This window comes from Ahaetulla prasina, chromosome 2 (genome assembly GCF_028640845.1).
Source record: "Ahaetulla prasina isolate Xishuangbanna chromosome 2, ASM2864084v1, whole genome shotgun sequence".
Lineage (NCBI taxonomy): Eukaryota > Metazoa > Chordata > Lepidosauria > Squamata > Colubridae > Ahaetulla > Ahaetulla prasina.
This window is the reverse complement of record NC_080540.1, coordinates 263,487,362-263,775,719: the sequence shown is the minus strand read 5'-3', so window position 1 is coordinate 263,775,719 and position 288,358 is coordinate 263,487,362. Positions and strand designations below refer to the sequence as shown.

Sequence of the window (288,358 nt, the reverse complement as noted above, 5' to 3'; positions counted from 1 at the left end):
GGTGTAGCTCGGTGGATGCTGGCGTTGCGAAAAAGATGCGCAGGGTCATCCACCGTCCAACTCTTGCACTCTGTCCGAGCTTAGCCGTCTCCTTAATTGAGAGCCCGCTTCCCCCACAACACATTTCCACACATACAACACATACCTACACCGCTTTCCGTCCAGCTGAAATTACCATATAGAGGCCTTGTCCCTGTGAATCACATCACCTGCGCGCAGTGATTGAAGGAACTCAACAATCTGCACAAATCCCAACTCCTTCGCACGCTGCTCTCGCTGTGAAGGCCACTTCCTTGGCCCTCCTGCATCCAGCAGCCCCTCCCTCATATCCACGTCTCCTCTGCGCCCCCACCCACCCCACCCCTCGCTCAGCACCTCAAGTGCTTGTGCCAGAGGGAGATCAAGGGACAGCTGCCTCGTCTAAGCCATATGCCACTTAAATTGGACGGCCACGAACAATAAATATCAAGTCACCCATTATATCGCATGGCAAATTGCTCACATCTAACTCTGTACCTCAGACTTAAAATACACAACAAGGCAATATGCATGTGTAAAAGTCACCCAATGTTCACCCCGTTGGCAGTAGCTTTCTCCCTTCGTTTCTTAAGTCCAGGAACCACTTCACTTACTAGGAATTAGACGTTGGTCTAAAGAAATATAAACTAACCTATTGAGCTTTCATAACAGATTATTCATAGGGCGTCCAAAAGAAAACGAAACAAAGATTTTCGTCTTTCAGGAGATTTCCCACCCTTTAAAACAATAATTTTCTTAAAACCTATTCAGCATCACACAGGGCATGGGATTACACGTTTTGTATTAATATGCATTCCTTATAAGATTTGTAGGATATACTGCCTTAGATTACAACAAAAAAGGGAGTGGAAATATATCCTTCTGGAAGCAACATTAGGGTGGGAATGAGGGACCAGCAGCATTCTTGGTCTATACTGATGCTTTTTCTTAAGAACAAGTTCCACTAAAACGAATTATATTCTGAATACACGCATATTGTGCCAATCAGCTTAACCCTACTTTGTTAGTCTCACGCTTCCTACTACTATTCATAAATAGGAATTTCTTTTGCAAAAGGCATGATTATAACACTTCATGAGATGCAAAGTACTTTCTAGGAATCATCTTTAAAAATAAATAAATCATCCCAACCTCTTGTTTAATAATAATTGCCACACGACATCTCAAGGCAAAATGTAAAAGGAAATGGGAGACAGTTTTCAAGGCTATAAAAGTGAATCTAGATTTCCAATCCTTGACAATTTATCCGTGTTTTAGGGGAATTTGGGAGGGGAAAGCATAGATGTGAACAAAAGTATTAGTTAGAATAACATTTTAGTGAATCAACAACATTGGACTTAATCAAAACCTGTAAGGATAAAAGTAATGTGTGTAAAGCAACCAATGGGTAATGATTTTAGCCTCAACACTAACACAAGAGGCGTCATCAGAGGCATCTCTCTCTGTCTCTTTGTGTATGTCTGTACAGCCTTCTATTGTTTACTGGATTTCTGCTTTTTCCTTACCAACCACCTTGCATGTTAAAAGAAAAAACAACAAGCACAGCTGTATTTAGAGAGAGACGGGGCTCTGATGAGGGTTCTCCCCCCACTCCAATACACTAGCCTTGTGTTTCTCCACATATCTATTGTTGGGCTCACTCACAGGAGAGTATCACCTCCAGATAATCTTTTAAGCAATGGCATGACTTGTCCTGCCCTACCAAGATGGTCTAGTGCCAGAGGTGAGCTCACTAAAGGCAATTTGCTACCTTAGAGGTAAGGGACCATACAGCATTCCTGCTGCCCCCTTGAATGGCTCTTGATTACACTATTCTGGCCAGCAGGGGGACAGCGACACCTACTGGCTGTCCATATAAATTGTCTAAGCACTAATGGGAAAGATAAGTGCATTTGATTAATCAAGGGAAACAAGTGATTAAATGGTTAACATTGTCCTAGACTCTTAAATATATTCAACCAGGGTGTGTGGGGGAGGGGGGGGGAAAGGAGCAAAATCAGTTTAGTATTTAACAACTTACCCACATGATTTCAGCTGATCTCAGTGATTAAAACCAGGGAACATAACCCTAGCATGCAATAAAAAGACCCAAACTGATTGGGTTTCAGTTGTAATCTTAAAACACCAGATCCTTTGTAAAAACAATAAACAAGTACCCTAATATTCAGGCAAGCAAGCAAAGTCAGATCACTGAATGGTAAAAGTTACCTTCCTCTCTAACAAGCCTGAAAGAAATGAGAAAGCCATTCAAAATCCTTCACTGTGGGGAACCCTTCTTCTATGAGGCGCAAAGGAGGAGTCGGGCCCAAGGCTAGGAACAGATTCCCCAATTTTGCCTTATCCTACTCCTGTTCTTAAATTCATGATTTGTCCTGATAGAGGCAGAAGCTTTTGTGCAGAAGCTTTCACCTGAAACCATGGAGAGTAAAGGGAAACTTTTTTTTTCTTTAAAACCCCTAGGGCTTTCAAATAATATTTCAGGAGCCTGGGGAAAGTAGCATTAATATGGAAACTGTCTCTAACAGAGAAACTGTTCTTTGCTGGGCAAGTTGAAAATTCTTTAATGGTTCTTTATTTCCCCATCTCTGGAATAATTAGTCCACTCATTTGAAAGGGGCCTCTATGATGTTAGTGACAAAAAGACCATCTAGATAATTGAGTAGACAAAAGGTCCATAATACCTGGGACTTGCAGGAATATTTAGGATTGAAAAGTCTGTTATATATTTATTCTAATCACTAATTAAATGTTTGTGAAGAAGTTGAGAGGAGACAGATAGTAAAATAAATTTGTAACACAAATTTATGTCCAATTCAGTTTTCTGTAGGAGAAAATTTAAATCTTCTTGTACTCATAGTTAAGCATGTAGGTTGCAATCTTAAAACATGCATAACAGGAATTAAATCTCATTGATATCAATTGGATTTAGTGTGAGTAAACATACTATGGATTTTTCTACTTGTGTTTAAACATTGATTTCCACACAGATTTATATATATCTTTAGAGTTATGTAAGTAAAATATACAACAAAGAAAAAATTACTGTGAGCATTGGGGTGTCATTTAATGACTTATCATACCTGTGCATGTAATCTCCTGGCATGCAATCTTTTAAGGCAGATGCTTTTTGTCTGTCTGCTTATGGGAAATATATCAAGGAGGCTGATGATGGATCACCGTATCCAAGCAAACATGCTTAGGATCACATGGAGCTCTACTGTTGAGGCCGGTAATTGACATTTGGCAAAGATCCCTTTCACTACACGGGGATTGTTCTAATGCTGTTCTTCAAGGGTCATTTGTGTACAAATCATAAACTAATTATTCTTACTTAGAAAGATGGAGAAATCTGATTTGATGCTGTCCTATTGGTTAATCTGATCCTAAACATTTTTGGGTGGAAGAACAACTCACTGATTTAAATAGTACTTACTTGTAAGTAGAGGTATCTAGTAAAATATGTTTCTGGTGCTTTATTTAAATCAGTAATCTAATTACATTCATGTCAGAAAGAAAGGAATAGCCAGAGCATTGTTCCCTTGTAATTGAAAAGTCCCTTGTAATTGAAAAAACTACAGATGACTAGTGGGAGAAAGGTGATTGATTTCACTGGGAGTGTCCTTTAAATTGATGCAAACACACTTGTTTCCTCACTGACCACCATACATAAAGAATATTCTTTGTGCATTTACTAATAGTTTTTGCATTAAATGAGTAAGCTTGGCCTGCTGCAGCAGGCTAAAGTAGTTGAAATCCAAATGCTTTGCTTAAATTTTGGGTGTGACTATATATGCTTTAATTTCATTTCTAGTTGCTAAATAAATAAATAATCCATAATCCTTCAGAAGAAATATTGATTAGTGTTATGACCAATTGTAAAAACTATTTCAAAAAGATGTATTCCTTTGAATTCAGAATTGATTAAACATTCAAAAGTATCAATCTATTTCCATGCTGTAGGTTTGTGTAATCCTTACTAACTGGAAGCTTTTTTTAATATTTAAATGCTGAGATGTTGTTTTAATAAAAATTCCATTGCTTCCTGATTTGCATTTCCTTAATGGAAAAAGGAAATCACAAAGTGTCAAGAGCCCTTAGCCTAACAATGTGTCACCTTCAAAATCCACACTCTTTGTATGTCATAGTTCCCCCCCCCAAGCTTTCAGATGGCTGATCAGTGAAAAAACAACAAGCCAGAAGAAAATTATTTAAGAAGTGGCAGTGTATCAGCTCTCCCTGCTCAGATTTGCTATATGCATATGCAGCCCTATTACATAACTCTATGGGAGTGGCCGGCTCTTGCAGCCATTTTCAAAAGGCATCCCCTCCCTCTTTCGACGGTTCTGCTCCCCCATCAATTCCCTGATTGTATTCTATCGGTGCAACCGATTCACGAATCAAATAATCCAGAATATTTAGCATTGACTAAATTTCAGCAGGTTCAGTTGGAGTTAAAATTCACCGACAACCATCGAGGTTCAAAATTGATGTTGAGGAGCTTTCCGCTTTGTTTATAGCCTACCACCTTATGCGTGTTTTCTGAAAAGTTTAATTGTAAGCACATTTGCCAGATGAATAGGCATTTAAATTAAACAAACGGCAAGACGAATAGAGCAACTGTGGCCCAACTGACCCGTAGATCGTAGCGCTCCATTGAACACTCGAGACGAAATCCTGGATTCCCCTTCTCTCTTCCAGCTCACGGGTTCACAGAAGAAGGAAAAGGCAATAACTGGACTTCAGCATCAGCAGGAACACAGAACTTTCTCAGGAGCAAATGGGCTTAAAGCCAGTATCCGAAGGGAAGACCGGTTGTAAGCCTTCACTCGACGACACAGAGTTATCCTTCCACTAACCTCAACGGTCCCAGCGAGTTCGGGCTCCGGGTAGCCAACCTTTTATTTCTGCCGGCCAAAATCACTCGCCCAATGAAGCAAGCGCTTCAACCTTGCGAAACGATGAACGCGGTGCCTTTCCCGGGATCGAAATGAGGGATCGTCTTGTAAATCAGGCAGAGAAGCAGCAGATCCGAAGGCTGCTTTCTAAACCGAAATTCCTGGCCTCTTTCCCAGGCCGGGCTGTGTGAATGCGCCAGTTCACGCGGTCCTGGGATGTGCCGAAAGTAGCTCACGTGTTTGTCCTTAGAAAGGGAACCGACATGCCCAGCCCTCAAATGGGGTTTGGTGGCTTCTCCCTCCCCTTTTTCAACCCTACGAGGAAGTTGCCGTCGCTGATCGCGCTTTGGAACCTCTACTATTAGTAGCCATTCCATAAAAGAGCTATCCATTTAATAGCAAATAGATTGGGGGGGAAAGCCCACATTCCCAGCTTTTGAGGGAAGGAAGGAAGGAAGGAAGGAAGGAAGGAAGGAAGGACCGATCACTTTACAAGGCTCGAAACTTTTTTCCCTAGAATTGTGGCTCCACTGGCTGGAGAATCAGCATCTTGGCCCACGAGAGACAGTAGGACGGACGGAGCCAGGCTAGGCTAGGAAAGGGGCAAGCGAAGGACTCTCCACCTCCCCTGCCGTCGATCACCCCTTTGCCAAAGCCCGGGGTGAGCCAAGTGCTATTCTCGCCCGAAAGACTCAGCATCCCCTAGCCTTTCCCCTTTCCATGCCGGGATGCCTGAAAAGGCGGCCGCCCGTCCCGGCAAAACCAGAGCGAGAGGGCGCAGCAGAGCCCGCGCGTACTTACCTAGGCTGCGGCAATCGGCGGAGCCGGCATCGGCCGAGGCATTTTCCTGAGCTAGCGGGCCGGCTTGGCGGGCGTCTCCTAGCGCTTCTCCCCCTGACACCCCGCCCCTTGCGCTTACTTGGGGGACTGACTTTCGCGAATCGAGCGCCGTTCATTCAGCACTAGCCAAGAGCCCCGTGTGCCCGCGTGCGTACGCTTGTGCGTGTGTCTGTGTGTGTGTAACGGGAGAGGGGAGGTGGCTTGGGGGCTGCCCCTCAGCGGGTGGCTGGAATATGACGCCCCCTCCATAGCCCCCTCCCCACCGGCATAAAATAGTGCTTGCGGGAGGGGGAGGGAAGGAGCTTTGCGCCTAGTTTGAAGGCCCTCCCGCCCGCGCGCGAGTGAAACGGGGTTTTTTGGAAAGTCTCTTTAAACATCGACGCCCCGCCCCCCCTCCCGCCTTGAGGCGCTCAACCCCCAGAGCTGAACTCCAGCACGGTCCAAATCCCACGGAGGACTCGCCCACGTGCGTTGCGTGGAAGTGACCTTCGGCTCTTGCTTGAAAGCCTTAGGCTAAACAGAACTTCTTTGGGTCTTTTCCTTTGGCCAGGCCAAACCGTGAAGGCGCGGGGCCAACGAGCTAAAGGCGAGCTTCCCCGCAGCAGCAGCCGTTTCCCGCCCAGAGGTCGGCTTCCTTTTCTCGCGTCGGTGGTGCCGCACCCGGCCTTCTGAAGCCCCGGCCTCAGTGGGTAACCAAAAAAGGCGCGCTCTAGCAGGCCAGGCCTCTCGCACTCCTCGGAGTCGGTTCTTTTCTTCTTTTTCTTACAGAGACGGCTGCGAAGCTGACCCTATCCTCGGGGCGAAATGCAAACCAAACCACACTACGTTCCTCTCTACCACCACGAGTAGTGGGGCAGGGAGAGGGGGAGAGGATTTTCATCAGCCTCAAGTGCCACCTCGGTTTATGTCATTCCTCGGATTGCACATATTTCTGCGCGAACCAGTTGAGAGAACGGCTTGCTACCCACCGGTGACCGTTCCCACCCGGGGTTGCTTCAGGATCGTGGCAGCCGGACAACCGACCGTAGATCTCAGCTTGTGTACTCACAATCTGCATAGTGAACAGAAAACCCCCAATCCAACCTAGGATGCTCTTAACCCTACAACCGGGCTTCACTTATTGTTCCGTCAAGCAAATTTATAAGACCCTGCCAGGTTCCCGAGGCGCCTTTTTTAGAGATTTCGGGGAGCAAGCGATGTCTAAAAGTCATCTGTGTTTCCCCTTCCCGGAGCCTGTAATCTCTGTGCAGTTTGAGGAGCTCGCGGAAAACGCCCAATCCTCTTTCTCGCATCCCTCCAGAAAGGAGCCCCATGAGAAAGCTGCGGAAGGCGTGGTAGATGCCGTGGGAGGGGAACTGTTTTGCACTGGGAAATAGGCCTTCAGCGCTTCAAGGGCCTCCTCCAGGACCCAACCCAAAGATGAGGGCCACAACGCTCTGCCGATCTGAAAAAGCCACCTCATTCAATTCAATTGAGTGTTAGGTCTTGATTGAGGCCTGCCTGGAGAGCAAGAGTGCTTAGGGCTTAGGATCCTGAAATGAAGCCTGGTCCCGTGGACTTGCTTTTCAGGAGACAAAAAGGCTGGAAGCAAATATTATACTTCGATTCTAGATCAGCATCTCAATTGATTTTTAAAGCCTGACCAAAGGATAAGTAGGATGGCAACACCACCCTATTATCTTGATCAATGCAGCTGGGGAAAAAGTAATAAACGCAGGTTAATGTGGGGTTTTGGCAGAGAGAGAGAGAGAGAGAGAGAGAGAGAGAGAGCGCAGGCTGATAAAGGGTAGATATTGATTTTTCAGAGATCTGAACTAAATCCTAAGGCGTTTATGGTATTCATAAAATGAAGTTCTTAAGAGGAGCTTTCTTGCTTCTCCACCAACACCAACGGGCAGGCACTCACACAGCCCTTTAGAAAATAAGCACAAAAGCCTGGCCTGTGGAGACACGTTAATTGTCTTTGTGATTTTCTGCATGAACTGCAAATGAGCGGTTAGGTTTCTCAGGAAGATTAATAGGCATCAAAATATCTGCGCGCGCACACACACACATAGGGCAAGGTTTGCACTAGGCAACTCAACCCTCAAAGATACCTTAATGCCCTTTCCTTAGGTCATTGTTATATCTCCTACAATCTGCCCTCAGTTTAGCCAAGGTGTCTCTCCTTCCAAATGTAAACTTTGCCCCAGAACTATTGAGCACAAGGTTGTGTTTTGCAAGAACGAGATGGTGGCTGGCATGGAATTATGTAAGCAGGAACATTAGGTGTGAAAGATGTGTATAAACAGAAATGTGAATGCCTGCATGTATTTCACGCTCAGATACTAAGCGTATTTATGCATGATGCCCAAGGATGAATGGTGGGATAGAGCTCAGGGGATTTTGCTTTTACTTTAGAGCGGGTGCTTCAGCTTTGAAATCCCGGTCATCTGATGCTGAATTAGCGAATCTTTCTGACCCATCCCTTAAAGAAGGGAAGAGGAAACCTTCGCTGATTTAGCATCACTCAGGTACCATTGTAGCAGTACTTCAGGGATGCGACAACAGTAAAGTGATGGTTGGATGACGCCATGAAGAAAAAGCCCTATTGCCCGCCCCCCCCCCCCGGTTCTCATTTAGTGGTAAAATACATTTCCTTCACTGCACGGAAGCAAGCCTGACTTGGAATATGCCATTTGAGGAGCTTCCAAGAGCAAGGAAAGAGATCCTCCGTATGCAATCTTGCAGCGGTGACTAAACTCATTTGCATTGTATATATAACTGGCATTTCTACTGAAATGCAACTGAAAGTAATTCCCATGATCTGGATCTGGAGTGTTGCTTGTTACATCTGGGATAGCCATTGATGCAGCAAACATGGTTCATATCCATCATCAACCCAAATTGGTTCTACTTGATGGCAATAGAAAGCAAAAGAAATACTTTGGTTTTGTATAAATGGTTGGAGTACCTATTCTCAGAAATGGAAACATTTGACTAGTGTGCATCTTTACTTGGGCATAAGTCCTATTTAATGCAAAAGGTCTTATTTCAATATAGAAAATAAAAAGGTTATGGTGAATCCATGGGAGTAAAAATCAAGACCAAATGAAAGTATAAATGGCAATAACATTTCCATTTGATCTTGATTTCTACAGGAAAGAGACTATTACCATATGTTGCAGTTTTTGATCAAGATGTTACAATGTATTATGGAGAATAAGGTTTTTGGAGACCTTTTTTCTTATGCTAAATACTGACCTGTGATTTGAGACCAAAAAGTCTTTTCCAGAACTGTATTATTTGGAAACAGAGCCCATTTAATACAGTGGAGTAAACAGAGAAGATTGTGCTGTATGTGCAATGATTTAGAAAACCTTCCAAAGAAGTCAGCTGAGGTCATTCTCCACAGTTCCATTGAGCCTGAAGCAAAGTCTCTGTATGCTTTCTTTGGAATAAGATCCAGTTGGGACTCACTCTCAAGAAAGAATTTAAGAGAGAGAGAATAACTACTGTCCATATTGATTTTCCAAAGGCTATCAGAAAATTAAATATTGAGATCTAATACCATCTTTGTTTTAGGACTTCAAAAGCTTAAATCAATCTCATAAACACCATTTAGATGCTAAATAATAGAAGGAACCTTAAGTGGATTGTAATTTTAGCAAGGAAAATGCTTTTAGGAGTATGGTCTGCAAACACAAATTTGCAGTTTATTCAAGAACATAATGGGTACAACAGTCTCCTTAAATTTAACCCTTTGTGTCAATCCAATTACCATGATACACTTACAGACAGAAACATTCCACTGCTTTCAGTGACATTTACTAACTGGTGTAGCAAATTGGACTGTATGGAGCAGAAAGCAAGAAGCAATCCAAGATTTGGGAAGACAAAGTTTGCAGCCCCCTGTAATTTACCTCTAGATACATAGAAATTTATTCAGTTTTAAGGAGATCTTAAGGGTTAAGGTTAGGGTTTACTCAAGTTGTTTGTTCTACCTTAGATGGGAATTAGCCTTGCTTAGGGGCTCAAGAACTTGCAATCCACAGGACTTGATATCCAATAAAGGGTTACAACAGGATTAATAAAATATAATTGCACTCTGGCAATCTTGGAATAAGAAAGTGACTGATCTTCGGTTAATGTTATATTTGATGCATCTAGGGTAAGACTTTATTACTTTTCATGAGACTACAGTAGTATCTTTCTTATTGCTCATACTGCTGTTATCAGATTTTCCTATAGTAAATGGTTGCTCTTTCTGGTGTCATAGCTTTTCTTAAATTGGTGTTCTTACAAATACATTGGACTCCTATTCTTTCCACCCCAACCAAGGGCTTGAAGATTGGAGATGATTAGAGTACTAGACCACCATGTTACAGGAAGCTGTCCATTCCAGAAGCACCAGATTAGCACTAAAGAAACAGGTTTATACATGAAATAGACCCTTGGTCCGATCTGACAGGGATATTCAAGTACTTGTATACTTGTGTAGAAAAAGTGTGTAGCAGTGGTGAAATCAATTTTTTCCCCACTGGTTCTGTGGGTGTGGCTTGGTGGGCATGGCAGGGGAAGGATACTGCAAAATCTCCATTCCCTACCCACTCCTGGGGGAAGGATATTGCAAAATCTCCATTCCCACCCCACTCCGAACTACTCAAAATTTCCGCTACTGGTTCTCCAGAACCTGTCAAAACCTGCTGGATTTCACCCCTGGTATGTAGTGCTAGGTCTTGAGGTGTGAGAACATATAGGCCAGCTGAAAGTTTCTTCCCAGAATGTTTACATCCCAGCATTTTCTTCAATTTACTTCTTGTCTCCAAATCCTCTGATACACTATTCCAAATTCCTTATATTAGCCTTCACCAACCCAGTGCAATATCATTGAGACCATTCGTGAGAATGGTTGATGGTCTGATTCCGAAAGATCTCCTGTATGGAGAATTAGTGCAGGAAAAGCGCCTCAGAGGGAGGCCACAGCTGCGATATAAGGATATCTGCAAGTGGGATCTAAAGGCCTTGTGAATGGACATTAACAACTGGAAACCTTGACCTCTGATTGTTCACCTTGGAGGCTAGAGATGCAGCATGGCCTTCTTCAATTCGAAGAGACACTTGTTCGGCAGGCTGAGGCAAAGAGGCAGTCCCGGAATCAGCAAAATCTGGGGGCTGGGCAGGGGACAGAATGTATCTGCCCTCAGTGTGGAAGGGATTGCCACTCTCAAATTGGCCTTTTTAGTCACAACAGATGCTGTTTTAGGACCTCTTTCTCTTTTGAGACTGAAGGTTGCCAATGATGTACAACTAGCAGAGGATCAGATATTGGACCTACCATTTCTGGCATAAATTTGCTAAGCCTGTATATAAAAAGTGTAGTATTTCTGTTTTATGCATAATTATTTATATACTTTGCATTAAACTATACACATACACCATTAAAAATATTCTTTGTAATTTAATGTGTTATATAAAATATGTTATTAAGTTCAGATTTTCTTAAATTAATTCATAGTAAACGCAAATGTTATCCTGAGCCTATCAGAAACTTCTAAAAAATAATTTGTGGTTATTGTTTTATAACATGTCATGTGGTTATTGTTTTATAACATGTCATGTCATAAAATAAAACATTAAATGCTCAGCACATTTATTAAAAACCTAAGAATCAGCAAAACCATTTGTCCATACATTGCCAAATTAACCTGACTTCATACCATCACCATCAATTACATAATATTTCTCTCGGCTGAAGTTGCCTTTGTTCCTGCTCTTTTTCAAAAAGCTGGCCTACATACAATTGCATTGTTGGGAGATCAAGCTACAGTTTCTAATAAAGCCTCAGAAATATTCAGACAAGAATATTTCTAAAACAGGTTGATCAAATCTTGCTTTAGATTTAGAATGGAATTGGCAAAACTGTTAAAGTGGAATGTCTCACTGAAAATATGCCACTGAGCCAGTGGAATTTATTCCCTTTAAAACTGCTTACATAACACCACTTTTGTTACAAAGTAAGTAATCCATCGAGATTTTTGACTTTTTCAGCATACAGATACTTGATCTACATTTCAACAATAATGATAAAGAGATATAAAAAATATCACGAACCAATTATATGTTGTATAATTGTATCAGTGCATAATTTAAATCAATATAAAAATGCAAATTTTGCATGTGGAAAACACTCTTATATTTAACACCACCTCAAATAACTAAAATTAGAATCAGATGCAAATAATTGGAATACCTTAAGAGAAGATGCACAAGGATCCTTCCTGTCTTAGTTCAGACATTTAGTTTGACTCAGTGGTGAAATCCAAATTTTTTTACTACCGGTTCTGAGAGTGTGGCTTGGTGGGCATGGCGTGGCTTGGTGGGTGTGGCAAGGGAAGGATACTGCAAAATCTCCATTCCCTCCCATTTCTGGCGCCAGCCAGAGGTGGTATTTGCCAGTTCTCCGAACTACTCAAAATTTTCACTGCCAGTTCTCCAGAACCTGTCAGAACCTGTTGGATTTCACCCCTGCTTTGACTTACTTTTTGAAGTTTGTGGTACAACCACGTACAGATCCACAGTGCTCTCTAAGGCCTTCAAAAAGAAGGTTGTAGCCCATGAATCTGGGGAGAGATTTATTGCCAAACAATTAGACATCAATCATTTCACTATCATGAGGATCATCTACAAGTGGAAAGGGTTGGAAAGAGCTGCCAGCTTGCTCTGGCTAGGCCATCAGACAACAGAATGCAAGATGCTAAAAGAAATTTCCAAGGACAGCAAAATTTCATCCTGTGACCTACAAATAGCTCTCATCACTATTGGTGTCAAAGTGCATAAGTCTGACCATTAGAAAGCTGTATATGGATGATGTGCCAGGAGGAAACCTTTGCTGTCCAGAAAGAACACTGAAGTAAGACTAAATTTGTTCATGAACAACTAGGCAAAGACAAGGACTTCTGGAACAATGTGCAAATAAGACAAAGATTGAGTTATTTGGGCAGGAGGTGTTTGGAGAAAACTACAAATAGCATTTCACCAAAACAGCCTAATATCAATTATAAATCCTGGTGGTTGGAATGCTATGGTTTGGGGCTGTTTTGTTGCATCAGGGCCTAGGCAGTTCAACATGCAGAATCCACTGAATTCTTTATTGTGTCAGAGGATACTTCAGCATAATATGAGACCATTGGTCAGAAGAATTAAGATCAATTGCAAGTGGTCCTAGCAACATGACAATGACCCAAACATTACAGTAAATGCACCATGGAATTGCTGAATGATAGAGAAAGAAATAGAGAATTCTCGAATGGCCAAGTCAAATCCCAGATCTCATTGAACAGGCCATGCATGGAAGAAACCCTTCAAACATCACACAGCTGAAAAAATTATGTATGGAGAAGTGGGAAAAAATTCATCTCAATCCATGTTGGAGACTATATAGATGGTTATAAGAAACATTTAGATGAAGTTGTTTCTGTCAGAGCAGGCAATACTACGTATTAGAACAAAAAGTGTATTTATTTTTTCTATAAAATGAAATGGCATGTTATTTTTTGTTGAGTAAATGATTGCAAAGTCATTTTTCATAATTATCTTCACTTTAACCTTTATATACTGTTTAAATAATGATAAAATATTGACATGTCAGCATATGTCAAAAAAGCAAACTTTACATGGGGCATATTTTCCACATGCAAAATTTGCATTTAGGTTTATTTAAATTACAATGGACTACAACATGGTGCATATTTGTTGTATATCCTTTATCAATATTGTCAAAATAAAGATCAAATAATTGCATGCTGAAATATGTGGAAAAAGTCAATAATGAAATTGGGTCTATTCGCTTTCCTATGACTGTAATAAAATCAACCCATTGCACTAGTTAAATAGTGTAATTATTGTTAATATATGTATCACAGGACATCACCTGAAATACATATGCTTTGTTTGGGTGAGATTATTTGACATTGGCTTCACACAGAATATGTCTAGATTAGTTGAGAAACGATTGATTTTGCTAAACAGGCCACTTTTGATAGTTTAGGTCCGGTGCAAAAGATAAACCATTAAGCCGAAAATGACCCAACTTCCCTTTCTACATCTGTCCCATATATAAGTCTTTAATAAATTCAATCGATCAAATTAAAAGAAAAATACACAATGTTTTAAAATATCAAATTAAAAAAAATAGCGGACTAAAAAACAATCCGATTTCGAGGTTACCTTGCTTGGGTGCCAGCAAAATTAATAGGACGTGCGCAAGAACCCCAACTGGCAACTGGGAGGGGGCTGTTTGGCGCTTCATTTCAGGAGGACTTATGTAATAATTGTGCCCATTGCTTACGTGACCTCGCGTTTCCGAATTTAGGAGGGACCTGTTCAGTCCTGGACCGGGCCAGACCTATCTGCCTTATCTTAAAGACCGTTTCCACCAGGAGAAATGCTAATCAGGGACTCCTGAAACTAGAGGATAAAATACTTAGCTCTGGAGAATCAACGAGAATGACAGGGTTGGTGAAAGAGCTTTTACTACTGCAGACTCCACTTTGCAAGGTGTAATCATTAATCTGTATTTCCTTATTTATTTCTAGCGAAAAGCGTATTTCCGCCACGTTCCTAACAGTTTTCTTGAGGATACGCCCTTTCCCATCGTCTTCTATTTGGGATCATGAATAAACGAGCCCGGTCTTACGGAAGGAAGAGAGCATCTGCCACTGTGCGATTCTGTTTGGGTTTTTTTTTCTCACTTCGGAAACTGGGACATTACGTTCGCTTAGGGTTGGGAATCAAGGTAGATCGCATTAATTCGATAGAACCTAGATCCTAAGGAAAAGGAATAGGATTGAGCTGGTGGTTATCCTTCCCCAAAAATAACGAGGCCGTTCTCGCTCTGGGCAGTTTCAGTGTGGGCACCGATTCTCCTCCTCGTCCCCCTCCCGCCCCGACTCCATTAGCATTGCTTTTAAAGTCCCTAAGTCAAATATTGCCGAGTCTCAAAGGGTTATTATTAAGACTCAAATAAAGGGACAGCGATTTACCAGTCTGTATTTCATTGTCAAGTTTCCTAAATCAGTTTCATGTTAGGTCCCTCAACTATTTTTAAAGGGTGGGGGAATAATGATGTCGCGTGGTACATAAACCGGTTTGAGGTCTAATATATCAGCGATCCTCACCACCTACAAGGCAATATCCCGTTGACAAACAGAAACCTATCCAAAGAGCAATCTTTGAATCGAGTTCATTCAAGCTCCCTTGAAATCACCATTACACTGGTATGTAAATACGTTTAGAACCAAGGGTGACATCATTAAGCTTAGCTTGATCCGTTTTCGAGGACGGCATCCTTTGAGGCGTCTGTGTTCCAGATTAAACACTCCAGTTCTCCTTGGGGTGGATCGGATCCCCTGACACCGAAGTTTCTAAGAAAGCGCGTTAAAAGCCCTCAGGAGGTCGCCCGCTCGCTTTCAAGGGAATGAAAATGGCGAAACGACCCATCAAAAGCAGCAAATCTGCGCCCCATTTGTTCTCCCTAGCTAGATAAAGGAAACTACTTCGGATTCCAATTCGGTCAATATTGATAAACTGGCGAGTTCGCATACACCCCCACCCCACTCCATCCCAGCCCCCAAATATGCTCTTAGGAAAAGAGGACCCAGGGTCCCTTATTTCACCTCTGAATTACAAATATTCTCCCTTATTGGTACTCTTATTTCTTTCGGTAGTTTGGGGAATCGCCTCCTGCTATAGCAGAATCCGCAGAGGGCCGAGCGGCCTCAACGAGAGGGGCGGAGGTCTAAAGAGGCTGTAGGCTCAGAGCCCTTGCGGGATTCAGCCGAAGGCAAAGGCGCGGCGGGAGCCAGGGTGGGTGGGGCTCTCTTGCCTCCCTTTCTGCCCAGCTGGGCTCGCCAAAAGATATGGGGGGGCCCAATTCCCCCCTTTTCACCAGAGGGGCGCGCCATAACAACCGTATCGTGCCTTGGTTGAGAGGCAGGCGAGGTGGCCCTAGGCCTAGGGAGAGACCTCCGGAGCCCTATTGGTGGCAGTCGGGGAGCCAAACCCTTCCGCCCTAATTTGGGAGGTGCCTTCCCTTGCCCTTCCTCGAAAAACAACATCAAATGCCCCCCAAGGCTTTCTAAAAAGAAAAGGGGTGGGGCATGACAACAGTCGGGAACAGGCCTCGCACCTCAGCCGGGCTGCTCGCCTGACGCCTTCCAGCCGACCCGGCTTCGGAAAAGCCGCCTCTTGTGGGCTAATCGCGAGCGGAGCTGAGCTCTGCGGGTGGGCGCGTCACCTTGCAAGGGGAGGCCGGGTCAGGGCGCAGGGGAACTCCGGGCAGGCTTGACATCTGACCCCGGCGGGCTTGACCCAGCCAAGGCACTCTCGGTCAGAGACAAACCGCCCCGGACAGCTGACAGCCGGATGCCTTTGCTCTCGGGAGGGAAATGCCGATGAATCGAGAGCGAGCGATAATTGACCCCAGGCCTTCGCCGAGCCGCCCTAGGGGACCGCCGCCCGCTTCTGCAGCGTGCAGGGCCCGGCGCGCTGATGGCCTTCCGTTCAATAGCCCGCGGCGCCGAGCCTCTTTCCCCCTCTCCCCCCCGCATCCTCGGTTTCCTGGCCTAGCTGATGGAGCGCTCCGTCGAAGTTGTGCCTGCGAAACGCTCCCTCACAGCAGGCAGGGAAACCTCTCCTAATATCGGCTTGGCTGTTCTTCGGGGCGGCGAAAGCTTCGCCAGAGGACAGATTCGGCCGGCGGCTCTTGACCATCGACACGGTTTCGAAAGAGCCTGAGCGGAAGCAGAACCGGTGGCCCCGTCGACCCACCCGGGACTTCGGATCGCTAGACCGACCGTGATTGACCTACATAAACGCACAGCTATTCTCTCCCCCCGCCCCCCCCCCCCGCGATCCTTTTGCGGCCTTCCTACGAGCTTCCTGGCCTATACGGCGCACACGGCCCGGCCTCAGAGCAGGTGGAAGCTGGGGAGAGAAGGCGGAGAGGCCTAGAAGGCACAAGAGAAGCGGTCCCTTTCTGGGAAGGAACCCCTCTTCTGGTTTGCCTTCCTCGCAAACAGGCAGAGAGGGCAATTGGCGGGGAGCTCTACGGAGAGGCCTTAAAAATTTGGGCCTCCCCTTCAATTCGAAGCTGGCTGGCTGTTTCGCCCAGTCCTGTAGGGAGAAGCAGCCTTCGAGGGGCCCCGACGGGCCAGGGGGAGAGGCAAAGCTGTCAGCCGCGGGAAACAAATCCTGCCGCCTGGATGTTTTATGGAAGCCTTTTTCGTAATTAAAGAGTATGGAGATTAGTCCTCGGCCAATTTTAATGTGCGTCAAGACGCTCAGCCATTTGTGGCATTTCTTGCACGGGAGAGAGAGAGAGAGAGAGAGCATTTCCCCCGCCCCCCCCCGCTTCCCCGCCCTTCTACCCGGTCCTTCTTCGGTACCAGCACCGGAGAAGAGAGCTGGACGGCGCCGGTTCATAAGCCCCAAAGTTAAAGTCTTAGGAAACTGTACCTTAGTCACTCAGACGCTCGGCTCCCGTTTTGTGAAGGATGAAGGATTTTTGTTTTGGATGGCATTTGAAAATTAGACGGGAAAGTGTTTTTCTTTGTTCTACCTAAACCTTGCCTTTGCCCTGGGCTGAGAAACGTCGATTGATAGACTACGGCGTTAATTAATACGGTGCTAATTTGAGTTTTTTTAAAAAAAACAAAAAACGGAAGGAGGTGGAACTCGGCACAGGGAGACGGCGGTGGGACAGTGACCTCTAGTGGCGCAATCTGGGCATGCAGGCCGGACTGGTCTCCGAGATCGGGGAAGCTTTCGAGGCTTTTCCCCAAGCAGCAAAGAAACTTGCAAACTCGGAAGGCTCGAGGAAACTACACGGCTCTAAAGAGTCTCAAGCTTCGCCTCTTTACTTTTGTCTCTTTTAAAGGACGTGGGCGAGAATCGAGGACGCGCCACAAAGCTCTGCCATAGAGCAAACTGGCCCGGAACTTTTGACAACCTCAGAGTCCGGCGACCTCAGAGGGAGCTGCGGTCCGAAGCTCCCCTTTGCCGACAGGGTCCGTCGGCCCTGTTCCTTGGCCAGAGGCGGGCAGGCGGGGCCGGTGGATCACTTTTCTGGTTCAGAAGGGCCAAGTTCCGCTCCTGCCACCAGGACCTTGACTTGGACCTGGAAGGGCGCTCCTTCGCTTTTCTGCTCAGAGACTCCCTGGCTGGGAGTTCCTTTTCCCATCCTAAGTGAGGATGAGTTTGTCTGAACTCCCGAGGAGAGGGTTGATCTGCGCAAGATCGCAGTAAATCGCCTTTGAAATCGGGTGGATTCCTAAACGTTTAAAGTTTCGGGTGGCCACTCTAATGTTATATAATTAAAAAAATATGCAAGGATATAGTTTTAATGATGCGAAAAACTTGAGGCCCGCAAAATGGTATTTATGGCCAATTGTTAATTCGAAGAATACAACACGAAATTGATTGAGCATGGTTTATTTTTAAATATTTCCCATCGAAGTTCACGGAGTTTCCTTCGGACGCCGGCCGGGTGTTCCTTTCTCCCGAGACGAAATCTCCGGGGAAGAGTGTTTAGCCTCAAGTAAGAAGTCATACAGCTTCGTCTTGAAAAGAGCTGGATCCTGCCCTAAAAACAACAACCAGGGCTCTTTCCGTTCTTAGTGCAACATCTTGCGACGTAACCATGTCGGCTGTTTCCTTTTGGGTCAAACCCAGAGAAGTTGCAGAAATCTGAGGTCCCCTTTTAGTCCGTCATCCCTTCCCACTGACAGCACCGGTGTTTTTTTTATCAGGGATGGTTTGGATTGTCATAACCCGTTTTGGCAGGTAGGAGGTTCTTGACTTGGAGGAGATCGAAATAAGTTTTGGAAAAACCATTGGCAGTACAGGTTACTGTACCATTTCTATTTCTCCCCGCCCCGCCTATTCCTCATACATTACATGTTTATTCTTTACTTATATCTATTGCCATCCACATGCACACGTTTCCTTGTAGGAGTGCTTGTGCGTGCTTATAGAAAAATAATGCCCAGCCATTTGTAATGAAACAATTCTTTTACGAAAGACTTTTTCAACCTAAATTCTCTAATTTCCTCCAAGCCCTGTGCCGTCCTGCATTTCTCTCCTCTACTCAGGGGAAATCCTTCGCAGGTCCTTTTTGGGTCAAGAGGCGCCTGGTATAACCACGTCGAAATAAAGATAAAGGGTATGGAAATGTGACGCACAGAAAGAAGGGACCTGATTAAAAGTAAGCAAGAAGAAAAGTTTCAATACTTCAACACATTTTTATGTTTAGCGAAGAAATCCCCAGTGCCTAACTTTCAAGATCTAATTTGCTGGACTTCAGATCAATGGCATCTTTAATGGACGTCGTCCACCAAGACATCTACATCTAAAAATTAAGCATCTGATATCTGTGGCAGTTTTCCAAATAATTTAAGTGAACGCCCAAAGATTCGAATTGCTTTCCCAAGTATTTCCATTTTTAACGATTAGATCAATTGTATAACTATTTGCTCTTAAACCATATCCACGCCCAATATTTCTTTACAAATAGCCACAACTGAAGCCAAAACTACTGATATATTAAAGTCGTTCTTAATACAATAGCTCAGTTCAAAAGTATTCGGCAGAACCTCAGAAATTAGATACAATTGTCACAATATAACATAGCTTTGATATCAAAGTATCTACATTAGACTAACACTGGATTAAAAAAAAAAGTTGTGAGTGATATTAATCTGCTTGTTCCTTAGTGATTTAAAATAGCTGGGCGCGGAATAAGCCCCGCTAAATTCAGCCGGGCTTAGTTTTGAGCGGGTGCGCCTGACTTGCCATTAAACGGGTATCGTATAATGGAGAAATAGGACGATGCCTTTTCAGGCGCAATGCATCGCACCTGAACATTAATACAAGGTGTCTTTGCTATAAAATATCTAGAGACCCCTGGAAAGAAAAAGAGGGAGGTGGATAGGCTTACAGGGGGTAAAAACGGCGTGTGTGGACTGCAAGAAAGTTTCTAGAGGAAAGAGCCTTTCCCAAATTAACGAGCGGCACTAAAGGAAAGGCAGCTGTGGACCTAAACCCGTGGAAGATGGGGGTAAAATGCCAACGGAAGCCACTCATGTCAAAAACTTTCGGGTCGGCCATCATTCCTTCGCTGACCGAGCTTTATGCCAGAGAGCTAGGGCTTCTGCGTACTTTGCATTCCCACGACACGGGAACGCCCAAGACTCCTTTCATTGATCAGGTGAAGCGAAAGGGAGCCTGGCTGCTTTGCCTGGCCGCAAGTCCCTTTTGCTAACCCATCAATGGTAGCGAGCGGTGGGGGTTGCGTCAGGCGGCAGAGACACCCCCCCACCCCGCTTGTGGGGGCAGCTCTCATCAGCAAAGCCAGGGAAAAAGTGAGGCCCCAACTACTTTTCCTGGGGAAAAGTCAAATCCCTCCAGAGGTTTCCCCCTCCCGTTCCCCACCCCGCCGTAGGCCTGAAGACGGTTGAATTCATCCCTCCTCCCATCCAGAGGAGCCAAGAAGATGAAGTTGGGGGATGTTCTGCCCCAGCCTAACGCCTTCCAGAGCAGGGATCTCCAACCGTGCCAACTTTAAGTCTGGCAGACTTCAACTCCCAGAATTCCCCAGCCAGCAAAGCTGCTGGGGAATTCTGGGAGTTGAAGTCCACCAGGTTTAAAGTTGCCAAGGTTGGAGACCCCTGTTCCAGAGGACTTCCCATCACCCCAAGCTAATAAGCTGGGAGGGAACAACCTATAGAACAATCAATGTCCTTGACAAGCATCAGGTTGAAGATGGGAAAGATGTTTACGACCATATTAGTGTAGTGATTGAGTAGGGAGGATTTTGGAATGTTCTGGGGTTGTTAAAGCTTTTCAAGACCCACAAAAGATTTCAAGAAAGTGTTTTTTCTCTCTCTCTCTCTCCCCTCCCTTTTATCTTAGAGGAGTAGAGGTATCTAGCCATCCTACTGGTGTACAGCCAGCTGAATTTGTTGACCAGAGATGCAAAGTCAAAAGAGAAGTATGTCTGGACTTACACAGGTTCCCCAGAAATCACTGTGGTGTATGTGGACTTGTTTTTCTCATTCACCTGAAACTAAGAGCCAACAAACATAGTGGAATTTACTACTTCTCAGAGATGGAGATTTAACTTCTGAGTAAAAATTCCATGGGAGAGGAGACTGAGTTTTGCTCTACTTGATCTTGGGAACAATGAAGGAAAGAGATGCTGGCAGTCCCAGCCTATGCATATTTACTCAGAGGTAAGCTCACAGGGATGTGGTGGCTCAGTGACCAAGATGCTGAGCTTGTCAATCAAAAGGTCAGCAGTTCAGCAGTTCGAATCCCTAGTGCTGCATAACGGGGTGAGCTCCCATTACTTGTCCCAGCTTCTGCCAAATTAGCAGTTGCAACATATTCTACTTGCATAAAAAATGCAAGTAGAAAAAGATAACAGCATTCAGTGTGGCATTTAGTCATGCTGGCCACATGACCACGGAGACATCTTCGGACAGCACTGGCTCTTCGGCTTTGAAACAGAAATGTGCACCGCCCCCTAGAGGCGGGAACGACTAGCACATATGTGCGAGGGGAACCTTTACCTTTAAGCTCACAGGGTTCACAAAGTTTCAGTGAGTTTTAAAATCCAGGATCAGTTAGACTCTAAGTAGGTCTATTCAAAGTGAATAGTTGCACTATGAAAATTTGCAAGATCCACAGAAACAAAGGCAGAGGGTGGAGGACTCAGAATTGCAGAATTAACCAGTGGTGTCCAAAAAAAGTCAACATGGCAGCCGTGATGATACAGTCATGTCTCCACTTTTATATGTGCTTTGATCGCACCATTATGTTTTGACTTTTTAAAAAAATCATCCCTTGTAGGCACTCCTGTTACTAACCGGAAATTGTCTTTTCATGATATTCTTCAGGTGGAATGGGAAAATGGGTGACAGTCAGGCATTTCAGTTTGTTGAGATCAGGGACTGTTAGGTTGCACTATCTATTCCCCCAAGGGCTGCTAAACTAAGATCAAAAGGATGGATGTTTCCCTTTTTGACATAATTGAATGGTTCCTTAGAACTATCTCCAAACTTAGATTAAAATACTCAGGTAGGTGGAGCATATAAAAGTGCATATAATCAAAGCTATGGTTTTCCCAGTTGCAATGTATGGCTGTGAAGGTTGGACCAGAAGAAAAGCTGAGTGCCAAAGAATTGAGGCCTTTGAACTCTGGTGCTGGAGAAGACTCCTGCGAGTCCCTTGGACTGCAAGGCGAACAAACAAGTCAGTCCTAGAGGAGATCAACCCTGACTGCTCTTTAGAAGGCCAGATCCTGAAGATGAAACTGAAATACTTTGGCCACCTAATGAGAAAGAAGGACTCACTGGAGAAGAGCCTAATGCTGGGAAAGATTGAGGGCAAAAGAAGAAGGGGATGAGAGAGAACGAGGTGGCTGGATGGAGTCACTGAAGCAGTAGGCATGAGTTTAAATGGACTCCAGAGGATGGTAGAGGACAGGAAGGCCTGGAGGAATGTTGTCGCGATGAGTTGGGCACGACTTCGCAACTAACAACAACAACAGGTGGAACATAGAGGTAAAGGTCCCTCTGTGAAGGAGCAGATTTTCGGTCTTGTTAAAATAATTGTTAAAAACACACAACACACATTTTTCCTTGCAGACATAAGTTGGAGTCGATTCAATCAAATTCCCATTTTATATTAATGCCATTTCTATCTTTCTCTTCAATGAAACAAGATATGGAGTTGCATTTGACTTCCAAAAAACAGAGTTGCAAAGTAATTCCAAAAATACAACCACCACCAAATGAAACGAAAATTCCCACACTCTGAGAATAAAGTGGAAAACTGGAATTTTATTTCAAGAGGAATAATGTTTTTGAAAAAAATGGCAAAGTAGATGTTGGTATAAGTCTTCATAATTATCTTTATAACCATTGAAACTGATAGTTGCTGCCCAGAGAATGCAAATACATTGCAATTGATGAGAGCTTTGTGATTATTATTATTTTTTTTACAATGTTTTACTTTATTGTTTTTTTTCCCACCTTGCTCTCTCAGGTTGCTTTTTATTATTTTCCAATGCTGGTGCCTATGACATATATGGGACTTCACTTCCTAGAATAATATAAAATTCTATACTCTGTACTGCAATTTAAATTAAACAAAATATAAAACAAACACAAAAAACATGCCCCCTACCCCCATATCAGGCATCTTGAATTTTCCACTAAGGCAGGTTAGATGTGGCCAGTATAAATTAAGCAAATTTAGTATTTTGAAGAAAGTCTGATCCCTACATTCCTCTTCCACATCCAGATTCTTGTAAGTCACTGTCTAATTATCTCAGTATGGTTTCTGGCATTATCTTTATGTGATCATATATCAAGTTCATATATTAACCTAGCATTCATAAAATGCATACTTTTTAAAAACTAAAGCTGTGATTTCAGGTAATATACCTATTCTTTTATTCCAACAGCACTTCCTTCAATATAATATAACTATATCTAGTTCTTAGTGAAAGAGCCACTTGGTGTTTAGGCATCAGGCTAGAAACCAGGAAGTGATGAGTTCTAGTCCTACCTTAGACCCAAAGTCAGCTAAGTGACCTTGGGCTAGTCACTTTCTTTCAACCCTGTCTTCTTCACTCATCAAAACTTCCAGGTAGATATATTTCCATTCCCAGAATTCTCCATTTTAAAAAAATCCTAAGATTTTCTTAATAGAACATAAAGATAAAAAGTAACAAACATAAAAAGATGGATAGATAGAGACAAAGCATAAAGAGAAAGATAGAGGATAGGATTGTGGGGGGAAAAACAAAAGTATAAAAAAGTGGCTTCCAATTTCTTATACAAAATATGTAAAATTTAAATGCAAACTTTAATTTGGGATATCAATAGTATCCATTTTTAAAACAGTTGACAGTTTTTATCCATCATTAACTCGATATGTCATAATTTGTTTTTTTTTCTATTTCTTGCAAAAAGTCCATAAAAGGCTTCCATTTAAAGTTAAATTTTGCCAATGCCTTTTCTTTAGTAAGAGCTGTTAATATTTCCATCTCTGTCGGTTCCATCATACTCTTCCGTCATGGGTTTAGAAAAATGCACAGAATCCCCAGCAAGGGTCATGATGACTGGAGAATTCTGCATTTAAAATCACAGAACTTCCCATTTGGAAGTTCCCAAGACTTCAATGAGAAACTCCAATCATAATATCTTTTTCTTAAATCTACTTTAAGCAATTCATGGTATTTTGGCTCAGTTAGAGAAAAGTACTTCAATTTTACTGCAAATGTAGGCAACTTTTTCCAGCTGTGGTTGCATTATATTTTATGACTATTATTGTGCACAACAATGAAATAACAGTTGCTAGGTCTTTAGCTGGTTTTGGCCTTATATGCATTGAGCTCATGTGAAGGATTATTACCGCTGTACATTGCCTTGGTTAGCATCATACTTAAAGTACTGCATGAAGTTCTGGTCTCCATGATACAAAAAAAGATGTTGAGACTCTAGAAAGTGCAGAAAAGAGCAACAAAAATGATTAGGGAACTGAAGGCTAAAACATATGATGGTTTCAGGAACTGGTTATGTCTAGTCTAACAAAGAGGGGGACCAGGGGTGACATGAAAGTGGTCTTCCAGTATTTGAGAGCTTTCATAAAGAAGTTGGGGACAACCTATTCTCCAAAGCACTTCATGGCAAGACAAGAAGTACTGGATGGAAACTCATCAAAGAGCAATCCAACTTAGAACTAGTGAGAAATTTCCTGACAATGAGAACAATTAATCAGTGGAATGGCTTGCCTTCAGATATTGTGGGTGTTCCATCACTAGTGGTTTTTGAGATTGGACAGCCATTGTTCTGGAATGGTATAGGATTCCTGCTTGGACAGGGGGTAGGATTAGAAGATCTTCAAGATCCCTTTCAATTTTGTTATTCTGTATTCTGTATTTTTCCTAAGAACCAAGGATGTTTAATGTATCAGTATATGTGTGGATTGAAGCAATCTGGCTATCTATAATTTGATAGTTGGAATTTTGGTAAATGCTCAGATTTTCTAAGTATTGTCCAAAGTATTCTGATATAACACCCAGTATGCTAATAACCACTGGGATGGATGATTTATGTCATAATTTTTCAAGTTTGATTTTTAGATCTTGACACCAATGGTGAAATCTGAACCGGTTTACTACTGGCTTGCTGGCTGTGCATGCTCACTGCGTGCCAAACTCACAATGCACAATGCACAATGTGCACCACACATCAAATGTGAGGTGCATGTATGTGCAGTGCAAGCCAAAAGGAAGCATGGGGTAAGTAAAACAGCACGCGGGGGAGGTGTGATCAGCTATGGTGCACAATCTTTTTTTTCACTTTTAAAAACATTTTTTACAATCTTTTCAGCTGCAAAAAATGCTTTTAAAAGTAAAAAAAAGCTCTGACGATCACACAGCTCAGCTATGATCGTCACAGCCTTTTTTTACTTTTAAAAGCATTTTTTTAACAACCTAATAGGTTGTTAAAATGCTTTTAAAAGGTTAAAAAAAGTCTCTGACGATCACAGCTGAGCCGTGCAATCGTCAGAGCCTTTTTTTATTTATTTATTTATTATTCAAATTTGTATACCTAAAAGAGCCTTTTTTTACTTTTAAAAGCATTTTTTTTACAACCTATTCCCACCATTCGGGCAGGAAAAACGAGCTAGCTGAAAAGAAGCAGCAAGTGGTCAAGAGGGCGACTGGGCAATTGGGTGGGCATGGGTGGGTGGATGGGAGGCAGGGTTTTTGCTACTGGTTCTCCAAACCACCCGCCGCCATCGCTACCGGATCAGCTGATCCGGTCCGAACCAGGAGCATTTCATCCCTGCTTGACACAATTTCTTTTCTTCTAGTCTAGTACTATCCCCTGGCATTGATTGCCACACCAATTAGACACACCTCCTTTTTTAAATCAGAGTTATATCTGGTATATGATGCACCAAAACTTTACCAATTTGTACTTGAAATTCTCACAATATTTATTATTATGGTTAGTCTAACAGTCCGATATTTAGACTGGATATGCTTGGAGGTGCTTGCCGGGGTGGCAGTGGAGACCCCCAGACTTTTAGTCATGGGGGACTTTAACTTGCCATCTGCTGGCTCGTCATCGACAGTAGCTCGGGAGTTCATGGCCTCCATGACGGCCCTGGACCTGACTCAAGTAGTGGATGGCCCTACTCACATCGGGGGAGGCACACTGGACCTGATTTTCATCTCTGGTCAGTGGTTGAAGGATCTGGACTTGAGAGATATAGTCACAGAACCTTTGTCATGGTCAGATCACTCTCTCCTTCGCCTGGACTTTCTGACCGCTACCCAACACCGCAGGGAGACGGAACCACTACGTTGGTACCGTCCCAGGCGCCTGATGGACCCAGAGAGGTTTCGGACGGAGCTTGGGCCATTCCCTGAGGATCTGGCTCACGGTACGGCAGAGGAACTAGCCGCAGCCTGGGAACAGGCTGCGGCTGGGGCTTTAGACCGTGTCGTGCCTCTGCGGCCTCTGACCCGGCGCAGATCCCAACCGGCTCCTTGGTTCTCCGAGGAGCTGAGGGGGATGAAACGCCGGAGAAGACGCCTAGAGAGTTCTTGGAGGTCCAGCCGTTCAGAGGCTGATCGGACACTAGTTAGATCCTATACTAGGACCTACCTAGTGGCACTGAGGGAAGCGAGGCGTTGCTACGCCTCCTCCCTCATTGCGTCGGCAGATAACCGCCCAGCTGCCCTGTTTCGGGTGACTCGCTCCCTCCTTCACCAGGGGGAGCGGGATGACCCGTTGCAGGGACGTGCTGAGGAGTTTAACGGTTATCTATACGATAAAATCGTTCAGCTTCGGACGGTCTGGACCAAAATTGTGGCGATTCGGACGGGGCGTCTGAGGGCGGTCTTGGTGATATTGTCTGGGATGAGTTTGACCCTGTGGCTCCCGAGGACATGGACAGGTTGCTGGGTAGATTGAATGCCACCACGTGTTTACTGGACCCGTGCCCCTCCTGGCTGGTGCTGGCCACTCAGGAGGTGACACGAGGCTGGCTCCAGGGGATTACGAGTGCTTCCTTGTTGGAGGGAGTCTTTCCGGCCGCCTTGAAAGAGGCGGTGGTGAGGCCCCTCCTCAAGAAGCCTTCCCTGGACCCGGCTGTTTTGGGTAATTATCGTCCGGTCTCCAACCTTCGCTTCGCGGCGAAGGTTGTAGAGAGTATGGTGGCATATCAGTTTCCCCAGCACCTGGAGGAAACTGTCTATCTAGACCCGTTCCAGTCCGGCTTCCGGCCCGGTTACAGCACTGAGACGGCTTTGGTCGCGTTGGTGGATGATCTCTGGAGGGCCAGGGATAGGGGTTGTTCCTCTGCCCTGGTCCTATTAGACCTCTCAGCGGCTTTCGATACCATCGACCATGGTATCCTGCTGCGCCGGTTGGAGGGATTGGGAGTGGGAGGCACCGTGTATCGGTGGTTCTCCTCCTATCTCTCTGACCGGTCGCAGACGGTGTTGACGGGGGGGCAGAGGTCGACCCCCGGCCGCCTCCCTTGTGGGGTGCCGCAGGGGTCGATTCTCTCGCCCCTTCTGTTCAACATCTATATGAAGCCGCTGGGTGAGATCATCAGTGGCTTCGGTGTGAGGTACCAGCTGTACGCGGATGACACCCAGCTGTACTTTTCCACACCGGGCCACCCCAATGAAGCTATCGAAGTGCTGTCCCGGTGCTTGGAAGCCGTACGGGTCTGGATGGGGAGAAACAGGCTCAAGCTCAATCCCTCCAAGACGGAGTGGCTGTGGATGCCGGCATCCTGGTACAGCCAGCTGAGTCCACGGCTGACTGTTGGGAGCGAGTCATTGGCCCCGATGGAGAGGGTGCGCAACTTGGGCGTTCTCCTGGATGAACGGCTGTCTTTTGAGGACCACCTGACGGCCGTCTCCAGGAGAGCTTTCCACCAGGTTCGCCTGGTGCGCCAGTTGCGCCCCTTTCTAGACCGGGATGCCTTGTGCACAGTCACTCACGCCCTTGTGACGTCTCGTCTGGATTACTGCAATGCTCTCTACATGGGGCTCCTTGAGGGGCATCCGAGGCTGCAGTTAGTCCAGAATGCAGCTGCGGGGGTGGTAGAGGGAGCCCCGTGTGGCTCCCGGGTGGCACCTATCCTGCGCAGGCTGCACCGGCTCCCTGTGGCCTTCCGGGTGCGCTTCAAGGTGTTGGTGAACGTCTTCAAAGCGCTCCATGGCATAGGGCCGGGCTATTTACGGGACCGCCTGCTGCTACCGAATACCTCTCACCGACCGTGCGCTCTCACAGAGAGGGACTCCTCAGGGTGCCGTCGGTAGCGACAGTGTCGTCTGGCGGCGCCCAGGAAGGGCCTTCTCTGTGGGGCTCCGCCTCTGGAGCGAACTCCCCAGGACTCCGTCAACTTCCGGACCTCCGAACCTTTCGTCGCGAGCTCAAAACTCACTTATTTATCTGCGCTGGACTGGGTTAGTTTTAAATTTATGGGTTTTTAATGGGTTTTTATTCTAAATTTTTAATTTTGGCCAATTTAATAAGTTTTTTAAATTGTATTTTAATTGTATTCATATTGTATCATGGTGTATTTTTACTTGGCTGTAAACCGCCCTGAGTCCTTCGGGAGAAGGGCGGTATAAAAATTTAAATAATAAATAAATAAATAAATAAATATGGCATTTACTTGGGAAATTCTTCCTAAGGTTACCTTAATTGTTGCAGAATGTAAGCTGTTTCAAGCAAGGCTTGCTTTTTGCAATTAACTTGGTAATTTTGTCACATGTGCTCCAGATGTTTGGATTGTAACCAAGGTGCAATATGGTACCTATTGGTACTACCTTTGCTTTATTTTGCCACAATTGTGTTACTTCTATTTATAGGTCTTTGTATTTTGTGATTTTCTCTAGTTCTTCCTGTTGTCTCCATGTACTGCAACATCCACTAGTCAGACTTTTTCTGGCTTTCTTATCAACAATTGTTAAGGCCGGAGTGTTATGTCGAGGTGCTTGTCTGTTTGAATTCTAAAGTCCCAGAGCACTTTAGCCTTTTCTATTTTATTTGTGGTTTCACAGGTTCTTACTTGCAAGCAAACAATATTTTTTCTAATGAACCATTTTTGCTACTTTATCTTGCTTATAATCAGTCTGTACAATCTTCTTGCAGCAGCTAACTAGGTGGTCCACTGTTTTCTTCAGCTTCTTTGTAGAGATGGCATTTGTCGTCTGTTGCTGTCTTCGCAATTCTGATTCGTATGATTTTTTTTTTTTACATCTTGGTCTTGGTAGCCAGAATTAGTCTGTCTGTCTATTTCAGGAGTATCAAATTGGTGGCCCAGATGCATCACTGGCAGGCCACGCCCACCCCAACTCCGTGAAGAGAAAAAAAACATTGTGATACGTCACATGATGGCAACGTGATGTGGAGAATTTGACAACCATGATCTATTTCTTCAATTTTCCTGCTCTTAATTGTTGTCAGAAAGGTAGTTCCTTTCTGCTCAGATGGAAAGAGATTATTTTCACCCGGGTGCTATTGAACTGCATTAGTTTTCACATTTGTTAGCAATTTGAAAGTTGTTGGTAAACAGATGATTGACTTTAGCTGCCTACTTCTGTCCCTTTTGTTGGATGTTTCCTTATCAGCTAGCTTTCGCCAGCCAGATGTTATCTAATCTTCAATTTCAATTCCCTGTAGTATGTTTTTAAATTGCTTGGCAATGAGTGAGTGTAGACTAGTCAGATATTTCAACCAAAAATCAAGCAGTTCACCTTCACCTGGTACTGACCAATTATTTGACTTTCTTGTCTTTCCTTTTCCCTTTTCTGCTATTACTACAAGTTCTTTCATTTCAATTTTCTTTTTTATTCTTATTTGTTAGAGTTTGCAGTGATCCAACCAGCACACAAGTAAATAATTCAACAGGATTCATTTATAGAAGAAACTTGTTTGTATACAATACCCATGCAGCTCTTGCAACGTGGTAGCCAGTACAAAGACAAGAATCAGAAGCCAGAACCAGAAATCATAGAAGCACAGAAGCACAGAATCTATAGAAGAACAGAAGCTATTCTTATATATTCACAGACCAATTAAGCTAAGCCACGCCCAGGCTCCGAGCCATCTCACATGGCTCACAGCAGATCCTGTTTCTTAGTCACCAAACAGTTCCCACTGGCTGACTTGGTGTTATGGCTATCCCAGCTCATAATTTCTTACACACTGACATTTTTCATATCCTTTATCCCAGAGGTCTCCAACCTTGGCAACTTTAAAACTTGTGGACTTCAACTCTCAGAGTTCTTCAGCCAGCTTTGCTGGCTGAGGAACTCTGGGAGTTGAAGTCCACAAGTCTTAAAGTTGCCAAGGTTGGAGACCTCTGCTTTATCCAAGCTGTATTCTTGTTGAATTTCTTTGGTTTGTCTCTTAGCTCACCCAGAACTGTACTGTTTCTTCTTTGTCAGGTGTTGGCTGGTTCACTGAAGTCTCTTCATTGATGGATTCATAGAAATGTTTCTGATTGGATTGAAATTGGAGATTCTGCGTATAGAGTGCAATTTGATCAACACATTTGTTGACCTTAGGCTATAGCTGCTGTTTTACAGCTTTATTATTTTCAGTTCTTCTTAATATTCCTTGTTTCTAGGTGCTATTTCTTGATTAAGTATTCTTTGGTCTTCTTCAGTCTCTCTTTTTTTATCTGTTCTGGTTGCTTACATCTGATCTTAGCTTGCTAATCTTATTTTCCATCCTGATTTTCCATTTTGATGATGTAAATAATGGTACTGTTTAGATTTTTTTCTTTGTTAATTTGCACACCAGGTATTCTATTATAATTGCAGGTATGTGCTATATTAATTGGTTTGTTTCTTGCAGTGGCTGATGCTTTTGTTAGACATTACAGCATTGGTATCTTTTAATATTTGTGCTAGATGTTCTTTGGAAGAAGCTTCAATACGAGCAACCTTATAATGTTGTTTTTGTGCTATTATAGACGCTCAGTTATTTCCCCCACCCCCCAATTTCTTTTTTAATTTAGAGGGCTTGGTTCTTTCTGAGGAAAAGGCAGAGGAGAGGTTCAGAAATTAAAAACATTCAATAGCTATGGTGGCTTTCTCTACTGCTGACCCCCCTTGGTTTGCTTCTACTGTCTAATTCTGACAAAGCTTCATTTTCTTGGCCCTGCATAGACCTTTGCAGTTCTTCCAGGTCTGCTTCTTTGAATACTTCATTTTGTATTAAAATTATTAAGCTAGTCCCTGAAGGCCATAGGGCGTGGCAAAGAGACAGTGTTGTTGGCAAGAAGTTGGTCTTCTAAGCTGCCAACAGTCACTGCAACAGTGAAATGTGAGGCATATACATTTCATAAATAAATAACATACACTTCCTTTGACTGTTTTGGAATTTGTGAAATATATATTAATTTTAGCTATATAACAATATATAAAACTTGCTATTTCTTTGAAAGCCCTTCCTAAACCCCACAATTTGAGCAACCACATTTAACAATAACAATAACAACAACAGAGTTGGAAGGGACCTTGGAGGCCTTCTAGTCCAATCCCCTGCCTAGGCAGGAAACCCTACACCATCTCAGACAGATGGTTATCCAACATTTTCTTAAAAATTTCCAGTGTTGGAGCATTTGCAACTTCTGCAGGCAAGTTGCTCCACTTATTAATTGTTCTGTCAGGAAATTTCTCCTTAGTTCTAAGTTGCTTCTTTCCTTGATTAGTTTCCACCCATTGCTTCTTGTTCTACCCTCAGGTGCTTTGGAGAACAGCCCGACTACGTCTTCTTTGTGGCAGCCCCTGAGATATTGGACCACTGCTATCATGTCTCCCCTAGTCCTTCTTTTTATTAAACTAGACATACCCAGTTCCTGCAACCGTTCTTCATATGTTTTAGCCTCCAGTCCCCTAATCATCTTTGTTGCTCTTCTCTGCACTCTTTCTAGAGTCTCAGCATCTTTTTTACATCGTGGCGACCAAAACTGAATACAATATTCCAAGTGTGGCCTTACCAAATCATTATAAAGTGGTATTAACACTTCACATGATCTTGATTCTATCCGTCTGTTTATGTTTATTTCTTCATGTATCCTCTGAAATTCAACAATACCATTGTTGCTTTGAGTAATGTCTCTCTCTTTTTTTTTACTGAAAATTTATTCATAGCGCATTTATTTTAGTTGGCCAACCTTCATCATACGGATTCCTTTCTGTGACACAAATACACTAATCCATTAGCAAGAGTTCTACTTGCTCACAGCAGCCTATATGGATATCCTGGACTTCATATGATTCAGAGCTTCCGGCTTAGTGAGAATTAATTTTGTAGGATTGCAGGCCAGAATCTTTCCACCCAGCTGTTCTTCTCAGAATCATAAGCTTCTGTGAAAAACCTTTACCGCTGAAATGCAGAGCTCCCAACTTACCAAGATATGCCTATGCCATAGATCTAAGCATAGATCCTGTAATGCTCAGACCAAAAGCCCAATTTATTTTGAAAGTGTGAACCAAAATGCATGCCACATTGTGGGCGTTCCTTTTGAATCAACTGGGGAGGTGGGTTGTGACCCTCTAGAACAGGGGTCTCCAACCTTGGCAGCTTTAAGACTTGTGGGCTTTGCTGGCTGAGGAATTCTGGGAGTTGAAGTCCACAAGTCTTAAAGCTGCCAAGGTTGGAGACCCCTGCTCTAGAAGTCAAAGAATATCAGGATCTGTCATTATAGGCTTTGCTAGCTGGCATGCTGGGAGCTATAATTCATCAAGATACAAAAGGCCGGGTGAAATCTTTGCTCATATCATAGACAGGTTGTGAACTGCAGGATTCAAATATTTTAAAACATACTGAATTGCAAATATTTAGTCTTTATTCTTGAAGAATGATTTCATTTTATTGTGCTCTGGTATGCTCGTATTTCAGCTTTTGTCAGGTTTGATCTTCATACTTTCACAAGGCAGATAGAAAAATGTTTTGACAATACTATCTTTTTTCATATACTATCCAATGGGGGGGGGGGAAATCACATGCTATATATTTTCCACCTTAAGGCTATGACAACAAAAAAAAAATACAAAATCGGAAGAACTTCCAATGGTATCACTTTCAGAGTGGAGCCAGTTGTGTAACTAACTGGTGAATCCCCTCACTGGCTGTGCTCACAACCATCCACTCTTTAATTTGGATTCCGAACTGAACAGAGAGTTGAATATAATGCCTAAATGGGTGCTTTCAATTTAATATTTCTATGAAAACTGATTTGCACATAGTGTAGTACATTCAGAATACATTGAACTGTTCATGGCTCCTAAAAAGATGTTGAGACTCTAGAAAGAATGCAGAGTAGAGCAACAAAAATGATTAGGGGGCTGGAGGCTAAAACAGATAAAGAACAATTGCTGGAACTGGGTATGTCTAGTCTGATGAAAAGAAGAACTAGGGGTGACATGATAGCAGTCTTCCAATATCTCAGGGGCTGCTACAAAGACGAAGGAGTCAAGCTATTCTCCAAAGCACCTGAGGACAAGAAGCAATAGGTGGAAACTAATCAAGGAGAGAAGCAACTTAGAACTAATGAGAAATTTCCTGACAGAACAATTAATCATTGGACCAACTTGTATCCAGAAGTTGTGAATGCTCCAACACTGGAAATTTTTAGAAGATATTGGATAACCATTTGTCTGAAGTGGTGTAGGGTTTTCTTCCTAAGCAGGGGGTTGGACTAGAAGACCTCCAAGGTCCCTTGCAACTCTGTTATTCTATACATTCTAAAAGACTACATGACTTCTGAATCTTCAGGCTCGAGAAGGTTTGAAAATACATGGTACTTCAGATGTCACTAAACTGTAATTTGAAACAGCCTAAGCCAGCATGGCCAATGTGCAACGCTGACAGTTGAAATACATCAACATCTTTGATAGGCCACTGGTTTCTCACCCAAGGATATAGATGGCAGGAGACAAGAGATTAGAGAAAATATAATCTGAGTCTTTCAGAGAATCTGTTACAGAAACATGCTGATAATGATGCCCTAGTTCAGAGGTCACCAACCTTTTGGACCTCAGGGACCACTAAATTCATAATATTAAATCCCGCGGACCACTAATATGATCTGCCTAATGACTGGCTGGGTGGGCGTGGCTAGGCAGTCATGTGACTGGGTGGGTGTGGGCAAGTCGATGGCACTGACATCGAGGGGTGCCTCGCCAGCCTCTACTTGCCCATCCCCTCCCAGCCACTTCTTGCCTCCCCTCCTGGGCTCCTTAGGGCCCCAACAGGAAGCAGTTGTTGGAGCTGAGCAGCCACCATGAGAGAGAATTGGCAAAACAGCTCAGTTCAAATAGGATCTGACTGAGGGGGCTCAGCAGAAGCACCTCACTGAGGACTAGGAACATAGGCTTTCCAAGCAGAGAGAAGACCTGCGGGAGTGCAAGGCCTGGTACCTGGAGGTTCAGCGGGCTGAGATGGTCAGCCAGTTCCAGGCCATGATGCAGCCCCACTGGAACGAAGCCCTCCAGCTTTTTGGCACCAGCGGTGCTTCCCTCCAGCCTTGGTCCAAAGCCCTGCACCAGGAGGGTGAAGCAGACCCCAAGTCAGAATTTCTGCCCCCCTCCAACCACACAAAAAGACCCCGAAGAGGGTCTGCAACAACACAAATGTTCACTGCACGTATCTGTCCCTGTTTGAGGACCCTTGATTTAGTGCAATATAAAAAATGCAAAAAAAATTTCTGTGGACCACCAAAATTTTCTTGTGGACCACCAGTGGTCCATGGACCACCAGTTGGTGACGACTGCCCTAGTTAATAAAACAAACCATCAGTCTAAAGATCAAGCTAACAGAGATTTCTAGTAAGTGGATGGATTCTTTTTCATCTATCTTCTTAAACCTGCAATTCCTAAATGACAGATCCAAAAATTCCCAACTAACATGGCAAAAGAAATCCAGGAAATTGCCAGCCCCAATGTATTTGCAAGGTAGGAAGTAGGGAAATGTTACTGTTCAAGGAAGTATAAATGAAAGTATGTTCCAATCCGTGTCACTGAACCACAGTGGGGTTCCTTTAAAAATGGAAATATGCCGCTGCAGTCTACATAAGTTCTTCCAGAAGACATTAAGACTAATTGTGAGTTCCTGCTTGCATTATTTATTTGTTACTAAAGATGTCAATATGCGGGTTCTGTTTTAATACAGTTAATTACGACAATAAAATATCTCACTTATTTACCTTGAGAGCTGGGTCAGGAACAATTGTGTTACTTCCACAAGAAGCCCCTTCTTTACACACACACACACACACACACACACACACACACACACACACACACACACACACACACACACACTTTATGTTCCCAGTAGTATAAAATATGAATTCAGTGGTCAGGCATCAAAATACATGCCCAGTTAACTATCACATCCATTTAACAACTCTTGATCGTTGGAGGAATGCAAGTCTCAATTCCAGGGCTGTTATTACATAGAACCATTTAGAGCAGCAGTCACCAACTGGTGGTCCATGGACCACTGATGGTCTGCGAGAAAATTTTGGTGGTCCCCAGAAAAATTATTTGCATTTTTTATATTGCACTAAATCAGGGGTCCTCAAACTATGGCCCCTGGACCGGATACGTGTAATGAACATTTGTGTTGCTGCAGAGAGTCTCCCCTTCAAGGTCTTTTTGTGTGGGTTGAGGTCTGCTTCAGCCTCCTGGTGAGGGGCTTTGGGCAAAGGCTGGAAGGAAGTGCTGCTGGTGGTGAAGAGCCGGAGGACCTTGTTCCAATGGGACTGCATCATGGCCTGGAACTGGCTGACCATCTCAGCCCGCTGAACATCCAGGTGCCGGTACCTGGCCTTGCACTCCTGCAGGTCTTCCCTCTGCTTGGAAAGCCTATGCTTGTAATACTCAGTGAGGTGCTTCTGCTGAGCCTCCTTCTCGGTCAGATCCAACTTGAACTGAGCCAGCTGTTTTGCCAACTCTTTCTCATGGTGGCTGCTTATTTTTAACAACTGCTTCCTGTTGGGGCCCTAAGGAGCCTGGACAGGCAGGGGAGGAATGGGTAGGAGGGGAGGGGCGAGTAGAGGCCGGCGAGGTGCCCCTCAATGTGAATGACATCAAATTAGTCATGCCCACCCAGTCACATGACCACCTAGCCACACCCACCCAGCTGGTCATTAAGCAGATCATATTAGTGGTCCACAAGATTTAAAATTATGAATTTAGTGGTCCCTGAGGTCTAAAAGGTTGGGGACCCCTGATTTGGAGGCAGATGGGACAAGCTATGGTGGGCTTTCGATGTCCTAGGCATGGATAACAGTGGGATTTCAAGGAGTTGAATTGGGCAGAAATGGCCTTTTGAACTGTTGGGAGCAAAGCCATTGGGAAGAAGAATTTCTCAGCTATTTGTCAAAGAAAAAAATCCTGCTGAGTGATAGTAGCACAATGACATCAGTGCTGTTGCTGATAAATCTCAGTGGGAAGAGCTCCCTGATATGTCTTCTTTGAGATTTAATTGAAGCATAGGATGCTAGAGAATTTGCAGACTGTGCAGACTTGATTGTACAGTGATATTATATTCATCTGTTGGTCTCTTTACAAAGAAGGCTGCAATATAGTAATCTACTCCGAGGATTCCTCCCAAATTATCTTCTTAGGAAAAAAAACAACAACCCTAAAGCAAACTTCTTCCATTATATTCAGTGCAAACTGATGGGTAAAAATGCTGGAAAATGTATCTTCCTGGCACTAGAAGAGTGATCTCAGGGATGGGATTAGCCAGAGATGAGGCAGTCAGTCCATGGGGAAAAGTCATGTGTTGAAGGGGAGCAGATGTCAATAGAGACAGCTTGTCTGGCTGTTTGGATGCCAAATGTGCGGCATGAATCACTGGGGCGAGCTTGTCAACCAGTCTGTGAAGTTCAGTTGCATCTGGTTTGATTGTTTGTTAGGGAGAGGTGACATTTTGCTGTCGGCTGTGTTTACTGAAGAAAAAAGAAATACTGCCAAGAATAGCGTCTGAAGCCCAGCTTTGCCCCCACTTCCTGTAAAAACTGGTTGCTAAGAAAAGATTCCTGTAAAATTGAAAAATCCATTTTTCTTTAGAGACAAGCGGGGAATGCAAGCATGACAAAAGAAACTAACATGATTCTGTTATGTAAGAGAATCATGTTTCTCTTTAGAGGAAGTGCCCGTTGCTAGCTGACAGATCAAGGCACAATACAATGTAATCAGGATAGAATGGCCTGAAAAGGTTTAATTTCGCTGATGCCCACTGAAAAGTAACTTGAATGCAAATGGTTAAAACTCATTGGGTTATTTTATATGCTGCTGTAAATTTAATGCCCTTCGGAGGTGTTGGACCATACCTTCTATTAAATTTCAAGTGAATCAGAATGAATCAGCCTAGGTGAATAAGTTATGAGTGAATTCAAGATGGAGACTGGAGTTTTTAAGAGAGTGTGCTTTCCTTCAAGATTGGAATTCAAGATTCAGTATTAATTCAAGCCAGTTCAAGACTGGAACTGAAATAAGATTCATCTAGGCCAGGGGTCCCCAAACTTGGCAGCTTTAAGACTTGTGGACTTCAACTCCCAGAATTTAGCTGGCTGGAGAATTTTGGGAGTTGAACTCCACAAGTCTTAAAGCTGCCAAGTTTGAAGACCTCTGATCTAGGCTTACAACGGGAAAACATCAAAACACAAACAGCATAAGCTACTTAATTTTGGGGCAAAATGGGATGAAAAGATTTGACATGGTACACTCTTTATGGCAGGGGTCTCCAACCTTGGTCCCTTTAAGACTTGTGGACTTCAACTCCCAGAGTTCCTCAGCCAGCTTTGCTTGGTCTTAAAGGGACCAAGGTTGGAGACCCCTGCTTTACAGGATACATAGCTTCAAAGCTCTAACAAAAATAATATTTTTAAAATATTCCTCCAGCCTTTCTTTTAAAGTTGAGAGAGTGAGACTGAGGAAAGGAAAAATGCAACAAGCAAGGGCATCCTGGGAGTAATTCAAAAAGTCAAGATGCCAGTTATAGCCATGTAACTGAAGCCCAGTCTATTTGTAAAGTGCATCACATGCACACCAGACATTAAAAGTAGGCAGGCTTTTGGTCACCTGATCATGGCTGCCATTTTTTTTAATTTATGTATTTATTTATTTCATTTATATACCAAAATATTGACTTTATTCCTCCTCTGAAGATGTCTCTCCAGCAAGTCCAGTAAACCTTGATTCAAGCTGTTTGTCTAGCAAACTACTTCTGGAGATGTTGGCTGAACCTGTGTGCTAAAATCCACACTTACATATCTAGTTGAACAACTCTTACATGTTTACGTTTGTTCTGGAGTACCATAGATCTGTCCTTTGGTCCTTCGGAGCCTTGAGTTTTCTGGAGTGCCATAAGGGCTGGCATAGCAGCTTGGCAAGCTTGGCCTTTCATGGAAAAGTCTTCTTCAAGATTGGCTTTATGTTGCTCAATGCTACCCTGAATGACTCATGTTGGCAAAGCCTGGTTTCATAGGCCTGGAGTCTGGAAGACTAAAAATTAATTTGATATTATGGGTTTTGCTGCTTCTTATCCAGATTTTTTTCTGGGAGGGCCACCTTAGTTACTTCACAGGTTTGGCCCCTTTTTTGAAGGGCAGTATCAGGATTCAGTGTATAAAGTTGTGGCTTGTTGGTTGCCCTTTATATCAATTTATTAGAAAGGATGCAGAAACATCTTTATAACAATAAAGTCTGTTATTAACACAGCTGCTTGCAATTACTGCAAGTTCAAGTCCCACCAGGCCCAAGGTTGACTCAGCCTTCCATCCTTTATAAGGTAGGTAAAATGAGGACCCAGATTGTTGGGGACAATAAAAGTTGACTTTGTATATAATATACAAATGGATGAAGACTATTGCTTAACACAATGTAAGCCGCCCTGAGTCTTCAGAGAAGGGCGGGATATAAATTCAAATAAAAAAAAAACAATCAGAAAAATGGGCATCTTGTGGAGAAAAATATGGCATCAAATAAGTCCCATTCATAGACTTGTACTCACTCCATTCTTAAAAGTAGCAGCTGTTCATACCAGTGCCTATCAGTGTAACCTTGCCATTCATTCACTGTAATGTAAAAAGGATTAAATTTGCTCCAGTCATATAGAATGCAAAAGTAAGCTTCAACTCAAGAGTGATGACTTTGTACAAGTGTAGTTGTTATGACTGAACCTCTTTGCTTCTGCCAAACCTTATCACTATTCAACTGGCCAATGAACTGGGGGGGGGGGAAGGAAGGGTAGAACAGAGTGCTGAAAATTTGTGCATGAACTTGGAAGAGCTTGGAAACCATCAAAGTCATCACTGCAGATGCTTGAGACGGAGGTGGACTGTTCCCATAACAAAAGGAGTCTCAAAATTGGGAAATGTGATCACCCAGGGGTGGGGAGAAAGGGACGCTATTGTTTAACTAGGCAAGCATTTGTGCAGGAAAACCGGAGCTGGTTTTGATTCTTCAGTACCAAAGTGGTGTATCAATAAAGTCTTGCTTTTGGGAATTCAAAGCTGCAGAGAGTGTTTACTTATTTTGGGTTCGCTAGTTGGATAGTTGACAGTAGTAGTCCAACAGCACAAGGCTGAACAGAGCTGAAAGCTGAGAATGTGAATGAACCCAGATAATATTAGGCCTGCCACCTTGAAAGAAATCTGATAGGCTGACAATTCAACAAAATGAGACATCTCATTATCTGTGTTCTCATATCAGTGTCAGACTGTCACACCATTCCATCTTGCCCACAACCGGCCAGACACATGGTCTGCAACATTGTGTGGTGTATTAGAATCTCACGCCCTCGTGACGTCTCGCCTGGATTATTGCAATGCTCTCTACATGGGGCTCCCCTTGAAGGGCATCCGGAGACTGCAGTTAGTTCAGAATGCGGCTGCGCGGGTTATAGAGGGAGCCCCTCGTGGCTCCCGTATGACACCTATCCTGCGCAGACTGCACTGGCTACCTGTGGCCTTCCGGGTGCGCTTCAAGGTTCTGGTAACCACCTTTAAAGCGCTCCATGGCATAGGGCCGGGCTACTTACGGGACCGTCTACTGCGACCGGATACCTCTCACCGGTCCGTGCGCTCTCACAGAGAGGGACTCCTCAGGGTGCCGTCAGCTAGACAGTGCCGTCTGGCGACGCCCAGGGGAAGGGCCTTCTCTGTGGGGGCTCCCACCCTCTGGAACGAACTCCCCCCAGGACTCCGCCAGCTTCCAGACCTCCGAACCTTCCGTCGCGAGCTTAAAACACACCTATTTATCTGCGCGGGACTGGACTAGTTTTTTAAATTTTCTAATTTTAAATTTTTAAATTTTATGGGGTTTTAATTGGTTTTAATATCTATATTATTTTAATAATCAGGCTTTTTGAATATGTTTTCTTAATGGTTTTCTTAATTTGTATATACATGCTGTTTTATTTGCCTGTGAACCGCCCTGAGTCCTTCGGGAGATAGGGCGGTATATAAATTTGAATAAATAAATAAATAAATAAATAATAAATAAAGATACGGTAGTAGGAAATCCACAAAATCTCCCAAATGCTTTGGAGTCGTCCTGATGTAATTTTTTGCTTTGAGGCAGATCCCCATTTTGATGTGTGAATTTGCTTTGAAAAGATAATTGATTAAAGTTTCTTAAAATAAGAGTTACCAGTGCTGTATAAAGCAGTACACAGCTGTAATTCTTAACCAGTCTGGTCACAGATAATGAGAACTTCAGTTCTTCTGAGACCACAATACTGGGAAGAGGAGGTTGTATTTCTGTTAAAAAGTTGACCGTAATGTAAACTTTGAATAGTACTCATTGTGGGTACATTTTTTTTATTGTAAATACAAGACCCAGGTATAGATTTACCTGATTGGGGAGAAGTCCTATTTGTCAAGCATGAAAGCATAGCCAAAACACATTTGCATAATTCTGGATAATAATTTTGGATAATAGATGGAGTCGATAACCAGATTGAATGGGTGAATACTGCATGTCTCTCATGGTTTCTTCACTGTTGCTTCTATCAACCTGCTATTCTGTAGATCATCATGACATTTATCTTAGCCATTTTATAGCCAACTGACAATAGTGATATTGCTGCTGCTGGAGATGTTGAAGCCAGTATTATTTCTTGTTACATAGCTTTTTATTGTTACTGCTTGCCTGCCCAGCTCATTGTCCCCTTTTCTAGCAGAAAGCTCATATGGAACTAACTCTTGCTTCTTTCTCATTTCTTCTGTGCTATTCACCATTTAAGATTACATTGCAATATTTTGCTGGGTTAGCAGCAGCAAAGGTGGGTTTCAGCAGGTTCTGACCAGTTCTGGAGAACTAGTAGTGGAAATTTTGAGTAGTTTGGAAAATTGGTAGTAAAAATTCTGACTGGCATCTATTCTATGCCTCCCAATTCCCATCTGATTGGGAGGAAATGGAGATTTTGTCGTAACCTTTCCCTGGAGCGTGGTGGGAATGGAGATTTTACAGTATCCTTCCCCTACCACACCTACAAAGCCACACCCACAGAACCAGTAGTAAAAAAATTTGAAACCCACCACTGGTTAGCAGTTCTGTTTTATGTCAGTAGTGCCTGGCTATTTGCTTCAATCCCTAAGAACTTAGAATAGTGATATCACACACACACACACACACACACACACTCTGTTCATGGTTTTATCTATCAAAGATCTTTCTTTAGACATCTTGTTCAGACTTTTGCAGCCCAAATCTGGAAGCATTGCTAATCTCATGTACTGTAGCAATTACATGGAAAAGTAAGCACTGGCTTTGGGATCTGGAATAATGGTGAAAATTACATCTGTATTTCACTTATATCTCAGCCTGTGACCCTTTCTGTTGTTAACTGACACATATCAAATATCCTGTGGCATCTGGAACAAATCAAATTAATGCCCAAATACGACAGACATAGAGTCACAGCAACATATACAAGCCACTGATACAACTATGTGAGTCATGACATTTGTGTGAGGACATCCCACACATCATCATTTTCTCCCCATATGTCAATGTGCACTTTAAACAGTGGAAAGCACACTTTGTGCCTATATTAATGACTGTCAAATTCCATGGTTTTTAAAAAGTAGGGTGACCAGGAACTAGGTTACAAAAGTCCCGATCATCACTAGGAGGCAGAAAAGAGAGTTTTGTGACTCTTGCATCTAGTGGCTATATAAATTTTTGCAGCCTAGCTGCCCCTAAAAAAGATTGGACATGTTAATGGTATTCAGGATATATAGACTATTAATATTGATGACTATGCGCTCTTGAATTATAGACAACAAGCCATATAATATACTTACTGGAAATCTAAGTTTGTGAACTTCCCAGATGCATTCAGTGGCACCATCATATCAGTGCTTATACTGTCTGGTCCTGTGGCCTAAATCAACCAGACTCTTCTTATAGTTTTATCTGGATAATCCTGAGACTTCAGGGGAATTATCGGATGAGAAAAGATTGATTTTTAATCAGGATGTGAAGTTTGTTTTTTTAAAACTGGTAATTGTTTACTTTGATTATCATTATTTAATTCTAACACTGTTAATTTTCTGTTTCATCAGCCACAATATTTTGGGCAATTTTTGTTTAAGGATTCTGTATACATTTAACAGCTTGGAAACTCAATAATGAATGACAAATGAAAACAATCTTTTTCTTTACCTATGTGATATGATAATGTTGTATCAGCCAGGGATGGGTTTCAAAACCCATTGCTACCAGTTCACTCATGGGCTCATGTGCAGAAGCATCCGGGCAGGTGGGCGGAGCCTCTTGCCACCGCCGCTACCGGTTTGCCCAATCCGGGGCAAACCAGTAGCAACCCACCACTGGTATCAGCCCATTGAAAGGGCTATAGCTTAAGATTTCACTGCTATAAAAATCTTTTAACTATTGGTTGGTTCCTTTGCATAGGTCTATACTCCCTTAAGAACTTCTTTTAACTGATTTTCTGAAAATGTCAGGGCATTTCTTTACATCTTACAGCAGAATCCATTTTTTGATTCTTATTGTTTCTGTCAATTGCCTTTGGATTTTTATTTCCTGATCAGATAACATGGCCTCAAAAATGGTAGTCAGGGGAAACTGGGAACCCACGAAATGAACAGCTACTGTGAAGTGACAACCACCACCACCGCAACAACAACAACAACAGCAGCAGCAGCAGCAGCAAAAGCACAAGGAACGGCCATTGAAGCCCAGATGAGCAGCAGTTCAGTATGGAAAACAATGTCAAGTCAGATGCAACCTAATGTGATGGTAGGATGCAAATCAAAGACGCATGGCAGGGCCATGTGTTCCAACTATAAAAACTAGCAGCAGCATTCAAGTATTAAAGAATTGGACAACTTCATAGATGAACAGCAAGGTGGAAAAACTGAACATACAAAAGCAATTCATATGCTCAGAGCTATAGAGGCTGCTATATATTTTCAAGAACATAATGTACTAAGAATAAAAGCATCTTTTTTATGTCACACTGTGCATTCTGTAGCAGGCTCCTTCTCTAATAGAATGCTTGTATGGGGATGTAGGTGCCTTGTTTATTTTAAAATGAAATGTGGGCTTCTAATGTTACACTGTCCTGTGATTATCACCTTTGGCAGGCTGGCGATTGTTTCCACATTTTAAACTGTACTAAATCAATGTAGGCTTCACAAAAGATATAATGCCATCCTTAGCCTAAGCTGAACTTTGACACGAAGGAATGCTCAAGCATAGATGCTGATAGTGGGTGCATGGGAAACTTGAGGTGGGTTCCCCCCCCTTAAAGTAGGGTCTCCCCATCAGATAGAGAGAGCAGGGCCCTTATAACTGGGATGGTGGAAGGAAAATGAAGCACAATTGTATATGTAATTATCCTGAAATATGGGAGACAATTTAGCTGTGTACCAAACATGGCCTGGAAAATTATTGCTACTGTTTACAGAAGAGGGTATCAATTCTGGCTCCATTTAGGTATCATTTCTACCCCACCCTCTCCATCACTTCACAGTTTTTAGGTAGTTGGACAGAGAGAATAGAAACCATGATGTCTGTGAGGAAGGTCAAGATGGTAGCCAGAGTCCACAATTGCAGCTCTACCCCATTTATATATGCATCATCATCTTTATTTTCTTGACTAATCCGTGGATGCTTTTAGAATAGAATAGAATCATAGGCCTGGAAGGAACCTTGGAGATCTTTTAGTCGAATCTCCTATCCAAGGCAGGAGACCTTATACCATCTTGGACAAATAGTTGTCCAATCTTTCCTTGAAGATCTCTAGCAATGGATCACCCACAATTCCAGGAGGTAAGTTGTTCCATCGATTAATTGTTCTCACTATAAAGAAATTTCTCCTTAGTTCCAAATTGGACTTCTCTTTGACATGCTTATTTCCACCCATTGCTTCTTGTCGTACCTCAGGTGCTTTGGAGAATAGACCTCCTCTTCTCTTTGACAGCCTCTCAAGTAGCAGAAGACAGCTATTATGTTACCCCTAAACATTCTCTTCATTATGCTAGACACACCTAGTCCTCTTAGCTGTTAATCACATGATTTGTTCATTATACTAATTTTCAGTTAGTACATTCATCATAAGATTCTGGTAGGATCCCATCTGCCTGCTTCATTCTGGTTATTACATTTATATTGGTAGCACTTCCAGTTGTCTGTGCATTTGAAGAAAAAAAAATGTGTTCATAAACTCCTTTGTTTTTCTAGATTTCTAAGTCATGGGCAGAGCATGGCAAAGTTAATTCCAGCAGTGATAGCTTACTCGTTGCTACAATGCAATTTTGAACCTACCCTTTTATGCCGTTGGGTAGCACACATTAAGTCAAGACAGATAAACCCTTTTCAATTTGGCTTTATTCTTTTCCTTCCAAGTTTATTCTAAGGAAGTCAGTATAACTGAAAATACCTCTTTAAGCAGAATCAAATGTTTTGAAAAACCGATCATTTATCCTCCTTAATAATGCTACAGAATGTGAAAATTCTCAGACCTCAGACTGTTTCTGGCTTTATAGAAGTTTCTCAGCTTTAGGATGCATTTCTTTCCTTGACTGAATTTTTTTTTAGTGATTCATTCCTATAGCACACTTAATGCAGAAACTGGGAGGCTTTGAAGTCAATGAGAAACAGGAGGGGTGACATTGTACTTGAAACGACTAATGTAATTCAGATAGAAATTAGGAGTTGTTTCTACCAGTTGCTGATGAGCAAATTTAGGGAGTCTTTCTTTTTTCTTTTCTTTTCTTTTCTTTTCTTTTCTTTTCTTTTCTTTTCTTTCTTTCTTTCTTTCTTTCTTTCTTTCTTTCTTTCCTTCCTTCCTTCCTTCCTTCCTTCCTTCCTTCCTTCCTTTCCTCTCTCTCTCTCTCTCTTTCTTTCTCTTTCAATTCAATTCAATTATTTAGGACAGATTTAGTCTTTCAAGCAAAACACTGTCCACTGTCCAAGCAAAGAGAAAGAACCTTTTGCGGGTGTCAGTTGTGGCCTCCTGTGACACAATATGTAGCACCTTATTCTGTAAGGAAGTCATGAAACTCAAAATTCATATAGAAAGTTGCTTTGGCACTTAAAAAGACAACCATTTTTATATCTGTCTCAATGAAGGCTGGTAGTGGTAGGGAAAGCCATCTGCTGGGGTTGCAGTTCTGACCATAGGATTTTGTCTAGCATTCTTCACCATGGTTTAGCATAAACACAGATTTCTGAGTTTGCATGATGCCCCATATCATAAATAAACTTGAAGGCCTAGAATTGTAAAAAATTATAGATTAAAATACAACAGCCTGGTTTGGGGTTCTGTGTGTCATAGAAATAGAGTCTGCATGACTAACTTCTGATCAAGAAAGAGAACAATGTGTTGGTTGCCTTGTTAAGAGCCAAAGCATTTGGCTGCTTAAAGCAGATCAACAAATATAAAGCTGTCTTTTGTGAGCTGCAAAAATCTGGCAGCAAAGGATTTAAAAGAGTTTGCTGTAGCTCTTTGCTGTCATGCAGTGGTTATATGGATTTCTGCATCTGAACTATGGGAAGAGTTGTAACAAAGAGGCACTTTTCAAATTTACTGCTTTGCAACAACAACAAAAAAGAGAATTTCTTGTGGTTTGATTGGTTCATTATGATGAAAAATTAATACATTAAAAAAAGGAGGAGGTTACTCTTCTCTGCCTAAAGTCAAAGCTGCAATTTTATACTCGTTTAGCCCAATTGAATTCCAGAAGTTTCTATGGAAGTTTCGGCATATCTGAACAGAACTAACTCTCTCCTATTATTTTCTAGTAAAAGTGCTTAATATCATAGCATTTGGATTATTAAATAAAAACCTGATGTTTGCCTGACACACAAGAAAAAGGGGCGAAGTGTTGATTATGTAACTAGTTGCATCTGTCATCTTACTTTCTGAGCCTTCTCCTTCTCTCTGCAGATAATCAACGTTCCTTCCCCTGAGCTTAAAATGTTCAGAATAGAGATAACATCATAGGATTCTATAAACCTATTCAAGAATACACACTAATTTTGTTACAGTAATGTGACATAGAACTGTACTATTTATCTATGATTGTATCTACAGTTGTTGCAGCTGTTTGCTCGATTACCATGTTGCAATATATTGGGGATCCAGATATTCTGTTTGCCATTTGGTTATGATGCTTCATCAGTGATAGCAGATTACTTTCTACCAGCTCCACCCTCTATTTTTTGTTTGATAAAGAGTCTATTACCTATATAGGTGTGACAATAGCATTAGCACTAGCACTTAGACTTATATACTGCTTCATAGTGCTTTATAGCTGTCTCTAAGCGGTTTACAGAGTTAACATATTGCCCCCAACAATATGGCCCTCATTTTACTGACCTTGGAAGGATGGAAGGCTGAGTCAACCTTGAACCTGGTGAGATTTGATCTGCCAATCTGCTGGCAGCCGGTGATCAGTAGTAGCCTGCAGTACTGCACTCTAATCACTGCGCCACCACAGCTCATTTAATGCTGAGATCAATTGGTATTCCTAGAGACTTACATTTTCTAAATTATAATCTCACAATAAGATATTTGGGAACATTGTGATGGCTCTGCCCACTAAGAATGTCTCAGGAACATGAAACAACCAGGTGGTCAACTTGCCATGGCCAGATCACCACAGCCACCACTTGTGGCAGGGTTACTCATGCAGCAGCACAACTTGCCACGCACAATTCAACAAATACAAGTTAAATTAATGGCCAATAATAATAAAATAAAGTCAATCCAGAAATACAAGAATTACAATAATTTTGATGAAACACAGTCACCTATAATAAATGTAACCGACTGAAATGATTAATACAGTGTTGAATTGTTCTGTGGTAAGTGAGTTGGCTGTGGTGAGTTGTCCTACACCCACAACTAGGACATTTGGCTGAAAAATGTCACCCAGCAGAAAGCAGTAGCTTTTACCATCTTGAATGAAACAATTGAGAAAATGTGTATTTAATGTAATTGACCAACTCATGTTTTTAGTAACTAAAGAAATAAAACTGAACAAAAAGAGCAACAAATACTTGAACATCAGATTTTGGCTATGTGGGGAAAAATTCACAACAGACATGGGAGGGAGGAGAGATAAGGAGAAAGAGGAAGTTGAAGAAGCCAAGAAACGGTTACAAGGATCTGGTGGAAGTTTCAAGGTGCAGAAATATTTGTCTATTGTCTTACTAGCTTCTGGGCTTGGCTTAGCCCACTTAGCAAAGAATAGATCTCCAGAAAAAATGGTTCCTTGCTACATGTATTTGCTGCCAGCCAGTTTGTTGGCAATGTGTTTCGAAAATGCATGTTCTAGCACGTTAATTACATAGTAGCCCCAGAATTATCTGCATATTGCCAATAACTTCCTATGACTTTATAAAAGGAAAGCAAAAGAAGAGGCTTGCTGGCCACCTTGCTCAATCCCCTGCTTGGTCCAGCCAAAATCAAGGATTTGAACTTCCTCGATAGTAAGAGACTCTGTAGCATTTACTTGCATAATGAAATCTCTCAATAACAGCTTCCAATCCATTTCTTTACTCTGCTGAAAGTTCTAATTTTGATCTTTAAAATATTAAATGGCTAAGACAGACCTGAGAATTCCAAGGATTGCTTTTCCTCAGGTATACTGGATGACATCACCTTTCCTATGTCAGATGCTGTTCAAACATCAATTTTGACAGACTGTTTCAAAGAGATTTACGGTACACCTACTTTGCTGCCAAAGATCTTAGGAAAAAAAATTTCCAAGACACTTCCAGCTTTTTTATATTTTAAACATCTGTTTACACTTTTTGATGTCATTTCAGAAACAGTTTTAATAGATCTTGATTGCAGGAGCAGTTTACCTGTTGACGTATTTTAATATTTAGATATTGTAATGTTCTGAAAATGTAATACATGAAAGGCTGTTAATATTGGCATTAATACTGCATATTCCAAATGAAAAATGTTGTTGCTACTTTTTTTTTTCCCCGAAAGTACAGATTCTCTCTAATAAAGTATTCTATCCACCTTCAGATCAATTTTCCTGTAGCTTCACCACTGTATATAGTAACTTAGCCCACCTTATTAAGAAGATACTAATGCTTGCAGAAGTGCAAAAGGTGGCTCAGTGGCTAAGATGCTGAGCTTGTCAATCAAAAGTTCGCCAGTTCAGCAGTTCAAATCCCTAGTACCGCATAACAGGATGAGCTCCCGTTACTTGTTCCAGCTTCTGCCAACCTATCAGTTTGAAAGAACATAAAAAATGCAAGTAGAAAAATAAGGACCATTTTTGTTGGGAAAGTAACAGCATTCTGTGGACATTTGTCATTTAGTCGTGCCGGCCACATGACCATGGAGACGTCTTCGGACAGCGCTGGCTCTTCGGCTTTGAAATGGAGATGAGCACTGCCCCCTAGAGTCGGGAACGATTAGCACATATGTGTGAGGGGAACATTTACCTTTACATGCTTGCATATTTTTGAAACAAATCAAACTATATATTTTAAAATTTCTGTATTGCTAAGATAGCAATAAGGTAGCATATTACCTGAATAGATACTGCCGCCCATTAAGATCCTGTCAGCAGTGAGTTAATATGACAATGGAAAAAAATACAGAAGAGTTGCTTTTAGAATTACAACATGTCTTGTCTGTATATTTAAACTCTTGATTTGATATGTCATGGATGTCTAACTGAGGCAAAGACTATTTAATTTTTTAAACAAAAAAAAAATGCACCACAGACACTGTATCACTAAGAAAGCCAGTAATTTTACTGATTTGGCTGCAAAATACAAATTATACCTTATGTCCAGCAGGAAGAACTTCTGATTTTTTTTGCCCATTAATTTATTTATTGTTCACTACAGACAGCTGATTAAATCTCTTGAGATACACAGGTGTGATTTTTAAATTTGTTATAATATCTTGTCATCTAGTGGCGACAAAGTCCAGCTTATGCCGCTGTGAGCCTCTAAGCTTAATATTTCTTGCAAAACGCTTTTATATGCCCATCAGCAGGAGAATATCACTGATTTAATTAAAGCAAATTCCCAGGATTAAAATAAAATAAAGCAAAAGCAAATCATCTGAAGCAATCCAAGTCAAATATTTTTAGGTTAAGTGAGTTTCTTTTACCACTGGCTGACACCTTTGACTAAAACTGAAGTATGGACCAGTTTGAGGTACAAGCAGGGACAGCAAAACTAAACAACATGATTATACCCATTGTGATGTAGAGAATTTGATACAAAGGGTACAATTCTACACTTGGATTGCTCCACATCTTTGGTTAGAATATGTTCACATAAGCCTGTTACTAGTCTTCTCAACTGACACCAATGTTCCACCAGCCGTTTGAGGGACTCATGGTGTCAAGAAATGGAGGCCACAGACATTAACTGCAGATGGCATAAAATGGGAGCAGAGGAATATGCTGGGTTTAGGCAATAGCATTTATTGAGGTTTCAAGTGGCTTTTTGGGACATAAAGGCAAAGTATTTGCCTTCTAGAGGCAGCAGGAAAGAAAGAAAACCAAATCAAACCAAACCACACTGTTGCATCTATGAGGAAGATGGATAAAAGCTAAGACAAAGTCAAACAATACAAAAAGGGGTTCTTGACATTTTTGAAAACAGCATAGCAGTTGTTTTATTCTTGCATTTTAGATTTGTTTGGGGAAAAAAACCCTCTGAGAAACAGCAAATATCACTGTATTATTAAAAATGTTAAATTCCACTCCTGGAAAAAATAGAAATCATTTGGTTACCAAAAGAAGGAGGAGGAGGAGGAGGAGGAGGAGTAGGAGGAGAAAAATAACACCTGTTGATAAAGCACTAAAGTGATTTTTAAAATCTCCTTTTCTGAGAAAGGCATCAATGCATACAATATATAAATGTGTGCTCTATTAGCTTTCCCCAACCTAGTGTTCTTCATATATGGATTAAAATTTTCATTTTGACCAGCTAAGATATGGCCAATGCCTATTTCCTTTTCGGGTAGGAATTTTACTGTGACACTATATTAAAAAGGCACTAGATTTGGAAAGGGTGGTGTATATCATATACTGTCATCAGAAAACAGGCTTCATCCCTTCATTAATAAGCTATTTCCAAAATAAAGATCAGCTTAAGGGGAGAAGAAATTCTTTTGACTATTGCATGTTGCCTTTGATTTTGTTCTGCTCAGGTTGAAGAAAGTCTCAATCCTTTTATGAGGCACTGCCCCAAAACTGCTTAAATACAAAAGAATCATACCATGTCCCTCCATTGTAGTTTTACCAAAAATTGTTAAGGTATAGATAAAAAGAACAGTTAAGGATTGACTGCTAAAGCTTTTAGAAAGTAACATCACCATTAAACATTGTGCTTCTTTATTAATTAAATCCATTTACAAGGTTCAGTTAACCCTAGGATTTGTGCCGCTATATTTTAATTTAGCTCAATAGTGGAAAAAGGAAGAAATACTAATATCCATTCTTGAACCATTCAATTCAATTGCCTGGCTGAGTGGGAGGAGCTTATTTCCATTGGTTCACATGCACAGAACCCCTCAATTCTATAGGCTCAAGAGTAATTTTATGTGTATATGCGCATGGCTGTCACTCTCACCCACCCACATTGACAAATGACTTACAACCATACTGGTAAGCCAAATATTATTTCTTTCTTTTTCCTTTTTTATGGCCACATACATATTGCATATTTAATTCCTGTTGAAGATGAATGTTCTCAAGTGGTGGTAAATGTTAAAGTGAAGAAAATCATTTGGAACCCTGATTGAAGATAGAAAAATCAAACATTGGCCCCATTCTCACTTCCTTTAATGTACGTGTATCATTGTATCATTGATGGGATTAATGCATTATCAAAGCAGTTTTTCTGTTATCTAGAACAGGGATCTCCACCTTTGTCAACTTTAAGACTTATGGACTTCAACTTCAGCAAAGTTGGCTGAGGAATTCTGGGATTTGGAGTCCACAAGTCTTAAAGTTGCTAAGGTTGGAGACCCCTGTTCTAGAACATACATGCAAATGATATGGCTTCAGCATACTCCCAAGACTTTCTGGGCTAGCATGAAAATCATAAACTATGATACTACAGTTGTGGTATAGATAATGTGGTATCATTATTACTGATTTTGTTAAAAGTGAACAAAGCCTTACATCTATATTTGGTTGGTATCATTAATCAAACAGAGTTTTCGCAACTTGTTTTCAGGTGTAGACATCTATGCCTCCATTAACATTTGCCAAAGTCAGTTTGTTTGCTAATGCTTGTCCATGACTCTGGAAAGGTATCACAGATTAATCAGCAACTGGGATTAAGTAGTAAAACAGGGGTCTCCAACCTTGGCAACTTTAAGACCTGTGGACTTCAACTCGCAGACTTCAACTCTGGAAGTTGAAGTTCACAAGTCTTAAAGTTGCTAAGGTTGGAAACCCCTGTAGTAAAGAGTGAATAGCCCTTCAGACTTTTCACTCTGCTTTATATTAATACTGTATCAAAATGAGCAGTTCAAAGAACTGCATCATAAGATGTGCTTTGACTCTAACATACTAGAAATTACTCATATTTCTTCCATCCTACATTTCTACCCTGCCCTCCTGTCCTAAGAAAGAAAATAAGCTACATCACTTGTAGTGTTTACTCAGTCGCTCGCTCAGTTCAGCAGGGTGGACCACCAAAACCTAATTTGCATGACAGATCTTAACGCTCCAAGAAATATAAACAATTATAAAGAATAAAATAAACTAAGTCATATACAAAGGGATTCTCCTAAAGCAGGGGTCTCCAACATTGGTCTCTTTAAGACTTGTGGACTTTAACTCCCAGAGTTCCTCAGCCAGCAAAGCTTTGCTGGCTGAGGAATTCTGGGAGTTGAAGTCCACAAGTCTTAAAGAGACCAAGGTTGGAAATCCCTGTCCTTCAGCACTGGGAATCCAGATATACCTTTCACACATTATTTAGTATGGGGAAAAAAATCCTTTCCTTTCAAGAATCAATCTCAGTATGTGTGAAGGAAGGAAGTATTTAAAGCAAATGACATAGCTTTCATGCATTTTTATGCCTGCTAAATTATAAATAATATGTGCTAATGTCAAAGATAAATTAGATACCCTGTTCAGGCATAATTTTATTCTGATATTATTCTTAATTAAAAATATGGATAGGAATTACAGGTAATGTTAGCTTTCTCCAATAAGAGGAAAGTAGAACAGAATGGATGTTGTTCTGTGGTGACCAAACCATTTAAGTTAAAAAATTATAATAGTAAATTTTTATAGCAGGGCTGATTGCTCAAAGAAAATACAGCAGCCACTACATTTGAATGGAACTGCGGAATTCAGCTCTAGTTACTCAACATGATGCACATGCTTCACATTTTAACCAACTAAATACAGATGTCAAAATAAGCTCAACACTTTCAGTGGTCCATACATTCAGCCATAAGTCATCAAGTGTTGCATAGCAAAATACTGAGTAAACCTATATTCAGTCATCTGGAAACAAATCCCTTTGACCTTATTGGATTTATTTTGCAGTATACCTGTACATGACGGTATTATAAGTAATGTAATGCATGTATAAATTCATTATTGGACATAAACAACTCAACATTTATAGCCAGATTGAAGTTAGAATGGTGACCTTTTGCTGCTATTCCTGTCCTCAATTACTCTGTATGAAAGAGTACAAAAAGTAAAGAATTACAGAGTTGGAAGGACTATCTAGGCCACAGTTTTCCTTGATCACATTTGAACCTGAATCTACCTGTAGTTCTGAGATAACCTACTGAATGCTGGGCATAATATATGCAGTCAGGATACCAAATTTGGGGTAATTGTTATGGATTTAAAGATTATGTTCAATTTAGTGCTACCCCAGGTTTCCATTTTGTTTGGGATTGTGAAAGCTTTCTCAATTGCCTCTTACAGCCAAACAATTGCTAGTTTTATCAAATGTATAGAAACAAGACAAAGTTGAGCCACATTGTGATCTAAGGGGCAGAAAGCCTCAAGATACGCAAAACATAAATAAGGTAAGAAGAACATTTCAAATATATGATGAAACTACCCAAGATGCAAAACTGACTACCGTTGTATTAGAATGATATGGGCTGCTTTAGGAACGGAAAATCCTAATCGCTTGCAGATTAGCCTTCAACAGCTGACTGATTCTGTAAAATGTATTCTGATTAGAAGAAAAACTAAAAGGAAAAAAATAGTTACTTAAATGTGCAACTGCACAAATATAATTCCCCCACTATTAAGATAACAAAAACTTCTGCTATTACCATAATTATTATATATATTAGAAAGCTATACACAAGCATGTTAATTTCACAGATTTTTAAAAGATTCTTAATATTTTATATAATTAGAAATACACATTTCAAAAACAAAATTTCTGCAAAGAGAAAACAATTACCTTGGTTAGCAAAGCATGGAGTTCTTCATGGCTTAGGGTAGTGCTTTCTATACAAAAAATCCCCCTTTGTTTCCTTCAGGGCTGTTTAAAATATTGGCAAAGCTATGAAGGGGGAGAACACATTTTGGCTTATGTAAACTACAAAAAGCCACAATGCTTTGCAAACTCTGTCTTACTTTTTAATATGAAAATAAGGAAAATGTAATTTACATATTTTTTAATATTTTTATTTAATAAGTGTTCCAGACCCAGAATTTTAAAAAAATTAAATAGGTTAGCCCTCACACTAAAAAAAAGAAGAACCCCAAAACATTTTTTTCCCACAAGTATGGTCCTCTTTTAAATGATTTTGATCCGTTTAACTGAGTGCCATACTCATACAATATGCCAACACATTTGTGAGCATTTTCAGATACACTAAGTCAGGGGTCTCCAACCTTGGCAAGTTTAAGACTTGTGGACTTCAACTCCCAGAGTTCCTCAGCCAGCAAAGCCTTAAACAAGCCTTAAACTTGCCAAGGTTGGAGACCCCTGTACTAAGTGAGCTAAAATTTTCCTTCTTTTCTTTTTTTCCCTAATCACCCGATTTCTGGGTCTCCCAAAACATCTGTACAAGTTCTATTTGTTGCATAACAGCCACTTTCTCTCTCAGTAAAGATTTGCCCAGGATTGGGCAAATGCCTTCTCTTTTCCCCCCAGTTTTTGGCTATTTACATGTAAATAACGTTGAACCTGCAACATGACACTATCTATTGTAACATACATTTTGCAAGGGAGCACAACAGTAAAAAGAAGTTAACCTTAAAACCTATTTTGTACAAGTGATCTGTTGTACAACTCAAGTGCGAAGCATCTCTTCAGCATTGCTGTTTATCTTTTAATATGGTATCACTGAGGCAATTTAAAAGTACTTTTACAAAACAGAGTACCTGACTTTCCCCCCCTCCCCACACACAGCACATATAATGCATATTGACCCCCCTCCCTCTTTCCCCTTAAGGTATAGCACACACACGCACTGCAAGGGAAAAAAAAAACCTCTAATAGCTAGTAAAGTTATCATGTTGCCCATCCTTCAGAGAGCCGCATGCGCTTCACGGAGGGACTTTCCCTTTCGTCCGGCGAAGGTCTGGTGAGTCCAATGGGAGAGTGGAATTCATTTCGGTGATCTTCCCTGTCGCTTCCATCGTAGGAACTACTACAGCTGCTCAAGCTGTCAACAGGAGATCTTCCCGCCTCGTGGCGCGTGTGCTGTGGATATCTCGATGGCGTGGTGGTACGGTCTCTAGGAGGAGAAACAGGTTCGGACTTGATGTTGAGGCTTTGAGTAGAAGGCAGGGAGAGATTTGTATTCTGAGATAAATGAGTGCTAGTGCAAGCTCTGTAGGAGGAAAGGAAACCCAGTTACAGACGGAGGAGGCAGAGCCCCCTGAAATGCACACTTATACAAGATATCAGCTAAGAGACAGACAAACTCATCCCTGAACAAAGCCAAGGACTGTGTGTGTGAAGGATTGTCTCTCTAGCTGCGGGATACGCCTGAAAGAATGACTCCCCTAAGATGGTCCTTGCAGTTTCTTCTATGGATTGGCCAGAACTGCAGCCAGGATGATTTTACCTCAAATGGAAATAGTGTCAGCTGCACCCTGCTGTTTTTGAAACCATGACTGATTTCTTAAGGTATGACTGTATGTGTGTGTATACAGAAAAGTCATTTAAAAAGATGGTCGGCTGTATGGCAGACTAGTGTAGATTGCTTACAATTCAACTACAAGAGCAACTGGGGTTGTTCTATTCAGCATCTTTTGGTTTTTCTCATGGCTTTCAAGACAACATAGGTTCATTCTTCTGGACTCTGGTGAGTGTCCTGAGGTGTATGGCGACTCATATTGGAAAGAGGTTTGAGCAAAGGTTCAGGAAATTCCCTATCGAAATCTGTGTCACCCTAAAGGTAGATAGAAACTAATATTCATTTTTAGTATAAGCAAAAAGGTGATGCAAGATTGAATGCAGAAAGTTCTGATTTATTCTAAAGCCCTGTTACATTAGAAAAAGTCACCAAACGAAACCATGATTTTCAGTTAAACACCACTAAGTTGTCTGTTTGCTTATTGCTTCCTGTATTTTTCCCTCTGTCTTCTCTTGGCAATGAGGAAATTGGAACCAAGAGGGTTTTTTTTAATTTTCATATTTTCAATATAATTCAATATAATTTTAATCAGTGTTTCTCAATCTCAGCAATGTTAAGAGGCAGAGATTTCATCTCCCAAAATTCCCTGGCCACCTTGTGGATAAATCCTGAACCACTAAGTGTTCAAAATGTGCTAATAGCTATATTAATGGCAATGACGTGAAATGTCCTCAGTATGATATCTCAGCTTCATTACAGCCAAACATAAACTTCTTACGTATTTATAACAATGTTTGAAATTTCTATCATAAACTACTAAATGTCTAAAATAGACTTGTTTTCCAGATCCAGAAGAATGTTCATGGGAAAGAAAAACGTTATGTACGTAATTTCCCAGCTTTATGAATACTTGTCGATTGTGCATGGCAGTTGTATATCGCTCAGAGCTGACAGGGCACATTGAATGTTCTGCCGAGGAATGAAAGGCTATGGCATAAAGGAGGTATGTCACTTGAGCATAGGAGTTGCACGTTTTGAAAGACTGGAAAGCCCACATGCTCAGTCCTAACCCTCTAAAATCTTTGTGGCTGAACACAAAGTGAAGGACTGTAGCCAACTGTTCTCTAAACTCCGCAGAAAAGCAAAACAATGCTAGATATCTATCCTTGGAATGATGTGGCAATGCTTTTATCATTAATTGTCACAATGTTTAATAATGAATGGCTATTGTTAGTCAACAAAGAGGAAGAGAAATGCTGCAATCCGTAATTGCTTTCCTCTGCCCTGCATTCAGCTGATTTTGTCAAAATTGGTGCAGTTGTTTAATGGACAAGCATGTTGGCCCTACAGTTGCAGTTGTGTGAAAAGCAAGCCAAAGGGTAGAATTGTCTTGATTTTACATTCTTGGCAATACCTGAAGTTAACACTGTATATTGTTGGGATCTGTTAACTATTGGAAATTAGTTCAATTTGCTGTGTAATGAATATCTTTATTCGCTGTGGAAACTAGGGGCGCTAATTATAAATAAGTTAAGGTCTCATACACAGTTTTCTTGATTTCTAAAAAAGTAAAAATGTACACTCCTAAGATCCAGCTTATATACTAAATTGGATAGAGCAGAATTAAAAGAAGTATTCTCTTTTCTTGCGGCCTAACAAACTGCTATTTAATTTCAGATTAAATTTGATTTACAAGATTTACAGAAGGAATTGCCAAGTGACATTTTCTTATTTTTTTCAGTTAGAGTTCCAATTTTTGACAAATGTAAAGTAAATATTCATAGAATAATGTACAGGTAAAATTAGGGCAGATATTTTATGGCTGCACTAGAAATAGATGATAGTGTGTGTCAAATCTATGAAGGTTTGCTACTGGTTTAGCATTTAATTATGAACCTTGCTTTCTTTGTGAAACAGTTTGTTTATGTTATGGTGTTCAACTGAAAACAATTTGTTCACTTTAAATGTTTAGGAGCATTTTCTATGTTGTAATGTATTTTTTAGAAACACTAAGATTAATGCACAAAGAAAATTATTATGAAGATTATAGGAAATATTTAATAGACCTTTCATAGTAATACAATTTTCATTTCTTACATACAAAATAATTGGTATAATCCACTTCTCACTGAAGTGAATGGCAGCATGTTTAATTTAAATAGGGCTGAGCTACTGTTTTCAATGCATTCTGAAAGAAGGGCATCTCACTAAATAGGCACAGAATAGCCTTTTGTTACAAATAATCCTTGATTTATATTGTTCATTCAACAATATATTCAAAGTTACGATGGCCTTGGAAAAAAGTGAGTTATGATCTCTATGTATACTTATGACTGTCACACAACTCCTTGGTCATGTGATCACAACTGGGATGCTTGGCAACCTACCCACAATTATTATTAATTGAAATGTCTTGCAGTCATGTGATCAAAATTTTCAACTTTTTTTGCCTTTTTTTCTGGCAGAAAATGCCTATTGGAGAAGTTGGATTTGCTTAACAACCATGGTCATTCACTTAATGACTGATGTAACTACTGTTCTAAAATCAGGTCCAATTCTACTTGCAATTGCACTAATGTATGGTGGAAATTCCAACTGTGGACATAAATTGAAGAATATCTGTAATACACTCATGTCTCCAATCACTGAAAAGATATTCAGCCTTGACTATGTGCAGTTCAGATCATAGGAAAAGGGAACATTATGGTTTGCTAGTTTTCTTGTTCTACTGGATTTGTTTATATTTAATCTTTTATAAAGAGTTTCTGGCTTTTACAATAGCATAGTATACATTAGTATAGGCTTTTCCCTCCTGAATTTGCCACTAGAGGGCAGGAATGCATATTCTTTCACTGGGAAAATGAACACTAGGATTGCTTGCTGGCAACCTTTTGAACATTTATCATAGTATAAGTGAAATAAGTGAAATATCTGTGCCTCTTCTAAAATGCATGATGCTCAAGCAAATGTGGATTATGTGTGGGTCAAGCTGGTAGGTCAGTTGGTAATACTAAGCAGACAGGTATTGCAAAGGGCAGTAAAGTCTTAAAGTCTGAATGGTTAAAGGCTCTAGTTCAGGGGTGTCCAAACTTGGTCCCTTTAAGACTTGTGGACTTCAATTCCCAGAGTTCCTCAGCCAGCTTTGCTGGCTGAGGGACTCTGGGAGTTGAAGTCCACAAGTCTTAAAGGGACCAAGTTTGGACACCCCTGCTCTAGTTAAAAGCAGAGAAGAAAAAAAACAACAAGAATTCTAATATCACTGTGCCTACAAGGTTATGATACAATCAGGGAAGAGATTGGGGAAAATTTATGTTAATAGATTTTGGAAAAGAGATTAATTCTAAATGAATTGCTTATCTGCTTTCAAAGTCTGAATTTTTGGCATGTAATTTCTAGACTCAGCTCAAGTAAGTGGTAGGTTAGAATTTATGCGAGCTTTTCCTCAGAAATGATGGAAGAATGCCTTCTGTCAAATAATCTACAGGATTTTTTTAGATATTCCAGTCATCTGCTATCACCTGGGATGCTAGCTATTAAAACCTCCGCATGCAAAGTACAGGTACTCCTCAACTTATGGCTACAAGAGGGCCCTAAAATTTGTTGTTAAGCAGTGTGGTCACGTGACTGCATCCAATTTCATGACTTTTTTTCTGCTGCCATTTAGCGAATCCCCGTGGTTGTTAAGTGAGATATCCCATGACCACAGCTTCTCCATTGACTTTGCTTATCGGAAGCTGGCTGGGAAGGTTGCAAATGGCAACCATGTGACCACAGGATGATACAATGGTCCTAAACGCACAAGAGTTGCCAAGCACTCGAATAGTGATCATGTGACCATGAGGATGCTGCTACGATTGTAAGAACAAGGATGGGTCATAAGTCACCTTTTTTTTCCAGTAGTGTTGTAACATCAGTTGCTAAATTAATGGTGGTTATGTGAGGATTCCTTGCAGGGGATTTACTATAGTCCTTTTTTCACCATTTACAATCATCCATGATAGGATGATATCTTGTTGCTAATTGCGAAGTTGTGTCCGACCCATCGCGACCCCATAGATAACGATGATATCCTAGTTAATGGACTATGAACAGACTGACGGCCATTTCTACCTTATTAAGACCTTCTGTAGAATCATTTTCCATAGGTTTACCATGGAGGCTGCCAGCCTGTTTACCTGGGCTTATCATCTTCATCTGGTTCCAGCTTTATTTGTCCTCTTTGACATCTGGACATCCGTTGGAGGATCCATCTTTTAACGTCTTACCATCTGGGATGTTACCATCTTAGCACCCTCACCGATTCGTACTTTTCTATGCGTTACGCTGCACATGAACTCTGCGCCTGCAGGTGCCCCGCCGCAGGAATGGCCTGCCTCACTACCAAGGGCCGGCCTCAATGACGGGTCTTGGGACCCACAGAGGTGGCATGCGAAGAGGAAGAGCCTTTGGGGTTTTTAGATAGGGCATTTTAAGGGGTGGAGGGTTAGGGCGGTGTTGGGGTAGCCCGTCGAGGGAAACCAGTCTCGCGCGCTCGTGGCGATTATTTAGTGGGTTCGGAGGTTATGGGGGAATGTGTTCCTTTTGTGAGGGTGGTTCCATTTGCACGGTAAGTGGAGGGGCAGATATGGCGGAAGGGGGATCGATCGGTCTAGGGGTCACGCGTTCGATGTCTGCAAGCGATCGCGTGCCCCGATCCCTCTGACTTTTCCCGTTCCCCGGATGGTCAAGACCCTCAGAGCCTGGGCCTTCGTCTGATGTTATGCAACGCACGGTCCGTGGCCAATAAGGCCCCCCTAATACACGATCTTATCCAGGGGGGCGCCGCGGATCTTATAGGCGTTACGGAGACCTGGTTGGGCACTGAAGGGGGCGTGCCCCTGGTCGAAATGTGCCCACCGGGTTTCCGTGCATTCCATCAGCCGAGGCCCAGGGTAGGGGTGGGGGTGGCGGTTGCTATTAAAGAGAGTCTAGAGCCGAGGGAGACCACTGTACCTCAGATTGCCGGGTGTGAATCCTCTTGTGAGATGGGGTCATAGGTGTCAGATGGGCTTGCTGGTCACGCACCTGGCTCCTTGCTGCGTGACAGCTGCCCTGCCTGAGCTCCTGGAGGTGCTTGCCGGGTGGCAGTGGAGACCCCAAACTTTTAGTCATGGGGACTTTAACTTGCCATCTGCCGCTCGCCATCGACAGTGGCTCGGGAGTTCATGGCTTCCATGACGGCCTTGGACCTGACTTAAGTAGTTGATGGCCCCACTCACATCGGGGGTGGCACTCTGGATCTTATGTTTATCTCTGGTCAGTGGTTGAAGGATCTGGATTTGAGAGATGTAGTTATAGAACCTTTGTCATGGTCAGATCACTCTCCTTCGCCTGGACTTTCTGACCGCCACTCAACATCGCAGGGAGACGGAACCACAACGCTGGTTCCGTCCCAGGCGCCTGATGGACCCGGAGAGGTCCCGCACGGAGCTTGGGCCACTTCCTGAGGGTCTGGCTCACGGCACGCCAGAGGAACTAGCCGCAGCCTGGCAACGGGCTGCGACTGGAGCTTTAGACCGTGTCATGCCTCTGCGGCCTCTGACCCGGCGCAGATCCCAACCGCCCTTGGTTCTCCGAGGAGCTGAGGGGATGAAACGCCGGAGAAGACGCCTAGAGAGCTCCTGGAGGTCTAGCCGCTTAGAAGTTGATCGGACACTAGTTAGGTCCTATACTAGACCTACCTAGTGGCACTGAGGGAAGCGAGGCGTTGCTACGCCTCCCTCATTGCGCCGGCAGATAACCGCCCAGCCGCCTTTTTCGGGTGACCCGCCCTCCTTCACCAGGGGAGCGGGATGACCCGCTGCAGGGACGTGCTGAGGAGTTTAACGGTTATCTATACGATAAAATCGCTCAGCTCCGAGACGGTCTAGACCAAAATTGCGGCGATTCAGATGAGGCGCCTGAGGGTGGTCTTGGTGACATTTGTTGGGATGAGTTTGACCCTGTGGCCCCGAGGACATGGACAGGTTGTTGGGTAGGCTGAATGCCACCACGTGTTTATTGGACCCGTGCCCTCCTGGCTGGTGCTGGCCACTCAGGAGGTGACACGAGGCTGGCTCCAGGCGACATGAGTGCCTCCTTGTTGGAGGGAGTCTTCCGCCGCCTTGAAAGAGGCGGTGGTGAGGCCCTCCTCAAGAAGCCCTCCTGACCCGCTGTCTTAGGTAATTATCGTCGTCTCCAACCCGCTCGCGGCGAAGGTTGTAGAGAGTATGGTGGCATATCAGTTTCCTCTGCACCTGGATGAAACTGTCTATCTAGACCTGCTCCAGTCCGGTTTCCGCCCGGTTACAGCACGGAGACGGCTTTGGTCGCGTTGGTGGATGATCTCTGGAGGGCCAGGGATAGGGGTTGTTCCTCTGCCCTGGTCCTATTAGACCTCTCAGCGGCTTTCGATACCATCGACTATGGTATCTTGCTGCGCCCGGTTGGGGATTGGGAGTGGGAGGCACCGTTTATCGGTGGTTCTCCTCCTATCTCTCCGACCGGTCGCAGACGGTGTTGACAGGGGCAGAGGTCGGCCCCGAGGCGCCTCACTTGTGGGTGCCGCGGGGTCGATTCTCTCGCCTTCTGTTCAACATCTATATGAAGCCGCTGGGTGAGATCATCAGTGGCTTCGTGTGAGGTACCAGCTGTACGCTGATGACACCCAGCTGTACTTTTCCACACCGGCCACCCCAATGAAGCTATCAAGTGCTGTCCCGGTGTTTGGAGGCCGTACGGGTCTGGATGGGGAGAAACAGGCTCAAGCTCAATCCTCCAAGACTGAGTGGCTGTGGATGCCGGCATCCCGGCACAGTCAGCTGAGTCCTCGGCTGACTGTTGGGGCGAGTCATTGGCCCCGGCGGAGAGGGTGCGCAATCTGGGCGTTCTCCTGGATGAACGGCTGTCTTTTGAAGACCATTTGACGGCCGCTCCAGGAGAGCTTTTCACCAGGTTCGCCTGGTGCGCCAGTTGCGCCTTTCTAGACCGGGATGCCTTATGCACGGTCACCACGCCTCGTGACGCCTCGCCTGGATTACTGCAATGCTCTCTACATGGGGCTCCCTTGAGGGGCATCCGGAGGCTTCAGTTGGTCCAGAACGCGGCTGCGCTGGTGATAGAGGGAGCCTCGGGGCTCCCGTGTTACACCTATCCTGCGCAGACTGCACTGGCTACCTGTGGCCTTCCGGTGCGCTTCAAGGTGTTGGTGACAATCTTTAAAGCGCCCATGGCATAGGGCCGGGCTATTTACGGGACCGCCTACTGCTTCCAAATACCTCTCACCGACCAGGCGCTCCCACAGAGAGGGACTCCTCAGGTGCCGTCAGCTAGGCAGTGCTGCCTGGCGACACCCAGGGAAGGGCCTTCTGTGGGGCTCCCACCTCTGGAACGAACTCCCCAGGACTTCGTCAACTTCCGGACCTCCGAACCTTTCGTCATGAGCTTAAACGCACTTATTCATCTGCGCGGGACTGGATTAGATTTTAAAGTTATTGGTTTTAAGGGGTTTTTTATTATTTATATTGTTTTTAAATTAGGCAATAGAATAAGTTTTTTAATTGTTGTTTTTTAATTTGTATTTTAAAATTTGTATTTTAACTGCCTGTGAACCGCCCTGAGTCCTTAGGGAGATAGGGCGGTATATAAATTTGAAAAATAAATAAAAAATAATAAAATAATAAATAATCTTAATTGGCTTGTCTTTCACTTGGGACACACTTCCAGATTGAGAGAGTGGGGACTATATGGGAGGAATACTGATTTCCCCTTCCTACCTCCTGCTGTTTTGAGGCAGGTCAAGAAAGAAAGAGGAAGAAGGAAGCCACTTTCAAGGGAGCAAATGGATTCTGACCTCTGTGCCTTTGGGGCAGCTGAATTTGGGCTGGAAGGTTATTTCCTGGCCAGCCCAGGTCAGGCCAGCTGCTTCTAGCCTAATGTAACATAGCTGAATGCGTAACAGCCAAACTCAGAGAGCACCAAGGACTTCACATTTCTATCCTGAGCTTCATATGTTCTCTTCTATTGGTAACATGAAAGCAGCTGGATGACACTGGACCTGTCATTTTCTTTCAGCCCAACTCACTCCACAGGATTGTGGTTGTGGAAAAAATAGAAGGAGGGAGGTGGATCTGTTCGCCACCTTTAGTTATTTGTTAAGATAATAAAGGTGGGATGCAAATAAATAATATAAACATGGCCAAGTACAGCTAATGTTGAAACTCTACTACCAAGACAATTTAATCCCATAGACCACCTGTTGCCTGATTTCATTAAACTGCACTCCTCCCCCATGTTAGCTAATGACAAAAAATGCTGCACCGCAATCTATCCGTATGCATGATGCATCTCTCCCTCACATACCACAGGCCTGCCATTTATTATGTGTTACCCTTGCCTCTCATATCACTTTCTACTGACAACCAGCAGAGTGTTATCTACAGAAGAAGGGACAGAACTCGATGGAGGCCACTCTCTTGGGCTTCTTGTAAGACAAAAAGAATTCAGTCAGTCTGCCAAGACTATAGCTTTGGTTCCTTTCAAGGTGCCTCATCTCCAGGCAGGGGTGAAATTCAGCCAGTTCTATCCGGATCGGGTGAACCGGTAATGGCAGCTGCGGGAGGCTCTGCCCACACAAATGGACGTCATTACGTTGCTTTTTTGTGATGATTGTAAGTCTCCGTGCATGTGCAGAAGGCTTTGTGCAGAGGGCTTTGTGCATGTGTGGATGACAGTGCATTCGAGCAGAGTGAGCGTGTGTGCAGTGGGTGCATATTTGCGAACCGGTAGGGAAGGTAAATGAATTTCACCCCTGTCTTCAGGGTACTAGAAACTCTGAGCTTCCTTGTCCAAACACTTATATAACAAAAAAACAGGGTTATTTGGGGGGAGGGGGGTGGAAAGGAAAGAGATATCATGGGTCTTTTAAAAATAATATGATGCTTTGAATTCTGACTTACCCCAATTGGCTGAGGGCAGATGGTGGCATGTTGTGTAGATGTTGCTGCTGCCAGCCAGTTACTGACCCCAAGTGGAGAGCACTGGCTGTGTTAAAGCCAGACAATGATGACAAATCTGCACTACTTAGCGAATACTCTGAATGCAAGAATAAAAAAGAAACATACAACAATTTCAAAACGAAGAAGAAAGAGTTCAAAAACTACGAACAAATTCTCTCCAATTCTGTTAATAAGGCATTGTAACATCTATTGCAGTTGTGGTATTAAAGGCATTCCCTTCTCTTCCCCACTCAATGTGCGCACAATTGGCGGATACATGCAAGTGCATAAACTCAGTTTACTATCAGGATATAGATACTAAATATATGATTTTCTGGTTCCTGGTGAACTTTCAGTTTGTGAACTTTTGTAATATTAGCACACAGTTATCAAGGCCAAATATGCAGCCTACAAAGTTAGCTTACTTACTTGAATGGGAAACCTATGACACTTCAGATATTGCTGGGCAACAACTCCCAATGATATGGCCCTGCATAGCAATGAATGCTGGGCACTCTAGATTAGTACCTACTGGAGGACTACGGTTCCTCACCTTGATACTGAGAATGGGTCAAATATATGAGCTTTAAAGGAGATTACTATAAAGTGCAATCAACATTATATTAGCCTTGGATTCTTGGAAGCAGCAACCTTAGGCCCTGGGGTGAATTAGTTACTATGTTCCCATGGACTGTGACCAGTGGTGGGATTCAGCCAGTTCGCACGAGTTCGGGAGAACTGGTTGTTAACTTTCTGAGCAGTTTGGTGAACTGGTTGTTGGAAGAAATTATTAGGGCAGAGAACCGGTTGTTAAATTATTTGAATCCCACCACTGACTGTGACCTTGAATACACATTCAAGCCTGTAAGTGAAAAAAAGGTATACAACTCAGTTTTTGCACTGTGTACCCTTCAGACCACGGGTCTCCAACCTTAGTAACTTTAAGGTTTGTGGACTTCAACTCCCAGAGTTTCTCAGCCAGTAAAGCAGGCTGAGGAACTCTGGGATTTGAAGTCCACAAGCCTTAAAGTTACTAAGGGTGGAGATCCCTGCTCCAGACTCACATTGGGTTTTAGAGCCCTAGTCAACAGAGGACGGACATACTTCAGCTTCAACTTTTGGGGGGACCCTGAACTGGAAAATGCCTCCCCCTTCCAGATAAGGATTAGGTGCAACCATTCCTGGCTCTGCCAGTCCCTGCCTATTATACAATAGATAATTCTGGAGTGGTATGCCCTCTTCTCATCATCGTTTCCTATCAAGTCTTTTCGATGTACAAATGGATTTCTACATGAATGTACAAATAAGACACTGTGGAGTCTGCAGTTCAGGTAGGCATGGAAGCATTTCTGCTCTTTCAAAAGTGTATGATGCAGGTAAGTTATACCTACAATGTGCCAGCAGGCATCAATTAATTATGAAAGTGGGAATGTAAAAGCACTTTCTGATAAAGAAAATTTAAGTGGTTCTTCAACTGTCAAGTGTGAATGAGTGATTCTTAAGCCACTTAAAAGCAATTCTTGTTATGATGCACAACAAAAATGAGACAGGATTCTAGATATTTTTTCATTTCATATTACCACAAGCATCACATTCATAACTACTTGGACTATCTTGTATATGAATATCTGGCTTTTTTTCTCATTTACTCTATAAAGCTCAGAATTATGTGGAAACTTACCGGTACCATATGTTGTTGAAATGGCTGATGGGTATCCGCCCATCCCTTGCCCTGGTAAAGTAGGAGTTGCCACGGAAACCACCGGAGTAGCCAATGACTGAGCAGACTGAGAGTTATTTATCCTTTGATTCTTTTAAATGAGTAAAATAAACATATTAATGGAAGGATGGAAAACATTTGAAACAAATTATATTTAGAGATTGGATTTGTTCCTATGGTACAAAATTGCATACAGATTTCACTACATTAATCATTTATCATGTCGCTTTTATGAACTCTGCCAATCCCATGATTTATCAGTTTTTCAAGAGACCAGTTGTCACCATAGTAACTCATTAAATCAGAATCTCCTAGGTTACCAAACATATAAGATTTTTCTCCTCCCCCCAATATACATTAGGAGCAGCCAGACTAGGAGGATAAGAATATTTAATGTGTAATCATTTAGGTTTGAAAAAAATTGCTGAAAATATAACTAAAAATATGATGCTACCCTTTCATCCCAGTTTAGTTCCAAGGAAGCCTCCTTGGAACTAAACTTAAAAAAGTGTCCAAATAGGATGAGTTATGCCAGATGTTAGTAGAGGATTAACTGTTGAAAGCAACCAAATTATGCCCATGATACATGACTTTTCTATGGTTTCTGTTACAATTTGGGGCAAGTGCAGAAGCCTACTTACATCACAGACCTCCTTAGGTGAACTGGCTGCCTATGCTTAAAATAGGCAAGCTAGATGATGAATATGCAATACTGCATGTTCTATTTTCTCCAGCAGATGGTGCCATCGTCACTTCATTTTTAAAAATGCTGAAACTTGTATGAACCATACTATTAAATATACCTTTACCCTGCATTTTTTTATTGTGGGACTCCAACATGTACAAATCAAGATTGGAAATTTAAAGGCATAGGCCATTTAATAGAAACATTAAAAAGTTTGGGCATTCAAAGGTGACATTACTGAAAGAACACTAAATCCAACCTTTTTAAAATTGTTGCTGTACAGCAGTTAAATACAAGACTTTCAAACAACTTTCGAGCCCTAGAAGATAGATGGGGTAGACTTCTATTTGTTTTTGAAGAAAAGTTCCATTATATTTCAGCTGTCAACTCAGTAGGGAAAGGAAAATGAATTATTTCTGCACGTCTTCAATAAACATTATCCCCACTTACCAAAAGCAGATCAACATCCTCAGACTGATAGCATGAGAGAGGAGGATGAATAATTAGCAAAAGCAAATATTCTAAAGCCTTCTGCTTCCAATACAAGAAGGCATAGCTTCACAATGAATACACAGTAGAATTGGCTATCAAGCAAGTTACGTACTCTAATATAATCCCATTAAACATTATTTAAATTCCTATGTTTAGGAGGTAAAGTCCGGGTTAGCTTCTTCCTTTTTCTCTTAAGAGATGAAGATTAATCTAAGGGTGTCACACCCATGTTTTTGCTTTCCTAGTCATGACTCCATCTGCAACTCATACTAAATGACATCATTGTTGCAAAATATCTTGCCAGTCAGATGACCACTTGGAAAGTATTACTAGTTTAGATGTTCCTAGAAATAAAACATTTGATGGAGATGCTTTCTGAAGGTCAGCCACACAAGTAATTCAGCTTATCCTATTCCTTCAAGAAGATATAGTTGCACTGATGGGTTTTAGCCAAATGGAAACCACAAAGTGGATAAATAAATGTAGCAAGCTGGTAGTTTTAACACAGAACTGTTTAAAATAGTTGTCAATTTGATTTAGATAGAGCAGTATCCTTGGCATTACCTAGCATTTCTTATCAGAGTTGTTTTTCAAATAGTCCCACTTTTAAGGATTATATGGAAAATTAACCTCCTATATTAGGGGTCTTCAACCTTGGCAACTTTAAGACTTGTGGACTTCAACTCCCAGAATAAGAACTCTGGGAGTTGAAGTCCACAAGTCTTAAAGTTGCCAAGGTTGGAGACCCCTTCCTATATGCTTTCATAGAACATAATGAAAGATACGGGTTTAATGCACAAGGATAATATAGGTGTTTAATGTATGTGGACAGGGCATGATAACATTAGTAATGAAGAAATGTTTTAATTAAAATGCTGTTTATAATTATTGTAAGATGTAACTTTTGGGTTTCAGAGTTGCAGAAGTAAAGATACACTTCTTCAGGTTATTACTTTGTGTTTCAATTAAAATGTAAAGTACTGTTTTATGATAATGTCCAAGCATAGCTTCAAAATGCTATATATGGTGATAAAAGAAACTATGAAATCACAGAGAACAGCAACCGTTTAAAAATACAATTGGAAAAAAAAAACTGGCTATAGTAGTGGCACTCACAAATCAAAATGGCATAAAAGTATCATCATTTGAACATAAATTCCAGATTCAGATTAGTGCATTATTTTGATTTTTGTCAAAATACAATTCTTGTAAAATTCATTTCTGTCTTATCTGCACCAAGCCTTATTGAACTCAGGGAGACAAATCCTAATTAAGTTTACAAGGAATTGAAGCTTTGGTTTGTTCCCTGATTCAGAGTATTATAAATGGTTGCCTTTCCCCTAGGAACAAGCTATAATTTTATATAAAATGGGCAGCTCTTGAGAACAAGAGGAACAACTAGCAAAGTAACAACGTTACAAAATATTAAATATTGGATGTTTGAAAAAAACAATATTTTTATGAATTTAATTCATTTATTGCATATGATTTTAAGCTGCCTCTATCTAAGTGGCAGGTATCACTTATATCAAGTCCTTTCTCCCACACCCTTCCAATAAAAATATGTAAAAACATCTGGCCAAAATGTCCATGCCTCCAAACCTTAATGGTTAAGGATGTGTGCCTAGTTCAGTCACAGCACAGAAACAGTGAAATACTGTGAAAGCACATGCAGATGTATAGATTTTCCTAGCAAGGGGCCAGACTGCACGGAGAAGCTAAGCACTTCCTCTTCTGAAGAGCTCTAGAAATAGAAGGAAGTGTGAATCCTCTCTTGCGACTTATATGGAAGCTACAGTGAGACATCGGGGTTTGCTGCAATCATTCTGAGCATAGGACACTTTGCCTCGGTTCTTCTTCTGAACTTTGTCTGAACCAACTCCAAACTCCATTAAGTGCATTGAGGGCAACTCTTTCTCATTTTTTGCCTAAACATTGAAGATGTGAATCTCACATCCTTGAACTGTCACTATGGAAAAAAGTACACCAACATAATTTTTAGGTTGATTAAAAGGGTAATAAAGACAAATAACTGAATAATGTATATATAATCAGTTATTTTGTGGAAGCCATTTCCTATTTGACAAATAAGTTAAAATAAATCAACTCTATTAAAAGCTTTTTCTTTTAAAATCATGGCTTGTTGTTTTAAAGTATAATATTAGAGCTTAGTAGCAATTTTTGGTTGAAGGAAGGATAAATCTGGGTAGGACTCTGATTGTTGCTAGTATTCATTCTGCCATGAATTTATCTGGAGCAACACCTCCAAATCTCATCCCAGTGAATCTACCAAAGAATTGCTTTCCATCCCTATTATTAAGAATATTAAGCATTAAGCATATTAAGAATATTGCCAAAGCATACTGCAAACTATCTGAAAATAGTTTCAATTTAATAATCCCCAGCCACACCAAACAAGTGCTGTCAAGCAAAGGTATATTTGGACTGCAAATCCCAAAATTCTCAGCCTTTGGAATGTTGGCTGGAAATACAGGGAAGTGCAATGTCAACTTATCTCTGGAGACTGACAATTGGCAAAAGCTGCTTGGCAAATTTTTAGAGAAGTCATTAGATTGATTAACAAACCAATTTGTTTTTTTCATCAGTGCAGACTTAATACATCATCAACCTATGCATTTTTGAACTGGCTGGAAACTCTTTCAGTTTAAGAACGAGAGCCTTGAATAATATTCTTGAGCAAGTAATATCCTGCCATTAGGTTGATCTAAAGCCTACTGGAGCCTTTGTATCTTTGAAGGAAAAGGAAGAAAATAATGCATTACCACAGATGGCATTGTGTTCTTGCTTCCTGGAGGGATCAGCACTCGGAGGTCTGGTTTACGATTATTCAATCCCAAATTCATGGGTGGAGGAGACTTTGCTTGCATATTCTTGTTCAAGTTGCCAGGTGAGACCAGCAGACCTGGGGAGTTTCGCGGGTTGCCATACCCATTCCCTGTTCATTTTGCAAAGAAAGGCAAACAAATGCAGGTTTAACAATGGATTCCTAGGTATGTAGATTAAACCCTGAGATATCCTCAGGGAATATTGTTCTTCTTTTCAATAAGGTCAATACGTGTGTACCAATTGTCCTGAAGACCCACACTAGCATTCCACGAGTTGGCTAAGATTTTTTTGGGAGTTATCAACACATGTAAGGTTCGTAGAAAAGGAAGGTGCTGTCTGATGAACCAGTGGGATGGAAACTTTTTTTAAAATAATAAAAGTAGCAAAATAGAAGATAATTGGTTGTGATAGTTGCTTCAGTAACCTGTCTTCATCATCCTAAGTGACATGTATTGCATGAATTGCAATATTTTAAAATAAACTCGCAAAGGTAAGTAACACCATTACGGATATGCATGTTAATTTTTATTTGCTATTTTATCTTTGTTATGGTATTATTTTATCTCTTTGTATTTTTTTCAAATTTTGCTAGTCATTGTTTGAATAAACAGTATTTCATTATTTCATTTCATTATTTCATTTTGTTCCATTTCATTTCGTGTGGTCTGCACAAGTAAGCATCCTAGAGAATGTTTCACAGCTAAGTAGTAGCAGGAGACAACAATTGTTTCAACTGAATACTGGAAATGTTGGATTTTAAAAGTGTAAATTACATCTGAACAATCAGATAATGGTGATCATGCTATTCCTCTGTGAAACTTTAGATTAGATAACATGTAGAACAATAGGACTGCACGATTATTCATTTTCAAATTGTATTTTGATACCCTCTGACTAAGCTGTACAAGAGGAGTGGGCTACCTTTTGATGGCTTGGAGCCACATACATACTTTACTATATTTTGCATGGCGATCTCTGAAGTGGCTGGTATGATATGTAAACTGAGTACAACTGTATCATGCACATGGGTAGATTAAAACACATTCTGGTTTTGCTGAGTTGTGAGTTCTATTGTGAGAGTTTCAGAACTAGATTACAGGTAGTCCTTGACTTACAAATATTTGTTTAGTGACTGTTTGAAATTACAACACACTGAAAAAAGTGACTTATAATCATTTTCAAACATACAACTGTTGCAGCATTCCCATGGTCGTGACGTGATCAAAATTTGGATGCTTGGCAACTGGCATGTCATATTGGATAGTCATATTGTCCTGGGATCATGGGATCACCTTTTGTGACTTTCTGACAAGCAAAGTCAAAGGGGAAGTCAGATTCTCTTAACAACTGTGTTCCTAACTTAACAACTGCAGTGATTCACTTAACTGTGGCAAGAAAGGTATAAAATGGGATAAACTCACTTAACTGTCTTGCTTAGCAACAGAAATTTTGGGTTCAATTGTGATCATAAACTGAGGATTACCTGTATGTCTATTTTACATCAAAGCATTCATTCTTCCAGTTTTCAATCATTGTGGTGAGAGGGAAGTAAAAGAAAAAGTCTAAGGGTTGCACACCTTCCTAGAGTCTTGTTGCCTATCTATCCCTGTTTCATGTGAAGGATCCAAATAAGAACAAAAGCAATTGCAATTAAAATACAAAACTTTTTATAAGTTGCACACTACATTCTATAACAATAAAAATAACATAGTGATCTAACAGAATCAACTTTTAAATAGATACCAATCCATTTCCCCGGCCTCCAGTTATTCTTCTCCCTCCAATCCCTGGTCCATTTTCAGTATTCAACTTAATGGGGTTGTTTTGGTTACTGCACACCCATGAACTTTTTTATACTTCCAAAACTTGGATTTTCTTTACCTGTCACCATCTACCCTAACTCTTAGACGGTGCAACTCTGGCTACATACCCTGCTTCCCTGAAAATAAGACATCCCCTGATAATAAGCCCAATCAGGCTTTTGAGTGCATGCGCTAAAACAAGCCTCCCCCCGAAAATAAGCCCTCCCTGAATATATTTAAACACAGAGCTGGAAATCAGGTAAGATGGAAAGAGAAGCCCCATCTTGCTCCACGTGTCCCAAAATAATAAGACCTCCCCGAAAATAAGGCCAAGCACTTATTTCACGGTTCAAAAAAAATATAAGACAGAGTCTTATTTTTGGAGAAACACGGTAGATTGTCTAAAAAAAGATCTATTGTTCTTGTATCTCTCTATACTCAACAGACAAATTGAATTATGCATCTCTATGTGTAAATGAAGGATGTGCATGAAAATGAAGGCATCTCAGTCCAAATCACCACTCAGCTATGATGTTCCCTCTTGGAATCTAACCTGGACCACAAGTCTGCTGTGCAGATGAGTAAGAAACAGCACACTTAAAAAAGAATGGGAAGATAATATAAACAATAAGACTCCTCGACATCGCTCTTTTAATATTTTAGGCTCCTAACAGAAAGTCTGGTGACCTTGAGAAAAATCTGAGCTACCTGAGGCGAGAGGTTGATTGGATTCTGTATGCTGGTTGTACAGTATTGAATATTTAACTGGATATTACCAAATGCTTGTTACACAGAAGAAAGAAACCAACGTCAGATGATATTGCTGGGGAGGTGGTGGTGATGGGGGGAGGGAAATAGAACAAGAAAGAACAAAGCAAACCATGATAAAAGGGGCTGCTTTATGGACAAATGCAATAGAATTCTGCTTAGCTTGACTCACTTTATTCCCCCACTTTAGGCTTTTTTGTTTTGAAACAAAAGAAAGTGCAGCAAGGCTATAATTTCCAGAAAAGAAAGAAGAAGGAGAAAACAAACCGGAGGAGGATTCAGAAGCCTCTGAAATGCTTCATCCTCAATCCCTTCCTCCCCTTTCGGAGCCTAATCCTGAATGCTGAGTTCAGCAGGAGTTGGTTCTGATTTTGAACACACCCCTTCATGTCATCTCTGCACTTGTAGCTTTACATCCTGACATACAGGCATCTTCACATTGTGCTAATTTGGTGCTTTCAGAAGCAGTGCTGCTTCCCATTCGAAACTGCAATAATCACAATGATAATGCTGGCACAGCACTGCAATTAAGCAGCCTTTCTCAGCACCAGGAGGAGGAGGAGGAGGAAGAGAGGAAGAGGAAACAGGGAAGCAACTGAACTTATTCACCAGGGCAGTGGCTTTTCAATTCTCTTAATTGAGAGCATTTCGTTCTCTTGCCGTGTCAGTAACCAAAAAGGGCACCTGCTATACTAACATCGCAATTCCCTGGAACTCTTAGATTTAAGATCCCATTTTGAAGGCCACTGAAATAATGGCCTTTAGAGGCATGGTTTAAACATGTTGTACCAGTATTACTGAAAACAAAATGTACATAAAAAGTGGCACCATTGCATGAAATCATCAACTTATGAGGAAATACTTCACTTGCTTACAGACTCAGCGGTATACACAAAATAAATATAATGCAAAACACAATAGCATAGATTTGTTTTAAATTTTCTTACACTACAATAGGAAGCAACTCAATTCATTAGAATAGAACTTATTTCTGAACACTGTAAAAATAATAAAGATTACACTACTGTTAATACTTTTAGAGTTGCACAGAACATAATCCCTGTGACCAGTGACAGTAAATTGCAACAAGAATAGTTAGGAATTTTTTAAAGATAAAGGAAGCCCAGGGCTTCCAGATATTCTACCCTTATATAACATATATTGTACATAATATATTAAAGTAACATGTCCATTAACATTTGCAATGGATTGCTTGTTTTGCTCTAAGAAATTAAAAACTGTTTTATTATATCATACAATATGCTTGTGATGAAAGTAGGATATAAAGCTAATCAATAAGTTCAAAAAACAACAACAATCAATTGTTCAGTTTATTGTTCAGTACAGGATTCTTTTTTATATGCATATAAATATGCCTGTAAATATACAATTTATCTTGTATAAAAAATGTTTGTCTGTATAATCTAACTTCTGTATAATCAGAGTCACTTCTATGTGTTTCTTTTTAAGAAAAGGAAATGAAGAGTATGATGGGGAGATACTTGTTTTCCCTTAAAACCACCAATATATTAAATTAAAGCAGTTCATATAATACAGCTTAACACTGGTAATGTCTTTCCATCATTTTTAGACTGTGCCACTTACAGATACCAGTCATGTAATTCTTTATGTATTTATCCATGATCGTAAAATATTTTGAAACGTGATGACATTTCCTGCATTTATATTTTTAGAGCATCAAATTATTTTAAAGAGCGATTGCAATCTTCTCTGTACCAGTGGATTTCTGCTGTTCTTGGCACATTATGCCAGCTGGCAATTTGGAGCCATATAATGACTGTTTCTTCTTCCAGCCACCAAATCGTTACGCTTTTGGCAGAGGATGGATCCTGGAATGTAAGACTGTAGACTCAAAACCAATGATATATAAACCCATCATTTGAAAATCCATGATGAATACATGCATGTGGCCTGCAGCAGAGGGGAGTCTGCATTTAATCTGGATGCTTAAACCGCATCCTCTGTTAAAGGCTCTGGCCTCAACTGAGGCACCTTAAAAGTTAAATGGCCTGAAAGTCTCTGTTAAGTTCAGAGGCAAAGGAAAAACCCAGGAGCAACAAAATTGACTCAGCCCTTCTAATATAGAGATTAAACCTTTCTTTAGCCTGTCCTTTAAAATTACACTTTGCCTGGACGGTTATCAATTTAAACGCAACTGTGTGCACAATGCTATGTCTCACAAGCCACTAGAAAGAGGGAAAATTATATGCCATGTATGGATGGATTTCCTGATTATAAATTAGGAGAAAATAAAGACCAGATGAAATGGAGAACTAGTTTTGCTTTATATTTTATTTGATTAAAAGCCATGTATTTGTTGAAATGGAATACATTCAATGTTATGAATATAACTTGCAGTGCGTAATAACAATTCTGCTGCTAATGGAGAAGTAAAAGTTTTAGAGTAACATACGCTTCTCAGCCAAGAGGCTCTAAAAACACCAGCGATCACTGGGAATTTCTTTTCCCAGACCATTACAAGAACTTACTTTTTGTTTTATTGATTTTATTGAGTAAATGATGTTTAAAAACAAGAAGCAAGTCTATTTCTTGCTAAGTGTTGTATTGGAGCAAGTAGCCACTTTTTCATCCAATGTCCTAGGAGTCCTTTGTAGAAACCAATAACACTGATAAGGGGAAATGAAATGGAATGCAGTCTAACAACACCCCCCTCCCCAATGAATGCTCCTGCCTATCTTATTTGGAGAACAGATGAGGGGTTTTAAAATGAGTTTTTGCTAAGTAAGGGAACAATATATAGTCCTCCAGAAAAGCCCAACCTGACCTATTTCCTGAGCAAGAGACATGAAGCTCTGAGCTTGGAAGCCTAAGTAATAATGTGCAAAAGAGAAGGTATGGGATATATTTATATAAAATACACACACGGATGATGAGCGTGCACACATACATACTCCCCCCTGCAAAAGATCTCCATTTTTATGGAAGAGAGTTCTTAAGGTTAAAGCATTCATAGAGTGTTTAAAGGTACATGGTATATTTTAGCCTTAAAAAGAGAAGGTCATGGACAGATATGATAGCAGTCTTCCTCATAGGCATGGATGTTACCCAAAGAAGGTCTGGATTTAATCTCTACAGCAGTTGAGGCTAAGACAAGAACCAATGGATAGAAGCTTGACCCAAAGATCCATATTTTAAATACGGATAAATTTCCTGATTGTGATAGCTATTTAGCAGTGGAGCAGTCTATACATACTTCATAGGTACTCCCTCACAGGAGGTTTTCAAGAAATGATTGGACAGCCAATCTGTCCAACAATCATTTGTTGTGGATGGTATGAGAATTCCCACATTGGCAGGAGCTTGGACTAGTTGACTCCAAGCAGCCATACAAGGATGGTCTACCTTAAAATGCTGCCATGTGGCACATCCAGGATTCTGGAGAATCTAACTTGGCTCTTTTCCCTATCCCAGCTCCCTCTCTATCCATATTAAGTCCTCATTCCAAAACAATGTGCTATTTGCAGTTTTTAAAAATCCTTTAGGTAATATTTTTTTCTTCAAGACTGCTTTGCAAATCTTGGGATTCCCCAAAGCTCTAGAGCAGGGGTCTCCAATCTTGGCAACTTTAAGCCTGGTGGACTTCAACTCCCAGAATTCCCCAGCCAGCTTTGCTGACTGGGAGATTCTGGGAGTTGAAGTCCATCAAGCTAAAAGTTGCCAAGGTCGGAGACCCCTGCTCTAGAGAGTTGCCTTTTCTGTTTGGATAGTGCTGTTTTGTTTTGTATTTTAATTTAACCTACGACACTTCTGGGTTTAACATAATAATGAACAGAAAGAATGAGCCACCATATCAAACCAACCAGAAGCATAAAAGGCAACTGCATGCATATCATTGTGAATTCCTGGGAGAAGAACCAGTATGAAATGTTCGATGCTTATTGTTTTGCCACAATGTTCTTTTATTTAAAAAAAAAACCAGAATAAAATAGAATAATGTTTTGAATTATAAAGTAAAACAGCAACTACAACCTAGGGTAGGCCAATCCAGAAAACCATACAATTCCTTCATCTTTAATGCAACTTGCTGCTAAACTAACTGAAGGTTGTTTCTACTATGTATTACATCTTTAAGTCTATTGAAGTACATTAACTTGGCTGAGTGGAAAGTGCAGATGAAGCCCAAGTGGAAGCATACACTTCCAGAAAAAGAAAAAAAAATCTTTAAAAAGTCATTTCTGATCCCTGCATTATTGCACTAATGGCCTTTCAATGCTGCGTTTCTGGGAGCAGACTAAGCCAGGTATGGCATAAAAGATATATCGATGGAGTAAAAATAATTTTGTGGGACTTGCATTTAATCACAACCTTTGCATTATTGAGCAATTCTAAAGGATGTATTTGTAGGCTAAGTTTTCTACAGTCCTTTATGAGAAGAGGATCAGGAATGGGTTGGGTCCATTTTGCTAGGGAAAAATTACTTCAGATCTCTATCTTCTATTTACACAGACTTTTGGTATTTTTTATTCAACGTGCCTGTTACTGTCCTGCTATAGTCTTCTATGAGCTTTGATGTTCAGTCATGAAACAAGAGCTAAACAGAACTTTGGAAAAAAAATTATAGAGATGACTGGGCAATTTATCAGCTATAAGTAGGATTCTCACTACATCACACGAGGCATTTAAATTGCATAGCTAAAGCATAATCATCCCAATTAACCTCATCTGAAACATTTGAAGAATAGATATGGTAAATTTGCTCTTGGAAACAGATGCTAGCCGAGATTGGGCATCATGAATTTGTCATGGTTTTAGAGATGCAAGCAATGGCTCTCTGATGTTACTTTTCTGGCTTGTGGAAATGATGAACAGAACATTGTAGAAAAATGTGGCTGAAGATTTACCAAAATGTTTATTGAAATAGTTTTGCTTGTAACAAATGCTGGGCAGGCATGTAATCAGTCAGCTGACCTGGGTTGAGTCCACCCACCTCTCCACATGGCTGCCCCTACTTTGATGTGGCATTCTATGTTCAATTCATTTCACCATGTTTTGGTGGTTTTCTTTCCCAACGAAATGAGTGACACTGTTCTGGTTTTATAAGGATTAGCATTCAGTAAATGAAATGTTAGTCATTTTCTGAGTGCCAATCCTTGTACATAGGAATATTTAAATATACAGGAACATTGCTCAAATAGCAATAGCAGTTGGACTTTTATACTTTATATTTTACAGCCTTCTCTAAGCAGTTTACAGAGTCAGCATATTGTCCGCACAATCTGGGTCCTCATTTTACTGACCTCGGAAGGATGGAAGGCTGAGTTAACCTTGAGCTGGTGAGAATTGAACTGCTGGCATTCGGCAGTCAAAAGACTAAGCCTACAATACTGCATTCTAACCATTGTGCTGACCTATATCTGATTTCCAAATATGTATGAAGAAACAAGGAACATATCTCATATTACTTTTAAGTATTAGATCTAACCATTCAATGTATCTAGGCTATGTGAATTATACTGGACCTACTTTTTGTTTATCCATGTCATTAACTTATCTGTACAATGGACAGGGAAATGCTGGTGTGAAAGCATCAGCTTATTTAATAACTGCACAGAAGAGGACTTTGTAGAGACTGCTAATATTAGAAGCATTCAAAAGCAAATATATTCATACCTTAATTGCACAATCAGGATTCTGTCATTTTTAGGTTTTTTATTCCTAGAATGATTGTTACATGCAGTCAATATTAGGTCTGTAATACCTTCACATAGATTATGAAATTTATATTTGATAATTTTTTTAATAGTTTCTGAATTGGGGAAATGTATGGCTGGGGTGCAAGAAAACCTGTTATTTCCTATATCTTGAGCACAAATTGTATTGATTTATTTGTTCCACTCAGCAAAAAAATATTTTTTTTACCATTATAATATCTATTGTATTATTTTGCTTATCCTTGGCTCTTCATTTCCTCTTAACAAGTCAACTCAGTAATTACATTTAATTAATTAAACAAGGTATTTAGAAGTATTATTTCTGATGTCCAGTTTTGATTTTTGTTTAATGGCTATAGTTTTAAACATCTTGAGTATCAAAGTCAAAAGATTAAATGCTGGTATTCTACTGTAAGGAATGCAGCTTTATTGCATGGTTAAGCTTTTCTGTTAAGTGTAAGCAAATCGAAACATAGTGCAGGTAGTTCTCAACTTACAATAATTCATTTAGTGACTGTTCAAAGTTACAACTGAAAAAAGTGACTTATGAACGTTTTTCACACTTACGACTATTGCAGCATCCCTATAACTTCTGTGCCAATGAATAAGATCAATTAGTGTTAGTGAAATGTGAAAAAAGGAAAAAAAGTTGACTGGAATAAAAAGAGACATTACAATACTGGGTGGACATTTAGTTTGGCAAAGGAGGAAAATAAGCGGTATAAAATTATGAATTATGTGAAGTTAAATTTACTTTTTTCCCACTGGGGCTCTTTACATGGGTACTTGCACTATAGAATTGGGTTTCCAAATTGTCAACAACTTCACTGTCAACAACAAGTTTCAACAATTTATTTCTAAAGTGGTTGTGGTACAATTCAAATCGTAAAACTTCTGGTTTGCAATTGGTAATGTTGGAACTTTGCAGAAACTCTAGCTTCACCCACCTTCAGTTGTAGTAGATTTTGCAGGTCATTTAAGAGAAACCTATTTAATTCTTCTAGTCAGTTTCACTATCTCTGTAAAAAGCAGCTCAGCTTGATTTCTCTGCTTATTTAAACAGTGTGAAGACTCATTTCTTCCCTCACCTTGTTTTGCAGCCTCTGGGACCAACAGAGCCATTATTCTAACCTCCTCCCACACAGAAGCTTCATACTGCAATTTATAACCATTTGTAGCTGCTAAGAAAATCATGCTACTATCACAGTTCCCAATGGGATTAAAAAAAAAGAATATTAAAAAAAGAAAAGGTGGCCTGGTCAATATTTTGTAGAATGATAAAATAAAAACCCACTCATAACTTATACAGAAAACATGGGGAGAGATTTTAGCTGTTTAATTTTTTTGCCTTATGTTAAGGAATGGGGCATTGAAGGAATGTCTTTTGCTATTTTCTGCTGGTCAGCTAGAGGGAACACCTATTGTCTAATCGTGTCTCTTAAATACTTTCAATGTTCTGAGGTTAATAGGATATATAGGCAACATCAGAAGAAGCTGAATGATGAGATACTATTGACAGATAAAGTAATCCTTCATAGCAGCCATACCATAGAGACAACCACAACTGAGGTGGCTTCAAAGGAGATTAGTTCATAAAAGATAAAGAAAGCATGCATGCAGAGAGAGACTGAGAGGTACAGAGTACCACCAGTAGCCAAGGAACATGACTATCAGGCTCATAATGTACTCATGATTTACTGTGGACTTCCACTGGCATCTGGCTGGTCATGGGAGAGTCATCGTTAGACTAGATGTAAAATTCCCCTTATGTGGTTGGATTATGAAGCATAACATTAGGATATACTGATATTCCACACTGGATAAAAGATTCAGATAGTTATTTTATAGAAATACGTAAACTATTGATTTATTTTTAGTGGTGGCCTTAAATAAATTGTTTCTCTAATATAAAGCTTTGGGTTTTTTTCCCCTTATAAAACAGAAAGCCAAGGTAAAATTAATCATCTAAATAAACTCTGATCAGACGTCGTCACAAAACTGCCAAATTTCTATCTATTTTAATCTGTAAATTTTAAGACATATGACACTTAGAAGCCAGCTAACTATTTTTTAAGGTAGCACGTTTTAACTTTTAACTTATTTTTTAAACTACCGTATATACTCGAGTATAAGCCGAGTTTTCCGGCACGTTTTTTGTGCTGAAAAACGCCCCCTCGGCTTATACTCGAGTCTACCCTTGCAGAGCCGACCCAGGGAGAGGGTTTTTTGCCCTCGGGAACAGCTGGGCCGGCAGGACGAGCCCAAATGCTGCCGGCATGTTTTGCCAGCTCGGCCGGCTCGTTTTGGGGCGGCGGCTGGCCTCCGGCGTTTTCTTCCGCCGCTTTTTGATGGCGGCGGCGGTGGTCGGCGGAGGGGCGGGGCGGAGGGCGTTCGACATTTCGCCCCTCTCACTCGTCCTCCTCTTGCCCGCGGTGGGGCGGAGGGGCGTTGTCACTCGCCCTCCTCTCCGGCGAAATTGAGTGCGAGCGGCGGGGTGGGGAGGCCGCCGTGAAGTGCCGGCTGGGGAGCCGGGATTGGCTCCTGGACTCCCCAGCCGGCACTTCACGGCGGCCTCCCCACCCACCCACTGCCGCCGCACTCAATTTCGCCGGAGAGGAGGGCGAGGTGACAACGCCATGGCGAGAGTGACAAACAAATAGAGTTCTTCGCCTTGGCGTTTGTCACTCGCCCTCCTCTCCGGCGAAATTGAGTGCGAGCGGCGGGGTGGGGAGGCCGCCGTGAAGTGCCGGCTGGGGAGTCCAGGAGCCAATCCCGGCTCCCCAGCCGGCACTTCACGGCGGCCTCCCCACCCACCCACTGCCGCCGCACTCAATTTCGCCGGAGAGGAGGGCGAGTGACAACGCCTCCGCCCCCACCGCGGGCAAGAGGAGGGCGAGTGACAAACAAATAGAGTTCTTCGCTTGGCGTTTGTCACTCGCCCTCCTCTCCGGCGAAATTGAGTGCGAGCGGCGGGGTGGGGAGGCCGCCGTGAAGTGCCGGCTGGGGGCCGGGCCAATCCCGGGCTCCCCAGCCGGCACTTCACGGCGGCCTCCCCTGCCGCCGCACTCAATTTCGCCGGAGAGGAGGGCGAGGTGACAACGCCCATGGCGAGTGACAAACAAATAGAGTTCTTCGCTTGGCGTTTGTCACTCGCCTCCTCTCCGGCGAAATTGAGTGCGAGCGGCGGGGTGGGGAGGCCGCCGTGAAGTGCCGGCTGGGGAGCCGGGATTGGCTCCTGGACTCCCCAGCCGCACTTCACGGCGGCCTCCCCACCCACCCACTGCCGCCGCACTCAATTTCGCCGGAGAGGAGGCGGTGACAACGCCTCCGCCCCCACCGCGGGCAAGAGGAGGACGAGTGAGAGGCGAAATGTCGAACGCCCTCCGCCCCTCCGCCGACCACCGCCGCCGCCGCCATCAAAAGCGGCGGAAGCGCCGAGGCCAGCCGCCGCCCAAAACGAGCCGGCCGAGCTGGCAAAGCATGCCGGCAGCATTTGGGCTCGCCCTGCCGGCACTTCAATCCCGGCTCCCCAGCCGGCACTTCACGGCGGCCTCCCCACCCACCCACCCACCCACTCCCACTGCCGCCGCACTCAATTTCGGCTTTTCGGAGAGGACGGCGAGTGTGTCAAACGCCAAGGCGAAGAACTCTCTTTTATTTGCTTGTCACTCTCGCCCTCCTCTTACTCGTCCTCCTCTCGCCCGGAGGCGTTTATCCTGAATACATCCCAATAAAATGCAAAGGTTTCAAAGCATGTTTTGGAAAAGCAGCGAGGATGGGGAGAATGCTGCCTTGAATGTGAAAAGAAACGTGGAAAACTCCAACTACAGTATAAAAAAAAAACATTTGCACTCAGTACTTTTTATTTTATTTTATTTTTTGCCAAGTTTTCCCCAGGGTTTTTTTTCCCCCCTATGGAAATTGGGGAGGTGGGGAGAAAGAGGTGAAAAAGAAAAGCCTCTTGGAAAGCGGAGAAATACGGCAAGAACAAACAATTTCTCCCCGCCCCTCCAGCGCGTCCTTCTCTCCCGCCAGTCACATGGTTCAGTTTTTTCCAGGCTAACTATACTGCGTTTCACTTCCCGAGTGAACATTGTAAAGTAAACAGTGAGCAACAGTGAGCAAAATTACGGTAATCTCCTCTGCCAAATCTATTCCCAAACCTCCCCAACACCTCCGCCCACAAAGGCAAGAAATGAACGCCGAATCCGAGAGGGGGGCAGGAGGAGGAGGAGGAGGAGGAGGAGAGATGGGGGCATTGCAAGCTAGGGTGGGAAGAAGGAGGAGGAAGAAGAAGGGAGGCAAAAGAAACCGACCCTCGCGCAGATCAGCAAATTAGCTTTCCTTCTCCAAACCAATTTTTTTTTAAAAAAAAAACCCGTTCTACCCAGAGCAAATGGCAAATAAGCAGCCCGTTTTGAGTCTGATTATTGTTTCACGGTGGTTGCCCTCTCTGATCTCCTTGTACATGACAAGGCACCTCTAACCCAGCGCTTTGTGTTTGTTATTGGTAATTCTCCTCTCCCTTCTTCCATTGGAGTCCTCTCCCCTTTCTTTCCGAGCGGGGCGGGCGATTTACCTTCTCTGCCTCTTTTTATTTACCTGGAGGTGGAGGTGTATTCCTAAGGATGCCTTCAGTGCTGGGGAAGGAGCCGATCCATGGAGGGAGGCGGCGCTGCCGAGCCGCTGCTTACAGAGGCGAAAGAGCCAGGAGACCTTGGCATGGGTGGGCGGCTGGTGTAAGGCAGGGCAGAACCTTCGACCCGCAAGGATCCCGGGAGGTGGGGGCGAAGAGAGGCAGAGAAGGAGGGAGGGAGGGAAGGAAAAGAAAAGAAAAGGGGGAGTGAAAATAAGAGCAGTCCGAGCAATAAATAAATATTGCTGGGCTGCTTTCCAAAAATCCTCAGCACGGAACTAAAAGTTGCAAGTGTTTTGTGAGTTCAAACAGTCCCTTCAGACTAACACGTTTCATTAAAAGATACAAAGTTTGGTAAACTGAAGCTCGCTCTGTCCAATGCAAAAAAATCATCATCATCATATAATAATAATAATAATAATAATAATAATAATAATAATAATAATAATAATAATAATAATAATAATAATAATAATAATAATAATTGTATACCGCCCTTCTCCCATATATTTGTAATATTAGCAGGAAGGGTTACAGCAAGGAAAATCAATACAACCCGTTCTAAGCCGAAAACACATTTATATAAAGAGACCTGAAAACGTATTTGTATAGAAACAAATGTACGGTATTTGTCTCTTGTCGTGATGTGTTGCAGGGTTATATAAATTGCTGTGTGATAGTTACAGCATTTCCAGAAAACACAGACTGGAAAAGAAAAGAAAAGGGAACGGTAGGGAATGAAAATGGATGACTGTGTCATCCATATCATCAACCTTTTGTGAAGTGTATTGGGAAGCAACTTTTTAAAATAAGACCTTTTCTTGATCGTCTCCTTATTAAAAAGGGGCATTTGTCACTCGCCTCCTCTCGCCTCTTGGCGTTTGACACACTCGCCTCCTCTCACTCGCCTCTTTTCGCCTTTGGAAAAGATAGCTTGCGGTCCATGGGTCTCTTTGGACAGCTTTCTGGGGTGATGGTTTCCTGATGGCAGTTGACGTCGTAATAATTTTTTTTCCTGTTAGGAATGGATCCCAGTACTTCTAATCCTGGACCATCAAAACAAAAGCATGAGTCATCTGAGCTGCTTTCAAACTTAAGGTTGTGTCAAGAGCAGAAGAAAGCAATAACAGTATTGCAAGTAGAATTTTGTGTTGATGAAAACAAGTAAGGAGTGGCGGAAAATGAAAGCTGACTTGGAAAAGCTTCCAAAGGCAAAAAGCTCGGCGTGGTTTAACGAGTCCATTTGGGGCTCTAGAGACTGAATTGCATGAATGGGTTATGGAGTGTCGTCAAAATGGTTACTGTGTAACACGTATGGGAATTCGCCACGTGCCTTCAAATGGCTAAAGAAGAAAAATTTAAAGTACCAGGCACTGAAAATTTGTTGCATCAGCAGGATGGTGTACCCGCTTCATGAATAGGTTTGGCCTATGTTTGCGGCAAAGAACAAAGATTGCACAGAAGCTGCCAAAAGACCTTGATGAAAAGTGATGTCATTCCATTCATTCATCATAAAACAAAGAAGGATCCATAACTATGACCTTCAAGATATTGGAAATATGGATGAAACGCCTATGACCTTTGATCTTCCAAGCAACAGAACTGTGGCAAGTTTGGGAGACAAAACAATTTTACTAAGAACCACAGGAAATGAAAAAAACCATTTCACAGTCGTTCTGTCATGTTTGGCTAATGGAACCAAGCTGAGGCCTGTTATTATTTTTAAAAGAAAGACCTTGCCTAAAAAGGTAAAATTCCCGCCACGAATTACAGTGCGTGCACATGTTAAAGGCTGGATGGATGAAGATGGAACAAAAAAATGGCTGGAAGAAATTTGGAGCAGACGACCAGGAGCAGCCTTAAAGAAAAACCATCACTGTTAGTTTGGGATATGTTCAGAGCCCACATATCTGATGACATAAAAAAATTGGCAAAGTCATCTCAAGTCACTTTGGCCGTTATTCCAGGTGGGCTTACATCTGTATTGCAGCCCCTAGATGTCAGTTTAAATAAACCTTTCAAGGACCGTGTCGAAGGATGTGGCATGAATGGATGACATCTGGTCAAGCTCAACTGACAAAAGTTGGAAATCTGAGAAAGCCAGACATACAACTAATAGCACAGTGGGTTCGTGATGCATGGGAAGATATTCCAGAGGACATGGTGCAACGTGCCTTCAAGAAATGTGGCATTAGTAATGCTATGGATGGCAGTGAAGACAGCGCATTGTATGAGGGTGACAGCAGTGATGATGACGACTGTGAACTCAGTGATGATGACAACGTATATGCGGATAACATCACAGACGCTGAAGTAGCTGAAGCTCTGTTTGGACAAACAGATGATGAGGAGGAGAGTTTTGAGGGATTTTAGCTCTCGTTAGCTTGGTTGCTGTTACTTTTAAAGATACTGTATTTTTGATACCATATTCTTTTTGGGGACCCCCTTTTGCACTTTTATTGTTTTTCGTTCAAATAAATATTCATGTTATTTTACTTGGCTCTATCTTTATTTTTTACATTGACCAGTAGCTGCCTCATTTCCCACCCTCGGCTTATACTCGAGTCAATAGTTTTTCCCAGTTTTTGTGGTAAAATTAGGTACCTCGGCTTATATTCGGGTCGGCTTATACTCGAGTATATACGGTAATTGAATCGAATACTGTTTGGAGATTTTTAGAATAAAAGCTGGACTTTTCATTCCAAAGAGTTAAAATTGATGGCTTGTTTTACATTCTACACTTTGTTCTATACCAAATTCAGAAGTTTCAACTATTTCTTTCAATACTTGAGAGTATGTTGAAATCCAGATGTTTGCTGATTTGCAATACTTCCTAATACTTTCTCAGAATAAAAGGACAAATTTGTCACATGCATAATGAACACATACCACAGTCACCTCAACAATAGAATGGGGAAAGAACTGCCTGCAGCAACTGCAAAGTTCTTATTTGAGTGTGGGTTTCCTATAAGAATGTACTTAATTACTTGTTATTTAAGAAGAGAAAAGTCAATCATTCTTTTTTTCATCTTCCCCCAAAAATCACCTTGGAAAGACTATGACTCATTTAAAAGAACAGATTCTCATTACTGGCTCTGTGATTTAGTCTTTCAATCCATCATTGTATAAAGATAAATATTGAGACATTGTAAATTAGAGAGGATAAGACTGGGAACATTTTTTTAGAAAAGAATGGCAAACAAAGTAGGAACAATGGAAAGAGGCACATTTTCCCAAAGCAGAAGTTAATCTTCCCTAAAGGTTTTATAAATCCTTGCATTTGCAGGCAATAAAAAGTTATTCTGTTGTTTATCATGTTCACATGAAGGCTCAAATTAAATAATCCATTTAAAGAAAATGTAACTTATACCAAACATTTCAACAGTCATAAGCATGAGGCTGAGTGGGTGTTGCACCTCCTTAATAAGATAATATGTTTATATGATCCTCCATAATAAAAAGTAATGTGTCCTTACTTTGTACTATGCTTTTGTTATTTAATAGACAGTTTCACTATTTGCAACAACATATCTGTGTCAGTTGCTTCTGGTGTATCCAGTAAGCTTTATGAATATATAAGAACTTATTTTGTATTGTGTGTTATATGTGACTGGGAGCTAAATAAGTTAATTGGCAGCAAAAAGATGTTAAGTCACCTATGGTGTTTTTTTTAAGTGGAAGTTTGTTTTGATTGGCTATTGCCAATGTAAAGAGATGTACATTCCATTGATATTTATGAGTTTGGGCTGCCTGTATTATTTTAGGATTTGTTCAAAGACTTACTACTGATTGCTTCATACTCTGCTTGTTTGGGATAGGCTTATTTGGGCACGTTGCCTTCTTTTTTCTTTGCAAATTTTTCCTTTGGCTGTATTATTTTGAAAGCATGCCCAGAATTTCTTTGACCAAGAGACCCATAAATTATAAATAGCTATTACCTACATTTCTATTTAGTTTGAAAGGCTAGAAGAATATGTATAATAAATTAACATGCAGCCCACATGTGACCAAAAGCAGCAGAACGAATGGTGTAATATAAGCATGATATAATCTTGCAGAAAGACTCAAAGTTCAAGCTGGCCAAATTTGACAATTACTGTGACAATGAACTGTACATTCCAAAAGACTTCAGGTCTTTCTGTCCATTGACACATTTCAGATAATGTCGCAATGGAAAGACATTTCTTTATCTGGCAGCAGTGCTTATATAAGAGAAACATCTTTTATGTACTAATGCTTGCTTTCATCAGATGCTGTTATCCTTACCCCTTTTAAATTTGAGCTCTAAACTCTGCAGTCTCCACTTCCGTAACACCGGAAAACATGCATCTTCCTTACAGTAAGATGTTTTAAACCCTGCTTTTAAGCACAGCAACATGCCCTGTCCTTAGCCAAAACATGACTTTGTCCAATGGTGCCTTAATGCTGATTGGCAGGAGCTTTCCAAGAATAAAGACAAGTGACATTGTGAATGCTGCTTGAAGTTCCCAGGAAACTGAACCTGGGATTCTCTGCATATAAAGTATTTAGTTCTGTCATTGAACATAGCTTTTCATAATACTGTAGAAAAACTAGTGTACCACTGGCATGGGATATAATTACTGTGAGGTTTTTATTTTTGCTTCTAGGAAAACCCAAACCCAAACCATGACAGCCGAAGTCAGGCTCTCCATTACATGTAGTTTGCATGTTTACTTGGTAACTTTAATTTTGAGATGTGTGGCGAAAGACTTTTAAAAGGATGATTTGAAGCGTAACATAAAAAATAAAAACAAATGTGTTCAGCTTCCATTTAATTTTATTCCCTATAATTTAATTTCATTCTCTGTAGTTACCTTGAGATAAGGTGGGCGGCCTATACATTTTAGAAATAAATAAATAATTTGGTGTAGTGGTTAAGGCATTAACTAGAAACTGGGAGACTGTGATTTTAGTCACACAAAGCCAGCTGGGGAATCTTGGCCAGTCACTCTCTCTTTCTCAGCCCTAGGAAGAAGGCAATGGCAAGCCACTTCTGAAATCTTCCCAAGAAAATTGAAGGGATTTGTCCAGGAGTCAAGACTAACTTGAAGGCAAACACACAAACATAATTGGGAAAAGGTGGGTTATACCTTGTAAGGGAGACAATCTTGCAGTTAAACATTATACCAAACCTCTGGTAGCCAATTTTTTTTCTTGTCAAAAGCTTTTTGAAACAACAACAACAACAAAAACCAGATATAGACTGCCTCCTGAATAAAATATAGTAAAACATGGCTGACAAAGGGTAGACAAATTGTAGAGGGTCAATGTTTATGCTATCTGTTGATACAGGTGATGACACATATAGGTACAACCAAATTGGAAATTGCAATTCTATTGAACAGGAATCCTATTCATTCTCAGTTGCCAGTTAGCCCCACTGTTATCAACATCTTTTCCAATATTATCTTCCCCAAACTGCTTTACAAGTGCAATTCTCAGACAGAGAGAATACAACAGATCAAGTCTATTTGGAAACTTACAATAAAGTTCACTGCATTTATTTAAAAAGCCCATAAGAGAAAAAATGAATGAAATGTAAAGATAAATAATATTCAGCATTCTGAAAATATTCATATGGTATTTTAATGTTTTCTCTGACTTCCAATACTAATATTTGCTATGATCATGATTACAATCTGAATTCAAAACATACGGCAAACTTATTTGCTTCTTACTTTATTGCCGTATTTAAAAATATATTTACTTTCAATGTTTGAGCCTTTAAAACACCAGCCTGCATCTTCTACAGGTTAGATGCCTAATATATTTTTCAAGGATGAAGGATGTAACTGTAAAACTGTTTGGCTCAAGGACATATTGGCTTAAGGTCAAGAGTATCTTATTCTTTCCCTTCACACAAGCTATTGGTTTAAAAGAAAGTTGCCAAACCCATGGCTATATTTATAACTTAGCAACTCCACACTAAATAGGAAGTTCTCTTTCATTCTGTTGGCAACTCTGACTGTCACATGGCATAAGCAATCCAATTGGAAAGTACCTTTGAACAAATTTAGTTTAGCAAACCCAAGATAGCCTTGGTTTTAGTTAAAAATACCTCTTCTGGTATTTAATTGTGTGGGATAATAAAAAGTAGTCAGTATTCCCAAGTTCTATTTCTGCCTCCAACTCAAAGATGGATGATTTTAGAATTATCATTCAAAATGATCCAAACTGGCCAATAAGACATTTATGTATCTGACCTAAGAAGATTTTCTTCCTCTCTTATTTACACCTTCTTGCTATACTGTAGTCTGTTAAAGTAATGAAGAAATTGATGGCTTCACAATTAGCAGTTAAAAGTATGCCCACTTTATAATTACTACAGCAAATCTCCAAAATCTCCAATTTCTGGTCCTTTGTTGCAAGCAGACTATTTTTAGATGCAACAGGAAAATGCAAGTGCATTAAAATTCTAATTTGACAAAGAATGTGTACCCTCGCAACTTCAACAGCAGGATCATCGTATTAGTCTCGAACATGGCAACAGGAAAAGACACATGGGCCTCTGTTCCTCATGAAAAAGTGGTAAACAAAGAACTTTTGATATTTAAGAGAGAGAAAGATGATTCTCCAAAATAGAAGCACTGTTAAATTATGGCACTGTGGCAGACATCTCAACCTTATAATGACCTCTCATCTTGTTCTGCCCTACAGCAAAACCCTTATTACTCCACATTTAAAACAGAAGGAATGCACATCTGCAGTGAGGTCTAAACTCAAATTTGTCACCAAAGGAACCAGAGTTCTGTATACAATTATATTTTTATTTACCAATACTTATCTACAGCAATTTTTAAATTTTTTTATTATATTCCAAGCAATATATTACAATACATATTTTGAAAAAGAAAGGAGCCACATTTTCTAACCATTTAATTTTATCAAGTCACCAAGTTTCTTTCTGGCAAAATGAGTGATATTTGTGGGAGCTCTGCATTTAAGAAGCACTTATTTCACAGACATTGAAATTTACATTGTTCTAAAAGTATGCGTGGGTTGGGGAATGGAAATAGCTTTGCTTTAAGAAGCCAGAAGAGGGCACTCATTAGTAGTCAATCAATTTCCATTCAAAATCTTGTAATGGAAAAAAAGTCAAGAATCTTGAATAGATATTCCCAATATGAAACAGGACTGGAATAACTATAATTCCAGAATCAAGATAAGTAACATTTTCCAAGTTTTATAACAGTGGGAGGCACTAATAAGGAAAATTGTAAATTGCTGTAATCTACAAGTTATGCCCATAGAAATAAACCCATTTTAAAGCAGCATGCTAAAGTCTATATACTATAAAATATTTGACATCGTCAAGCCGAAAACAACAGTCACAGTACTTAATATTTTCCTTTAAAAAAGTCAAATGTGGGAGCAATTATATCGGTAGACAGAGAAGGTTTTCTTTCACTTGAACGAGAGTGTGAATCTTGGTAATAAACTAAAACGTTTTTAAAAACATATTTTAGTCAGTGATATTGTGGCAAATCACTGCTGAGCTAAAATCCTTTTCCTTGGTAGGAAGGAAAGATGAGAAACATTTGGGACTGTATAATATGAAAAATGGCACTAAAACAAAAATTGGCAGTAGTATGTAGATTTACCTTTCTTTGTTTAGGCAGATGACTTAGGTAATTTTTTTGGTTACGTGTGCACACTTTGTTCTCTAAGGTTATATTTCCCGGAAGAATCATTTATGTACATTAAATACTGTTTTTGTACACTTGATTTAGGTCACCAGAAAGCCAGGATAGGATAAAAGTATAAAGTAAAACCATGTTGCCCTTGTATAAAGTGGAAAGAATATGATCCACTTATCAAAAATTTCTGAAGCATTTTCTGGAATAACACCAAAAACTTCTACACGTTGACATAAATACTAGTATGTGACAATTTCCAAGAAAAGTTTTGAATCAGCTCTTGTATTTATCTGTTGTACTTCCTTATAAGAATCTGCATAACTACAAATAAAAAGATTTTCTTTTAAAAAAGACTGCCTAAATGTAAGGAAATCTTAACATTGAGAAGGTACTTGAGGATAGGATTTTCATGGAATAACCTAGTTCTAGTCTTAATAACATTATATACAGTTATTTTAGGACTGGCCTCATGCTAACTCTCTGTTGTGGAGTCTGTAACCATTTTAATAAGGTACATAAAATATCCTTCTGTTTACCTGCACTGGTGCCTGCACCGGTTGTGAGGTCCCCACCCATCAGGCCACCTAGGAGAGGACAAATAAAATAGTCAAACTGAGAGAGGAGCTGAAGAAACCACAAAGGTCAAGCAGCAATTACAGTTTATTCCTCAAAGTAATGTGAGCCCTAGAAGAGTTTCTGGTGAGCCCACCAGAATTTTCATAAAGATCAGGCTGTTTCAGCCACCATGACTCCCGTCTGTGTACAAAACGATCTAATTCCTCTTTCAAAGCATAAGCATTATTTAGTGGCTTCAGTGGGTAATAGCTCAGCACAATATTGAGTGAATTTATAGTAAATAAACTATTACAATACATTGTCAACTAATGAACTATTGTTAATAATTGTCAACTTCTGTGATGACATTGTATATAGCCATTAATTTCACAGATTTTTTCCATCTCCTTTCCCTCAAATGTGTTGGAAAGACTTGTCCCTTCCACCCTGATTAGAAATTCTGAGAACTGCAGACACATGGGTAAGTGGTTGGAGGAAAAGTACCTTAATTTCTACTAAAATGGAATTTCTCACCTCAGCCACTGTGTTAAGTTAACACAGCATTTGGCCAGTAAAGTTATTTAGATTCTCTTGAATCTTGATGCCACGTGGGCAAGGTCTATAAAAACCTTTTATGGTTTGGCACCAACCTACCATCAGGATCATGTTCATCTATTAGAATCAGCTTGTCCTATTCAATCATTCTGGGGAAAGCACAAGGTGATTCCCTACTTTGGGGAGTAGAGGGGAGATGAAGTACAGGAATACTGCATTTTTATATCAACACCAGCCTCTGAGTCACCTCCCACTGGAACCTGGATGGAGTTCCGCCAGAGGACATTTGGGACTGTTTTGAGGGTTTTCTAATTGTTAGGTTTCAGGTTTTATATAACGCTAATTGGATCACAAATGTTTTAATGATTTTTGCATTCTGCAAAGCTGTCAAGTGTTCAGTGGGATTGAGGTGGGGTATAAATTTAACATAAATAAATACAGCCTTGAGATGGAAATATATGTGTGTTTGAATGTATAATGATAAAGCACCATATTTCAGAAGCTGAATTTGGCCATTTGTCTCCAGATTCAAATGAGCTAGAGTCTCTTTAGTTCTGTTTCCAATTTCCTCCCCTAGCTTTTAATATTATTATATAAAGTAGGCTTTTTGAATTTTATGACTAGAGTAAAAACTTACAACTTCACTTTCTAAGGCAGTTTTAACTGAGATTTAACAAAAGAGAAAATGGATTAAGATCAGAAATCAGAAGATGTGGCCTACTGGGAATCTTTCTGCTACTTTTTTCCTGAACATGTATGCTTTTCAACTGGGCTTGCCTAATAGTGTCCAGGAGATTAAATTCACTAATTTTTATGTTTCAAATATAGTCTTCTTATGTTACCTACTTCTGGTTTTTACAGTATTTAGAGCCTTTTAAAACATATTCTATTTAGTTGTAAATACTAAGGCTGGATTACCGCTGGAAAGCCCAGCATTTTGGGATAAGGGGCTAATATAGCTTTAAAGGCAATGAGAGAGAAGAGTTGGAATCTTAAAAGAATTCTGCCAAAATTACTCTGGGTATGGATTGTGGGGTCAATTTCTTCAGAACTGAAAAACCCATGGAAGGATACATCTTAGTCACCAATGAAATCTACATACACATATATTCAGAGAAGAAACATACGTCACACAAAGAAATCCTACTCCAAAGTGATCAGAAGATATGTGTCTACCAAGAACTTGGTCCTGCTAAAAGAATATTAGGCTTGTTCAATTTTTGAAAAGGCTGGACAAGAATCCATGGTAGATTCTTGTTTTTTTTGTTTTTCAAAAAATGTTTTTGTTTTTCAACTTTTATATTGGCAAGTAGTCAATAGATTTTTGAAGAACCCTCCCTGACATATTCTTGTTTTGAAAATAACAATCTGTAGATATAGAAATGTTATATTTGAAGCAAAGAGATGGAACTAGGCAAAACTTACCTGTGTTACCTGCACTTGGTGGTCTATGTGTCACCCCAGGAGACATGCTATTCCGCTGTAAGGAAGGGTGGGCCAGAGGCAAAAGGTTGGGGTTACCCAATGAGCTAACTGGGTTGCTGTATACCAAGCTGTTGTGGTTGGACACTGGGATAGAAACTGGCATCTCAAAGTTAGGTGGTGGAACAGCCTATAGCAACAATAATAAAAAAGGGAAACAAAAGACGAGAGTAATATAGAGGTACAAGATATTCATACAATATATTATTCTATACTTAGATCAAATGTTTTATAAATTCTGGTTAGAAAAAAGCAGAAAGGAGTTAGGAACATAAATTGTCATCACTGGCAAAAATTCGTCCCTCGCAATGGAGGAATATTAAATTTTTAAAATTGGTAACAAATATGTATTCTCTATCCTGTTTTGCTACAATTTCCACATTTCCCTTGTATTAAAGGATGCCTGATTGGGTATTTCCTGCACCACTTATTTTTCACAACCCTTGTTTCATTAAGGTTTCTTCCACTCATTGAAATCAATATTATTTAGTAGTGGCATTCTAATATAGTGTCACAGATGATAAGAGATTATACATATATGATTATGAATTGTAACTTATTCAGTGAAAAGCAAACTGGCTGAACATCGGTTTCTTCACAATTGATAATCTCAGTTGGTTTTTATGAATATATCAGTACCAAGACCAATAGTGTTTATCTTATAAACTGAAATAAATAGATGTAACTTGGTAGCTGATTCCCTGAATGGATTTCTGTTCACACAGTGCTCTTATTCTTGGAATTCATAGAAAAATCTGATTTTCACCAATCCTTCATCCCTTCCATTAATTCCTATTCTTCCTTTTCCTGCAAAAAGCTGGTTTAAAAAGTTACAGAATTCTCCAAAAATTTAGAACAGGTGGTCTGCAGAGAATGCGTGTGTCAAAAAGTCAATTTGACAGCCACAACTGTGTGACTGAAGCCCTCCTCTGACTTTTTCATCCCTTCCCACAACAAATGACCCTAGTTAGGGTGTTGCCCCGAAGGAGGGATATTACTTCTTACCTCTTGACCTTTCTGGGTCAAAAGCCTTTCTGCAAACATTAAAAAAAAAACAACCAAACCTGACTGAACCATTGCTTCTGTGCAATGCCGGCTTATGCAAATATTTGCAATTTGTATTATTAATGCAGATGAAAAAAGCTTTTTATTTGGTAAACCAGAACACTTAATCAGACAACATGTCAAACAGCATTGCAGAATTGTTCATAATTTTGAATATTTCTTAATATAGGCAGAAGCAGCCCTGTTGAAACAATTACTATGAAACACATTATGCAGCCTACAATCCAGTAGCATGATGAAATTGTGGGATGAGATTGACCTCTGGCATACCTTAGTTATTTAATTTTTAAATAAAAGAGCCATTCTGAAAAGCCTCTAAAATTACAATTTCTTTAATAATATTTCATAGCATTCTTTAGGTTCTTTTGGTCTTTAGTTATTTAATAATATTCATTCACAATTAACTCCTTACTTTCTCCTCTGCTATTGAATATAACGTAACTAAACGGAAATGAACATCAACAAGGAAAGAAAAAAAATGGAGGAAAAGGCTTAATACTCCCAGCCTTTATGATTCCATTTTTCAGCCTTTACATACCCCATACAAGATTAGGAGCAGAGCAAGGACTTTTCAAATAAATATATATTTACACAGCATGTATTATCAGTCTCTAAAAAGAATAAATTGCTGAAAACTCTCCAGAGTTTGTGAAATCTAAGATAACAAAAAATAGAAACTCTTAGTAACAACCAACAATGCAAATCACTTACTGATAATGCTTTAATCACAGAGAGAATAATTTCTCCTCATGAATTCTTTCCACATGTACTTTATAGAAACTAGCCTAACATTTTCTTTTAATCAGCTGCTACCAGATCGACAGACCAATAGAGGTGATCCGTAGTTGACCCTAGGAAGTGGTGGGATTCAGCCAGTTCGCACCACTTCGGGAGAACCGGTTGTTAACTTTCTGAGCAGTTTGGCAAAGTGGTTGTTGGAAGAAATTATTAGGGCAGAGAACCAGTTGTTAAATTACTTAAATCCCACCACTGACTCTAGGTCAATAGTATCTTTTCAATTGAAAGGACTTAGACTACAATATAAAGCCATTAAACAAAATCCGACTATGTTCCATATCTATTTTAAAGACAACACTATTACACTACAGTATTTGATCTGGAACAAAGCCTAAGGAAAGCATCATGTGGAAACTACTTCACACCATCTCTTCATGCAGCAGCTATAATTTCTGGAAGCGCCTTGCAACTTCTTGATTTCTGGTAATGTCAGGTAAACGATCAAGCTGAACATGTTAGCTCCAACTTACAGTACATGCTAACATGATAGTATTATAGGGAGAATAACTGCTTCTGTAAGCAGATACCATGGCCCACTGATAGTAAGTTAAAAAAGCCAATCAAAGGAACCCGTGATCACATGGCTCTTTCCATTCTTTGGTACATATGAAGAATCTGTTAGACTTTCAGCTGACAAATGCACTTTTGCAAGTTGTAGTACAATATAGAATATAGGCATTCACAGTAACTAGTTCCAGATATGGCTTTTACTCTCCTGTACATATCCCCTTTTTGTAATAAACACCACACAGTTCTTGAACAGTGTATTTTCATGATCAAGATAATACTAAGCAGTGACTCTGAGTCTTATTCACCAGAAATTATTTTCATTTCAGTTTTATGGATTGATTTTATTGTGATTTGCCCATTTTAAAGTATTATCTACTTTATATTGATCATTATTGATCATGTATTTTATTATTGTTTCTGAGCTATACTGTTATAGCTCAGAATGTTACATTCTAATTTTGGAACAGAGAGATAAGTCCTTATTCAGTGCTGAATCTTTTTTGAAAATTACAAAAAGCTAGTTAGATAACAAAAACATCTATAGGATTTTTACTCTAATTGGTACTTAGCTGAACTCTTGTGCATTTGCAAAAAAAAAAAAAAAGCTGCTTCAATATTTTTGAATTTGAGTTTTTTGTATTAAAACTAATTATTGTATTTTATGAGTTTTAAAGTTCTGTAACCCCTCAGTGAAAACAAAACACAAACTTGTAAAGACTATTCCATAGAGATGAAAGTGAAAACAGTGCATACAAAAAGTCATAAACCTGTTAAAAACCATCTCTAATTCTAAAGGAAAGTTTGAAAAAGTTTGAAAAAGTTCAAGGGTACGTCACATTCTTTGCTGTAGCTCTTTTTAAAATGTCTGAAGATAATCTAAATATATTGAAAATCATTGTTTTGTGGCAAAGGAAGTTGTTTAAAAGCCTATCTTGACTTTCCTTTAGCCCAAATTGGAAAACAAATTTTAAAAACATTTCTGCGCTCTTGATATATGTCTGCTTGAGGATGTTTTTCAACACATATACTACGGCAAAGGAAGAAGCATGAATTATGATGAAGGCTTAGTTTCTTAGGAAACATGTGCACCATATAATTTGAAATATCATACAATTATATATCCAAGTATAGAAACACAATGGGTGAAATTCACTCTTTAAAACTCAGAGCCCAAATGTTGGGGTTATGCAACAGGAACTTTTGGGAACTTGTGAGCTAGGAATAGAATCTATTATGTAGGGAGTTTCAAGAACTCCCCTTCCAGCACAAGTTTCTGGCACTCTTTGGGTCCTCCTGAAGCAGCATAAAATCTTAAAAAACTTTCAGCCATATTCTCCATGTAGAAAACTTTAGAAGGGTACAAATCCAAGCAATCAAATGGTGGAGAAATGCCCATCTAAGGACTCAGAAAAAAACAGCTACGTGTGGGTAACAGCACACAGTGCATCTTTCTGAAGTCCAATTATAACAATATTTTGGGCTGGGTTCCAGGCTATCATAGAACCATAAGGTTGGAAGAGATTTTTAGAGATTAATTTTCTAGCTAGTGGAGGATCTACCTAAGTTTAACTCACAGAATCATCTATTGTAATGTCCTTCCTGTTAAAGACTACTTCAGCTTTAATTGCAATAATACAAGACCAACCAATAGATTTAAACTTAATGTTAACCGCTTTAATCTAGATTGCAGAAAATATGACTTCTGTAACAGAATCATCAGTGCTTGGAATACTTTACCTGACTCTGTGGTCTCTTCTCATAATCCTAAAAGCTTTAACCAAAAACTTTCTACTATTGACCTCACCCCATTCCTAAGAGGACCATAAGGGGCGTGCATAAGCGCACAAACGCGCCTACCGTTCCTGTCCTATTGTTTTTCTTTTCTTCTTCCTATATCTATATATATGCTTATACCTCCTAATATTTACTCATATATATGTTTATATACTATATAATCTTCTGTATGATGTTGTGACAAAATAAATAAATAAATAAATAAATATCTCTGATAGATCACCATTAAATCCCTTTTTGAAGACTTCTAAGAAAGGAGAACTCACCAGCCTGTTTCACTATAAGCACTATAAGTTGCTGTTCAGTGTCAGCTGTTCATAATATTTCTTTTTGATTTCATTGTGATATCTAGTTCATTTAATCTTGGTCCACCTAGCTACAACTGCAATAGGGATTGAGTGACTCTGAACAGAATAGGATAATGCCATTAGAAGGATTCCTTTTTTATAAGAATTAGGGTAAGTAGGGTTGGACTGCACTTCTAGGTTGATTTGTGTATACATACTATAATGCCTTGTTGTTATTGGTGTTGTTTTTAAAGAAGACTCAGAAGCTTAAAACAAATTGTATTTTGAAAAAGCTATAATTTATGTCATACAAAATATTGACAGCTGTTTCCACATGGATTTCTACCAAAGTTGTCTGCAACAATTCAATTTCCAATTTGTTTCAAGCAAATTTTGAAGCAAATTGTTCTGACAGAAAGTCTAAAAGTTTCAAGAGACACCTGTAGGGCTATCTGCTCTCATTCTCTCTCTCCTTTAGGATCATTATAGAATATAATAGTTTCATAACTGTTTAACCTACTGTGTATACAGGGAAATTATGAAATTACTCCTCTGAAATGCTAATAAATTTATTTATTAATAAGAAATAAATGAGTTGCACAGGAGATATTGTGAATTATTCCCTATATTTTAAAACATTCTGCATTTAATGCTATGTGCCTTTGCAAGCTAAAATGACTAAAATTGGGAGAATATAAATATTTCTTCTGGATCTGGCAAGGTATCTCTACAAATTGGTTACAAATAGCATATAACAGATAATCAATTTCCCAGAAAACTGTTATAGTATTGTTATAGTAGAGGAACACTAAATTTGCCCATGAATAACTGCAATTTGTTGTGGCAATTCTGAATCCTACTTTTTACATTAAATAAACATATAAACAAGCTGACATTAAAAACCAAACAGTTTCCTGAAAGCAAAGAGAAAAACCAGGCAGCTAGCTCTCTAGTAAATTTCATATGGAGAAGCTCATTTGCACCTTTTGAGGCTAATTATATCAATAGAAAACTCTTGTTTTAATAATGTTATCCTCTACAAAAACAGATATGGTATTTAGCCAATGTAGTACTTGCCGTAACTGCCAAACTGCAAGAGAATGATAGCATATTCAATTTGCAGCAATCACAGAACTACATAAGAGATCAACTGTGAATTTGTAGAATAATTACGTTTTTTTTAAAAAAAATATTCAAATACTGATAATTTTGGAAAATACACTTCCAAAATATATTCAAATAATTTATTCCAAAATTATATGCACTAGTGAACTTACTAATTTTGACTTAATGTAATGTTGAAAATGCTTTTCAACAGTGACTTCTATACTTGCTTATAGTTTGTAGCACATATAGAATTGCCATGTTTCCATTAAGACACATTTAAGTATGAAAGTGAGTAAGAACAAGTGAAAAAGAGTAAAAGTCTGCTAATAAATAAGAAAGCAAGTGAAAATAAGTGTGGAGGAAAAATATGTATTTCATGACATATTAAGCAAGATGCATAGCAACATTCTTAACACATTTTAATTCCAAGAATTGGGGATTAAAATAGACAATCTTGAAAACTGAGTTTGCAATTTTCCAGACCTTTTTCATTTTAACCTTTATTAAGGTCTTTGAAGCTTTTCATTTTCCTTTTCCTAGGCTGTTTGCACTTATTCCATTTGATAAGTCAATAACAACCCTCCCATCTCCAGATACTCCATCTTTCTTAGCATCAGCACAAACTCTCAAATAATGCTTTTCATGTGTTTCAGGAAACACTGGCCAGGCATTAAAAGGGAGGCTGCCTCTGTGGAAACCTGGTCTCCCAAGCAGCCAAAATGGACCTAGTGGGCAGTGCCCAGCAATTAGTGGGGAGAAGGCATGTCCACAAAAGATCAAAGTGGCCAGTATGAGAAGTTCATATTCCATCCTTAGCCATGTTATCAAGAAAGTTAACAGTGAAACATACCGAATTGTGTCCAAGGCAAGGATTGAGTTAAGAGAAGAGGGAAAATGCTACTATAAAACTGGAATAACCAATTCAAAATCTAGGTGGTTTCAGTTATGGTCTGAAGACAGACGCAACATTGTGAAGGTTAGAGTTTCAAAATGGTTTCTGAGAATTTTCATTCTATGGTTAGTAAAGCCTCTGCACTGCAATTCTGCATGATTTTTCTAAGAAGTCTGAAATCTAAAGTTATTCCATTTTAAGAAGGGCATATCCCTAGTTCTCTAAAGCAAAAAGGTAAACATTTCCCCTGTCCAGTTCTGACTGAATCTAGGGGGCGATGCTCATCTTCCTTTCTTAGCCGAGTTAGCTAGTGTTGCCCAAAGACATTTCTGTGATCATGTGGCCAGCATGACTGTCACCTTCCCACCAAAGTGGTACCTATTAACCTACTCACATTTGAATGCTTTCAAACAGCAAACATACTGTAACTGAAAATGGCTTTTGGGAATCTACTGCAGCTAAGACTTCGCTGTGTCATATGCCCCAACTATCTTCAGAAATGTAATTAAGTGACAAACCATTGCAAGGCAGACTGCCCCATAAATGGGCTTTTGTGAGACATTATAATGGGGTAGCAATTACCAAACCTTGTATTATTGTATGGCTCCTCTGTGGAAGGAGCTGAATTTATTGAAATTTATTTATATGCCTGATATTTTGATAAGGCATTCTTAAAAAATATGACTCCTTGAGAAGATGCTACTCACTTTCCAGGAGAAAATTTCCCAAGAGTTTTTCTTAGTGAAGCTTCTGACAGGCTTGGAAAAACTAGGTCCACATGTGAAGTTCAATTAATTGATTTATTGCTTAAAGCCAATGTACAGGAATCTTCTCTAATGGTCTAATGGTCTGCACCCTCTTTTTACCCCTCCCCCTGGTTCTGGCAGTCCTTCTCCTACAGCTGCTCTCCTAACCAATCAACTTATATTTGTCTATTTATATAGAGAAAAATAGATATTTTTCAGAAAAGCACTGGGTGGCAGCCTCCCATTATTTTTATTCATTAAAGAAGACATGGAAAGTTCTATGTGGGGTCCCTAAGAAATGATATTAGCACTAAAAATAGTGTAAATGTGGGTTTAATTGCAGGCTTCCTAGCTATGAGACTGGGAGCCCAGCAGGAATCAAGACAGATGGCTCTCAGCTCATTGGTGCCCAAGAGTGCTTTGTTGCTTACTCATGAATTAATGAAACACCAACTTCTCTGGAGAGTTATTAAACAAAGAATGTAAGTTTTACAAATTCTATAATTTGTAGAAGTCAGCAATGTCCTATTTGAGTTTCCATAGACAAAAGGGACTATGAAAGCTTTGGATATGCTCCAATGTTCCTCCAAAAGTTCCTTTTGAATTGCAATTTGAAATTTAGCATACGAGAAAAATGCTTGGTGTGTCATCATGTTAATCAGAATTAATGTAAATATAAATTAAAATTCAATGAAATGTAAGTTTTCCTTGGCCTATATTTTGGTATGGCTTATACCACGTCATACAAATTTCAAATACAGCCTTTAGCTTGAAAAGTTATACATCTCTGCTATGAATAATAAAATAAAACTATAAACTGTTTTTGGTGAGAAGACATTGAAAACCATTCCTACCCAGTAAAGTGTTTAGTCTAGATTTAGCACAGATTCTTTACATTAGTTCAGCAGTCTCACAATTGTTTCAGTTCTGCATTTTAACACGCAGATAGGACAATATCAAATATAGTTTCCTTCATTGGGCTTAATTCTTACATCTTTTTCAATAGATTTTAAAACTATTTTCCTCTCATGCTTTTATGTCAATGGAACATATGCATTTATAAACCCAAAAAATTCCAAAACAGAGCTTTGTATTGACATGCTTACGAGACCGCCTGCTGTTACCCTTTGCCTCCCACCGACCCGTACGCTCGCACAGAGAGGGTCTCCTCAGGGTGCCGTCCGCCAAACAGTGTCGGCTGGCAGCCCCCAGGAGTAGGGCCTTCTCTGTGGGGGCAGTGACGCTCTGGAACGAACTTCCCCCCGGCCTGCGTCAAGTGCCTGATCTTCGGACCTTCCGTCGTGAGCTCAAAACATATTTATTCATTAAAGCGGGACTGGCATAATTAGTGATGTATTTTAACTGGGTTTTTAAATATTTTTAACTTTTTAACTTAAATTTTAATAATCAGCCTTTAAAATTTGCTCTTTTTAAATATTGTTTTAAATTGTATACATCTTTGTTTTTATTCTGGCTGTACACCGCCCTGAGTCCTTTGGGAGAAGGGCGGTATAAAAATTTAATAAATAAATAAATAAATAAATAAATAAATAAATAAATAAATGCTGAATGCAGCATTTCTATCTATTCTTACCATAATCTCTCCATGATTGTACTTTCTTTAACACAGGAAAAGCAGATATGCACATGGTCACACAGAAACTATTTTTGCACATAACTGCTTTACATGTATAAGAGCATATACATATACATATACATTTATATGCATAAGAGCACAAGCCTGCCTACCGTTCCTGTCCTATTGTTTCCTTTCGTTATATCCAATTAATATAGTTATTACATATTCATACTTATATATATGCTTATATACTGTATAATTATTTCATGCTTATGCTTATATATACTGTGTGACAAAATAAATAAACAAATAAATAAATAAATAAATAAATAAATAAATAAATAAATAAATAAATAAATAAATGTAGCACTTGAACAAAATTTCAGCTACTATTCTAAAAAAGAGAGGAATGTACTGTAGTTATTTGCAAGTACAATTTACCATGGTCTTCAGAATATAGGAGTGAAGTATCAGAGAGTAGCTACCAACATAATCCATTAGCCAGTGTTTTTTCATTGTTCAGTACTGATCAGTATTTAACAAATACCACAGAGTAAAAATGGACAGATTTTTTTATATCATCCATCCATCCATCCATCCATCCATCCATCCATCCATCCATCCATCATTGCATCAAAAATATTGTTTTATTTTTAAAACAATGCTTTCCAAGATTGTGTTGTTTTTAATTTATGTAAAAATGTCACAATAATCTGAGTTCACGTACAGTTATATACTTCCAACAATGATGATGGTGATGATATTATTCAATAATATTTAATGTATTATCTTGGAAGACAGGTTAAAAAAAAGTAGCAATTTCAGTTTTCATGGTATTATACACATACACACACACACACACACACTTATACATACACATCTATCTATCTATCTATCTATCTATCTATCTATCTATCTATCTATCTATCTATCTATCTATCATCTATCTAATTAGACTTTATTTCTGGTCTGAAGCATTGCTAAGATTGAGACTGCCAGGAATGTATTTTATATGTAAAAAAGAAGTTTTTGCAAGCCCTGTGTTTCCTATCATTTCACTACTATCAATAATTAACAGCCAATTCAAGAATGGTCAAAGGAAATACTTCCTTGAAAGTTGTTTGAACCACTGACAAAATGTTTCTGCATGATGCAATGCTGGACATTAATATAGATGGGTTTAAAACTGACACTGGAAAGCATCATAATAGCAGAACTCCTATAGTAATAACTACCCTTCCACTAAATGCTACGTATAAGAAGTTCACAGCTGTGAACAGGCTTCCTGGCTGGTTACTACAGGAAATAGGTTGCTAGGCTAGTCTTATCTCTTATAGTTCTTCCAACATTATTACAAGAGGAGCTCCATCTGTTTTTCTTTCCATCTTTCGTTAAATCTGGTTCCTTAATACTGCAATTCCATTTGAGTAGAGGTCTGAGTTTCCCATCACAAGCCTAAGTGAAAGGATTTGAAAAGAAGCAAGTCTAAAACAGTAAGATTTCGATTGAAGAAGAAAGAAGGGTAGGAGATTTCACAAGGCCATTTAATCAGTAAATCCTAATTGAGCAATAGTGTCAGGTTGAAGCTTAGCCAAAATAAAATCACACTCAAAACTTCAAAGCTCTCTTTTCAACATATGGAATTAGGCAAGTGAGAAGACCATGAGTGTGCATGCATTCAATTAAAATTGCATGCACATGTTAAGCATTTCAGAAAATAGTACTCTTAACATTGGTCCCATTTGAATATTTGGAGAAAATATTCTCCAAAAGTTCGCATAAGTATGACTTTTATTACAAAGACTAGATCAGGTCTGTCATGTGTTCTTTAAGACGCCTGAAAAATACTATATACCACCTTATGAATACTTTTTAAACAATCTAACAGAAAAAATTGGCAATAATTCTTAATAGCAAAGTCTCCCATCTGGAAAACAAATCTTGTACATATATACAGCTTTACCTATATCAGGTATATTTTGTTGTTACTGTTTTGAGATCTAAAGGTCTTTTTTCCGAAAGGCAACAGATCTTTCTTGTTTTTTTTCCTTTGAAAACTTTTCACTTCCTATCCAAGAAGCTTCTACAGTTCTAAAGGAAAAATAAAGTCCAGTTACCTTTTGGAAAACAGCACCTTTGGACAACTATGACCTGGATGATTAAGAAGTTCCATAGACATACTGTCTGGAGAGCATTTTTTATTTTGTAAATAGTCACATTTTGCAAAATATCTCACTGACTTTCAGAAAAATGAACTAATTTCTCTGATTATTACGGATAATAAGAGTTTTATTTGAATTTAGAAAAAAATATATTAATGACTATATCTAAAAAAAGGATTATTTCTGTAATAGAAAAGAATCTTTCTTATTGTTTTCATCTCTATTAACTTTATTATTTAAAGCAATTGTAAATATTACCCACTTTTTATTTTGTAAAGACTATATGCCTTAAAGCTTGCTCAAATAGTTTGAACATTTCTGTTGAGTGGTGTGTTTGACTAGATAATCCTCTTTAAGATTAAGGATCCTTGAGAGACCAAAATTAAAATGCTGTAACCATAATTGATACGTGCTATAGCTGATCAGACTTATTCATAATAAAGGTGAAAAATTCCACAGATTTTCACATGGATGTTAAATAGCTAGAGAAAGAGCAAAGTAACAGAGGATAAGTGGTCATAGTGGTAATGTCTATATCAGGCCTGCACACCATATGGCTTAGGGGTGGGTTCTAATTTTTTTTACTACCGGTTCTGTGGGCGTGGCTTATTTTGTGGGCATGGCTTGGCGGTCATGTGACACTGGGCGTGGTTTGGTGGTCATGTGACTGGGTAAGAGTAGCTTGGCCATCATGTGACTGGGTGGGTGTGGCCAATAACAATAAATAATAAAAATAATAAAGTATACAAAACAATAAGAGGTACCAAAAACCAAGTTTCACACTTTACACACACACAACACAACACAACACAACACAACTGACTCACACACAATGTAAAAACAACTGCACTTCACCCAAAAAGGCCCCTGCAACAAGCAGGAACCTCACAAAGCCGCAAAAAGCTCAAAAACCAAGTTTCACACTTTACACACACACAACACAACACAACTGACTCACACACAATGTAAAAGCAGCTGTACTTCACCCAAAAGGGCCCCTGCAACAAGCAGGAACCCCACAAAGCCACAAAAAGCTCAAAAACCAAGTTTCACACTTTACACACACACACACAACACAACACAACACAACAGACTCACACACACAAAATGCCACATACAGCTTTGTGAGATTCTGTGTGTTTGTGTAGTTAGAGTAAAACACTACAGAAACACACCAAATCTCAGAAAGCTGCATAAATATTTTGTTATTTTATTTAAATTTTTTAGATCGGGGTCTCCAACCTTATAACTTTAAAGTTTGTGGACTTCAATTCCCAGAGTTCCTCAGCCAGCAAAGCATTTGGCTGAGCAATGGATTCCAGGCAGATTTGTGGACTTCAACTCCCAGAGTTCCTGGGGAACTCCAATCAATTACATTAGCTGCAACTTATTCTGCCTTCCAGACAATGTAACTGATTGGAGATGCCGAAGGAAAGCGAGCCCGAAAGGAGCTTGCTTAATTAAGTGAGGAGGGGGGATTGGGTGGCCAGAGAAAAAAAGTTTTTAAAATGCTCTTCTGAGGATCCCTGCTCAGCCACGCGATCATCAGAGGTTTTTTTTTCTTTTAAAAGCCCCTTTTTGGCTGAAGAAAAAAGGCTTTTAACAGTAAAAAAAAAACCCCATAAACCTCTGATGATTGGAGAACTGGTTTGGGGGCGTGGCCAGCCAGTCATTACCACCGGTTCTCCGAATGCCAGCAGAGTTTTACTACCGGCTCTACAGAACCGAAGCGAACCGGGGGCAACCCGTCACTGATATGGCTTCAGGACCTCATGTAGCCAGTCAAACAACCTTGTGCAGCCTATCCAGATTTTTTCAAAAAGTAATAAATTTACACTACCACTGCCACCAACCCAAAAGACATATTGCTGCCATCTCCTGTTCTTCTGCTGTCCCATTAGCTGTGGAACAGCTGATTGACACTCCAAATATTTACTAGTACTAATCTGAAATAATAGTGAAAATACAGCATATGCCTAAAGACTAAAAATCATTCCATTTTCAAATGGTGTAGATCAGACATGATTTAATCTCTAGGCCCAAATGCTCGGGAAACCATTTCAGGATTTAATGCCTTATGCCTCCTGATCTTCAGGAGAATGTTTCTCCATAGATGCTATAACAGAAAAGACACATTTTCTAGGTCCTACATGATGACATTTCCTAACAGAAAGGACCATGAACATGTCAATCGTGCTTCTGATGGACTGAGCAGAAGCAATCAGATACAGGCAGTCCTGCAATTACCATGGGTCTCTGCCATTGAGGGCTGTTTAGGTGACAATCAACACCCTGAATTACATCCATAAGGAGCCTATGAAGATCTCAGAGCACAGATTTCACATGGTTGTATCATGAAGTATCCAAAACTGCCTGTGCTGCTATATTCTGAAACATCGCAGCTTCCAAATACCGTTCAAGAGCATGTACAATACATTACAGTATGGGTAGTCTCCAATGCTGATCAGTGTGATCAGTTTTCACACTTACAACCATTGCAGCATCCCTATGGTCACGTGATCACAATTTGGGTGCTTGGCAACTGCCATGTATTTATGACAGTTCCACTGTCTTGGGATCATGGGATCACCATCTGTAACCTTTCCTGCCAGCTTCCGACAAACAAAATCAGATTTATTTAATGACCACATGATTCATTTGACAACTACGGTGATTCACTTAACAATTGGGGCAAAAAGGCTGTAAAACAGGGCAAAACTCACTTTACAACTGTCTTGCTTAGCAATGGAAATTTTGGGGTCAATGGTGGTCACAAGTCGACAACTACCTGTAATTTATTTGGGAAGTGCTGAAGGCATGAGAAGGAAAACAGGGAAAACAGTGTAAATATCTACTTAGTCACAGTTGCTATCTGCTCTTTTAACAGGAGCTGTGGTCTAGGAGATCTCCCAACTGCACACCAGCTTGGTATATGGAGTGCTAACATTTTTGGAGATGAAGATGGAAAGTCTTTGAATTCAGGAGTGGCACAAAATCTACAGCCACATTAGACTTCCTTAGGATTAAAATATAAGAAGTTTAATATAGCTCCTCTTATGGTTACATCAACTTGATGATTATGGTACATTATTTTTAGGAAATAGTACTTTGATCTTTTTTCTATCCTAAATTGATGGTATACAGTAATCTAGATTTCAAAACTAATTAAAATTTACATAATTTAATAAATAAAATAGGGTTTTTTTTATAAAGTTGTGAAGGGGAAGGTCAATTCTTTATGTACTTCTTTTATTTTTCTTTACTATATCCTTTGTAAATTTCTTTTTTATTTCTATTTTGTCTTTTCTACACCTTCTATTTTTTTATTTTTCTTTTTTTCTAGTTTATATATTTTTTACTTTAAAGGATGAATACTATATCCCTAAAACAACCCCAGACACAATATTTACAATTACATTTATTGACATCCCAATTAGGGAGTACAGCATTACTGGATGATTATTAAATCCAATGACACAAACCCCCTCTTCAATTACTTTTTATATAAATTCTGTTAGTGTGGATCATTTTGTTATGCAATTTGTAATAGTTGATCGGAATAAAGAATAAGAGATTAGTTTACCTAGACAATGAAAAGAGCTGTTAACGTCAATCCCAGAAATCTCAATAGATCTTAGATTACATTTTATTTTATAACAATATCAACATCAATACTTTAGACTTACTGAACTCCATTGTGTTTATATAGAAAAGGCTGGATAAACTGCCATGTTGTTAAAGAAAGATGCAGTCGGATTAATGCTTCGTGCAAACATATGGTTGTATAGTATTTTATTATTCTGCTTTCGGAAGAAATCATTACATGTAGTAACAAGAAGACTATTTAGTGTTATCACGTGTTCATTTTTTTTTAATAGAAACTAGAGTCCTATTGCATGGAAACTGACATTTGGATAAAGAAATTTAAAAAAAATCTGCAGTATTCTACAGTTTTGGAAAGGTAAGATCCCTGCTTCTCTATGGACTTCTGGGTTGATACAATTACCAAGATAGGAATAAATTAGTTATCGATATAAATTCATTTTGGATAACCATAATAAAATATGAAATACATCTAACATTAATTGAAATGCTTATGTAGAAATTTTATACTTTTATGCATTCATAAATATGTCCTGTATAGTTTGGATTTTTGTACTGTTTTTGGTTTCATTTTTCTCTTTCTTTATAACTTTTCTGTACAGATGTAATGGACTGGAAGAATACCCTTGAGAGGGAGGAGGAATCTAGATAATGGTTTGATATGAGAAATCTGAGGCCAAAAGTGGATGAAGAAAGCATCTCAGAATTTACCTTCTCTAGTTCTCTGGACAATAAAGGCAGGGGAGGGGAGAAGCTTTCAGACTTGCAAGACTCTGTTACTATGACCTTAATAAAGATAATATTAGTATACTTGGTTTTGGTTTCCTGGTCTGGACTCTCTTTTTAAGAATTGACTATTGTTAATTCTTCTTTGCTTTTTATATTCAATTGATAGATGCTTTTTTAAAAAAGTAATTTTTATAATTAACTAAATATTTAATCTACAAATATAAAGATAAAATTATACATCTAGATAAACGACAGCCATGATAAATGATAATCAAAGTTGGTATGTCTCACTACTTGGTTTCCATTACTAGGTTTTACAGTAACATGAAAGAGACTCACGTTACCTTTATAGGACTTTACAGGACTTATTAAAAGTGAACTCATCCTGATTTTATTCTCAAAATCACTGTCACTTTATCAAAGTCAGATGTTAAGGAGCTTTAAAATATTACATTTTAATATTGTAATTAAATAACAAACTGCCAGTTTCTAAAGGATTCACATGTAGGGGAATACAAAATTTGAATGCATAAGTGTTTATGAGCAATATTTTTGATATATGTTTAAATGCCAAAGGACAGTTCTTTTAGTCTAGAATAGATGAAAACAAACGTCCACTTGAATACATGTAATAATACTAACCATATTATGACAGTATTTGCCATATTCACACAAATTCCCCCTTTTATGTCTATGCAAACAAAATAGCTACATGCAGAGTTATTTCTCTTAAGTATCTGGCAAGGCATATGACTGTTAGAAATTTGGCTGTGGTTAAAACAAAATTTAGCGCTCATTAAAGCATTAAGAGAAATGCTGATGGAATCAAAGCAAATTGTCTGATAAAGCTGTAAAGTTATCCTCAACACACATAAATGATTGAATGCTAACATTAGATTCTCATGCAGACTCTTTTCTTGCAACTAGCAAGTAGCTACATAACCCTTCAGTGCGGTAACTGAGTTAAGAACACAGTGAATTCCAGTAGTAGCAGGACTCACTATCTTGAAAATATTACATTAAGTGATTTTCCATTTTATACTGTTGCTTCTTCTTCCTTCAGACCCACAAAAAACTGTGAGAATGTCAGCTTCCACAGCATTTTTTATTGATGTTCTCTAAATACACTTTGGGGTAGCTCGGTGTGGTAAACCAGAATTCTGTAAATTTACTACACATAACGTCCACTTTCAAAAACTTCCTTCTTTAGGTTTTGTCAAGCACATATCATGAAGGAACTTTCCACACTTCAAGAGTGAAAAAAAGAAAAAAAAAGATAATTGGGTCCTATTTCCTCTCTGTTCGTTGGTTTTAATGGGTGCTGTCAAAATATGTCCCTCACTGAATGTGTTTTTTTGAAAGAAACCAGAACTGAAAGGGTTAGGGTGTGTTACTGCAGTGGTTATCAGCAGACAGCCATCTAACCTTTGGTACTTACAGGAATTTTATGGCTCTTGATCATATTATCAAACTCTTCATTAATTTTTTTATATTTTTCTTCAGTGCGTGGGGTGAGGGCATAAGAGGAGTCTGGATCAGGGCTTTCACAGCCTTTGTTTTCTTTCTTGTTCAATGCCTGCCAGGTTCAGAGAAATATCAGAAAGTAAAAAAAAATGAAAGGGAATTCAGAGTACTTACACATAATCTTTGCCTGCTGATCATTAGATCAATATCTTCATTAATTTTCCTGTACTTGTCCTCAGACTCAGGGCTGTGACCTACTGAATCATCTGCATCGGGATCTGGACTGTCACAGCCATTAAGTCCTTTCTTTCTCAACGTCTGAAATACATAATTTAGAAAGTTGAAGCCTTGACAGAGGCTGCAAGAGCGATTCAGGGCCTTTACCGCAGTACAGACTGGTTGAAGGCTGTCACATTATACATTAGGGAGAGACAGTAAATTAAGATGTTTAGGTCAATAAATGGCAGATTTTGTTACCAAAGACAGCTCTTCTGAAACAGAATTAGTAAATGAAGAGAGCATAATTTCTAATAAAATATCTGTATTACCATCACAGCTTTTCTCTGGAATGGAAACATCAATAGTTTAAACACACATGGGGCAATGAATTCAATCAAAAAAAGAATAAGTAGTTCATAGTAAATAGAATGGCAGTACAGTATCAAGCCTACAATTGTTCTTATATTAATCTACAGATCAATCTGTCCTGATACTGCTCTGTAACAGCACTAAAATGAAGCAGTTAAAGTGATAACGGCCATGTAGTTGTCAAGATACTCTTACATGTAATACCCTAACCCGAAAAATCTTGTTTTTTAAAAGAACATTTCTATAAAGTAAAACCTAATATAATCACTTATCTACAGTAGCATGATCTTCAACATTAATGAAATGCTTTGATCAAAAATTTCCCCTTGACACACAATCTTACAAAAAAACCAGAAGAGAAACTGAAATAATTACTTATAAATTTTACCTTCCTATAATCTTTACAATTTTACCTTCCTATAATGTTACTAGACGATTTATCAGGATTTTGAGACAAGTCTTGCTGTACATCAAGTTCTGAATTTTGGGTTTGACATATTGAAAATTAATACATTTTTAGCATCTTGTAGTATTTATTTTTTTAGGAAAAAAAATCTTTTTTTTAATCTCATAGAGAAAATAATAATCAAAGAACATGGGCCATTCAGTTTTCTGAGGTGCCAACAGTCTGCACAAAAAAGTTAGAGATTTGAAATATAAAGAGGAACAAATCTTTTTTTTTTTTTTTTTGCAGTGCATCTCAAATGTCTTTCTCTGTCATTGAAGGCCAGCCAGGTCTTATGCTCCTTGCTCCCATTAGGAAGATTTATGTCTTGAGTAACACAAGGAGGCAGGAATTTGTGCAGTATATTCCCAATCCAACCCTATTGTGAGTATAACATTTGCCACTCTTATTTGGCAGTGCAGAAAGTTCAATAAAAATGCTTGGTAGCATTTCTGAATGTCAGCTCTTACTCATTCTCATTTTAAAAATTAGGGAATTTTTGTTGTAATGATTAAAACAAAATATATCCATATAACATTTTATTTTTGCAATACATAGATGAAACCCCAGTGATAGATTGAGAGGATTGAATAACTTTAGGGATGCTGAGATTTATTTAATGGGAACACGATGCTGAAAAGATGAAAAAGGAACAGATGATGATGAAATTCCCAAAGGATATGTAGGAGAAAGCCCCCCAAATAAAACCTATGAAATGGCAATGGCAAAAAATATATGTCTGTATGACAGAAACAAATTGTATGGGCATCATCAATAACATTTATATGAGTTTGAGCACCAAATGCAAGACAAAAGCCACTTATCCACTTACTGGAAAGACTATTGAACTTTTAAAAGTAGATCTTGAGATAATGACAGAACCAGAAAAAAGCTACAAGGAAGTCTGGTCACTTGTACACTTTAGAACACAAGGTGTAAAAGAGTTTTTTATTTCACAAGAACATATGCAACTGGAACATGGAATGTGAGAAGCATGCACCAAGTAAAACATGAAACTGTTTAAGTATGGACTAAGGAACCATGACAGTTTGTAGGGTGGAAGGTGCCAGATTGGGAAAAGACGTATTTCAGACAATCCAGTCTTTATACAACTTAATTAAGTAAAATCCAAATGGCAAGAATGGTAGATATACAACTCTTCTACAAATTTACTCAGACTTCAATGTCCTGAGGCCCTAGCAGGGGTTAAATTTAGTCATCTAGGCATTCACCAAGAGCCCAGGAAGAGAGGAGAGGAAGGGGTGAATGAGTACACTTCAACTGATCTGAAAAACATGCCCAGTTGGATTCTTATTCCATGAGAGCTCAGCACTTCACAATCTGACATAAGGCTACATCACTAGGCATCAGCAATCTTATGTATTCTAGACATTCACACCTGTCAGCAACTCTGCACCTGTTGTCTACTCTGGCAAAGACCAAGTGACAGCAACCAATCACAGCAGCTCCTGCTGCAACATGGCCATACATGGCTTTTCTCAATTGTGTTTCTGTGTACTAAGGCTGCTTAATCTCTGTGGATTTCAGCAGTCTGCTTTTTGTCCTTGTAATGGTGTCACAGTTTTCAGTTCTTCACTGAGTTAAGTGTTTAAGAATGACACATGCTGTTTCTTATACAAGTTTCCTTCCCACAAAAGCCCACATATGCAAATGGATTTTAAACTTGTTTATACACAAGTCCAGATTATCTCTTCAGTGCCATTTTAAAAAAAAGTTTTTGTTCTCATTTGAAGAAGAAAATCCTTTTGATTTATAACAGCTCCTCAATTCAACTTTCTGTAGGTGGGCACTGTGGGCAAAGTCTTACAGTAATATGATCATTATAAAAATTAAAATATCAGATGTACTGATATTCAGCCAATATTTTAAGATTGGCTTAAATATTATCCAAATATTTTCTTCAGGATGAGTAAGGCTTCTCCATTCAGATGTCAGTTTATACACACCTTATTATTTAGTGAAGATAAATTCAAACCTGTTCAGTTTTTGCACCTTTTATATATATGGAAGTAGGGCACTGAATGACTGTATCACTGTAAAAGTGCCTGTGCTAAAAATCTTTTTTCCTTATCCACTCTGTTTGTATTTTCTTTATAAGAAAAAAATCAAGTGAAAAATTAATTTATTCTAACTTTTGTTATTTGATCAGATCATTCCCTAATATCAATAAAACAATTGCACTAATGCAGTTATCTAATATGTTCTCCACCATCTAATTCATGCTCATCTGAAGGTTTTTTGTTAAAAAAAACACTATCCAATAAAACATTTCAAATATTTTTAACATTTCCTTATTCAATGTTAGTAAGACTCAGATAAAAGCACAACAATCTAACATTAATTTGTATCCAGTGATATGAAAGCTGTATCTTCAATGACTAACACATGATTTCTGACAGATACATGCTCAAGAGCTTAGTCAGAAACAAATGCCTTCACTTCCCAATTCTGAAGTTATACAAGCCCCTAAGTGACTTAGCATCTCCATCTCAATCTTTGAGGGAGGAGGAAAGATCATATACTGTAGGATAAAATATCAGAAGAGGAAACTGGAGGACATCTGAGAAGCTGACAAAGCTGAATGTAAGATTTAGAAGACATACACACCGCATGACTGCCTGATATGAATCTCCTGCATCAACTTTCCAATTTTTTTCAATTATGCCACCACCATTTTATGTTAATATTGTTTCCTTCAAAGCTCAACTAAATGCCTGCTCTCCATTTAGCAGCCTGTGGAAATCCTCACTGGAGTAAGACTGATATTCTGTCTGTCAGTGTTGCTGTTATAAATAAAGCACTCTTGTTCCCAAAGCCCAGGATTAATCCTGGCCAAAGCAGCAATTGATAATTTTCATTTACCATATAATTTGGCTTAATTTTTTAAAGAAGCATAAATACAATGCAATCTCAACAATAAATGAAAAACACTTAAAATAGAACTTTAACCCTTTTTAATTTTTTTTTTAAAAATATGCTTGCCATACTGTGAAAGGAAAATGTAAACACTGGGGCTAGCTGCTGTGGGAAATAGAAGACTGCAAGACACAAGTGAAGCTCAAGCAGAACAGAACCCGAAGGTCTTTTAGTCCAGCATTTGTTTTCATTGTGTACAAATGGGAAATAAACCATTATGTCAATTCCAGTGGTGTTACTCTAATCTGAATATTTATATGCATGGTTTACAAACTGAAAACAGCTGACTTCTTTTTCCCCAAAACAACGTATCATTTTTCTACATATAAATCTACATGATGACAGATCCATATTTAGTACCTTGACTTTCAAGACATTTTCTAAGAAGTTATTCCATGAGCTACACACAGGGAAAATTAGATTGCCCAGTGAAGGCCAGACTAAATCTGAGGAGACCACTATTGATTAAGGTGTCCTTTCCATTCATATATAAAGTCCTTGGAAGGACAGACTGCTGAATTCTTCCTTTGTCCCATGTTCAATCTCCCAGAACTTGATTGCTCCAGACATTGTCTTAAGTGAAATGGGCTACCGTAAAGGCAGATTCAATACTCCTAGCTCAGCCTTATGTTTTAAATGAGGAGGTTTTATATCTGTGAAATTAACAAAAAAAAAAGTGTATCTGTCTCCTCTTACCTATTTTGGCCCTGACTACAGAGCCAGTCTGGTACAAGCTGAATATGCCGGAATGATACACCTGTTTGCAAGCACATGTAGACACCCCCTCTATTTTTATGTGTTTAAAAAAGAAACAACAGAAGTACATAAATCTTTGAAAAATGTAATACCTGTAAACCTGTGCTTTAAGCTTTACAAATAAAGACCTTAATCTTTAGTATTAATTTTCTTTACTATTTTTATGTCCTACAAATGTAAAAATGTTAATTAAAGTACTCTAAAATTAAAAAAAAGAAACTGAGAAATTATACTATACGGCTGCATCTAACAAATCATAGCATGTTTTGGAGATTTTTTGTTCTCTTAAAGTAGCCATCCCTAGGGTGGAAACATCAAAATTATCCTTTACCAGTAACTATTTTTAGGGCAGGAAATGATGTGTGATGCAGCCAGCAGAAACTGAATGACAGAATATAATTACTAGAGGCCAACTTTTCCCCCTGGACTTTAGAATCAGCACAGGCATATAATAGGCCTAGGAACTGTAAGCAACCAATCTTTTGGTTTTGCATTTCATCTAAAAGGCTACACTTACAGAGGTGGCACGAAAGCTTTGCAATGATGACTCAACTGAAAACACACCACCAACATGCTAGCAATCCCATATTTGGCAACACGTACCAGACACTTAATAAGCCCTCCCGCAACAACTGGGTAACTAGATAATAGGATTTTTTTCGTTAAGTATTTTCAGATTATATTTCAACATTATTTTCAAGTGATGTTGTGGTTGCCCTTTCTCAGCGCCTGGAGGCTGTAGGGGTGTGGATAGGGAACAAAAGGGTTCAACTAAATCTTGACAAGATGGAATAGCTGTGGATGCAAAGGACTTGACGAACCAGTTGTTTATCAGCTTTAGTTCTGAATGGGGTTGCATTAACCCAAACAAACTGCAAGTTGGAATTTCTCCTGGATTCGCAACTCCTACTCAAAGAGCAAGTGGTAGAAGTGGCTAGAGGGCCTTTGTACAACTTCATGTTGTGTGCGCCCTGTCCTGGATCGTGACTCCTGCACATGGTCACTCATGCCATAGTCATCTGTCGGTTGGAATACTGCAACAAGCTCTACATGAGACTACTCTTCAAGTGTATTTAGAAGCTGCAGCTAGAGCAGAAGGCAGCAGCATGCATAGTTCTGGGGCCCCTAGGGTGACACACATAATACCACTGTTGTGTGAGATGCATCGGTTACCAGAGCTGCTTTATAGGGGAGATGGGTGGCATAAAAATTGAATACATACATACATACATGCATAATACATACATAACATAAAACATACATACATTAAAAAACCTCAAACAAAAGCTAACTAAGAACTGAAAATTATCAAGCAGGCTTTCCTTAGCAACATTATTATGTCACAGCCATCCTCCAGTGGCCTTAGAACAGAGACTGATTAAAAAAAAAACCTGTTTCCACCCCCAGCTCTCCAAGTTGCATGGTTTTGGTTTAAACTTTCTTCTAAATTACAAATGGCATACAAGTAATAGATTAAAAAACATAACATGTTTGGGATGTGTACTCTTTGAAAATGATTCAGAAGTGTTTCACAGTTTGCACAAGTAATTTCTTTTCTGCTATTGGTTGAAGTAGACAAGCCAGAAAAAATACGAAAGTGCTTTAAGGACTCAACTCAGTGTGCCTCTTAAATCACACTGTGGAAGTCTGGAGAAAGACAAGGTGTAGAGAAGTGTTGTGCCTGCAAAAGGTTGAAACATTTGTTGTGGGGTGCACCAGAGTTGTTGATATTTGCAAGCATGAAATCTATACTAAGAGTCCCATCACAGTTTTAGTTGTTTATTATGACATAAGCAATGTATATATTCTGAGAGTAAGCCTATCTAAACATTCCAAATAAATGATGTTAATTCTGCTACAATAGTATACCTAATGAGGGTTATATGCTTATAAAAAAAAATCTATTCACAATGCATATTGACTTCACTAAAAGTCCAAGGAAGGAAAAGAACTCAGAATTCAAATGACCAAAATGGAACCATAAGATTTCTGAACTATTTTCAAAATCACCAAAACATAAAGACGAACTAGAACACCACCAAATATAAGCCATGCCTTAACACATTCTTTTACTATATTGCCATAGTTCAGACTCAACTCAAACCCAGAGCCACATGTTTTGAAATGGGCAGTATATAGAAAAGAGAAATAAACTAACTATGATTACATGCAAGTCTTGAAAACTTTAGATATACTCAAAGATCCAGATTGTATTGAGAAAAAGGGAGTATTATAACATTCATGACTTGAGACTATTTGTATTTTAATTAATTGCCACTAATTTTAATTAAGGGCACATATATATCACTGCAGGGGTAAAATGCTACTGGTTCACACCAGTTCGAGTGAACCGGTAGCGGTGGGGGTGGGTGGTTCGGAGAACCGGTAGCGGAGACAGTGTGAGTCTCTGCCCACCCACCTGGATCCTGGCTTTAACCGGGAAGTAACCTGTTTTTTACCCACTGTGCACGTGCAGAAGGGTTTGCGCATGCACAAAGGGTCCAAGTGCACGCAGTGCATGCATTTCCGAACCAGTAGGGAAGATAAGTAGATTTCACCCCTGTATCACTGTGCATTTTACTAGGACATATACTAACTTTTTAAAAGTGGTTCTTAGAAAAAAAAGTGGATATTACCTTTATATTGTTACACACACACACACACAGAGAGAGAGAGAGAGAGAGGGACTTTCCCAAAGTCCTACCACTTTTCAGAGGTTTATGGTACTTTTATTTATCAGAATGGTATATTCAGCCCACTTTCTATGTGCCCATATTTTGGGTTGTACATGATTTCCACCCCTCCTCTTTTTACCTGGAGTATATCCTGTGTGGTATTTACAGTTACAGTGACCACTTGCCTCCTGGTGGTTAATGTAATTGTAGTGGTTAGAATAAAGCCTTTTTTACTCTAATTGTGGCAAAGTTGTGTAATTCTTTGCTTTAAAAGATCAACACCATTCATCCTTAGTAGCAATTAGATTTAGCTGTAGCTGTTTCTGTGTGTACATATATGTCCATATACAGGTACATTTTTGTCTCTAAGCTGATTTTGATTTGTGAAGCTGGATTCTTTTCAAAGTAGAAGAAAAACCATCTAAAGAGTTAAAATTAGGCAAGCCCAGATTGAATAACAACAATGGGGGAAAAAATAAGCCGTCATTGCTATAGGTACAAAGGAAAAGGGAGCAGTTTTCTGGCCAAAGTTGCATAGGATTGGGTGTATCCCAATTTATATGGTGCTGTTCATACAGATCAAGGCTTCAGGGCACAATGCTATCAGATTTAACACATTCCATCACAAGGAAAATAAATTTTCCACAATAACATCTTATAACAATGTCCTGTCACATTTTAAGAATAATGAAGACTCTAATTCCAATAGGATATTTACCAACATTCTAATCTGGATTAATAATGGATTAAAAAACAGAAATGAAAATGATTTGGAAGACTTTGTTGTCAGATACACATTTCTGTTGTGAAACATAAATGTCCATTTAAAAATCTGGAGTGTTTTCACTTTTAATATTTTTTTATTACATTATATATTATATATCTTGGTTATGAAAAAGATAAGTGTGTGGATGCTGAATTGTTCCCTGTGTCTTTTAAAATAGAAGTGGCAATTTCCACCAACTCCTCCATTTTCACCCTCCTTTCCGCATTTTATACGGCTTTACAAAGCCATTGAAAGAGGTGCTTTGCAAAAATTGCAGGTTATTTATTTATCAATCAAATTTATATAGCAGCACATCTCACCAAAAGCTCTGGATAGCACACAACACAGATAAAACCACATGTAAAAGTATAAGCATCACTTTAAAAAGTAAAAACAGAAATAAGAACTCTAGGCAAAGAGTTCAATAGCCACCTAAGCAACAGAGCCATGTAAGCATCTCAAAGACAAGTACTTTGCTAATGCTCTAGCACAGCGGTGTCAAACTGATGGCCCATGGGCTGGATGCGTCATGCGCAGGCCATGCCCACCCCAGCTCCACGAATGGGAAAAACGTTGTGAAACATTATGTAATGGCAATGTGACATGGCAAGTTTGACACCCGTGCTCTAGCAGAATGTGAAGTATCCCTCTAAAAGCCCTTAAATCAGGGGTGGTTTTAAGATTTGTGGACTTCAGCTCCCAGAGTTCCATGGTGGGCTGGCTGGAAGTTGCGGTCCATAAATCTTAAAGTTGTCAAGATTGAACTCTTCTGTCTTCAAACAATCCTAATATTTCATTTCCAAATTGTCCCCAAATTATGAGAGATTTTTAGAAGAAGAGGCAAAAAGGAAAAAGAATAATTCCATCTCATGCAATTCTGTTCACAGAAAAAAAAAACCAGCCAATGTCTTGAGCTAATTATATAAGATATAGCACTGCTGGTTACCGAATCCTATAGGAATGGGGTTTCCCTAACCCCTGCTTTTCTCTTGCAGCTTTGATAAGGAACTGGTGAAAGACATTAACAGGATTTTGGTCAATTACACTGTAGTTATTCAACTGGGATAGCTGTGAAACAGTCAAGAATCAGGTTAATTGTCTTGTATTTGTAGTTATAGAAAAGAAGAGCAGCCAGAGAAAAACGAACTGAATTAACTGAGAATAAAGGAAAATGAAGTGATTCCAAGATGTTTCAAGGAGATGGAAAACAATCCATATGAAATAAGTATGATACAAAGCTGTATGCTTAAGATGCAACATGCTTAAATTAATATGGGGTAATTAATCTCACAATATGCTGTAACCGCATGTAAGGGCTTAAAACTAAAAGACTTTAATAGTACTATTTATATTGGATTTGATATACTAGATTGAGTTCATAAAGGCATTCATGGTTCAGCACACCATATTTAATAGGTAGCCTCTGCCAATGATGTCATGTACTGATAAGATACATTCCTTGATGTCACCAGTCTCCTTATTCTCAAATCTCAGAAGAATAGAAACAGTAGGCAGATGCAACTCAGAGTTGTCTTTAGAAATGTGTCAAGGTCATTAAACAAAGATCAGCTGAGGCAGTCTTTCTGTTGTTTTGTTGCTTTAAGACAATGAGTCTCTAAAACATACATAATTGTTTATTCCCTCACTTCCCATTGTTCCTTTATTGACTCAGACAGTAGCAGTAATGCTTGAAATCTAATATAGTCATGATATAATTGTGTGAAAAATCTGTGCAGTACATATGGCCATCCATTTTATTCTGTAGAATCAGTGGTTAGCCAATTAACATGAGGACACATCCATTCTTTTTTTAAAAGGATTTTCCTTAAGTTATATCATGTGCTTAAAATCTGTAAACAGCTATTTCAGGAATTTACCTATGGACAAATAAAGTAAACAAAGTGCATAGAGAACTCACTATAACCTGCCTAAATGTGGCTTTTCACCATAATGGAATAAACTAGCAAACCCCTATAGCGCATAATTTGAACGAACAGCTATATCAGTTTAGGCACTTATTAAGCACAGAAATTTAAAACACCATTACTCCCAATGGCAAGAAAAGGGCCAGGTAACTGCCTCTGCAGTTACTGTGCAGAACAGTCAAGAAGATTCTTGATCATGGTTCAAATACAACTGAAGTCTTCATCTAGTTCTTTACATTTTTCTCAGCCTACCACCCCAACCAGAAAAAATTGTCATCTCCAGTTCAGCAGTTGACCCATGATAAAGTCTTCCTTCACCACCCAGCCAGCTTTAAAATAACTTCCTGTTCTGACTGCCCATCTCAAAAAATATATCATAGCATAGGAAAAGTTATAGAAAATGACAGGCAAAGATCAAAATATAAAAATTAGAACTGTAATGGCTGAAATATAGAAGCCTCTTCTATAGAGCTTTGTCATTTTATATGGTATGAGGAAAAGGTTTTTTCCTCATATCCTATAGTATTAGAATTCAAGTGCTAGAATTCAATTGTTCCCTAAAAGATTCCAAACATGTAGCAATCCTCTAGACCTAGAGGATAGATAGCTGGCACTCAGTTTATGGGACTTAAATGGCAAACTCATGAACTTCTCTGTATATCAGTAGAGGTTAATCATTCTAAAGCAACTAATGCATCTATATATTGCATTAATATAATGCATATATCTATATTATACTATGTACATACACCTTGGCTCCAAGATCACAGCACATGGGGACGTTTGCTCCTGGGGAGGAAAGCTATGGCAAAGTTAGATAGCATACTAAAAAGCAGAGAAATCACTGCCAACAAAAGTGCATATAGTCAAGGCTATGGTTTTCCCAGCTGCAATGTATGGTTGTGAAAGTTGGACCATAAGGAAGGCTGAGCTTCAAAGAATTGAGGCCTTTGAACTATGGTGCTGGAGAAGACTCCTGCAAGTCCCTTGGACTGAAAGAAGATCAAACTAGTCAGTCTTAGAGGAGATCAATCCTGACTGCTCTTTAGAAGGCCAGATCCTGAAGATGAAACTGAAATACTTTGGCCACTTAATGAGAAGGAAGGACTCACTGGAGAAGAGCCTAACACTGGGAATGATTGAGGATAAAAGAAGAATGGGACGATAGAATGAGATGGCTGGATGGAGTCACTGAAGCAGTCAGTATGAGCCCAGATGGTCTCCAGGGGATGGTAAAGGACAGGAAGACCTGGAGGAAAGTTGTCCATGGGGTCACGATGGGTTGGACATAACTTCGCAACTAACAACAAAAATATACATACTATGTATATATATTATACTGTGATATACTATGTATATCAGATAAGGGAGCAAAATACTGGAAAACTCCTTTATAGTCTGCTTTTAGACTTCTAAAAGTCAGTATAGAGTGGTGGTTAAAATACTGAACAAGGACAGAAGCGATACAAGATCTCAAATACAAAAATTTATAGGATTATCACAGAATCACAAAGTTGGGAGAGACCAATTAGCTGCTGAGTCCAATCCTTTGCTCAGTGAAGGGATCCAAATTGTAGTAATCCTAGCAGATGACATTCCAAATTCTAATTGAACATAACAGATAAAGAAAATCTCACCAGATCACTCTGTAAGTGGTTCTCCTAATAAACTGTTTTTATTGTTAGGAAGATTTTCCTAACATTCAACTGGAACCTGACTAACTTATATCCATTATTTTACATCCTGTGCTCTGGAGTGATGAAGATCAGGTCTTGATCTACTTTTCTATAACAGAGTGCTATCATATCTTCTTTTTGTTTCAAAGTAAACACTCCCAGATTCTTTAATGTTTTTAATAGGATTTCATTGTATAGATGTTTGACCATCTTTAATTACTATTTTGATTTATATCCTTCCTTTCCATTTTTTTAAAAAAATTATCTGACTTCTTAAAAAGTGGTGAGCATTATTGGGTACAATACTTAAAGGTGGAGTCTGAGGTGGAATATGCAGAATAGAGTGGAAAATTTTCTAACTGTGATTAAGATACTTTAATTGAATTTAATTTAGCTTGTTTGTAACCACAACACTTTGCTGACTAATTGTCAGTTTGTAACAAACTAGTGCTTCTATTTTCTCCTACACATATCACAAATCTGAGGCACTATAATCCACTAGACTTTCACATCTGTTTCCTGACCCAAAAAATATAACTGATTTTCCAATTGTCATAAGGAACCATCTTGTCCAAAATGATTCTGCCCATTCTGTGTGAATGGGAGAAGCTGAGAGAAGTTCTGAGAGACGCTCTGGCATATTGTGGAAGAAGCTGGCTCTGGAGATACCCAAGTTCCTCACTCCTGAGCCTGGCTCTTTCATTTTCAGAATCTTAATAGTGAAGGAGAATGGCCATCTTACTGTTGTTGATTAATTTGTATGTTTCCTGTATTTTGACACTGCTCAGCAGTCTCTGTACCAATCAGGTTGTTCAGTTGAAGTACAATAAAATATACAATATGAGAGAAACATACCCTGTTTTCCTGAAAATAAGACATCCCCTGATAATAAGCCCAATAAGCCCAATACCCCCCCCCCCGAAAAAAAGCTCTCCCCAAAAATATTTAAATGCATGTGCAGCCGGTCCTCGCCATTTCCTCTGGTTAGGGTTAGGGAGACAGAGCTGGAAATCAGGTAAGATGGCAAGAGGAGCCCTGTCTTGCTCTACATGCCCCAAAATAATAAGACCTCCCTGAAAATAAGTCCAAGCACTTATTTCGGAGTTCAAAAAAATATAAGACAGGGTCTTATTTTCAGGGAAACATGGTATTATATGGCACTTCAGTAGAAAGATGTTATATAGTAGTGCCTGTAAGTAAGAGCACCAGCATTGGACCCAATGATTCTAATTTGCTTGTTTCTCAAGAGAAAGGGAAAGGGAAGATAAAACTATGTGCTATATAACATAATTAGATCACACAGATAATTTAAATGTAGCAGTAAAGAGATCAACTATGAAATCAGGACATTTAATTTTTCTCCTTATCACTATTTTTCTAATGAAAAATATAAATTCTAGTGGACAAAAATGTTGTACTTCCAACTGAAATGGACAACCTAGGTGAATGGCAGTGTTAACTTATAAAAAGGTAGAAGGATTGATCGTTCCTTGCATATTTAACAATATTTTTTTAACATTAACATTTTCAATTCAGCAGAAATGTCTGGAGAGATTTTAAATCTGCATATAAAACTGGGAATGGCCCCACACTGTTTTGGACTTAGTTTGTGCAATTCTGCTTTTAAAAACCTAAACTATAGTACTGTAAATGTTCATGTTCGTATTACCATTCCATATTCCTACTGAAATTGCTATTGAAATTTTTTTTCAGCTTTGAGCAAGCTCTGGGCAGGCATATTCTCAGCTAGTTTTATTTTGGATTATTGGTTCAGGAAGTTGCAACTTCAGTCAACAACTGTCAAATCTTGTTATCTGCAGGGGGTCTGGCAGTTCAAGACTCCTGCTAATGAAGAAAATTAGGTGAAACGGTTTAGACTTAACAATATTTGGAGCTATAAATGGAGACATCTGGAAATAAGGATACAGGGAAATTCTTTTTAAATCTGTCATTAATCTCAGAAATAACTTTTTCATATTCAGCAGAGAAAGAGATTCATTTAACTTCATGCTTGTAAACTGTGCTGTGTTCAAGAGTACTTGAACTGTAGTGATCTTCTATCACTACAGTTAGAATATGAAATATTTTCCTTATTTCTTAGAGAGATAATCAATTTTATTTCGTTTGTTAGGCTTCAATGTTTAAAGTAAAGAGTCAATTTATTGTAACGTATGATAAAAACTTTTCAAAATCCAATATCCTCTATTAGTTCTGGGTGTTTAAGACAGTAACAGCAAATATCATTTTCATCTTACTATCTAGTTGATGCTAGAAAAACACAAAAATTTTCTAGATTGCACTATTACTTTTGATCTTGGGGTAAGCCATCACCTTTGCCTTCAAAGCTTGAAATTATCTTGCCTTTTCCTATTCCCCAGTACAAATATTTAGCATGCATTGTTCATACCTTTTCCTCATTCACTTATCCTCAGCCTTTCTCTGTGTTTTATTAGTCAACTAGCTAGCTCAACAGTGGAAAACCTCAGTCCAATGGTCATTTGGGATTCATTAGCTCTCCATGCCCAATTGCCCAATCTGGTGAGCTCCTTCCAGAAACCATGCTATCTCTTTTCATTTATTCCACACAGCAGAAGATAGGAAGGAAGCATTATTTCCCCTTCTCCTGAAAAAAGGAAGGCCAAATGTAGGGCAATAAGGATCACAGGGTTAATTCCATCCTTGGTCTGATTCATTTCCTTCTTTATTTCTTCTCACACCCTTTGTTCTCATACTTGGTTAACTGCCTTCCTCAGTCTTCTGGACACTCCATGCTTTATTCTTCTTGGCTCACTTCCCATGGAGCTCTTCTTAATCACCACCCTTTGTGATAATACTGCTTAGCTTCTACTGTGTGGCAGTTTTGTTCAATAAACTAATTCATTTTTCTCAAGCTAAATTTAAATTTTATACAAGTAATATATGAATGGCAAAAAAATTAATGTATGTACCCCATAGAATGCTTGTTGCAGATGAGAAAATAGAGCAATTTTAAGATGTTCAAATACCATTAGAAAGCTGGTAGAAAGTATGGGGTCTGTGGCACAGGATAGGTTTATTAAAATAAGCAAAAATGATGTACATGAGAATGTGTTTCTGCCTGCTTTGTTATACAGGAAGAGTTAGATGAGGTTAGAAGAAACGTCAAAGTAAGTTGAGTGCAAAGTAAGTTTTATTTAAAATACATGCAGTCAAATGAGATGATAAAATAAAGAATAAAAAGGTGCTGAATGAATGTGAATTAAAAACAAAGTTGAGTGACCAATATGTTGAACTGATTTTCTTATGTAACAAAGAATGAGAATCAAATTCCAATACAAATATATGAAGGAAAAATAAATGGGTTGAGAATGTTGTAATTAAATGGAAATTATGAGATCCTGAAGAGAGAGATGAGAAGTTTAAAGAATGAAGTGCAATCCACAGGCATAATAGAATTGAGACTGATTTACAAGATAGAAACTTACGAAGAACAGAAAACCAATGTTGATATGGATTTACTTTTAGCTATGTTTTCTTTTAGCTATGCATGCTTTTATGGATTACTATTTTTTTATTCTTTATCTACATAACACTGCAACGCTTGAAAGGGTATGTATACACACATGGGTATATACATATCCATATGAGTATGTTTTACACACATATAAATTTTCTTTTAATGTTGAATATGAAAAAAAATCATTTTGATTTTCTAACCTTATAAAACACCAGCAAATTGCCATTTCAAAAATGTATTGAATATTTAAACTATTAAACAATTAATACATAAGTAATTATAATAAACAATCATTTATTACAAACCCAATTCTATTTGGTGATATGATTATTAAGTAGCTAGGTTAACCAACCAAACTTGCCAGTTTTATATACCAATATATTTGGCAATTTTCACTAACTTTATTTTGAGCATTAGGAAAACCATATCCTTTACATTTACAGACTTCTGAAATACATTGAAAACCAGTCAATAATATCTATTAAGTACATGAAAATGTAGAGGACATGGACGTACACAAATAAGTAACATTTGTTTACTATGACGAAGGGGAAAGTCAGCAAATTTTGAAATTTAACTCGGGTGTTGTCAGAAATATGTAAATAAGGGAAAGAGTTTAATGAAAGTTAAGAGCAAGTTATCTACACTATATTCAGCAATGTGAAAGAGGGTGAATACAAGAGTCTCTTAATAATAAAAATGAAAAATGAATTTGCTCATAAAACATTTGTCTTCCTAATACAGCAATAAGTAGATTACTACTAGGCTGGAAGGAGTTGCACAAGGTCAGGCATTCTATTTTTCTATGCAATATGTAAAGATACAATATGGGAATTCAGTCTTGGCAATTACTAATACACCACATAGACACCATCACACCCTGTTTACTGCATAAAGAGGTCATTTGTGGCCTGCCTCTGTTACAAAAAGCATTTGCTGGAGAGTGGGGCATGTTGAAACGTGCAGTTAAGACAAAATTCCTTATAAGACGGAAGAAGCCTAGAAGAGTTAATGTTGATAGATACAGGGCTTCTAATTCTTCTGGGATGATTTAAGTCCCCTCTCATCAATTATTGTCCTTTGTCTTCAGAGCCTTATCACCAGTAGCATTACAGGAACTGAGTATAACAATAAGCAGGACAAAATAACCTTCTGAACTTTGCAGAGATTTCTGTACAACCAGCTGTGTAAGATTGTTTTTAATTTTTAAAGAAGTCTTCAAAACTCTTCTGTCTAAATAAAAAGTAGTAATAAGATACATAGAGCTCATCCATAAGCAGGAATATAAATTTGCTTCTCAATCCATTTTTAACATCGTCATTTATTGATTAATGTTCCTCATATACTCTGTGCTTCAAAAAGGTTTCCTTAAAGAGCTTAGTTCTGATAACTACATGGCCATGGCCGTGAAGTTTTCTTGGCAGCAATATGGAAGTGGTTTGCTATTGATTTGGCATTAACAAAACCAAAATAAATCAAAACTGTATTTCCAAAACAATAGCTTTCATGATCAAGAATATTCTCTAAAGTCCTGCACCTTTTAAAAAAGATGCAATCGCCGAGAAATTTTAGATGCTCTGCTATCAACCTGCTTAGTGCTACATTAAAATTGAAAGAAAGCATTTAAGTCCAGATTCCTCATTTTCACAATGTTGAATAATAAATGCAGAAGAAAATTCAAAGGCATTGTAAGAGTTAACAGGGATTTTATAATATACAAAGCCATTGGTTTAAAAATTTAAGAAACATAATTTCTCTGTTTTTGGTGACTCTTGAAAACAACCTCTAAACATAACTGCAGTAGTGAGGTATTAAATTAAATTTATAAAGAATTAAGTTGTAACCTTACTGGACACTGTTAGAATATGCATTTAAAACAAAAGAAAAGAAAAGAAATAACTTCAAACCCTGTGGAAAGTAAAGGAACTCATGGCTGGAGAGAGCTGGAGAAAAGTCTTTAGGAAAAGCCAGCTATTTCTGACAGCAAGTTAGCTGCTGTGAAACAAAACCTTGTCTTTCATAAAATGTTTACAACTACGAGAAAAAAATATATCCTCCGGCTAAAATATTTATTGGCACCTAGGAGTCTGAAGAGAGCAAGTGAGGCCTTCTTTTTTTTTTAAGGACACTTTATCATCAGCTACATTCTCAAAGGGATCTCTGAATGAATAGAGCTGGATTACTCAGCCTTCAAGTCCACGCCCATTCCTCTCCATTTTCCTTGGCAAGACTGAGAGCCAAGCTATTTTTAGTGAGGTGGCTTTCTATTTTTAGGCAACTGCAGTTAAGAGACATTTGTTAGGGGGGAAAAATAAAAAAAAATGAAATAAAAAGGAACACAAAAAGGGAAGGGGGGAGGATGAAGCTTCCTTTCTCATAATGTAAAGCAAGCTTTTCAACCTGTAACTCCAGGCAGTTCAGCTGCTTCCAATCTTGTAAAAATAAAAGAAAATCCAAAAGTTCAAGAATTTAAAAATAAACCAGGCCTCTGGCAAATAGACCAAAATACAACAAGCTGTTACTATGTGAATCAGTGACTAAAAAAACAAATGACTGGATTAAGAAGAAGGAGGGGGAAAACAAAGCCAAAACAAAACATTTAGAACTATTAGGTTATAAGAACATTACACAGTCATGAAGTTTTTTTTTATCAGCTTTTAAGCCAACTCTTTTATATCTTAAAAAAAGTGGCACAATATTGATTCGGATCCTTTTTTTTCTATTAAAAGAATTGTTCGTGAATCAGTTTTAAAGAATTTGCTCTCCCTTTCCCTGTTTATAATTTTGGTTTCCTATGATTCCTACCATGAAAACGTTAGGCTGTGGTTAACAGGAATGGATAGGCTAGGGAAATTAAAGGGCCTTGCCAGTTTCAGAGCATTCTGAAGTTGATTAGAGACTGAATATAAACAGACAGCCAAGGACACTGCATGCATTTGGCAATTTTATGCTGTATCGATAGAAATCTAATTTCAAAATAATGGTTCCATAAATGGAATGGAATGGAATAGAAGAGAAGAGAATAGAATTCTTCTAGTCCAACCCCCTGCTACCATTACAGAAAAATGGTTGTCCAATCTCTTTTTTAAAGCCTCCAGTGATGGAGCATCCACAACTTCTGAAGGCTATTTCCATTGATTGATTGGTTGAATTGTAAGATTCCACTTCAAATACTATGTTTAATTGTGAGTTCTGAAAAGTGGAGCTCATTTCTGTGGCAAAGAAGGGGCTGGTGTATAGCCCAATGCTTTGGAACCTCTTCACATAAATAGACGTGAAGAGATCATTCATATATGCTTTGGATGGTGATTCTTCAGTATGAGACCATAGGATAGCAGCTTTTCACTGGTTTGAAGGCTGGGATATAGTGTGATTAGCTATATTGCTTCCAATGACAGCGGAACATTTTAAAGGACACTAAATTCATAAACTTCACTTTTTCATCCCGTTCAGAAATTTGCTCATTAATTACTTCTAGCTATTAGAGACCTTTGGAATGACAAGTCTGAAAATTCTGGATAAGTCTGCCTTTTAATCCAGAATGAAAGAAAACTTTAATTATACTATTAATGTAAATAACATGAACTAAATAGCTAAAAGTTAAATACACTTTTGATCTAGGAAAGTTATAAATGGACTAAGGAGCCAGATAAAATTGGAATATTGAAACTTTTAGAATAAAATTTTGTAATTACTTACAGAATAAAAAAGCTTTTTATGGGAAATAGATCCTGTTTTGGTTTTTACACGACACAATATAGATAAATAATTACATGACTTCAAAAACTGGACATTACACAGTCTAATAATTTTAGGATGAGGAAAGATATAACCTACTCATGATTGGTTATAACAATCAAAATATTGAAGGAGACTTTTAAAGAATGGAATAAGAAAATAGCCACAATATCAGCAAATGTCAGAAATGATGTCTACTTCTATGGATATTGAGTGGGTTGTGATAGCACTTTTCAAGAGTTTGAATAGGCGTTGCAGAAATTCATTTTCTATCATCCCAGGGTATATAATTTGGAATATTACCGTGTTTTCCCAAAAATAAGATCCTGTCTTATATTTTTTTGAACCCTGAAATAAGCCCTTGGCCTTATTGCCATGCACTCAAAAGCCTGATTGGGCTTATTATCAGGGGATGTCTTATTTTGGGGAAAACAGGGTAGAAAAAAACTTTCTAACAGTAAAAAGCAACTTGACAGTTAACAGCTCAGATTTGTCAGCTCAGCAGAGCCTTGGACCTGATAGCCTAAATAACCCATCCCAATTCTGTGTTTCTGTGAATAAATTTAACTTTCTTGCAAACTCATGGCTATAGTACAAAAATCAAACATTTCACAATTTTTCTACCATAGCATAATAACTTTCAACTGGACTCATTTAAATCTTTCATTAAATCAATTGGGAGCAAACTAGAGGAATAACCTAGCATACTTTCTAATTATTAGAGCTGTACAAATCATTCAGAAGAGGGATGTGAGAAACAACCAAGTTCTGCTATGAACTCCTTATATACAGATTATATTTCTGCTACATATGCCACTGAAGCAAAATGCAGCAATGACTTTTCAACAAAACACATATCAGCATTTTAAGCAGCACATCTAAACAGCCTTACTACTTACAAATAACAATTATTCTACAAATAAATTCCATGAAAATTAGGAATTAGACTTTTATTTGTATGTTAGTCTTACTGTATTAAAACCAAGTGGAACAAATGCCTAATTCTAAACATGTTCCATTGGTTGCAATGGAACTAACTTTTTATGCGAGGAAATGCTAGTTGCCAAACCCAATACTGGAAATACTGAGTGTGAGGGGAAGATCAACACTAAGAGGGAAAAGTTCCTAAGTCCATCCTTCATGGCCTAAGTTTGCCTTGAAAAATATCTCCCCCAAAAGCCAGTTTCTCTTTATATTTTTATACTTCCAGATTTAAAGCCTCTTTCATGAGGGATTTACATAGACAACATCTATAGGAGAAAATTGATACAAATAGGTATCCTAAATATCCCCTCCACTTCCTGAATTTATTGCCTTCATATATTAATCTCACCAAAGAATTTCATCATGAAATCTACCATTATGGAAATGATAGGATAGACTATTCTTTAAATATGGTCATTCATTAAGAATACACATTAGGAATACATAAAGCATCAAGTTAAAATGCTTTATGTGTAGGAATTAAAAATGCCCAATGCAAAAATGGATAAAGGGGATGGTTAGTTTATTTTATTTTTTTAAACAAAACTGTTGTTATACTGCCTAAATTAATCCAAGCCATATTTACATGAGATCAGTTTTGAGCTACTAGAATTCTAATTTTGGGGGAAAGGGGAGAAAATCCTTTGAATACGAAGTTAAATTCTTCTCTCTAAAATTGCTTGAATTATTTTTTAAAAAGATGTTTTCAGACTTTGGATTGCTTTTTCATTTCCTGCATTTGCATTATAAGATCACTGAACTTTATAGCTCTATACTCCCACTGTCATTTTCTCTAATTCTTGAATCTGTTACTGCTTACTACTCTTGTGATAATTGTCATTTCCTGCTGGCAATTACTGTCTTGAGAATCAAATTCACAGCCATTTGCAAAGACTTATAAATCTGCTAAATTTGGTAAAGCAAGCAAAAATTTTTTTGGGATAATGCTTCTGATACTTTTTAAAGAAACAGTAAGCTACCCTATCTCTTCAGCTCACCTATTAACCTTAGAAAAACATTAAAATTGGTCAATCCAGAAGATATACCGGTACTTGATTGCCAGAATAGATCCAATGACTTGCTTTTTAAAAATTATAATGTATAGTTTTCTACTTGCTATTCCAAATTAATAAATCCTACTGGCTATACATTCCATACAACTCTAACCAAGCCTTAAAGACGTAGGCAGGATGAGGCAAAGTTATCTGCTGTGACTGTCGTAAGACATCTAATTTCAGAGGCGTTCTCTCTCTGAATGCCAGTAGCTGGGAAAAATGTTAGGATAGAGATATATTTCTTGATGCAAAGCAATACATTAGCATTTTTCCTCCCAGATATCATTCAGTTTTACGAAACAGGTATGATCTTAGAAAGTCTTCAAAGTTGAAGAGGATTTCGGAGAAATTCTCACTGATGGAGGAGGCTAAGATAGATGTGTGAGTGGTCTGCCTTTCATTCCACTGATTTTTCAATACACTAGAATTATTTTGGTTTCAAGCCCTTCAGTCATGTCAAGAAAAACCAATATCATGGCACTCTTCACCTCAACATTTTCAAGAGTAATATACTGTTATAGCTAAGAAAGAATCCTGCCTCTGACAAATTTTGGTGGGATGTTTCCTTTCCACAGATAATGTCTTACACGATCATTATGCCAGTTGTAATATCCTGACTGTAGAATTCCCATTTGAATTATTAAGGGAATTGGGTTGCCCAGTTAGTTGGCCTTTAAAATTTGTTTCATTCATTGAAAATTGAAAATGAATCTTCCTGACAATATCTCTTCTAAATCAGTTTCAGACAATCTAACATAGGCAGTTGCTTACTCCATTACATGTGAAATTGACTGTCATATTGATGGAGACATTCAAGCTCTGAATAACCATATCTCTATTATTTAGATGGAAACAGGATATATGAAGACCTGGCCCTTAATTTCCCTCCAGCCCTGCATTTTTATCATGTCTAAGACTACTCAAAGTAAGTGAATAAAGGTTCATAGCTTGAAATAGTGAGAGGTGCTTATTTATATAGATAAGAGCCTTAACTGATATAAAAAGCTTTCAGAATCTAATTAACCTCCCAGTTGATCATTAGTGCTGTGACCTTTAAAAATAATTGTCAGATTCCCCCCCCCCCACTTTCAATGCATTCAGAATTTCTCACCAGGTAACTAATCTTAGTTACGGTATAGAATCTACTACAAGAAAGATTTGATGCAATAATGTTCAATAAGAAAATCAGCAAATCAGACTCTGACATTTCTTTCAAACTTAAGGTATCACTTATGCTTCAGTGATGTGCATGAACATATACTCTCTGTACAGTCCAGATAATACTTGTGCCTAATTGTCTTCAGGTTTTCAGCATATTCAAGTTGCCATGATTACTTAGTTAAATTTTAAGACTGTATGATCCCATATAGACAGGGGTGAAATGCTCCTGGTTTGGACCGGATCACTCGATCCAGTAGCGATGGTAGTGGGTGGTTCGGAAAACCTGTAGCAAAAATTCCTGCCCCCCTGCCCATGCTCAGCTGAGCCGCGCAATCATCAGAGATTTTTTTTTTACTTTTAAAAGCATTTTTCCTTCAATTGAAAAAATGCTTTTAAAAGTAAAAAAAAAAAAAAAGCCCCTTGATGATCACATGGCTCAGCTGGGATTGTCAGAACCATTTAAAAGCATTTTTTCTATAACCTCTTCGGCTGAAAAAATGCTTTTAAAAGTAAAAAAATAAAATAAAAAATTAGCCACACCCACCCAGTCAAATTACACCCCCACCAAGCCACGCCCACAGAACCGGTAGTAACAAATTTTACATTTCACCACTGCATATAGATTTTCTCAACAATTTGTCATTAGAACAATAAAACACTGTTAGACATTTATAACCCCTGGATAAAGGAAAAAAAAACCTTACAGCCAGGACTAATACTATTTTGTTACATACACAGGATCCCAAACATTGGTTTGAACCAGAGCTAAGTCATACTATAAAATGTACACATTGTCTCATTATATATGTCTCCCAAAAATAATTATATAATGTATGTGAAGAGTTTTTAATAATATAATGAGCAAGACAGAAAGAAGCATTGAGGCATCTGCCAATACTGACTTCTCCATCTGTTGTTGCTGCTTCTCTTGCGATATGCAGCAAATGGTCTGATGTGATATTGACTCTGCATGACCATGATCACTCAGCTGGCAGCAAATTTTGCAGAAATTAATAAGATTTACTGTCAAATAAAAATGTTTATAAATGGGATGTTTCATTATTTATTTATTTATTTATTTATTTATTTATTTATTTATTTATTTATTTATTTATTTATTTATTTATTTATTTATTTATTTATTTATTTATTTATTTATTTATTTATTTATTTATTTATTTATTTATTTATTTATTTATTTATTTATTTATTTATTTATTTATTTACATTTATACCCCGCCCTTCTCCGAAGACTCAGGGCGGCTTACAACGTATAAGGCAATTTATGAAAACATAAGCATGAGATAGAAAGAATATGGAGTTACTCTCACACTACTTATGCATTTTAATTTATATTACAGTATTTTTTGGAGTATAAGACGCACTAGAGTATAAGACGCACCTTAGTTTTTGGGAAGGAAAACAAGAAAAAAGTTGATTGGCAGGTAGATTGGCCTCCCGGAATACCCCCAATCAGCTATTCCCAGAGGTGAATTTTAGCAACAGGTTCCTTGGTTGTGAGCTCTGTGCCTTGCTTTTTTTTGCTTTTTTTTCTGCCTCTGAAACTTGTTTCAGAAAAAACTTTTTTCTGCCTCTGAAAGCCTCCAAAATAGTTTCAGAAAAAAAGCCTCTGAATCTCTGTTTGGGAGCTTCTTTTCTGAAGCTCTGTTTGGGGCTTTTTTTCTGAAGTTCCGTTTGGGGCTTTTTTTCTGAAGCTCCATTTCTGATGCTTTTTTCAGCCTCTGAAACCTCCGTTTGAGAAGCTGGGCGGGGCTACATTCGGAGTATAAGACACACCCAGATTTTTACCCTCTTTTTTGGGGGGAAAAAGATGCATCTTATACTCTGAAAAATACGGTAGTTACTTTCAAATTCCTGCCTTCAGAGACCCTGCCACAAAAATTTATTTAGACGCAATTCCTCGGTGTTTGTCAAGGAATAAAGTGTAGTTATTCTGTAGAATGTATCAAAATATATGTTTAGTTTATGAGATGCCAGACAGGACTACAAGTGATGTCAATAACGGAGCTTTTCCATAGTCTTAAGGCTGTGTGCAACACTTCAGATTTGTTCTCTGAATGATGTATGAACATAACATCGGTCTGCAACCTGTTAAAGTAGTGTGTGAAAGTAGGAAAAGGAATGGGAATTTTAAGATGTTCTGGACATATACAGTGCTTATGCATGCTGGTTTCAAAATATTGCACAACCCTATTTAGTATACTAACAAACTTTTCTTAAGTATATGAATGGGAAAAATGGTATGCTGGACAAACTAACTTTCTTTCACTGAAATTTGTTGATTATTATTCATGTTCTTATTGAAGAAGTATGATTACAGTAATTTTGTTAGTACCTCTACATTCCTTGACTGGAGTTTGAAAAAAAATACTGTATCCTCAAATATCCTCTGATTTTAATTTTATATCCTTGTTATAGCCTGTGCTTTTCTAGTTTAGATGTAAGATTGAAGTAATAAAATCTGGTATATATGAAGGAACAAGGAACAGAGCATATAGTGGCATAGTTTATTACACCAAGAATATTGGTTTGACCTAATATTATTTCACTAATCCATACAGCAACTCTGAAAACTAGATCAGAAATTTTATTGTCATGCCTCATTATTGGGAGGTATTTAATTGTTGAGAAGTATTTAATATTTATATGGTGGGTTAGTGAAGGCCACCTAATAATTTTATGACTAAATTTGTTTGACTAGGAACATTTTCGCAATGCTTCATACTCCTAGCCATTCGATTATATCAATTCTCAACTCAGCAGTGCTATTACAAAAGAACAATGTTTAAAGTACCATTTTCATTTTTTTTCTTTATGTTCTGCAATGAAATTTCATTAAGATCATTTAGATACCTGGCACTAATTTCAGCCTACAATCATGGAGAACTGTATAATGTTATTATGTTCTTTTATTAGAGTTACAAAGAATCTGAGTTTAACATGATTTAGCCTCTCCTAAGGAAAGATCTAAGACTGAACAAAGATAAAAACCTATTTTAACTTTTGATTTGAGCCAAACTCTGGTCATTCAATTAACATGCCATCTTTTATCTCCTTTTTGAGACTATAAACAAAAATTGTTGTACAGAAGATCCAAATCCTAATGTGCAAAATTAAGGTTTAAGTAATGTAGATTTAAACATTTAACTGACCAATTTGGAGAACACAGTTGAAAAGAAAAGGAAAGTTTTCCAGAGGATCAGACCTGTATTTAGCAAAAAACAGTATTATAAAATCAAGCAGAGTCAGATCTTTGAAGAATGAGATTAAGGGGAAAGCTACTAAGGTTCAAAATTTAGAAAGAAGGGAAAATCTGAGTAAAGTAGGTTAACCTAACTATATATCAGCAATCATGGTAAAAAGTAACAGGCCAGTGAGAACAAAAAAGAATGAAACATCTAAGAAAAGCAGAGAAGTAAAAGATTGATGTACCAGATTTAACAGAGAAGGCGAATGATTGTCTGGATGACAGGGAGAAGCATAAATCCAGAGAAACAGTTAGTGGCAAAGCAAAATTAGACAGACTGTCTGTAGAATTTTAAAAGATTTGTGATATTCTATGTAACAATGAAGGAGGAATTGAGGAGATGGGGAAAAAAATTAAATTAAAATTAAATTAAACAAAAACACCAACTAGATGTTCAGATGTTGCAACTGAGCAACACTTTAATGTGTATTAAAGTGTATTAAAGTGTATTAAAACCATAGACAATAAGAATGTGAGAGCACAAATGATAGCAGAATAAAACCTTATAACATTATCTTGGATTAAAATTCTTCTCCCCAGATGCTAAGTGTTCAATGAATCCCACAACAAATTCAGTTCATATGTAACATTTCAAAAAGTGGCCAGTTATTTTACATTTTTGTTTAACAATGTTTTGATAAAATATGCAGATTCCAAGTTTGCATTTTGATTCATGGAAGGGTTATGATTCTATGTTAGCAATTTTGGTAAGAACTGTTCTTAAATTGTTTAAAAGAACAAAAGGTTCAGTTGCAATAATATTTTTTGTTTTATCATGCCCAGACCTAAACCTAAATCTGATATGCAGGACTGAAATAATTCAGCAACATAAGCAAGATGTCCTGAGGTAAGAAAACATGAGGTTAAAAAAAAAGCAAGGGAACAGCAAGACTGTGATATCTCCCCCCACAAAAAAACATTTAATTTTCTATTAGAAAACAACAAACAGCTGAATGCAAACAACTAAATCTAATTACTATACTAACAGTTTACCTTCTAAGATTGATTGGTCTAATGTGTCTTAGTCAAATTCATTGTAGTTTCTTTAGGGTTGTTCTGCTGCTAAATTGCACATTAGAAACAAAATGTGCCAATAAAAATAAAATTTTGTAAATTCTGGCAAACAGTTAAGTTCCTTATGTCCATGGAGAGTCTCAATCATTTAAATCATTGTTGTCCCGGAGCTTTTTGGATGAGAAGTGAAATCAAAGAAAAAATCCAAGAAATTCCAGTTGCGTTTTGGAAAGGCACTTTTAAGTGAAGTTCCTTCGTTATTTTACTGAGTCTTTTCTTTTATCCTTGGATTAAAAATTGTATTTTGAAAAGAAACAAAAAAGATAATGTAGAATTCCACTCTTTCTCTGACTTATTGATCAGAAAATGGATTAGGGGCTAATGGTATTTTTATTTTTAAAGGTAGGATAATTTTTTTTTAGTGACAAGCTTAAGTTGTTTGGAGTTCCTTTATAGATGAATGGCCAAATAAATACACTAAGTCAATAAAATCTTTGAACTGTAGACCCTATACCTAAAACATCTAGAGACTAAATTCTGAATTTTCCTGCATCTTTCCTATTCCTTGCTTTTTGTGTACCAATTAAGTATTGAGTACCAATTAAGAGTTCAGGACAATTAAAAAGCTGGGTCATTCTTCTGTGCCATTATAATAATAAACAAAATTGTTTTAGTAAAAACTAGAGATAATAACAGACTTATTTGTTAGGAACAATTGCTCTTGGAAGCAAACAATTAAAAATACATTTATTGTTGCTTCTGCTGAATTCCTACATGCAGTTCTCATAAATGTGGTTTGCTGTGGATTTGCACAAAGGCATCCATAAGGCCATTTTAAGAAATACTAAATTATCAAATTAAAACTTTAGAAAGAGATGACATTCATATCATAGCATGTATGCATTTGGCCACTTGAATTCCAAAGAAATTAAATGTATGTATATAAAATATTTATCTGTAAGAATGCAGAAGGTCAGTTAAATAATCAGAAGATGAAAGTTATCTATTTTCTGCTGTCTTGAAAAAGAACTAAAAATAAAATATCCACCCTGCACAACAAAAATACTACATTCTTGATGTGAAGAATAGTTCCTTTATTTGATGATACAAGTTGCCTTAAAAGGCTCATAATTGCGGAACAATTCTAAAGTGCAATTGCAGTATCCTGACAAGCCTGAACTTGCAATGTCAACTGGCAGCAATGAAGGAATAATCTTCACTGTAATTCCTGTTGGTCCCTTTTTCTTAGAATAATCTCGTCCACAATTGGAGAGAGCAGCTTAAGCCACGCTACACATACAGCACCTTTTCTCTGGGCTGTAGATATGGCAGAGAAACATCTCAACTTCCTTTTTCCTATTACTCCAACCTTATTTGGACAATGTCGACCTGAGAGCTGAGTAGAGAAGCAGAAAGGGAAATTTAGCACCTGACTACCCTCAAAAATCTGGGGTTTATTTTTGGTCTTGGAGGGTTAAATGATATAATGGTATAGCTCTTAGTATATTATCCACAGAATTGCATCCCAGGTTTGCATAGGATTGGCAGTGCAGAGTTTTTGTCTTTAAATATCTTTTATTGATGTATTTAAATATTGAAAAGATGATAATTCTTTGTTCTACACCAAGACATGTACGCGGATACTTTCTGTGTACAAAGCTGCCTTCCTCTTCAGCTTTTGTTTTCTTGCTTCATTGTACTGGCAACAGTGATGCTAATTATCAAGTAAAACAATATAATTATACTGAAGATTTTTTTGGCTAATGTAAAGATTCTTTTTTTCCCTAAACACCCCCCACATTCTGCAGAACTATTTCCTCTGACCCTGAAACACTGCTGAATCCGTAATGACCTCTGCACTCTATACTTCGTTCTGAATGTAGAAAATCACATCCTTTCAAGTTAGTAAGCTATTTTAGCAGCTACCAAGCCATATGGTAAAGAACAATGCAGCAAGCCTTTTGTATCTCTTTTGTGTGATTACTGTTTAACTGTTTAAATATTCTAAAATGATTGTCAATGGGTTCCTATAACTACTGCTTTTTTGGTTATAAAGAGTCCAAAACTTTTGCTGACATAAATTAATAAACAGCCACAGCTACAGACACACAGAATTGTGTATTATACATTTGTCACCAAGCACAGATGACATACATCTTTTCTCAGGAAGTACTTCCCTTTATCCATGCCCGTTTACCAATATCTTTACTTCTCACATTTAACCATTTCTTTCCCTTAGAAACCAAGAAATCCATCAGCTTCAGACAAAAGCAAAATAGTACTGTACTATAAAGAACATAAGAGAAGAGTAGTTGGAGTTATCCCCAAGGCTACATTATTCAATAATTTTGGAGGAACATCCCATGGCTGCAAACAGAGCTTGCCTACAGGATTAACATTCACACAACCTGCTGCTAATGATATCTAATGCTATAAGGAATCAAGAAGAGAAAATGAAAAATGAAAGAGTCCCTGTATCAATGATTTTTGGAATAGACAAGACAAGATTATTAGTATTAAAACAAATCTAGGGAAACTAATCTAGATCAAAGAATGTAGGAATTTTTAGGAGCAAAATTTCCATATGATAATCTTAAAGTGTTTTTTTTGGAGGGGGGATGGTGGATGTTGTTTATTAAAGTAAGGCATTTGCAAAAAGTGTTCTATGAAATATCCTGTTATAATGCATAGTAGAACATATTAATCATTCTACAATTATCCTGCATGCCTGGTGGCAGGTTTTGTTCCTCTACCTGCAGCTCTATTTTGAAATCATTCAGAATAGCTAACATCAACATTTCTAATCAACTAAGTAATTCACACGAGAGTAAAATTTCTTTCCATTGCCACAAACACCTCTTCTAAGAGAAATTTCTTCAATTGGTCATAAAGTGGAAACAAAGCATGGAGATCAGTGGTGGATTGCTACTGGTTCAGTCTGGATCTTGCGAACCGGTAGTAATGGTGGCGGTAGGCTCCGCCCACCTGCCTAGCCATCATCATGGATGCTCTGCGAATGCGCAGAAGCTTCTGCGCATGCACAGAAGCGCCCTGCATGCTCCCGTTGTGAACCGGTAGCAAAGGTAAATGGAATCCACCCCTGAGGGAGATGGCAAATTCCTGAAGTCAAATAATTCATAATAGAGGTTATCAAGCCACATGGAAATGCAAGTTGGGCAAGATAGGGTTTCTGTTAGGTCAGAGTGGTCTATCTCATCAAGAAAGATCATATTGTTTTATTAATATGCTGTTATCAATGAATTTCATGAACAGAATCCTCTTTCTATTTGTTGTTAGTCAAGAAGTGAAGACAAGAAAGTATTTTAATGGTTTGCTATAAATGCTAAGAATAGTTCCTAAGAATCCACAGGAAGACCTATAACAGTAATTTATTTACATTTTTTTCTTCCAGAAGTTGACTGAAAGTATAAATTTATTCAACTTTAGTAATCATCAAAATTTTTAGCAATTACTTTTATTGCTTAAAACATTGTTTTTAAATTTAGTAGAAGAATAAAATATTTGTATTTGCACTGGGATTTTTGAAAGTTTGGAATAACTTCATTTATTTTTTGCAGGATGATGTTGTGCACTTCTATATTTGCATTGAAGTGCAGAATCAGAAATACTGTACAAGTAACCATCAGACATGCACTTAAACTCTGGCTCCACTGAAATCAGCAGCAAATTCTTTAAGATTGTTACAATAAAGTATGCATTTGTTTAAAAACCTTAAGGGTTCCTGAGATGGAGCAATTCTATTTACAGCTTTGTTTAAGATAGTCATAAGATTCCAAAGTAAATTGATGACAGCAAGCAAAAAATTAGAACACATTTGAAAATCAATGCTATTATTCTCTTCAAAACAACCAAATAATATACCGATCAATATATATTAAGGAACATGTATGAGGTAAATTTACCAAAAGCTTCCTTTATTTGCAGGGTTAGACTCATAAATTATATTTCATTTGCTAGAGCATTACTAAATATATTGGAGGGTATATTTTTAAATATGAATCCATGGTTTTAAAAATTTGTGAGATTGTATTTGATAAGATGAAAGTATCTGAATTTTAAGAGACGTTTATTCTTTTACAAATATAAATCTGAAGCCAACTGAACTAGCAAAAAGAATGCACTAAAGTAGGAGAGTGTTATGAACTGAACTACTCAAGTAATTGTCACATAGAAAATGAAATCAATTTCAGATTAGTATAGTACATTACTGGGAAAGAAACCCTCCTTATTCAGTATAATACTTACCTCAACAATATCTGAATTCGTTCGACTCTCATGCGGCTCATTGTATTCTGTATACTTCAGCAACACCTTGTCCATATCAGTGCTGGCATACTGGAAAAGTTTATTGGTGCTGTTGAAGATTATGAGAGCAATTTCACAGTCGCATAGAACACTCAATTCATAAGCCTTCTTCATTAACCCAAATTTCCTCTTCGTAAAAGTCACCTAAAACAAACAATAAAGGCAGAAATCAGATTTGATCCTTTCTCAATTTCTTTAATTCCTGGATTCTAACAAGTTCAGAAGTGGAGTGCATAATATCAATGCAGAGGGCAAATATACCGTATATAATAAACAACTAATTGAAGGAAGGCTTGAATGACATTCATTAATCTGGGCCTCATCTTTACAGATTTAAACCAGAACATTCTATATAATAATGCAATTCAAAATACGTAATACATAATGTCACCTTTAATGTTTTCCTTACACCAGCTATTTCATACATTGTCAGTTTCCTATACTTTTTGTTTTCATGTAATATAATCTAGTTTCTTGCTTGCAAACCTACTAACATTTAAATTTATAATTCATTGTTCTCTTTGGAGGACTTCATGTATATTTTAGCCACTTCTAACCAACTGCATATTAGGAGACCTGTAACAAAACTGGTCCTTCCTTGTGCCAAATAGCAGACTGTTTAAAAAGGACTGCTTTCTAAATAAAAAATATTAATTAACGTTTTCTTCATCAGGCACTAATTATAAGACAGAAATCTAACAGGTTTCTGATGAATCAAATCAAACCTATAATGCTATGGCTAAGGAGCTAGTTACATGCTCTGAGGCTACTTAATTAGTTCTAGTTTCTATCAGTTCTTTAATGCTATCAATAAGAATATCTGCATGGGTTTCTATAAAGCATAAAACAGTCCAATATGTATTATTCATAAAGGTGTGTTTAATCTTCTTATAAGCCTAATGCATGCTAATGCAACTGCAAACTGCTATAAAATATCATTTAACCATACCATGAAAAATGTGACATTAAATCCATTTCATGTTACCAGCCAGCCCATCTCAAAAATGTATCTAATTCTCTGTTCTTTGCAAATTGATATTCTACAATATAAACAAACTACATTTGCATATGATACATTATTTCTATTGATTTTTTTATATAGATGCAGAAGTCTAAAATAATTTTCAAATTACTACATTGTATTACATTGTACTCACATGAGTATATATATACACGCACAACTTTCTCTATTCTTCATTAAACCAGAACAGTAGTATTTAACATAATTTGCAATCATATTATTCAATTTAACTATCAAATTTACTGAACTGCATCATATTAGTATTGATCTACAAGCCAACAGATATATAAAGATCTGAGTACATATCTGAGTAATGCTACTGGAGTTAAATCAGCATAACTGTGGAATTGAAACTATTTCAGTAGGATTCCTTGAAAAGAGTTTAGGTTCTAAACAATAATGTAATAATTAGTTCTACGCTGAGATTTCCTAAACTAGGTTAAGATCCTATTTGGATGCCTAGAAGCAGCTAGATCTGGATGGCTCTACCTATATCCAGTCCAATATTAACACCCTATTAGGATGTTAATAGGATAACATCCTATTCCATAAGGAGCATTGATAGAGATTGCTATACAAGTGCACAGAACCTTGAATAGACAAGCACTGAATTTGCTCAAAAATTTGAGAAGAAAATTATGGTATCCTATCCACTATTCCATATTTGTTGATCTTGATTTGACACTTCCAAAAATACTTGAGCTCATGAAACCAAATTGAACTTTGTCAAAGAAATTGATAAAATATAATGTAACATGTAATACCAATAACCATGTTTATAGCCATTTTGAAACTAATGTTATTTCAAGTTGGACTTTGCTTTGTAAAACATGAAAATATATTTTCCAAGGGATAAGAGTTTGTGTGTGATTTGCTCTTTTTTTTTTTAAAAAAAGGGAAAAGGTCTAGAGCCTAAAATATGGATTGGGCTGGATATATAAATCCTATACACGGTTACTGCATTTGAAACTATTTTCAATGAAACTTGCAAACCACAGTACTGGAAGAAGACCGTCTGTATATAGAATAGTTTCTGTTGAAGAAAAACCTCAAAATTTAGCATATTAAACATTCTCACCATCAAAAGTACATTTTGGAACAGAAATATCTGTAAGACCACTGTGTTTACAGTTAGGTGTTTCTGAATACTGAAGCTGACCACATGAATGTGCTACACAGTACATACTAATTTTCATGAGATTTGTTGCAGACTTTTGCAAATGATTTCTTTTCATTAGGCTGTAATTTAAAACAATGACAGAATAACTAAAGCATTTATTTCTTTTAAAAAAGATTAAAATGTAATCATAATTGCTTAGAATATGATTCATTAGCATTTTCCCCAGGTGCATTATATGACGATATTACCATTGTTCACCAAGATATAAAACTGGTTTTATGCATCACTGTTTCTAAAGTGAAATAATTTTTACTATTCATTTAAAATATGCCACTCACAGTTAAAAATTTCAGACTTCTTTGCACTTAGCATAGTATCATCATAAATCATTAATCTCTTATACTTTTACAATAAGCTGTCATAGGAATGAATCTATTCTTTTCGTGTTAGTGAAAGTTCAAGACTTAAGAAATTATTAAGAGCATCGTGAAAGGTATTTAATTTTTTTCTTTTTCATTATTCATGAGCTAAAACAAAGTATATTAGGTTTTTAATGTATGTGATTTATAAAAACAAAAAACAATATTATGTACTTTTAAATAATACATAGGTCTCTCTAGTCTGCTAAATTAATCATTCAACTAATTAATTAAAATCAGTCTCTTGTCTCGGTTCAAGTCACCTTGAATCTAAAGATATGTGATTTTGTCCTCATTAATAAAGTTTTAAATAATTGAATTTATCTGCAGACCTGAAAATCCTGAAATATCTTCCTAGCTCTAGCAATAACATTTTCTACAATATTTGTCTGAAATATTTAGTTCCACAAATAAGTCTTAACAATAAAGACGTTTATCTAATTCCATATGGGCATATTGATGCTTAGAGGAAATGCTGAAATGATAACCTTTCTCATTGCCCTTGATATCAGAAGTCCTGGGACTGAATCCTCAGCATCAGGATTTGTTCCATGAACATAGGACTCAGGGCGGTTCACAGGCATATTAAAACAATATAAAACAATATAATAAATAAACATTTAAGACCCAGATTAAAACTAAATATTATCAAAGCCTGATCACTAAAACAATAAGAACCAATAAAACCCCCATTAAAATTTGGTTAAAACATTTTGTTCTTAGGCTAGTCCCGCACGCTGAAATAATAGAGTCTTCAGTTCACGTCTGAAGGTCCAGAGGTCAGGGAGTTGTCATAATCCAGGAGGAAGCTCATTCCACAGGGCTCGTGCCGCCACAGAGAAGGCCCTCCCCCTGGGGGTCGCCAACCTGCATTGTTTGGTCGATGGCACCCTGAGGAGGGCCACTCTGTGGGAGCGCACAGGTCGTTGGGAGGCAATCGGTGGCAGAAGGCGGTCTCGAAGGTATCCCGGTCCTAAGCCATGGAGCGCTTTAAAGATGGTAACCAAAACCTTGAATTGCACCCGGAAGACTACCGGTAGCCAGTGCAGGCCGCGCAGGATAGGTGTTATATGGGAGCAACGCGGTGCTCCCTCCCTCACCCGCGCGGCCGCATTCTGGACTAACTGGAGCCTCCGGGTGCTCTTCAAGGGGAGCCCCATGTAGAGAGCATTGCAATAGTCCAGGCGGGAAGTGACGAGGGCATGAGTGACCGTGCGTAAGGCGTCCCGGTCAAGGAAGGGGCGCAACTGGCGAATCAGATGGACCTGATAAAAAGCTCCCCTGGCGACGGCTGTCAAATGATCCTCTAAGGACAGCCGGTTGTCCAGGAGAACGCCTAAGTTGCGCACTCCCTCCCTGGGGGTCAGTACTTCCTCCCCCACAGTCAGCGATGGTGTAAGCTGACTGTACCGGGAAGCCGGCACCCACAGCCACTCTGTCTTGGATGGGTTGAGTCGAAGCCTGTTCCTCCCCATCCAGACCCGTACGGCCTCAAGACACCGGCCCATCACCTCAACGGCTTCATTGGGGTGGTTCGGGGTGGAAATGTACAGCTGGGTGTCATCAGCGTACAGATGATAGTCCACCCCGAAACCACGGATAACCTCACCCAGCGGCTTCATATAGATGTTGAACAGGAGAGGCGAGAGGACAGACCCCTGAGGCACCCCACAAGTGAGGCACCTTGGGGTCGACCTCTGCACCCCTGCCAACACCGTCTGCGAACGGTCAGAGAGATAGGAGGAGAACCACCGATACACGGTGCCTCCCACTCCCAATCCCCCCAACCGTCGCAGCAGGATACCATGGTCGATGGTATCAAAAGCTGCCGAGAGATCTAATAGAACCAGGACAGAGGAACAAGCCCTGTCCCGGGCTCTCCAGAGGTCATCCACCAACGCGACCAAAGCCGTCTCGGTGCTGTAACCGGGTCTGAAGTCGGACTGGAACGGGTCCAGATAGACAGTTTCCTCCAGGTGTTGAGGAAGCTGATTTGCCACCACACTCTCAACAACCTTCGCTAAAAAGCGAAGGTTGGAGACTGGACGATAGTTTGCTAAAACAGCCGGGTCCAGGGAGGGCTTCTTGAGGAGGGGCCTCACCACCGCCTCTTTCAAAGCAGCGGGGAAGACACCCTCCAACAAAGAAGCGTTGGTAACTTCCTGGAGCCAGCCTCGTGTAACCTCCCGGGTGGCCAGCACCATCCAGGAGGGACACGGGTCCAATAAACATGTGGTGGAGTTCAACCTGCCCAACAACCTGTCCCTGTCCTCAGGAGTCACAGGATCGAACTCAGCCCAGATAACATTCTCAAGACCTGTCCCCGTCATCCCACCTGAATCTATCCAATCAATGTCCAAGCCGTCCCGAATCTGAGTGATTTTATCAGACAGATATTGAACAAAATCCTCAGCGCGACCCTGTAAGGGGTCCTCCGAGCCCCTGGTGAGCAGGGGCGGGTCACCCTAAACAGGGTGGCTGGGCGATTATCTGCCTATGCGATGAGTGTGGAGAAATAGTTATGTTTCGCCACCCTGATCGCCACTAGGTAGGTCTGAATATATGACCTTACTAGTGTTCGGTCAGGTTCGGAGCGGCTGGACCTCCAGGCGCTCTCTAGGCTTCTTTTCCGGCGCTTCATCTCTCTCAGCTCCTCGTTGTACCAAGGAGCTGGTCGAGTTCGTCGCCGGGTCAGAAGCCGCAAAGGCACGACGCGGTCTAAGGCGCCAGCGGCCACCTCATCCCAGGCGGCCGCCAGTTCCTTAGCCGAGCCGTGGGCTAACTCCCTCGGAAATGGCCCAAGCTCCGTCAGAAACCTCTCGGGGTCCATCAGGCGCCTGGGACGGAACCATCGAACCGGTTCCGTCTCCCTGCGGTGAGGTGTAGCGGTCCGAAAGTCAAGCTGAAGGAGTAAATGATCTGACCATGACAAGGGTTGAGATATTAATTCCCCTAACTCCAGATCATTTAGCCACTGTCCCGAGACGAAAATCAGGTCCAGTGTGTTACCCCGGCGTGGTGGGGACCACAACTACCTGGGTCAGGTCCAAGGCCGTCATGGAAGCCATGAACTCCCGAGCTACCATTGACGAATCGCCCGCTGACGGCAGGTTGAAATCCCCCATGACCATAAGTCTGGGGGTCTCAACCGCCATCCCGGCTATCATCTCCAGCAGCTCGAGCAGGGCTGCCATCACGTAGCAAGGAGCCAAGTATGTGATCAGCAAGCCCACCTGCACCCCCCGGCCCCACCTCACGAAGAGGGTTTCACAACCGGCTATCTGCGGGACAGCAACCTCCCTCGGATCGAGACTCTCGTTAATGACAACCGCTACCCCCCCACCCCTACCCTGGGCCCTCGGCTGATGAAACGCACGGAAACCCGGTGGGCACATCTCAGTGAGGGGAACCCCCCCTCCGTGCCCAGCCAGGTCTCCGTGATGCCCATTAGGTCCGCTCCCCCCTCTTGAATAAGATCGAATATGAGGGGGGCCTTATTCATGACGGACCTAGCATTACATAACATCAACCGAAGGTCCAGGTTCCGAGGGATATAGCCACTCGGGGCCTGAGTGAAGCCAAGGGGCCCGGAGTGTGGTATCGCTTTCAGACAGTGAGAACGCACTCCCCGGACATGATACGAGCCCCTGCTTCCGCCATACCTGCCCCTCCCACTTACCGTGCAGATGGATATGCCCACATGTGGTTGAGCCTTGACCTCCTCTAAGATCTCCATTTTATGAACCTCCAGATCGCGAACTATAGAAGGGACTAGCCTAATCCCCTGTGGGTGTGCCCCCTCACCCACCCCACCCCATAACCCTTTTGTTGATTTAGATAAAAATTTACAAAAAGCTGAATTTAAAAACCTCCTTAACCCTCTCTTAGAAGCATGAAGAGAAAGAATGGAAATTTTGCATGCAATATTCAGATACACACACACACACACACACACACACACACACTTGTATGTATGTATGTATCTGCATATTAAATGGAAATATTTGAATATTGCATGCAAAATTTCCAGTCTTTTAGAAGGCTGCAATGTTATTTCCCAGGATCTTCTAAAAATATATTTGTCTTCTAAAATACTCTTCTAAATCATTTTCTGCAATTAGCCTTTTCAAATATTATTAATAATAATTAATTAATAATCTCAAACCAGCCATGAAAATCCTACTGTCAACATGTGTCCTGACAATTGGTAAACCATATATCTAATTGAATTTATAAGTTACTATGGTGGTGATTGCTTTATATCCTAGTTGCCACCAACTAGTGGAGACAGGTTACAAAATACTATTGTGCTTATACTTATTGTATCATATTTCAAGGGTTATAGGTGAACCTATTGAATTATGACACAATACAGGTTTAGTGCCAATCAACACATTGTTTTATATTTTTATCTGTCTAAATTAACTTATTTTAATTCATGGATTCAGGTAATTTTCTGAAGACTTTTCATCAAACAAAATCTGGCATTAAAAGCAAAATTCTCCCTTAGGTGTTCTATGGTAGCAATGACATGTCACTGCAATAGGAATAAGGCAATGAGTAAACCAACCCACACTTCGAGCAACAAAAGTGCTAGGTAATCACCATCTGAGTAGTTGCACCGAGTTTCTATTTATCCAAGGCAGAAATATTATGTTCTATGTCAATGAGAAGTAGAAAACTAAAGCTTTACAGCCCACCAATACTGAATGAGCACAGTCCAAACAAATTCTTGTGGTGATCAATAATGACATTTATCATATTTATTTCCCACCATCTTTTAGTGGTTTTCCAATGTGAATGAAAATAAATGCCATAGATAAACAACTAATTATATATGTATAAAAAGTATCTCAATTATTAAAAAATAAAATAAATTTTCATATATTATAATTGCCTGTAATAATTTATGGTCTCTTTCTCATCTCTATCCAGTTCCAACTTTCCTGCCTTGATGTTGTTGTATTAAATAGAATGATGGAGACAACACCATACCTTCTCTGTGCCTGTTCTCATCTAATGGTTGCCTGAAAATTTCCAAAATTCTGGATGTTTAATATAACTACTTAGAAAACAACTTTTTATGCTGACTACTCCTGGTTTCATTGTGCTTCTTTTCTTTGTTTAATAGTGTCCTATCAAAATGGATGTTAAATAAAATCATGAGATAAATAAGTACTGGCTAACTTTTTAGTTAACTTTTAGTTAATTCCTCACAGAAGACTAATTCATTCTACCTTATTCACTATCAATTTAATAACATGGAACTCTTTTCAAAACAAACTCTTCGGAACTATCTTTGGTTTACTTAAAGGTGCTCCTGTTCCCTCTCTCTATGCAGAAATTGATAAATACCTAATTAAAGCTGGAATATTTGCAAAACTCCTCTTACTTGATTTTTGACTGGTAAAGCAGTGTCTTCTGGAGCCAGTGAATTTTTCCACTCATTCTTGTACTAGTTGCTTTACATTTTTATTCCATTACATGTGTATCTTTCATTTTTCTCCAAAATTGTTTTTAAATTCAAATAATTCTTATAATAACCTCTTATTCAAAAACAGGGTGCTGAAATTCTTAAATTTAAATTGTTTCACATCACAAAATAAAATTATCCCTTGGAATGCACTAAAAGTGAATGTGAACATTATCTGAAATATGTTGCAGTGCCTTCCCTCTGAGAGACACTTCAGATTCCAGCAAATGGCATCAGTAACTCGAGAGAGTCAATTTCTCAATATTCCATATAATATATGCTTCTGCCCTTGCTCCAAGGAAATTATAGAAGGTTTTACCATTATTTATTGTACTGACCTATTTCCATTTCATCTCATGGAAATATTCTGGAGCCCCTCTTGGTAAGAAAATCATTTTGGCCTGATTCATATAAAATTGAATATTTAATGAATTTAGACAAGGAGATATTGCTATGGAAATTAGCAAGATTTTCATCGGCTGCTGCTAAACAGAATGTTTTATCAAAACTTTTTAAAGTTTTCTAATATTTTATTTGTTGTAATAACACTGTTTTAATATTTTTACTTGTACTTATTTGCTTTAAACCTGAAATTCAGATTAATGTAAATTTGCTTTACTATGCTTTATTATGCTTTAATATTTCTCCACCCATTTTGAGAGATAATGCTTAATTTGCTTTTGAGACATCTAACTGCAACTATTCTTTTCTATATAAAGTAGTTTTGAATTATATCTTTATTGTCTTAACAAGAATGAGGAGATGGGACCTCATTGGGCTTATTCATGCTTTGATGATTAGCAAGATTGATGTGTATTAAAACCCACACTCTAATAGGATTTCCACTATTAAAACATAATAGTGTTCATAATTTTTGAACATAATGTGTTTCTTCACTTATTGTTCACGTACCTTCTCTTTCACCTCAAAGGAATGAATTAATTGGTGGGGGAAAAGGACAAGAATCAGATGCCATCACCTGTTTGTTCAAATTTAGCCAATGCAGTACACAAGCCACTGTTCAGCATGTCTACTATCTGTGAAGAGGCACTGTAACATTGCCTTTGGAACTATTGAGATGATAGGTGACAGCCAATTTAATCTCTATGTATGATATGCACAACTTCCATGTTTCCAGCTTAGCCTGAGGCCACATTGGTGAAAATCACTATATGCTAATGTACAGTAGGTTTAAATGTCATGAGAATGACTTGAGTGAAAATAAAATATTTTCACAAGAAGTAAGTCTTTCTAAAATATAAATATAGGAATACAAAACGACCCTTCTTGTGTAACTATTGAAAATGGACAAACTAAAATGTTTATTTGTAACGAAGAACACTTCACTGTTTTCTGATTTGATTCTCTGACATATAATAGAACTTTGTAGAACATGACAAAATTGACTTCTTCCACCTAGAAGCCATCCCATCAATTTGTGGTACCAAAAAAGGAATAGCATTTAGCCATTGTTTATGTTTAACTAAAATTATAGCCGAAATTCTGTGCCACTCCTAGCTGTAAATGGCTCAGTGTAGGAGCAAAAATTACGGGTGGAAGGTAAAAGCCACAAATCCACTTACTACGTCATTCACTTTTGTGGTGATAAATTATGATACAGAACTATGTTGCTTTTATGGCTGTTGTCCCTCCTCTTCCCCCTTCTCAGGATATTTCTGTCTCTCTTTTAAAAATTTAGTAAGCTGGCAAAATAATTATGACCTTCCTATAATAACAGTGTTGGTATCCACCACAGATACAAAGAAAGAACAGACTTGCTGTGACCCTTTTATTTCACCATACAAACTGGAGCTATTATTTAATTTCTTTATCCTGGTATTTTCTAGAAATCCTAACCAAAATCATCCTCAATAATTATTTAATGTTAACACATCTAGAGAGCCCCATATTGCTATAGTCTTCCATTATTCCACTGCACATAGAAATGGAAATACAAAAAATAAAAATACACCATGTAGAAATAATAGACATGCTTAATGCTAATTTAATTATAATTAAATTGTAATGTTTTTGAAAATCGTCAATAAAACTGAGTTTGTTGCTCCTACTGAAGTTAATCAGATTTTTAGTCATAACCATCTGGATCCAACATTATATCTATCAAAAATAAAAATACACCATGTAGAAATAATAGACATGCTTAATGCTAATTTAATTATAATTAAATTGTAATGTTTTTGAAAATCGTCAATAAAACTGAGTTTGTTGCTCCTACTGAAGTTAATCAGATTTTTAGTCATAACCATCTGGATCCAACATTATATCTATCAAAAATAAAATACCCTCCCAAAACTCTTTATAGCTCTTATATTCTTTCAATTTTCCAGCCCATAATTGTTAGGGCTTCTGCATATCTTTTCTAGAAAAGTATCTAAAGCAGGGAACCCCCAACCCCAAGTCTGTGGACTGGCACCAGACCGTGGCATGCCAGAAACCGCGGCATGTCATGCAAAAAAGCAAAGCTCCATCCACTGAGTGAAGGCAGCACACGAAACCATGCCCCCTGAGGTCCACAGAAAAACCTCTCTCCACAGAACTGGTCCCTGGTGCCCAAAAGGTTGGGGGCCACTGATCTAAAGTACTTAGGTACAATTAGCTTCCATACAAAACTGTCAACAGTTTTCTTGTAGTAAAAGTCTCCAAGCTAAATCTCCTTTTCTCTCTTCTCTTTACTTTATGTTTCAAATCAGGTCTGAACAAAGATTCTCTTGCATCCAACTTTATGATTACACTCAGCAGCAGTGATAAACTGAAGCATCATTGGACGGTTTTCCCCTGACAAATCTTCTTTTGTATCACAACCAGATAGGACCTACTGAATGAAAGGACTTTTAAAAAGAGCAGCCAAGGACAGTTCATCACCCTCCTGCTATGTTCCTTATAATCCTTCAGTATAATTTACATGGACAAGACAGGACTGGCAGAAACTGAAAAGGGAACCATTGTCCTTGACAAAGCATGCTGATCCACAACTGGCTAAAAAGGAGCTGCAATACAGATGCTTTCAAGTTGTGGCTCTAATGTGAACTATTCCCATCCATTCCTAAGCAAGCCTCCCCCTCCAAAAAAAAAAAAAAGATTTGAAGTATTAAGATGATTGAGTATCACTAACTTCAGTGGGATTGAACATACTTAAATCTAAATAGGCTATTGAACTGGGTTGAGGATTGGGAAGCAGAATAAAAGAGAGCACAGCTTCCTGGACTACCATGAAACAGGCCCCACTCCCCACCTTTTTTTTGCTACAAGTAGCAAAAACAAGTCTAGTAATGAAGAAGAGAGCTAATCAAACTGCAGTTTTACTGTAATACTTTTAACACCACAGATCTTACACTTCAAATATAGGACTGGATATTTTGTAAGCAAATTTGCTTTTAAAAATAGCAAACAAAAGGACAACTCTATATAAATTGGCATTGTAACTTTACGACTTTATGACTTATCGATATTTAGCATCTCCTTTCTTGAATACATCTGAAAACAATTTTATTTCTTTGCAAGTTGGATAGATGGGCTTCCTCAGAATGGCAGTTCTGTATTTACTGCATGACAGGAATATTCTTGATTATCTCTCATTCTGTTTCACTCTCTGCACTGTATTCTGTTATCCCTAAAGTAAACATTGTGGATATTTTTGAGAATCGTATGAAAAAACTTTCTTTCTGCAACAAACTATATCCTGCTGAATATTACACGATAGTGCAGAAGAATTTGTCTGAATGCATTGTAATAAACAATAAGACTACACTTTAGCCAGAAAATGCTAAGACACTTTGGCAAATATAAATACATGTTTGGGTTGAAAACATGTTTACTAGTTAAAACAAAGCTAAAATGTTCATGAGGTAAAGGTCAGAGAATATTTCATTCCCTACTGAGCAAATGGTCAGGAAGCACATTTGTCTCCATTTCCTGTCAAAACAGGAAGAGTGCAACTTCTTCCTCCACACAATGACTTTAGTTTTGCTTCCCACCTCCAGCTCTTATTCCCTGAGGGCCTTCCAAACGAATCCTTAAAAGACAGACATAATTGTTTCTTTGGCTTGCTTGTTCTAGTCTTTGACAACTCATTGACATGGTTTGCTGTTTACATTCCTGTTTGTACTGAGAATGAAGAGCAATGTAATCTATATAAACAATTCATTCTAAAATTATGCTTCAATACAGTTTATCAGTCAAGGATTCCTGATCCATGGAGCCCCTGGATACTGGTATCACTTAGCACCCTCTTTTTCAACAAACAAAATTTCTGTACCTCAAGGACAGCTTTTGGAATTTGGCTTCACTAGGCATAAATAAAGATGTGCAAATGTCTAACAATGAAAAGTCTTGGTTTTTTTTTCTTAATAAGCATATCTTAAATTTTCCGTATATTTATCTTGAGCTATCATTGTTGTTCAAATATAGGCATGAACAAAGAAATACTAGAATCATAGCTATAAGAACATATATTTTAAAACATTTCCGACTCAACTATGCAATAGAATACTACTATTAAAATTTCCCCCCCCTAAAAATTCTGTTTGAGTAAAAAAAAAAATTACAATTCCCATCTTATTTATTTAAAGCACAGTCAACTATTGAATAACATATTTTTCAAGTATGAAGGGAAAAAGTATGTTTTTATAAAATATGGAAACTTTTATTATATTTTGCTTTTATGAATTTTCATATGTAAGGATACAGGCAGCATAATTTGTGACAGTAAACTGACTGAAAAAAATGAGATTATTGTATCTGTATACAAAGCCTTCTGGCTTTTTGCATGTGTGTGAATCAGCAAATGTGCTGGTATAAGCTGCTTGATAATTTCATGTTATTTAACTATTACTTTCAGTATCCGTCACTTATTGGCATGTTGGGTGGGTCCCTAGAAGTTGTAGCCCAGCCACATCTGGAAAGCCATATGCTGCATCTTGTTTTACAATCTTCAATATAACTTGCAAGATACTACACTTACGATATTTTACAATTTTAATTTCTAATGATGTAAGTGTACATGTTCATTATTAAAACCAAAAGCATATATACCAAATTTATTAATGAGCTCAAATTTGTTTCAACTCATGATACCAGTCAACCATTGATAAGAGAAAATAATCCTTTAATTTTAGATTGCTCACATATATAATTGAATGCATCCCCATTTTTGAAGGCAGATTATTTCACATGTTTTGCCAGATTTCTAGATTCTTGTATTTAAAATAATGAAAATGTGCTGCCTGATTAATTTGGAACCTTTTTTAATCTTTTTAATGTTGTTAAAAATATTTTGTTGATTGCATGAAGAAAATTAATCAAACGCAGCAGCTAATGTATGCACCATTGCAGTGTAGCATATAGCATTCAGTCCTATAATAAAATTACAAGAATGATACATTTTCTAAATATAATAAATAAAAGCCAGAGAATTGTTTTGGTTTTTGTCATTATAAATACCTTGTTTTCCTTTTAATTTAATTTCACAGCCTTGTGTTTCACTATACTGAAGCAGAACTAGAGTTAACAGAAAAATTGATATTTTTATTTTGAAATAATGTATGTAATATTGGAAGCAGATATTGGTTAACTGTGAGGGTGGGGGGGAATCACAGGAATTGTAGAATGAATTGGAGTACCTTCTCCCAAACGGAGGGAGATTAAAATTTTAGATAAGCAACTGAACATCATATTCATTCTGGCCCTTCAGGTAATTTTTTTTACCCTGACTTAAAAAAAAATTAGGTCAGAGAATATTACAATAGATAAATAAAACTGATTACTACCTTCAAAACAAAAGAGGAGGAATCAGAAACCACAACAAGGCTTGATCAGGAGGGAGGGAGCCAGTGAATCCATAGTCACAAACTTATGGGGAAAAAAATCAGGTTCTTTCTTAGTTCTAACATTATCTTGTTGTCTACAATGGGAGGGATTTCTTTTTTTAAAAAGAAAAAACAGACAAGAAGAGCAACAAGTATGGTTCCTCTTCCATTTCCTGGATAAGCCTGACAGATGTTGAATTTGTTAGCCACTGACATTAAAGCTAAAATGACTATGCAGCAAATTAATCAAACTTATGAACTCAATTCTGTACAGTTGAGAAGGGGAGAGAATCCAAACAAAGACACATCGGGAGAGCCTTTTTGTTTTTAATCTCTCTCACTGTGGCCAATGGGATATGATTAATTAAGTCAGCCACAGGCCTGATATTGTTTTATCACTTAGGGAAGAGTGTGTCAGGAACCTGCCGATTAACACTGTTTCTGGCTGTATTTCTCTTGTAGAATGCTGAGCAAGGGAATGAGAGAGAATTTTCTGCCCTGGCTCTAAAGATACCTCTAGAAGCAGACATCCTACATGACACCTCAGCAATGCTGCCAGTATCATAGGACATCCAAACCTCAGTAAAATTCATACAGCAAGCCTGTCATGATTCATTCAGGTTTTATTACTACACTGGAGCTAAAATGAAACTGCAGTAACTTGTCTATATATCTATTCCAGAGTTATTTGTTCTGTGCCATCAAAGCACTGTAATCATTTGGATCAATGCATGAGCCCAAACTTGCATTTTTTAATGTATTAAAATATGATATTTGCATATGTTCCAAGAACAATCAGCTGGCAAAAAGTTTATCTTATACCCATGATGGCGAACCTATGGCACGCATACCAGAAGTGGCATGCAGAGCCTTCTCTGGGCATTCATGCATGCCTTCGCCCCAGCCCAGCTCCAGTCTTGTTTCTCCATTGTGTTTAACTCAATCAATTCCAACTGCTTGCAAAGTTGAAATTGAATTTATTTATTTATTTATTTATTTATTAAATTTGTATACCGCCCTTCTCCCGAAGGACTCAGGGCGGTTCACAGCCAATAAAACCATAATACATATAATACAAATTAAAAAACAGTATAAAAAACTAATTCAATATACGGCCTAAAATTTTAAATACAATTAAAAAACCCATTTAAAAGCCCCAATTTAAAACCCCAATTTAAAACTACATTTAAGCTAGTCCTGCACGTTGAAACAACAATGTCTTCAGCTCTCGGCGGAAGGTCTGGAGGTCGGGGAGTTGACGGAGCCCCGGAGGCAGCTCATTCCAGAAGGCAGGAGCCCCCACAGAGAAGGCCCTCCCCCTGAAGATCGCCAGCGACATTGTCTGGCTGATGGTATCTGAAGGAGGCCCTCTCTGTGAGAGCGCACTGGTCGGTGGGTGTCTACCGGTGGCAGTAGGTGGTCCCGGTCCTAAGCCATGGAGCGCTTTAAAGGTGATAACAAGCACCTTGAATTAGACCCGGAAGATCACTGGGAGCCAGTGCAGACTGCGCAGAAGGTGTCACATGGGAGCCACGCGGTGCTCCCTCTATCACCCGCGCAGCCACATTCTGGACCAGTTGAAGCCTCTGGATACCCTTCAAGGGGAGCCCCATGTAGAGAGCATTACAGTAGTGAACTTTTTCACTTGTGAGCCACAATGCGACCCACGCGGCTCTTTCATCCCTATGCTGTGGCTCCCTGTGGTCCTGTTGCAGCAGAGGGATGAAAGAACTGTTGCCCCATTGCGGCAGTGGTAATAGGTGGAGCCTCAGTGCAGGAGCGAAGCACCCTGCACTTGCCTTTGCACGGCAACAGGATTCTGCCTTCATTGTGGTACTTTTGCTGTTGCTGCCAACAAAGAGGGCTGGAAGAGAATGGCAGGGGTAGATCCTGCAGGGTGGGGGCTATCCTCCAAGCCCAGCCTTCCTCCTCCCTCATTGGCGGGGCCAAGAGAAAGAAAGGGGCAGCATGGGGAAGCGCTCCCCTCCCGCGGCCAAGTGCTGAGCACAAAAGCCTTGCAGGAAGGGCTGGCCCAGCAGAAGTGGCCCCACTGGTGAGTCAGATGATGGAGAGGCCTGCCCCAGTGCTTGCAGCTGTCCCGCTGTTTGGCACCTCCAGATGTGAGCTGCTGCCTTTGAAATGCACCATGCCTTTGAGAAAGCCAGGCAGCGATGGCTGGGGTCATGGGGGGGGGGGCAGTGGAGGCATTAGGGCTGCTCCCCCCTCCTCAGCAAGCCAGGCCTGGAGGAGCGTGGGTTGAGTGCCGGAGCATCAGAAGGAGCACTCCCATGTCATCCCAACACACGTTTCCAGCACGCACTCCTCTGTCCCAAAATGGATTGAGTGGGGGTTGGGGGAAGAGAGCAGGGGAAGGGTACGGGGGCTTCTAGGTGGAGAAGCCCGGCTGGCTTTCATTTTGGCATGGGGAAGACCAGTAAAAATCCAATTTCCCCCAATAAATAGGGAAAACAAAGGTCCCGCGGTCCAGAGTCCCAAAAGGGGGGTGGAGTCTGTTTGTCGGAGAATTGGCCAGGAAATCAGTTGAAATCTGGGCAGGAGACTATTCAGAGAGTGATCTGCCTGGGTCTTTTCTTCCCTCCCCCTTAGAATCCCCCCTCCTGACTTTCTTCCCTAGCCTCATTTCAAGGGGAGGGGGAAGCAAGGTGGGACAATAGTAGCTAAAAGGCTGCGAGGAGGGTTACGGTTTATTAAAGATCCCAGGGAAAGTGGAATAAAAATAGGTGTGTGTGTGTGTGTAAATAACAGCCAAGGATAGCTTCAGCCACAAACAACAGCTGCTGTTATTTTTGCTGAGAGCTTCTAAGCTACTTTCTTCTTTAATAAATACTAACAATAATGAACCATAATATACAGGATTAAAGGAAGGAAGGTGAAATCAGAGGAGGGGGGAAGGAAGGAAGGGAAGGAGGGAGGGAGGAAGGGAAAAGAAGGAAAGAAGGAATAAGGATGTGATGTCCCTCCAGAGGCTACTACACTACACTCTTATCATTCCTGAGTTGTGCTGTTAAAGAAATCCAGTCCCACCAGGGAGAAATCAAGTTGTTAAAGAATGATTGAAATTCCTCACAAAGCCTCCTTATTCAGGTGAAATTGCCATGTTGGCACTTTGTGATAAATAAGTGGGTTTTGGGTTGCAGTTTGAGCACTTGGTCCCTAAAAGGTTCGCCATCACTGTCTTATACCCCTTTTTATCTCCACTTCTAGTAGTTGCTAATCTCTTTCAATATTCTTCCATTCCAATCATAAATGCCTGACTTTTAGAATGTGGTTTCTGGGGTTGAGTGTTTCATTGTATTATGAGACATGCTTCGGGGAAACATTTTTGTACATACAGCCCCCTATATCTGGGTCAAAATATGGATAATATTTTTGTTCAGATGTGCTCCACACACGTCTGAAGCTTTTTGTTTTAATTCTCTGCCTTTCTACTGTCAGGCTTCAGAGGTATTGGAATCAATTCATAAATCTTTGCATTAATCATCCACAAGTCCATGTTCCAAGCAATCCTAAACCATTACAAGTATGGATTGCTGTATATATACGAATCCTTATGCTTATGCTTATGAGGCTACTACACAAAGTGTCCCAAAGCTATTACACAAAGGTGTCCCTTCTCTTTTAACTTAGAGAAACATTTAAAAATCTGTTTTAATCTTATTCTTACATGATCAGAATGTCTGCTAACCATAGTCATACCATAAATATATAAAGATTAAAACCTTTCATCTAATGATATTTCTCACTATTTCATTGCATCATCATCATTATCATCGCCACTATCACCTCCACCATTTTTATTTATAATAATACATTTTAATATATTGTGGTCCAAAACCAAAAACCTGGTAGTTCTGAAACGCTAAAGAGGTTATGCTTCTGAGGCTAATACACAGAGATGTCCCATAGCAGCTGCAAATCTAGGTCAGACAAGATTATTATACTTCCTTTAAATGCATCAAACATAGCATTATTTTAACAGCATATTTTTTTTAACTGGTATGCCACTAGCTTGGTAACTTTTAAAGAAAATTCTGGCTTTATTTGGAAAATTAAAACAAAAGAACCAGAAGTTCTCTCAACATTTCTTATCCACAAAGAGAGGTCTTAATCAGCAGTCTTAATTTTCAAAAAAAGACTCGAGATTTCAGCAAGAGTGATAACTGACCCTCTTTACCTCACTTCATAATACAGCAATACTGAGGGGGAAAAAGTAAATATATATTTATAACAACAACAACAACAACAACAACAACAACAACAACAACAACAGAATTGGAAGTGACCTTGGAGGCCTTCTAGTCCAACCCCCTGCCCAGGCATGAAATCCTACACCATTTCAGACAAATGGTTATCCAACATTTTCTTAAATTTTTCCAGTGTTGGAGCATTCACAACTTCTGCAGGCAAGTTGTTCCACTTATTAATTGTTCTAACTGTCAGGAAATTTCTTCTTAGTTCTAAGTTGCTTGTCTCCTTGATTAGTTTCCACCCATTGCTTCTTGTTCTACCCTCAGGTGATTTGGAGAACAGCCCGACTCCCTCTTCTTTGTGGCAACCCCTGAGATATTGGAAGACTGCTATCATTTATTTATTTTATTTATTTAATCAAATTTTTATACCGCCCTATCTCCCGAAGGACTCAGGGCGGTTTACAGCCCAATAAAAATACAAATATAATACAAGATAAAACACTAAATTAAAAAACTTATTTAAATAGGCCAAAATTTAAAATCACAATTAAAATGGTAAAAACCCCATTAAAATTAAATTTAAAATTAAAATTCTAGTCCAGTCCTGCACAGATAAATAGATGTGTTTTAAGCTCGCGGCGGAAGGTTCGAAGGTCAGGAAGTTGACGGAGTCCTGGGGGAAGTTCATTCCAGAGGGTGGGAGCCCCCACAGAGAAGGCCCTTCCCCTGGGTGTCGCCAGTCGGCACTGCCTGGCGGACGGCACCCTAAGGAGTCCTTCCCTGTGAGGGAGCACGGGTCGGTGGGAGGCAATCGGTGGCAGTAGACGGTCCCGTAAATAGCCCAGCCCTAAGCCATGGAGCGCTTTGAAGATGGTTACCAAAACCTTGAAGCGCACCCGGAAGGCCACAGGCAGCCAGTGCAGTCTGCGCAGGAGTGGTGTCATATGGGAGCCACAAGGGGCTCCCTCTATCACCTGCGCAGCCGCATTCTGGACTAACTGGAGCCTCTGGGTGCTCCTCAAGGAAAGCCCCATGTAGAAAGCATTGCAGTAATCCAGGCGATTACTCATAATCATGTCTCCCCTAGTCCTTCTTTTTATTAAACTAGACATACCGAGTTCCTGCAACCGTTCTTCATGTTTTAGCCTCCAGTCCCCTAATCATCTTCGTTGCTCTTCTCTGTACTCTTTCTAGAGTCTCAACATCTTTTTTACATCATGGCGATGTACTTAATTTTATTAAGACTAGGCTGTGATTACATAATGCCCAGTTGTAGTTTCAAATGCTACAATTTATTTATTTATTGACAGCATTTGTATGTTGTCACACAGTTCATTATATCTATATTTGTATACACCAGAGAGAGAGAGAGAGACCGGCAGGATTTTTTTTTGTCTCCAAAAGAATTAGTAATCTTTTCAGGAAGCTGGAAGTTGCTGCATGCCTTATAACATGGGAGATGCAAGAACGAAATAATTTTAATTAAAAAATCAGGAAGGGATCTTGTGGAATTTGGCTCTTTGGATGGAATTTTGGCCATTTTATATGTGCGGGTTTTTACAAACGCAAACACACACACCCCACCCAAACATATATAGACAATGTATGCCATCTAGTGGTTTCACCGTCACTATAGCACCCATGGGTGCTACAGTGTCAATCTCTGGTCCGGGAATATAGACAGCCAGAGATATTCAGGTGGCAGAACAAAATTTTTAGGCTTGATATATTGAGCAGCCCAAAGAAGGAAGGAAGGAAGGAAGAAAGGAAGGAAGGATAAAGGTACAATATTTGCACTGAATTCAGTGGGCGAGTATCAAAGCGGTAAAATGTTTTACATAAAATACTTTATCTGCCCTGCTTACTTTTGAAACATTATTGTGCATTGAAAGCGTAAGGCAGTTATGGAAAAAAAAAATGAGAGCCTTTTTTCTAATTAATAATTCACAACTGCTACTCTTTTGTGTTTGCACAACTACAGTGTTATAATGTGCATGTCTTTACACACAGAAACATAAGATTCTTTTATTTTTTTCATAACTTGATATAATATACTGTTAGCGTAGGTTTTGTACATTACATCGACCTATTTTAGTTGAAATAAATATATTTCTTTCCAAAGGAATATTGTAAATAAATCATGTAAACAGATTGCTACTCTATTCATCAGCACATTAATTCTCTAAAACAGAGCAGAATAAAAAAATCATTATAGGTGAAAAAGCTGGCAAAAGAAAGATCAAGATGAAAAAGAAAAAATGTTAAAAAAAATTACCCAGTACATTCCTATGTACTGTATTTGGGCAGTGCTTCCCAATTTTGTTCACTCTATCAGTTTAACCTATTCCTCATCCTTCTTCTCAAGTCACATGATCAAGAGCTACTATTAAGAATTCCAGAAACCATATTTTGCACTTTTCCCCTTAACTTACTTTTATTTTTTAATGGCATTATCTTTTAAAAGAATGACATACTACCGGTATTTGCATGGATTTCTTAGAGTGCATTTGACCCTAACAACAGGGTTATGAAACCAACTGATTCTGTCACTTTAACATATTAATTTCTTACTTTTCTACTTTTGGTGATAATGGTGGACGAGCAGGTTTCTTAACTGTTAAAAGTAAACCTTACTATACTTCATAATGTATTTAGCTGTACTAATAATTAATGAGTGCTATTATTTAACTTCATTTTATAATGGCAAATGGAAAATACAATTGTATTACAATATTAAATGATAAGAAATTTTGCAAAAAGGAATTTAGACGATATAGAGGAAACTCATTTTGCAGGAAAGTGTTTAAATACAGCATGAAGTCGGAAATTAATTCATTTTGATTTTTACACCCCTTACTTGGAATTATTCTCTATACCATCTCTATAACTGCTTTTGCACTGGCTGCTATAACTAATAGCTCTCAAAATTTTGTAAGCTATTTTTGGCATGAGTAAAAAAATTTCAGTGAGCACATGATTCTTGAAATACCCTGCAAATCTTGAGAATCTCAGATTCTATTTAAAAACTAGTCAAACCAAATTTAACATGCATAACTTAAGAAAAGAAAAAGTATTAAAATATTGAATGGAGGATGTTAAATTATGGATGATCAAAATTGTAGGTGTTTATAAAAATACTCTGAAAGATTTTCATATGTTGAGGAAACACTGCCTTGTGATGTTATGCAGTGTTGTGATGTTGTGCTTTGATGGACTAAAGCAGAAACAGCAAAATGCTTAATTGGTATTTTATCACGAAATTATATATATATATATATATATATATATATGTATATGTATATGTATATGTATATGTATATGTATATGTATATGTATATGTATATGTATATGTATATGTATATGTATATGTATATATACACACACACACACACATAAATGTACTGCAATTCATAATCATTCTATTACAGAATAAAGTGTCTCCTTTTCTAGGTTGGCAAGCAGGAGCCAAAAAAGGAAGGAACAAATTCTAAATTTTTGTCTACCAATGTCAATGTAAATAATATTATAGATGCAATCAACCAAATTATGTTTCAGAAAAGAAAATTAACCCATCTATATTTCCCACAGAACTAATCCTAATTTTAATAATAAGAAAATATATATTTTCTTATGCAAATTAAAGAGTTACTGAAAACACAATGATAATTTGATCCTTTTCATACTCATTATTTTTAACTTAATATAAGCAAGTCTCCAATACAAGCATGTGAAAATCTTAAGCACTCAACTATTAATTAAAAAGTATGCAACTAAACAAACTTTATGTATCTAAAGAAAGTTCTCACAAAATCCCACTGAATCAGAAGGAAAAAAAATAGCCACGACTAACCTAAATTCCCCAATTTCATCAGGAATTGGATTCTACACTATTCTAAAATTATTTTCCTAATATTTTTGAAAGAGATACATAGTATATATGGAGTTTAATATGCACTCTTATATCTTACAACAATGATAGGTTGGATCCAGATTTGCCTCTGTTAAAAGATGGCTGCTTGGCTCAGCAGAAATTATCCACTGGAGAAACAAAGATTTTTACTGAACCTATTGAAGGCTCTAGCTCTGATTTACACACTATTCTGTAGTCCCCTCTAGAAAATATAGTCAGATGCATAGAATCTCTAATAAAAACTTATAATTTAGTCATATAATTTAACTTCTTCCAACTCTTGATTTAATCGGTTCACTATTATAAGAATTATGAAACATTTAATTTTATTTTCTAAGAAATAGCAAAACTAATAATTGAGTCAATGTTAAGCTCCTTTAAATTTAACTGATTTAAACTCCAGTGGCTTAAATCTGTCCTGAAATCGGCAAGACTTAGCTGTGGCTGGATCCTGTTTCTGGTCATTGATATTTATTAAATGTAACATTCTGATTTTTTTAATAATATTTTATTCAAACATTTCTTGACTAAATAATATCTGTATTTTGAATATACAGAAGTTTTTCAATAAAAGCAGAAAACACCTATTCTTAAAAATATATCATCTGAAAATATTGCCAAATCTGCCTAAAAGAAAAGATCTGATGTATGCGCAAACTTTATTCCGTTAAAAAAATAAGTAGACATTTAAATTTCCTCCACTTTTAAATTTATTTTGACATAAATTTAAAGAAAATGGTTAAAAGAATTATGGCAAAATTTACCAATGTCTATACCCTTAACGTTGCTAGCCTCTATTTTATTTTTAAATTTAAATTCCAAACAATAAACAATTAAAACAGATATGAGACTTTGCTACTGACAAAATTAATGCTTTTTGATTTTTCCCAGAACAATAAGTAATCTAGAGGGAAGACTTTGAATGAATCTATCAAGTATTATCACTGTTGCCTTTATTTGAAACTTGATTTTCTGCCATGAAGAGGTCAAGTTATGCTTGTAATTGCAGTGTTTTCAAATTTTACACAAGACTCACTTGAAAATTAGAACTATAAATTATTCCTACATTGCATCATATTTATAAGTGGCATGCAACTGATCAGCAAGAGGGATGCAGGCAAAAAGCTGCTTGCTAGTTATGGATACCCTGATTGCATTGGAATCTAAGGACAGCACAGGGATCGCCAAGGGGTAAAATGAGATTAAGTCTTCTTACTGATCTAGCTATGAAAAAGGAGTAATAATAATACTTAGAAATGCTGTCTGTGGCAGGAATAGAAAGAAACAATTACCCATAAGCCTCTGGACCTGCATAATCAATTAAAATGAGTTAAATGGAACGTATTCCCATTTTCAAAACCTAATCTAAACCCAAGATGTAGCATGCATCCATAACATATTTGAAGATGCATGGAGTCACATCTGTTTTTTTTCTGGTTAGCAGATTTTAAACTTTTTTTTTTGCATGCCTGCATATAATGTGTTAAATTTTAATGTTTGTTTCTTTGTTTTTATACATTTTTTCGTAGAAAACAATTGCAGCCTTAATTTTAAACAATAATAATTTAATTTTTCCAGAAGTAATTTCTGTATAGGGTTACTGTATTGATGCAAGATGTATTGCTGACATTTCAGAATTATCCAGATAAAACTAGACATTTTATCTTGAGAACTCTCAGATTTCATAAAAGAAATTTTTAAATAAGAATAACAATTTGAACAAGTCCTCAAAGTGCCGCCATGTTATGTTTTACATTACAAAATAAAAATTAAACAATATAACTATCCAATATGAGACAAATCAATTTCAAAAATCAGTTCATTAAAAATGATAAGAGTTATATGAATTATCTTGATTATTGGGTTAATTCAAATTAAGATACTAAGCAGTTATATGGATGATAAAATGAAGTGTGTTTTACTTTAATAAAAATATTGCATTAAGTATCAATCATTTCATGAGATAAGGAATTTCAGGAATATTTTGGTTTTACAAATATGTGTGTATGTTAATAGTTCAATAGAAGTTGAAAACTCTACACATGAAACACATGTTATGTTCCATTATTATGTTCCATTGATTCAATGCAGATGTGACAATTATAGCCTTTATAAGATCTGATGATACAGGATTTTTAAATTTCAACTTACCTGCCTGTTACGTTCATCCATTATCCTCGTGATCTGAATCTTTTTTCTCCCCATAGTCCCCGTTTTTCTTCTTTCGTTCGTTCCGACACTTCTGTATTTTCTTCTTCTCTTTCCTTCCTCTTTCCTGTTTCCTCAAACCAAGACTCCTTCTTCAGCACTTACACAATTCAATTCACAGACCCCTGCATCCGTTCCTGCCAAATACACAAAAGAAGTGAATAGTTAAGTTACTCAGACAAAATCTCAATAGAACTTGATTAGTTGTGGTATTTTATCAAGTGGCCTGAATGCATTTAGCATGTGGAACTGCTAAATAAGCAACTACATTAGAAATGAAGTCAAGAATGGTTCGGCATTATCATTATTAATTACTGACAGATGGTTGTCAAGGTTTTTCTTAAATACCTTTGGCACTCTAGTTCTACAGACAATTATTTAGAACATTCATGCATACAAGACGAGATTCAAAGTGTAAGTGTAGGAGAATCGTTTTAAGGCATCACTATAACAATTAAAGTAAATGCTCTCCTACATTTCATCGATGTACATTTTTCTGTTCTGTAATACATCGTCAGAAATATGAAAAATTACTTGAATCAGAGGAGTTAATGAAGCCTTCCATACCTATGAAAGCTAAGTAATCAAGCTAATTCACTTTTGAATGAAAATAGAAGAGATAATAATGCTTCTTATTATGCAAATAGGCTGGACCATTATTTTATTAATGTTTTATTTGATATATGGGAAATGTCAACTGATTCTTAAATCTTTTAAAATTATCTTGCATTTAAAAAGATTTCAAAAGAAAAAATATTCATCCTTCTATCATAGTTTACTACATATATATTCCCTAAATACATTTGTATATATCTCCATCTACAGGAAACACAATAAATAGAACAGTTGTTGATATATTCCATGTACCAAATCCTATACACTGCAAACGAACAAACAAAAACCACATTGTAAAAAGTCATAATTGCACCAAAAATCCACAAACACATGGCAGCACTTCTTATATTCCTCCACAAAAATGCTAGAAGCCACAATATTAATCCTACTGACTGCAAAACATAAACTAAAAATAAAAGATATAGTTGTGAATTAAAAACCAATGGAATTTCAGCATAGATAAAAATATAATGCAAATTACATAAAACCTAAAGACAGAAATCTCTTAGTTGCTTTTTGCAATGCTAAAAGTTGGCTGCAAATGTCATGAAAAGATTTTAATATTAGTTGGAGAAACCAGCTTTTTCATATTCATATATATTACAGTAAAATCCTATTCCTATTAGTCAGATGTTTTAAGGTGAGTGAGCATGTAGGACTGCAGCCTTAATATTTTATACACAATTCTGGTATAACAAAATTATTTATTAATTAAAAGCATATAAATGTGCAGACTAAGTTTTTTCTGGTTAATTGGACACTTGTTTTTCTTACCGCCAACCTGAACAATTATGTAAAAATAAAAAGCAATGATTTGTCAATGTACTGTTTTTCATGCAATAAAACTGATTCTCATTTTGATGTCCCCCTTTTTCCTCTTTTTCTTAGTGAAAAGATATTTGGCTTTTTAATAGAAATTGAAGGAAGTATGTGTTACTTTCACACAAATTCCACATTCTATACATTCTGAGTATGCAATTTTAAATATACTTTTCAGAGAATAAATCCCTTGAAATTCACTGGGCTTACTCATAGATAGAAATGTATACGGTTATACTGCAAATCAGCATTATATTTCTTAATGTTTTCATAATATAATGGCTGGTACTATTACTTTATATAATTAAAAACTGCAGAACTGATGTTTTCTTAACTATCCAAATCAGGTTATGTGTCGGTGAAACAGTTCCATTTGTACAGTTCTACAATTTTAACTGATGCAGTTTGATCTGTTCATAACAATCCAGAAATAAGAGTAGAATTCAAACAAGCTCTCTAAAGCTGTATTGCATATCATATACATTTGAACATGTCATATTAGTCCCTTAGAGTTACTGGCAGTTACCATAACATGTTTATTTGTTTTTGATTGGACTTTTTCTTGGGACCATCCCCTTAGCCTTTCTCCCATCCCCACCTCCCATCCATACCAAATAGTGATTCTTACCTCTGATTTTAAAAAAGCCAGGTAATTTTCATGTACGAGATGAACCCAAAGAAGTTTAACAGGCTTTCTCCACCACATAGACAACCCATAGACTAATCCACAGCAAAAGCATATGGGACAATTTCCTTTCCTTTCATTCACTCACGTGGAGCCAGAGGCACTATTGGCTTACAGCCCTATGTCTGCCTAAGCTCTTATTCTGTTGAGGGTGGAAGGTCAGAGTGGGCAGATTAAAGAAGTGGTGACAGTTAGCCAGGATGAGAGTTGCTTTACACATCCAGAGTCTGAAGCCTGCATGAGAAAAACCCTGGGCGGGGAGTGGTGGTGGTGGAGGGAGGAATAGGGGGAGAACGGGAAATCACTGAATGCTGACACTCTTGTCTGCAAGAACTTGTGAGCTGAGCCGGGGTAAAACAGCAGCATGGTTAGCCCCTCCCACACAACTATCAGTTCCACATTTCATATCGAGCTTTCAGAAAGAAAAAGAAAAATAGAAACAGTCCGGTGTCAGGAACGTTAAGTATTCAGCAACTATATAAAATATGCTAAAAATAGTTTCACAAATACCTCTTGGAACCAGCAAATATAAACCTACTAGGGAGACTGACAGAACACCGGATTTGTATCACTGTAATTTAAAAGATGAATTTGAACCATTGTGCATGTTTGCAGCAACAATTTGTTGACAAGTTGGTGGAAGTGATGGTGGGGAGGAAGAGAATAACCCTTGCAATTTAAAAAGGAAGCATTGATCCCATTTATTATGTTGCTGCTTCTCAGATACTGGAATGTGGAGGATCAAGAAGCTTAACAGTATGTTCACTGTTTCTATCTGTAAACACTCACTAACTCACACATACATATGTGCACATACGCAAGCACTTAGAAACATACACATGATTCAGGGATATAAGAGTCCTATCAGTCATAAACAACAAAGATTAGGAATAGCTTTTTGCTCAAAAGTGGCCTTGTAGGATTTTAGGGTTTTTTTCAGCTGAATTACAGCCCCCGCCCAAAAGATAGCAGAAAAATACCGCTATAAATATGCTCATATCCATGCATGAACTAAAAATAGAAATTACCATTTATATATATATTTATAGGAAAGATTCAAACCCTTACAGCTAAATTATATGGTAAAGAAACTTAATATATTGTGGGATAAATTTAAAAGCATAGTCAATTTATGAGCCATCTACTCTCTGATATTGCCAAATATCTAAAAGTATGTTGACTACCTGCTTCTGAAACTTCTACATGATCAACTTTCAGTAGTTAACTACTTAAAGTCACCTATGAAAAACCTACCATGCATTTCTCCCCCCACCCAAAAAAAAGTTACAATAGCACAAACTCTTGGCTGCTCTAAAAAATGTGCGTCACCCAAAACTAGCTATGAATTAAATTATTCCAGAAACCATATTCAAATAGGTCTACATTAAAGAAATCTTCTTAAACAATGACAGCATTATATATAAACAAATGCATTAAAAATGTTGATGTTACAGTCTTCAAAATTACTGCCTTCAGCATTTTCTCCCTTTCAGAAACCCAAACACTTACAAAAAAAAATCAGATTGTTTGCTAAAATGAGGAACTTCATTTTGGCGGGCTTCTGTTCGCTTTACAATTTGGCAAAAGCAGAGACAGCTGAGGGAAGAAGAATCTTGAGTTCCAGTGGAGAAATCCACACACTGCAGTCTCTTCTCTGCCTGCTCTCTTACACATTCTGTCCGTCTCCCACTCAGTATCATAGCAGCGTCTTGACAGAATGGCAGGAAACACGCACTGAGTGGTCAGGGAAGGAGATGATGTCAGCAACCACGAACAATAAAAGGTGTAAAGGTGCTTCCTTCCTTAAACTGTTCCAGAAGTGCAAAATGGGAACCAAAACTCTTCACTTCCTTCTCTGAACAGAAATTTTTGAATCTGTTCTGCTGCAATACTTCAGACGGAGACCCTTTGAACAAATCACCCAAAGGGCAAGGAGGAAAATCAAAATGGAGGAGAGTAAATGTTTAATTTATAAATAAGGAAACAACTAGGAAAGAAAAGTCAATGTGTTTGGTGGTGATGTAAGCTTTTGTTTTTTAAAAAAATATATCTATCTGTATATTAAATTAGATACAGTCACTGCTGTTTCCCATCCCATGCCCTGTTTTGATTTAACTGCATATATATCAGCTGCTGCCTCTAACTTTGCACGAGTAGAAATTTAATAAAAAGAATGTTTTGTTTTAAAAGATAGTCTTTTTTCTACCGTTTTCTTCTAGACATGGAGAAAAACAACAACCACAACAAAACCCTCCATGTGCATTAATGCCGGAAGATAATGTTGCATGCATATTAAAAGAGGAATTGCAATATGATGTAACAAACATGGGCAAGTTTAGCTAACATTTTTCGGGAGAAGCTTTACAGTACTGAGATTTTGCTTTATGTGGCTATGAATTGCAGCAGGAATTGTCTATTTCAACATGTAAAACTCTGGCTGTAAAACAGACTGTGATAAGGATGCTGACCAAGGTTAATATAAAGATTGACATGGCATTCATTTACATTGTAATACACATTTACATTTCCCGTAAGAAGGAATTGGATAGCCCAAACCCAATTCAATAGGACATAATCTTTACTAAGTCTATAAATCAGTGTCTTGTAAGATAAATCAGGCTAAGAGAGGCACAGAGATGCCAAAGCCGCAAGTTTCCCTGCTGATTATTAGTCTTAAATGGAAATGACCCTAGTTCCATTCTCTAAACATGGCACAAAGAGTAAGTGCTTTATAGACAAATCTGGTGTGCTTCTGTTGGAGAAAACACTGAGCCGATGAATGTAGAGGACAATGCATACAGCCATCATCAAAATAATTTTCCCTGGCATACTTCACATATAGCTTAAACCTAAATACGGCTTTTTAAAAATACTTCATACACTTTGTTTATAATATTCAGATAGAACAGTGGAGACTATGTAGTTGAAAAGTCTGGAATTTACACCCTGTCATAATCTTAGAGATTTTTTTTTTAATAAAATGATGTATTGAGTAGTGTACGCCACTGCAGAAACAGTCTCAAATGAATAAAGTTACTTCAAAATTATGTTGAAAATGTAAACAAGAAGGAACTTCTATCATGCTTAGTGGACATTTAAAAAAAAAGCAGAAAGTTTTCAATTCAAACGATACAAAAGATTTTAAAGTTTAATATGCCGTAAGAGGCTTTTCTCTGGGCAATGATTTAAAAACAATCAGGAAAGAGTCAGGGAACTTTGTTTTTATATATGGGAACTACAGCAAGATTATTATATGCAAAGAGATAGAAAGAGCCAACATTGCCTACAATGGAGGAATGAATGATAAAGATGATAGAACTTGCAAAGTGGCCACATCTTTGATTAGAGAAAATGTATGGTTCATTGGAAACCCTTTCTAGACTTCTTGTCTGGAACCGAAAAAGATGAATTTATGACTTATGATTTCGATAGTTCAAAAAAGATCTTAGAAAAAATGAAACTCATGATATAACCAGAGTAAAACGTAAATTTATATTATGATATAAAGAAAATTGGAAGCTAGTTCTTTCTTTCTTTCTTTCTTTCTTTCTTTCTTTTTTCTTTCTTTCTTTCTGTTTCTTTCTTTCTACTTTGTTTTCTGCATTTATGACTTTGTCCTCCTTTTTTCTTATCTTTTCTTCTTTCTTTATTCTTTATATTACTTTCAATTTTCAGCTTTCTTTATAAAAAATATTGTTATGTTTTTATTAAAAAAAATAAAAACGCTTCATTACACAGTTATACACTAGATGTCATTACCGCTGCACTACAACACAGAGACAGCATGCTCACTATAAGGAGAGATATAATTTGAGCAGAGAGACATTACTATGAAAAAGAAAGAGGCTCCGGATCTTTATAAGATTCCAACATCTGTCTCAAACATTTCTGTGCAAAACCTGAACACAAGCTACATTTACATATTTCCACAATACAGCTAGATAGCCACGTTAAAATATGGGAAAAGAACTTCATTTCAGAATTCGTTTTAAGATAACATACGCTTACAACAGAAAGTTTGCCATGGATGTTCTACAAGAGTATATAGCAGTGATGGCTAACCTTTTCTGGACTGAGTGGCCAAAACACTCCCGAACTCTCAAAATGCAATGTGCATGTGGCCCCCCCTGCACACGCCAGCCCATGCATGTGTGGCCCCATGTGCCCCACCCCCTCACATGTACACCCCCATGCATACACGGCAGAGACCCGATGATCAGCTAGCTGGCGGGAGGCGCGCACATGCACGGCAGAGTTGAACTGGGGTGATGGCTTGCATGCCCACAGAGAGGGTGCTGCGTACCACCTGTGGCATGCGTGCCATAGGTTTACCATCACAGTATATAGCTTAGCCTAGGAACTGCATAATTTGATCAGCAGTGAACAGAGAAGTCTAGAAACATTAAAACAGTCTTTCTTAAATGGATGCCCCTTAGAAGTATTTGATAACAGTTCTTTTAGTTTGGTCTTTTAATATCCAAAGCATTGGATGACTAATTAAATGACCATCAAATGTGCTCCTAAAAATGTGTGCTATGTTCAGATTTACTTTTATTATTTGCTTTTTAACCATTTCTGTATTAAAGATAACACTTTTCCATTCAATTCTAATTACAAAGTCAAATAGTTACAGATTAAACATTAGTTATTTTTATTAAGGCCTTTTTGCTAATCATGCCACAGTCCGTCTCTTTTATTCTGCTTTACTCTGTTCTATGCCACTAAGTATTATTATATGATATATTGTCACAATTTACTTTAATGTCTCTCCCAAAATGTACTATTGGAAAGGACTTTGGCTCTGTGTTTCTTTTTTTTTCTGTCAGCTTTTAATGTTTTTAATGACACATCACTCAAAAATCATACTAAATAGGTAAAGAATATGTTATAATCTCACAAGTGTTCAGTAGATAAAAACAAAATATAGCATTTTATAGGAAAGTGACATAATCATGGTAAAGTGACAAATCTGGTAAAATAGACAGGTTCTATTACAATCAGAGCCCAAACTTTTTTATTTCATAACAGGCATATTTCATAATTTGGTGTCCTTCCTTATAAGAAAGCAACATTTTAGTAACATGCTCAATTGCACTGATTTATCTACTCTCTAAATATCATAAGGAAAAGATTATCCTTTCACCTCATGATTCTAGTTTTTGTTCTATTTTTACTAGAAAAATAACATATTTTAAAGACTTTCTGGAAAGCCATGAGGGTTCGGAGTAGGGGTGGGTTCCACTTACCTTCGCTACTGGTTTGCAATGGGAGCGCGCGCACTTCTGCGCATGCACAGATTGTCTGTGATGATGTTTGGATGGGTGGATGGAGCCTCTCACCACCAATTTTACCGGTTCGCAGGAACCGGACTGAACCAGTAGCAACCCGCCACTGGTTTGGAGTAATCTCACTATGGGAGGGATAAGGTTTTAGAAGGCAAAAGCCACAGCACAAAAGAAACACGTTTTAGGTGCCATCAGATGAAACTCTTTTGCAGATGGGACCAGCAGCATATGGCTATCATACTAGATCTAATAGTTCCAATAGAGGTGGTCCCTGAGATAATCTGACCACTGGTATTATGCTCAAAATATTATTCGTTACAAAACTAAAACTTTCTTAACTCATCATTTGAAAGTTGATATCCATGATCCCCTGACAGTTCCGTGTTTTAAACCTAGGCAGTAAAACCTGTCATTGATGCTGTAAATTGAAAATAATCAAGAGTTGACCCAACTTTTCTTTCAAGATTTTTACATGTCATAGGTTTCTGTCATAGGTTCATTTGCCATCTAATCCTTTTCAGCTAACCTAAAGGTTGATGTCACATAATCTCTGAAAGTCTTTGCAGTAGCTTTCAGAGACAAAAGCCAGATCTACAAATTATTTAGAAAGCAACAAAAGCCAAAGGAAGAAACAAACAGTCCATGGCACAAACTGCCTTACAATTAACTTCCACAAATTAGCACATATCTAAGGAAAAACCAACAAAATAGCTAGAACAACCTTGTATGAAATATTACAGCCAAGCAAGTTCACTAGGCCCATTAGAAACAAGCACACTAACTACAGTCCTAATCAAGACAAGTAGGGCAAGCTGTCAGTCACATATGGCAGTAAACCCCATTCTCTTGTTTCCCTGATGACATTATCTAGTTTGGTAATGAAATGTTTACAAGAAATAACCAAACACCAAGATCCCCCAATCTTTGCAACTTTGAACTCAATGCAACATCCCCCCCCCAAATAAAAGTATACACATGGCTTGGACAAAATGTCAAATACATTTAATTTTAATTGAATGCAAATACAAATTTAAATGAAATATAATTTATTTTGGTTCTACAACAATGTTGTTCAACCATTTTTCACTTATTATCCCTCTTCTGTCCTTGTTTTTCTCCTGTGGGCCTCCCAGTCCACATCCCATTATCGGGAACAGGCATGGCACAATAACTGGTATGTTTTCTGTTATCAACAATAGTATTTGCAAAATTATACACTTTGCTTTTCATCACACACTATGCCCTATTAGATATTTTTCATCTGTGGCCCCCTTGAAATACTCTAGGTCCCCCAGAGATGCCCCTGGTTGAAAACCATTGGAAACATGGCTCTCAACACACCCTGAAATAACAAACACCCCCTTTTTTTACAGAACTTGTATACCCCAATACTGATCTAGGAAATGTTACCCATACTGCAAGCATTTAGCAACTGAATTTTAGTTCCACTTCATAATTTGGTAGAGATTTGAAAATAACACACACAGACAAGTTATTAAAAAGGTACCATGCTGCTGCCCTTATATCTAGTTAGTCAGGACCATATTAAGATTAAATATCTATTCAAGAAATTTCTGTAATGAACTACATGGCAAAGGTAAGCCATATGAGTTGGTGTGCAAAGAAATGGTAGGTATCCAGATACTACAGAAGCTGTCAATGGTTTGAACAGAAAGGATCTCTTTAGGAAAATGAATTTCATTATTACACAAAACTATAAATACCGTATATAGTTAATTTATATATAAATATTGTTATCACTTAAATTTTTAAGTTGGTACTTAGTTTTCATAACCAAATATTTGCTTGGTTAAAAACCTTTGCCCCAATGGAAGATATCCTTCCTTTTTCACTTCAGAGATTACTGTCAATATTTTTCATTTTATTATTGTCAGAGGGAGTACACTAGGGGGAAAAATAACAAAATCAATTGGAAGATACATTAGCTAATCTTTCGACGGCCTTCAATTACATTTTCCCAGAAATTTTTTTCTAGCCTATTAGTATACACAGCAATCCCTGACAAAAATCGTTCTTAAAAGCAGTAAAGTGTGATAAAAAGGATGAAAACTATTCTTGTGCAAGCAACTTGAACCTTTGACACAAAAGCAGCTAAGATTACACATTAAAACACCAATAGATTAGCTTTGAAGTTTAAGCACAGGTACAATATTTTAAGCAGAATATTTAAGTTACAATGGATTGTTAGATTGATCTTTTTCCTACTTCACTCTGTCCTTATCTTATTTAATAGGAAAATAAATTGTACCGAAGATGTTGATTCTCAGAAATGTTTAGGATAAAGAGTTGCTTACAACAAGCAAAAATTAATTAGGTTGAATAATCAAAAACACAAATTCCAAATGCTATGTTTTAATATCTTGTGGATTATCTATGTTTGATTCTTGCATCTAAGACAAACAAGAACCAGAAAGCTCTCCTGTCTGGCAAGAATGATGTTCTGTTAGGATACATCCAGAAAAACATGCTATATTACCATCATGAACTGGAACATTTAATTTATTTATTGGAATCACAGTTCATCCAATTCCCGAATGACTCTGGATAGCTTACATCTCAAAAGTAAAAAAAATAGAAATGAAAATTTGGGAAAAAAAATAACCCAATACACCAGGGGGAAAAAAGAGAACAACCTAATAGGCTCAGCAATGTCTCTGATCCTTTTTTTGTTATGCATGCCTATCTACTCAGAAGTACATATTCTGAGGAAGGTACATATACAATTGTCACAAACTATTAACTTTGTGCATAGTTCTTTTTATTACAGGGGACTCATGTGAAAACTGCTATTGATGGGTAGCATAGAAATGTATTAATAAAATAAGTATCATGCAAATGCATACATACACTGTATAAAAGCATTAGATACTAGTAATGCAAGACTCATAAGAGATATCACTTTTAGAGTTCCTTCTTTTGTCTTATAGAAGGCTAATCAACATAATTAAAGCTTTGTTCATTTGGAACCTTAAATGACAATTTGCTTAACTCCATCCCACTGTAGTATTTGCATAAAGAGAATTAAATCTGATATTCTGACAGCAATTATGAAATGATCCCAACTGGCCCCAATTAAGATGCACAACTCAATGGTCTTCAAATCCAATAAAATGATGAATCTTCTCATTTGTATATCTTTCTTTACTTCGGCCTATTTCTTTAATACCAATTAACTTTATCTGGTAAGTGCAGTTAAAAACTATTATGAAGATTCATGATAAGAGATATTCACCTACAAAACCGCCTTATTCACATATCAGGTAAGTTTTCTTGAAATCAGTCTCATTAAGTTACAACATACATCACATGAAAGATGCTAAATGCTGTGCGAGAAAAGGAGAGCAAGTCAAAGTTCTTATTTATGATGTTTAAGACCCCTTCGGTACAACGACTATATATAAAACACCATGGAATGGACGAATCCTTAACTATATTAGAATTTTTATCTTTTTTTTTTAAATGTCTTTTTCTTCATTTCTTCATTTTAATTGTTCTTAAACATTTAATTTGGAAAGCAATAAAGTCTAGAAGTGTGTGGCATCAGATTTATTTATTTATAATTACATTTCTATACCGCACCATCTCCCGAAGGAGTCAGGGCGGTTTACAGCCATATTAAAATACACACACCAATACAAATATAAATATAATAAATAACAATATTTAAAAACAATTAAAAGCAAATATTTAATGGCCGAATCACTAAAACGGTCGAAGACCGATTAAAACCCGTTAAAATTTCGCTAAAATATTTCTTAGGCTAGTCCCGCTCAATGAAATAATAGTTTTCAGTTCACGTTTGAAGGCCCAGAGGTTGGGAAGTTGGCATAACCCCGGAGGTAGCTCGTTCCATAGGGCTGGTGCCACCACATAGAAGGCCCTCCCCCTGGGGGCCGCCAACCTACATTGTTTGGTCGACGGCACCCTGAGGAGACCCGCTCTGTGGGAGCGCACAGGTTGTTGGGAGGCAATCGGTGGCAGAAGGCGGTCTCGCAAAGATGTTAGTACAAGTAGTGCTTACTTAATGGCTGCAATTGGATTGACAACCCCGTTGGCAACATGGTCCTAAAGTAAAAATAATGTGACTCATGCCTGACTTATAACACCATTTTGGCTGTGGTCATTAAGAGAATTACTTGCACTCATTAAGCTCAAAGTCACTAGCCTAGAACTTGCTACTTCCTGCCAGCTTCCACATTGATTTTGCTTGTGGGAAGCCAGATATAAAATTTGTACATAGCGATCATGTGACCATGGGACATTGCAACTGTTATAAATCAGTGGTGGAATTCAAATTTTTTTACTATCGGTTCTGTGGGCTTGACTTTGTGGGCATAGTGTGGCTTTGTGGGCGTGGCAGGGGAAAGATACTACAAAATCTCCATTCCCACCCCACTCCATGGGAAGAATGCTGCAAAATTCCCATTCCCTCCCCACTCCTGTTGCAAGGATAATGCAAAATCTTCATTCCCACCCAACCTGGGGTCAGAGGTGGTATTTGCCGGTTCTCCGAACTACTCAAAATTTCCACTACTGGTTCTCCAGAACCCGTCAGAACCTGCTGAATAGCACCCCTGTTATAAAAGTGAACTGGTTGCCAAGTGCCCAAGCAACAATCACATAACTGTGAGAATGCTGCAGTGGCTGTAAGGTTGAGGACTGGCTATAGATTTCTTTTTTCAGTGCTGTTATAACTTCAAACATTGCTGTAAGCAAGGACTACTTACATATTTCCTTTGATCACCTGACAAACTTGGTAATTCTGCAAGATTTTCCTTTTGTTGAGTAGTACTGGAAGAAAAATGGTGCAAAAATGGTGCAGTTTGACAGTAGAACCAATTATCTTTGGAAGAAATATTATTATTATTATTATTATTATTATTATTATTATTATTATTATTATTATTATTATTATTATTATTATTATTATTATTATTATTTATTCGATTTTTATACCGCCCTTCTCCCGAAGAACTCAGGGCGGTGTACAGCCAAAAGTAAAAAATAGACAATACAATATACAATTTAAAATACAAATTAAAAAACTTATTTTATAATTGGCCTAAAAAAACTTTAAAATATATAAAACTAAAACCCCATTAAAATTAATAATAGAAAATTTAAAATCGATAAAATTTAAGCCAGCCCCGCGCGAATAAAAAGATGTGTCTTCAGTTCGCGGCGGAAGGTCCGAAGGTCAGGTATTTGGCGTAAACCCGGGGGACGCTCGTTCCAGAGTGTGGGAGCCCCCACAGAGAAGGGCCTTCCCCTGGGGGCCGCCAGCCGACATTGCTTGGCGGACGGCACCCTGAGAAGTCCCTCTCTGTGAGAGCGTACGGGTCGGTGGGAGGCATGCGGTAACAGCAGGCGGTCCCGTAAGTACCCAGGCCCTAAGCCATGGAGCGCTTAGAAATAGATTTCACTTTGCTGAATGATGGCACTCCACTGAGCATGCTTTAATTTGGATTTATTCTCGGAGCTGAGGTTTGGATTTAATGGCCTAAATTACCTCTTTCGTTCTGTGATTCTGTGGAATGAGAACTACGTGAGAAACAAATACCCAGAGGAGTGGAAAAAACATAATAAATGTATCCTTAAATTCTATTTTTAAAATGTTTTCACACATATCCAGTATGAAGTTTTGAAGCAACATTTCTACAACTTGCTTGTAATGCAGGTGTCCTTAGGATTTAGGACTCAAAATTTATGATATGTATAAGGATATAAATGAATGAATAAATGATGAACAAATGAATTTCTCCTCCGATCTGAAGTATTTTATGGGTAGATTTGACTTTTTAAAATCTAAATTGTAACATCAGTCTAGGAATTTACCCTAAGCTTTTCCTTTGAAGTATAAACTGCATCGATTTAACCCCAGTCATTTTTTTATACCAAGATACATTACTGAGGTAAATTTATTTCAATGTACCGGTAAGTGATATTTTCTTTCTGTTCATTGTACATTGTAAAAATGTACATTATCTTTTTAAAAGATATTGTTACAATAGATGATATGCCATGATCAAGGCGATAAGGAAACTTGAATATGGTTCTTAGATTACACCCAAATAATAAACAGAATATAATTTAGGCATATCTTTTACTGGATTACTGTATGTATCTCTACAGTTGCATGGCACATGTAGGGGTATCAATGTATTTTCTCAGTGCATAAATGGGAACTCAACAATCCCATTGTATTCAATATTTTTTCTTAAAGCATCAATGAGGAATTTTCCACACCTAATTTTTTTCTTTTAGTCCCTATTAGTCTCGGTCATATTGAAAAGAGAAGAAAAAGAAACCTTCTACTCATGTGTTGTATTTCTTATGGGATCACTATTCGCTTCTGACTTCCCCCGTTTTATACACTTGTGATTGCATTTTTTTTTATTTTTTACGAAAGTGTATACAGTTTCTAATTACTTTTAAAAATTTGCTTAGAAAAAGAAAATCACCTTGGAACACTTAAAATGCCAGCTTAGTTTTAACTCATTAGAACAGTGAGTTTCATGTATTTTATTTTCGTCTTGTGAAGTATATTAATATACTTTTACTTTTTTATCACTTTATTCCACAAAGTTTTCTAATACATCCAGAACGCTGATTATTGTATAGATGAAAATATAACAAATAAAAATTATTATTAATTATTCAGACATGATCTGCCTGGATCAAAAGTTCCACTAAGGTCTAGAGTAGGGGCGTCCAACCTTGGGAACTTTAGGACTTGTGGACTTCAACTAGTTGGGAATTCTGAGAATTGGGAATTCTAGGTTGGGAATTCTGAGAATTGAAGTCCACAAGTCTGGAAGCTCCCAAGGTTGGACACCCCAGCTCTAGAGCAATCAGTGCACTGCTTTCAGCTTGGCAAGTCATAAACTGTTCTGGCTTGGCCTAAATATATTCTCTCCGTACAATTTCTGATTAATTCCAATGATCAAAAAGTATAATAATTTTAGAACATGTTTTGCTTATGAAGAACAATAGTTAATCTTTCCCCAAGCAGAAAGATTAATTCTACATATACATATATGTGGAAAATCACTAGGGATCTCAGACCAACAGAAATGCTACCATTAGTCAGCACTAAAAAGGCATGCAGATGTTTTTTAGTGGTTTGAGATAGAAACCGTACATTCTCACTTCCAACATGTTTACAACAAATGTCTTCGAAGTAAGTCATAATTTTTCCACACACAAAAAGTTCATTAATACATGTGTTTGCGTGTGGGGAGGGGAGAGTTCAAAACTAGTAGCATATTAGCCAATTGAGACATATAAATATTATTCTTTTAAGAAAAAAAAATATCATTTAACCTATCAAAGGTGTTGAAGATTAGAAAACAGAACAGATATTCTAGGTAATAGAGATGAAATTGCAGACCACCATTTACTGTATCACACAATGAACCATTTTATTTCTATGCACATTCTACCATCTTTTTAATAAAATAGTACATGTGAACTGTAATATAAGTCACAGTTGAGAGAATATTCCACATTTATAAATAATACTTTCTTCTTCACTGTTCTCCAAAGCTTTTTCTTTTTTAAAAAAACAAAGCTGTCTTTTTTTCCAATCTCTTCCTTCTCCCCAAAAACTCAAAACATATTTTTTTCTTATAGACTGCTTAGAGTACAATCTATTTTTAGCTACCTATTTTGATGTTATAGCAAAACTTGAACACTAAGGATAAAAATAAAAAATACTAGTGTGTCTATGTGAGAAAAGAATCCATGTGAGAATTCTATGTATGCCATTATGAGATAGTTAGATGTAATTTAAATAAAACAAGTCAATAAATTAATATGCAAAAGATGCCCATTAAAGAAGAGATGTTTATTAAAATAATTGCTATACATCTCCAGCCTCCATATGGATGTGGATAAATGGTATTCATTTCATGAAATGAACCCCATACATTTTTTCCCTTACCTATTTTGTCACTTACATATCTGTTCAAGCACAGCACTATTTCTGATAATTCTTATACCAGTTGTACTTATGATAAATATTTCTATGGGAGTTAACATTCTCAATAGATAAGTACAGAGGTGGACATCACATATTGTAACAACTGGTTTGCCCAGAACCGAAAATGTAAGCGCAGCTTTGAAAATCCAGCGATTATATTGAACGTGATAGCACTAGGGCAGGTGGGCAGGCCTAACCGCTGGTCCGAAATATCTGTTCGCCTGAACTTATCCGAACCGGCAGCAACCCACCACTGGCTAAGTAGTAAAAAAGTAAAATCAGAAAGTAAACAAGGATGCCCATGTGATAAAGGCTACATTCCTATGCACACTTATAAATATGAGTAATACGTTCAGGCATACTTTGGAGGAAACATGTACAGCACTGCAAAGTTATTGCTTGATCCAAGTTAACTATGACCTTAAGAAACTGCTTTGAGAATATCACTCTTTGCTTTATTTTTGCTACAACTAGAACATTGCTTTTACTTTTGACTGAGAACCACCCAGAGTTGGTTATAAGATGGTTTGTTTTTACATATAAAACATATATAAATGTTTCAAATAAAAAAAATCTGAATAGTTGTATGGAAGGATGGAAAATACTGTAATATTTATTTATTCAAAAGATTTATATTGGATTGTTCTGCATAAGTGTGATATATATCTGGAGGCCAATGATGTCATTGTTGGGTATGGCCAAATTTTTCAGCTTGGTGGAGTGGGAGAGTAAAATGGAAGCAGATGTACTTATTTTTGAAAGTTTAGTGCATTCATTTCTATCCTTTAAAAAAAAATCAGCAAAAAATCATAGTGTTAAAAAGAGCCATTTTCTTATTAATCTGAACTAATCCAGGAAATAGGAGAATTAGTGCCAATCCAAGTAGTTAATGTTATTTATCTGATATCACATTATATCCCATCTTTCTTTTCTAAACATCAATAAAGTCTCCCTTCCTTTAAATTTCAAAACAATAGTCTTGGAAATAGAATGGGTCAGTCACAATCTCAGTTATATGTTAAGATGAGAAGTTTGAACCACAAGGCCCAGTCCAATTTCCAACCATTGCTACGCTGCGTCTCGACTGGGATCTGGCCATGTATAGCTTACTTGGCTTTTTCTGAAAATGATCAAAAAAATGGTAAAAAAAATTATCAATACTCATATAAAAAAGGACAAGGTTTCAATTGCATGATTGCAGCCATCATGTTGATTATTTTGACTGCAATCTTATGGACATCATTGCCTCACATCTAAACATATCAAGTTGGAAAAGGTTGCAATGTAAGATCTACTACAAAGTTAACTGCAATTTCAATTTCATCATTAAACAAATCCTACCAGGCCAAAACAACATATTTGGTTTGATATATCGTTCCTTACTTTTTACCCTAATTGCAATACATGTATGTTTTATGATGGTTTACAAACAATAATGCTTATGTTGACACTTTAAATTCATTTATTTTAAAGAGACTGAAATAACTGATGGTAGTCTTTATTACAACCTCAACAAAAATTTAAAATGCTAAAAATCCAACCTAACTGATACTTTTCCAAATATTGCAGCCTGTCTCCAATTAATGACAGTAGTATATAACCCAGTTATAACCTAGAACTATACAAGAACAAGCTTAACAAACCTGATAACCACGATGGGGTGGTCACTGACCGCGAGCCAGACATCCTAGAATGTGAAGTCAAATGGGCCTTAGGAAATCTGAGCAACAACAAAACTAGTGGAGGAGACAGTATTCCAGCTGAGCTATTCGAAATCTTGAAAGACAACGCAGTAAAAGTGCTACACTCAATTTGCCAGCAAATTTGGAAAACTCAGCAATGGCCACAGGATTGGAAAAAGTCAGTTTACATTCCAATTCCAAAGAAAGGCAATGCCAAAGAATGTTCAAATTATCACACCATTGCACTCATTTCACATGCTAGTAAGGTTATACTTAAAATCCTACAAGCTAGGCTCCAGCAGTATGTGGATCGAGAACTATCAGAAGTACAGGCAGGATTTTGAAGAGGCAGAGGAACTAGAGATCAAATTGCCAATATACGCTGGATCATGGAAAAAGCTAGGGAGTTCCAGAAAAACATCTACTTCTGCTTCATTGACTATGCTAAAGCCTTTGATTGTGTGGATCACAACAAATTGTGGCAAGTTCTTAAAGAGATGGGAATACCAGACCATCTTATTTCTCTCTTGAGAAACCTTTATGCGGGTCAAGAAGCAACAGTGAGAACTGGACACGGAAACACTGATTGGTTCAAAATTGGGAAAGGAGTCCGGCAAGACTGTATACTATCACCCTGCCTATTTAACTTACATGCAGAGCACATCATGAGAAAGGGCTAGATGAATCACAAATTGGAATTAAGATTGCCAGGAGAAATATCAACAACATCAGATATGCAGATGATACCACTCTAATGGCAGAAAGTGAAGAGGAACTAAAGACTCTTTTGATGCGGGTGAAGGAGGAGAGTGCAAAAATTGGCATGAAACTCAATATTAAGAAAACTAAGATCATGGCATCCAGCCCTCTCAATTCCTGGCAGATAGATAGGGAAGAAATGGAGGTAGTGACAGATTTTATTTTCCTGGGCTCCAAGATCACCGCAGATGGGGACTGCAGCCAAGAAATTAAAAGACGCTTGCTCCTGGGGAGAAAAGCTATGGCAAAACTAGACAGCATACTAAAAAGCATCACCCTGCCAACAAAAGTATGTATGGCTAAGGCTATGGTTTTCCCAGTTGCAATGTATGGCTGTGAAGGTTGGATTAGAAGAAAGGCTGAGCGCCAAAGAATTGAGGCCTTTGAACTCTGGTGCTGGAGAAGACTCCTGCGAGTCCCTTGGACTGCAAGGCGATCAAACCCTGGTCCTGTTAGATCTCTCAGCGGCTTTTGATACCATTGACCATGGTATCCTGCTGCGCCGGCTGGGGAGTTTGGGAGTGGGAGGCACCATTTATTGGTGGTTCTCCTCCTATCTCTCTGACCGGTCGCAGACGGTGTTGGCAGGGGGGCAGAGATCGACCGCGAGGCGCCTCATGTGTGGGGTGCCACAGGGGTCGGTTCTCTCGCCTCTCCTGTTCAACATCTATATGAAACCGCTGGGTAAGATCATCAGTGGTTTTGGGGTGAGTTACCAACTATACGCTGATGATACGCAGCTGTACATTTCCACCCCAAGCCACCCCAACGAAGCTATCGAAGTGCTGTCCCGGTGTCTGGAAGCCGTGCGGGTCTGGATGGGGAGAAACAGGCTCAAGCTCAACCCCTCCAAGATGGAGTGGCTGTGGATGCCGGCATCCCGGTACAGTCAGCTGCAACCGCGAGTCATTGGCCCCAATGGAGAGGGTGCACAACTTAGGCGTTCTCCTGGATGGGCGCTTGTCTTTTGAAGAACACCTGATGACCGTCTCCAGGAGAGCTTTTTACCAGGTCCGCCTGGTCCACCAGTTGCGCTCCTTCATAGACCAGGATTCCCTATGCACAGTCACTCATGCCCTCGTCACTTCTCGCCTGGACTACTGTAATGCTCTCTACATGGGGCTTCCCTTGAGGAGCACCCGGAGCCTCCAGTTAGTCCAGAATGCGGCTGCGCGGGTGATAGAGGGAGCCACTCGTGGCTCCCATGTAACACCTCTCCTGCGCAAGCTGCACTGGCTGCCTGTGGTCTTCCGGGTGCACTTCAAGGTATTGGTTACCACCTTCAAAGCGCTCCATGGCTTAGGACCGGGGTATTTACAGGACTGCCTATTGCTACCGCATGCCTCCCACCGACCGGTGCGCTCCCATAGAGAGGGCCTCCTCAGGGTGCCGTCAGCCAAACAATGTTGGCTGGCGACCCCCAGGGGGAGAGCCTTCTCTATGGGGGCTCCTACTCTCTGGAATGAGCTTCCCCCAGGACTTCGACAACTTCCCGACCTCTGGACCTTCCGCCGCGAGCTGAAGACATATTTATTCTTCCACGCAGGACTGGCATAAAATTAGTTTTATTAGTAATTTTAAAGGGGTTTTAATGGGTTTTTTATGATGTAATGTATTTTTAAATGATGGGCCAAATTGAATAAGCTTTTTAACATTGGTTTTTATATTGTACTTATTGATTGTTGTTTTTACCTGGCTGTAAACCACCCTGAGTCCTTCAGGAGAAGGATTATTATTATTATTATTATTATTATTATTATTATTATTATTATTATTATTATTATTATTATTATTATTATTATTATTATTATTAAACCAGCAGTCCTAGAGGATATCAACCCTGACTGCTCTTTAGAAGGCCAGATCCTGAAGATGAAAGTCAAATACTTTGGCCATCTAATGAGAAGGAAGGACTCACTGGAGAAGAGCCTAATGCTGGGAAAGATTGAGGGCAAAAGAAGAAGGGCATGACAGAGAACGAGGTGGCTGGATGGAGTCACTGAAGCAGTAGACATGAGCTTAAAAGGACTCCAGAGGATGGTAGAAGACAGGAAGGCCTGGAGGAACGTTGTCCATAGGGTCACGATGGGTTGGACACCACTTCACAACTGACAACAACAATATAACCTAGTGTGAGTTAGTTTCAGTTCTGGAATGGACTAAAAAATGTAAAGCAAAACTGATCTTGTTGCTAAGAAACCTAGTTTCTTCCCATTGAGTTTTTTTGCAAAGATACAGAAAAATTAATTTAATAATGTTATTGCCTTATTGCCTTATACACTGTAAGCCGCCCTGAGTCTTCGGAGAAGGGCGGGATATAAATGTAAATAAAAAAAATAATTCAATTTTACATTCCGTTCCATAACAAATGACACTAAATAATTATTTAGCTACCTTCCCATTACTTAGTGTGCTTAACGGATCCTTTATGGAGATGTGTCTACAAATTTGCTCTTTCATCTCTCTATTGAAATATATACTTTAGAACTACTAGTCAGAAAAGGAAAAACATGTAGTATAAAAAACCTGGGATGAGATAGTACTTCACTATTCAACAGTAGTATACAATTTGAGCATCTTCCTGGACTCACAGATCCTGCTTGTTGAGCAGGTGGCAGCTGTGGCCAAGACAGGCCTTGCGCAGCTACATTTGGGCTTTCTAGATCAGGAATCTGTTATTTTTATTAAGACCCCGGAAGTGTGCCTTCTCTGTTGTGTTGTGGTGTCTGTCTTCTGGAATGGGATTCCCCCAGAGATCTGGATGTCTTCCACCCTAACTCACTCTGGAAGGATTTAAAGACCTAGCTCTTCTTGCATGCTTTAGGCTAGGATGTTTGGAGCCCCTTGTTGGGTCCATTAGATATTTATTGACTAGTTTTGCCATTTCATTTTTTTAAAATTGCATTTTCCTGCTGCCTTTTAATACTATGAGTAAGACAAATTTGAAGTTGGATGGCATCTTAAATAAATAAATAAAATTAAGGTGAAAATCTAAACAACCATATGATTAGTTCTGTCTATCCTGTTGGACTGTATCTTACTGTACTTCTTTTAATAGTAGTCACTGGTGTCTTCCTAATATATTGTTCTTTTCATAGTCATTAAGGAGACTGTTGGCTTCAAAATTACCATTTATAATAGTGGAATTTAACTCTGAATACTATGCATGGGTGTACAGAAATAAGTCCCATTGAAAGAATCAAAATTCATTATATAAACTTCTTATATAAAATATTAAGATCTAACTATATATTTCTTATTTAAAAATGAGCTATTTTTTATTAAATTAATGTTTATGTTATGCAGAGGATTATAAAGAACATAAGCTCAGAATTGCCAAAATTAACCTGTACATTCCAGTAGCTAAGTACCATAAACAGGCATTTCATCTATATATGACATTGCTGGCAAACTAAATGCTTTTTCTCCCTAGCTTCCAGTGGTGGGTTGCTCCTAGTTTGGTCCGGTTCTTGTGAACCGGTAGTAATGGTGGTGGAGGCTCCGCCCACCCGCCCCGACATAATCACTGAACCGCGCTCCCATTGCAAACCAATAGTAAAGGTAAGTGGAACCCACTGCCTTTAGCTTCCTTCACACAACCCATGTCAACTGTGGAAGAAGACTTGAGGAAATCTCTATATTATATTTATTTATCGTAATAAGGCTTGTAAGAGGAAAAAAATGAGAAAGAAAAAAAACCCACTACAGAAGTCCATTCGCATGGAATTGGATTTAGCCATTTACTAAAGCTCAGGCAAGAGCATATGGGGCAGATGACAGTTAAGTTTAATTTCTTATTGTTTAAGAGCAAAAGATTCACATGGTAGACGATAGCAGGCTTGATTAAGTGAGATTATGATAAGGAGAGAAAATGAAAATAAAAAAGACAAAACGTTAAGGATCTTCTAGCAATTTTTGTCTTGCAGTTTATTTCACATGCACTTTCATAAATACCATTTATACACATTACAGCCTTCAAACTTCTCATCTCCTTTGCACACACATGTACATGCTTATAACCTACATCGTTAAACTGTGATAAATGTGCAACTAAAGTGAGGAATTACATATGAATGTTTTAGATGTTATTACAACTTGTTTATCAAAATAAAGTGCTCTGTAGTAATATTTCAAATCCTACACATGCAAGACATGATGGCTCAGTGGTTAAAAAACTGGGCTTGTTGGTTGGAAGGCCAAAAGTCCAAGTTTAAGACCTGAGTGTCATGCATTTTCCCCTAGCTGCTGCCCACCTGGCAGTTCAAAAGCAAGCAAATGCAAATAGATAAATAGGTACAACTTCAGTGGGGAAGAAACAGTGTTCTGTGATGTCAGCATCACTGCAGAAAAGTCTTTCGACAGTGCTGGGTCATGGCCTTGAAACGGAGATGAGTGCTGCCCCCAATAGTTGGCAACAACTAGTGGAATAAAGTCCACAGACACACCTACCCATGCAAAGTTTATAGCTGCATTTAGACATGTGGCATATACATATTTATATAAGGAGAAAAAATAGATTTGACAAGTCCATTTTACAGATTTTTCCATGCAGAGTCTTGTCAGTGTCAATTACAAGATTAGGCATCTTGCTTAATGAGGTGACTGTGCTAATGAAAAAAAGGACTTTCTGATGTGATCCAATTGGCCAGGATAGGGTAAGTATTGGAGGAAAAAAATGGAATGATAGGCCTCAATTCATCTCTAAGGTGAAGATGTTTTTTTAAAAAACTTCATTTTCAGCATATTTCCCCCCCCCCTTTTTTTTTGCTTTAGGAACAATAAGTAACTCTTCTTACATATTTTAGCAAAATAGATACACAGTCCTATTGATCCAAATAAAGAAATGCTTTAAAGTGGTATGCTCTGGTATTCTGGAGATAATTCTCAGTTTGAATGGTTTCATGGAAGTAAGTAGCAAATTTCAGAAAATTACAACTGTAGTACTATTTGCAGAACTGCAATTGGAAGTTACAAATTGATTTATATGGCTGTTCGTTAGAGTAAAACATAGTGACTCTGCCATATTTCTATCAACTTGAATCTAAAACCAGTTTATACAATCCAATAAATGCACCTAAGAACATTAGTTCATTCAGACTGGTTTAAATACCCATGTCAGTGCTTTAGTTTGCAATTAACACAAAGATTGTAAATGGTAAACGTTTTGTTCGCTCCATGAGTAACTTTTTTATTTAGAAGTGTGAAATTTTATTTTCTGGTCTGAAGTAATCTTAAGAATTGACTCCTGAAAATGATAATTGCTACATAGCAAGGAATCAATCTATCAAACAGAATCTTAAGAAAAAGAAAACCCCCACTCCATACATCTACTTTTAGCATTATTAACAAGATAAAGTGGTAGTAATTTTGCCAATGTTTCAAGACAGTATAAGGAACCACTCAACCACGGATCCCCAACCCCTGGTCTGTGGACAGGCACCGGGCCATGGCATGCCAGCAGTTAGGACATGCAAACAAGCAACGTCCCATCCGCAGGATGGAGGCAGCATGCAAAACCACGCCCCTTCCAGTCCACAGAAAAACCTTTTTCCATGGAACCGATCCCTGGTGCCCAAAAGGTTGGGGGCCACTGCACTAAACTGTTTATCTGGATAGTAAAATAAATATTTTTTTAAAGCACTACTAAACAATCACAAGGAGTTTCTGAGGCTGAACTACCAGTCTTTAGTTTGAATTTATCCTCTACTATGACTTGATGTCTACAGGCAAGTGAACAATGCTTCTGCAAACTCAATATGATTTTCCAGACTAAGTGATATCTTGTATTTTGAAATATTCCACAGACGACTGTGTCAGCGTAACAGTGGCCAAGCTAGCGCGGATTGGCAACCTTCCTAACAGTTTATGACAGTTCCAACTTTCAGTATGATGTATGAACTCTGGGTAACCAATTTAATACAAAAGGATTTAATTGGGGAGCTGTAAATGTTGACTGAAAAGATAAGTGTTGTTTAAAAAATGGAAAATAAATGAAGAATGTTGTTCTTTTTGCAGAAGCAAATTGAGTTTAGCAAGTTATTTTAGAAAACCAATTATGCAAGAAAGAATTTAGTTTCTTATTGCCTCTTTCACTATCATCATCATCATCATCATCATCATCATCATCATCATCAGGAAACACATTTTTATCCAAGGAATCAGAATGGCATCAATTATTCTCCTCTGTTCCTTTTATTCTTATAAGTCTCCTGCAAGATAGAATAGCTTGAAAAACAAGATAAAAACTAGCCAATGGTCACACTATTAATATTGTTTTTAAAGTAGAATTCAAGGCTTGAACTGACATCTAATGCTAACACAAGCTGGGTTTATAAATGCAGGCAATTTCATTACCATATGCACTTCTACACACAGATACTAGTTTCAATTCACTTCCATTCTCTCTATTAGACATATTTAGAATCTGCTTCGCTAGACTTGTTTTCATTTACATTGTTTTTATATTATATACCATCTAGTGTTAAAATGCAATCAGGCAGCCTTATAATTTTAAAATGTGGATATTTGCAAGACTTCTAGTGGGGCTTTTATTGTACAATAACCCTGACTTATTCATAGGTTTTTACATGAGGTAAACATTCCGTTTGAATCATTATTTTTCATTTAAAATATAGTCGTGATTTTTTGTTGTTTCTACTTCTTTTCTTTCCACAAAAATTAGCAAAACAGAATATCCTTTTACTGGTAATGCCAAAAGCTTCTGCCTGGAAGAACCAGGATACTTTTATCGAGATACTAGAATGCATTTCCAGGCATAATAGCCAATATTATTCTAGACAAAGTAAAATGTTGACTTAAAAGAAGACAATTACCATGCTTACCTTCAAAATGACTGGGAGAAATTAACTGCAAATCACATGTAAGTGAAAGGCAAAATATTAGTCTAAGCCCTGTAGCTATGGTTTTTTTTTTATTTTTCCAGACTGTATCTGAGGAGAGACCTTTATCTGTTGTATCTCTTACAAATAGAAACTGTTTCTAACTTTGAATGTTTTTCTTTCTTAATGTTCCTATTCTTATTTATAACTGAAATAGTATTTTAAAATGTTTTACATCTCTTTCATATTGTTTTTAAGTTGTTTTGTTAGTTTTTGTTTTAAAAATGATTATCTTAAGGTATTTTATACTATGACATATCTACACAACCTGTTATGCCATAATAGATGACTAAGACATTTACATAAAGCAGACACTAAAATAGGCAAAAAAGTGGAAAAAAAAGACACTGTAATCTGTTTTACACTGTTTCTAACCCCTTCAAGGGCAAATCCACTTTCAAGGCTGAGATTCAAACAACTGTTGCCAATTGCTGACATCTTGATTATTTAATGTTGCTGCCAGTGATAACATTTCTGTTTTATTGACCTGATCCTAAAAAAAAATCACCTTTCAAAACATTGCGAGATATTAAGCAACTAAAATCTAAAACAACGTCTTGCATTTTTAGTGCCCTAGAACTGCCAAGATGTTTAGGCCAGATGAATAAACACTTAAACATTACCAACATGCTCTTTGAGGAAGATGGTGGTTCAGAACTATGAAAAATAAATAAATAAAAATAAAGATACTTAGCATGGTTCGATATAATTCTTTTTTCTCTATTGGAAATTTGATTAGTTACCAACATATTCTTTATGAAGAACACAGCCAAAGAAAGCTTTGTAACATAAAAAGAGACTGATAGAAGTATAACTTGCATTTATGCCAGGTATTATAAAGCAAATATTGAAATAATACTGTATCTTTGGCACCAGCATTGATTTCTCATTTCATGCCAATTTCTACTGGGACAAAGGACTATGTTCTCATATTTATTATTTTTAAATATATTGAGGACAGTAAAGAATATTGTTAATATATTCCTTTACTTATATTAATTTGTCCAGAAAAATATTTCCAACAACAAAGTCATTAAGTTACTACCAACCTTTTCAATATTGCAACAGACCACACATGTGGCTATACATAAAAATAATTGCATTTTTTTAAGGCTCGCAATGCCCACAATAATGTGGTATAAAAGAACCAACATGGTGGTTATGGTGTTTGATTGGCAACAGAGCACAGTTTACCTTAGGCATGGAAATTTATTCCTGCCAACCTACCCAGCAGGTGTAGTTGTGCTCCTGTATGTGCTGCCTTAAGTTCCTGAACAAAATGCAGATAGAAATCTAAAAAAATAATAAAATGCCATCACCTTGAGATACAATGAGTGGCCTATAAATTTTATAGTACATGTTCACCTAAAGTCATAAAACTGACAGTATTACGTATATACTATGTTTCCCTGAAAATAACCGGAAAATAAGCATGATTTTTCAGGATGCTCATAATATAAGCCCCAGTTAAGATTGTCAGCCAGACGGACACATTTAGTACCACATTTCCCGAAAATAAGACCTAATGTGTCTTTTGGAGCAAAAAATAATATAAGACTCGGTCTTATTTTCTGGGAAACACGGTGTGTGTGTGTGTGTGTGTGTGTGTGTGTGTGTGTGTGTGTGTGTTTGTGTGTGTGTGTTCTTTAATATTTCATTTCATTTAATATATGAAATATTAAAGAATGAGAGATCTCTTTCCTGATAATAAATTCCTATGGACAATATTGTTACATATGAAAGTGATAATGTATTCAGACAAATTCATGAAAAATACTATGGATGATAGGCTTTCTTCCTTTTTAATCATCTTGAAAATGAACATAAATGGAAAAGCTCAAATAAATGCTGATGAAATTAAACCCAATGCATGTCTTTCAATCTTAAAACCTTAAGATAGTTTGAGGCCAGGTTCCTTGAAAAAACATTTCTTCCTATACTTTATCATCCAAGGTGGGTTTTTTATTAGATTTTTATCCTGTCTTTATTACTTTTATAAGGAACTTGAGGTGGCAAACATATATAATACTCCTTCCTCCTCCTATTTTCTCCACAACAGCAACCCTGTAAGGTGGGGTTGGCCTGAGAAAAAGTGACTGGTCTGAAGTTTTGCAGCCAGTTTTTCATGCCTAAACAGGGACAAGAGCTTGTCTCTAGGCCAGCACCTTAACCACTACATCAAACTGGTTCTAAATTCCAAAAATCCTCATAAACTAGAGAAATTTTAACTCGTGCCATGCAGAGAAATATCTTGCATCAGTTTTTTTCCACTGGTTTCCCATTCAGTCTGATGAGACTTTGCTAAAGAATTTTTCCCCAAGGGACAAAAAACATTCAGAAAACTCTCACAGTGTTCTTAAGCATATTTACTTAAGAATGCAATGCTTTTTCTTCTGATGGTCTGCAGCCCCCCTAATGTATATCCTTAAATTAAATGCCAAGGGACAATATCATAAAGGAACTCTTATTAGACTTTTCCCACTGTTACTGTATTGTTACTGTAAGAAGAGACCAGACTTTGGCAAATTGCTGGAAAACCTCCCATCCAATTTTTCTTCCCCCAAATCTGGCAAAGGATTCTAAAAACTGTGCCCATTTCTAATTCCAGTAGATGACTACTTAATAGATCTTGTAGCAAGAGCAGTCACTTGTGAAATTATCTCTCCTTGGAGAGGTTTACTTGATATCTAGTTTGTAGTTGTTTCTGATGGCAGAAGTTCATCTTTTGAAATTTTCTCTAATTTGTAAAAACCCAGCTATAGACTCAGCAGGTATGGCTTTTAAACATTAAAATACTGTCTTATACTGATAGTACTATTTCTTTTCAGTTCTCTCTCTGCGTGCGTGCATGCACACATGCAAAACACAGATTTTTTTTTTTACTTTGGATATGAACTATAGAACTGATAAATGATGAACTATAGATCATGATAAATGCTAGAATCTCAATATTCAAGGCATAATATTGCAGAGCATTGTGTCCTGAATTTGTATCATTCAGTTCCATTCAGTTCCGTGGATTTACTATACCATATTTTTTAAAAACCAGTTTTATAAACAGTCCTGACTTGGTAAGATACTGAAGGCTTCACTTCAGATACCAATAAAAACAGATATAGGTAATAGGAGACAACACATTCTAACAATGCCCTTACCAATAAACATAACATATGTTTTGAACATCTTCTTAAGAGTACCCTTTGAATAAAATACATTACTAAGGGCTAAAATTCATTTTCAGGAACAGTTGCTGATTATGACCACATAGGCTGAGATGATGGTGAAAAATCCTCTTAATTGGATTAGAGCATTAAAGCTTGATTCTGACTTTTGCACTCATGCACATGTATTTTAGTGTGACTCTCGCTCAGACTTCTAGGCAATAACATATGTGACTATGCTGCCCAGCATTTGGGAGAAATATAATTTACATAAGGTGTATATTATTGTTTCCTCCTTTTCATATGTGGCATCAAAGCAAATGCCTTTGTATTAAGAGACCATGATTGAAATAGGATTAGAGCCAGGTTTAAAACTTCCCTGGACTGCAGCACTCACTATATGGTCCTAGGCCTGTATTTCTGCACATAATCTACTTTATAGAACATTGGAAAATTTGGGGTAGGAAAGAACTGTGTGTTCTGCACTACCCAATTTTAAAAGAAAAAACTAAGAAATATAAAAATAATAATATTAAATTGAAATTAAAAATATATTATTGTTGTGTGCATTTCATTTATTCAGAATACTATAAAGTATTGAATAACTGAGAAAGTGAAATAATACCAAAAAAGAAGCATGGGCTGTTCATTGATTATAGAGAAGCCTTTGATTGTGTCATTCATGTCAAGCTGTGGGATGTATTTAGAAAATTGTGAATCGCAGAACATCTCATTCCCATAATCCTAAAAGCTTTATCCAAAAACTTTCTACCATTGACCTCACCCCATTCCTAAGAGGACCATAAGGGGCGTGCATAAGCGCACAAAAGTGCCTACCGTTCCTGTCCTATTGTTTTTCTTTTCTTCTTCCTATATATATATATGCTTATACCTCCTAATATTTACTCATATATATGTTTATATATTATATAATCTTTTTGTATGATACTTACATATATTGTTGTGACAAAATAAATAAATAAATAAATAAATAAATTGTCCTAAGGACAAAAGTTACGGTATATACAAGTTAGGAATTCACAGAAAGAACTTCGTGAAACAGACTGGCTCCAGGTTGGCAAATGTGTGAGGTAAGGCTGCGTATTTCTCCCTTGTTTACTCAATTTACATGCTTCATGTATATTAAGGTAAACTGAATTAAAAGAAGACGAGCATGGTTTTAAAACTGGAGGCAGAAACATAAGTAACTTGTGCTATGCCGATGACAATTGATTTCTGGCAACTTGCTTTATGATGCTCTCGTTCAAATCTTCATAAAGGCCCAATGGATGCAAGAAATATATGCAAACAAACATGATAATGACTATGTATTTTAGCTCATCTGGTGAATGATCTACCACAGCTTTCCATCTTTCTGGCTAAAATTATGGCGGATGCAGTCATCTACATCTGGCTGGAGAAGACTGATTCATTTTAGCTGACACTGCTGAATGAAATGTTGAGAGAAAACAAGGTGGCAGGGTGGAAATTTGTGTCCTAAGTGATGATGTTCCAAAATGGTTTGAGGTTTCAGTGTTTTGCAGACATTTGGATTCAATGTAATTGTGGACTACCAAATCCATTTACAGTTAGTCATTAAATCTATATACATAGCTAAGAAAGATAATATTCATATACACCAAATCAGAAGAGAATAGTGTATATCTTTATTGATATGAATGATCAGATGAGAATGATGAGATGATATACTATCCCAGCAAAGAAAAGTATTTCAGGAGTCCATAAAAGAGAAAGCCATTAAATTAAAAATGCACCATGTTTTGTCTGGATGCTTAGTAAGAGGACCTGGAATGATTTATCAAGAAATGTATACCTATCTGATATAACCACTGCCTGATTTAATGTCAATCTTAAAAACATTACAGTGCATGGGAATCTATAACCTGACCTTCAACTTTAAGAAATAGAATGAAAAAGTATGTTCATTGTCCAGTTAGTGTATCTTGACCCAAAACTTTTTTAAAGCCACACAGTAACAGAAATTGAAAATACTTTCACATGCAGACGTATAAAAATATATTTATATCAGCTTCTCTGGATTCTTCAGTTTTTTCCCATGACTAATTTTAAATTTATGTCATTCACAACAAGCGTCTTTGGACTTATACAACAGAGGCTTATTCATATTATTCTAATTTTACATTATAGCAATTATTGCATGACAAGTGATTGCCATTTTTTTTCACAATGTGAGTTCCATTAAGGCATGGAGGAGAAGGGATGAAGCTCTACCAATTTGGATGATATGTTTAATGAGAAAACCTTTTTCAGCATCATACTTCTATAGCTTTTCAGTTACATCTCATGTCAAAAGCTCCCACAATTGATGGGTATCTTGATTGGTTAGGCATGTAGCTACTGTACCTACACAACCAGGTTGTAAGTTTCTTTTCTAACTATAGATAAGAAAAACAGAGTGTTTTGCTTTGCTGAAGTTCTATGGTTTACAACAACAGATACTGCACAAATACTTCAACTTTCTTTAAATCAGAAAATCCTTGAAAAAAGCAGTTTGTTTGTTAAAAAAGTTAGCATTATTTTTAAAAAATAAAAACAAGAAATACAAATATTCTCTACATGAGACAGAACTACTGTAGAGTATTTGAAGTAATGAATGATGTACATTAGCCTTGTACCATTTTGGTACGTATGTAGTTGTACCAGGTAGTCCTTGATTTACAACCGTTTGTTTATTGATCATTCAAGGTTACAGCAGCACTGAAAATAGCGACTTACAACTTGTCCTTGCACTTACAACGGGTCCTCACACTTACAACTGTTGCAGCATCCCCACAGTCACGTGATCAAACTCTGGGCATTTGGCAATCGTCATGTATTTATGATGGTTGCAGCATCCCAGGATTATGTGACCAGCATTTGCAATCTTCCCAGCCAGTTTCTGACAAGCAAAGGCAATGGGAAAAGCTGGCTTGATTTAACAATCTCATCATTCATTTAACTGCAGTGGTCTGTTCAACAACTGTGGAAGAAAAGACTGTCAAATCAGGTACAACTCACTTAATAACTGCCTTGCTTAGAAATAGAAATTCTAGTCCCAATTGTGATTGTAAGTCAAGGACTACCTGTATGTAGCAGATTGTGAAGTCATTTGCTGTAGTGTAAAATAACAACAACAACAAAAAGCAGATGGTGAAAGAATCTTTTAATTGCACAAATGCCTGATCACTTGCTTATCTCACATACATGAAAAGAATCATAAAGCGAGCATGGTGTGCCTGAATAAAGTTACCTGCCAAAATAATGTTATACTGAACATAATATAACCCAGATACGTGCTGTTGAAGGCCACTGTCCTGCCTTAAAATCAAAGTGGTGCTTCTAAGCATTGTAAAACCAATGATTTTAGGTTGAACAGCATTTGTTCAAGCCTGTGAGCATTTTCAACAGCCTGAAAATGATAGGGCAGCTCTTTGAGAGGGAATTAAAATAATCTTTTTCTAATTCTAAAAAAGCCATGGATAGCACTGTAAGGTCACCACAGGACAAATAAGGACATCATTTGCAAAAGCCTTCCTCTATACCCCACCAGATGTATTGGGGTAACATAACCATTAACTGGGCTGGCTAGGACTTCTAGAGCACAAACCCCCAATAACTCTTGAATGCACGAAGCTCAGAAATTGAACCTTGAAATACTTTTAAAACACTTTCAGTTCTCAGACTTATTCAGGTTAACGAGGATATCAAAGGCGAAGGTTTCTTATTTTGTTTCTCTTAACGTTCATTTATCAACTGATGAAGCCCTTGTTCTTCCCAAAGGCAATCTGTATCTTTATAGATTCAATTCAGTGTCTTTATAGACTGTAGATGGAAAGGAGTAATACAAATGGAAAGCATAAGTTTCCAAGTTAATGTAGACTGAGCAAACTCTCTAAAGCTTCTTTAAATAAATATATGTTCTTTTAAAGAAAGCAATTATAAGGAGAAAACCAAGAAGAAAAACTGGCAGGGCAAGCTATTGCGTATAAACCAGGAGCAAATGCCACATTTGCTTGCACTGATGATGTCACCTAGTTGGGTAACCAAACATCTGCAAGCAAGCAATCAGGCTCAGAGAGAAGGAGGATTCCACAGAAAGAAATTATAGAAAATAGGTCTATATCAGCGGTGAAATGCACTTACCTTTGCTACGGTTCGGGAGTGTGAGCACGCTCTTCTGTGCATGCGCAGAGGGTCAAAAATGGGACATAATAATGTCCCAGCGGGTGGGCGGAGACTCCAACCACTGGTACTACTGGTTCATGCAAGCCAGATAGATCCGGCCAGATTTCACTGCTGGCCTATATCCTTTGTTATTAGTTGTCCACAAACCCACCCACATGAAGAGTCGCATATATCAGGGAAATCAGTAGATGTGCAATAAATATTCTTTAGAGTTCTTCCTCAGACTTGGAAATTTTAAAATGTATGAACTTCAACTCCCAGAATTCCCTAGCTAGCCTGAAGTTAAGGTGTGTTGACTTCAATTCCAGGATTCCCTAGCCAGTTAGGTAATTCCACCCATTTTAAAATTGCAAAGTTTGGGAAAGAGTGGTTTGGAGCATAGAGATAAATATAATCCTTTATTAATGTCAATATATCAGACACAACTAACAAAACATGGCAACCCATGTTTTGGTCTTGAATGCCTGATTTAGAACTTTTAGCCAACTTGAAAGCAAGACTTATACCTGCCATGCTAATTTTGGCACGGCTGCCAAGCTTCAAATAGAACTATTATTAATTTCCTTCTTGACTTAATAAAATGTTATTGGTAACAATTCTGGCACGAAGATGGTTAGGGTGGTAATGTATACGATTCATACCTCTTAGACATGTGTTACATTTAATTCCTTGACAAAGAATTAGATTTCTATATGCATTTTTTATTTTTCTAGGTAAATGTAGTTGATCCAAAAATTACTCATAACTCTGATTATGATTTGGTTATTAATTGCCAAAAAGCTTTTCTCACACACACACGAATAACAAATAGATCCAGTACAAAGGAGTTCATATTCTGACTAAGCTATGGACTGTAGCCTTTTCTCCAGTTAACAGTTCTCTTCTATAAAAGGGAAAACTTCATTATGTCATCATTATAATTCCAAACTAACCCAACAACAAACAAAACAAATGACTCCAAATTTTACTTCTCCTCATTCAGAGTATTCTTATTGGACCAATAAATATTAGTCATCCCTGTCAAAATTTTTTAATCCTACATACTATCAAGACTAATATCAAGGTAAGCAGTTTTTGTTCTTGTGGGAAAAATATTCATATGGAACAATTTATTAAATCCTTTAAAACTAAAAATGTCTATTCTTATTTCTACAGATATTTGTTATCAATTAATCAATGAAATGCAAATGCTAATGAATGAGTGAAATAAAAAATTAGAGTGTCCTAAATTGTCTAGATGATTGGTGTCAAACTTGCGGCGTCATGTTACTGTCACGTGACATTTTGCGATGTTTTACCCCTTTGCGGAGCTGTGGTGGGCGTGACCTGTGCATGATGCATCTGGCCTGTGGGCCGCCAGTTTGACACCCCTGGTCTAGATAATGGGAGAATGCTTTAACTTCTATAATATTACAATTTATAAAACAAAAGTAGTATTTAGAATTTATTGAACTCTGCTACATTTGTATAGAAAACGGTTGTCAAAAATGACATTTTGCTGGAGGTGCAATAAGGACAATGCTTCTTTAGAACATGTTTTTACAATGTCTTACACTTACTAAATTTAGGGAAGAAATACTGAATTATGTAAATATATTTGCAACAAAAGCTAAAAAAATTAGGCAATAGCACTTGAAATTTGACAAGTGGACAATGTAAATGGATTCTCTGTATCCTCATTATAGCCAAAAGACGGATGATATGCAGCATTAGGAAGATAAAGACTATTTCAATCAATGGATCAAGGATCTGATTGCACTTTCCACCTATGAGCAGATTGCCTATTGATGTAGACTTAGTTTGGATAAATATAATGAAATATTTATCTATGCAATTATCATTTAATGATAGTTATTTGATTATGTGATCTTTAGTATGTCTAGTAAGTTCTGAGATTCTTGGAGTCTTATGTTATAATAAGTATTCAAGTTTCAATTTGTTCTCTTTTTTTAAATTCATATACACACACATTCATACAACATTTGTTCTTATTTTAATTAATTGAAATGCAGTTGAGAAAGCTATGAACTTGCTTTCCACTGAGCTGGTGAGAAAATTATTTAACCATTTCATTTCTAGTTTGTTTTTGCCTTACATGGATAGGCGTGAGAATATAGCAGCATAGTTGAGGCAATATTCAGAGAATAACACTGAACGCTCTGATACAAACACTGATACACTCAGACAATAAACAAATTCAGAAGGAGTCTCAATTTTGTCATTGTGTCATTTAAAGAATCAGAAAACTTATTCACATTGTAGACTTATATGTTAGTTTTTGATCAGCAGATAAATATTTCATAAGAAACCATTTCTTACATATGCATTGGTCAAAATGAATAATCAAGTGAAAAATTCCCAAATGTAATATTGCATATTGGTAGGGCAAGATTAGTTCCTTTCCACCAAAAACCTGCTTTTACCTGAGTTTGGCCTAGTTTCTGGTGTAGCCTGTTGTACAGGAAACCAGAAGAGTCAAGATAGGACTCTAAAGAAGCAGCAGCCATGACTGGTCAAAAGGGAAGGCCTGGAAGGAAATGGGTGGATCCTTCCCAATAGCAATAGCATGCACAGTGCTTTACAGACCTCTCTAAGCGGTTTACAGAGTCAGACTATTGCCCCCAACAATCTGGGTCTTCATTTTGGACCCAGATGGAAGGTCAAACTTGAGCCGGGTGAGATTAGATCTGCCAAACTGTAGGTAGCCGGCAGTCAACGGAAGTCGTCTGCAGTACTGCATTCTAACCAGTACGCCACCATGGATGTTTCAAGTAAAAGCAAAGAGTAAGCAAGAATCTGGCCAATGCTGAAAGAAGTGGCAAGTGGCCTCAGATGAGCATATGCCCGAGATGCTCAGGTGGGCCAAGAGACAGCTGTGCCAGTGGAACCCAGTCCACCAAGGAAAGGAAATCTATGTTTTCTGGCAAGCAAAGTGCTCAGGAAAAGCAAATGAACATCCAGAAAACAAAAGGCATAATAGACTGATGGCTTATTGAGGATGAAGGACAGGATGAAGCAGCCTGCTTTCCCCCAAGGTGGAGAAGGTAGTGTGACATTCTGCTATTCACTCCCCTTCCCTTTTTCTCATAAGCCATTTGCCCCTTTTCCTTTTCTATACATTTATTAAAGATATAAGAAAGCTTATTAGGATATCAGATTGGAGGACCTTTTCAGCCCTGAATTTGAAGCCTCAGGCAGTGATGGCTAACCTTTTCCGGACCGAGTGGACAAAGCACGTGTGGCCCCCCTGCATGCCCCAACCACCCCAAGCATGCACGTGCACCCCCCGCATGTGCTTCACCTCCTGTGCATGCACAAACGCCCCCCTGGGCCCCGCCCCCTCGCACATGCATGGCAGAGACCCGAAGACCAGCTGGCTGGTGGAAGGCACATGCACATGCGTAGCAGAGCTCAACTGGGGAGACAGCTCATGTCCATCAGAGAGGGCACTGTGTGCCACCTCTGGCACGCGTGCCATAGGTTCGCCATCACGGTTCTAGGCATCCTAATGGCATCAACTGGGAAGCAAATCAATGGTGCTTAATCCAGGAAAATGACATGACCATTGCAGCTCTAGATTTACCCTGTATTCCACTCTAGGCTGGATCTTTCTGTATAGAATTGTGTTGTAGGATTTTCCTAAAAGTTTAATATCCTTTAACTAGTTTTCCCTCCAGTAGCATTAGCTTTAGAAAGAAAAGAGAAATGCCACCTAAAAAAGAAAGCACCGAAATATATATAGAGAGATGCTGTAAAGCAGTGGTGGGTTTCTTCTGGTTCACCCGGTAGTGGCGGGTGGTGGGTTTCTACCAGGCGAAACCAGTAATGGTGGTGGCAGGAAGCTCTGCCCACCCACCCGGACGTCATCATGGATGCTCTACATATGAACAGAAGCGCTGCATGTGAGCGCTCCCGATTCTGAACCAGTAGCGAAGGTAAGTGGAACCCACTACTGCTGTAAAGTGATGAGTTTTCTTTATATATCCATTAACTGAACTGTACCCGTAGTTTGTATATTCTTACATAAGTCTGTTTGACAAAGCAACCTTGAAAAGGAAAAATAGAAAGTTTCAGTGGTTGAAGTCTATAAAATGTAAAAGAAATTATGAGATTATCCACAAGAGAGAAAATAACATTCTTTTCTGGTAACTGAAATATAACAATGTTTCCAATTCAAATGAATCAAAAGGACGATATAATGATTTTATGGAAGAAGCCAATTAGTACTGTGAAAATGCCTAGTTTGACTTATTTAATAGTACCAATGAACATTTTTCCTGGATTATTATTTTTTTTTAAAAAAAATTGCATTTATATCCCGCCCTTCTCCGAAGACTCAGGGCGGCTTACACTATATTCTGAACACTATTCCAAATTAGGAATTAAAAGAAAACTTTTTTATTTAGTAAAAAGCTACTTGTATCTATATTGCTGACAGTTTTAATTATCCAATATGATCTTTTAAGAAATTACTATAAAAGTGATTTTTAAAAAACAAACAAATTAAGTAGGTTTGCATAATGTGCAAATTATACAGCCTAGTTTTGCAATCTGGATATAGTAACTTGATCCACTTCTAATATTTTCAAATTAAAAGTTAATATTCCTGCTGAGAGTAAGATTTGTTACATAAACTTAGAATTCTACTAGAAGAGTAAAGAACTTTGCGAGTTCTTTGGGGTATTTGCGAGACCGCCTTCTGCCACCAATTGCCTCCCAACGACCTGTACGCTCCCACAGAGCGGGCCTCCTCAGGGTGCCGTCGACCAAACAATGTAGGTTGGCGGCCCCCAGGGGGAGGGCCTTCTCTGTGGCGGCACCAGCCCTATGGAACGAGTTACCTCCGGGGTTACACCAACTCTCCGACCTCCGGGCCTTCAAGCGTGAACTAAAGACTTTATTATTTCACCGAGCGGGACTAGCCTAAGAATGTATTTTAGCGAAATTTTAATGGGTTTTTAATCGGTCTTCGACCGTTTTAGTGATTCGGCCATTAAATATTTGTTTTTAAATTGTTTTTTAAATAGTGTTTATTTATTATATTTATATCATAGTGTTATGTGTATTTTAATATTGGCTGTACACTGCCCTGAGTCCTTTGTGAGATGTTGCGGTATAAAAATGTAATTATAATAAATAAATAAACTACAAATATATCTTCAAAGAATATTTTATAAATTTCAAAGAAATATAACCTAACTGATTTTTTTCTGAGTTAGGGCCACTCTTGGCTTTTATTTGGCCATTTATTCTAAAAACAAGTAGATCTGTAAGAAAGACATGATTATGGTCAATTAAATTTATTGTTATGACTATTTCCTCTCCTTTAACTATTTTTCTGTCATATTAAAAATTATAAGTCAATAGGCAAATTTCAGAAAAATGAAATACCCAAGGATTATGGGGACTGCCTACAAATTCTTGGGCTGACTAAACTACTGTTCTCTGTAGCCTGTTTTGTGTTTTAAATATTAACCGAGCAATTCTATATCGATATTCTGCCAGATGAAGAGCAAGCAGGACTAAAGATATGCATAAATGATAGACGCAGAAGCAGCGATTTTTATTCTACCACCAAGCCACCAGTGTCTAAATTTTTACTTGGCAGAAAGAGGTTTATTTCTCATTAACTATGATAAGAGGCAAACATGAAAACAGTGAATATCAATGATATACAAATCAATGCAGGAGGTGGCTATTACTTACATAAAAAGATGGTACAGTATTGGTTTTACACAGAGGTGAAATCCAGCAGGTTCTGATAGGTTCTGGAGGACCAGTAGTGGAAATTTTGAGTAGTTTGGAGACCGGCAAATACCACCTCTGGCTGGCCCCAGAGTGGGGTGAGAACAGAGATTTTGCAATATCCTTCCCCCAGAAGTGGGGAGGGAATGGGGATTTTGCAGTATCTTTCCCCTGCCACACCCAAGCCACACCACGCCCACCAAGCCATGCCCACAGAACCTGTAGTAAAAAAAATTGAATTCTACCACTGGTTTTACACATCATGTACATTTAAGGGAAGGGGCAGGACTGTGATAAAGTATTATTGTAAATTTATTACAAAATAAAAAAAACATTTACACAGATGGTTTAAATGATACAGGTGAGCTACTGTATTGCTAACACCTTTCTGCCTAGAAACGTACTCATTTTGTCACCTTAGAAATAAAAATCCAATAACTACTACAATTCTACTCAAACAATACATTTCCCAACAACAAAGCTTAGCAGAGATCTCTTTCGCAGCTTTCTTAATACAGTGATGTATCCTGGTTAGTAAATAAAAATAGTAAATCCTCAAAAATTAAATCATGAACAATGCATATGAGTTAGAGTCCAAAGGTTTACACAAATATCAGGTCAATAAATACAAAGGAAAACCATATGCCATCAGATGGCTCATTTTGAAATAAACATGCATCCGCCATTTGAAAATTTGTCATTAGTTTTTTAGGGGGAATACCATGGACGGAATGTGTGCAGATGTAGGCAAAAAAATAAAATAAAAAATAAAGTGAAGATTTATTTATTTATTTATTTATTTATTTTGTCACACAGTATATATAAGCATAAGCATGAAATAACTATACAATATATAAACATATATATAAGTATGAGTATGTAATAACTATATTAATTGGATATAACGAAAGGAAACAATAGGACAGGAACGGTAGGCACATTCGTGCTCTTATGCACGTCCCTTACTGACCTCTTAGGAATGGGGTGAGGTCAATAGTAGACAGTTTTTGGTTAAAGCTTTGGGGATTTTGAGAAGAGACCACAGAGTCAGGTAGTGTGTTCCAAGCACTAATAACTCTGTTACTGAAGTCATATTTTCTGCAATCAAGATTGGAGCGATATGTGCTTTTCCTGAATTGGTTAAAACAGAGTCTTAAGATATGTGTGTACTGGACTAATCTTAAAATTCTAACCTATCATTACAAGTATGCCAAGCCTTTCAGTAGGCTACAGTCCATGAATAATACATATTTTGGGACAGCTTCACAAAACAAGCTGTCTGTACCCAACTAAGGCCATGACCAAACCAGCAGAGAGAAAAATCAACACTTCACTGTTAAAGAGGGTGGTCTATCTCAATCAGAAACAGAGACTCTGGCAAGGCATTGCAAAGTAATTTTGAGTGCAAAATACCCACATTTGTTCTTTCTTGGCTGTTCTGAGAGAATTCTATTTTTCTTTTAGTGCCATTTCTTTAAATTTTCATGGTATAACCACAAAGAAGAAAGTGCTTTTATAAAAAAAATTCAAGCATAAAAAACAATATTCATCTAAATTAAAACTCTGGGAGAAAAATAGTGATATTTAAAACTCGAGTTTGTGTGTGTATGCGCACACATATATGTAATACTTTGTTTTCATAAAATATACAACTACATTTAGGAAGAGGTTGGGTTCAATCATATTATTAACATTGTACAAGGAGCAGTTGCATGGCAGGAGACAATAACTTTCAGATTGGTTTTGTGATTATTAGATATACTGTGCCTATTTAAAGCTCATCTTCTCTTGGTCCATAAGGAATTGTGTTGAAAAGAAATATTCTATTCAAGAATATGAAAGAAAAGTTATTTTGAAAAGTTATGAGGCAGGAAGAAATTGAAAGCATTTAAAACAAAAAAAAATTAATTTATGGTTACGGTTTAAAATAATCCCATATCCAACATGATACATAAATGAATGTCTCCAAATTATTTAAATACATTCTAAAATTGGATAACTATTGATAAACTAGGCAACTTTGTCCATATTTGCTCCCCATGTCTGACATTATCTATTACAAAACTCATTGTCGATACCAAGAATTTTAGAGCAATTTCTCTGTTTTCATTCTAATTAGAAGACTTAGTCTTTAATGATAAAAAATGAAAATAATCACTATTTTTTTAACAACAATATGTAGAAAGCAATATGCTACAATTTGGTGGCCACTGAAAAAGTGACAGAATACTGCAGCACTATTATCCACCACCTATATCAGCAGAAGTATGTGCATGTTGACTTGTTGCTGGCGTTTCTTTATTTCATTTATTGTTTAAGTGGGTTTTACTCAGAAAAGTGGGAAAGAAAAGCTGATATGCTACAAAAAGGAAATTTGAATCATGGAAAAATATAAAATATAAAAACGAAACTCAAAGTAACTTGGCCTTGATTGCATTAAGTATAAATTGAAATAGGGGTTCTGATTAAAAATTCTCATTGAGTACCCTTACTAAATTAAAAAAACTTTCCAAGACTGCTTTTTCCTAACCTTGCTTACATCAGAAAGTTGACATTTATATAGATACATATTTACTGGATCTAAAGGTCTGCAAAACTTTTAAAAAGATACCTTTCTTGGACAAAGTTTCAAATGAAGCATCCTTTCAAAGATGCTTCATTAACCAGTATGGTACAGATATCTCACTCGTAAGATCACTTTGTCGCTTTGTTTCATTTCGAAGTTTGTTCCAATGTTTTCAAATAGAATTTCCAATATAGGAGAAGAAGGTTTAAATGTGCCCACCTGCTCCTTAGTTGATCAGTGGGGCAAGAGGTCACCAGGAAGACTGTTTCTGTCATACAATTTGCCTACCGCTAGACGTAAGATCTAGTGAGCAGAAGCTTCACAGCATGACTGTATAAATCTTTACTGCAGATAAGAATGTATTTATGTACAAGTTCTTCCTTTCCGTGTGTGTGTATGTGTGTGTGTGTGTGTGTGTGTGTGTGTGTGTGTGTGTGTGAGAGAGAGAGAGAGAGAGAGAGAGAGAGAGAGAGACAGAGACAGAGAGAGACAGAAAGAGAGAGACAGAGACCTAGTTTAAACCTTAAGCCTTTCCTCTTGCCCTTTCATGTGAATGGACTTCATGTGAAAGGACTTCTGGTCATTATTTTAGATGAGCATTTGAATCTTTAGACATTTTTTTTCTAGTTACAAAGTTCCTGTCTTACCAAGTTCAGCATTTACAACTTATGACCATTATTGCCAGTGGTCAGCTAGGAAAGAACTGAAAGGTCTTCTTTGATAAACCATCTTCACAGGAAAATGCCCCTAAACTAGAAAGTACTGAAGAAAGCCAGCTTGAAGACTATTTAATATAAGCTGCAGACATTCTAGACTTTGTGGACTTCAGCAAAGCCTTCACACCATTTTTATGCCATCCAGCCTAGAGTCACTTTAGTTAAGTAGGGAGAAAGCTAAGAGTTGTTCCTCCTAAACCACTGTCCAGATATGATTGAAGCAAACCCAATTGTTTTGCCAAGATGAATCATTATTCCACCGCCATCGATTGCCTCCCACCGACCCGTACGCTCTCACAGGGAGGGACTCCTCAGGGTGCCGTCAGCCAGGCAGTGCCGGCTGGCGACGCCCAGGGGAAGGGCCTTTTCTGTGGGGGCTCCCACCCTCTGGAACGAACTTCCCCCAGGACTTCGCCAACTTCCTGACCTTCGAACCTTTCACCGCGAGCTTAAGACTCATCTATTTATTTGCGCAGGACTGGGCTAGAATTTTAAATTTTAAATTTGGTTTTAATGGGGTTTTACAATTTTATTGGGGTTTTAATATTCGGCCGTATTTAATAAGTTTTTTAAATTGGGGTTTTAACTTGTATTTATTTATGTGTATATTTTACTTGGCTGTAAACCGCCCTGAGTCCCTTGGGAGATAGGGCGGTATAAAAATACAATTAAATAAATAAATAAATAAATAAATTATAGCAAAGCAAATCAGGTCGAAGCAACACTGTGTCATGTCACGTCAAACAGATATCAGTAGTCCTATGAAATAAAACTTTGTGGGAAAGAATGAAAAACTATGCACATCAAAAGGGAAACAGCAGAAACAAAGCAAACATTAGAAAGAACCAGCACAGAGGCTACTACCAAGAAACAAAAGTCACTGAATTTTCAGCTTCCCAGCTCAGGAGCTTCCAGAGCAAATGGGGAATAATGGGAATTGCAACTGTAACAGGTTTACTCAGCAATATGCAATGGAAATTTGGAAAACTTTAAATACCACAACATTGTTACTTGAATTAAAGTACCTTTGAATTCAATTGAACTGTTTGTAAGTATGCTTAGGAGAGAGTTCTAAATATTAGTCATCTTATGTGGCGCACAAAAAGTGAAAAATCCTTTTGTTGAGCTTAATCATTTCAGATGGCTGATATATTACTGACTTGTTATTTGCACACACAGTCTCTTTCTTTCTCTCTCACACACACACAGATAAAAACATAGTATTTCCCATAGAAAATGGATTAACTCATCTTCCCCAATTGTATATGCATATCAATCATATTATATAGAACATACGGTATAAGTAGAATATAATGATGATCTACCCACCTTCCTTCTTTAGCCTATTTAAGCTTTATGCAGGGATTCCAGAGGAATAATACAATGACGATGATAACTTTATGTACTGATGAGAACTTGCTCAAAAATTATTTCTAAGTGAGTAGGCTAAAACTCCAGTATGCAATTAATGAGCCATGGTGGCGCAGTGGTTAGAATACAGTATTGCAGGCTACTTCTGCTGCCTGCCTGCAAATTGGCAGTTCAATTCTTACCAGGCTCAAGGTTGACTCAGCCTTCCATCCTTCTGGGTGGATAAAGAGGACCCAAAATTGTTGGGGCCAATATGCTGACTCTGTAAACCACTTAGAGAGGGCTGTAAAGTGCTATAAAGCGGTATACAAGTTTAAGTGCTATTGCTAATTGCACCTGAGAAAGAGTCATTGAATCCTACTGGATTTATTAACTAGTCAACCTGAATGATAAGGTAAGTAAGGTTTATCTATATTGTTCTTCCAAGAAATTTAAACTGAAAAGAGTAATTTACAAGCACATAAATATTGATTTAGAACATAAATAAGCAAAATATATTTAAAAGAAATATGGCTTATAAATGTCCAATATTATCAAGGGGGAGAAAGCATTTAAAAACACATGAGTATAGCTGCAACTTTTATCTGCATATTTCCACTTCCTTAGTTAAGGAAGGAATTATTTTTTTCTCAACAATTGAAAGAAGACATCATCTTTATTATGGTAGGTGCCAATATTATACTGGCTCTTTTGTCTGATTTTCAAGGATCAGTGCTCAAAATATAAAGGCAGTATCCAGATCTAATCATAAGTCTTTGCTTTTCTGAACAGCCTCTTTTATCTCAGCACAGGGTTGCCTTTATTTTTATATTTATCTATTATTTCCCATCATTAGCACTGTAGACTAAATAGAGACCTTTAAATCTCTCTCGTATATAGCTGCTTAATTTTAGTTGAATTTATACTTTGTGTACTATAAACTGCTGTATATGGAGCCTTGAACATTATTGTTCTTATCTTTCCAATGCAAAAGATAAAATTTTGAATAGTTAATTTTTCCAAATGTCCTGTTTTCCTTTGACTAGTTAAATACGACAGAGAAACACAGTGTTGGAATGGGAATTTAGGTCACTGAGTCCCATTCTAAAAATTGAAGCATTGCTGAGAGATAACTATCTATTCTCAGCATAAATATATTTTAAAAAATACCACCATTCTTCTGAGTAAACTGGACTATCAAAATGCTTATCATTCTAACATTCCATTGGAAACTGACTTCAAATCTGTTGTTCTGTACAGTGCAGTGATAGAAAATGTATCACGATCACATTCTTTCAGAGACTTTCTTTCATTTACTTGAGACTTTACTCCCATATCCCCAAAAGTGTTTTTTTAAAGGTAAATGGGCTTTGTTTTTCCTTGGGACAACCATGGCCTGGATGTCTGAGAATCTCCATAGATATTACTCTCATATCCTTCTTCAGGTTTTTCTCATGCCTAAAGGTACCCACTTCTTTCAATTTTTCGTCATCTTAGTTTCTAGCTTCTGATGATCTTCACTTCTAATCTATTCTGAGGAGGCCCTAATTTAATCCAAACTTTAAAATCAGCAGTGAAGATTGTTGCCCATAATCATATACCTTTTTCTGTAATCACTCTATTACCTGAACTACTATCATTCCTGCAAAGCAAAAGCACACATACTCATAAACCTGGGCATAAAGACTCATTTTATCTAGTCAATTCAATCAAATTTCAACTATGTGATTAATGCATTAAAAAAGGTATTTTTCATTATGGATCTTTCTGAGATGTGTTGTTGCCACTTGTTTCCCTTACATTACTTTTAATTTCTATGATATTGTATGAAGTCTACCAGAGTGAGTGTGTGTATAAACATATTCAGACTGGTAGGCATACATTACTTCAAAATATTTAGAATTGCTTCAAATTCCTCTTTCTAAATGTATCAGTTTAGCAATTAGCAAATTTAGGAAATAAAGTTATTTTTACAGGATGCTAGTGTCACCAATATTGCAGTCAATGAAGATACAACTATCTACATTGACTAGTATTTCAATGTAATACACACACACCTTTAAAATGTCTTCAATATTTTTGAAGAAGCACATAGTAATTTTTGTCCTGATAACTGAATAATCCAGTCTTTAAATTAATGACAGCCAACCCTAAAGTAGAACAGTATTTTTTGAAAAAAACCTCTCTAAAAATAGAGATAAAATTCTTTAAATATATTTAATTTATGTAAATGTATATAGCAACTACTTTAAATTCAGTCAAGTCACTAAGCTCATTAAAACAGTCTTTGATTTTGGGAATTAATGGAGCTTTCCTCTGTTGAAGAATTAATTTTTTAGTTATCAAAAACACCCAAAGAAATCAACTCCTATGAAAAAAGGGCAATTCACAAGTCATACGTTTCATCATTAAGCATAAGAATAATAGGATTCTGGTTGACATTAAATTGTAACACAAAATCTGTTGTTCAGTATGCATGCATTGTATTTTACATTTGATGCTCAAAAATCCTTTTTCTTTTCTTTTTCTTTTTTTAAAGGCCATGAGACCTTTAGACCCAGGAACAGGCTGCATGCATACATACAAACACAAACACACAAAATACACACAGACCCACACAAAGACATTTTAATGGAAGCATAACAGTAGTAATTTCTACTTTGAGGGTGAAGGTTCATTCTCTTGTGTGTTGGTTTCCTAACATTTAGTTACTAGACTAGGTAACATCTTCAGCGGAGTTTAGTCTTCAGTGTCGGTGTGCTTCTGTTTATAAGGGCTTCACTGACACTGACATCCCTAAACTCTGCTGAGTTTACCTAGCCTGGTAATGAAACATTTGGAAACCAACCCACAAGCTTGGAGAATGAATCTTCACCCTCATCTATACTTCAGCTACAGATATTCGCCACTATTGCAAATTTATGCTTTCTGTTCTTGCCTTCAAAAACAGGCCCAGGTCTTGCACATCATAAGTGCTTTAATCACGCTATCTAGAGCATAAACTCTATTTCCAAATAGTGCCAGGCTAGGGTTTCTTTCAAAAAAAAAGGTGTGTGTGTGTGTGAGAGAGAGAGAGGGAGAGAGAGAAAGAGAGAGAGAAAGAGAGAGAGAGAGAGAGAGACAGGCAGGCAAACAGACAGAAGACAGTCAGCAGCTCGCTCCTTCCTTCCTTCCTTCCTTCCTTCCTTCTTTCCTTCTTTCCATCCATCCATCCATCCATCCATCCATCCATCCATCCATCCATCCTTCTCTTCCTGTTTTTCAGGTGAAGAAATACTACACAAAGATGGTCCAAAAGTACATATACGGTACACTGCTACCCCACTGTCATTAAACAAGTTTGAAAACATCATTAAAAGATACAGTAAGAATTAAAACATCTGGGGAGTACAGTGGAAAATAGAAGGTCTTTTTTTCACGGAAAGTTTGCTGAAAAATGGACAAATTTAAAGAGTTTACCTGTTGAAATACTGAAAAAAAATACCCCAAAATAGAAAATAGAGACAGCAAATTTTATCTGTATATAGGTATGTTTGCATCTATATGTGCATTCTATCTCCCACCCCTCGCCCCGTTGTGTGTGTGTGTGTGTGTGAGAGAGAGAGAGAGAGAGAGGGGAGGCACACAAAGAGAATGAATTGTGAATTGTAAAAATAATTCAAGTTAAGCACCAATACAAAGGGATCATAAGGACTCCACCTAGCTATAGAGCTTTCCGAGTGACTTTTGAACTCATGTCTCGCAACACATCCTACCTCACAAGAATGATCTGAAAAAATTAGACCCTAATATACACTACCTGCAAAAGGATTTATTGATTAAATCTGCTAGTTATGTTGCAAAAAGAGATTATCAAACTGAAGAAACTCTGAAGAACAAAAAATAAAAATAAAATAAAGACCAAATACTTTTTAAGAAACTTAAAAGAAGAACTATTAAAACCAATGACTAGAATAACCTGACCTGGATAGTCACAGTTTTTCAGATAAGTTGTCTCTTGTTTGGGAGAATGTCGAAGATAAAAGCAGCACCTTAAAATGAGTCACGAATCAAGCAATTATAGTCCATATTAAATGTGCCAAAGAGACACCTGATGGGAATTACAATCCAATGCTGGGAAGTACAATCCAACACTTCAGAAAACCATTGGGTTGGATAAGGTGGATCTACTTCTTCATTCTGCATTCTGCCCCAGCTTTTAAGAACTACCCAAGGTGGCCCCAGAGGCAGCACATTTCTGTTATCTAGCTTGGCAGTCATAAAGGCATGCATTACAAAAGCAAGATGTGTTTTCTCTAGATAAGCTAAAAAAGGAGGCATTTACTTATTAAATCTGTACTGCCTTTTAAAAAGGGTCCCTAAAGCTTTGGCCAAAAAAAAAAAAAAAGCTTCTGTTAAGAGATATTTTGTGGATTCTCAGTAAGACTCAGTTTAACTGTTATGGTATTCAGTCTACTTGCCAATGAAATTATATATGGATTGAAGTTTTAATTCCATATTGTCACGAAGGAAGAATAGACTATAGGATTTTATCTACCCTCCTATTATACCCTGGCAATATGGCAATAAAACAGCAGCTCAAAAATATTCTATGAAACTGAAAGCCCCCTAATATATTTTAAACACATTTGGCTGAGTCCATTATTAATGAGACTGCCTCCATCTCAATCTCTTGCAGAAGCAGAAATATCATAGACCACAGCACTTTCTTCAGTATTCTGGAACTATTTTGGTTCATCAGAGCCATCTGACAAAGGGACAACAGTTATCTTAATGCATATGACTGTAATGCAAAGGACATTAAGAAACCAGGAGAGCATGGCAGAGCTACGAAGAAAAAGATACTTCTTTTTATATCATATTCCTTTATATCATGCCACCATAATGGTTAAATAATAGCACAAAAGATGCTTCCATTAATAAGAGGGCTGTTTAATGATGTTTCTATAGTATTGTAAATATATGTTTTCTGCTAGCATTTTGCAATAGTCTTTTAATCAGAGCTACAGGAACCATGAAACTGTGAAAGTGCCAGATAATTCCAGGGAAACCATCCATTTTCAACTGTCATTAGATGTACTTTTTACAAATTGACAGGTTTTTCATAAGCATTTTTTTTAAATATGGAATGTTTAAATTGTTGTAAAGTCTATATTATTCTATTTTATATTTTAATGGCTTTAGACAAACATTGAATTTTACCATACCTACTTGATCTCTTGAAGATACAGAATGGTATAAAATGGATTAAATAAGATGATCACGGATTCCATCAATAATATTATCAAGCTAAGCTGAAGAATGACGAATGACATATAACAATTCAGCCAGAGTTTTTTTTGCTTATACCTAATAGACAGAATCTTGCCAGATTAAGCTGTTAGTATCCTCGGTCTAATATATATACCCTCAGAAAGTTTAGGGAGTGGCTATCCTTACTCTCTACCTTTTTCTCTTATGCAATTCTGAGCTGGGTTGCCTCTTGTCTCTCTCCCTGCTTTCTCTGGAATGTGACCCCACCTTCCTGGAAAACTGCTGCTTCACAGTAATCCATCACACCAGCTCCCATTCCGTGGGCATAATCTCTCATAAATATTTAGCCGTTAAATGAGGAGCTGGCCTGGGGGTGCTATTATTTACAAAAAGGCGTTCTGTACAACTTATTTTTTACAGCATATATTCTGTAAAAAAAATTATATACAGAAGATGCTCTTTCCCTCAGAAACTTTTCTCTTCCCCGAGACCTATTTAACATCTTAATCCGGTAATAGGAAGTGCCATTAAAATATCAGTATTTTAATCCTTGTTATGTGTAGTTGAAAATTGAGAGTTGATTCAGTGATTAAGAAAGTTGATACAAAAAAGTATCTACACAAAACTTTAATCTGACCACTAATCTAATCATTTCAAAGGTTCTTGATTCAAATGTTTTTTATGTTATGATATTTTGAAGTGTATAATCAGAAGTCTACTCTCCACTCGATTTTATGCTATATAATTTAAAGAAAAGATTTTTTTATGCAGAACAGCTGAATGTTCTAACATCTTTTTCAAAAACTTCACCCTATTTAGTGACAAGAGAGCAGATTGTGTGCATCTGCTGAAGATGAAACAGGTGATAACAAAGAAATACATATGGGCAGTTTGGCAAAGCTATCATAAAAGAATTAAAAATAGAGCAGGTTAACATTTTAAATTCAGTAGCACATTATATAAACAATACCTTAGTTGACAATACATTCACACAAAAGTCTCTCATATATAATTTCCCTATTTCTTTAAGGAAAAGAAATATTTATTAGAAAATTAGCTTTTAGCCTTTCTGCCACTTTTCACTGAAAGATCAACAACATTAAAAATGAAGGTCATGAGGTATAACTAAAGGACAGACTGGTTTATATTTCTAGTTCTGTACATAACAAAGCATCTTTTAGAGATTGAATATGAAACTTTGCAATCCTACTAAATAAAAGTAATTCAACAGTTTTATGTTCAAAATATTTTTTCCTCTTGGGTTACAAATAAAACCAAAGTATAAGTTTTGCAGTGTGGTAGCTTGCCTGCAACAGCTGCAGTGAAAGGAGAACGTTACAACTGGTGATTAAGAACCATTTCTCACTAATCATAACCTTGCAACAAGGTTACTGAATGGGAGTAGAGGAAGGACAGATGGGAATAATTCACTCAGCACATGGGTTTTTGTAAGGAAGGAAAACTAGAATTCCCTTTTAAAAACGTATTTCATTTGAAAGGATGGGGTTTTTTCCCCCTAGATAGTAACTTTGTAAATTCAGGATTAGAACTGAAATGTCTCAGACTGAATAATAATTTATTTTCTATCATTCCTTTTGCTTATGAAATACTCTACAGACAAAGGAAAGTAGAAATTATTATCAGAGATATCACAGAAGACTTCACTAAGTAGACAAAGAACCAACAAGATGCCCACAATCAGAGGTTCAATGCTAGCTATTCTCTCTGTCTATATAAGGCATTCCATACAGTAGCCAAAATGAAAGTATTATCACAACCGTAAAATATCTGGATTTATTTTTATTTGTTTTGGTTTTTTCAAGATGTTGCTGGTTAGGCCACCAGTTTTTAGTCTTTCAATACAAATCATTCAAGGAAATTATTCATTTTCTAATAATCAGATTCTATGATGTGATATAAAAACAGATATATATATAAAAATGTGTATATCTACTCTAGCACAGTGCTCTAAGGTCCACAAGTGTCCATGATTTCTGATTTAGATCACAACAGCAAAATTACAATTAGGGCCCTGAAAGGTTCCTATTATTATAAACATAAAAAAAGAAACTATGAGTATTCCCTAAAATGAAGAATGTGGCCCCAGTGACACATAAAGACAAATCAATTTTCTCATCCACAATTACCTTTCTTTACACAAGTAGGTAAAATTAATCAAGAAGCACCAGCTTGTTTTGATACATGAATAAAGTTGTTTTCTGAGAACAATAAATTTGTGTGGAGAAAGGCATAAAATGAATAAGTTAACTAGCACAGTATGCTATTCGGTCACAGTAAATCAGAACGAAGCAAACAAAAAAAAAGGATGGATTATAAAGGCAAACAATGATAAACAGAACAAATTCACTCCACTGTTAATTTCTATTTGATTGCCCCAACACAGAGGGGAGAAAAAGCTAAAGCAGATAAAGTTCCTTCTTTAATAAGATCATTTCTGAATCCTACCATTTAATCCTAAACTCTTATATGCTGCTTTAGGGATATATGAAGCATCCATCTGAAAAAAATTATAGTATTGGCCAAATCTTTCTCTGGAAACCACCTGGATTTCTTCCCAAGTACAAAAGAGTACTCTTCTTTGTCTGCTGCTGTGATCTGTATTTTCCACATCCACTTTAATTCTTAACATCTTCATTTGTACATTGCTTTAAAAAAAAGACATCCATCCCACATTTGGTATTCCAAATGCCTGCATCTCATTACATTCTATTACCTAGCAACTCCAAGAGATAAAGTTATAGGCATTTTGGGTTATGCGGCCAGCAAGAAGCCCTGCTTTATCTCACTGACACTGCATATCCTTATGATCCTGCTTCAGAACAGGAGAGAGTGACAGAAAGATAACAAAAGCAACAGCAACAGGATATGGATTTGCTAAGTTAAGTCTACTTGAAATGTCTGCCACAGGCAACCACCCGAGATGCACTTTCATCCCTATGTGAATGAATACTGGTAAAAAGTATCGATTCTTCTCCACAATACTGAATTTAACTAGCCTTTAGCACCGCAAATGAGAATATGAAAACTTTACCATTCAAAAATGAACTAAATTTACTGCTTACTTAAGTGTGAGCCCCACTAAAAGCTCTGTGACATACTTCCGTGAAAAAATATATATAGGACTGCACTAAGAATGAGACAAAGCTACACCTAGTGCTGACAAGAAAAGAAACAACTAGAACAGTGAAAATCTATTCATATAAACTCATTTTAAAAGTCCACAAGTTGTAAAGTCATATGGAGGATAGAGTATACATTTGGTCACAGACATATGGGTAAACACCGCAGCACTTATATAAAAAGTTGTTTTAATTCTACTGAGCACAGAAACAATTGTGTTTCTACTTTTTAAAAAAATCAAGGGTAATCAATCTTTCCTCCTTTACAAGTGATTCAAAGTAAAAAAGGTTTTTAGATAAGCATCTGACAAGAATGAAAATATGCTCAACATTCTAATGAACTTTGATTTTCAATTCTATATTCTATTCTATTCTATTCTATTCTATTCTATTCTATTCTATATATCTAATTCTATTTTCAATATAAATTCAACAATTGAATCAACACATAAATATAAATCGTCCCAGAAACAGAACAAGAAGTTCTGATTATCTAGTCACAATTGTTCTTCACTGAGCATATTAAAATCTAGGACCCAGTAAATGAAAAAAAAAGGTGGGTGGGTGGGGGTTAAGGTTCCCACCCACCCCTCCGCAAGCACCTATGTAATATTCAAGCCACTTTTAGCATTTCATTCCAAGCAACTGTGAATAAATAAATGCTGGTACATTAATTGTATTTTAGGGTTCAATTCCTGCAGTAACTTCAGTGTGGCTGACAATTCTAAGTACTCACCGTGGTATATAGGTATTGCACCTTTAATTGAAGTGTTGGTTAGCCACAGCAAAATGTAGTTGAGCAATATATACACAGTTGTTAAAATTGCAACAATTTCTCATTCAGGTTCAGGTTAATATTAGAAATTTAACTGCTATGTGTCTGTTGCTTGTCTAGCTGACTGGTCCCCCCAAAGAATTCTACTAGAATTATTATAGGGCTTTATTCCTTAACCTCAGATGGCAGTAACTTCCTACTATTAATTTACTTTCTCTGCAGCTGCAGTTCGCTCCATGCATACAGTAAGAATAATCAACATAAAACCCTGAGGGTCTATGTGGCCCCTCAAGTCCTCCATTTGGAGCCTGGCAGTCACCACTAGCCATGGCTTCTGAAAATATACAGCACAGTTTCACAGTTGTTTTTTTTTGAGGTAGGAAATAAATGAGCATTTTATTTTCGAAAATGGAATACTGTAATGGTTTAGTGAAACAAGAACAAAAACTAGTAGCAATGTTCATTCTTTTAATCTCATATCAATAACACAATCAGCAATGTCCAATCTGCTGTCTTGGAAAAATGATAAAAGTTTTATTTTGTCATTTAAAATTTAGCAGAACTTCTGTTTTTTCTAAATTCTCTTATTCCATAAATATGCTTCTTCAATCTTATCATTGGAAACTAAACTTGGCATCCTTTGACATTAGCTGCAGGATTCCACTATCACTCATTTCACATTTTTCACTTTGATATCATGTGATAAGAATAATGGAAATTATTATGAAAACAATTATAGTTAGTGCGATCCCATCTACCTATTTCCTTGGAAATCTTATTGTGCGCAAGTGCAGTAATTGTAACTGCTTTCTATTTATTAGTTTGCCAAACATGTTCACGATAGCAGGTATAAATATAAACATGGATATGAATAAAAGAAATGAATACAAATAAATGGGAACAGTAGGACAGGGACAGTAGGCATGCTGGTGTGCTTATGCATGCCCCCATTACGGACCTCTTAGGAATGGGGTGAGGTCCATGGTAGACAGTTTAAGTTGAAGCTGTGAGGATTAGAAGATGTAACAACAGACTCAGGTAGATCATTCCAGGCATTGACCACTCTGTTGCTGAAGTTGTATTTTCTGCAAGCGTAAGATGATAGCGTTTTTTGAATATGGACAAAGCTGATGTTGAAAGATATATTTAGTAATGGGCACAGCTGCCTAGTCCTGAAGCTGGCTCAATAATTTTGCACTGTTGTTGTTGACTGTAGCAGGAATCCATAAAGATTAAAAAGACCTCCAAAGAATGCAACTTCCTAAATTACTATACAGATCCATTTCATATGTAATACAATGGATCCAGTGGATTCATGAGCACAAGCTAAATATGCTGATAACAACTTTTTGAACATTCATAGTGCGGGCAACACTAAAATATAAATATCACCACTTCAGATGTTCATGAATTTACAGGAAATATACAGTGTGTGTGAATATATTTGAATGTGTCAAAAGGCCAGTGTGGAAAAGTAGAAAGAACTACACCCATTGTAGCATGACCCTAATTAAAAATAAGGGTATTTTTTTAAAAAAAATCATGAATAAACAATGTATTTGATCTCAGAAGATATTAACTTGGTCATAAATTAAATTATTCTATGATTCAATGTTATGTGCTGAAGTCTCTATTTCATAATTTACATCTCATCTTTTTCATCAAGACATAGCCTGTGAGAGGAAAACAAGTGTTTGTTTTTCCTTAACTATATACCATTTTTTTTGAAATGTTTAAATTTTCTGCCTTACAGCTGGACTAAAGGAGGAGAGATGGTTAGTGATTGAAAACACACTACATGCAAGTCCTGGTACATGCAAAAGGAGTAGCTGAATGCCTTGGTCAGCATTATACTGGCATCTGTTATTCTATGTGCAAACTGTACCACATGGGATGCTTACTACACTTCCTGATGAACATTAAAAAAAGATTCAATGCTTTAAAAAAACATCAACCACTCTTATTTAGAGAGCCTGGTTGATGTAGTGTCTGGTTGAGAATCAAATCAGTTGTACCTTAGTCATGAAAACTGCCTAAGTGACAACCCAATCCCCCTTTCAGCCCCACCTTGTTATTATGGAGAAAAAGAAGGTTAAAGCATTATATATATTGGCTGGACCTGTAAAAAATAACGGCGTGATTGCTTTCTCTAGCAAATTAGCAATATTTTTTAAAAAGGATTAACACAGACAACTGAAAGAAGACTGCAAACTAAAAGCCAAATGAAACATATAAATATGTGAGAAAACTGAGACACAAATATAATAATGCAATAAATGATTATTATATACAGTATCTTATTTGTCAGTGTTAAAGGCGTTTCTTAAAGTAAGCCATTTTAAAGTGGAAGAAATTAAGTCCAAAATTGAAAGTCTGAAAGCTAAAACCATGAAGCATGTAGATTGCCATTCAAAATAATGAAAAATACAGATTAAAGGTGTTTAATCTGGTATCCATTACAAATTAAAAGATTGCAATATTGTTCTTGGTTTTTTTAACTGAAAATTCTTAAGAAAAACACACAAATAAGAACGTAATCCTTGATTACATATGACAAATCATCATGTGTAAGGCTTAATCAGATTTAAGAGAAATATGGGCTCAGTTTAGGTCTATATTCACTGAAGCTTTCCTAGTTGCATATTTCATTGCAAGTTAAATTGTTCACCTAATGATTAGTGTCTCCCAGTAAAGCGCTGGATTAAATGGTCCTCAATTACTATACTTTTACTTTTAATAACAGTATTCATAGTCTGGTATCACTAGGTTATAAAATGCCTTTTAAAGAAAATATTTGCTTTTTCGTATATTAATGAAATACTCTTTCAGATTCATTAATTACTAAATAGAATATCAGGTTACAAAACTTCATTAATGTTCATATTATTATGATATATACATACACAAAACTCATTTTAGGTAAAGTTTACTAGTTTCATGTTTTGTCAGTGGCAAGAATACTTATTCTAGAATTTAAACAAAGTTGACAGAAACTGATTAACCATGCTAACTTTTCTTCTTCTGGTCTCCTGGCCTTTTTAAAATATATATATATAAATATATACAAAACTATAATTTGTATGAAAGGGCAACATTATGGTGACAAATTATTTGCCATGGCACATCTGAAAGCTGGTTTGACAAAAACAGAGAATATAAATAGAACAAGTAGCAAATAGTAAATAAAATATAGAGATGTAAAGTACAAAAAAATACAGATATGCATACACACAGATATATATAAGAGACAGCATGTAGAATATAAAAGAAATCAAAGAGAAGAGTAATTAAGTTAGAATTACTTCAGTTTCAAAGTTCTTGGCTACAATAAACAAAACTTTCACACTAACCATAATTAAATTCCAGACATGTTCACCTGGGTGTTTAACAAGGGACAGCTAGATCCTTCCCTGCCATCTATCTTTCTTTTACTTTATTTATATGTTTTATTGAATTTACTCTAATCTCTTGTATGATCATTGTGAGCTGTCCATAGTTGTTGAGATTTGGGCAGTGTGCAAGTTTAATAAATTATTGTATTGTAAATCCTACCAAGTAGTTGACTTATTTTATAGTGATTAATTTTATAATAGCATTTTTAACAGCAATAGTTATTTTGTTCTAAATTTTCTGATTGCCTTCAGAAAGCCAATCTTTCTGATTTTGTACTTTCTACTGCCTATCAGTAGAATACAATTAACAGTACAGAAATCCATAATGAGTATACATCTAAACCATCTAAAACATCAGAATTTCACAAAGATAAAACAAAAACAAGTAGAACTACCTAAAGGTCAGATTCAATGAAACAGTTTAGATCTGCCCAAGGACTTTTTTTCTCAGAAAATAGTTACATGTCACCAGTTGTGATATACAATCATATATCACAACTGTTTCACAACTGTATATCACAACTTCACTGTATACACTATAGAACAAAATCCCTGCTTTTAATCATTGACATAATCTGCTTTGCAATTACTAACATTCCACTGTCTCAGACTATCTAAATGAAGAAAGCATTCATATATTCTTCATCTGTTAAAAGGTGCCATTACCAACAGATTGTCTTATCTGTGAAAATTGTTTTGCTACATTTTATGGGTAAGCAATTAGTCCTGTCAGTTCTTTGTGATAAGTATTCTGGCCCCTATGCCCACCCCTGTACCTTTTAACAGGTATTGATTATTTAAAAGATAGCACTGCAGTTTAATCCAGGCGATAGTTGCATACTACAAGTGACATACATCCTGCTTTGTTTATGGATTCAATTACAAATAACACTTGGTTGAGTTTGCATCTCTGATATAAACGTATTAAAAGCCAGATTAAAAATATACTCCAGATAGATAACTAGGCTAATATATAAATTTAACATTGCAAATGTAAAGGGTCAAAAGAGACAGATCAAATTCATTAATTTCTCTTTAGTTAACTAAAATGCAGTGCAACCATTTCACCCATAATTTTTCTTCTGATTAACTTTTGGACCTGCTGAAACTTTCTATTTTTGGATGCTTTCATAGTTAGATCTGAACCCATTACCAATTGCCTTCCTGTTCTTAGATAAAAATGTAAAACAGATTTTTAAAATAATGCTTTTTTAAAAAAAAGAGTCCTTAAAAAAAAGGAAACCAGCTACCTCGGAAAAACAAAAGTTTACAGTCAAAGAACAAAGAAGGATAATGCATGTTTTTCTTTTCTGCTTTATTTTCCATTTCAAATTACCAAAGATCTGAATATACTCATAACTTGTTGGGTTCAGCTTTGATGTTAGTGTGTGGGCGTATAGGTTTATATGTATATAACCTAATATAGAAAAAAAAAAAACCTTGAAGGACATTTTATACAGAGAAACTATAAACAGGAGAATTAAGCTTCCCTCTCTGATTTTTCTTTCTGCTCTTAATTTCTCCTTCTGCAGGCATTTTGATTCATTTGAAAAAATGAAAAACAGGGAGTGTTGAAAGCATTGGGAAAAAATCATTTCAAGTCCATTAAGTTCACTGTGCATTCTTTTAGAATATCTACATAACAAAGAATTTTTAAGATCATATACCTAAGCACCACTGTATTCTTCATTTACCCAATATAATTCTGGCATTGCTTATAGATCAAATTCAGTGAAGAATACCAGAAGGCAGAAGACTGATATGTCCAGAATGCTGTGTGACTACTAAGAAAATACTATACTGCCTTGCTGCAATAGGCAATTAAGAAACTGTTCAGCAATTTTTTCCCAAATTAGACTCTAACTGTATCCTTGGAGCTGCAGGCAATACTTGGTATGTAGCTGTTCCCTTTGAAACTTATAATAAAGTATCTTCACTCACCAGGCAAGACATTGGCCATCCAGAACAGGAAGCATTATATGCTTCCTGTTTGGGATAGTACTTTAGCAGGACAACAAAAACTTCCTGTTTCTACTGTGTTTCAATGCAATCTTGTATCCAATTTCTAGGTTCACCCTTCCATTCTTTGGGTTTCACAGATAATTTTGTGGAACTCTCAGGTAGCTGCCAATGACTCAGCCCTGACTATATGGCTGGATTCATATGGTCCGTTAAGGCAGAGCAAATATTGGCAGAATTTATAAATCCTAAACTATGATTTATAAAGTACAACTGGGTTACATAGCATATTAAGCCTAAACCTATAGCTATAGTATGGCTTAGTATGATCTGAGAATATGTGAGAATATGTGATATAACTATATGTAGACTAGGATAACATTGAATTTATACTGTCTTTCTCAACAATTATAGAAGGATAGGAGTAACTATAATAGAGCAAATAGCCAAAATGTTCCAACAACAACACAGCTTCTATGTTATTCTAGACTTGGAAGTGACATGAAAGAACATGTACAGTACTGTAAAATTGTGTGGCACATTGAGAGATATTATTATTCATTAAATGGGTCTGACAGATGAAAAACTAATCCGATTTATGGGTATAGGAAAATGGTGACATATTATTATTTCTAATAATAAGCATTTCATTATACCTACAAATTTATTACACATGCATTATATACTAGGCTGGCCCTTGGCAAACCAATGAAATGCAATGTTTTATATATATATATATATATATATATATATATATATATATATATATATATATGTGTGTGTGTGTGTGTGTGTGTGTGTGTGTGTGTGTGTGTGTGTAGGTCTTTGGTTATTCGGGTTTTCTCCCGCGTAAAATTTGAAGTGTCTTGGCGACGTTTCGACGAAATCCCATTCGTCATTCATCAGGCTAGGTGCTTACAGCTTCCTATTTGTAGGAGAAAATATATATATATATATCACATCTGGTTTTTAGTGTTCTGGGTGTTTTAATTTCAGCTATAGAGCTCTATGATATAAAGGCATTGCATATTTCACCTGCAATGCACAACCGTCTCCCCTGTAAAAAATAAAAAGCTTTAAATGAATTCTATGCACACATGTTTAATGCAGATACCTAAATTCATATCTTTCTTTAATGAAAAGTTCATAGCTTTAAGAGTTGCCTTCCATTTCCCAGGAAAAAGAAAAGTATGTCAGGTCATAGGAACATGTTCAACATATTTGTTCTTTGCTTTCAGGACTAGAGGAGGAAGGACTGTAATATATTCTGAAATATTTCCATCAAGAATATACTTAACTAACTATTAAGAAACTGCAACAAAGTCATACTAGGAAACTCATGGAAAATCATGGCCATCAATGTCAGCTTTATTCTGCTAGTACGATAAATGACTCTGAAAGATTTTCTCTGAAATCTACTCATCTGTGCTCTTTTTCCAACTCTTACTAGAAAAACTATAACATTTCTGGTAGCAAGCAGAGAACATAGTATCTTGCTTATGCTTTTATTATTATATATGCCATCTTTGCATCATGTGCCTATCTAGTTTTTAATTTAATTTAATCTAGTTTTAAATATCTATTCTGTATATTCTGCATATTTTTAGAAATTTTAATCCAATTGCAGTTTGATTGAATACATTATCAGAGTTGTATACAACAACTCCCTTTAAATTCCATGAGCTTTAATGAAAATGCAAACAACATCCATTTGTATAATACTGTATCCAAACTTTCTGTGGCATTTGAACAATAAGCGGTGAGTATATTTTCTCAGCAATACCTTAATTTATTAGATTCCTATGCTAAAGTTTGTCAACTCGCAAATAGTTGTGAGTTTAATAGTGATGGTTATTAAGCAAGTTACGTCTTCATTCCAGATGGAATAAAAAAATGGCATATTTTAGAATTGTATATTACTAATGTAAGCTTAGCAGATAATTATATGGCAGAGTTTTAGATTAAAGACCACTTGATACTTTTGTTCCAAAAATAAATTTCAGTACAGGTCATTAAGAACGGTAAATAAAGCATTGTGTGTTGTGGTTTTAGAGTATATGAACAAACCTGAGGCTGTGAATTCTAAAAGAAATGTCTAATATTTGTCCAACTTTTAGTCAAAGAGTTTTACAAGTTCAAGATAGATGAAAAAATAGTTTTATTATCTTCCAGATTTTGAGGCCATTAACCACTTTGATGCAGTGCTTAAGGCATCAGATTAGAAACCGGAAGACCATGTATTCTAGTCCTGCCTTAGGTACAAAGCCGCTGACCTTGAGCCAGTCACTTTCTCTCAGCCCTAGTAAAGAGGCAATGGCAAACCACTTTTGAAAATCTTGCCAAGAAAACTTTAGGGACCTATTCAGGCATTCTCAAGAATTAAACACAATTGAATGGAAGAAAAAAACAAAACATGCTAGTTCTCAGCATTTATTATATCATTAATATGCTACATTTAGGTTAAATGTACATTTAGGCTATTGAGTGATATCTATAAAGTTTTCCAAAGGTTAACATTGATAAGTAATTATACCATTGCTACATAACTAATTTAGGAAGTTATACCTTTGCTCAGCAAACCATTGGAGGATACAAAAATTGAAAACTAAAATATTGTTGCTCAGGGGCTCATTTGTATTTAAAATAATGGCTACCAGAAATGTTTACAAATATAAGATATAATCTTTTCTATATAATTAAAATATTGCATATCAATACTATTTTTAAACTGTATATTTTTACAAGTATTGAAAACTTAAGCCAATTTCAAGAATGTTATGCTTTCATGTTTCAGTCTTGATTATTTATAGCAAACCTCTTTAATTATATTTAATTTTTAGCAGCAACCATACATTTTTATTTGACCTATATAATAGCATTTGATAAAGTTCATATATAGTATATCAATGGTAATAAAATTTTACTTTCACAAGACTTTCCTTTTATATTGCTATGAAATACTTGAGTATGTAAAATGGACTGTTACAGGCTTGTGTATTATTATCACGCTCAAACTCAGAAGGTAATTTTTTCAGCATTATTTCTCATACTTATGCATCCAGTCTAGTTATATCATAATGCTTTGATTTAGGCTGACTGACATCTAATCTACCCTATCATTTCAAAATGAATTCTACTAGATTTGGAACAGTTTACTTTCAAATAAACATACATAGGAATCTAGCACTAACGTACTTCTCTGTAGAAAGACCGGCATCTCTACTCTATATGTATTTATATTATATCCTGCTGAGTTCAATGGGACTTATTTTCAGGCAATGTGTTTAGGACCACAGTGCATAAATACAAATCACCTTATAGATAGACCAATCTAAACTGTGAATCTTGTAAATATGAAATTGGATGCGGGGGGTGGGGGGGTGGGAATGAACACAAAATATCACAAATATGAAACTTTTGTAATTAAACAAGTATAATTAATTTTGAATATTTTTTGCACTTTAAAATACTTAAAATTAATAGAAAATGTTACAAGTACAGTATTGGTTTTAGAAATCTACATCACAGGAAATCAGAAACAATATGTATGTTTGACTCGCTGATGTTACAGCAGGCAAAACCACTCTGCTTTTTAAAAATAGTATTTTGTTTTTTAAAAGTGAGAAATATTGGACAATTAATCAGCAAAAAGCAACTCAAAGCTTTCAAATGTTGCAATAAAAAATGCCAATTAACTTTCCAAATACGGTATATAAAAACAACTGGATACTCTATCCGAAGCAGTTTGTCAAAAGTTCCTGGAAATGAAACAGATTGCAGGCAATACATTTTCTGATAAATTAACAATTTAATTGAATAATTGTAATTCTGAAATAATGTATTCATTAGCAATGCCAATGATTTCAGTAGAAATTTTCTGAAAATGTGCTATGCTTCTGTCTTGCATTCTGTTGTACCTACTTAAAAAAAAAAAAAGACCATACTTTTGGAACAATCTTACAGTATTGGAGCATGTGCCAATTCACCAGGTACTGTGGTATCATAAAATAGAACTTTCCAAGGTTTTATAATCATTGTACGGTGTTTTAAAACATTGTAACTATATATGCTGCATTCTGAATGACTACATCTTTCCCAAAACACATATACTGACTGAAAACCTGAGCTTCCTATATTTCCAATAGTATCCTAACAATGATTAGGCGAAGTATGATACTCCTTATCTAATAAATAACCAATTGAAAATGAAGTGTGTCTTGCCACACAGCAGCAATCAGCTTTTATCTCTGTCCAATCAAGTTGACATCTGAACTGCCTAATCCTCCTTTTGTAAGGCACATAAGACTTTGTTGTCACTGTTGGTTTTGTGAATTGTCTATATAATCTGTTCTGATTTCCTAAAGATGACAGATCCTAACAAACAGCCCTGCTTTGCTGCACTGCAGTCAATGCAACAGTTGAGATTAAGGTACAGATGAGATTAAGATACTAGGATTTAATCACACCTGTCCACAACTACCATACTGCCTGACACCTCTCAGAAGATTAATTTAAACCAGTTCGGAACCATAAACCAATCATTATACCTTTAAAATAAAGAAATATGCTTGGAAATATACACATTTTACTTACAACTTCTTCACTCTGTTAATCTACTCTATAGTTCATAGGCCTACTTTATATATATTATAAATGAAAAATTATAGCAACAGCTGTTTAACACATAATTTAATAAAGGTTTTAACACTATTGCACAGGAATGTGTATCTTTGCTAAATTTGATCGATATGTCTCCATTTTGCCAAATACATAACATTTATGAGATGGAAGTCAGTAAAGAATATACATCAGACAAATATCTGGGATAAATGACATCTGCAGTAGAAATAATGAGTGGACTATTTTTGTTTTATAGGACTTTTTTACACTCCATATATAAAATTATCAGAGTTTAAACTATCCCAATCTATGTTTGCTTGTTTTTAAAGTGACTAAGTGGCATAATTGAAAAATTGGTCTATGTCCAACAGGTTTAAATCTTAACGTTTTTAATGTAAGCATTCTTTCTGGTATTTAATATGAAAACACGATGCTCTGAAAACAATAAAAAATAAATAAAAAATCCTGGGATAGTCAGGGAAGGAAGTAAAAGTGCCATTCTCTAGTTTGTTAAACACTTAAAAATGACTGATCCATAGTTTCTTACTTCGAAGGCAATACTGCTTACAAAATACTTAAAATCTAACCTCATGTTAAGAAATTTATTTCTCAGAGTTCTATAGATCTTATTATCTATGTGATTTAGACTGTGGCTTTATTTTTCATCAGTATCATAAAGAGAACATGTAAGAGTTAAGCAAGCTTGCAATTCAGCCATGTTAACTGTTTAAAGTTTATTTCTATTTACTGACCCAATAATTGTGTATTTTATAATGTGAGACAAAGTAGTTTTATTCCTTCTTAAGTATGTATCTTTAATTAAAGTATATAGTTGTTTGTATAATATTAATGAAGTCTGTTATTATCTTGGTATTAGATGACAAAAAAGTATATTTTAATTATTAATACTAGTAATACATCATTATTTACAATTGTATTCTAAATAAATATCTTTCAATACAGTGTTTTATGATTACATTATTGCATATGTAAATTATTCTATAAAGGGCAATTCAGACATGTAACTTTAAATAACGTAGTCTAATAATAGGTCATATAGTTTTTGTGCCATTTTGCTGCGTCCTAATAGGGTATTACTCAGCTCTGAATCTGGAATATTCCACTATTACATTTCTAATTTATATGCTGTTATATATCACCTGTTACACAGATGTGACTTTAATAATTTAGCATACTTTAAGGAAAATCTAAGGGAGTGTAATCAGCTGGCAGTCTACACTGTTCAAAGCACTGTTCCTAACAACCCCAAAGATACTTGTTTCTAATAATGAGCTTCATTTCAAAAACCTTCACTCATTTATATGACTGTCATACAAGGAGTTCTCTGAAACTTAACTCATGAAATGGCTTGCATGTTTCAAAACTAATATTTGAACACAGAAGAGCAATTTATTCTGTATTAGAAGTAAAACAACGTAAAACATATCTGCAGTAATACTGACAGGACTTATCCAATCCTCATGATTTTAGTCAATGTTCCTAATAGCACTAAAGAATTTTTGTCACATTAAAATGAATGCAATAGCCATTTAAGAATAATAGGAGTTGCCTTAACACTTTATAAATACATGAATTTTATTGCCTATAACTTCTGACAGTATAAAAAAATACAGTACTTTTATTATTTTGATACTGAGCTACAGCTCATCAAAGCCTGGTAATGAAAATCCATTAATCTTAAATGATGCTATCATTTAAGATGTAATACATCTTAAATGATGCTATCATTTAAGATGTATCAGACTATCTGATACAATGCTGAATATGTTAAAATCTTAAATTGAAAAAAAAAATCAAATGAGACTGGTTATACCTGAATACTACTCTTTAAAACAGAATTATTAGTTAACAGGTACTCTGCCTCTGCTATGCCTTATAGCTTAGTATTATTATATTTCTTGTAGGTATCTATGTTATGCAATCGCTACTGAATGCAATTTAAAGTAGTATAGACTTCAAATATACAGCTAGGACAATTGGCTCTTAGAACGTATTTATATACTGTACTAAAACTATACAGGAACTGATACCATTTAAAGACAATTGCTTTTATAATTCACTAAAAGACATTTCTTCTCAAGCCAAGAATCTTTAGTTCACCTCTGAAACACTGGCAGATTGCCCTTGTGCTGCTTACTTATCCAACAGTAGCAGATAAAAAGTACATGCCATAAGTATCTTATTTAAAGTCCAATCTGTGCTACTTAAAGATGAGAGTGCACAACATTTGCAAGTAATATCAATATGAAAACACAAAGTTCTATTATTCTAAAATATTTTAATAAACAGAATTATTAGAAGCAATTTCTTCTATTAATTGCCAAGTCTGTTAGGAAGCCACTAGATCCTATGAAGAAACTATAATTACTTTATATTTTTACAATGAAAGAGTATTCTCTATAGATTTCCCTTGTTCTTTCATACTCATCTTCAGCCTGAAGTTTTAATTAATAGGGGAAAAAAAACCCAGGCTGCCAAAGTGCAATGCAACCTCGCTCAACTTACAACTAAAGTTAGAAAGACTGCAAAAGTGGAACATCGCTTGCTTTTCCATTCAAATGTTCTAATTTCCTCTATTTCATAAGAAAGCTTATAAAGGCAAACATGTGTTGGGAGAGATGCTGTGATGAAAACCAAATCATGAAAAGAAAGTGATGTACTGCACACACATAGAAGTTTAAAAGGGCATTTGCTCCTATGCCAGGTTATTTCTTCACTGCACTGTTTGATAATTCATGGGGCAAGTACTCCAAGGTCATAAGCATTTGGTGAAATGTTAAAAGACAAACAACCCTATCTCACTTCACAATACCAAAATATACCAATGACGTGAACTAACTTCATGAAACTTTAAACACTCAAGCAGATGGAGGGGAAAACAGGAAGAAATCCTAAGCAACTTACCTAGGTGACTTAAGAGTGCCACATTTCCTTAAAACCATCTACTGCTGGGTGACTCTACCATCCCCAGGACACCTGACTTCACTGCCATACATATCACAATGCCTATCATTAGACATCTAGCAGTGTCAACACAGCCTGGCTTCTAAATGGAATTTGCACGTGTACTTACATCGCAAACGTTTGGATGATCAGGCGAGTCCTTGAGAGATCTTTTTTCCTCTTCTTGAGAAACAAGAGAGAGAAAGAGAAGTGTTTGAACAGAGTAGGGGGGAGGAGGAGGAGAAGGAGGAGGAGGAAGAGGAGGAGAAGGAACGGGGGAAAAAGCTTTTAATTCTTCCAGTCTTGTAAGATGTTCCCCACCTGGTCCAACACGCAGCCTCGTTTAACCACACATGCACACGGGCGCGCGCGCGCACGACCGCGCGCGCATACACACACAACCTTGAAAATCAATCCAATGAACCACCAGGATCTCTGTGGTGGCGCTGGTGGCAGCGGCGGCGGTGGCGGTGTGTGTCCCTAAGCGTGCAGCAGGCGCAAGTGCCCGTGCTGCTGGTCGGATTAAAAGTAAGCGGACTCGTCCTGAGAGCGTCCAGGAAGGAAGTGACAGGAGGCGAATGGGGAAAGCACAGCTCACGGGCTTTGTAACATCACGGATCGCAGGAAGGAGGGGAGGGGGAAAGAGAAGAGAGGCAGGGAAGGGAGGATTCAAAAACTCCACGCCCGGCGAGGCTTCTCTTCCTTCTGCCTTCCCTCCTCTTCTCCTCCTCTTTTTTTTTCCTCCCTCTTTTCTCTTCTCTCTCTCTCCCACAATCCCAAACGAAGGACTCTCTCTTGCTGAGCTGGAGAAATAATCAGTTTCACTCCTGAAAAAAGGGGGCGGGATCACATCCCGAACGCGTTTTAATAAAACAAACAGAGCGCAGAAAGCGACCAGCTCAGAGCAGAGGCGGTGGCAAAGATCCCTCTCTCTCTCTCTCCCCCCCACACCGTCTTTCCCTCTCTCTTTCCGCCTTCCGTGCCCCTCTCTAGTCTCAACGAGATTGATAAATTACTCCACTACCCTACTTTAATTATGTATATGGTATGCAGAATAAATCACCCAACATCAGGCACCTCAATCAAGCACTTTTTAAATGATAATTGCATCTGGGCTGAATCAATCTTGCCATGCCTGACATTTTGCTAATTTTAGTTTTTTACCGCCGGGGGTGGGGGTGGGAGGGTGGGAAGAGCGAAGGGAGGGCTGGTTAGCGGTTTAGGAGAGTTGGCAAAACGACGTATGCCTTGGAGCGACCCTAATGACAATCCGGTATTATTACACGCATTCATAGCGACCGCGGCAATAAGGCGAGGAATCACATCGCGCTCGCTCTCCCCTTCCCCCCCTCCCCATGGGAGAGACGGTGGGAGCCTTTTTAAAAAAAATGGGCTGGGGGAGAGAGGGCAAGGTTGCTGCCGGAACCAGGCTAAGTAGGTCTTCTTGACCAGAAACCCGAGGCGGGGAGAGGGGGGGTTGCTTAAGAGAAAGGGAACCCGAGTTCTTCCAGCGGAGATCTTTTCAGAAAGGCTTTTCGGATGCTCGCCGGAGATCTGGGCGAAGAAGGGGCTTTTGCTCAAGCCTTGGTCATTTTGGGCAACTCGTTTTGCGCGAGCCCCACTGTTTCTTTCCGCTTCAACTCAATGTAGCCGCGAAATCCACGGACCGATCGGAAAGCGGCGCTGCGAGAGCCAAGCGGCGCGGTCCGTTCGGGACGGCCTGCCAGCCAACTCCTCCGGCCGAAGCGGACTGCGGGTCGGGAGAGGGGGTGGGGGAACGGGAAAATGGGGAGCCTGCGCCGTTCTCGGCGGGGAAACGGACGAAGGAGGCCGCCGACTTCCACCAGGGAGGCTGGGTCAGCGCTATCGGGCCAACTTTCGAGGCACTTTGGAAACATTCCCCCCACTCCCCCCGCCCCAGGAATCTGGCAGCGATGAGATGCAAGACAGGCAGCGGGTGTGGCTCCCACTCCTTTTCTTTTCTTTTTTTTAATCATGGCCGTTGACATTTCCTTTCTCCTCCCTTTTTGCCTCCATCTCTTTTCTGCACCTTTCTTAAGGCTCTGGGTCTGCAAATCGGCTCCTTTTAGTTTTCGTTCGGCTTCAGCCTCGAAGCGCGAGGCTCTCAGCCCACACTCCGAGGCTAAACTTTTGAAGGCGAGGATGGAGAGAAGAAAGTCAGATAAAGGCAACTGCCCAGCTCGGCAAGGAACACAGTAGTACTCTAGCTAAAATTACCGACCCTTTCTTTTTTCCTGCCTGATTCCCGACTTTTAGGCGCTCTTTTGCGCGGGTATGCTTTTGCTAGTAAGAGTGCGCGTATCTTCCGCATAATCGCTTTGCTTTCAGAAAGTCTGCCGTGCCAACTCACCGCTTCAGCATCACGCGGGAGTAGTCCCAAAAGCGAGAGTAGCCTTCGCTTTGTCACCGCAGGCTGCAATCCTACACGCGCCTTTCCTTGGAAGTACTCTAAAGCCCCTTTTAGATTGACACGAAGTGACCTTCCAGAAAAGGGATGGTCCTAGGGCCCTAATCCATTAAACTTTACAAGTCTTCAGTTCTGCTTTAGGGTTGTTTTTGTTTTTGTGAACATTTGCGGCTTGCCATTTATACACCCATGGGAAAAGGTGGGGGATCAATACATAAAAGATTATTGTTTCCCTTAATACAAAGACAATAATTTTAAGGATGATGCCATCCATTACAAACGGATGTTCTTCTATTATTATTACTTACAGCAACTATGTTACTGTATCCTGGAACTTTGCCCTTCTTCAGAAGGTTGGGCAAAATGTAAATCACCAACTTGGGGGTCAAGCAAAATAGGGGACTAGTGAACAAAAACCCAATTACTTTGCATCCTATTTCCTACCTATCTAGGAACATTTTCTTCTTTACTCTCACTCTTTTGTTTGTGCTTTCTCCTGAAGAAGAATTTTAGAGAATTTGGATGTGTTTTCACTGTGTTATGAGGCATTTCAGTTAGTCCTACAATCTTTCAATTGCTGAAATTAAGATATTGACCTAATATGGATTCTAGAATGGCCAACATGACTACCTTGGCTTTTAGTATAATCCTACTTTCTCTTTCATTCCTTTTTCTTCAGCTATCAGTGAACCCTTCTGCACAATTCTTTTGCAACTTTGGGGAGAAATTAAGTTCTTGTAATCAAATATTCCAGGGCCAGGGTAAAGCAATTCCATTTTTAAAAAACGCACAATCTCTGAGAGGAAAGGTAGGAATTATTTAAAAAGGAGAGTGGAAGCAAGGCTATTCTTCATCAGTTAAATGAGGGGATTCTCATATATGTGCAAAAATGATTCTGTGCTGTTAAAACACTGAAAATTTCTCAACCCAGCTGCAGAAAGCTCTGACATTTCATTTGTGTTGAAGCCAAGTAAAGCATATTCATTTTCCTGATGCATTTCATGAACTAATGAAATTTTCTACCAGTTGTAGTAATCTGGTCATAGTAAAATTGCAGAGCACAAGACATGGCAGTTCCTCCAGAATTAAGATGGGGTTACTTTGTCCATTTATAAATCCAATAAAATCAATATTGCTCAATCATTTCTTTTGGATGACTAGATTGCGGAGGATGAAAGTTTTACGATATTGGAATGATTTACAATCTTATAAAGTAAACTTCTCTGATAAACTTCATTAGTACTAAGTTCTTCACAAGGATTACATAAATACAATATATTCAAGTACCATTGAAGTATATTCTGTACTACATTCTTTAAATCAGATTTCTAAAGCTTTGTATAGCCCCAGTACATAGATGGCACTACAGATACTATAAGGGAGAATTAAATTAAGCCTTTAGATAAATCGTTGAATGAAAGGAAATCTCTGAAGACCAATCCTTTGTTTTATGATTATGATTTCAAGTACTTTTTTCCTGCAACATTTTTTACGATTTTCATCCTATACTGTCTTTTTGTGTTATAAAGCATGGGGCGTCCACAGGATAGGATCATAAAAGTCAAGCTAGCAGTTGCAATTGTGCAGCCAATGCTGTCATCATTCCTACTATGATGTCATTCCTACTATCAAGGAGCTTTGTTAAATCATTATGCAGTAATGCAGACCGTGGTGGGTGTCTTGTGTTCAGATTCAGTGCACTGATCCAGAATTCAGATGGAATGGGTAATGTCTCAGTTATTCTGTCTTATTAAAAAGAGTGTGATTGATGAAGTGGTTAGAAAGCAGGATAGCTAGTCCTGCCTTGGGTATTAAACCACAGGTGATTCTGAGTTAGTCTCTTTCTTTTATCCCAAGGATAGAGGTAATCCAAAAATATTGCCATAAAAACTATTTGGGACTTGTCCATGTAAGACCATAAATTAAGAATGAATTGAATGTACCAAAGAAAAAAGTGACTATATCCTAAGTATGCTTAAATATAAATATTTATATGTTTTAAACATTGTTCATTTTGTTTTTCCTTTATATATTTATTTGTATTTTTATTCTTTCCTTTATTTTCCATTTTGAAAAAATAAAATGGATACAGACAGATATGTGACCTTCCAGAATTGAGGTGACAGAGATGAAACAAGTACAGAATCATTTATATTATTTAAATGCAAAAAGTTTTGTGTCCTTTTGACAGTGTACTTCAGAAAACAAAATCAAAGTAGAACAATATATTAAGAAGACATTTACATATTTTATTCATTATGGGGTGGACTTGCCATTCTATTGTTTCCACAGTCAGAGCACAGTTTCCTGCTAGCAAAGATATAACACATGAAAAGAGACCCTAAAATTATTTCAGTAACTGATTGGCATTTTCAGAAGTTTTTACTGAAAATTTGTATTTTAAGTTTATTTGCACATTAGGAACAGTGAAACAGTGATGAAAACAATGGAGAAATCTAGGAGCTTCTGAAACCATAGAATTGCATAGCATCATCACTACAGTTCTGGTCTAAGAATAATGGCTATACACTCTTATTTGCACAGGTGCTGCAATCTACATCAATCAAAAAGATACCACTTAATGAATCCCAATAAGATGTGATATTTTGCCTTTTGAAAAGTATTATGTTTTACATGAACTAGATTTGATCTGAAATGACTGTTTACACATGGAAGTAGTAATATATGCCTCAGACATGGAATATTGTAAGAACTGATCAATGCATACATGCTTATAAACATGCCTTAACCACATTTCTTCAGCCATGGAGAATTTAATAGAACATGCCTAGATATTTGCAATCAGAATGAAGCTCCATTGTTTTTAGTGGGGCTTTTTTTGGTAACAGTTTTCATTTTTAATTATGCTCTTAAATCTCTTTTGTTTTGATTCACAGATCTTAAAATCTCCTAAACGTTGTTGACTCATACCTATTATTTTCTCCCATCAACCTGATAATAGACCTTAAAACAGATGACTATGGTTTGATTAGAGAATGCATATTGTAAGAAAACAATTTTGAAAGCCTGATTAGGGTATATACCTCTCTATTCTCATACCAAAGAAAATCAAGGCAGGAAAATCTTGAGTTTCCTTCTTATTCTTTCCTCCCTTTCAGGACTGAGCTGCTATTGACAGTATGTAATAACTGTTACATTCCTTCTTCAATACCACCTCCATAGTCCTCTTCAAGATGCCACATTTTTAATAGTATATAATGTTACAAAAAGTAGCATGTATATTGTAGACCTTGTAGAGATCATGTAAATAACAACAAGGTGGGCTAAAGTAAACAAAATTTAGGAGCTGGCTTCATATGCTACATTGTTTAAGGCTCAATTTTTATTTATATAATGAGGATGTGATTGTTGAAGTTTTTAGCCCCATGCTGGTAAATAAAACAAAGGTGGGGATTTCAAATACTGCTTCAATCATAATCACCACCTCATTTCACCCTATGGGAATTATAATTCAGCAATCTAACTCCTGTTAGGCACTTTATATTATACAGTACAGCAGTTTTTATACAGTTCTAAAATGTTCCAAAAACTTCTTAAAGTTTTCAAATTAGGATTATTTCAAATCGGGGTGTTTAAAAGTAGTACTGTACAGCAATACTAAATTCTAGCCAATATCTTTCTTTGTACAAAAATTTCAGGGAAATGGTGAAACGAAAAACAAAGTTCTCAGGACAGAGAAAAGGTTAGTGTGGCTTTGATTTTATAGCCTGGAATAAGAAAATGACAGCATCAAAATAAATGCAAATTCTATGGATTCATATATCACAGGGGTAGTCAACCTTTTTATACCTACCGCCCACTTTTGTATCTCTGTTAGTAGTAAAATTTTCTAACCGCCTACCGGTTCCATAGTAATGCACAGTGTATTGTTGTCTGTGCATGCCTCTCGCGCATCGTGGATTGGGTTTGGGGTGGGTGGGTGCCGGCTACCAGCTCTGCTTGTCTGTTACAGCTGGGTGGTGTGGGGGGAGATGCGTGAGCTATTCTGGGATGAGGCTCTTCTGTTTGTGGTCACACTATAGCGCCATTTAGTTTCACTTACAGAACATGAACTAAACTTAGGCGCGGGTGACCCAAATAGTATATTTTCAGAAATTTAAATTGTCACAGGGAATTTTATGAAAACCTAATGAAAATGTTTTTAAATAATGCTATGAAAATTTTTTAAAAAGTCAATTAAATTAAAAAAAAGGAAAGTGCTTCAGTATTGGACAAAACCCCTACTTCCCACCATGACAGCTGGAACGCCCACTAGTGGGCGGTAGGGACCAGGTTGACAACCACTGATATATCATATGCATTGTCTCTATATTTACAATATTTATACATCCATACATCCATACATACTTACATAGATACATATCCTTCATATCAAGCTATAATCCTGTATTTCATGTACATGCACATACAAATTTCTTGGTAAAAGTTTGGAAGTGTTTTCTACAGCCTTCATCCAGGATAGGGTTTTTTTATTTTTTATTTTAAATTTCCTGTGACGATATTAGTTTACAGCCTTTGAATTTCCCAACATTTCCCATTCAAATGCTAATAAAGCCTCAATTTGCTTACCTTCTGATCCAGATAAGATCAACTAGGTGCATCTTAGTATTCATTATTAGAATGATTCTTTAAATAGTCATGATTTTATATTAAGACTATACTCAGCAGTCAATGGCAATATTTTTCAGTCAAAGAAAAGATCCTCAAGGCAATGATAAGGTGTGCTACTGTTTTGTTTTGTTGGGGGGGAAAAACAGTTCCAATTCCTTGTAGACAAACTGTAGAAGCCAAATACTATAGCTTCTTTAATTCTCAAAACTCAGTAGAAAACATTTTAGTGAACAAATAAAAATAACTCTTACAACACCTGTGGAATCTTCCTGTGTCATTTAGAATTTGGTATAATTTACATTGAAATGTTACCTCCAGACCATATTTTTAAAACATGTGTTACAAACAGCCAATAATTGGCAGCAAATCCCCTCTGGATTCTTTCCAAAGAGGTAAGATTAAAGGTTCCTGTTAGGCACAGGCCTGCTGGCAACAGGAAACAGAAATTTTTTACTGTTTCCCAGCCTTCCACCTGAAACTTACATCTGACTTTTTTTTTTAAAAAAAGCACAACAGGAGGTGTAATTATTGGAATAATCAACCCTTCTATAACCTTACTGAAGGGCTGAGGTATAGCCAAGTGTCTGTTTCCCTTACGAATATGATTATTTCATGGTGAGCTCAGTTAACATCCTCTTTCAGTAATTACCCAAGTTGTTTCTCATTTTAGAATGATAGTCAAATATTTAATTCTTTAACAGTAATGAGCCTGTCAATTTACACTGTAAAAATGACGTTTAAATTGCAGAGAGCCAAGGTTATGTTGAAAATAGCCCCACAGTTTATGCATCCTAACCCTGGGTGCTATGGTTTCCATTTTCCATCCAGGTCCAGTTCCACCCTACTACTTTTCTTCTTACTCTACTTCAGTGTTGTTCAACCTTCACAACTTTAAGACATGTGGACCTCAACTCCAGTGTTGGCTGGATAATTTTGGAAATTGAAGTTCACACATCTTAAAAGTTGTCAAGGTTGGTAAACACTGCTTTTATTTCATCAAATCCATCCCATCTTTAAAAAGTGGTGAAAACTGTTCACCACTGTTTAAAAACTGCTGAAACAGTTCTCATATCTGCCTGCTTTTAAGCATGATCCAAAGCTTTTGATACAGCTTTTATAGTGAGCTTTATAACTCTCTCTTTCTCTCTCGCTCACACATAGAATTAATTGGGGTAGGTGTCAGAGTAACCTATTCTTAAAAAAATCAAGGCTAGAGATTAATAACCCCTCCAGATCAACAATACTTTATTTGTTCTCCCACTTATTCAGAACATTTATTTCAATCCATATTACTTTTATAATTTCATATAACATGTAAATTCCCAGAATCTCATTATAATAGGATATAGATTCCAGAAGGGTAATTTAAATATTTCACAGTCCACAGGGGAGAAAGAAAATGTATGTAATTTCTTGGAAATGAATTAATTGTAAAATATATTTTCAAAGCTAGGTGCTGAAAAGTGACACCTGAATATAAATTGCATGCCACATTTAAAATGGTATAATGTACAGTAAGTTGTGATTATAGAAAGTCTTTGTCATTAGTCTACCTTTTAGTAGGGTTTATCCTACGCTTTAACTTAAAAAAATGTAGAGAAAGAAACTAATAAACAGAGCTTTCTTGAAATATTGAATGATGTAAATGAAAAAAGAATATAGCACTTACCACGTCCACTCTCTTTATTTTGAAAGTCATTTGCTTTACTTAATCTGTTCCATGGTAGTTACTTCACAGTTTACAACTCTTAGTCGGCACCTTGAATGTTTAAAAGCATAACAGTAAGAGATTATTAAAATACAGGTCTCTTATTAGTGAAGCAATTTGTATGAAAACCTTTGAAAATAACTCCTGTTATGCTTTAGGCAAATAGCTGCTATCACTTAGAAACTACATATTAGGAACAAGTTTTAAGATCAACCGTTTTTAGTAAATTCCATCTGAATTCTGTCTTTGAAATGCTGAATTATAATAATAGTGAACCAAGTCTTACACCAGGTCTAGAATACCAGACTGAAATACATGCAAATATAAGATATGCTCAATATAAAATTTTATGGTTGGTATAATTTTTAAAAGTTTTAGCTTTCTCAATAAATGTATATACTTATTTCCTGACTTATTCATCATGCTGAATAAATTAAACTCAAATTATTATGGCACTATTGCAGATTGTATATTTAATAGAAAAAATGTTGAAAAGATGGCTTTATGTCAGCATAGTATCTTATTACAACTACTATTATCATTACCTGTCCAAATTTTTACTTGCGCACTAATATATGCTTTAAAAAAAAATTGTGCATTATCGGGATAAAATAAATCCTGTGTGATGAGTCTTAACAGCAGATACTAATATATTAATATAAAATTAATCTTGATCCACTGTGAGATATCTTGATGAATTTCTGTAGAAAATAGTGAGTTACAAAAACAACAATAGACAAATGAGAGGTGATGCTTTCTAATGCTCTCCTCACTTCTATATTTTGATTAATTGTTTATATGCCATCAGTTTGTTATTGATTCTTAGCAACCACATAGATCAGGGGTTGCAGACACCTGCAGTGTCACATTGTCATGTGACGTATCACAACTTTTTCACCAGGGGTGGGCGTGGCCAGCACGTTATGCATCCAGTCCACAGTACGCGAGTTTGACACCCCTGACATAGATTTTTGTTATTTGTTCCAACCTCCAAGTTCAAAAGTGTCAATACTTTTTTTTATCCTTCATTCTTTTATTCTTCAAAGTCCACTACTGTACTTGTATATAGCAGGGGTCTCCAACCTTGGCAACTTTAAGCCTGGAGCTGGCTGGGGTATTCTGGGAGTTGAAGTCCTCCAGGCTTAAAGTTGCCAAGGTTGGAGAACCCTGGTATATAGGATATTGCTTTTTAATACCTTGCTAGATGGTAAGCCTTTATATTTTGTAATAGGCTCTACTAGATCAGTTTAGAATTCTGGTTCTCCTTGGGCTATAGTCTATTGCTGCAGATTCTGTGTCTTCTATGGGTATAGAATTGGCTCCAATAAAAATGTAGACAGCTAATGATAAAAGTAACAATAGCAATAGCACTTAGCATTATATACCGCTTCATAGTACCTTACAGCACTCTCTAAGCAGTTTACAGAATCAGCATATTATTCCCAACAATCCGGGTCCTCATTTTACCAACTTTGGAAGGATGGAAGGCTGAATTAACCTTATGCTGATCAGGATCGAATTCTTGGCAGTGAGCAGTCAGCCTGCAATACTACATTCTAACCACTGCACGAATATGGCTCAAGTAGTATAGTAGTAATAAGGTACCATACTGACTAAAGCCATCTTTTCAATATCTTTTCAATCTATTAAATGAATAACCCCCTCCCTCACTTACAAATTTATATAGCTTATACCCAATACTGAAAAAATGAGAAGTATTTCTGATGAATAGCTTGTGTGACCAATAACAGTTCCAAATTACTCCTTGCTGTCTAAAGGCTGGGAGAAGCACTCTTTAACAGTTTAAATATCAGCAAAATAGAAGAGGAAAAAAACAATTTGAGAAGATTTTATTGTAAAACTTTTGTGTAGCTCATACCTTATAACTACAGTATATAATGACTAAGCAACTGATATTATTAAATGACTATTACTTCCTCTCATACTAACTGATTTTCATATGACACGCCTAAACATTTGTAAATAAACTGTCTAATACGAACAGCATAGTGAGTCTCTATTACTCTTTTTGTAAAGGAACTGGGGGAAATGGAAAGAACGTGAACACCTCAACACATGCAATATACAGATTTTATTCATGCTGTACTAAGTTTCTAACAATTCAAATTCATGCATTGATTTATAAGTTCTACTATGTCCCATGTTTTACTCACAGGTAATAATGACTATCTTGCACCCTGACCTTTTTTTTTTTTTTTTTGCTATTTCTGATATCTTCCTCCTCCATCTGTGAGACCATTTTAAAGGCTTGCAAATTAACAAATTTCTCATACATTTGATACAGCTCTACAGGTACAACATATGTACAGGCATTTTCATAGAATGATTGGTCTCTCAAATGTTTGGCTATGCAGAGTCCTCTGAGTTTATTTTGGAAGACCAAGATGGTTTAGTTTTCTCTTTAATGGGCATTGTGCTTGACACACATTAACAAAGATTTGTTTCATTAAGGCAAAAAATAAGGGTATGTTTCAAAGGGAAAAAGCAGCATTCTGAAATGTAAAAATCTAGAGAAATTCAGAATTGGGTGGCTGTGTTGGAAAATACTGTCATTTAGAATGAATCAGGGACAATTTTTAAGGTTGTTGCAATCCTGTGCACATTTTCCTTACATTTTTTTTCACTGAACATTATGGAATTTACTCAGAATAAATATAAATAGGATTAGATTGTATAAGTAGAAAACGTAAGAAAAAAGTTTTGTGTATTTAAGAAAGTGAGCACTCATAAACATCAAATACAAGTTCTGAGTCTGTCAAAAGGCCTAAGTAGACAAATGCATCTTTCAGAAACAGGAGAATGTCAGAGTGTCGCATTTGTGCATACTGAAGAAAAAGTACCCATTTTGTCCCTGGAGAAGCATATTATGTCTGCTGTATGTAAGTGCACCTGCTTGGATCAATTTATAAATAGAGCAGCTTCCCCAACTTAATACCAGGCAGAAGGTCTTATTAGGACTGCAAGTCCCAGAATTCCTCACCTACCATGACTGTTTGGGATTCTGGGAGCTGCGGTCCCAGTTGGCAGGCATCAGGTAGGGGAAGATTTGAGTTAATGGAATTACACCTCAACCCTCCACATATTATGAGGAGGAGCATACCGCCTCCAATGAAGTCAACTTGCCGGCCATCTAAGCCCGTCACTTCTGACACTTTGAGGCTAGACTTTTCGCAGCGCTGCCAAGGAAGTGCCAGGGGCTATGAAGCAGGGAACATCCGCCTGACGAGCCTGCGCGCTCTGCCACTGAGCGACGCCCCCTCCCTGAGAACTCCCAGGCAAATGTTAATAATAGCAGAGCAGACAGAAATTCGAGAGGCGAAATATTTTCCCAGTATGGAAAGATTTTGAGGGGAGGGGGAAAAAAAAACTTCCGTTCCTGACATTCTAACGCCACTAGGTTAAAAAACATAGGAACCTTGCCAGAAAAGCAGCGAGGGAAACGGCGACGGCAACCTTGCGCATTTCACTTTACCAGTTCGCAGTAATCAGATACGATTTCCCTGAACAGTTCATCATTCCCCGCCCCACCCCCAACTCCACTTATCCCGATTTAGAAGCTGTCCATTTAAAACCAGAAAAATAAACAGGTACCGCAAAGAAGGCGGGTGGGGTGAGGCGGGGTGAGGGCGAGAGAGAGAAAGAGATGTTCCGAGGGCTGTTTGGCTTCAAAGCAAATCATAAAAGGAGCCGAGAAAGTTCTGTACCTTCTGGAATTTGAACACCCACCGGTTTAATTCAAAAGGAATCTCTCTGGACTCCCTAAAGACCAGTATATTGAATTATCTCATAAACTTCCGTGGATGGCAGCCCACTTCCAGAACTACTGGCTCCACCCGCCCACAACCAAAGCCGTCAAGGGAAGCAAGAACAAGGCTGCAATCTACGCAGGACCCTCGGCTTTTTAAAAGCGATCTCGCTCCCGCCGCCGTCCCCGAGCCAAAAAGCGTCGCTTCCTTCGGTCTTCGGGCCACTCTCAAGGACATCAAAAGAAATGCCGCCGCTGCCGCGCTTCAAAAGGCGGCTTTGCTTCAGTCGGCCAGGTCAGCCCCCGTCGCCCGCTTCGAGCTTTCTTCGCTGCGACCCAAGCCACGCGCTTGGCAGGCGGCCGGCGAGGGGAGCCCGGGAGGCAAGGGGGGCTTCGGCTGTTGTCTGGGCCGATTTGCTCCGCCCTTGATTCTTACTGCACTCAGGAGCGGCTCGGTTGAAAGGGTTAATTTGGGGAGCGGGTGGTGGGGAGGGGATCGTTGCGGACGTTCACGCCGCTTCGAAAGAAGTCGCGCGCTTTGGAACCGCGTGGCTCCAGGGGAAAAAAAAAAGCTTCGCTCAAATCTCAGCCAGCCACACCAGCTTTTGAGTCTCCCGCAGGCGCTCTCTCTCTTTCAGAGACTCCCACGGCATAGGTCGGGTCTTTCGGCTTCCAGGGCAACGGAAGCTCTTAGACAGGACGAAATAAGCAGGATTTGAGGGGGATATAAAAGCAGCACACGAATGTACGGATTATCTGCTTGGCCGTTGGCACTGAGTGGATTCATCCAGTTAGACAGGGGCTTTGGGCAGCTCTTTGGGTGCCCTTTCCTAATCGTCCATATGTTTCAGGCATGCCTTTAAACACAAGGCCTGGTTAAAAAAAAAAAAAAAGTATTTCTATTCTGTACCCAGAAGATACAATTCTGGTGTTTGTAGCAAAGGAAAAAAATCAAATCTCTCTCTCTGCCCTGGTTGGAAAGTGGATTTTCAGTCAGATCTGAATTATTTACCTGAGAGCAAAGTTAAACAATCCTCCCCTCTTCTTTAAAAAGGGTCCTTGGATGATATTTCTTCTTCAGGAGTCTATTCCCAGGAGTCTAAACAATTGGAGATTTTTTAATAAAGCAAACACAAAGCTCACAAAGCTCGCTTGACATATCATCAGGTGGCCATGTAATGAGTGGAAGGTCTATATGTGAAATTAGGAGAACCAGTATTTTCAGGGCAATGGCAAGGACTAATCCAATGAAGAATGCTAAATTTGGTGGCCCTATGTTCTTTCCAGTAGTTAAAAAAGAAAGCAAAATAATTCAAAACTGTGTGTGCATAATCTCCAATGATGTGATGCGCAACAGAGAAATTAAATAAATAGTAAGTAAGTAAGTAGTAAATAAATATTGCTACAATGTCCATTTCAGTAATATAGCCGGTGCCGAAGGCTTATTCTTCGATTTATTCAGGTCTAAAAGGCTCATTTTGAGAGAACCTGTTCTTGTTACTTTGTATTTATATCCTGCCATTATGCAGCTCATGGTGGCATGTAAAAGGCTCTCCTACCCACCACCCACCCATAACAACCCAGTGACGTAAATTGGCCTGAAAGACAGTGACTGGCCCAAAGTCACCCAATCAGCTTCAAGGACAGTCTAGAACTCCCAGTTTCTAGACCAGCATCTTAAACATTACACTATCCATTTCTTGACAGGTACATAACATAGCAATAGCAATAGCACTTAGACTTATATACAGCTTTATAGTGCTTTACAGCCCTCGCTAAATGGTTTACAGAGTCAGCATATTGTCTCCAACAATCTGGGTCCTCATTTTACCAACCTTGGAAGGTGGAAGAGTGAGTCAACCTTGAGCCGATCAGAATCGAACTCCTGGCAGTCAGTAGAATTAGCCTGCAATACTGCATTCTAAATACTGTGCTACCACAGCTCTGTATAATACATATATTATTTTAAGTGAAATATATGTCACATTTCTGAAACACAATGGAGAATGATCTGTCATATAGATTTTCTATATTATTAATGTTGTTTTGTATTTTGTTGTGGATTGCACCAGTAGAAGCTAAATCAATTTTGTTGTATATATGTACAATGAAAATAAGGGTTGTATAACTACTACTACTACTACTACTACTACTACTACTACTACTATTATTATTATTGACAAACATAGCTCTGAATTTGATCTTTCTTTGGGACTTAGCACACCACACAGATCTACCTGTCATGATCTGTTAATTATTATTTATGTTTTAGATTTTTCTGCTAACTTGACAGACTGTTGTTTATTCTAAAAACCATAATTAAACCATGATGTGGAGACCTAGTGAAAAATACCTATGCAACCATCAATGTGAGCCTCTGATCTAAAAAGACTTTCCTTTAACCATGCACGTATATGAGAAGAAAATGCAGTTGATACTTTCTTAGACACTTGTAGCCTCATAATGTGGAGCAGGGAGAGAGGCAATGGACCCAGAACGAAAATTAGACCGGAGCTTTCCTGAATTATAACTTTGCAACAGTTTGGCATTAAAAGGATAATAGCTTTAATATTACAGTGCCTCATAATATGCTGGATAATCACTGCCCAGCCTTTCTGATAACTAAAACTGTAAAATATAAGTCATCAGACGATGCAATAACATCCTTTGCCTTCTGGTACAGCTATCACCAATTATTGGAATAATTATGTAGCTCAAACTCCTTATTTTGGGAGGGGGAAGCTGCCACGTATTCCCATTTCCCTAAATCCTCTAATCAGGAACCCTGTCTTAGAACAAAGCACTACTGTAATAGCTTATATAAAGCTTACAAGAATGACTGCTGGAAAATATTTTAAGGCCACCACAGACAAATAAAAGATCTAGCAAAGACTTCTTCCTGGCTTGTTTTTGTTCTTAGCGAAAGGGGCAAAACCACACTATGATATATAAGAAAATGGCAATGGGAGGCAACAGATTGAAAGGATTTTCTAAATAGCTGCACTTTCTTTGAAAGGCCAAGTTGAACTGGAAAGGAGGAGTTATTCCTCACATGTCACTAGCTGTGCTGTGCTATGTCAGGAAAGAAAGATTGCCCTTTCCTGTTCTAGAGACAACAGGGTCTGCTTCAGAGGTAGGATTCAGCAGGTTCTGGAGAACCGGTAGCAGAAATTTTGAGTAGTTTGGAGAACCAGTAGGAAAAATTCTGACTGGCCCCACCCCCATCTATTCGCTGCCTCCCAAGTTTCAGGTAATCGGGAGGAAATGGAGATTTTACAGTGTCCGTCTCCTGCCATGCCCACCAAGCCATGCCACGCCCAGTAAGCCATACCCACAGAACCGGTAGTAAAAAAAATTGAAACCCACCACTGGTTTGTTTGCAAGTACAATATGAACCTGATCAAGGATTAAATCCTTGAAGATGTATGGTAGATGTTAAAACATAAGTTACACTGGTTACTCATAATATGATCCTTCCTCCCACTCTACCTACCTACCTACCTATATATCTTCTTACAATAAAAATAACAAAAATAGAAATTTTAAAAAATGCTACAGTAGGGAAACATCACTTGAAATATTTTCCAGAAAAGCTCAATTTTAAGAACTTTTTGAAAGCCATCAAGGAGGAGGTAAACTTGATCTCTGAGAAGAGATCATTTCACAATATTGGTGTTCAAAAGCAATACATTTTGGCTCTGGCTCTGCTTAATTCTGATAGAAGACACTAAAGCAGTTTGGAGAAGACAGACAGGTATATACCAAGCTATATACAGTACATTATACTCTAGGTTAAAGCCAGGACTTTAAATTGTACCCAGATCTGAATCAATAACCAGTACAGGACCCACAATATCAATATTTCACTGGATGCCAGTAAACACAAGGGCCTCTGTATTTTGGACTATTTATAATCTGCATAATCTTCAAAGGTGGCCACATTTAAACTACATTGCAGTAATCTATCTGAGTGATAAGAACATGAGGTATATGGGCCTCTGTGGCTCAGACTGGTAAGACAGTCTGTTATTAACAGCAGCTGCCTGCAATTACTGCAGGTTCAAGCCCCACCAGGCCCAAGGTTGACTCAGCCTTCCATCCTTTATAAGGTAGGTAAAATGAGGACCCAGATTTTTGGGGGCAATAATTTGACTTTGTATATAATATACAAATGGATGAAGACTATTGCTTGACATAGTGTAAGCCACCCTGAGTCTTCGGAGAAGGGCGGGATATAAATGCAAATAAATAATTAAAAATATATATAAATCAGTGTACCGGGCAAACCTGGACTGCGCTTAGGCCCCTATAGCCCTTGCTTCCATTTGATGTTCAAGCAGGAGCTGTGAGTTCAGAAGGATCCAAAATCAAGAATTTAGTCCTTAAAATGTAGTGCTTACATGTCCAGAGATAAACCTGGTATTGATGGAAAACACCGATGTACAAATAGCAACTGCTTAAGTTCAACTTCAGTTCCCTCCCATCCAGGTCCTTATAATTTTCAATCCCCAGAATGGATCATCAGCAGTATCTCCCCTATTGCTCAAATATCAGTGTGTGATTGAATATTGATGATACCACCCTATACTGTCAGTTGATCCCCAATGATTTCATATAGATGTTAAAGTGCAAGGGAGAAAGGACCAATTCCTGTAGTGTCCCAGTTGCCTTAGGCCAACCTCTCACACCCATCAAAACAGATTGGAACTGTCCATAAAGGAAAGAGCAAACCAAGTCCTAATCCCAATATTCCTAATCCCATAGGTGGTTTAATAAGATACTGTGGTTCAAAGTATCAAAAGCTGACTATTGTGAGATTGTGGCAGTATATAAATTCAATACATAAAGAAGCTCCTGATCTCTTCTCAGGTGAAATTCAAGATGCTGGTTATCATATTTAAAGATTACATGGCATGGAACCAGATTATGTGTAGTAGCTCCTCTTGATGAGAGTTTCTGCCCATTGCACTAAGCTAAATACGGTGGCATTGTCCAGGTCCCTCTCCTTTAAATATTGCCATCCAGTGCGACCTAGGAAGTGTGCTTTTCCTATCAGCATCACGTGTCCTATGGGGCACACTTTACCCCAATATCCAGCAGGCTTCTAATCTTTTAACCTTCCAAAAGGCCCATCTCTTATCCCAAGGATGAGTTATAACCTGAAGATGGTTTGTTGCTGGCATTGGGCAAGGATGGTCAAATTTCAGGATTTATGGTTTCTGGTGTGTTTTTATTTAATGTTGTCACAACCACTCCAAGTTGTGTTTCATAAGATGGGATGGTCATATAAATGAAATAATAAATTAATCTGGGAAGTAAGGCAGCATGCATAGAAAGAGTTTACAGGTCATCTTCAATTTAAGACAGTTCATTTAGTGATTGTTCAAAGTTACAACCGCAGTGAAAAAAATGACTTTTGACTGTTTGTCACATGTATAACTTGTTGCAGCATCCCCATGGTCACGTGATCAAAACTCAGACACTTGGTAACTGATTCACATTTAGGACAGTTGCAGTGCCCCAGGGTCATATGATCACCTTTTGCAACCTTCTGCCAAACAAAGTCAATTGGGAAGCCAGATTCACTTAACAATCACATCATTCTTAACAACTGCAGTGATTCACTTAACAACAATGGCAAAAAAGGTCATACAATGGGGCAAAAGTTCACTTAACAACTTTCTTGCTTAGCAACAGAAATTTTGGGCTTAATTGAGTTTGTAAGTTGAGGACTACCTGTACTTTAGCTCTGAATCCCGTATTGAGTACACTACATTTTTCTTTTCATTCTTGGAGGCCTTTCAGTATTAAACTGAGGGCACGAGATGGCTCTCTTCTCGTCATATGATTAAGTACACAGCTGCTACATTCAGATGAGTGGAATTTGAAAGGAGTCTGGCATAGAGACAGCATGTATAAGACCAGCCTACCTTTTTCATGAGGTGCTGTTTTATGGCAAAGTGCCGCTATGACTGGTACACAGCCCTGTTCAAGGGCTTGTTAAACCCACCGATTAATCCAACCAAGCAGACAGCTGTCTTTTAAAGCAGTATAAATTGCAAAACAAAATGCTGGTACTGTTCCCTGGTTTTGCAAGCAATAAAACTTTCAGTATCAAAATAAGTCACTCACTGGAGACCTTCAGTAGCAGTGCAGGGCCTGCAAGAAGCTGAACCCACTGTAAATAGACACTGGAAGAAAATTCCAGCAATGCAACAGGTTAAGCTACATGTTCAAGCAGTTGTGATACATACATTAGAATGTAAATGCCCAAAATTCCTACCAGTTATATAGGAAAAGGACTTCCAGTATTCTATGGGCAGAAGAATTGTAGAGGCAGCAGGAAAATGTGTGTTAGCTCATATGTAGAAAGATGGGAGGGAGTTGGGGACTTTTCTGTCAAGAAGGGTAAAACAAGCCTGCATTTGCTGACTTGCCAGGAATAGAATCATACTTCAGCTGTGCTACTATGAGTCCAAATGCTAAGCCAGTAAGGAACCCAGACATAATGCCTTCCTTTAACCTTGCATTTCCCACAACAGCATTCTAAGGCCTAAATTTAAATATGTGACATGGTAAATTAGAAATCATTAAAAAAAAAATCCAAACAGAAAAGCACCCTGCCGTACCATCCACAACATTAAGGCCACATGTCAGAACTGTATTTTAATATATAATTTCATTACTTTAGACTTTAACTGCGTTTGGCTAGCCGTGCAGTCTTTTTAATTATTATTATTTGTACTATTTTCTATGTAGTCATCAGGACTGGAGTTCAACTTTGATATTACTTGTGAGTGGATCAGTGAACAGAACAATCCTGTATTATTCAGGAGGTAATTTAATGGGATTTACTTCTCGGTAAGAAATGCTCTCTAATGTCTTGCTTGCTTGCTTAATGTCTTGCAAATAAACCACAACCTGCGTTCTTCACAAGTTGTACAACTGTCAGTTGTTTTCCAGGACTATGGGGAGTCAAGCAAATCAACAACCAATAGAAATATAATAGATAAAAATAGCAATTTCACTGTAGCTCTGTGCATCTCAGAATTACTCAGAAGTAATTTCCATTGTACTAAATGGTGCTTATTCCTAGACTGGAGTATTCAGGATTGGAACCCTTGTATCCCAAATAAATATTGCCTTTTCATAAATAGAAATAACCACAGCTCATGTACATATGGTTCCTTGTGTAAATAATTGGTTTAATCATTAAATAAACTCAGAAAATCCTGTGAATGTGATTCACAGCAACAGGATTGAAATAAAAAGGTGATGTTGACTCCAGTGAGATGTGGTTTCCCTCTCCCTGCCTGACGTTCCCCATCACTCTGATGCCATTTTTATCTTGCTTTCTGAATTCCCCACTATCTGCAGATTTTTCCTTCACTTCTTTTGGGTAAGCAAGAGAAAGAGGACATCAGTCTACGCAGGGGTGGGCTTCAAAATTTTTAGCAAGGGGTTCTCTGCCCGGTTGGTGGGCATGGCCTAGTTGGCCTCCTGCATCGGGGTGGGGAGGGGTGCCCTCCCCAGGCTCCAGAGGCTCTCCTCGAGCTTTTGGGAGAGTGAAAACAACCTCCCAGGCTCCAGAGGCCATCTGGAGGTGGGAAACACGCCCGTTTCCGGCCTTTCCAAACTTCCAGTAGGCCCATTTTTCACCCTCCACGAGCCTCCGTGCATACCCTGCATTTACCTGCATCCAAAATGGGCCATGTGGGGACTCCTAGGAGGAGAGGGATGGGCGGGGCCAGCCAGGAGTGGGATTTGGGGGTTCTCTGAACTGCACAGAATCTTAGCTAGAGGTTCTCCTGAACCCTGCGAACCCCTAGCAGCCCACCCCGAGTGTAAGTCCTGTCTATTTTTTTCCTAAGTTCTATTCATCAAGGAAAATAGTTCCAGAAGAATAGTTAAGATAATGTTAGTGCTATGCTACCGAATACTTTGGTTTGTAGTTCTTTTAAGCTTTATTATTTCATCTGGACAAACGTTTATATATTTTCAGATGACTTGAGACATTTTCAAAGATTCCTGTGCTGCAGAATCATCAAAAATGTCTATGACTGAAATTCAAAAAGTATACATAATCCATTACCATGCTTGGAATAAAATGAAACTATGCTCCATGGTTATTATTAAAATTATGTGACTGAATGAGAATGAGACAGTTAAACTTGTACATTTTGTAGAGCTAACATTGACATAATAAAAATATTCTTATAATATGGATTCACCCCCCCTCACCCCATGATTAGCTGTTTTAAATGACAAATGATGCAGGAAAATTGCCATTTTCTTCATTTTAAAAACTTACATGGAACTGATTCTGGACCATACAGGGAATTTATATGCTTCTTTAAAGTGATGTTAAGAAAAGGAAAGCAAGAAGGAAAATATTGGTTCAAGTGTAAACCATTTTAATAATTCTTTATGGAGTGATTAATTTCCTAGACAGTCTCTTGAAATAATCTTCTAAAATATGAACAATTGTGGATTTTTGCATAGAGTCTTACTTTTATTGTTCTAAATTAAATGAGCAAAAGCAGCAAAGTTACAGATGTATTGCATATTTATTTATATTTTTTCTCTGAAGTCTGATCTTTTTTGTATATCACTGAGATTTTGAAAATAATTTGTTGCAGAAAACAGAATTAAGCAAGAGAGAGCAATTGTGCATGGTCTTCTCTTAGAGATTTTAGAAAGTATAACTTCATTTAATTAAGTAAAGCTATTCTGCTTTTTGCACAGAATAGAAAAAGGAAGGAAAGAAAGAACTCATTGTTTCAAAATCATATGACATCTTCTTGCCTTACTATGTTTAGAACAAAGAATTGCATATGTGTATATCCAGTGCATTTTAAATGCAGTTAAGGGCCATATTTTCACGCTCTCTAGAATACCTAACCCTGGACATTTGTTACCATTTAGGTTAAAGAAAAACATGTAGTGGAAAACTGAACTAAATTACCACTCATTATGTGTTTTAAAACTATAGAAATGGATGATAAAAATTCTACAGTCATATCTGGAAAGCCCAAAGAACTATTTTTAGAGAGAAAAAAAGTTATCTAACATGTAGTTTTTCAATATTTAAATTGGTGTGCTTTAAGAAATAGCCCAATGAAGATTCCATTGAGATGAATAGGACAAGCACAAGATGTCTTTTTATAAGGTTTGCCCCAAAGAAGTCCCATCCTGTAATGTCTTTTATCTTACTCAGTGTAGGATAATGAGCAGTGGGTTACAAACAAACAAACAAACAAAGCAGTGTGTTACAAAGAAATAAATATGCTTACTGCCAGAGTTTTAAGTGCAGACTATACTGCCTTATGGAATGGGACCTCAATATGTCCTCTGAGAAAATTTGCCATTATTAAGGTTCTACAATTCCACATGCATTCAGATAAAATTTAAGTTCCATTTACTGCTAAACATGTTATTGAGGAAGGACTTAGAATGGGCCATGGTATAGTACTATTATCTTATTAATTAAGATGAATTTTAAGTATTGATTAATATTTTAAAATGTAGACTGGGTTTATCTGGAATATGTTTTTTAAATTAATCTGCTAATATTTTATTATCACATTCTTAGAGTTTTATGTAGTATGGTAACAATGAGTAAAGTTAACAATTAGATTTAAGATTAAAAGTAAAAAAAATCTGGCAGTATGATTATGATTATGATGATCATGGTTATTTGTTATATAAAAGGTATTTGGTTTTTCAGGAGTAACAAAATAACTTTTTGGTAAGAGAAGAGAATTTCTATCAAGATTTAATAAAGATGCATCATATAAGCAACATTTGGATTCTTATATTCCATAAAAACTAAAACTTTTTGGAAAAACTACTGAAAGCTTAATATCCTAGTGACCATGTTATGAAATTGTTTGCTGGTATCTGGATTTCTATGACTTAATCCACCTTTTTCTTTCTTTACAACTTTATAGAATTGTTTTTCAAAATAGGGGATTTTTTTCCAGACAATATATTTATCCCAGTTTAGTAAGGAACATGGTACATTAAGGAGTTTTACAGAGCATTGCAGTCTTCTGCAATATGTTTCTTGGCTTTTATGCTGAAAGAAATATGTAAGCAATTGCAATAAACCCATAAAGCTTTAGTTCCTTTGAATATCCAGCTTTATAAATTACACTATCCTTTTCTCCAACAAAATTTGTACCATTGTTTAAAATTAGCAACCGTTAGTAATACTTCACAAATTTTAAAATATTATTACAAATGTCCTTGGCATTCTTCTGGAGCAGCTGCATGGTTTTAACAGATATCAAGACAAATCAGCTGTTCTCTATGTTTCACTAAAATAAGAAAAAGAAGTCAGAATGATGGCAAGAAAGATAACAAATTTCTTGCATGAAATAGGAACCATGGAAATCCGTTGGATTGGCATTCAAAAGTGTATTAAATCTGAGAAGAGTTGAGTCCTTGTCTTTTGAAAGCAATATCTTGCATAGGAAAATATGGAAATGTATTCTGTATGAAATGTCTTTAAAATAGTTGAACAATACTTCCTTAAAGAGTTGTCTAATACATGAACAATAATTCTGAATTTCTTAAGCGAATAACTTAATGTGCCAAATTAATGTCATAATTTATCTATCTGTTGTTCTGTGCTCTTTAAACTTGTGTGCCAGACAGTATGTCAGTATGGAATCTGGTTGTGAAAAGCAATTTCATATGTTCATTTTGCATAAAATATTAGTCTTGGACTAAAAAAAAAAAAAATCAAAACTTGATTACTTGTTTACAGAAATGCTTTCCATTTGTTTGACAGTTTGTAAGAACTGCTCTGAAGCATAGTTAAAAGCACAAGCTTGTGAAAATAGAAATTCATCATAAAAAATTCTGCTCCTCCCCAAATATGTCTTAGCATTTGATCTTTTTTCCCACGTCTTTGCTATAATTAAAATAAGATTGCCTTTTAAAATATTATTCTTTGCAAAATGCTTGGTAGTGTTAAGACATAAACAGTTGTGCACATTGAATCCTCTTTGCAACTAATACGAAAACACTATTATATTTCCACTCCCCCCCCCCAATAATCCAGCTTCTGCCTCTAGTAAAATAAGCAAAATTTGTTCGTGACTGCCTTTCACATTCTCTTTAAGGTAAATTAACTCCAGTGGCTGTATCAAAAGATAATTTCTATAGCATTTTACAGGTTGGACAAATTTAATGTAGGTATAAAACATGGCTGATGAAATGTAATTTATCTCTTTCACTAGTCACTTCAAAATTAAAAGCCATGTATTGTTCAGAAGTGGGGGATGCATTTTTCTTTCCTTTTTCTCCCAACTGAATTATTCTGCATGAGTGTGTATAAATGTCCTCAGCTATTTTGTCTTCACTGGCCCACCTGATCTTTAAAGTTGATCTTACTCATCAAAAAAAGTAACAGGCACCGAATTTACCTGGGCAAGTTTGCCCTGTCGAAGTAATTATTGGAAAACAGCACATTTCTCAACCTTCTCCATTGGGACATAAGATTTGTAGAAACTCACCCATTTTTGGTTACAGGCATGGTTTTATAAGGGAATTGTCAGGCTGAGAGCAAATAGGCATTAATATTATCTATCTATCTATCTAGTAAAAAGAAATTATGAAAACTCACCAGTGCCCTTCTTCTCCAGGAAGATGTCTCCTTCAGCACCTGCTGAGGGCTTTGTGGATTAAACTGACAGGTAAAAAATTCCTGTAGAATAAAGCCAGACCAGCTGGCTTTGAAGAGAAACCCCCCAGGTTGGGTCCTGTTTGCCTCACTCACCCTCTGCACCGAAGGCAGGAGCTTTTTCCCCTTCGCTGTTGACCTGTAAGATGCGTGATTTCCATGCACAAGTGTCTGGCAGGCCTGGGCCCACCTGCTCCTGTCACTCTGGAGTAAATTTAGCTGTAAAAGGTATCGCTGTCAACCAGACCTTTGTGAGTTCTGGCAAAAGAACACAGAATTACTGTGTCCACAAAGCATGCTGTACATTCAGTTGGGAAATATCAAATCAATAACGCTACTCAAAAATCACTCCTTTGGCAGATGAAAAATAAAAAAGTTCTTCTTTACATTAGCGTAAATATCTCATTTCCAAGCCTTAAAACAAGGCCGCAGTTTGTATTTTTAACTGCAGCTAGAATATAACTATCATCAGGCCTGGGAACCCCAGATTGATATGGAGCCGACCAAGCGGCTGGTTTGATTGTGTTTGTTGCCCTGTGGGAGATGGGGGTGGGGTGGGTTCAGAGGTTTTATACTGTGGATTTTTAATGTTGTAAGCTGCCTGGAGTCATCATGTGTGAGCTGGGTAGCCATAATACTTTGCTTAATAAAATAGCTATACTTTTTAAAATAGAAAATGTGTTGATATCTTTTATTTTAAACTACTTAAGTACAAAAGTAGACAGCTTTCCTTTATACTCTTGTTAGTTTAATTCAAACAAACATTAGAAACTTAAAACTTCTCAAAGAGAATTCATTCATAGTGTTTTCCAAATTACCAAATATGTCTATTGAAAGGTTGCATGCCAAAACTAGGCATTTATGTCATGAAGTATTTAAAAAAATCTGAAAACCAGACTACTATCATATTTGCTAATATCCAAGGAAGCATTTATTCCTTCAAAACTCATTTTGAATTCTATGAATCTTCTGAATTCTATCTTCCCTGTTTGACATTGTTATTTTTCCCCCCCTACCTTCTCTTCTTTGATCCCACCCCTCCATCTTATGAGAACACTGGAAAGGAAACAGTTACCTCTTTTTTTTCTGAATATATTGTCACAATCTAGGAAAGGTCAGGTCAGGGGTAAAGTGCCAGCCAACTGAGTTGCTTCTTGAATAAGCAAGTCCTGTTCAGCCTGGGTTTGGCAGGAAATTGCACAAAGTGGTTCATGTCACAGCCAATTGTATTGTGTTAAAGAGGTATGGGAGAGAAAGAATGAAGGGTGTTAACAAAAAAAATGTCTAGGTCACAAGCTTTTTGTCAAATAAACAAGCTTCCTATTTACTTACTACACATAAACAGCTACTCACCAAACTCTATTTCTCTGCAGGGTACCACTTTGAGATGAAAACAGGGACCTGATTGGCATCATTTGGTCTCCATAGAAACATGGTAAGTACCTCTCCCTGAGTGAATGTCTCTTATTCAAGATTTAAAGGCTGAGTACTGGGTAAGTGAGTGTTTTCATTTAATAATTATATGGGAGAAACTTTTTAGAAGCTTGCTAAGGGGAAACAGGTTCCTAGTTGTTGCGTGCGCCGTAACACAGCCCTTATGTTTGCATCATATATTTTTTTAAATAATGTGTTTTGGGTTCAAACCTTCCATCATTCCTTCCCCCCCATAAATACAAACACTCTTCATAAAATCCTAATGAATAGAAATTCAAAACTTTTTGAAGCTTCATTAGTGCTGGAAAGTACTAATCATTGTACTTTGTTTTATTAGTACTTAGAGCAGGGTTTTCATTCTTGTACATTAGATTCTGCCTCCTTTCCATTAGCTAAATAAAATAGACCATTAGGAATGGGGGTGGGAAGTACTCCTTATTTGTAGTATTATCCCGGTAACATGAAATATTGAATGGAAAGAGAAGACAGGATTGCCTACACTATGTTTGAAATTAAAATTTAAATATCAGAAGTCAATGCCATTTCTTCCTCATTTCCCTTGTACCTCTCACCTTCTTTTCCCCTCTCCTTTTCCTTCCCTTAATTTGCTATTTCTATTTTTCTTTGTATTTTATATATTAAACAAATAAAAATATAAAGGAAAAAATATTTAAATATCAGAAAAATTGATAAATTACAAGTATGCACATATATGTAGTCTCCAGTTATTGGTGCAAATTCTTAGGAAATTACTTAGGCATTTGGTGTCATCTTTTCAAGATAGAGCAGACTACTAAATCAAAGTCATATAGACCAATTACTGTTACTATAACTTCTATAACTAAGTTTTGCACAGCTGAATGTGCCTCTCGGCTTCCTCCATATTTATTTGGGTGAACTAGGAAGGCCTGTCTGAAATGTTTATTTAGTTCTGCTTTGTATTAAGATTTGTTCTATCCATCCATTGTCTTGGCAATAGCTCTTCCTCCTGTCCCTCAAAGCCATTCCACCACACCTTCAGCATTACAAATTTAAATAAAATTTAAATTTATTTAAAATTTGTAATGCTTTATTTATTTATTTAATTTAAATTTAAATAAGGAAAATTAAGCATTTACCAGTGTTTTTACCAGTGATCTTGTTTTTTCTAAATATTTATTAGTGATTTTGGAAAGCAGTTGACCAATTTATGAACCTCTGGGTCAATAAACTATAAGGCTATATGGCTATGGGAGAACCAAGCCTTTGTGAGTCAGAAGTTCATTGTTATCCAGTGCTGTCCAATGGTTTAAGGATGATTTTTTAAGGCGAACCCTTTTTACTCCTTGCAAATGTGGACTATTTAGTACGTACATATCACTCAAGTGTTGTCTTTTTTCCCCTCCAAAACAGAGAAGCTTTCACAGATACCGGGGAACCCATTTGGCCTCTAAGTGAGCTGTAAGTCTTGGATGATACGGAATCATATGGCTACCCACAAAGACTTCTCGGCTACAGATACCATTCTGAACATTATCAGCAGGAGTTATGCAGTGCTCTCTTGTGTTGAATGCTCTGCATTTGCAAGGAGTAAAGAAGACTGGGAAACCTGCCTAAAACTCATTATTTAGTAAGAGAATAAAGAGAGAAAACTGTTTTATGTCTTTGAATCAATTACAAGTTTTAAACATTAAGAATAATATTCTTTTGTGACATTATTTTATATTCTTAATATAGTCGTGATTATAGTCAGGAAATGAAAAACTAGATGATACATTTTAACTATTAGCAGTAAAATATCCTAGTTATTGCAATAACAACATCATAAGGGAGGAAAAATGTAATATTTAACAGTATGAGGTCTTGTAATTCCTTATGCAAGATGTTGAACCATTTCTTAAGAGTTTCAGGTGAACTGACAATTATCAATCTGTCATCTTTGAACATGAAACATCTATTGAAAATTACATTCATTTTGCAATGAATCCCACTGACAATAACTTAAATACTCATGAATTACAGCCTTGGCTAGGTAAACAGCATTTTCTCAACCTGTACTAGAATCTTACATTCACATTTCATTTTATAGAACCATTACAAGGACATATTTCTCCATAGAAAGATCCAGTGGAGGTAACTGAAATCCAACTGGTTTAGAGTTCTGGTTTCCCTATTTTTATCACTATGCATATTATTTTCATTTACTTTCTTTATTGTTTTTATTTGCTAACTTTTCTCAGCAACCCATCCCTGCTGAGTGCAGATGGCATGAATGATCTCACAGATTCTCTGCTCAATAAGCCAGAATGGTATTACAGACATTCTATATTAAACTTCTCTTACTTCAGTAAAAATGCTGCTTTACCACATGCCTGCTTCATATTCTCCTGCATTCTTTAGGTCTCTTCCTCTTTCTCTTTTACAATTCTCAGAAGTTTTATTTAAGAATTCTAATTAAAGGATCTTGTCAACATTTACTTGATATACTATTAGATTTTTTTAGGGTTTCAAATAATCAGAGGACCTATGTGAGATTTTTGTAGTGCTCTAATATGCAGATGCATATACTAATGACAGAGGACATTTTAAGATATACATGCTACGCACTTCAAATGTTTGCTTTGTTTAAAATGGGATTGGTAAAAAAATATATGTCACCACAGTACACAACTATTGTTTACTCAACAGAAAAGTACGAGCTATTATCTACTTAAACATATCCCATTACATGTACCTATCTGGCTACCTATTTCAAGAAATGAGAAAATAATGTAAATATAAACATTTTAAAAAGAGATGGCTTCCAGAGTTTTACAAATTGTTTTCCTGCTTAGATGATAATTTCTTCATTGCCCAATATTTCTGTCTAACAGCATGATAGTTGATAGAGGTACATGAAGATGTAGGATTTCCTAGAGGCTATTCAGATGACCTTTGTAAAACTATGTCTATATCTCCTTCTGCCCTTTCATTATTTTAAACAATGCAAAAGAACAATGGAGAAGAGCAAAGAGAAAATAATCTTCCTTTTTTCCTTCTCGTACATTCCACATCCATTATTGTTCTTACCCCTGTCTAAATTAAGCATAAGGAAAGGAAAAGGAGTAGGAATAAACTTTTCAATAGCTAGACTACTGGTAGAATAAAAGACAATGTTTTTCTAATTCTTTGGATTAGCTACAGTTTGGTTTCTTAGTTTTCAGGTCTCACTTTTTTCTTCTGGTTAAAAATTCTGAGTCAGTCCGAAACTAGCTTCAAAACACATTTACAAAAAGCCTGCCAGTTACTACAATCTTGCAGTAACTGTAAACCTATTCTTTGAATGTCAGTCCTTATGTAGACAATGTGTACATAAAATCTATGCACTGAAATAAAAAAATCAGCAAAACTAGACACCTGTGAAAGTAGGGTAGGAAGTTAGCACCCACGCCTCTCCTAGAAGAATGAAATATTTTGGGAAATATTAAAAAGGCAGAATATGATGTTTCCCTGGATGAGAAAAGGAGAAACATGTTTTAAAGACAAAGCAGCTCCCACCTTCCTGCCTCCCCCTGGGCCTTTGTCAATGAGCCAGAGGCAGAAACCCAATACCCCCCCACCTTTGTCAATGGACCATCATCTGCAACACAATAGAATCCATCTAGCAACAGAAAGTCCCCAAGTGGCACCTTAGGGACATGACATCAGCCAGCAAGGCTAGCTATGACCTCTGACAACAACCAGTCAGGATACTCTTCCATGCCACAGGAAGTTCAAGGCCAGTGAGGGTATAAAACCCAGGGACTGTCAGCATGTCAGACCTTTTTCTGCTCAGAAACTCATACCATGTTATTCTGTTCATGATTAAACCATCTTTCCAAGCAGTCTCCATGTTTCCAGTGTCCTTTTTCCCACTTGGAACTGAACCCAGATGGACATTTCTTCCAACAGTAGCAAATGTCAATCAAACAATTCAACCAAAGAACTCAGTTAATATGAAGTATTCTTAGTGGCTGAGAGACTTTTGCAGCAGAGAATGGAATATATTTATTATACTTCCTAAAAAATGTTTAGGCTGTGCAATTGCTACTACTACTCTTACGTAGGGCCATAGATATTCAATAAAGTAACATCCAAAGGACAAAAAAGAGACAGAATACAATAAAGGCAAATAGATAAGTAGCTAACAAAAAGATATCACACAAAATATATATCCAATGAACAACAATCTTAAATAGGAAGGTCTTCATGTATACAGAAGTTTTTGTTTCTGTTTTTTGAGGGGGCATGATTAAATATGTTGAATGTACAAACAAATGTATATGTTTCTTCTAACGAAAATATATATGTTTCTTATTATTTATTTATTTTATTTATTTACATTTATACCCTGCCCTTCTCCGAAGACTCAGGGCGGCTTACACTATGTTAAGCAATAGTCTTCATCCCTTCTTCTCCCTTCCCCCTATATTTATAACAATATCAAGGCTGATGAATTTCAACAAAAAATGATGAGGTAAGAAATGTAGATATGCAGTAGTAAGCCAGCTCTGAGGTGGCAAAAACATTGAGTTGTTAGGTAATATCTTGTACTCTTTGTAGACTAGAGGTGATTTGTTTCTTAATTATGAAACAAATTGATTTTCTTAAAGCAATTTTGTGGTTTTTGCAAAGAAAGTGAATGGTTGGAGTTCGTGAACATGCAGGTTTCCAAGTTTAGTTTAGACATCCCTGGCCAAGTTTCAAATATCTCTTCTCCAGGAAAAACAAGACTATTTGAAATCAGTCAAGATAAGCCATTTACCAGTATATATCTTTGCTTAAATGGAATCCTTAAACTGATGTTTCCAGTTTTGCTCTATTTTACTGCATAAACCATGGCTTCTTATGTTAAAAGCAAAATTAAGTTTTTAGAGTGGATTATTTTGTGCCCCAGAAATTCCTAGATTTAATAAATATAACACTGCTACAATGGGAAGGGGAAATCTAGTGTTCAGTGAAGATTATAGTAAATGGCCATTAAATCAGTGGTGGGATTCAAAAATGTTTTACTACTGGTTCTGTCAGCGTGGCTTGGTGTGCGTGGATTGGCTTGGTGTGCGTGGCTTTGTGGGCGTGGTAGGGAAAGGATACTGTAAAATCTCCATTCCCTCCCCACTCCAGGGAAAGGATAATGTAAAATCTCCATTCCCCCCCCCACTCCTGGGGAAGGTTACTGTAAAATCCCATTTCCTCCCAATCAGATGGGACTCGAAAGGCAGAGAATAGATGGGGGTGGGTCCAGTCAGAGGTGGTATTTACCAGTTCTCCGAACTACTCAAAATTCCTGCTACCGGTTCTCCAGAATTGGTCGGAACCTACTGAATACCACCTCTGCATTAAATGTAGACTGAAAGCCAGAAGAATTTGAGGTGAAGAAAAAACCCAGAGAAGAACAGAATATAATGCTTGAGAAAGCAAATAGCTAATTGTTGGAAGATACATGCATAAAAAAGATATATCACATTACAATATTTTAGTATACATTTTCTTGTACTATATTATATTAAACAATTATTCTGCAATTCATACTGAAAGGGAATATAAAGTAATAAACTTACCTCCCAATCAAAGATAGAGACAATCAATGTCTGAGCATTATATCAATAAACAAAATAAGAAAGAAAGGATATAATTATTAACACTTTGAGAAGGCTGATTTAGCTACATAGCCCAGGAAATTGCTATTGTTCACAGCCATTTTGAGACATATTTTGGAGAAAGATCTTTTAGGTTTTGCCTACAAAACCTCTTAACTGCACCAGTTTCCATTGAACCTAAACAATGTCTATACTAGTTGCCAAAGTGAAATGAAATAGGCATTTATTTGCTATATACACACATGCATTTACTACAATTCAAGGTGATTTTAGTTATTGGGAAAGTTATTGAGTCACAAGTCCAAACTGTAAAAGTATATTTTAGAGGCTTTAGGACCAATAGTTATTTTAAAAAATAAATACACACTTATTAACAATAACTAGTATGAATATACTAGTGTATATGTTTAATCAGCTAGAGAGGTGTATAGGTAGGACCTTCTGGAATGATAATTTAATTCCATCCCAGAATGACAGTTTATTTTCTATTAGGAAGAACTAGAAGCTTTTGGTTTTGGGATAAGGAAGATGTTTTAGTAGGATGAACCCTATTCTTGAGTAATGCACCTTTATTTATTTATTAGATTTTTATCCATTCTTTGTTACCTTAGATCCTCTTATAGTGAGAATACTCCTCTGGAAGAGGTGCAATTTGAATAGTAGGTGATTCAACACAGAGAGGTGGTTCTGTGAAGAATGTATAGAATGCATAGTGATTTGTCTACCCAATACAAACAAGGAGATTGTGTTCCATTTAGATGAACTGCTAGGTAGGATTGGAGAGGAGATATGGTTCACACTGATACCAACACTATTAGGGAACAGGAATCCTGGAAAACATGATTTAAATTTTTAAGAAAGAAATGGAGTCCAGGATGCCAAAGACATATTTTCAGAAATGATTCCTGCTCTTTAGATCAACAGTGCTAAGGGATCTCAGAGATCTCAATGTGTGAAAGAGGTAGTGATTGACCTAGAGGAGATGAAAAATGTGTTGAGAAACATAGAGTCCACTTGGAACCAGGCTGTTGGTTCATAATGTGAATCCACTTGGAACCAGGCTGTTGATTCTTAATATGAATCCACCTGGAACCAGGCTGTTGGTTCATAATTCAAAAAAGATGGCAAAACGGTTTTTAAACTGAATTCTAGATGAAAGCTGATAGATGCCAGCAGCATCCAATTTGGAAGAGTGCATGTACTTCAGGATATAGGGTATAGACCAATGTTCAGAACAAGTTAATGGATCTCATGTCAATCAGAAAACAATACAAAAACACGTAAAAGAGGATCTGGCCAACAGTATTTGAAAAAGAGTATGTTGCATTGGTTTTGTGTGCCAATGTTAGACATTTCCAAACCAAGATGGGGAAATTAAACACTTGATCTAACATAAAAGGGTGAAATAGAGAAAACCATTGGGATACAGTCACTCTTAGTGGTGAACTTGATAGAAAGACAATGGTTGAGGTGATAATCTTTATATTGAGGAAGGAGAAATCTAAATACTAGAAACCACATGACATCAGATTCCTCAGAAAGACCCTAGGGGCACGCATTTCAATCATTTTTCTTTGGTTTTCACTCATAAGTTTCCCCATAGGAGCAGGTGGCAGGGGCAGATGGTAGCATCTCCATCATGATGCCATTACAGAAAGAATGTGACTTAATGTGGTCATATCAGACATGATGCAAATGACATAATCACATCTTTTGTGTTGAGGAAATAATGACACACTTACCATTTTGATAATATAACGGCTTGTAATGGACATTTGTGCTCCTACCTTATAGTTTTTAACATCTGCTTGGTAAAAAGAACTTGGAAGCGTGCTTATAATTTTGTGCATTTTATGGGTCCTAATAAAAGCTATTGTCAAATCATTGATTCTGGAATTTTTGACACAAGATAATTATTAATAATCATTTTAACCATTGTGAGCATTATGGAGCACTGCTTTACATTATGTTTCAGTGTTATTTTCTGCTTTGTTCAGATTTGACTTTAGTATCTTGCCTGTTTAGACTGTTCAGCTTGCCAAGAGTTATATTATAAAACTGAATATTTTTAGGTTAAAGAACTAGGTGTAAAACAAAAATGATTAATTAGCAACTTTTAACAAAGTTTTTTTAAATTGAAGCCAAAAATTGGTTTATAGTACTGGCAAAATATATGACTGTATAGTTCCCTCAATATTAAATATAGGAAATCTGAAAGATTAATTTTGAATAAGTAGTTGCATGAATAAAAAAGAAATTCCTTTTTTGTTCTCAGTAGTGTATCCATATGTTACATTTTATCCATTAAAATGAATTCCTAAATTCAAAACTTAATGCTAGGGCTCTCCAAAATTCAAGGATGGTAATAATTAAGAATTAGTTGCAACTTCCAGTTGTGTGCATCATGAAGGAAAAAGACACAGTTCCTTGCAATGAGAGTTCCCAAGAGTAGGTCTGTGATCATGGGAAGCTGTCTTACTCCCTCATGATCAAAAGATAGGAAGGCCACTTCTGACAGTTCTCGTTCTCTTTCCCCCTTCATCTGAGACCAATGGAAAAAATGCCTTGAAGGGCTGGGATGCTATTGTAAGAATTACTTTGAATCTCACCTAACCAATTTACAAGAGGCCATGACATATGGCACAGGTAGGTATGTTGTCCTGAATAGTTTCTCATAGTGGGTAGTGAAGGTAGAATGTACATCTGCCATTCTCCAAGCTCTGCGGACAAAAATGGGAACCACTTTATGCAGTTGTGTGGGCAAATCCTTCCTTTCTCTTGCTCTACTTGTTGCAATGCCCCTTGCCTGCTGCCATGTTAGTAGCTTGCTCTCTGCTTGCTCCTGGCTAAGCCAGCAGCTATACATTCCTGCCTCCTTTTTTGCACAACCTGAAATGACAAGTAGGAAATAGAGAAAGTTTAAGGTAGAACATTGTGATGATGAGTAGCAGCAGAAATTGAGGAAAGTGAAAGAATATTCTGCTCTGGCACAGAGGCAAGACTATAGAGCTGTGATGGAGAACCTATGGCACATATTCCAGAGGTGGCACGCAGCACCCTCTTTGTGGGTACACTTCAGCTCTGCCACACATGCGCGTGTGCCTGCCTCCAGCCAGCTGGTCCTCGGGTCTCTATCATACATGCACTGGGGATGGGGCATGTGCAGGGGGGCATGCATGCATGAGGGGGACCTCATACACATTGCATTTTGGGCATACACATGTGGATTCACACCCGTGCATGCACACTTTGGGCACTCGGTCCGGAAAAGGTTAGCCATCACTGATATAGAGGAAGCATGTTGGCAAGACTGCCATTAGTCTAATAATGCCTGACAACACTAAGCATACCATCCAGGTGAAATCCTTAAATCTTATTTGTTAGGGCAGAAAGGAGTAAGAATGCTCTGCTCCTCAACCAATTGCCAGTGGCTAGGCTATTGTAGGGAGAACTCTGCTAGTGGTGAATTTTTCCTTTTGCCATTCCATTGGTTGCTTGCCATGCCTAGGGTGGCAGAAAGAGCCAAGGCAGGGTGAGTGCAGTGGTGGATTTCACATAATGTTACTACTGATTTGCCGCATGTGTGCATGCTAGATTTGTGCACACATGCGCCCGCTTTGCGTGCCACCTGCCTCCCATGCATACGCCAGGCCTTCTGTGCATGCGCTTTGCTCATGCGCATGCCTTCCGTGCATGCACCAGGCCTCAAAAACATAAATAAGATGGCATAGAACCTGGTTCAGGTGAACCCATCCAAACAGGCTGAATACCACTTCTGGGTGAGTGAGAATGAGAACAGCTATGATGATAAAAGTGATCCAGTTGGCATGGTATAATTAGACTTTCAAAAAGACTCTTGAGCAAGCTTTTTTGTAGATTAAGAGGATGAGCTCTCTTGCAGATAGATAACTGTCTAAAAACAAGATCAGAGGATAGCCACAACTTTAGAAGTGGGAGTAGTCGCATTGTGTGCTTTTAAAAAAAATCTCTCTGCTTTCTCTGTATAACTAAAACAGAGGCAATGGCTGTAATATGTGAAAGCATGGAAGACAGAAATCAAAGTAAACAGTATTTTAGAACTAAAAGCATTTCTTTCTCTCTTTTTGTCTTCCAATGGAAGTATCTTTAAAGGAGATTCTTAAAAAAAAAACCCTAAAGAAGCATTTAAATTTTGTACCCAATATACAGTATTGATTTTAAATTCATTTTTATTTATTGATTCAGATTCTGTGGATATTTCACTTTAAATATATAGTTTAAATATATTACTTTACAAGATCATCTGTTATGTTAAGGTAGTATACGTATACTGTAGGACGAAAGTTTGTCCCAAGCAAATGATACACTGAGATCTGAGATCCCAGATTATGCCTTAAACCAGCTCCAGTGAAAGGGAATGCATAGGCACACACCAAATGAACATGTAAATTTAGTTCCATATGATGTTGTATTTTCTTTACTTTGTCATTTACTTTACTTTCTCATTTATTCATGGAGTTCAATGGGGGAAAGATTAATTATTCCTATACGCTTCTCTGCTAGACATAAGAACTTTGGATCCAGTAAAGTTAAGACTGCCACACCCCCATCCTTCTTCTGTGGAGATTTTTCTCTATTGAATGCCATAAAATCTTACCAGCAGTGGTAACTTTACAGCAAACAGTTTTTACGAATAAAAATATGGCTTCTGGTGTACATTGTTTCCCTTCCCCATTGACAGAATTCCTCAGTAAGGATATGGCAAAAGATCACTCCCATTCTAAACGCTAGATAATTGTGCAAAACATTAGGATTGTTTTGAGACTCTAAATAATATAAGTCTGAACTGGTTGCACAGAAACTCTCACTTGCATATTCTGATGTTCTTAGTGGCATGGCTGCTTGTCAGAGCCATCTTGTCATAGTGATTTAATGATAGATTAAGTAATTTTTTTTTATGATCTAAGATACTACTTTCCTTCTTGTATTCATGATCTACTCTAATTAGTGGTTTAGAGTACATCACACCACTCAGTCTCTGTGCTACAATATTTTGTGATGTGAGTCAATGAATTTTTCACGGACTCCACATTTCTCTGTGAACAACTGCATTCTTCTCTTTGATTTCGTTCATGCTGGTAATTGACCTTCAATAGTAAATTGAACCATGCATGCATGTACAACCTCCCTTCAGCATAATTATGAGAAATCAACACTTGAGCACATTTGTTCACTAACACGAGTACAGCATAATATTACCCCAAATGCACGACAAATTCTCCATATGGAAATTCCATTAAGGAATCTTCTAAGGTCTCAGTATGCATTGTGGAGCAAAGGAGAGAGAAGGGAAGGAAGCTGGGAGGTTGCTGCCTATTTTCACAGTCTAATCAAAATTTCCATAAGTCCATAGTCTATAACCCAAGAGTTGGTAACGTTTTTTCATCTACAACTTTATCCTCATTTCCCCCAGCTTCTGGACCTTGGTAGCATCTACAGGTATTAGCAGACCTGACAGATAAAAAAATGTAAGTCTTGTTTTCAGTCTTTGGAAATGGGAAGGGCTAAAGTAAAACAATAACATAACAGTAACATGCTTATTTTGCATTTTTAAAAATCTGTTGTGAAATTTTGGCAGGTTGTTGTTGAACGTTGGCACTGTCATCTTGGGAAATCCTGGGTCTTATATAAAAGAGGCTGAAAAGTTGCATATGGTTCGCACACCATTGCTTGCTCAGTCACAAGGATTGCTTCTAGGATAACTTGTGAAACCTTCCTAGTTCAGGATCCAATTGAGCACTCAACTTCTTCAAGGAACATCTGGATTCAATCAGCTGCCGCTGTTTAGCTAAGCAAAATATTGGGCTTTTCCTCTTTACTGTACCTCAGATTCAATATAGCATGGCTTCTTGCAGTATTTTGGTAATGTAGGACACAAGGTGGCAAATCCATGGTAACTTTAAAAAAACCTGGATTCTCAGTAGTCTTCAATAGAACTTCCATGTGGTGAGGATTTCACAGAGTTTTAACAGAGATGCCTTTTAGAAGGTTTCTGTTCTGCTCATACGTCAGCATTTCTGCAGGTGATAGATCAATCAGTCAATCAAAATTTATCTACAGTCCATGATCAAACACAGGTGATAGACAATTTAATCATAAAGGTAATATGATCTGGTATTTGTATTTACCTGACTCTGCTCTTGCAACGAACAGTTAGTTTTGGTTTGTTGTTTAATGAATTGTGATTCTCAGATTCACAAGGAAGGCTCTTTTGGCATGTTATCTTCACTGGCCTGTGAAGAAATGAGAACATGCATCACCAAGTATAATGGGAGTATTTTAACCACTTCCACTTATTTTACAAATTAATGTACTAACTGGTATAATTGTATAATTATGATTGTATAATTTCATTCATAGTACGGAAATCAGATTCAACTCCCAATTTGACCATGGAGTTTGCTGGGTGACCAATCATACTTTTTCATTCTAACCTACCATATAGAGCTATGATGGTGAACCTATGCCATAGGTGGCACACAGAGACCTCTCTGTGGGCATGCCAGCCATCACCCCAGCCCAGCTGCACCACGCATGCACGTGCACCTTCCGCTGGTCAGCTGGTCTTTGGGTCTCTGTCCGCCATGCACAGGGGCAGGGCACGTGCTCTGGGAGTGCTCGCACTGCATTTTGGGGGTTTGCATGTGTGTGCCCCTGTGCCCTATTTTGGGCCTGGAAAGCCTCCTGCACCAATCTGGAAGCTAAAACGGGGCATGGGGGTGGGGTGGGGCACATTCTTAGGGAGGTGGGGGCACATGCACAGGGGAACGCTCGCATTGCATTTGCGTGCACGCTTTGGGCACTCAGCACCAAAAAGGTTAACCATCACTGGTATAGAGTGAAAGAGAAAAATTAGGAAGGTTAACTACAATATGTACTGTTTGTACAGAGATGTAATTTGCCTTGAAGAAAATGTGAGATATAAATGTTGTTATTGTTGTTATTTTCACACTACATACATCATTTGTGCCAGTAGGGTTCAAGCTGGTGTATTACTGATTACTGTATTACTGATAGAGAACAATGGAACTGGCTTTACTATTTGTGAAGCACATTTCAGTTAATAAGTAACAGTACTGATTTAGTACTCTTTGCAACAACTTTTTACAGTAGGTCTGCATGCTTCAAAATAGAACAACCCATCACCAGGTCACTCTGTTATTTTAGATACATGATTTTTACACGTTACTATCTTATCTGTTGCAATGCACGAAGCACTGCAGCTGAGTAACAGGTACCAATTCAATTAATTTTGTTCTTTTTACACATCTTAAGGAAAGAAAATGCAAGGTGACAAATATAAAAATGCTTCCCGGAATTGTTTTTGGGAAACTCACAGGGTGGTGACAGAATCCAGAGATATACCGCCTCTAGCCATGAAGACTTCATTTAGTTATAACGATGTTTGACAGACCTATCAGCAATAGTATAGGATAGTAACACTGATAATAGATTTGTTTGTAATATAGGAAAAACAGAACTTCCACATGGATGGAATCTGATTTAAATTTAAGCTTCTGAAAAATTTTCCCCTATATTTTTCTTATTTTTCCCAAAACTTATGACCTTTGATCAGTTCCCCCCTCTCCACATTTCCACAATGCATTCATTTTGTTCCTGCCGACTCATTCTGCCAGCTGTAAGACACTTTACTTACTCTTTCCCCTCTTCTCTCACCCAATATGTAAAACATACAAATGCAAAACTGGAAATAAGTTTGTGACTGCAAAAGCTGCTGCAAGTGTACAAGTTACATGACTGCAAATATTGAATGATGGTGAATGTTATTTCAATGTCCTTTTTAAATTAATTCCAAATATTGTACAAATTTGAGATCAATAGGGCTGTTACAGCCAAAACCTGACAAGATTTTCATTTACTACAAAGGGGTAGAGCTATGATTTTAAATTAATTTAATTTTCTTAAAATGGATGTTTACTTTTGGAGCCAAGCTTTGCAGAAGCAGATGGATTCTTTGGCATCTTCAGCAGCCACAGAACAGCCCTTGGACATTGCTTCAAATTCATTGGCCATCCTAAACAAAAGCAGAAGTTTGCATGATTAAAATGTTCCCTTTATTCACAATCTTGAGCCACCAAAGCAGGAGAAGCCAAAACTCTAAAATCCCATTTCTCTTTGGAGTGTTCCATTACTTTACCGCTGAATTTTCCAATGATGCCACTTATATTGGTAGCAAATAATCATGCATCTATCCAATTTGTTCTGTATATATCAAAAGGATCCTTACTCATCCTCCAAATAATTTTTTTTAATAAAAGTTTTTTTTTTAACAAACACACACACACAAACAAACAATGCATTTTTTCTGAAATAAGAAAATGGGATAAAAGAAGATCGGAGTAGTTGATGAAATGGGAAACATGTTCTATAGATTTAGAATTGCAATTGAATTGAAATAAGATTTATAAATATAAATGAATTTTAGCAAGTTCAATATATGAGATTGTAATACTTTGAATGTTTTTAATGGGAATTATGGATAACTTAGTTTTTAACTATGGTTTACTATGAAGTGATATAAACAAATATATACATTTGAAAAAGCAATGGAAAATCCTCCAAATAACTTTGAGGGGAACTTTATCTTTGGTATTCCATCATGATTTTAAATTCTCTATAGCAAGAATGGGAGGTTGTAAACTGTCTGTAGCCTCTCAGTTTCCTAGCTGAAACTCCTGAATTAGTGAAGTTAAACGTGCTGACTTGCTTTTTGAATTTGAAGGAGGGTATTTAGGGACAAAGAAAATGAATATTATCTCTTCAGAAACTTGGCTAAAGCTTATTCAACCCCCCAAAGCTGACTGATTTTATTGAAGTGTGGGGTAATATGAGGCAAAATGGGTTGTTTTACTCCAAACTCCCAGCTTCCTGAACCAGGCAGAATGATTTTGACCCTTGACCTCTAGCAATTCAATTGTCACAGATTAAAGAGAAGAGAGATTGAGAGAGAGTGAGATTATGTTCTTCAGATACTTGAAAATATATTCCGCCCAGTGAGTAAGGTCAATATCAGTACAAATTGCAGAACCTGGAGTCATGGATTTCAGAGGAGTAGTTTATAGCAGAATAATAACAGTTCAACAGCATAGCAAAGTATCCACATGTCCCAAAAGTGAGCCAAATATGTAACATAACATAATAACAGAGTTGGAAGGGACCTTGGAGGCCTTCTAGTCCAACCCCCTGCCCAGGCAGGAAACCCTACACCATCTCAGTCAGATGGTTATCCAACATTTTCTTAAAAATTTCTAGTGTTGGAGCATTCACAACTTCTGAAGACAAGTCGTTCCACTTATTAATTGTTCTAACTGTCAGGAAATTTCTCCTTAGTTCTAAGTTGCTTCTTTCTTTGATCAGTTTCCACCCATTGCTTCTTGTTCTACCCTCAGGTGCTTTGGAGAACAGCCCGACTCCCTCTTCTCTGTGGCAACCCCTGAGACAGCTATCATGTCTCCCCTAGTCCTTTTTATTAAACTAGACATACCCAGTTCCTGCAACCGTTCTTCATATGTTTTAGCCTCCAGTCTCCTAATCATCTTTGTTGCTCTTCTCTGCACTCTTTCTAGAGTCTCAACATCTTTTTTACATCGTGGCGACCAAAACTGGATGCAATATTCCAAGTGTGGCCTTACCAAGGCATTATAAACGGCTATTAACACTTCACGTGATCTTGATTCTATCCCTCTGTTTATGCAGCCCAGAACTGTGTTGGCTTTTTTAGCAGCTTCTGCACACTGCTGGCTCATATCTAAATGGTTATCCACTAGGACTCCAAGATCCCTCTCACAGGTACTACTATTGAGCAAGGTACCACAGATACGGTACTGGTGCATTTTGTTTTTTTGGCCTAAATGTGGTGAGCTTCCGTTCACTAGATACCCAAGCAGAGACTAGGTATCTATAAAGGAGAATATTTATAGTTCAGGGATGAAATGAGGGGTCCTTGGTGCTCTCTGAGCTTGGTTGCTTTCTTGTAGACGTTTTATTACCCAAACTAGGTAACATCAGTGCACTGATGATGTTACCTCATTTGGGTAATGAAACGTCTGCAAGAAAACAACTAAGTCAGAGAGCATGAAGGACCCCTCAGAGACTAGATAGGCATCTGTTTAATTTGGATTCCTGCATTAGGATTCAACATAATAGCCTAATTGGTGCCTTTTAACTCTGTGCTTCTAAATTTGCTACATCTCATCAAAGACTGTACACACATTATGGAATGGCATGAATGCCAGAGAACAACTAAACACTTCTTTGCTTCCAAGATTTCTTGCAATCACATTTAAAAATAACAAAATCTTAAAGATTTGTGAAATGATCAGATTTTGGCCTTCTACTTTTATATTATTTGTATGGCTATTTATGGGATTTATGAGGTCAAGGCCATCTTAGACAATTTAAGTATTCTATAGGTTGTAAAGGCAGGGTATAAATCAAATGATATTCCCGTCTCCTTACCAATGGGAGGGGCGGGAGTGGGGGTCTGGGAAAATCAAAAGTCAGTAAACAGTTGCAAACAAACTTCTATACCATTTTTATATATAAGACATGTATGAGGCTTTGTTCAGCTGGTTATGATTGTCCTATTTACATTTGACCATCCTTCATACAGGCTGTTCCTTTTGGTTTCGGTGGTGAAATTCAGTCGGTTCTATCCAGCTTGAGTGAACCGGTAGCATTGGTGGTGGGAGGCTCCGCCCACCAGCTCAGATGTCATCCTTTCCCATTTTTGACCCTCTGCGCATGCGTAGAAGGGGCACACACTCACATTTGCGAACCAGTAGCGAAGGTAAGTGAATTTCACCCCTGAATGGTTTGGTTAATTCTGATAAATAAGCTTCTATTGCCTGGTGTGACATACTATGTTTGAATCATAAACCACGGTTTTACAGCCACTGTAACTGAATTAAAATTTTGAGTAAAGTTACAAAGAGGAAAAATGTTATTGCTCAGGGCAATAACCAAATGCAAGTGATCTAGCAAAAAGGAAAACTATTGGCACCCATAAGATCAACAGCCAGGCATCCAAAGTTTGATACTCTGTTGATTAATATAATTTTGAGACATTGGAAAGTTACAAAAATAAGGGGAGGGGAAAAATACAGCATATAATTATTTTTTCTTCCTCTTCCACAAACTGCTATAAAATGTTAAGATTAATTCTGATTTAGGCCACAATACAAAAAGAAAACTAATTTGACATTACTTTTGGAAATTCTCTATGTTTTTTTTTCTTTTTTTGCTTCCATGGTTGGTGTGTGTGTGTGTGCGCGCGTGCAAGGGTTCAGCAGAAGGGAAAGGCAAGCATGCAAGGGAGGGTTTTTCACTTCTGAGCCCTTGCATTGGATTAGATAGAAGGGAGAGTTTTACAAAGCCTGTAGCTAGAAAGAGAAGTTTTAAATTGATATTGATCTTACATTTCACCCCTCCATGCTTGCAGTAACATCAGAAAAAAAGAAAAAAAGGGGGTGAGGGGAGAGATTGTATTTAACAAATATTATAGTTTAGTTCTCAAGCATACTGAAATCTATTGAACTATATTCTGATCGTCTCTCTTATCCACCCTCCCCTATATATAAACAGAAAAATATTTTTTGCCACCCCAAGTGAAAATGGAATAGGTGGTTGCCATGGTGAATTTCCAGCATGTGCTGTACCAGGCCGCTTCCTTGATCCCCACTCATTGCACACCCCTCAGCGGAAGAGTGGAAATCTCTGAGGATGCATTTTTGTATTTTTTGTTGAGCTTAAAGCCAAATGACCCCCTTTTATAATGTCAAATGGACCTAACTTGCTCTAAAGTTATTGAGGGAGGGCTTCATGCAAAAAGGGTTGTTTATAATACATCATAGGATTAACGCTCATATTTCTATTGCATTTTAAATGGAGAGCTCAATAGGTCTGTTTTTTAACATACTGTATCCATAATTCAAGCTCAGTATTTTTGTATGTTCCAAGTGCTGCAAGGGTAACCTTTTTAATACATAACATAGCAATAAGTAAGTGTACCTCAGCCTTAGAATAAATATGGTTTTATTCATTTTTTTTCAGTCATTGCAGCAGCTATTAATTCCCTTCCTCTTCCCATTTACCATTTATCGTCCCATGCTGTTTATTTAATAACATGTTCACCATTGCCATAATAACCAAGCATCTCAAACGTTCATTGTGTTACACATTTGGGATGTGTAAGAAATCACCTTGAAAGAGAATAAATCAGGTCTTTGCTCTGAAAGGTATTTGTCCTTTCCATCAGGTGGATGGAACAAAGGAGAGCAGGCAAGAAAGATGGGAGAAGGAAAAGAGAATGAACCACACAGATTTTTAAAGGGCCTAGTGAGAAGACAGGCCTGGGCAAACAATAACACAGGGTTTTATTGTGTAAAATTTACTTACTTTCCCTACTGGTTCGCCAATGTGCTCGTGTTCATTTTGCTCGCACACACCATTTTCTACACATACGCAGAGGCTTAAAATGTCACAAAAAGTAACGTCATGACGTCCGCATGGGTGGGTGGAGCCTCCCACAGCCACCGCTACCGGTTCACCCAAGCCGGATAGAACCGGCTGGATTTCACCCCCTGTTTTTGGTCATCCCCAGCTTTTTGCATTCTTTAGAATCTTCTCATAAAATGACTCCCTCCATTTTATGAGAACAAATGCAGGGCCTCTAATATAAACCGCAAAAGATAGAACATATTTTAAAAAGAACAAAATATCCTCAGTGAAAGATCTTGGTGCAATGCATATATAAAATGCAACTTCACCTCTGCCTGTGCATCAGTTCTCCATTTAACACTCTGAATTCATTACTATACTTCAGCCACGTTAGTTCATACCCACACCCACATCCCCCAACATAAAGCACCTAATCTAAGCTGTGGAGATGAATCATAGTAAGTTCCAGAAGGCAGGCTTAGATCATAAGGAGCCCATATTTCCTTTTCATTTTCCCCCTAGCAGAGCAGTTTGAAGATGTTACAGCTTTGGTTTTGGTGTTTTCTGTCTAGTTCTGTAAATGAGAGCAGACACGAGGACTACAAAACAAGCATTCCCTCAAACTCTTTTGATTCAAAGTGGCAGAGTATACAGAGTAAAAGCAGAGTATACAGCAAAACCTGGAATGCTGCAAAGGCTCCAAGAAAAATCATTCCTAAGAGCATTCCTTGCCTCTAACCTTGATAGTGGGAACCACCAATATACAGAATGTCCTAATAAATGCAGGGTGAAAAACGGGTACCATATTTGGGACTTAAAAAAAAAACACTCTATAAAAAAGGAAGAATGTAGCAGGAATGTAAAAGAATCTTAGCTAAAATTCAAAGGAGTAAGATTGTATCTTGGACTTTTTCTTTTCTTGGACCTAAAAACAGTGTTTACTCCCTAAGAGCAACCTTGGCTTGTTTTCTTTTTCTTTTTTGTATTCCCTGCAAACACAGAAAAATTCTTTTCTGCCAGTTTCTAAACGTAGTCAGATAATTTTTCTCAGGAAAAAATATGAAGGCAGACAGTCCCTTTGCCACTGGGAAGGAACAGATGTCTGGGGTGTTTTAAAACCCAAGCAAAGCAAAACAAAAGCAGAAGATCCAAGGCATGGTTATCTCTGCTGTCCCTCTTTAAATCCCAAGAACTTGCCCCCTTCCCATCTTCCCCAAAAGGGGAATGAACAGTATTTCATTCCCCTTTAATGAAATAATTGACCCTGAAATCTATATAAACATCCCTTTCAAGATTAAACCCCCCAAAATATATCTGAAAAAGGCTAATAACTCACTTTATAGTATGCACGGGGATATCCAGGGGTGTTCTCAAATGTGGATTATTTGTGAAAGCTAGGCCAGGTTGTTCTTAACCCTTTTGCTTAAGCACCTTCTACTTAGGCCCATAGCTAGAGAATTTCTTCCTTCTCAAACTCCCCCATTGTCACTTTGTTCTTGATCCCTTCCTCACTTGTGGTTGGCACTGCCATCTCAACTCCTGCATCTTTCTAGCATTAGCCAGCATCAGTCACAGCAGCTGCCAGTATTGTTACAGTATAGGCCCATGATGGCGAACCTATGGCACGTGTGACAGAGGTGGCAGGCAGCACCCTTTCTGTGGGCATGCGAGCCGTCGCCCCAGTTCAGCTCTGCCACGCATACGTGCACACCTTCTGCCAGCCAGCTCATCTTTGGGTCTCTGCCACGCATGCGTGGAGGCCAGAGGAAGGGGTATGTGCAGGGGTGTGTGTGTGCATGCACAGAGATGGGACACGTGTGGGGGCTCCATGCACACATGTGTGGAGGGGCACGGTGCATGCATGGAAGCTGCGCACGCATTGAATTTTGGGTGTTCGGGCGTGTGCTTTGGGCACTCGGTCTGGAAAAGGTTAGCCATCACTGGTATAGGCATTGCTTCCCCTGTTCTGATCAGCCCAGGCAAGAACGGTATGTTTTGATACATGTACAGCACACCAATGATGGGTTGCTACCGGTTCGCACCCGATTAATGAACCAGTAGCGGTGGCTGCGGGAGGTTCCACCTTCCTGCCCGGACACTTCTGCGCATACGCAGAAACATTGTGCGCATGCCCAAGTGCACGCACAAGCAAAGCAGTAGCAATGGGATTTGGAACTCGCCCTTGCAGCACACCTAAATTCTGGGAAGTAATGGAAAAGGAGCAGGAAACAGCGATGGATGCACTCTTATAGATGAACTAGTTGCAGTGGTTGTATTGGGTAGCTGAAGAAAACAGGCTTTGGCATTTGGAGGCATTTCACCTTTGAAATGAGGAAGCTCCTCTTAATGCAAATAAAGGCTTCAGAGAAGAATTTTACTCACAGAAAAGGTTAAAATTCCATCTCTTTGCCTATTCTTTTCCAATAATTATTACCATGCTAATGAGACTTGCATTTGTAAAGCAAGACAATGCCACTTATAAGCAAAGAGTGACTGTTCCCCTGAGATGATGAACAATCTCATATGCTGTCAGAGCACAGCAATACAATTTCCTTTAAAAATTCAATCAGTGTTTAGGAGTTAACAGTCGAAGAATCAGGACTAAGATAGATGTTGCTTTCATTGCAGATATAAAACATCCTAATAATGATGACCAGCTACTACAAATTATAGCCTGCAATACATACAAAACAACCAGTGGTGGGATTCAAATAATTTAACAACCGGTTCTCTGCCCTAATGACCAGCTGGGTAGGTGTGGCTCTGTGGTCATGTGACCGTGTGGGTGTGACCAACTCAACATCACTCACGTCGATGGGCGCTTCGCCTTAACTGTTACAATGTACCGTTACAATGTACAATTAACCAGAGAGGCAGTTTCTGTAAGCAGGGCAATAAAGATTAGGCTAGAAACAACACCAGAATGTTTCCTTCCTGCCTTCCTTACACTATTAGCCCTGTAAAGTGGAAAAAAACCAAAGATTTCTTCCAACAACCGGTTCTCCAAACTGCTTAGAAAGTTAACAACCGGTTCTCCCGAATAGGTGCAAACTGGCTGAATCCCATCACTGAAAACAATCCAGGATAGAACTCTGATGTCTCTTTGTTTTGTATTTAAACAATAGTGCAGTTCATGTTGCTTGTTTGATCTATAGAGCACCTTCAGCATATTTTGGTTATAATTCTGTCTAACTCCAAGATTCTTTCTTTCCAAATTTTCATACTCACCATACTCTGGGCATGTGATATCAGCAGATAATAGATTATGCTTGGCAGGATAAGGAAAAAGAAACATTGGATGGGTTGGATAATCAAGATCAAAGGGATTAGTGGATTGCGCTATATTTTATTTAAAACAAGGACATGTTAAGTTGGCAAACATTTGTTCATAGAATCAATATGGAGATTGAACATGAATATGATGCACCTAAATGATGAACTATTTTTGGCCTTAGAATTTCTATGATGGGTTTTTTTTGTTTGTTTTTTTACATTTATATCCCACCCTTCTCCGAAGACTCAGGGCGGCTTACAGTGTGTAAGGCAATAGTCTCATTCTATTTGTATATTTACAAAGTCAACTTATTGCCCCCCCAACAATCTGGGTCCTCATTTTACCTACCTTATAAAGGATGGAAGGCTGAGTCAACCTTGGACGTGGTGGGGCTTGAACCTGCAGTAATTGCAGGCAGCTGTGTTTAATAACAGGCTTCTAACAGCCTGAGCCACACCGCGGCCCTAAAAAAAAAAATGATGATAATGTTGTGATAATAATTTTCAGCAAGTATGGATGGTCATATAGGAGCACAAACTCTTCAGAAACCCAGATCTCTAGTGCTGTTCAAATTTCTCTTGTCTACAAAATTGCTTTGAAAGTTCTTGTTTCTTTTCTTTATCGCATATTGCCTATTAGAGTAGATGGAATTCCTTTGGAATAAGCATCAGGAACTTTCCTTTAACTTCAGCTTGTGCTTTTTTCTTCCCCTCCTTTACTTGAAGCGCTTTGCTAGATTGGCATGATCCCGTAGTAGTGTCACAGCCTGTAGTCATTTAATGCCTCTTCTCGTGGGGTCAGGATTCCACGCCCAAGTGCATTTAGCAGGTCAGTACAGTAATTTTAAATGTCTTTCTTTCAATCTTTTGCCATCTTCAATTATACCTTTCCACCCTACTATTTGTGTAATTTTCTTCTGTCTGAAGTCTCTTTACTGTTGTTCTCTATTGCACAGCATGACAAATTACCCATCAAGCTATATCTTTTCAGCCCAGAAATGTGCAGCAACACGGCGTTGTGGCATTATCACATGTTGTGCACTTTATTTCCTTGCAGTTCATTCAAGTGTGCCACGTTATTTTCCTGCTTCCTTTTTGTCATCACTCAGATTAACCATTTTATCTGCGGTAAACTTTGGAAACAATTAGAAACTCATTACATAGTAAGCCAAGAGCAGAAATACCTAGGCAAATGTGTGCAATTTATGCCTTTCTTTATCGTTGTTGGTCAAAAATAAAATTAAAAAATGGACACAAATCCTTTGACTGTGCTGAAGAGGTTTGAGTGCTGATTATACAGCTGAGTAGCCTTGGCAATGGACAAGAATTATTTTTTGCCCCTGCCCTCTAAACAAATTAACTGAAAGATACCAGCTCATGTCTGACAGAGAACTCAAACCTCTCATTCTCCAGTCCAGAGGTGTAGTCTACAGCTAATTCTTTGTATGTCTTTTGCTTTAACAACAGTTATGTGTCAAGAATTCTGCTGTTTAACTAAATGATCTCAGAAATATTCCTGGCAAGAGACCAGAGTTGGGGGGTGGGGAGGGAGACGATGGAATTAGCTTAATTACTGATAGTGTTTGCAGAAATAGTGGCTTACAGCAGAACCCTATACACATCTACCACTTAGGAGACAGTCCTTTTGAGTCAAGTGAAGGAACACCCATAGGATGACACAACCTTTTCCTGGCTGACTTATACTTTACATGACTATGCATTGCTCTGATTATATTGCATATCATTTAATTCATACAGCGCCTATATTCTAACTAAAGTTGATTGTGATGAGACTGAAAGGATTATTTCAGAGATTAAGGCTCCTGTTGCTACTAATCAAGATATGTTTGGAGGCTATTCTGTTTCATTCCTTATTTTAATTTGATTTTTTTTTTAAGGCTAAATGAAGTAACCTGGCACTCAGGCAATCCAGGCAGATATAACCGACTTTACTGCATGTAAGAGGAGCCAAAACATGGAGAAGGTCAAAGGGAATTGCCCGCAAATTATTAGAGCCATGCCATGTTTTGGATTTAAAGACCACAAAGTATTTTGAAGCACTCAGGAGCAAAAAAAACCCAAACAAACCCATAATAATCTGCAGTGTTGTGGCCAAATGTATCTTTTTTTCTGAAATTGCAAGATGGTTTAGATGATAGTCATAAAATCCTGGAAAACAGCATGGCTGTTTTAAGGATTTGCAGACCAGTGCTACATTTGTATTCCTGCACACTTTGAGATATCTTCTGCTTCTGAATTTGAAACACTGCAAGCCCTACAAATTATTCTTCCCAGATCACAAGCTATTAGCACTAGGCCCAGGACAGAACTTGGTGAGGTGTCTTGAAAACAAAAGCATAATGCAATATGGTAACATTAATTCTGTGTTTTTCATCTATCATAAACATCCAAGCATGGTCTTTTACTCTTAGTCTTTAATACAATAGGTGATTTGTTTTGGTAATTTGTCCATATGTTTTGGATTTTCCCCTCTTTCAGATGAACAGTCAAGTTTCTTTATAGCTAATTTTATAGGAAAAACTCTCCAGATTTTCTTTAGCTAAATGATTGCTATTTTATGGTGGTGATGACAATTTTCCTGATTTTCAATTATCTTTGGACATATAATTTGACTTCTGTTTCCTTATGGAATACAGTTCAATTTTAAAACCATTACGGACAATAAACATTTCTCTGAAAAAAGGTATTTAATAAAACTGTAGTTGTCTATGGGGCTTAACTTTGGGTACAGGAGTCCTTGACTTACAACCAGTTGCTTGGCAATCATTCAAAGTTCTGATGGACCTACCTGGGGTTCTTATTGTAATGTATTTGAATTTTAGGAGGGAAATTTGGGCGGGAAAATGCACGTTGCTGATTGGCTGATGCCTCAGCCAAAATACTATTTAAAGAGGGGTTTTGCCTGTTGGTTTTTGCTGGGATCACAATAAACCAAAGAGCTGTTGTCACTTGTATCGTCTCCTGCCTCTTCATTGCCCAAACTTAAGATTGGCGACGAAGGTGAGATATTGAAGGCAGTGAGACTAGGAAAAGAGCTGAAGGAGCAACGTAATTTCAAACCCAGCCAATATCAAGGGCGGATACATAGCGATGTCTAGCTATACGCCGCCAGCACCATTTGACCCAGCCAAGGAGAAATGGGGGTCGTACATGGCTCGTTTCGAGTGTTTCCTCGAAGCTAATGAACTGCAAGGAGTATTGGATAATCGGAAGCGCGCTTACTTCCTGAGCCACTGTGGGCCAGAAGTCTTCGATACCACCGAATCGCTGTCGGAACCAACGCCGGTACAGTCGGTGCCATGGCAAACGCTACAGACGACGCTACGAGCACACTACGCGCCGGTGCCATCAAAGTTTGTACAACGGTTCGAGTTGAGGCAAAGAGTTCAGCGAGAGGGCGAATCGATAAGCGTCTACATGGCCGCATTAAGGAAAGCCGCAAACCACTGTGAGTATAGAGACTTGGAGGACTCTTTATTAGAACAACTCATTTGTGGGGTCAGGGACATCCGACTACAGAGGCGGCTGCTGTCGAAAAGCAACCTAACCCTGTCAATAGCCCTGGATGAGGCCAGGGCACACAAGATGTCCACTAAAGTGGCGGAAACCTTACAAAAGCCGAACACGCCAAGTGCCGCGGTGAAAGCAACCCCAGTCCACAGTGAAGTAATCCAGGCCGAATCGGACGGTGAAGAAGAGGAAGAGGTTTTCCACACCGGGAGGCCGGAGAGAGGCGACCGGGACGAGTGCATGAATTGCGGAGGCCAACACCAACGACAGAATTGCAGGTTCAAAGATGCAATTTGTTGGCGGTGTGAAAAGAAAGGACACATAGCTCAGGCCTGTCGAGCCTCCCAACCTTCCTGCCAAAGATTCAAACCGGCCAATCAACAGGGCGCCGGTTCAGCGAAGCGGCCAGGGATTGGCTAATTCAAAAAAGGTGCGAAGTCGAATCACACCACTGTGCGAGTGGGCCACGCATCGACACGACTAGAAAAGAAAATATTCACTAAGACCTACATTGAAGGAGGGTGCAGAGGGGATGGCCCGCTGCACCGGGGGATCGTTTCAAAGAGTTTACAAAAAAGCGTTCGGAACTATCAGTACAAGGGGGTTGTCTGTTATGGGGGGATAGAGTAGTTATTCCGGAGAAATTACGAGGGCATGTGTTGGAACTATTGCATGTGGGCCACCCGGGGATTGTAAAGATGAAAAGCCTAGCGAGAAGTTACTTGTGGTGGCCACAAATGGATAAAGACATTAGCGACCAGGTAGGGAAATGCCAAGCATGTCAAGAATCAAGGCCACTACCCCCAACAGCCCCCATAAGGGATTGGGAGAAACCCCAGGGTCCTTGGTCCAGGATACATATAGATTTTGCCGGGCCGTTCCATGGACAGACCTTCTTAATTGTGGTAGATGCCTACTCGAAGTGGTTAGAAATTTTACTCATGAAAACCACAACAGCGGAAGCTGTAATCACAGTATTGAGACATCTATTTGTGACACACGGGTTGCCCGACACTCTAGTATCCGATAATGGCCCACAATTCACGGCCACCCAGTTTGAGGGGTACTTGGCAGAAGAGGGCATCCGACATGTCCTCTCGGCGCCTTTCCACCCGGTGACGAACGGACTTGCAGAACGTTTCGTACGCAGTGCCAAGGAAGCGCTATCTAGAATTAGCCCAGGAGATTGGCAATCCAAAATTGATACCTTCCTGGCAGTCCAACATAGAACTCCCTGTGTGACCACCGGCTGCAGCCCATCGGAGTTATTAATGGGTAGAAAACTCCAGTGCCCCCTAGATCGGTTAAACCCAACATATTCCCCTGATGGGTACCAAAGCACAAAGGGAAAAACCAGAACAATGTCAACAGGTGACCCGGTATGGGCACATAACTATAGTGAGGGCCCAGCGTGGCTAAAGGGAACAATTGTAGGAGTGACGGGCCCAAAGTCATACATAGTGGACATGGGGGATGGCTGAGTGTGGAGACGCCACATAGATCAATTACGAAAAAGAATACAAAACAATCCAGAAACCAAACAGCCAGACCCTGACTACCCAATATTTGAACCAACAGCTAACTCAACCCCGAGGCGATCGGAGGACTTAGCTGAGTCTGAAGAAGTCCAGCGACGCCAACCGGCTCCTCCAGAGGACAGCAGGGACGACTCTGCCAATAATCCAGGGCCGGAGGGCCCAGAGGAGGAGCTGGGAGGAACAAACAGTCCCTCCGACCAGCTCGACTCACTCCCAGGGAATGAATTGCGCAGGTCAGAAAGAGTTAGGAGACGCCCTGTCTACCTGCGTGACTATGTGGAAAAATAACATGCAAATGTTATGCAAAAAACTATGTAAATATGGTACAATGTGTTCTGGGAGGGGAGGAGTGTAATGTATTTGAATTTTAGGAGGGAAATTTGGGTGGGAAAATGCACGTTGCTGATTGGCTGATGCCTCAGCCAAAATACTATTTAAAGAGAGGTTTTGCCTGTTGGTTTTTGCTGGGATCACAATAAACCAAAGAGCTGTTGTCACTTGTATCGTCTCCTGCCTCTTCATTGCCCGAACTTAACACTTATGATCTGGATTCAAAGTTCTGATGGTCACTTTCCCCCTATGCAGTCATGTGATTGCGCTTCAAGTACTTGGCAACCAGGACTTATTTATAGCTGTTTGCAGTATCATGACTGTGTTTTACAACAGTGTTGCTGAAAATTGGCATTTACTTGGTTACTGGTTTTTGGCAAAATGGGCCAATAGCAAACCACGGATTTCCTTAACAACTGCAGGATTCGCTTAATAACAGCATTCACTTAAGACTGCTGCAAAAACTTTATGACCATCACATGTTACAGCCATGATGGGCAGGCTCCACTACAGTCATAACTTGACCAATGAAAAAAATGGAATGTATCATTATATGAAGAACATTAGATTTATTGAGTAATTAGGATGACTACTAACAAAAATAACCTATGCTATACCTGGATGGCAGTCATCCTCATCACATAGTATGCTATCTGCTCACCCTAATGAACTATTCTTGAATTTTGGGTCTCATGAGATTCAAAATTCAAAATAATGAGGAGAACTTAATACTTAAATCCTGACATCTATAATAGTACACAAGGAAAGCACTTGTCTCTTTCTTTCTTTCTTTCTTTTTCTTTCTTTCTTTCTTTCTTTCTTTCTTTCTTTCTTCCTTCCTTCCTTCCTTCCTTCCTTCCTTCCTTCCTTCCTTCCTTCCTTCCTTCCTTCCTTTTTCTCTCTTTCTTTCTCTTGCTGTCTCTTTCTTTCTTTCTCTTTATTATCAGAAAGATTTGTAACATCCATAAGAAAGAGCTTCAGGTTGAGATATTTCCTTTCCTTTTTCCTTTTTCCTTTTTCCTTTTTCCTTTCCTTTCCTTTCCTTTCCTTTCCTTTCCTTGAAAGGAAATGGTTGGCTTCATAACATACTTAGAGTGTGGTGGATCACTGAGGCATATTTGTGAATCAATCACTTTCGAAAGCCCAACTTTCCCATAGATGGTTAAAAGCATGAGTCCCAATGCAAAGTAAGTGACAAGGCCTCATGATCAGTAAGTTCAGTTATAGCACTGATGATGTAACCTAGTTAGAGTAATGAAATGTCTACAAGAAAACAAACAAGCTCAGAGAGCACTAAGGATCCCTCATTTCAATCCTGAGCTACAAATATTCTCCTTTATTGGCATTTAGTATATTCTAATTTCCCTACAGGCATTTTGGGTGATATACTGAAAAGAATAACAGGGTTTGCATAGTTTTTGTGTGCTACGCGGATCCAAAGAAAAGGATTGGATGAAGTTCAAACCAGCTAAGGCTTGAAATTAGTCCAGCTGAGAATCTCTGTTGTTGGTGTGTTCATACTGTAATCTATTCAAATCATTTATTTTTTCCAACTGTCAATCAAAACAGATAGCAACCAATGTACCTTTAGCACCTTTTGTACGTTGCTATGTTTGCTAAGAAAAATTACAGCTGAGAAATACAATAATTCAAGCTTTACCACACAGATCACATTGTAAAAGGCTCCAAAAAACCTAGAAAACAATGACAGTTGTTACAACAAATGGTGACTTGACTGTTGCACTGTCAGAGTTGATGTCCTTGTGCAAATGTAAAAGAGCAACGTGATTAAGGCACGCTTGTCCTTGCTAGATTTCAGCCAAGTTTTCAGTCTCTCTCAATAGCACAGAAAGATTGCTCAGCTGTTATAGATCGTGGAAGAATAGCAAGTAATTTCTGTAACTTTAAAGTAAATAAAACAAAGCCTTCAACCTTGGTATGTGTCTGAGAAGAAATGACCAAGTTCTGGACAAGGTAAATTCCAATCGTGTTATACCAGTCCATGTGGAAGAACAAAAAGTTTCTTCTGAAGAAGGTATTTTTCTTCTGAAGAAGGTATTCTTCTGAAGAATAGTATTTATTACCTGGACTATTCTCAATTTAACAACATATTTTGTGGATATTCACATTCTTAGTACACCTGTGATAATTCATTGTTCTGGCCACATATTAGTAGTACTTCAGAAGTCAAGCACTTTTAGAGTCAATAGTTCCTGTTGAAATACTTTTGCTGCTTTAATGGATGAAGTATTAGGGCTGTTTCGACAGACTGCATACTATTGATAGTACTGAAAAGATGAATGCCTTATCCAATTGCTGTTGTTCAATCCGAAAACTGTACACTGCATTCTTTAGAACAGTTGCTCCATGCTTGTCAAATTTCTCAGCAGAGCATTTTCCATTTGGAAAATCCATCAGCCACCAGGTCTGATACATAGTTTCCAAGGATTTAAGCATGCCTTGTACTTCTTGAATCTCAAATATTTTCTAAGAATACAATAGAGTATTTTCTGATAGCCTTTGGAATGGGAAGCAGCTTAGGTTCATTGTCAAATGCAAATTGTTAACATGATATCATTGTGGCTGGATCTCTTTATTTTACAGTTACTCCTATCGTTACATTCAAGAATTTGCAGGATCTTCAGAGTGTAAAACACTTCACTGATATCACAGTCTAACAACATATTGGAATTTATTGATCAGGATGTGATATTGCAACATTATCAGTTCAAACATGCAGAAAACGAATAATTTAAAAATCCCTCACAAATGATTTGTTTTTTCATGAACGTATTTTCATTAGCTGACCTAAATCTGTTTCCCCCCTTCTGTTTAACAAGCACCTTTAGATTATGCACTAAAAATACAAGCATTTGAAGTTCAAACTTTAAGACCAAAATTACTGCCTTTCAGTTCCTTTATTATTCTTTCAGGCAGTTAAAAATATAGGTCAAGGCAACAGTGCATAATTTAGAAAGTTAACAAAATGCTGCTAATGAAAAGAAATGGAAGTAAATATAATTACAATAACCTGTAATGCTTTGTCTCCTTTCTGTTGTCAATTAAACAGGTAAAGGAGGTGATGCCCTTCCCCGCCCCACCCCACCCCTAAAACTCCTCCTCCTTTGTCAGAGGTGTTATATTCTAAGACACAAAAACAGATCTAGAGTAAACTCAGCAAAGCAGAGCCGTATTAATTGGAAAACATGTTGTGTTTCATTGAAGAGTCTTGTATAAGTTCAGCCATATAAATCCAGGTCTTTTCATTGCTAGAGGAATGGGATTCTAAAGCTGTGAATACGAAAGGAACGTAGAAGTGGGAATGAGCCAGGATTTAAAACAACAACAACCAACCAACAACCTTGGAAAAGCAAACTAAGAATTGCTAATGGTTTATTAATATTTATCAATATATTGTTTAACTGAACAGTTCAAATATTTTCTTTTTTAAAAAATTTAATTTTTGAATTTATTTTAAATACAAGAAACGCAAACAATACGAACATATACATACACATCTAAATACAAAAAAGAAAAAATACAGATAATATAGTGCACCCCCATCCTTGGAGACCATTCCCCCCCTTATATTTCTTCTTCTATAACAGCTAAAATATAAACAATATATTCTGAATATGCCTTTTTTCCCTCCAAACCAGCATATATTCTTGAGTAGGTTTATTCCCTTTGCCTTCCACCAACACTGATTTTATAAAATCTCCCCCCCCCATTTCATTATAATTGTTTGTTTTAATCATCCCTTTTTAAAATTTAATTTCTGTTGTTAATTTATCGTTTGTTGTCATGCTCCAAATTTCATTATACCATTCATTTCTTTGAATCTCCCAATTTCGTCCCCAGTATTTAGCCATCACTAATCTAGCTGCCATTATCAAGTTTCAAATATTTTCTAAAGAATCTGAATCAGTGGATCTGCTTACACCCAACACCTTTCCATGTTGGGTACGTAGACATGTGTAGGCATGAAACAATCACCCCCAAATTCAAGAGAGATCTGTATGTTATGTATGCATCTGTGAAAAGATATAAAAATATCTCTTTATTAATCTCTACTTTTCAACACATAAGCTGAATGTACCTGCGCGTTCAGTAGATTTGGTTAAGGTGTTCGAAAGAATAAGAAAACTGATCAAACACAGGAACTGTAATAATTGTAAACAGAACGAGAGTTTTAGCAAAAAAAAAAGTGTGTGTGTGTGTGTTTGTTGCCACCTTAGAAACCCCCCACCTTGCCCTTCATGGTTACACTTCAAAGTTACTAATTCAAAACGGCAGAGCATAGACAATGTAAAGCAACATAAAGTTGGAAAAGAAAGCATAGAAGTCTTAACTTAAAGCATAAAACTGGAAACCGTTCCAAGAAAGTCTTTGGATGGCTGCCTTGTGTACTAAGTTTCTGCAGTAGACCATATATATATATATATATATATATAATTCTCAAACCTTCTTAATTTAACATCTGTACTGGCTTTCATTTTCAAATGCTCAAGGGCAAAATGTAACAAGCAGACATAATACTGATAAGAACTCCAACAAAGGAACACTAGAAATGGTAGCAGTTAATTTTTTAAAAATATTTTCACTTCGAGGGAAGTCTGGGAAGACAAAACATTCTGGGGTCTTCTCTCTGCAACTGCCTTCACTTATCTTCCAGGCAAGTCACATTCTTTAGCCAGGCTCACCAGACAAAAGAAAAATGCAATTGTGCATCTGTGCTGTCTTTTGGCTGCTAGTGCTTTCAGGAATACTGTACAGGCTCACTCCTTTTTCATACCATTGATAAAAAAAAAAATGCAGGCATTTTATCTAGGCCATGAACAAGCAACATTGTAGTGCTAGAGAAGCTGTGCTGTTAAAGTTTATTTTGGGAAGGAGAGGGGGAAGGGCTACTATGATAATGACAGATAATGCGAAGTGGATGGTGCCATATCATGTACAAAGGCAGGATTGGAATGTTTTTTTCTGCATTCTTCATTTGAGAAGCGAAATTACAGGTAGTTCTCAATTTACAATGGCAACTGGGAATTTCCATTGCCAAGTGATGTGCTCTTAGAGCATGACTATATCGCTTAGTGACAGTAATCCCCACAGTTCTGGTTGCTGCTGTTAACTAAATACTACTATCAGTAGGTGAGGCAACTTCTGGCCATCAACCAAGTGGGGGAGGGTGCAATGGCGTGAAGGACGAGTGGTAAGAGTGGAGCGGGGGCATGCGCAGGTGATGAAGGATGCAAGGGAATGCAATGAGGCTTGGTAAAGATGTGCAAGGGAAGTAATGCAGAAGAGGCAGGGTGAAGCTTGGGAAGGATTTGCGAGGACACGAGGGAAAGGTGATGAGGCTTGGAGAGGGTGCTTGAAGGTATATGAGAGCATCAGGGAGGGGTGGCAAGGTTCAAGGGGGGAGCATGGGGTGTGAGAAAGGCATGGTAAGGCTTGTAGATATTGCATGGGATGTGTGAGAGAGGTACTATAAGGGTTGGCAAGTGTGGATGACTGGCCAGTGTGGTGCATGCGCAGAAGACTGGAGGAGAATGCATGGGTAGGGATGATTTTCCGCAATGACGTTTCCTTCCAGCTTCCCTGTTGACTTTCTTGGGAAGTCAACAGGAAAGTTTGAAAATAGCAATTGTGATGACAGGTGGCTGCAACTGGTTGTAAGTGCAAGCTGTTGCCAAGCACCCAGTTCCTGATCATGTGATCATAGGGCATGGCCAGAACTCTGTAACCACCATAAATATGCAACTCTTTAATTTATCATAGTCATCATTTATTTAGCACCATTGTAACTTAAAATAAACACTGAATAAATGGTCATAAGTAGAGGTCTACTTGTATTTGTTCCTTCTCCCCCCTTCAAGTTTATTTTAACTTAAACTATGAGTATTTTTTGTGTGTCTCAAAACCCAGGACTGGCAGTGCAATTTAAGATAGTTTTTAAAAATGTTCCCCCCCAAAAAGGGTGAGGGGAATTTGGGTTCCCATGTAGACATGAGGCCAGAAATAGCTTAACCCTGATTTTGGTAAATAGCATCAACTCCTGAACTAAAGTTGGGTTCAAATCTCCTTTTGAAATGAAAGAAGTAAAGTGGATAATTGCATTGAAAGTTTTCAGGAACATCAAAAATTCTCCAAAAGATTTTTAAGAGCACAACTTACTCTATTACCACCATTGATTAAATTTCCTGGGCACAGTGGGAAATAGACCACTGGAAAAATAGATGCATGATGAAAGAGGGACATTCATACATCTT

At 37.9% G+C, this 288,358-nt stretch overlaps 1 protein-coding gene across 11 annotated transcripts; it reads right to left on the bottom strand.

The window, feature by feature from the left end:
* Positions 1-49,805: 49,805 nt before the first annotated feature.
* On the bottom strand, positions 49,806-254,015 carry MEF2C (myocyte enhancer factor 2C). 11 transcript variants are annotated; one of them, XM_058168396.1, is made up of 13 exons: positions 253,829-254,012; positions 238,392-238,481; positions 177,222-177,285; positions 165,013-165,206; positions 140,823-141,026; positions 110,331-110,390; positions 110,047-110,184; positions 93,280-93,466; positions 91,281-91,328; positions 70,124-70,296; positions 66,125-66,254; positions 64,405-64,540; positions 49,806-55,180 (listed from the first exon to the last, which is right to left on the bottom strand). In XM_058168396.1, exons 4-13 carry the CDS (start codon positions 165,064-165,066, stop codon positions 54,859-54,861), a joined length of 1,452 nt encoding a protein of 483 aa, XP_058024379.1. In that variant the 5' UTR covers positions 165,067-165,206; positions 177,222-177,285; positions 238,392-238,481; positions 253,829-254,012; the 3' UTR covers positions 49,806-54,858. The 11 variants fall into 11 exon arrangements, with proteins under 11 accessions (XP_058024379.1, XP_058024385.1, XP_058024389.1 ...); XM_058168402.1 differs by lacking the exon at positions 177,222-177,285 and having other exon boundaries at positions 49,806-55,084; positions 253,829-254,015; XM_058168406.1 differs by lacking the exon at positions 177,222-177,285 and having other exon boundaries at positions 110,247-110,390.
* Positions 254,016-288,358: the final 34,343 nt, after the last annotated feature.

Excerpts from the sequence above, each read along its gene's own strand:
- MEF2C (XM_058168406.1), bottom strand. The coding sequence starts at position 165,066 with ATGGGGAGAAAAAAGATTCAGATCACGAGGATAATGGATGAACGTAAC. Across the intron at positions 141,027-165,012 it reads TGGATGAACGTAACAGGCAG|GTGACTTTTACGAAGAGGAA; the intron begins GTAAGTTGAAAT and ends TGTTTGTTTTAG. Across the intron at positions 93,467-110,046 it reads TCAAGAGCCATAAAATTCCT|GCTGTTCCACCACCTAACTT; the intron begins GTAAGTACCAAA and ends TTGTTGCTATAG.